General features: G+C 35.1%; 1 protein-coding gene across 2 annotated transcripts; it reads right to left on the bottom strand.

Annotated features, from left to right (window-relative positions):
* Positions 1-6,566: 6,566 nt before the first annotated feature.
* On the bottom strand, positions 6,567-171,860 carry KIFAP3 (kinesin associated protein 3). Of its 2 annotated transcripts, none has more exons than XM_089911285.1 (20): positions 171,766-171,860; positions 148,660-148,791; positions 143,519-143,673; positions 140,444-140,499; positions 139,746-139,887; positions 125,495-125,594; positions 124,111-124,235; positions 121,831-121,929; positions 115,111-115,289; positions 104,620-104,782; positions 80,365-80,465; positions 72,544-72,652; positions 71,210-71,322; positions 70,642-70,807; positions 69,894-70,019; positions 62,680-62,778; positions 56,071-56,156; positions 42,905-43,094; positions 36,979-37,078; positions 6,567-7,028 (listed from the first exon to the last, which is right to left on the bottom strand). In XM_089911285.1, exons 1-20 carry the CDS (start codon positions 171,843-171,845, stop codon positions 6,920-6,922), a joined length of 2,430 nt encoding a protein of 809 aa, XP_089767411.1. In that variant the 5' UTR covers positions 171,846-171,860; the 3' UTR covers positions 6,567-6,919. The 2 variants fall into 2 exon arrangements, with proteins under 2 accessions (XP_089767411.1, XP_022415844.1); XM_022560136.3 differs by lacking the exon at positions 171,766-171,860 and adding an exon at positions 164,006-164,241.
* Positions 171,861-214,674: the final 42,814 nt, after the last annotated feature.

Below are 214,674 nucleotides of genomic sequence, written 5' to 3'. Positions count from 1 at the left end.
CTACAAGGGCAAAGGCAGGAGCTGCAAGCCTTCTTGAGGTGCAGGCCCTAGAACTCGCATATCATTTCTGCCACATTGTATTGGTCAGAGCAAGATACAAGGTGAGCCCAAATTCAAGAAGTGAAGAAACAGAGTCCGTCTCACGTTGAGAGGAGCAGAAAAATACCATGGCCATCCTTTTCAATCAATACACATAGTCGTATGACCACATTATTTATACTCTGTCCACATACAGAATATACTTAATTTTCCCCCCAAAAGTCACCTACCATTATGGCATTAGGCTCTGGCTTGAAGTACAGGAGCTTCTCATCAAAATCATATTCAGGTGAGGATGAGGCTCCTTGGGTGTGATTTTCAGGTTCTCCTCTATTACAGCTTCTCTTGATTCAGAGACTTATGAACTGAAATAAGTTATCTGCCACATCACCCCTCTACTCCCACCCAATATGCAGTGGTGAGACAGGGACAGGATAACCACAAAGGACACTCCTACTCAAAAAGGGGAGCAATGGGAATTGTTGGTTCATGGCAAATCTGAAATCCTGCCAGGCGCATTTGCTAATTCCTTTTACTTTGGGGTCAGGGAGTGTTCCTTAGTTAAGGCCTAGATTTGCTCCCCGGGAGTGTTCTCTATTCCATTCCCAACTGCTAGTTCAGCTGACCTATAGCAACTTCAAACCCTGCACAACTAAGAAGAAACAGTTTTTCATAGACTTCTCTATTGGTTCCCACAGTTATATAAAGTCTAATTCCTGTAATAAATTCCATATGCTATATCACCCAGAGTGGTTCTGTTTTTCTGATCAAACTCTGAATGATATAAGACCAATTAAAAATAGCTGACTCTATCTGTCCCAGAATTTTCTTTAGTGGTATTACTCACTGTGGGTTTTGGATCTTAGATCTCAGGATGATCCCTGTAGGGTCAGGAAAAGAGCAGCAGCCACCAGTGGGATTTTGATGTAAGGAATTTCAGGGGACATAGACAAATTCATATCCTCAGAAAAACGACCATTTTCTATCTAGCTGGACCTATGTGAGTTGAAAGCCCTCATGGGTCTGGTGCCTACAGCCATAGCAGCAAAGCTTCTAATTATACTTTGGATCAGTTAAAACTCTGAACAGTCCAGAATGATGGCCTAGATCCTGGTCTGATTAAAATGACAATGGTGCTTTAAGGAAAGGGCCAAACTATTACGTTCACAAGCAGGTGGCAAGACAAACACTGGTCCTCTCCTATTCTGAGGGATGGCTATGTCAATTGAGATCAGAGGGGAGCCTCTGCTAAAAATAAACAACACTGGCAGGATGAACAGAGGAAACACAAAGACTACTTGTGGGTCAAGGATAGCATTGCCACCATAACCTGGAATTAGGTTAAACACTAGGCTTCTTGCTTCCCTCTGATGATTCCCTTGTAGAAGGACTAAGCTATTTGGCACAATATGCTTAGCTCCAGGCAATCTCAATACAGACAGCACAGGAAGCCACGTGGCTGGTGGGCTATAAATAATGGACTAACCTACAGTCAAATAGATGAAAACAAAATGGCTAGGTAGTTAAAGGAAAACCGGTGTAGGAAAACAATCACAAGCACTGGTGTTATATGTAGATACTCAGTTGATGAGGAAGAAGTTTCTAAATATAGCAACTCTTTGAAATAGATGCTTCAACCTGAACCCTGAGCCTGTAAAAAGGAAAACTGAGGCAACAGGAGTTCTATCCATCACTGATTCTTTTCATGGAAGTATTAGGAAGGTGGGTTCAGACAACAACCTGAGAGTTGGGCACCACCCTTATAAGTAACTGACATGTAAAAATTGGGATCTAAACTAGTGAAAGCCAACCAAATATATTCTAATTTGGTGTCCCAGCTTGACAGATACTACAAATAGGTCCTAGGATTGTGTTCTTAGGGTACTATTTCCGAGGGAATGTGGTAGATGGATTCTAAGGACTTCTGATGTAGGTAGCAAGAAGCACGATTGACTTACTGCCCTACACTTGTATTCAGGGACAATGACAATATTTATGACCAGTTGTGCAACTCAACCCCCATTTGTGATGACCATTAGGGCAGCTGGTTTTGTGTGTACTGCATTGTGTGTTTGTAGGTTTTCAGGCTGGTGCTTTTTGCTGTGGCTGCTTTATGTGGAAGCAGAACCCCTGTGTCTTGGTGCCTGAATTACATATAATAACTGTAGGAGCATCAAAACATCAGCATCTGCCACATGTGCTGCAATAAGTGTTACAGATATAGTTATCTGCCAGCACAGGAATTTCATGCTCACAACATCCCTACTCATCCACAACCTATAACTTAGGTGGATGGACGTGCACACAGCCATTTAAAACATGCTCCATGTGGCAGTCCCTGCATATTTACTGGTTTCCTGTAAATCAGTGATTATCAAGGCTAGCTGTACATTAAAATCACCCAGAGGAACTTTTAAACCATGATTCTTGGGCTCCTGTCCCAGAGATTATTATTTAATTGGTTTGAGCTGGAGTTTGGGTACCTGAATTTTTTAAAAACTCCTCAGGTGATTCTATTGAATGCATACTGGTATAAAAAATAGTACCCACCCTATGAACTAATGCAATGGTTCTCAAAAGTGTGGTCCTTGGATCAGAAGCAGCAGCATCACCTAGGGGACTTGCTAGAAATGCAAAATTGGGGGCCCCATCCCAGACCTACTGAATCAGAAATACTGGGATATGGCCCAGAAATGTGGTCTGGGAAGCCCTCCACTTGATTCTCATGTAAGCTAATGTTTGAGATCCACTGAACTAGCGAAATTATTCGATGGAGTTTGAGCAAGCATCATTTTACTCCTACTAATGGGTGAGAAAGAGAATCATCTCAAACACGAGCTGGGGCAGGACTCTGTAGTCTGATGTGATTATTTGCTCTTTGTGAGAAGAAATGAATTTTCCTGAGAAAATACCTGATAGGAAAATTTTCTTCTGGAGAGCCAAAGTCAGTCACATAGACTTTCACTAGCCTAATACTAATACTAAGCAGACATTCTTCTCTTTTACCTCCTCCTCCTGTTGTTTCCTCCTCTGTTCCTTTCTTCCTCCTTTCCCTTCCTTTACCTACCTCCTCCCCCACACCCCATGCCATAAGTGATTTATGGTAGGAGCTTCTAAGTCCAACACCAGGAAGATAGGAAATATTTGCCCCTTAGCTACCTTTTTCAGTGCTCTTAGTTTTTTTGTGGAGATCCATATTTCATCTGGTATCATTTTTTCTTCTGCCTGAAAGACTTCCTTTAACGTTTGTAGTGTGGCTCTGCTGGTGATAACTTCTTTCAGCTTTTGTATGCCTGAACATGTCTTTTTTCACCTTCATTCTTGGAAAGCATTTTCACTGGGTATAGAATTCTAGGTTGACAATTTTTCCTCTCATTACTGTTAAAGATAGTGCTCCACTGTCTCCCTGTTTACATTGTTTCTGATGAGAAATTTGCTGCCATCTTCATCTTTGTTCCACTCTACGTGTCTATTTTTTTTTAACCTCTGCCTGCTTTTAAGATTTTCTGAAGGTATTTTGTCTTTCTTTTCAGGATTCTCATGGAAATTTTAATTCATTTTTATCAAGAACTTCTCTATGTCAAAATAGATGTCGGTATCCATTTTAAAAAATGGTTCACATATTGCAGGGATAAACATCCTTTTTAGCTCAGTAATATTTTCTTCTATTATCTTTGGCTGTTATTCCTGTGCCTTAAAAAAACAAAAACTCTTTTCTTGGAAAACCAACCAGCCAAATATTGGTGCTCTGATTTTTTATCTTCTATATTATTTTTTATATATTATTTAATCTATGTTATTTTCTTCTGCCTTCTCAGAGAGCTTATCAAATTTTTCTTTATCACTGATTTTTCTCAGTGTTATTAATTCTATTCTTTAATGCCTCTCTATTTCATGCAAGTCTTTATCCCAAATAGTTGGGAGGTTCTGCTATACTCCATAGAGATCATATATTGAAGCTTAATGTTATCCCTTCAATCTAGTAGACTGTCAGGTACCTGGCTAGAATGTGTATGTGGGATTTTAGATATCTGAGGAGACACCATATTTTCCAAATTCTCATTAAACTAGCAACAAAGACACAAAAGGACAAACTCACCTCACTGAAAACGTTGATGTATCCTCAATGATAGAATTTGGGAAGATTTGCCAATAACCAGGACAAATTGGCTAGATTTGGAAAAAACCCTCGAGGTACCACTTAGCAAAAAGTAGGAAGATCAATTTATATTTCTCTCTTTTTCTCTGTTTCATGACTTAAAATATGCAAGGTCTTTAAAATCCTGAAGATCAGGCAGCTAATAAAAAATCTTGTAACAAGAAACAAAGACTCTGAATAGGCCTTCAATTGGGTTGAAGAAAAAGCATTCTCTTTTCTCTGAGACCTTCTGACAATTTGGCTTAGTCTTTGAGTCCTAAAGATTCTTGGCATATTTCTGGTGGCACGGAGTAAGCCCTGCAACATAACACCAAGTGAGAGCCTAGTGACTGTAAGCTCTGATCGTAGCTACAACTAGTAATAGTAGCAAGTTATTTTGTGTGATGTACCTCATCTACCATTTCTGAGGTTTCTGTAAAGTCATGACAGGATATATGGCTTCAGTTCTATTGTGCTGTGCAGAATTAAGCAATAGGTGTGTCACACATATGGAAGGGGCTAGGAAAGGGTGGAGCAGTGTTCTCTTCCCCAAGTCCTGAGTGAATGTAGTGGTGGCTCTCCCAAGAAGAGGGCAGCTGTGATCTCATGAAGATGAACAACCTAGACGAAGCAGTGTAGGGACAAGGGGTGGAAACAGAACATGAGGAACCTATTCTTGGCCCCATGTGAGAAAGCGCCTTAGGGAACTCTCAGAAAGGGCAGAAAACTCGAGAAGAAATAATTTCCAGCTATAAACTGTGGCTTGAGGCCATGGCAATTTAGTTCTTAAAGTAAACATGACTTTAATTTGTAGACAAAATCTGGTAAGTCCAGGATATCTGACTTACATATAAATAGTATTTCTAAAAGTGCCCAAGGCCAAAACCTTTTGTTCTCTGAAGTATGTAAGAATTTTAGATATTCTTCCTTATTCCTTTAGTAAAATTTTCCTTCATAAATAATGCAAAGGTAAATCAGTCCATGCTTGAGTGGAAAGATCACAATTTCTAATTCTGTGAAGTCCTAAAATAATGAAAAAAATATACAGGGAGAATGCGTATGTGCATGTAAACCCTGGAGACCAGCCCTGGAAATGTTATGAATTGTTGTGGATGTTCTTCCTAAATCAGTTTATAATGGTATGAGGGAAGTTAAGTTATAGAATGTTTGCTTTATCTTTCTAATAATGTCATTTCTTATTTGTATTTATACTTTGTACATATGACAAGTAATAAGGCACGATACTTACTAATTGAGGTTACTAGATTGGAAGCTTGAAGACAGGTTATGTCACAGACTAAATACATAAGCTTGGGGAAGTCATTTAATTTCTCCTGGCATGGTTTTTCCAACTGAAAGAGTTTGATAGGGTTGTTTCTAAGGCCCTTTCCAGCTTTAATATTCTATAGTTAAAATAGAAACCAAGACAAATAAATACATGTTTTCAGAAAGATCAATTGGGTTGTGAGTTCAAAGACACAGATCATATCTTAGATTCACTTATTCCCTAAGGAGCACGATATACTTCCTTATACACAGCAGGTAGTTAATATCTGTTGACTATATTTTAAATCTCTATGTGATTGGTTTCCCAAATAAATAGATGGACTGAATTATTTCAAAGGTCCTTTCCAGCTCTACTATTCTATGCTTAAAATATAAATGAAGCCCAATAACTAGTATAGTAGACCAATGAGATTTTAAATTCTTGTCTTTGATCTATGTATTTACTTCAAAGCCTCATATAATTTCTTCCACAGCAGGTGCTCAAGGAAATATCTGTAGATTGTAATTATTTAATTTGCTCTGTTTTTCAAGTAAATATTTCCATACTATAACATGCATGAGTTATTTTCACAACTCATTATTATGTCTTTCCATTTCTTACTACCTAAATCTTGTAAAAACAAGTGACCAAATGGGAAACGGGTATCTAAGTGAGCAAAATATTTTGTTCCTTAGTTTTCTTCAGTGAGACATAATTAGCTTTTCCATATTTTAGACTTCATGAATAATAAAATTTAAAAACCCAATGCCAATCTAGTTTCATGTATACTAATAGATGTCCTAGGTTTTCTGTATTAAAATCAGAAAGACAAAATTAATTTGAATTAATTGCTGAAGAAACTCTACTCACATATAACATAATTATGGCATATGTTCCACTGTTAATCAAAAAACATAGTTAATAACTTTGGGAAGCAACCTTTCAGGCACATGGCATGAAATAAAAAAGGTGACACTCTTTTTATAAATTTTAAAGGTAGCACATATCACGTGAAATACTTAAGAGTTTATAAGGGGAAAAAAAGGACAGGAAAAAAAAATTATATGCACTCTACATAAGCATGTAACTCCTAATAAAACACATTAAATAGAAACACATGACTTTTGCTAATTCATTTGTACTTTATGCTTCTTTTTAATAGAAATTAAATTAGTCAATTAATGTACATAATGTAGTGTTTGTTTTACAGTCTAGTTGCTTTTCAGCATTCACTTCTGAGTCTCATGGTAAATATTATTCAGCATCAGGATGTGGTTTGATGAGTGAACAGTGTCAAGCATCAACTGTTGCTTGACGGAAGGGGTCGAAGTTAACCTGCAGCTAACAGTATGGAAAAGTAAAAAGAAACACAGACCCGCAATAGTATCAACATGCATTATTAGGCCAAGATTCAAAGTTAACCCAACCCACACAGATCTCTTCTAAGCTGAGAGCACAAATGGAGAGGGATGACTTTATCGAGAGCCATAGCCATAGTAGTAAGGTTCATCAGGGCGGAATCCATAAGCTGTGGCAGGGCGTCCAAGAATGCCAACCGATTGGCCAAAGCCATCCATTCCAAGGCTAAAAAGAAAAAAAAGGAATAATCTATTATATTTTTCATTCCAATGCAGGTCAAAGAAGAGGCCTGGAACTTTATACCTCCAAAATTCTCTTCCTAGCAGCAAAAGTGACTTATGTGGCTGGCTATCATTAACTTTTTTTCTTCTTTAAATTACTGTAGTCATAAAAATGTGTTTAATAAATATTTAATTCTAATAACTTCTGTTAAAAACGTTGAAAACCTCTGTCATCAGGTACCATTCAAGACAAAGAGAAAGAGAGATCAGAAACGTTTTAATGAATTACATTCATACATGGCGTTTATGCCAGAATGTGAAAATATTTTACATGTTAGCAACTATCAGTAATACACTGCTAGGGAATGATAAAATTAAAACTGTAGTAAAGTGAGTTTTGTTATTTATAATAAGATCTCTATTTCATAGGACTAATCCACTATTAGTAAGGACATGCAATTGAGTTTTAGCAGTAAACTCTCACTTGGAGCCAAATCATACCATAAGCCTATGACTAAAAGAAGACAAAGAATTTTACAAAATTTGAAAGTTAGCCAGATTTGATATGCAAATTCTTCTTCTGACTCCTCAATGCAAAAAAATTACTAAATAGTACATGTTTTGAGTTACAGCAAGCATATTATAAATTTTGGATTACAAATTTATAATTATAAATTTATAAATGATAAATTTATTCTATGGAAATAATAGAAGCCCAAAGATAACCTTCAGAGTTAAAAAGGTGGATTGAAACATGGATAAACTGATATTACTTTAAAAATTCTTCTTTCATCTATTAATACATTTAGAAGAAAAAGTACTTTTAAAGAGTCAGAGAATTATTAAACACTTAGCGAAATGACAGGATATTATTTTGCCAGGCAAATATGGCAGCTATAACATGCTCGTGCATAGCGCATGCAGTGAATGCTAGTGAGCTTATTTCCAATCAAAAGAAATTATTTATAATCCAGAAATGTAAGCTTTGAAAAAATAAATATATTTAAATGATTTAAGATTATTCCAGATAATGCTAGATGGAAAAATACTTTTCCCTTTATCAGCAAAATCTCAATATGATTAAAAAATATATTCATACAGGCACTGATTTCTTCTCACAACTCAAAGTGAGATTAAGTTAAAACGCTTTAGAAGTAACGATTAAAATGTTAAGGTTTTAAATAATTTGTGTGCGTGTGTGTGTGTGTGTGTGTGTGTGTGTGTGTGTGTGTTGGAATAGGATTAAATACTAAAAGTAAAGGGCATATAATTCATGTGAATCTACCTCTTAGGGGAATGGAATTTCTGAAATATAAGGTTTAGGTTAGCATTTGTAGTGAACGATCCTGGACAAATCAAACTTTTGGGTTCCTTCTATATCAAAAACTGTGTCTGTAATTTCTGAAAGTTGTTTGAAAGTTTTAAGTCTGAATTTTATTTTGAAATGGCAAAATACAAGTATGCCTTTCCTACTTTGGTCCCATGGAAAGAAAGATTAAATTTTCTGATGAAGGGAAATATTACTCTAGAGGTAGCTTTAAAGATGTTTTAGAAATTAATGGAGCCCACGACTAAGACACACCTGTATCAGTTTAAAATTAGAGGAAAAGTTGGCCATTGAAAAATTTTCTGTTGAAGCACTAAGGCTATCAAATACTCATGTATCTAAACAACTCTCAGTTATATAAAGGATGACTGTATAGCTTGCGGATTTCAGCTCCTTCCTTTTTCAGCTTTCTACTTATTACCTGCCTTCAGCCACTCTTTACATGTTTTAGCATCTCTTCTGAGGCTGAATAGCAGCAGACTTCGGTAAAACTCAAGTTAATTTTGTCTTTATTAATCTAGGGGCTGTGGTGAGATCTCTTTTAAGAACTTGGAAACAAGAGGCATATGGTTGATCAGTGAAGAAATATGCGAAAGTACCTTCAAAACAGAACATCTCACAGAGTAACAATATGACTGTAATTCTATCTAAAAGAAGATGACGGTACTGAGAAGGGTGTCTGTCAGCCATGTTGGCACAGAACAAGGAGCTCCTCAGAGGCAATGCTGTAGTGGAACCAACCCAAGCAATCCCTTGGGGTGACCTATAACACCATCAGGAATATATGACCTTTTTGGCAGGTTTGTCCTCATTGAGGAAGGGGCATTAACAAAGGTTCTGAGTCTAAAGTTATCACACATTCAAACTGCAAAACTTTTTAATTTCTATGACCAATAAACAAATTTCTGATTACTGTTTTCTCATATGGTTTGCCAACAGGGTAAAGAATAAACTTAAGACATATCTGATCTGCCTGCTGGTTATACTTTCATTGTAAATTGACAAATGGATTTTTAAAAAATATGTTAGTCACAATTTTTGGTAAGAATATGCATCCCCAAGTCAGTGAAAGTAAGACCATATCTTGAACACTGTTGAGTTTGAGTTTTCTGAGCCTGCAGGTTTACTGCAATAAACTTCTATTTATGCACTCAATAGTTAACCCAGAGACTTCTGTATTACAATGTAAAAACCAAATTTTTGTGAACTTCCATAAATATCATATGGGGAAATTTTTCAAATAGGAGAATTTGAGACCAACTCTTAAAATGAGCTTTTCTGGAATTATCCATCATGTATCATAGATCAAATCGCTGTTTAAAGAATATGTGAAACATTATGACCAGTGTGGGTACTCTGGTGGTACTCTAAGTTCTATATCTTTTTGTATCATGAAAGATCAACCATATCCCTACAATTAATATCTTTTAAATAAAATTCACTCTGATACAGAATAGTTTGATTCTTTAGTCTCTCATTTGGTTCTAATATAGTGAGGAAATTGGACTTTTCAGGATGTTAAAACCTGGAGATAGATATTCTTCTGGGACATGTGAACTCTTACTCTACTTTCTCCCTTGGTATAAGGATGTAGCCTTGTTAATGCTGAATCTGGTTCAAACCAGGAGAGCCTAATGTAAGTTTTCCCAACAGAAGCAGATGGATTATATAAATTCTTCTGGAAGGGGACAGAAACGTGAATATAAAAGGAAGTATCACAGCAAAAATTGTCCTTTCCTGATCCACTAAGACTTGACTTAGAGTACACAGTATTAAAGCCACTTGCATGCCCTCAACAGGGACCCTCAGAACCAACAGAAACTAAGTTGTGATATGCTGTACCTCCTCGTGCCCTGTGTGACCATCCTGCTTCAGAGAAGAGTTTGTATAATTGGCTATTTATATTGGAATTTAATCCAACACTGCATGTGTGTCTCCATACGTACATATTCTCTTCCTGGTACTCCTAAACTATATAAAAAAGCTGTGTGTCCCTTTCGAGTAGAATATGCCACTACTAGACCACTTTTTCTTTACAAGACTAATTATGTAGCGTCATTTAACCTTTATCCTCAATGTCTAGATATATTTTGGACCTTTAAATTAGAAAAATACCAAAATGCAATACTGCTTCTTGAAAATATATAATTCTAGTCTAAAGAAAATGGTTACTGTTTGTTGTGAAAAGACAACTAGGAAAGGTAAGGCCCCCAAATCCATCTGCCATTAAGTTTTATGTCCTAAGAACAATGATTTTGGGGTACCTAGAAAAAATGACAAATTCTTTATAAGTAAAAAATATATATTTAAAATTCAACAACAAATATAAAACCACACCTAGGTTTTATTTTTAAACAAACATTTAGAAATCCAATTAGCATTCAGCAAGCAGAAGACTAAATTTTCTGTAATATTTACAAGGCTTCAAACAAATTTTCAACATCATTCATTAGAATTCTAAACTTGAGATGATTCAGAGAAGGGTGAAAAAAAGAAATCCAGACATGACAAGTGACGCTTCACATGCAGCATATTACAAAGGGAATGGCAGCCAGTAAGGAATCCTAGGCACTCCGAGGCTCTGATTAAACTTCTGTGTCAGAATTGACATTCCTGTAGAAAGGAAGTAACGTTACTTCCTGTAGAAAGGAAAGAAAATCACCTACCTCTGGCTGTTTGTGAGGCTTAATTAGTGCATATTTGTAAAGCCCTTTGAAATCCTTGGGTGAAAAGTGCTGCATAAGTGAAAAGTATTATCATTATTTTATTAAAGTTAGATAAAAGCAATACAAGTCTTTTTCTTCTTTGAAATTTCCAGGTCAGCAAAATGAATGCAAAGCACATAATGAATATATTAGTGAATAACACAGGAAAAAAAAAAAAAAGGATACATTCAAGCCAAGTTCTCTTTTCATAGGCTCATAGAATCTTTGACTTGGAAACATTTTTAGAAATACTCTAGTGTACCCTTTCATTCACAACATCCTTGACAGGGTCTATACAGCTCTTGTCATAACACCTCCATAACTCTGCATTGTCAAGGCAGTTCGTTCCTTCTACAGACTTACCAAACTATGAGAAAGTTCTTCATTAACACCCATCTGAAATCTGGTTCTATGAGTCCTAGAATTACCTTCTCAAACCATACAAGAAGTCTAATTATTCCTTAATATGACTATTTCACAAATCTCATTTAATCAATCCTCATGACATGGTCTCTAAAATCATTTGTTTTCTAAAGTATTTCAATTTTTTCAGTATTAACCTTAAAATAAAGAAGTTGAAAACAATGTGGTACTTATGATATGGTCTGAAACCAGTACAGAAGATAAAAACGAGATCCCATTTCTGACTCTCTGCTAATGTAGGCCAAAACTGTGTTGATCCTGAACAAAATTTCTAAGGAGTCATTATCACAAAATGGCTTACATTGACTGTATATGTGTGTGTATAGTTGTGTGTGTATATACATACAGACACACATGAAATTTATAACTTACAACTACCATGTTGAATTTCATCTTTTTAGCTTGGGTCTTTCTTTGGGGATTCTATTCTCCCTACGACAAAATCCTTTATGACAATATACTTACAAGTAGGGAACAATGACACTTATTAACTACCTATCTTTGTGATCCATAAGATAATACTGAAGGCTGGAATTCTTTTGGGATCGTTAAGTGAAAGGACTTAACATTTTTTGGAGGATACAGCTCCAGGACATTATAACACTGCATGAAATAATTTAGTAACAGTCTCCTAGAACAGTTCATTCTTTTTATTAATTACTCCAATATACTGATCATAAAACCAAAATCAGTATGTTTATCTTCCTTTCCAACTAGGTTATAAATTTATCATCAGAGTAATTTCAGCTTAAGTATGATTTGTCATGGGAAATTTAGGTCTACGTAATAGTGATCTTTTGTACATCCATCCACCCATGTATAGAAAGTACATGACTTTCTATAATGTGTTAAGTATAGTGTTAGAAGTCAATGTCAAAAAGAAGATGTGTTGCTTGGAAGGCGATAATAAACAAGACATGGTCCCTGACCATGGATTGGAGGCAACTAATATGGAACAAAATTCTGATAATAATGTGTTGTGTTACCCTAGTACATTTATAAATTACTACAGAGTAGAATAGGACCAAATAACATAATGTGAGAGTATATTAGAGATATGTACAAATTGTTACAGAAGAATCTCAAGAACTAGAAAGCCTTTATAGAAAATACTTTGATTTTAATGTATCTGTCACTTCCTGACATTATATTTTATTTTTTGTCTTCATTTCCTATTAGATTTTAAGCACCATGAATGGTAAGGACTATCTCATTCATTGCTATATCACTAGCATCTAGTATTGTATCTGACATGGCGTGGGATTTCAAAAAGTGTTTGATTGCATGAATGAATGAATCTTAAAGGACAAGTAGGATTTCACAAGTGGCGAGAGAGAGAGAATTCCTGATGGTGTGGCAGCCTGAGCAAGAGAAAGGGCTGAAGAAGAGCAAATTATTTGTTATGGTCAAAGTCTTAGGTTTGCAATGTAAGCAGTAGCAGAAGATAAAGCTAGAAAGGGAGGTTAGGACTAGATTTTAAAAGCTCTTCATATGCCATACTAAGAACCACACACTTTTGGAGAGCTGTCAATGTTTTTAAGAAGGGGACCAAGAACAACTTACTTCTGTGTTTCAAAAAGATAATTGGGGAACAAGGGGTTGAGAGGCAAAAGCATGGGGAACATTTAAGAATATTATGGCTGTCCATATGTGAAGTAATGCGAGTCTGTAGAGGCACTGGCAGAACTAACAATGATCAAATATGCTACATTTCATGACAAAAAATGGTATCTTTTCTCTTTTGAAATGGAGTTTTAAGTTATACATTTACTATTTGGGAACTGAGAATGAAGAGAAAGAACTTCAAAACTGGCCAAAAATTTGAGGTTATAGTTAACTGGAATGAAACAATTTTTGCCCCTTTAATATGGGGATATGTTTCATCAAATAAATAAGAGGCTGTAGTATTCCATGTAGATGAAATCAAACTGTAGTAGTAGTTTGTCCCTGTACTGAACAGGAAGAGATGGGCTATTCTGGCAGAAGAGAGCATTTTTTCTTGAAATTCATATAGAGCAATAAGAGAAGTCTGGATTGACTGACATAATACCTATAAAATTATACCTAACATTTGTATAGTGACGTATTACTAAATCAAGATCTAAATGTTTGCAATTTAGAGATCCACCGCTAGATGGAGAGCTTGTTTTATCACCGAGTATCGTACTTTTACAAAGTTTTAAAGCAAGCTTTACCAAATTTAAACTTCTCAGCATATTTAACATTGATAGAATGTGGTTTCCATTGCTTTTTCATATAATCGATGTCTTTATATATGTGAAACAATTTAGAGTTAAATAGGAATCACTATCATTCATATGCAAAAAAGTTTTGTGAATGTGGGGGCCTATAAAAATGAGAGAAGATGCTGATTGTCTTGGACACTGAAAAATGTAATGAACTTGCATGTTAAAGTACTGCTATTATAGGAAAACTTCTAAACTTTTCATTGAACCTGTCAATAGCATCTTGTTTCTATAAATTTAAATGTAATAATATATATTTTAGGTTGCTCAAAAGTGTTACTGATTGCTTTTGACTTGAGCCTTTGTATTATAGAGAAAATGAGCAGAGTGAAGCAGTCTTTTAATGAGTTTCACCAATATGTATCAAGTTTAGCTGTCATTTTCCATTTAGCTTTCTTTTACTCTTAACCTTTTATATGCATGGTTATCAATTTTAAAGAATCATATTTTTAGTGAAATCAAACTAAGTAATATTTTCTTCAAAATTATAAATGATAGGAGTAGTGGGAGGTTGTATTTAATGTACTCATCTGGAACTTATTAAAAAAATTTTTTTGAAAAAGACATCTGTCAGTTCTAAGGGGAAAATACCATCTTGGGGACAAATCCTTTCAATTTAGTTACTATACTGAGATGCTTCAGATAAAAACTAATTTGTACTAATGATGGAGGAAGCATGTGTAAAATAGTCACTGATTTATTCCAAATGGAAAGAAATTCCATTTCACTGATGCTCTTCTAATACCATTCAATTTACACTTATTATACATCTTAATCTGTTATTTAACCCATCTCCAGAGCCTATTTTAATGATTATATTTTTTTATGTGGAGATGTTACAGTTGGTACTTTTTCATATTATATCATCTTTGGATTAAGTCTTCTATCCCTTTTTATTATTTTTTTTAAATTTATAGTCTCACTGAGATTCTTCTATTAACTCTAGTTCTTGGGCATCCTTACTCTTTTACTGTTGCCTCTGACAATTCTTCTTCATGACGGTCCCTTTCTTCAAGAGCTTAGTCATTTTTTTCTTTTTTGCCTGTCTGCTGGCCCTTGAGCTTCGAGATACTTCTACAGAGAGGTTCTGTATTTGTTTATAATATATCAAGGTCCTGGAATTTCACTGTCCTGAAGCCATTTTAATGATAATTTCTTGACTTGGGGTTTCCTGAATTAAATGTATAGTATAAATTCTGACCCCATGCGTGTTCATGAAGCAAGCGTATGATTCCTATTCCTCATGGGTGACTATCCTCCCCTTCTAGGGTCTTAGGGCAGAAGACAAGTTTTAGCCACTTCTCTGGGCTGGTGAATTAAAATCATCTAGTCCTCTTTTCAACTGATGAGAAAAAGGCAGCCCTTTGAAGTTCCAGGCTCTATATAGGGAATTCAGCTCTATCTTCCTACACTATATAACCTATACCTAGTTCAATATTCTTGTGGTGGTTCTTTTGTGTTTGTGTGTCACTTGGGGTTATATTTTGTCCACCTTTTCTATATCTATACAGGAGGGGGCCCTTCCAAGTCAGGTCAGTCTACCATCTTGCTGGAGTTCCTTCTATTCTACTCTTATTAATCTGCTTTGCACATCTAAGGAAAGAATTTATAAACCTTGTATTCCTGTGACTCAAAATTGGCTTTCTTGAACAGAACAATGACTTGAAAGAAATAACTGGAGCCATTAGAAGATTTTTTTCCCTTATTTGTAGCAATTAACAGAAATAATACTCTAATAGGTGCCTAACAGAAGCCATCAGATGTGATGATGCTGAAGTGAATATTTACTGAAACTTACAATGGTCTCAAAATTTTTATAGCAATCTTTTAATGAAAGTATACCGTCTTGTCATCTTTAACTTGCATTTCTTCAATTAAGTACAAGGACTTCTTGAAATTAGCAGTTCTATAATATCAAGGATTGCCTCAGTTCACACCACCAAATGTTAAGGGAACTTGCTGAGCTGCTTAACTAACCCCTAGGTCAATAAACTTAGTCATTAGCACCTCTTTTAAATAATTGTTTGTCTGTTACTGGTTCAACATTTATATAACCTGTCATAATACTTTGGTTTTTTAAGGTACAAAAATTACTGCTGTAGGTTTAAAGTAGAGAGTTTAAGTAGCGATGTTTTCACAGTGATAGTTTAACCATACTGCCTGGTACTGAGTGAGTTAAAGTCTGAACACCACAGCTAATTACTATGTAATGCTAACCTTAGTTGCTGGTTCATTTTGAGACTCTTTAAAATATGAACTGTGTATTTTACCCCTATGCACTCTCTTAATGATTTGTTTTTTTAGACTGAAATCACTTCCAGCCATCAGTTAGACTCTTGGTCTCTACATATGCACTTCTCCAAGCACAAATATTTCTTTTTCCTATTGGTCTGCCAGCTCTGTCAGAGCAAATTTCACTTTAAACTAAATGCTATGATACTTAAAACCTCTTGGATTACTCAGGCTGCTAGTGTGATCTATGACCTTCCAAGAATGACAGCTGAACTTTCCAATTTGCTTATACTGCTTGGGGAACTAAAAGCACATGCCAAAGAGGAAAATGTTTCTGATGTTGAACAGAGAGGAGAGTTCTTGTTGGAGGTGGGAGCAGGAGACTATTAAATACTGAAAAATACTAATAAGAAATGAAAAGAAACTAAACATGCTGTAAAGTCTAAGAGCTCGAGCATAATTCAAAAGTTAATGCTAGCATTAAAAACTTTTTAGTCCAGTTAAAATATGAATAATGACCTTCAGTTACTGAAATTTAAACACCAACCAGAATCTTAGAATGATAATGCACTATCAAAATGAACAAGTTCAAGAGATGGAATAGAACCTAAAATTATCACAAGTACTATACATAATGGGCTATATCAACTCCCCATCATTCTTTATAAAGCAGACAGAAATCTGACATATGGATATAATCAAAGAGGTAATACCACTATCTAACATGCATGCTACCCCTACTGACATATCAGTCTCTTGTAAATTAAAAATTAATGTTAAGCTTCTGTTAAAACCTTGTCCGACGTCCTTAAATAAATAATACGGTTTGGAATATTTTTATATCGCTTTGAAACTTTTTCTTTTACTACCTTTCATAAGAGGTATATAAATGTTAGTTGTAAAAAAAATCTCAAAAATCTTATCACATATAAGCTTAATGTAAAGTTTCCAATTTATGCCCTAGTCTACTTATTCATTTATTTGTCTCAATAATTTTTAGGCTAAATAGCCTGCAAATTACCTTTGGCTGATAAAAATCAAGTGGTGATTGATAAGGACCTTTTATGTAGCTAAATCAGACTAAGTAATATTTTTCTAAAATTGAGAGCACAAGTATGGATAATAGAAACTATATTTAAACAAATTAAAAGTGCATGTTTTTAAGTAGCTAAGCATCAAAGTTTGAAAGTTCGATTCTAAAATAAGTTTATAATATCAAATATACAACAGGCATTTCCTTGTATTATTATGATACTTAATTTTTTTAATAAAAAATTTAAATTGAATGATTCTTTAAATTCTATAGTGCTTTACAATTTTCAAGTTTTACACACATGATTTCATATAATCCAATAAAAACACCTTTTCCCCCCTTTACCCCTATCTTGTCACTCCCCTTTCCCTCTCCTCACTGGTAACCACTAGTTTGTTGTCTATATCTGTGAGTCTGCTTTTTTGTTTTATTCACTAATTTGCTGTATTTTTTAGATTCCACATATGTGATATCATATAGTATTTGCTTTCTGTGTCTGACTTATTTCACTTAGCATAATTAAAACATCTATGTTGGGCAGTGTTATATAGATACTTTCAGCCTTCAGTAATTTCAGTAATCAATACAGGTCAGATAAATATTTAATAGTTATTTAGTATCCTCTAGAGCACTTAGGATCTCCATATACTACATAATACACCAGCAATGCATTTAGCACTAGAAGAACAGTTACTAAAGTAAATCTCTACTCTTAAATTTCATAAACTCTCTTGGCCCTTGATAATGTATTTATTATATTATAGGTCTGTACAAAAAAAGGTAAATTCATTTTCTACTTAGGTCTAAGGCTAATTTTAGATTGTCAAGATACAAACTGATTGAAGTCATCCTGATCAACCAGATTGCAGTCTTCTGATGATGAAACAAGGTATTTCTAACAGTTTCTTCACAGAATGGGGCTAAGCACCTTTTGCACACACTGCATTGACACCAAGCAAATCCCGTGTAGACTTCAATGCAGAAGTATATGATTCTAACAATTACTTTTCTGACTTCGCCCTATTACCATATTTTAAAATTATTATTTTTAAAGCAACATAAGGAAACATACTTTTTTTTTCTTTATCACTGATGTACAAGGGCATTTTTCTCCCTTAATTTAAGGACTAGTAATTATGTTTACAAATTCAGCTACACTAACTTAAGTATGAACTTATCAACAACTCCTGCATTTTATTAAAGTTAGTGGGGTGCAATGACCCCAAAACCAGAATATCTGGATATAATTTATGTCTCTACTGATATAACTCGTCTCCGTCTAAATCTGTAACTTTCTTTGTCATGATTTCTTTTTCTTTTTTTTTTTTGGTAAAGTAAGAATAATGGCTATCCCTTTTAACATCTCTCTGCCTTGAGATTATTATATTTCCAGGTCTTTTACAAGAACAGTACAAAGACTCTTGTAGTATGTACTTGGTGTTATTGTTATGACATATGAAAATGATAGAGGCTTCCCTAGAAAATACTTAAGAAATTCTGGCTCCTGCCATATAATCTAGACTGTTAAGAGATACTCTATCACACTTGGCATGCTTCTTACACATGCTTTCTGTTTGCCTTTACAGGGCTCTTACATAATTCATAGAGATTTATGCCTACACATAGGCAACTAATTGTTGTTGCACTAAAATAATGCCATGGCCAATCATATCTTCCTTTACCATAGTGAGACTGGACTGCTTGTATAAATAAAATTATTCAATCAAAACCCTTCAGATTCTATGTCAAGATAGATGCAAACGATACAACACCTTCAGGGATGAATAATACTGGGAAAGTCTCTTTACATGCTTTTTCATCTTATTTTATATTCAGGGACTTTATTTTGAAAGTAGTAAATCAAGGGTAAGGTTTTTAGTTATTTCACACAAATCATCACTTCCCACACTGCATACATTCCTGCACTTAGGTTTAATGCTGTAGTGTTGGCTTTTCTTTGAAAAGGGCACAGGGTCACAGAAGTGTTTAGGGTGGGGTATCTTCATTCTGTGATGTTCACTGTCTTGGGGTGGTGCCAACCTGACAATACGGGACACATAAGCAGAGCTGGGTAACCATGAGGAGAATTCTTCAGGGAGACGGGAATGCACTATACATTTTTTAAATTAAAGGCAGTGTAGGGTTTTAAGCAGTATTTCCAACTAGCACATAGGTATATCCATATTAGTTACCTCAAGTATGCAGGACAAGGAAAGATTACAAATTGATTTAAAATGACTAGGGTGCACACTTGCTGATGGCAAATAGTACTTCTCTCCCTCAGATTTTAGAAGAAAAAGACAAAATTCAACTGTAGGATATTGACATAGTTTCTGTTTTCCCCTTAGTATATACAGAGAATGAGCTGAACTATAATAGCCCAATATTTATAAAGTCCTTAAAACCCAGAAACCTTTTTAAAAAACTTTTTGAGACTTTTAAGAATTCCTGCTTATTTGCCACCTCAAAAGAGATCTCCACATGAAGTTTAAGTACCATGTAAATATAGCTTTGTGGGGATTCTTATATCAATTTAAGTTACAGTTGCAATTTAAAAATTTACTTGCCTAACTATGTTCATAGGAGCCTCCTCCCATCCTTTCACATTTGAGGGGCGCTAAATTAGCCACTGAAAAAGGAATCTGGATTCCTTTTCAAGATTGTTTTGCCTTTTAATTTCTGACAGGCCAATATGAAGGTGCTTTGTTTTTGGCTGGAAAAACCTGAAATGGAAAGAATTTCTGAAAAAGTGGGATGTATCAACTTAAGATAAAGATAAACAAAGAAAATAGGCTTAAAAATATATTAAAGTATGGTATATTATTTGAGATAGAATGGTGACTTATGTCCACAAAAGAGATGATATTCAGAAAATCATTAATTATGCTCCTCTCTGTAAGTCTATTCAAAAGACTAATTATTTAAAATGTTTAACTTTGATTACAGGCACAAGAAACCATTTGTTGATCATGCCTCTCTAGTCTGAAATGTGTAGCTTTTATGTAAAAAGCAACATAGCCATACATAGATTTTACACTCACCAATAATTAACTTTAATGATAAAAGTATAAAGTTTAGAAAAATACTAACCCTTCTTCTCAAATACAGAAACAAGGCCACATTTGAAAATAGATTCTATTACAGAATGCCGCATTTGCCTCTCTGAAGTAGGTCTGAGTTATATTTAGTTGGCAGAGGCGCTGAGTACTTACAAGATTACCAAGTGATTTGGGCTACTGCTGAAAGACTGCACATTGGCCTAAAATCCCTACAGGTAAAATCCACAGGATTATAGGTCATAATTAATCCCCTTAACTCCAGACTTCCTTTCCATTTCCATAACCCTCAATGGAGGTTTACTGCCTTTTCTAAAAAATGAGAAAACCTAATGATTTTAACAAATCTAAAACCCTTTCAATTAAAAGTTTTGAGAATTCATCAACAGCTATGACATCAGCATTAAAAAACATTCAAGGACTAAAATGTTTTGTAACTTATTTCCTTGGGAATATCTATCTGCCTATCTACCTACCTACGTAAACCTTTGCTCATGAGATGGGATGCATCAGAACCCAACATTTAAATCAAACTCTTTGATACAATGTCTCTTCAAATCTCACAATTATTCAAATTATGTTTTGTAGGGCATTGATGTGTTTCTAAAGAGACATTCTATTACAAAGCTATGAAAAGCTACTGTCTGAACTAATCCCTCCAAAGTGCTTACTGTTATAATGAAGTAACTAAATTCTAGTGAATTACCCGACCATTAAAGATCAGTGTCAAAAAAAACCCCAAAAAACAGTGTCTTATTAAACAGCCTATATAACTCAGGAGGTTGTATTTTAATAATAATGTGATTCTTTGTCAAATATTGCACTGCTTAGGTTAAAATGCAAAAATATGAATCTATAAATCTGTTTACTTTTTAATCTAAGAAAATTCATCACAGTGTCTTTTAAAATTATTTTTATTTTTTTTCTGGCTTTGAGATATAATTGACAAATACTATTGTCTTTAGATTATCTGATTTTTTCTTCTGTAAGAAAATGTTAAAGGTAGAATCTTTTGTAACAGAAGTTAACAAATGACAACACTCAAAATAGCATGCTCTTAAAAAAAGAAGTGTCTATTTAAGACATTACGGCATTCTTCTCTAATGATTAATTTGTGTCCTCTAAAGATTAAGGACAAATCAAAAATGTTTAAGATGTTTATTTCATTGGGACACACATACACACACCCTTATTTAATCAAGGTGTGAGAATAACACAAAAGTTAGCAGGAACATGTTGAAGAACATTGATGTATAAAAACTGACACTGTACTTAGTATTAATTCCTTAATTATTTTTCTAAGCACGATAATACTATTACCTTTAAAGATGTTTTTAAAAAGTGATATAAAGAATAATAAATAGGATACTTTAAGTCATCTCAAAAAATTATATTTTGGGCTTCCCTGGTGGCGCAGTGGTTGAGAGTCCGCCTGCCGATGCAGGGGACACGGGTTCGTGCCCCGGTCAGGGAAGATCCCACATGCTGCAGAGCGGCTAGGCCTGTGAGCCATGGCCGCTGAGCCTGCGCGTCCGGAGCTTGTACTCCGCAACGGGAGAGGCCACAACAGTGAGAGGCCCACGTACCGCAAAAAAAAAAAAAAAAATGTATATATAGTATTATGTGCTTGTATTATAAAATTGTTGGTAGGAGCCTATGCTATATAGGTAAGTTTTTAGTAACCTACATAACATAAAAAACTGCCTTTTGAAGGGCCTAGCTGCTCCGCGGCATGTGGAATCTTCCCGGACCAGGGCACGAACCCGTGTCCCCTGTGTTGGCAGGTGGACTCTCAACCACTGTGCCACCAGGGAAGCCCTATATATACATCTTGATTATATAGTTAATAAATACTACACATTATACATTTGAAATGATCTGATTTACACTTTAAAAAGATCACAATGGTTACTATGGGGGAAAATGGATTGCAAGGGAAGGTAAATGCAGAAGCAGGGAAATTAATTAGGAGGCTATTTTGAATGGTTCAGGTGACAGATGATGGTGGCTTGGACTAGAGTACTAACGGTGGAAATGGAAAGAAAAGGCCAAATTTCAGACAGTCTAGAAATGAAAACAACAGGACTTGCAGATGGTTTGCACTGGGGAGAGTGGTAATGGTGAAGAAAAGGGAGGAACCAGGGAAGACTCCAAAGTTTATGGCTTGAACTACTGGATGGTGGTGACATTTACTGAGATGGAAGATTAGAGGAGGCACCTATTTGCATGTAGGAAATCAAAAGTTAAGTCTGATGATTTTATTAAACATTCAATTGGGTATGTTAAGTAGTGAGAGGAATAAAGCTGGTGCTCAGAGGAGAGGCATCCGATAAAAATACAAGCCTTCAGATAGTATTTAATGCCATGGGATCTGGATGAAATCCTCTAGGTAGTGGGTGAAATTAGAAAAGAGGGCTCCCCAAAATGATATGGATAGAGAACAGGGTTGAAGTCCTGAAGTAACCAGCATTTAAAGGTGAAAAGGAGGAGGAATATCCAGCAGAGAAAAACATTGGGAAGGAATGGAGAAGATCTTCGGAGGAAAATTAAAAAAACAGGGTATCTTGAGAGCTGAAAGAAGGGAGTTTCAAAAAGCAGGGCCTGGATATCTGTGTCCAACACTGCTGAGAGTTAAAGATGAGAAAGGTCCATGGATTTGGCAATATGAAGATTACTAGCGATTGTGACAAAACTGGAGAAATAGAAGAGTGAATGGGAGTCTTTTGAGATGCACTGTATGAAGAGAAATGAGAAATGGGTAGTAGCTGGAATGTGATGTTGGGGCAAAGAGAGTTTAACGTTGGAGATTCCACATTGTGTTTATACTCTGACAGGAACGATCTACTAGAAGGGAAAAGAGTGGTGATATGAAAGAAGTCCTTAGGAAGGTAAGAAGGGATGGGGTTCCGAGCAAAATGAACCAACTGGACTTTGAAAAAAAGGGCACTTCCTTGCCTGTAACAGAGGGAAGAGAGTGAGGTGGGGTAAAAATAAGAGTAGACACTGAGAGGTGGGGAGATAACTTGGGCAAGTTGCTTAACTCAGTAAGCTTGGGTTTTCTTAATGTCTCCTTCCCTGAGCTGCTGTGAAGATCAAATTAGATAAGGGATGTAATGATAGCAATTAGCATACTGCCTGGCACTCAGTAAATATATTTCAATAAATGCCAGCATTACTATTGATCAGCATATCTCAGATTATAGACAGATTTGAAACCATTTTAGAGAATAATATTTCAAATTATACAATTAGAATAAAGATTGAGTCTGTACGGCATTGAAGCCTGCATTGTTTCTATTCCTTTCCAGTAATTTCATTTAAAACTGGACTGGATGGTTCATGTTACAGAAACAAACTCTTTGGAGCAGTTTCACTTATTTAAGATTTTTCTTTTTCTTTTTAAAGAACAACAAAAACTTAAAAAAATATGTTTATTTTGTGCAGAAATTTTCTGTGGACTTTCATGTCCAGAATTTTGGATGGATTGTGGACTGTCTGATGCAGATTTAAAGTATTAGAAAAACAAAGAAGCAAACTTTGAACAGTCCCCACCACCCTCAGATACAGTGTCTAAAACTGCTTTAGTTTCTACCATTTTTTGCCCACATGCAAACTTTCATGTTACAGTTTAAGTACACGTAGATAGACTTATTTGAAAACACAATAATTCTAAGAGTACAAGCTATTGGGCCTCCCTGGTGGCACAGTGGTTGGGAGTCCGCCTGCCGATGCAGGGGACATGGGTTCGTGCCCCAGTCCGGGAGGATCCCGCATGCCGCGGAGCGGCTGGGCCCGTGAGCCATGGCCGCTGGGCCTGCGCGTCCGGAGCCTGTGCTCCGCTTCGGGAGAGGCCACAGCAGTGAGAGGCCAGCGTACTGCAAAAAAAAAAAAAAAAAAAAAAAAAAGTACAAGCTATAATTTTAAAGTTCAGCATTTCTACATTATACTAAATACCTTCTGAAAAGGCCTAGGGTAGTGCTGTACCTCCCCCTCTCCTAAAATTTTCAAGCCATTCTTTTCTTACCCTCCTTTCTTATTGGGGTAACTAAAAACTGACACTTTCCCCAAAATGGGTCCTCTGTTTTATCAGGTCTGACTTTACTGCCCCCAAGTTAGAAATCTTATTCTGTGTTTCAATATATTTTCAGTTACTGTTTCTATGATAGTTGTCTAAATCAATGAATGGGTATTATGCACTGTCGATTTATCCCAACATTTTGATTTTTATGAAAATAGAAATAATTTATTTTGTGAAAACAGACAGCTATAAGATAGTAGTAACTGGCTTCAATGGTGAGAAAATAGAAGCTGATTTCTTTCTTTCATGTATTTTAGCATATTTCATATTTATGTAGATTGATATGATCTATATCAACATATATTAATAAAATATATTTATCAATGGCTATCATCTAAAATGGCATTCTAAAAGTGAATTTCTTGACAGAGATAAGTTTAGTTGCCAACCACAAAATAAGACGGTAGTAAAGATAAAAGGTATAAGTGAAAAATAAATTTAACAACATATATTAACTGAATCAAATAGTTAATGCTTCAACTGAGAGGTTTCATTGCAGTAAAAAATGAGATTTTATTGTATTTCAGTCTGAAGATGCATATATTTAATAATGTATAAAATTCAGCTTGCTTAAATGTGATTTTGAATTTCCATTGATTTATTCAACAGATATTTATAATATTTCCAATATTTGTAAGGACCCATTTGGTAAGATGGTTCAGTGGATACTTATAATGATGTTCTTTTTACTTTAAGAATAGCTCTTACAATGTAGAGATCAAGTTTTTTGAAATCCTTTAAGTTCCTTTAAATACTATGAAATCTTCTCTGAAGTTGAAAGTGAAAAGTAATGTCCTGACTTATTAAATAAACTCATTAAGTACAAATTTATTTTGAAACTGAACATACAACATAATCAAAGAAACAACAAACCAGCTTACTTTATTTGAGCGGAAAGAGAGGTCGGGTCTTTCAAGAGCACGAAAGCAGACCCAATTTGAGCATTAATGGCAGTGCACGTGCATGTGCAACCACTCCCGTACCCTGCCTCCCCAACACGTGCACACCTTTCTCCTCTCAGCTTATTAGCATTCTAAATCTTTCTCCCAGGCTTGGCCTTGCAACCACTTACTTGATAAAATAGGTCACTTAAAAAGGAAGAAAGCCCAATAAAATGAATTACAAAGACAACAAGTTTAAACTGATTGCCCTGTTTTCATACATTGTAGCTGAAATCTGCAAATATGCAGTTGGCTGTGCTTTGGCATTTAACAGCAAGTGATCAGCAAGGAGGAGGAAATTTTATTCTCATTAACAGTTGCAGATTTACTGCAGTGAAAAAGGGCTATGTAACCCGAGATGTGACAGTACAGAAAGATCAAAGCCTTGGATTGGAAACTAAATAAACCCTCTGGCTACTTCCTGCAAGGAAAATTCACTTTGGCAATGTAAAACAGAGCCCAGTTAAAAACTACTCTCAGTTTTATGAGCTGTCATAGCAGCTCAAATGGTTTGGACTGGCAGAGTTTAGAACATTATATTTCCTTGTTTTTGTCTTAGATACTTCTGTAAGCAGTTTTAAAGACTTTTTTTTTTCAACACAACAAAAAAAAGAAAAAAACTCTTTTCTTTTGGTTGAAACTGAGGAGGTAACCACTAAACTTATTAAAACAGGCAGGTCTTCATTTGCACATTCCTTTCTCATTTACTACAGTTTAATATTTTGCTCTTAGATTTATTTGGCAATATACATTTACCTTAATAATTCATTTGTAATCTGTACAATTCCTATTCAAAATAAGTGCAAATCAGTTTACAGAGCCCATATGGCTCATATCTGAGGGGTGAGCTATTTGTAATAGCACATCTGGTAGGACTATGGGCAATATGGAGAAAACGGGAATAAATTAATATTACATTTAAAAACCCATAGGCTTTAGGTTTCGTCTGTTTTTTAAAAATATTTAAGAAAAAACATGTTTAACATTTCTAATATATGTTTAATATTTCTAATATAGGGACTTTTAAACAATTATTCATAAATACTTAAATCACATTGTTATATCAATCAAAACACAGATGGGCTAGAATCAATCAACCCCGTCCCTGAGTTTAGGAGTAAGCTCAGTATCATTGAATCCAGACTTAAGGGAAATAAAAGATGACGTGCTCTGTTTTCCTCTCTCTTTTATTTTTTTGGAGGGGGTGGTGGTGCTTATCAACCAAATTGCTTATAATTTTAAATTTCTCATTAGACTACGAATAAGCAAGACTTTGTAATGGTAATCTGGGACTTCCCTGGTGGTCCAGTGGTTAAGAATGTCTTCCAATGCAGGGGACTCAGCTTCGATCCCTGGTCGGGAACTAAGATCCCACATGCCGCGGGGCAACTAAGCCTACGCACCACAACTACTGAGCCTGCACTCCACAACTACAGTGCCACATGTCACAACTACAGAGCCCATGCGCTCTGGAGCCTGCGTGCCACAACTAGAGAAAAGCCCGTGCACTGCAACAAAAGATGCCACAACAAAAGATCCTGCAATGAAAGATCCTGCGTTCCACAACTAAGACCCGATACAGCCATAAATAAATAAACAAATAATATTGTAATGGTAATCCACATCCTATTCCTTTTAAAAAAAACCCGTAATTTTTTTTGAAAATAAGAGCATTTCATAGGTCAAATATGTCATAAAAGCAGTCACCTTTGCTTAAGGACTTTCTACTTTCTTTTTAAATTTATAACTAATTTTTATATATCTGTACAGCCAACAAAAATGCTATTATATGTATTAAAATGTATGAACTTTAACATTGGATAATCACTCTTAAATGGTGGTGATATAATGAACTTCCTAGTCATGAATGGACTAACTCCCATTCATTTCTTCTAGTACAAAGCTATACCATAACTGATGTGTTAACATTTTTACAGGATCTAGTCATATTCAGATTACTTTTTTCATTTATAGACTCAATTATGCTGAATTTCTTCTCCTAAATGAAAGTCCTAATAAAGTGACAATAAATTTGGTTTCCTTTGGGAGCATCTTTGGATTTTACATATAGCTAACATGCATACCTCCAAAAACTTAGCTCAGATCACCAGATTGAAAATTAACACGAATTTGATGAGAGCAGCCTGTCACCAACTTCTTCTCTTGTTTCTAAATTTCCAAAGGAAAGTAAATCGCTTAAAATACTTTTTCAAGTCAGTATAATTTCTCTAGGATAAAACATCTTCCCAGGTTTACAGGATTCTTAGCCTTGATTTTTGGCTTGTATTTCTATATTTCAGTAAAGTTTACAATTTGCTAATGCTGAGGTGTGATAATCTAATAGAATCTGGCCTTAAAAGTTATAGGCCCAATTTACTAATAAAACCTAATTCAATTTTCCTTGGGAAATGCAAATTATTAGTGTCCAAGCAGTGGAACCGAATTTCCTTGCCCTTTTATGGCTAGAAAGAAGTTTTCTCTATTAAAAAGTCTAAACAAATAAGTCAACTAAGACTAATATATGAAGATTCATTTATAGGCATAAAATAATAGCATCATGTATATAAACACTGATTAATTAGCTAAATAAATGATTTGCATGAGACATAAACCCTTCTAGACTGAGATTATCCCACTCATCCTCATTTTTTATACAACTGGATTAATCTGTAGCGAACTTAATGAACTACTTAAAAGAATTTAATGGTAGTGAACTCATTAGTTACTTAATGTGTTAATAAATTTTTAGCAACTTGTTCTCCAAGCAATCTAAATACCAATTTGCAGTAAGCCATATACAGCGTATTAAAGCAAAATAAGTAAACAATATATTGTATCACGCAAAAAAACCTACATATCTTACTCTGAAGTTTGATAACACTTACTCTAAAACTTTCTAAAGCACAGTTCACTATTAAGACTATATCTGCTTGCCTTCTGGAGGCAGTAATGGTGTAATACTAAGAATGCTGGCTCTTACCAAGCTTAAAGGCTTCACTATTTATTACCTAACTGGTTTTGAGCTAGTCCCTTAAAAATCTGAGTCTTAATTTCTACATTTGTTAAAATAGGGCCAATACTACTTTTTGCCCTATATACCTCACACACTGTTGATGGTCAAGTGAGACATATGATGATATGTGTTAGCTACATGCGAGTTATTAGTCCTGGTATAATAAGATTTAGGCCAAAAAACATTTAAACATTTTATTCTTTAAAACTTTTAGAAGGCTCCTAAGACATTCCATCTTCTGAAAAAAAAAAAAAAAAAAGAAAACTAGCAGAATTGTTATGAGAGTATTTAGAGAGAAAAAAAATGTAATGTGATTTAATGTAAGGATTGTGTTACAGCAAGTCTCATAGTATAAAAAACCATTTATTTGCATTGGTTTGATTTTCTCATCAGAACTGTGTTACACAGCTATTGCCACTCTTGTTCTCCTGTTCTCACCATCCCACAGATTTAACCACTTCATTACCTTAGATGGGATTTTACCTGTCATATAGTATTATTTCTTATGAATGGTTTTATTCAAGAAATTTATACCATGCATTTTTGATTGGTTAATACTAATGAAGGTGGGAAGAACTTAAGATTATTTCTATTGGTTATACCTAGCTGTAGCAATTATTACTGAGTGTGAAATACATGTTTATACATACTAAAAACAATGTCATTTGGACAACTAAATACAATTATAATAAACATTTGCACAGATCTGGATATTTTTAGATCAAATCATATACCCTGAAACAGAGTAACTTTTAAAAGTAAACAGGATTTTGTCTTATTACCCAACACCATGGTTTCTATAGAGGTTCTGCTGTATATGTTTTAATCATGATTTAACAAAATTCCATTTAAAGTGAGAAGCAACTCTTGCAAATATCCCAACTTAGATACAGCTAAGAACAAGTATTAGGGAACTTCACAAATGCGCACATGAAAAACAAAGAGTAAATAAAATGTATAACAGTGCCTGAACAAAGCATTCAGCAAGGTTTTTTTTTAAAATATTATGTACTGTTAATAATAATGTTTTAATACATGCAAAAAATATAAATGGAATGACCAAGTATTTCAAACATACTGTCAGCTTTCATTACTAGAATTACAGATGTGGCAGTGGTGTACTCAATTTTATGCTGTCAAAACATCATAGGTGAATAATAGTTTTATTCAAAATTTTTCTCAATAAGAAAAAAGCAAATTAAAAGGTCTCTGGGGTCAATTCTTTAAAAAGATGAATTTTATATAAAGTAAATATCTATTGCTAAATATCTATTTTTACCTATTTTGACTTTCATATTTACTTAAATCAGAACACTAATCTAATATGTGGACAAAATAATGTGGCACAAAAGTAGGTACTAAAAATAACATTTATTCCCCAATTAGGTAAGTGTATCTCACGATACTCAATGTATCTATTTTCTTGATAGAAAGAAATCACACAATCATTTATCCAGTCTTTATCTCTGATTATTTCATGAGGATAAATTCTTAGAAATGAAGTTACAGAATTAAGGAAGTATACAATTTTAGGCTTCTGTTCTCTGTTACCAAATATATTTCACAAAGGTTTTGTCCATTTAAGTCCCACAAGAAGTGTGTCAGAGTGCCTCTTTGCTCCCATGTGTGGGTATTAGCATTAGAAAATCTTTGGCAACTGATAGGTGAAAACGGAATCTGGCTGCTTTATTTTATATTCACCATGTCTGGAAAAATTACTAACTAAAGTCAGGAGTTTTTTTTAAAGACTTCATGAAGCATGTTCTCCTCTGAGAAAAAGTTATAAAGAAATTAGGAACAAAAAAGCTACACACTAAATAAAGCAGTGTTTTTTTTGATGATTATCTTTAAAAGATTTAATAAGTATTTTATAATTCATTTAGTTCTTACAATGCTGCTGAACAAATAGTTGGTCTCCAATATCTATCAAAGGGAAATGTTTCTATGAGGTTCTTTTCACTTTCTTCTGATCCTTCCACATAATTTCAACATTACTGCCACAGTAATGAAGGTCACTAAAACTTAAACTATTAGAACAAATGGAAGAGTTTGGTTTATCAATTAAAATTGATATAGGATTTATCAAATAAGGGATTTTATAGGCATATTTAATTTTATCTCAATATATGAGAATTTCTCGACTGCCAAATTAAGGGTTGTAATATAGACAATAATTTGATTTATCTTTTGAATAACTGCTTTGAAACAATACCCTAATATATAGTTCTAGGAATAATGAAAAAGGTCAGTAAATACTACACAATGCCTTTTAGACAGGCAATATTTAATTTTAAGGTTGCTTTTCTCAAGTGAAATAACTGAGTTAACTAAATGCCTGAGTTTAATGAAGGTGGCCTATAGCAAAGAAATAAGTCTAATTTTTACAGGTAGAGTCCCTGTCTTAGGAAAAATTACACATTTAAAATTTTGGATAAAAGATTATTTCTCATATATTAGGAAAATAATGTGTTAGTTCTGGTCAGTAAAATTTTAAAAAGTGCAACTAATGTTTCAACCGTGATTTAATGTTTTAAAGAAAATATATTAGAGAGAACAGAATAAAAGGTGTATATGTGAAATATATAATACATATAATGAACAGAAAAGTTAATCACCAAGTACTCTAAGAAAGAAAAAAAAAGAGGCAGGCATATACACAGAAAATGAAAGTGTAAGATTCAGATGGCTCAATAATGCACACATCTAGTTCATCTCTGACTCTAGTGAAATGGTCAGTAGATGACATCACTGTGCCAACCACAGAGAAGATCTTCAGGCCCTCTGAAAAATATTTTTCAAAGCCCCAAGGAAACCTAAGCAGTCTCTGAAATTTTTTTCCAGTTTATGAAAATTGGATTCTTATAAAAGAAAAATGGACCATTTTTACTGCAACAAAAACTGATTTGTAAAAGCTGGAAGCAGTTTAAAAATACTCAACATGAGGTTCTTGTTAGTCTTGAAAAGTAAGAGTTATAATAAAAAAAACTGTCCAAAAATATGGTACGGATACATTGTATATAAGGGGAAAAAAGGCTAGTCTTACTCCTATTATTTTTAATTAGCTTCAATAGCAAGTTCCACTTTACTTTCTAACGCCAGTTCAGGTTTTAGGAGGGGAAGATTTACATCTGACCCTCTGGCAATGTCAACTCTATAGCTAATGCTTTGGAGCCCTAATACACTTTGCATTACCTCAAAATGTTGGGAAATTCTGGTGCCAAGAGGTTCAAACTGATAGTGACACATGTCTAAAACCCAGGATTCGCTGTCCAACTGCCAGTATGTATTTTATCAAATATCCAGTCTCCCTCGTAGAATAGGATGGATGAGTTTAACAGTTTTCACTGTCTCCAATTAAACTGCCCTGCTATATTACAAAAATGCAGACGTTCAGATTAAGAAGGACCCCCCCGACTTGGATTTTAAGAAATATACAATTTGAACTGTTTAAACAATACTCTAAATTTGACTCAGTTACCCCATTTTAACAGACTTGTCCCATTACTAAACATGGTTATTTTAGGAAGAAATTGAAGAATTTTTCTGTGAACAATTAAAAAAAAAAAACTCTTACACAAATTACAAATTTGTTCTTTACCTTGCAGAAACTTGGGATCATCTACTTTACCTGAACCCACTGAAACTGACATGTTAAAAATCCACAAAGACTGAAAAGTCACGATTACTGGTTGAATAGCATGCCACTTGGCACTGGTATGCTGTTTCATGTTCTCAAATCATTAGAAACAATGGTAATTATAAAAATTCACATTTTATACATTTTTAAAATATTATTACTATTCCAATTAACTTGACACTGCTTGTTAATCAAAGACATATGATGAAGAACAGGGAAAGAATTTCTAAGTCATCTGCACAATTTTCCTGACTTAAAGAAATAAAAACTACCACACGACCCAGCAATCCCACTACTGGGTATATACCCTGAGCAAACCATAATTCAAAAAGAGTCATGTACCAATATGTTCATTGCAGCTCTATTTACAATAACCAGGACATGGAAGCAACCTAAGTGTCCATCAACAGATGATTGGATAAAGAAGATGTGGCACATATATACAATGGAATATTACTCAGCTATAAAAAGAAACAAAATTGAGTTATTTGTAGTGAGGTGGATGGACCTAGAGTCTGTCATACAGAGTGAAGTAAGTCAGAAAGAGAAAAACAAATACCGTATGCTAACACATATATATGGAATCTAAGAAAAAAAAAAATGGTTGTGAAGAACCTAGGGGTAAGATGGGAATAAAGACACAGACCTACTAGAGAATGGACTTGAGGATATGGGGAGGGGAAAGGGTAAGCCGTGACAAAGCGAGAGAGTGGCATGGACATATATACACTACCAAATGTAAAATAGACAGCTAGTGGGAAGCAGCCGCATAGCACAGGGAGATCAGCTCGGTGCTTTGTGACCACATAGAGGGGTGGGATAGGGAGGGTGGAAGGGAGGGAGACGCAAGAGGGAAGAGATATGGGAACATATGTATATGTATAACTGATTAACTTTGTTATAAAGCAGAAACTAACACACCACTGTAAAGCAATTATGCTCCAATAAAAATGTTAAAAAAAACACCTCAAAATAGATAACATTTCCTGTTTTTAAAATCAGCTTTTTCAATATTCAAAATTAAATCAAGGCATTATTCTTTCATAATTAACCCAAATTCTTCATGTTGTTCAGTAAGTCTGCTTATTCTTATCTTCACAGTAAAGATGAAGAATAAGAGTTCAACACCTTCTGTCTACATTTTTCAAAAATATTCCCATTTTGCTTAAAATCAATTAAAATGAAATATTTCAAAAGCATCATTTTAAGTCAATGTTATTTGGTCTAATAGGTTTTAAATTTACCTATTGGATATCAGAAGCCTAAAGGTAGCCATTAGTTTAAAATTTCACATCTGGGACATTATGCATCAAAATTATCATGCCAAAATATGTGAATAATTATGGAACAATTTAAAATACTTAAATCTTTGTAGAATTAAAAAAAATAAGCCAGAGTTAAGGTCCATGGTTTGTTGCTATCAAAGAATAACAAAGAAATCCTATTAGAAGACAATCCTAACAACAAAAATGATTCATAAAAGAAAGAGTAAATGATTCTAGAGAAGGTCAATAAAAAATGTAGCAAAGAACAACTATGAATTTTTGGTTATACTGTAAGCTTTCTCTGTATATCTGCTGATAAAATTTAGAGTCCCTTTTTATTTGATCTGTTACTCAGAAAAAAACTGAGGAAATTCATAGTAAATTATTTCTTCTGGAAATACAAAGAGAAAATGATACAGTTACATGATTTAAGGCCTGAAAAATTACAAAAGACAAGAGATGAAAGACTTAGCTTTCTCAAGGGAAGTTCTTTTGAAAGGGCAAACAATTCTCAATTCAAAATGATTATAATAAATAAGTATATCACTCTTTTGATTTGAAAAAATATATAGTCTACATGAAGTTTTATTAACTAATCCTTTAAACCAACATAGCTGTGATGTGTTTTTTATGATGTGAAAAAAGCTACTTACATATTTTTATTCTTGAAAAGGAACTAAAGGCACAAAGGTAAGAGAACTTTCCCAGTCTTTTAAAAAACAACTTGTTAACAGAACTGAGGAATAAAATCCTGAAATCTTTGGACACAGTACATAACTTAGTCTTTGAGTATAGCCATCTCTCTAAACATCTTTATTGTTTTATAAAATGACCATTTTTGAAAACCAGAAATGAAAGATTTTGCTGAGTTGAGCTCAAGTTCATTCCTTTGGATATTCAATTTTAATGAAAATGTTCAGGTTCTTTAAAATCACATAACTATAGAAAAAAATCATGTCTTTCTCAAATAAGTAACGCATGGTTAGTATCACACAAAACAATGTTTTGTTCATAGTGAAACATAAATGGCAGAAAAATTAATCTTTTAAACGCTATCAGCAAAAATTTTCAATATAAACATTGGGATTATATAACGAAATAACTTCTTCCCTTTCTAATTATGTTTCAGAAAACATTTGTACAGTGAATTGTCACATGATGGAGTAGTATAATAGTTATAATAATTAAAGAGAATCTCTATTTAAATAATTATAGCTAACACAGACAGAGACATCAGAAGTAATCAAAAGCCATATGCTTCTGGTATTTAACCATGTTTAATTTTTTTTTTTCCTAAGGCAAGTCGTTTCTCATCATGACAATCCAGTACACCAATGAAACTATTTCTAAAGTGTTATTATTTATTTAAAGTTCACTAAAGACTACTGAACTACATATAAGGTTATTGCATTTCATAAAATACCCCTGTATTTTTCCACTATGCTTTTAAATTTTGTCACGACCAACAGTGGGTTGTGAAATCAATATAGTGGGCTGCAATCTGAATTTTAAAAATAAAATTGAAGAGACTAAAACAGAATATATCATTGTGCATTACAGATAGTAAGAGTAATTACTGTTTTAAGAATTTTTTGTTTTATATATATGTGTGTGTGTATATATATAACACATATGGATATATATGTATATATATAAATATGTATGTGTGCACTGGGTTGCAATATGAAAGGTATTTCTTAATATGGGTTGTGGCAAAACAAAAGAAAAAAACACTTAAAAGTCACTATAATATGCTATGTTTCCTTCAAAATTAGGTACCGTGTTATACTGGAAAGACCATAAGACATATAGACCTAAGTTCAAATTTTTTTCTCTATCATCCTACATGTGTGAGTTGGTTACTTAAATTAGAGCCTTGATTTTTTCATTTTTAAAATGTCTATGAAAATAGACATTATAATAATCTTGCTAAGTAGGTTAAAATAAACATAAATATTTGCAAAATAAATTATACATAATTGATAATGGTTGCAATAATTATTGAATTGAAATGGCTTACTATAAGCGATGATTCAAGAGTTGTAACACATTGGTCACAATTGTATTCTTAAACACATCCTCCAAACATAAATATTTATGTTAATAAAATTATAATTTTAGAAGAGAAAATTAAATCAATAATCTAAAGAAAAAACTAGTCTTAAGGGCAAAAAGACTACATCTATTCATTGGACCATTTTAATGTGAAATTTCAATAGTCATCCTAAATTAAAATATTACAACTCTAGCAATGATATGAAGGGAAAACTATTATTTACACTTTCTGGCAAGACTTAAAAAATCTATGAGACGAGTAATGAAGCAGGATATCTATTGAGGGAAACTTTACTATAATTGTACAACAATGCTGGCATGTTAGGTTTTTTTCCTTAAATATTTTATTTGAATGCCATGCAGGGAGGAAAAGTCTTTAATTTAATCAAAGCATCAACTTTTTTTTTTTGCGGTACGTGGGCCTCTCACTGTTGTGGCCTCTCCCGTTGCGGAGCACAGGCTCATGGCCGCAGGCTCAGCGGCCATTGCTCACGGGCTCAGCGGCCATGGCTCATGGGCCCAGCCGCTGCGCGGCATGTGGGATCTTCCCAGACCGGGGCACGAACCCGTGTCCCCTGCATCAGCAGGTGGACTCTCAACCACTGCGCCACCAGGGAAGCCCAAAGCATCAACTTTTTAAAACGGTGATGTCTGAATAATTGTTAAAATACATGTATTGTAACAATAAATGCTGAAGAGGGTGTAGAGAAAAGGGAACCCTCTTGCACTGTTGATGGAATGTAAATTGATACAGCCACTATGGAGAACAGTATGGAAGTTCCTTAGAAAACTAAAAATAGAAGTACCATATGACCCAGCAATCCCACTACTGGGCATATACTCTGAGAAAACCATAATTCAAAAAGAGTCATGTACCACAATGTTCATTGCAGCACTATTTACAATAGCCAGGACATGGAAGCAACCTAAGTGTCCATTGACAGATGCATGCATAAAGAAGATGTGGCACATATATACAATGGAATATTACTCAGCCATAAAAAGAAATGAAATTGAGTTATTTGCAGTGAGGTGGATGGACCTAGAGTCTGTCATACAGAGTGAAGTAAGTCAGAAAGAGAAAAACAAATACTGTATGCTAAGACATATATATGGAATCTAAAAAAAGAAGAAAAAAAAAAGGTTCTCAAGAACCTAGGGGCAGGACAGGAATAAAGATGCAGACCTACTACAGAATGGACTTGAGGACACGGGGAGGGGGAAGGGTAAGCTGGGACGAACTGGGAGAGTGGCATGGACATATGTACACTACCAAATGTAGACTTAATAGCTAGTGGGAAGCAGCTGCATAGCACAGGGAGATCAGCTCGGTGCTTTGTGACCACCTAGAGGGGTGGGATAGGGAGGGTGACGCAAGAGGGAGGAGATATGGGGATATATGTATATGTATAGCTGATTCACTTTGTTATAAAGCAGAAACTAACACACCATTGTAAAGCAATTATACTCCAATAAAGATGTTAAAAAAAAAAGAACAAAGTTAAAAAAAATACATGTATTGTGTTCTTATTTTATATTTTACTGGCTTTGGAAAACACTTACGAAACAATCTGGGTCATTAATTTGGCAAAAGTACTGTATTTCAATAGACAGCCTGTATTTTCCAAAATGAGGAAGCATATATATATATATATATATACACACACACACACACACACACCCCATATATATATATATATATATATATATACACACATACACACACATTTTTTTTTTAGAACTGTGATCTTCATTTTTTTACATACAAAATGTGACTTCATAAGTTAATTTAAAATCAAATGAGTATGTTCTTGAAAATATTCAGGATTCTTTTTTTTTTTTACTCTTTGATGGAAAAAGAAAAATGGGAAGTGAAGAAAATTTTAGCTTTTCAAAAACAAGGGGAACAGCATATATTAGATTTTTCTTGGAAGACTGTTTACCTGCCAGGAAATGAATGCTGCCCAGCTACATCTCCATTTTGAAGGTGATAATCATTGAAGAAATCTGGACTCATGGCTCCTTCAGAGGCAACTAATCCATCTAGGATGAAAGAAAATAGTAACTAGTGAAACATCTTTGCAGGGAATAAAAAGGAAACTGTTCTATCAAGTAACACAATAGAAAATAAACTGTATATTTAATCCGGAAGAAAAATGTTAGCATGATATTCAATTCTCTCTGGGAGTATGAACAGAAGACCATACATACTTAAGTGTTCTTTTACAATGATTGGACATTTATTGAGCATCTACTATGTGGTAGTACTATTTTATTAGAGAGATGAATAAGAAAATCTCTGCCTTCAAGGGGCTTCTAGTCTTGTGGAGAAGACAACAAAAGTTAAGGGATGAGGTAGGATAGGGAGGGACAATAAACCTTCCAGGCTAAGAAACAGAATGAATAAGGAAATAGAAGAGACATTAAATAGCATGGTTTCGGTAAAGACCAACACTCTAGTATGTCCGACATTTTATACCCAGACAGCTTCATTTGTGTAGTATGATTAGGGAATTATACATTTCAAATAAGTGAATTTTTATATAAGCAATGCTTGACACTTTAAGTGTCAAACCTTAAAACAAACACACAAACTTGGGTTAGAAATCCTTGAAAATACATTTTATATTTCCTGTGTTTTTAAAAAGTATACTGAATATAATTTTAAAACTTCTTGATAACTCAATCTTCATTATAAACATCAATTATTATGTAGTAACGCCCTAGGTTATTAGATATATTTGACTACCTACGCTATGTGGCTACACTACTATGCTTTTTGAGTACTTTTTCTTTGCTTATAAAGTGCTCCTTTTCCTAAATCTAAGTCTTTATTATTACTTCTTGCTGATTTTAGAGTGATACTACTTTCTCATTCGCTCCAATCTAAGAATCCAGATGACCTATTTTTGATAGAATTATGAGTGAATTAAGAATAAGAAGAATCTGAGGAAAAAGGATCTAAGTGATAGCCTCAGGGCTGTCTTATGCATAGAACAAATATATTTTAGTATATGGCTTTTGTAATTACTATTTGAAAAGCTCTGAAGCCTTTTAAAGTTTCCTTTTCTGAAAGTATTCTGGGTTGGTAAGTGACCTCTAGGTCACTTGTTGGCTAGGTGGTATCCACAACATAGTTTATAAATTTGGCACACAGTAAGCAAATTATTCAGTCACCAGACAATCATTTTACACCTACCACATGCAATAATACTTTGCTAGGTCCTGTGGAAAAACTTAGAATACATAATTTCTGTTTTCAGGAATTTCAGGTTAAGTGAAATACAAATAGACACTTAAGATGCAATTAAATAATACATTTCATTAATAAATGATACACAATAGGAAGGGATATACCTACTAAATGAATGCTGGAGGCTGAAAAAGCTACAGAAGGATTACTGTGTTCTGTAGAGGTTAGAAAATCCTACTTGGGAAGGGAGGGAGGCAGAGGTGTAACTGATTTGAGTATTGATAGCTGGGAATTAAATGATAAAATCTGTTTAGGAGTAAGGGTATTAAAAATCGAATAGATGGTAAAAATTAATCGAGTTGGGAAATGAATAGGTAAAAATAATTGGTATTTCCATAAGACTCCTGTACTACTCATTTGTTACATATATCCATTTGTTACATACCATATACTAAAGACTGGCATTATTATTTAATTGTTGAATTGTTAATAATACCTCTGGTATTTACCTTATTACTTTAGTAAATTTAAAATACTTAAGAGGTAGCTAAAAAGTATGTAGTATTTAGTCCAGTTTCTGTGTCCTCTAAAAGTTAAAAATTCTATAAACCAAAAGTCCAGCTAAACACAAAAAAAGTTACAAAAAATGAAATTATGGGAATGCCAAGACACCACAGATTGAGAGTTAAGCGGCTAAAAAAATTAATTTTCTATGGATCTAAGACTGTGAAAGTTTGGCTAAAATTAACAAGGTGAAGACCACAAAAATCAACAAGTTTCTCTGTTAAATTAAAACCAAATAATTTAGGATCAGGAGTTAAGAAATCTGCCAATTTTAGAGGAACAAAGCTAAGTAATGCCAAAATAAAATGTATACCGCACTTTGAAAATGAATACAAAGATATTCAGCATGCCAGCAGCATAAAAGATTCTAACACTCAGAAATATAACACTCATATAAATACAACCAAATAAAAATACCTGAATTATACATTAAAAGTTAATATTACATGAAACACGATCTAGTGAAGTGAATCAGATGAGGAAGAACTTAAATGAAAAACTGTTGTCAAATTCTCAACATCTTCATTTTGATTCAAAGCTCTCATTGTCTTCAAAGGGAAAAATGAGTAAGAAGGATAAATGGAATACAGGGAACTACAAACGGGGATCTCATCAAATAGAGATGAAACTAAAAAAAATTTGAATTTAAAGATTCAGCGAGAATTTTATAAACCCAAAATACAACTAGTTTAAGAAATTTTATAAACCTAGAATACAGTAAGTTTAGTAATACAATAAGCCTGATATTATATGAATAAAGAGTAAATTTATACTTCTGAACTTAACTTTTAATAATCCTAAGGCCCTGCAATTCATTTGGTAAACTACAGCTTCTACACTGCCCTTTAATGACTTGACAAAATTTAGGTAACTCTGTAATATGAGCAATCATTCTTCACTATAATGAAGTATAGAAGTTAAATTATATCTTAAATCATCAACTCAAGCACTTCAACTTCTTTGGAATTATCTGTTTCTCAGCATTCTGTAACCAAAATTAATTTTTATGTATTTTTGGTTGTAATCACGTATTCAGATAAATCTAGGAGTGTCCTTCTTAAGTTCCTACTCTAACCTTACTGTTTCAAAGATAGCAACAAGGAATCAAAGAATTTCATGTAACATTTAAATGCCCAGAGAACAAATAGAAGACAGAGAGGATATACACCAGAGCACTTTGTAAATTGTAGAGCATTATATACATTTAGGTTATTAAATTACATGAAACCTTTTAGACCATAGTTATATAACACACCTTCTTGAGGTGCTCTAAGTAATGATGATAAATGTGGTTATGAGTAAAATGGGGTATGTATTGGAACAAGAATGAAATCAAAGCAAATTTACTGCCAGCATAGATAATTTATCAACTTTCTGATTTCTGAAACTCAGTTAAAAAAACTGGCTTATACATATTGAATAAATAAAAGTAAAAAAATACAAAAACTCAGTATCTTCTTATATATTGTTACTGAAGTAAACTTTATTTCTAAAAGTCAAATGAAAACGTAGTATTAGGCTCTTTGGTGAACTAGCTAAAAGTGAAATCATGACTGTGTGGGAGGAAACAGATATAAAGAGTGAAGAAAATGAGAAAAAGAAATGACTAAAATAGATAAATCATAACTTATTTGGCTACACCTGATAAGATACATCACATAAACACATAGGTAAATGAAAATTATGGTTTTATAATGATCCTGAGACAGAAATAAACCATTTTAAGTTTCATATTCTGTAATATAGTTACATAATAAATGCTAAGAATAAGATTCATCACAATGAATGAAGAACAACAGCAAAAAAGTAACAAATAATTTAGAAATGTGTAGTAGCAATACAGCTTTATAAATTATAATATACTTCCTCTGTGGGTAAAAAAGTACTAAAGCAAACAGCATCATTTTCATGATAGAAAAGGAAATTAGTAACTGCAATCACAATTATTTTAGACTAAGAAAAAAAAATAATGTAGCTATAAGGAGATGTATAAGTAGATTCCTATTTCAGATAACAGAATGAGGGTCCTTTTTAAAAATAATAGCAAGAAAGAAACAGATACATTTTGACATGTCTAACAGTTGGAAAGCATAGAGGGCAATACTAATGACCAGGAAGTAGCAAATGCTAGTTCATTTTTAAATAAAAGATAAGACCAGGGTATCACTGGCCATTTAGCTTAAACTCTGTGGTTGAAAAACTCTACAGTTGCTTTTATCAGAAGCAGCCTAAAGTTTCATGGAGAGCCAGAGACTTAAGTAAGATAGCTAAAGCATCCCAACAAATCTGCAGTGTTACAAATTTATCTGATGTTTCTGAAGATACAACTGCACACAGTAAAAGACAAGAGACTAGCATTGTCGAGATTTCCATGACACATATCAAAAACACCACAGAGACTCACTTAGTTGATGAAGTGTTCATGAAAAATAAAGTAGGTAAAATAATAAACTAAAAAAGTACAGGTGGCTTGATATGAGAATTACATCTTTAAACTCACAGCAATGTAATCTCTGCTGTCAAGTGTGTACCATATCATCAGGCTATAGGTATAAAAAAACAACCATGAGGCTATCTAAAGATAACATTTCACCCCTCGAATGCTTAAATTTATTTATTTTTCCATCAGCTGTGGCTGTTTCTAAATTTAGATATATGAAAATGTGTACAATTCAGATTTCTCACAAAAGCATAGGTTGTACATTTTAATTGTATCTCACAGAAAAATGTTATGATTTTCATTTTAAGGGGTCAACTTAAATGAATTAATTTTGGAAAAGTGGTATAATTTTTTAGAAATCTGTTCTGAAATTCTAATTGTATTAAAACAACAAAGTTAAATACTGAGGTGGTTACAAGTTTTACTCATTTTTGGAAACTGCTCATTGATTCACACTGAAAAGTAGCTATCTATCAATTTTCAAAGCAAGAAACCTGATTCCAAGAAATTCTGATTTCTATTATCAAAAAATTCACATCATATATATTTTACCTCATTTTACTTCATGAATATCTGACTAGGTAAGGAACAGCTGCTTGCCATTACTGAATTAAGAAATTCTGGTTGGTTGAAATTAATCATCTACTCCATCTGGTTTGAAACTCAAAGCAGTATTTCATAACTACTGTAAAGTTCACTTAGGAAGAAATCTATTTAATTTTCAAAGTAAAGTACCAATTTTCCAGGATTCAAGTATCTATATCAAATATAAAAATAATGCAGCCTTATGGGCAATATGCACAGAATACAATTATGAAAATATACGAATGAATACATAGTAGGAAAAAAAGGTGAGCCATTAATTCAGATACAATTACTTTAAATGCTTTTTATTTGCAACCTGCTACAGATCTTAGTTAGAAATCCCTTCTTTTGTCTCTTCAACTAAATGACTTCAATGAAGTAATTAATACTGGTAACAGTGCAACGCATTAAAAGGGAGAATATGCAAAAACTTACTGTTCTTAGTACCAAAATCCCTGGAAAAAGGCAGGATGGCAGAATCAACAAGGGTATGTAAGATCTATGTAAAAATTAAATTTTGCCTTGAAAATACTAGCAAGAGTTTAGAATGAAAAAACTATTGCTATAAAGTGTCTAAACCTTCCCAACCAGAGAACCAAACAGGGGTTACTAGTTCGAAACTAAAGCAAAACCATGGCAAAATGAGACTGTTAAAATGAAACACACTGGAAAAGAAAACATAAATTAGTAAATTATATATTTAAATAAATGCAGAATAGAGAAAAATATCACATTTTCAAACAGAAGTCAGCAATCTTGAAGATGTCATTTTAAGTTACACATTCTAGAAAATAATAAACTAAGAGCAATTAATTTTCCTGGTCACAGCCTTTTTAATGGGGATCACATCAAACACAGCCCTTTTAATGGGGATCACATCAAAGACTAACTTGGAAAAAAATAATGGTGAGTTAATAGGTTTGCTTGGTGTGTGTACTGATGTTATGTCTAAAATCATTAGCAGAAGGCCATTTATATACTAAAAGAAGTGCTTACAAAGCTTGGGAATGAGCAAGGTTGGCAGACAAAAATCCCTATTTATATCACACACAGAGACTACTTATTTTTGCTTTGGTTATCATTTTACCTGAGCTGTAGAAAAGGTCAGGTCTCTCAAGGATGTCTCCTTCATGGATGTATGGCTCAATTCGATCATCACCATACAAGTACTGCTCACTCTCATCCATCTGACGACTCTCTACCATCTCCAGCCACTGAGAATTATGCCAGCGAAACTTTTCACTCTGAATTTTCTTAGCCCATTCTTCATCATATTCCTATTGCAAACAAAGTCAATTATTTTTATGTAAGCTTATGAAGGCACTTCCTTGGCACTCAGATAGCAGTACATTTAGCTTATAAGAAGAGAATTTTGGGGCCTTTGTTTGGGTCAGAGAAAACATTAAAAGTACCTGTTCAGAATTACTGTACACGATAATCAATAAAAATCAATTTATTACATATATTAAGACATCTCTGTTTGGATTATCAATCGCCATTGGCAATGGCAAAAACTGGAAAAGTTCAAATTTCACAAATTCTTTATCTAAGTATTACTAGAATTTAGGTAAGCAACCAGACTTCAGCTTCCAAAGAGTTTTGTGGCTATAATTACTGTGGCACTAATGACAGGTGGTTGAGCATTAAAATTACATCTTTCGCTGTATCTCTTTGTTTAGATAACATTTTTCAGTAGGAAAAAAAAAGCACAATTAAAGAATTTCTCCTAAAAACTGAAATGGTTTACTACAAAAAACAAATAGCAGAATTTAATTCAATTTTGTTTCAACCACAAAATAATAATGTCTTATTTAGTCATAATTATTTCTTTAAACATCTCCTGCTTTAACCATGAACTCTTGAGGAGCAAGACTGTGGCTTATTCATTGTATCTGTAGCATCTATTGACAAGAGAACTTCATTGGTGCGTGTTTTTGAAGGGCAAGTAGGCAAATTATTACAAAAGTTACAGCTGAACCTATCTAGCTCCACAGGTGGTGGTTACTTCTGACAAGTGTATTCACTTAATTAATGGACAGTACCACTGATGACTTAGATGGAAAAAATGGCTTCAGGTATTTCTTGTCATCCTAATCACCGGGTTCTTAGTTTTAAATTCCTCTGTCTTTAACACTTTTGTTTATAAGTTGGAAAGGTGCCAGTTGGAAAGGTGCCAGGCAATACTACTGTCCTCCAATAGTTAGGATCATCACCATAACTAAGAGGTGGACCAAATATATATTTTAGGTAAATGCTGAGCAATTTTCATACAAAGCCAAGTAAGGCTGAAGTCAAAAACTGTCATCACAGAATAAATTTCTGGGATGTAGGAATACATATGAAATTTTATAATAAAGGTATTTATTATTATCAAAATTTTTCTTGTTAAATTTTAAGTTTCACATTATCAGTATATCTCTTAGCAGTGTCAGCTGTTAGACTGTGTGTTCTATACTGTACAACTCTGAAACTATATAGATGTTACTTTTCAACTTAGGTTGGTGGAAGTAGAAGATATTTTTTGGCTATGGTACTGCTAATGGCAATTTTGCCACCAAATTATTAACCGTTCATTCTTTCTAGTGGTTATCTATTAAAATTCCTATTAGTTGTCAGTTTATTTCCTAATATAATTATTTAAAATTAAATTGTATAAAAGAGTTATCATAAATATTATTGCATTTTACTTAAAATAATAAACATTAATTCAACTGTTATAATCACAGTATTTAATAGAATATGCCTTATAATACTAGATATCCTATTAGACCTACATTAAATACTGGAACTAATTTGAGTGGTATTGTTTCTTTCATGAATAGCAGTTTGTTTCACTTGGCAAGAGGTATAAAACTAACTTTTCATTTTGGTAGAAAAATTTAAAATTTGATTATCTGAATGAAGAAGTATCCAAGGAAGATGATAGACATATGATTTGAATGTTTTATTATAAGTTCAAGTATGTGGATTCCTAGTGTAAGAACAGAAGTTGAAATCATCAAGCACCCAAAGCATGTAAAATATGGGATTTGCTATTCCACTAAGGCTAAAACTTGCTTCTTGTGAATATCTGTGAAACGTTACAGGGGTACGTATAATTTAAAAAAGTAAATCCTTCCCCGGTGGTCCAGTGGTTAAGACTCTGCACTTCCAATGCAGGGGGCGCAGGTTCGATCCCTGGTCAGGGAACAAAGGTCCCACATGCTGCATGGTGTGGCCAAAAAAATAAAATAAAAAAGTAAAGCCTTAAACTGCATATCCATAAAAATGTATTTGGCCTAGTAAGTAATGCTCTGCACAAAGAAGAAAATTCACGCTTATTCTATGAGTTATCATCTCTACCCTTCTTGTAAGATTTTACTATTCTAGTTTAATAATAAAAATACATCTAATAAATGTAGAAATGTGTAACAAATGAGCTGTTTTCATCACAAACAACAGCCTTTCTAACTTAAGCCTTATTACCCTTTAAACTTATTGCAATGTTCTTATTAATGAACCTACACACACAAGTCTGAGTTTTTTTGTTTAAAGACTATCTACACTATATTTGACAGAAGTCCAAACACACAAACCAAAAACATCCATGAGACTCCATGGCTAGCTTGTGACACTAAAGCTTGACTTCTTAGTGTCTTGGGAAAGTTGATTTTCCAATGCAGTGAGTTAGCATCAGATTTAATAAGACTACCCTTATGCTGATCTGAATTCCTTTAAAGCTTTTGCCTTCCTTTTATTATGATTATTTTTTAATATCAGTTTATGACTGAGCAAACCCACAGAACCAGGGCATCTCTTAACATTATAAGGCCAAAAAGTACAGTAACAATGATATAGATTGTACTATTTTCTTTATTAAAGATAATTTTATTCTTATTTTAAGTATTTTTGTACAATTAAACAACAGGCTTACTTTTCTATGACTAACATAATGAGTAACATGTACATTATTGTTTACTGGATAACAACTATGGTTGTCTTCTCAGCTCTTCAGAAAAAAAACAAAAACAAAAGTTTCTCCCTCAGTAAATATGAAACAGAATATGTTATTCTATACCAAGCTGAGTAATCATTTAGGATATAGAAAATTATGTTCTGCAGAAGATCCAACAATGATTACAGAATCCTACTACAATGAATCCACTGCAATGACATGTGGAGTTTTCACAAAAGATGGCCTTGAGACTTATTAAATACAGCGAGCTTTTTGTTATAGATCATAGGAAAGAAAATGGCAAAAAACCCTGACCAAACAGTATCAAGGCCTTAAAGTCTCAAGCAGTTATGACTTTTTGAAAACATTTGGAGTTTTATGATTATAAAACTATTTCCATTATGAAACTATTTCCTGACTGAAAGTTGAAAATTATAGAAAAAATACCCTAATATCTTTACCTTAGATAGAACCACAATAAATACCGGTATATACTAGTTTTCAGTGACTTTCTTAATTCTAATATTAACAGCTAACTTTGGAGGATGTTTTAAAATATGCATATTTAAATTTAGAGGCTAAGTATAAAACATTATTAAGATATTATACTTGTGCCATAAAGGTTTGTTCTAGTTTGTGATAATGCAGCTTCAGGTATTCGAATATCTACCAAATGTAGCATCTTGGAATGAAGCATGTTATGAGGAACGCAATATTTGTTTAAATATTTTCATTTCTTTTTCCTTAATAGCAAATTGGTTAGAATCAAAAAAGATAGTACAGTTTTGCTATATGATGCTGTATTTTTCATCTTTATGTTTCTGAAACACTGATTTTTATGTTCCATATTTCTTGAAAATTAAATATTTTAGCTTATGGATGTTGAAGATCTATTTATCAACCATAGTGAATTAATAGGTTAGGACAGTGGTCCCAAGAATTTTAGATTTTAGAAAGGTTCAAAAGTAAATCTGTGGGACTTGGGACTTCCCTGGTGGTGCAGTGGTTAAGAATCCACCTGCCAGGGCTTCCCTGGTGGCGCAGTGGTTGAGAGTCCGCCTGCCAATGCAGGGAACACGGGTTCGTGCCCCAGTCCGGGAGGATCCCGCATGCTGTGGAGCGGCTGGGCCCGTGAGCCGTGGCCGCTGGGACTGTGTGTCTGGAGCCTGTGCTCCGCAGCGGGAGAGGCCACAGCAGTGAGAGGCCCGCGTAGCGCAAAAGAAAAAAAAAAAAAAAAAAAGAATCCACCTGCCAATGCAGGGGACATGGGTTCGAACCCTGGTCCAGGAAGATCCCAAATGCCGTGGAGCAGCTAAGCCCGTGTGCCACAACTACTGAGCCTGTGCTCTAGAGCCCACAAGCCACAACTACTGAGCCCGAGTGCCACAACTGCTGAAGCCTGCATGCCTAGAGTCTGTGCTCCGCAACAAGAGAAGCCACTGCAATGAGAAGCCCGCACACCTTAACGAAGAGCAGCCCCTGCTCACCGCAACCAGAGAAAGCCCGCGTGTAGCAACGAAGACCCAACACAGCCAAAAATAAATAAATACATACATAAATGAATATATTTATGTATGTATTTATTTATTATTTTTTGCGGTACATGGGCCTCTCACTGTTGTGCCCTCTCCCGTTGTGGAGCACAGGCTCCGGACACGCAGGCTCAGCGGCCATGGCTCACGGGCCCAGGCGCTCCGCGGCATGTGGGATCTTCCTGGATCGGGGCACAAACCCATGTCCCCTGCATCGGCAGGCGGACTCTCAACCACTGCGTCACCAGGGAAGCCCATAAATTAATTTTTTTAAAAAAGTAAATCTGTGGGACTGATATTAAATGTTAATCAAGTTCCACCTAATATTATTGTTTTATAAAAGAAAGGCCATTTTAAGACTAAAAATGTGAGAAAGACGATCTCAAAATAAAGATATACCTTCCCAACACTAAAACACTTTAACTTTACAACTCCTCCCCAGTTCTGGTCTCTCTCTTCTCTTTCCTGACTTTCTCACACACACACACACACACACACACACACACACTTTTTTCTTTTCCCTCTCTTTTCCATTTTAGTGAAAACCAGTGAAAGCTTTATCATACCCCAGTGGACCAGCATATTCTGGAATCCCTAGTCTCAGCTATCTTCTGTATCTATCCTCAATGAGTATAGTTTAATAGCCCTGGCAAAGTCATACTTTCTTTGTGTCTCAGAGTCTGAATTTATAGACACTAATAATGTGGTATGGTATAATACAAAGAACATTGGATAAGGGCCAAGAGACCTGGGTTCTCCTTCTAGTTCTGATACTAACAGAAATATACAACCTTCTAAAGGTATTTTAAAATCTGTTGGTCTCAGATTCTTCAATTGTAAAATGAAACAAATCTAAGATTTATTCAAGTTCTAAAATTCCTCAAATACAAATCTATAATTAATACCATTACCTCATAAAGCTGCTGAAATAACTATCCCCCAAAACTGCAGAATAATAGCAATATAGAGGTCATCTTTTAAAAATTACATAGCAATTCTAAATGAATATTGTATCAAAATTTAATAAATTCAACATATACCAATTAAAACCAATTCCCTCTAACCCCTCTCCCCCAAATCCCTACTTCCCTCTTATATCACTGTCCCCTCATTATCAGAAAATAGATACGGGAATTCAGGGATGTCATAGCTCAAACACAGGCAAGAAATGTCATCAAAATTTATCAAGCTATTGTGGAAATACTCTAGGAATACAGTTGTTTTTTCTTCATTTTTGAAATGCTTCTTTTCACAAGGAGTGCACCCTGATATCCTTGCTTTGGGACTCTAGTTTGTCTTGTACTTAAAGGTACACATGCTTTGTCTTTTATTTTCTCAGCTCCTGACATTATGACCTTAAGCACTAGTTTTCATAAATTCTAAAGTGTCACAAAAGACTTATGGTTTGATTTTATATGGAATGTGCCATCCTTTCTGAAGTCCTATATCATTTTGTTTACTACTAAACCACTGAAACATTATGAAGCCTTAACCAGCTTATTATCAGAGCCTGTTCACTATCAGGAAAACTCTTTGTCACTGGCTTCCGTCACACCTTGTATCTGATTAACACACTACAGGGTAACACAGAGCTACATAGATCTGCTTTGTGTTCTAACGTAACTGATGCAAAACAGATTTTCCTTTCTCCTTTAACGTGGCTGCTCCCTAATTGAGAATGTAATATGGTTTATTTAATACAATTCTTCATACTAAATTAAAGCAGATCTAGAGTAATTTAGTTGCTCATTAAGATTAAGGTAGTAGCTGCTAAAAAGATGCCTTTTATAGCTTAGAAAATACTTCTCCCAATGATATGTATATATTATCTATATTTATCTAACACATAATTAAACACACATACATAATAGAGTTGTTGACTTTTATGCACACACTACCCATTTCTCAATAGTACTGTCCCAAATGTTGCCCTTTAGTCTTGACTATGGCATTTTCTAACCAGACCTCAAAGTACAATTATCTCTTCAACCTCTGTTTAAAGCACTGAGGAGGCTCATCTGTGTAATATCATTTCAAATATCATGTCCACAGAGTAAAAGATATAACTAAATAAAATTTATTTAAGCAAGGAATCATGACTTTTCTTTCATACCATGCTTTTTTTTTTTAATCCAACTGCTGACAATTAAAAAAAGCAATAAAGTAACATGCATAATACTGGCAGGGAATATACACACATGCATATATATATATATATATATATGCATGTAAATTCTAATAAACTAGAAAAATATCTTAAATTTCTGCCTTTCAGATTTATGCAATATAAAAATGAACTCCATAAGAGGGCTAACCACTAAAACCAATTGGGTTTATCTCATGAAGCCCAATTTGACTGTATGGAATTGAGAAATTAACATCAAACTTACAAATCTGAGAAATGAAAATTTGCCAAGACTGTAGAACAAGCAAGAACCAACTCCACCTGCTTTGGAAAGAACATTTTAGAAGTTTCTGTCAACAACTCACTTGAAAATCCCCGCTCTGTGCCCATAACCAACCTGCAAGCCAATTAAAAGTAAAAACCTTCTACCCATTTTACCAATCCCTACCCATTCATGGTTTTGAAATCCTGTCCTGAAATAACCTGAGTTTTAAGCTAACCCTAATCCTAACCCTATGAAACTTTCTCTATAACTTCCCTTTCAAGATATTGTAAGACATTTTTAGGGCTTCTCTGGTGGTGCAGTGGTTGAGAGTCCGCCTGCTGATGCAAGGGACATGAGTTCGTGCCCCGGTCCGGGAAGATCCCACATGCCGCGGAGCGGCTGGGCCCGTGAGTCATGGCCGCTGAGCCTGCGAGTCCGGAGCCTATGCTCCGCGGCGGGAGAGGCCATAGCAGTCAGAGGCCCGCATACCACAAAAAAAAAAAAAAAAATAAGATATTATAAGATATTTTTAAAAAGCGTTCTCCTTTGCTAGACGTTTATTATTAATAAATCCACCTTTTCTGTCTGACACAGGCTTCCCCTGGTAATTTTTTGGGGGACTATGACAGTTGATGTCTTAGAGGTTACATGTAAACCTACATTAGTTTATCTCACTTCAATATACCAGTCTTATTAAATATAATTGTGTCTATCCTAGAATGAAGATAGCACCTTGTTTTCGTAGTTTAAAATAATTCCAGATTATTTTAATATACACAATTTGCCAATGATCAAAATTAACAGTTAAAAGAGAAAAAGCTGCCATTCAAAATCTTAGTGACACAAACCTGTGTTAGTATCAAATCACATGTAGGCCTGTGGCTGGCTAGAAGGCAACAGACATCAGTATTTTACCAGAGAACCTAGGTACTTTCCCTTCTCCATAAACATCCTGTAGATACAATGTGCAACGCATTAGTACAGAATATCTATTGACAGCCCATGTAGTAGTACTGCTCCTGAAAGGCCAGTTCATGTCTAGACGACAGTATCCTGGTGTCTAGATTGTAAACTTTTATATTCTAGAGACTTCGTGTTGTTTTTTATTCCCAGTGTCAACCTTAGTTGTCTGGAACACAGTATGTGCTTAATAAACATGTATTAAATGTTTGACAACCCAGTAATGTCAGGGGAGGAAATTGTTTACTAATTGGGGAGGAATTTGAGGTTCTCAAATACTTCATACAAAGCTGAGGAAGTACTGAGGGATAAAAATCTAATTGGGTTTTTAGAAGCTCTCTATGTATAGAGGGTTCTGATCTTCCCTTGATGATCTTCAAGTCTTGGAAGAGAAAAGGCAATGATCAATTGCTGTATAATTCCCTTGGAAGATGAGGAAGCTAGGCTCCTCTCTCCTGGTCTCCGTTCTCCTCTCTGCAGCTACCCCATTCCCTGCCTCCCAAAACTACATGCAAAGCCTAGTCAGACAGGCAACAATTTGCTGATGAGGCAACAGAGACTGCATCACCAAACATGTAATCCTCTACAGTACAAAGAGTACTACGAACACATATCTGTTTCAATTCACCAATTGAGGGCCTGGGCCTAAATACATTAAACACTTCATCACTAATGTAACACTTCTATAATTTGGGGAAAGAATACTTTACTGCAGAGGGCATATTTCCCTAAGGTTTGCAAGGCATCTAATTTTTCTTGGTATTATTCCATGATATTTGTCTTGAGTGCAAGAAGTTTGCTTTCTTAAAGATAAATCGCCTTAAGCTACAAATATTCCCACTCTTTCTAAATTTTTTTGATCATAGCCATGCCAAGAATACTCGGAAATCAAAATCTAGAGGTAAAAAAGAGTCTTAAGAGATCATCTACTTCCATTTTAGGCAGGTTTCTAACAAACTATTTTAGAAAGTTGGTTATTTAGCTGTTACTAATGTTAACTGGACAGACTTCACATTCTCCCTTGACAGCCTATTTCTAGTGTTTCATCATCTTTGCTGTGTCTAATCAAAGTTTCTCCTGTTTCAAATTAAGTCAATTTCCTCTTGTTTTACTCTTTAAAAAGATTTGGGACAAGCAAATAACACCCTGCGTCGTGATCAGTAATAGAGTCTGAGCTCAAAGAACTAAAGAATGGCAGCTACGTCCCAAGTGGACCTGAGAAGCTGTCTTTTTACTGATGCATTAAAATGCCCCACTCCTCAAATTTCTTCCAAATGAGGCCCAGCAAACCAGGAGTATAACTTTGGTCTGAGGTTAGTCTGGTTTGGTCTGATAAATTGAGTCCAAATCCAAATTAGTCACCACAGATTCAGAACATGGGTAATTTAATACATGGGGCACTTCTACACTAGCAAAGGTAGCTTCCTATTTCTCTACACTGTCCTAATCAACACCTTTCAGTAAATTGACCCATTCTGTTAACTTCCCTGACATGAAGTCTTAAAGTGCCAAATTCAGCCATTTTTCAGGACAATCTTAAAGTAAACTACAAATAGAAATATGTCTGGCCAAAATATATATATATTCCAAATAACTTTCCAGAGTTTAAATTCAAACTGTGAACAGATTATCTTCCCATATCGTTTTAAAAGTTGAACAGAAAATAACATAAATAATTAACTGTACTAAGGAAAGGAAACGTTGATCCAGATATTTAATCTATATATAAACTTCACAACTTGGTGTGAATTTTGGTTTAGTTTGAACAAAACATATTGAGTGACCATCATGTGGCAGATGCTCATATATATTTTCTCTAACTTCTTTAATCCTCAGAAGTGTCACTGTAAACTAAATCTTCAAAAAGTTAAATAAATTGCCTGAGATTATTCAGCAGGTGAGAGAACTAGAATCAGTTGTATTCTAAATGCAATACTCTATTGGATCAAGTTGCCACTTCATAGAGGCCAAAAGTTTAATCTAAGATCAGAATCCCTACTCAACTGACAAGGGAAGAAAAATGTTTTGGGAAGAAGCTGCCCCTGGTGGTGCAGTTTCCTATTACCAAGATAAAATTGAGCCAGGGCCTTGAATCCTACAGGTGTATAATAGCAGAAAGGTAAAAAAACATTCTTCTAGCAGAACATGGGATGTTTCCAGAGTCTGGTGCCCACCTATCAGCTGTATTGGACTACTTCCTTCTCTTCTAAGAACCTCAGCTATGACTATGACTCAGTTGAGTAGCACAGCATAGGACTTCCAGATCACATGAATAATTCACATGTGAATATCTTTAAATATTCTCAGTTTAACAACTCTAGTATTTCTGAGTATCTTTTTAGACTTAAGTTTTACAAAGTATGAAATGAAACAATCTAAAATTACTTGGCACCACATCAAATACTTACTTTGTAAGTCCAGTGTAGAGAGGTATAGAGAGATTAGGTGAACTTTCAGATTACTTGTTCAAATTTGTTTTATACTAACTCACATGATCAGACAGCATCTTAGGGAACCAGACAGAGCTAGCTGACGTATCACCAGTTTCATTTTGCTGATTCTTCTTGGAAGTCCTCTTATTCACAAGACTTTTTATGAATGTAATAATCTAAAATAATTTTCTTTGTGATTTTATATTTTAACTCTGACCAGGATTTATAAGTTCTTGCAAGGAGGGTAGGATCAACGAAGTAAAATGAAGACTAAAAATATTCATTGGATTTAGAAAAATGAAGGTCAAGGTGACTTTCGTAAGCACCACTTCAATGCAGTAATGGAGGCAGAAGCAAGAATTGGTAGAAAGGAGAAAGGGGAATGTAGAAAGGAGGATGGGAAAGTGAAGAAGTGAAGGAAGTAATATGTAGACATTTTTTTCAAAATGTTGATTCTAGAGAGAAAGAGAGAGCTAGGACAGAAGACACAGGGTGGGGATAACTCCTGATAACTCCTGTTTAAAATGAGAGGCTTGAGCCCAGAGCTTAGAAATAATTGGGAATGAAAATTTTATCTTATGACAAATAAATTCACATTTTACAATAAATATTTTTATAAGACTAAGCTGGCCTTTTGGAACTATCACTAGCCTGTATTCTAAACCAAACATACCTAATACATAAATCTAAACATATTTTTACCTTCCATCTACTTTTTCTCAAAAGAAGGTAATTTTAAAAGTATGATAAAAGCAATTCATAACAGACTGACATCTCTCTCTTTTCCTCATTGCTTAAGGTAAGATAATCAGATATAGAACTTTAAGAAGTTTCTTACTCTTATACTATATACTTTATATACAACAATGACATTAGTGACCTAGAAAATAGTACATGAGTCATGATATTGTTCATAAACCCTGTGATCAGTGGCTTATATGTATGAAACATCTTGGTGAAGCAATGATTTAATACATAAAGCTTCCCTATTTTAATTTAGATATCAAAGCTAAAATGTCAAGATTTAGTTTTAAGCCAATAATGGTTTAAAGATTTAGTTTTAAACCAGTAATGATATATTTTGTCAAATCCAAAAAAACAGATGAAATCAAATAAGATGAATTTCTAAAATAAAATGCATGAAATGGACCAGAAAGTACCTGGTGGTAATTTGACTTTGTAATGAAATCACTAGCAGAAATGCCAACTTAGGGGATTTCAAGGAAGGTGTTAATTGATTCTTTAAACTGCTATTCTGATCCTTTTAAAACACTTAAGTAAAACTTTGAAAAACTACTGTATAGGCTATATTCAAGAAATTTTTTACAGGATGAGCCAAAATAAACAGTGTAAATCCAGTCCAAAGAAGGAAGTAGGTTGTGCATGTGTGTATGCCATAGGTGAGAAAAATATTCAAAGTAATCCAGCATCTAGCACATCCCAGGTACAAGGGTCAAGTCCAGGCAGAAGGGCAGCACAATGTCTGAAGAAAAGTCTGCACAGTGAGCAAGTTTCTAATCCAGGGCTCAGATTATCCCTCTGATCGAATTCTTACAGTTACATATACTTTAAAAACTTCTAAAGTCATGGATAACATTAAAATTTGGGGGTGTTTCATCATTCCAAAGCAACTTATAAAACAAATCTATGTCTACAACAAAAATTATCAAAGAATTGAAAAAATAGTTGATATAAGATTTGATTTATTAAAAAAATGTAATGGCCAAACTGCAAAGTTGACTGTGTTGAGTTTTGGCAAAACTGTCATCAAACTCCCTGCTTCTCTGCAATAATTTTTCTGAAAAACAAGTGATTCTGAGATGGCATTTAGACCAGACCTAAAACTCTGAATATGTATAAAACCTCTTTAAGTAAGGAGCCTATACTTAAAAGTTGAAAGCCAAAGGTCTTAATAATGTTTAAACAGTGAATTTAGTGGGCAGAAGACCTAAACAGACATTTCTCCAAAGAAGACATACAGATAGTCAACAGGCCATAAAAAGCTGCTCAACATCACTAATTATTAGAGAAATGCAAATCAAAACTACAATGAGGTACCACCTCACACCAGTCAGAATGGCCATCATTAAAAAGTCTACAAGTAACAAATGCTGGAGATGGTGTCGAGAAAAGGGAACCCTCCCACACTGTTGGTGGGAATGTAAGCTGGTGCAGCCACATGGGAAACAGTATGGAGGTTCCACAAAAAACTAAAAATAGAGTTGCCATTATGATCAAGCCATCCCACTCCTGGGCATATAACTGGACAAAACTATAATTCAAAAAGATACATGCATCCCTATGTCCATAGCAGCACCATTCACAATAGCCAAGACATGGAAACAACCTAAATGTCCATTGACAGATGAATGGATAAAGAAGATGTGGTACATATATACACTGGAATACTACTCAGCCATAAAAAAGAATGTAATAATGTCCTTTGCAGCAACATGGGTGGACCCAGAGTTTATCATACTAAATGAGGTAAATCAGAAAAAGAAACACAAACACCATATGATATCACTTTTTTGTGGAATCTAAAATAGGACACAAATGAACTTATCTACAAAACAGAAATAGACTCACATACATAGAGAATAGACTTGTGGTTGCCAAGGGGGTTAGAGAGGGATGGAGTGGGAGTTTGGGGTTAGCAGATGCAAACTAGTATACATGGAATGGATAAACAACAAGGTCCTACTGTATAGCACAGGGAACTATATTCAATATCCTGTGATAAACCATAATGAAAAAAATATTAAAAAGAATGTATGTATATGTACAACTGAATCACTTTGCTTACAGCAGAAATTAACACAACATTGTAAGTCAACTATACTTCAATTGAAAAGTGAATTTAGTATCATTGCATCTTCTGAACTTTACCAAAATTCAAATTCAATGCGTACATTGAATGCAAAGCTCTAAACAGGTGTACAATGTCTCTTTCGCCTCACAAAATAAAGACTATTATACATTGTGTAGGAAGAAAAATTACTTACCGCTATAATATCTAATGTATTATCGCAGACTTTTCGGATTTCATTATTTTTATCATGCATCAGATCTATGAGGTATGCTGGAGCCTCTAAATAAAAAGTGGTTAAAGAAACAAACTGTGTTTGAGATTGCAGCTATTCAATCATGTTAGAGAATCCTGCATTTCTCTAAATTCAAATGTTAATCTGAAATTTAACTTCAAATTTTAAAATAAAATCATTACTACAAGATGACCAAAAATATTTAATATTTCATTTATTTAAAAAACATGGATAATAGGGATAAGAAAGGGGGGGGAAAGAACTAGATAAAAATGGGTAAGGAAAACAGAGCCAGTAAATCTCAGAACATCCAAGGCCATATTTTTGAAACCATGAAACTTGTGAAAGTAACTAAAGAAGGAGCTCTATAGCTGCATAGTTGTAAAACTTTGATTGACCTGACCCTCCTAAAAGTTCAGAAAAATTAATTTCACACAAAAATTCACATACAAAAAATTTCCCACAACAACAGAAAAGAATCATAGTCAAATCCCATATATGGGTATGGTTATTATAAGGAAGAGAAAACATAAGACATTTTCACATAAAAGCTGAAAGCTGCAACGCTAATATTTCAAAAAGAAATAAAAGAGTTTAAGAAATCAATAGGTATATATGAAAGAGCAATATGAATCAGAATTAGAAAATTCAGAGAAACAATTCCAGAAATAACTAAAAATAAACATAAAAATCATTTCAAATATATAAAAACTAAGTTTATAGTAATACAAGAGTAAATAAAAGCAACAGATAAAACTCTAAGTTAAACAGAAGGTAAAAAAAGAAGAAAATTTGTAAAATTTTAAAAACTGAAAAGAAAGTAAAAAGATTAGAAAATGACAGATACTAAAGATAGGCAAAGAAGATCCAACATAATATTGACAGATATTCTAAAGAAGACAACCAAAGCAACAGAACTAATACTATAAACTACAACTCAAGAAAATTTGCCTAAAATTAAAAAAAAAAAGACAAAACTATATACTGAAAGACTATATTTGCATACTTGGAAAAATCAAGCAAGGATGATGAACACCAAGTCAAATTCTAATAAAACTACTTGGCTTTAAAAAAACCCAGAAACATACTTTGGTCTTCCTGGCAAAAAGATCGAGTCACTTATAAGGGGAAAAAAAGTAAATTGTCATCAGACTTTATGACAGATAATTAGTAGACTACAGACTTCTCATTGGCAGCAATTCAAGGTGGAAAAATACCTTCAAATTGCTGAGGAAAATAACTGGAAATCTAGAATTCCATATTCTGCTAAATTATTATTAAAGAGGACAAACGAGTTATTTTCAGATACAGATATATTTATTATTCATAGATGTTCACTAAGCAGTATAAGAGAATGTAATCAATTATGAAAGAAAATCAATGCAGAAATATAGAGGAACTGAATTCAAGAAAAAACAGTAAATGAGGAAACATACTATATTATTTAACATAGTATAAATCCTAAATAAGCACTGGTTTTTAAAAAGCGATAATCAAAATAATAATTTTTAAATGTTATAAAAATTTTATGTTATAAAAATGAGGTGAAATTACAATACTAGAGAGCAACAAATAACATGGACGATGGAAGTGGAGACATTAGACTTACAAGTAGAAGAACAGATATATTCATTTAGAACTTGGTGAGAATGCACGTTGAACTTTAAGACTAACACAAAAGAAAAGAAATGGAATGTATAAATAACAAGTAGGGGAAAAGGGAAGAATAAAGAAAACTCAAATCAATAAAGAAACCTCAATGGATCTGAAACAGGCAGTGAAGAAAGAAAGCTATAATCTCCAATACTTAAAGTTGTTCTTGGTTAAAACTATTTGAAACAAAGGCCACAAGTTTCTAACAAGAAACTCTAGCACATGTGTACAAGCAAATGACATTTTTTGAGGCAATGATTATAATGCCAAAAAAATTTTATCAAGTTTCATAGCAAGTGGCAAAGACAGAGGTTAACCCAGATCTTCTATTCATCAGTGCTACTTACTATTTTGGGGGGGAATAAAAAGGATATATTTAAAATGTAGAAAAATATACAGAAAAATATATCTGTGTACATTCAAATTCATTTTTAGAAAAATCTGTAAAGAAAATGGTGTTTATTGCCTCTTTTCTCTACTGTAATGTAAGTTCCATTAGGGTAGGGACTTGGTCTATTTTGTTCACTATGGTATCCCCAGCTCTGAGAATATAACAGGTGCTCAATAAACTTTTATTTAATAAATAAATAAGACCTACTCTACATACTACCCATGGATTTTGTGAGGATAAGATGAAAATAAAATTCTTAGGAAACTTTGGAATTCTCGGGGAATCTAAAAGGATCTAGCCTAATTTGGTTTATTTTTCATGCTGAAACTGTTGGGATTATATGAAAATTAATTATTATTATAGCACTGGTTCTCAATTCCCAATTCCTATGAGTTGTGCTGAGAGCCATTTTTAATATTTCAAACATCTTAATATAACTCATATATTTACCTAAAATAAGTCTACACCAACCATTTCAAAATGTCAAGTTTCTTTCATTCCATCAAAAATTTTATCAAATAATGTTGATCAGATTTTCTAACTTAAAAAATTGGAGGGCTTCTCTGGTGGCGCAGTGGTTGAGAGTCCGCCTGTCGATGCAGGGGACACGGGCTCGTGCCCCGGTCCGGGAGGATCCCACATGCCGCGGAGCGGCTGGGCCCGTGAGCCATGGCCGCTGAGCCAGCGCGTCTGGAGACTGTGCTCCGCAACGGGAGAGGCCACGGTGGTGAGAGGCCCGTGTACCGCAAAAAAAAAAAAAAAAAAGATAAGATGAAAATAAAATTCTTAGGAAACTCTTAGGAATTCTCAGGGGGAATCTAAAAGGATCTAGTCTAATTTGGGTTGTTTTATTTTTCATGCTGAAACTGTTAGGATTATATGAAAATTAATTATTATTATAGCACTGGTTCTCAATTCCTATGAGTTGTGCTGAGAGCCATTTTTATTATTTCAAACATCTTAATATAAATCATATATTTACCTAAAATAAGTCTACACCAACCATTTCAAAATGTCAAGTTTCTTTCATTCCGTTAAAAATTTTATCAAATAATGTTGATCAGATTTTCTAACTTAAAAAATTGGAAAAAGCAATGATTTCCTGACTAATAAATTTTATTTAAAATATTTAAGGGCTTCCCTGGTGGCTCAGTGGTTAAGAATCTTCCTGTCGATGCAGGGGACACGGCTTCGAGCCCTGGTCCGGGAAGATCCCACATGCCGTGGAGCAACTAAGCCCGTGCGCCACAACTACTGAGCCTGTGCTCTGGAGCCTGTGAGCCACAACTGCTGAGCCCACGTGCCACAACTACTGAAGCCCACGTGCCTAGAGCCTGTGCTTTACAACAAGAGAGGCCACCGGAATGAGAAGCCTGCGCACTGCAATGAAGAGTAGCCCTTGCTTGCTGCAACTAGAGAAAGTGGCATGCAGCAACAAAGACCCAACGCAGCCAAAAATAAATAATACAATAAATAAATAAATTTATAAAATATTTAAGTATATTGGTTTCATAGAGAAAAATTACAGTAAAATGCTTAAAATTATGGTGAAACATTTAAATAATGATTTTAAACTATGTTACAAAATATGAGACATACTCAAATATCATTGACATCAACAAAAATCCTGTTTTTTGAAAACCAAAATATTGGGCTGAAGCCCTTCAGCAATCTTTATCCAATCTTAAGACATGGACTAAAGCATCAGATCTAATATTCCTTGATGCTTTTGTAAAAATTTTAATTCAGCAGATCTTTTATCTCCCACTCCCACCATTATCAACATGTTATATTCTTCAGAATAACTATTTAAAAAGTATTGACTTTAGATTCAATGGCTTAACAAAAATCGCACTTGGGAGAAAATGAAAAGAAAGTTACACTGAGAAGAAAAAGTCAAATACAAGTAGCCTTAATAGTGTGAGCTTTGGTAATAAGGTAGTGAGAGTACATTTAAAACAGACAGACCAGAACAGAGGTAACATTTATTCACTGTGTGTCAGGCACTTGGTACATACTTTAAATGCTTCATTCTTCTTTAGTCCTAAGGAAGAAACACTATGAGATGACACATAAACAAGGGGCTGTCTTCCAAAGAAGTTACCTAGAAAAAGCTATACTTTCACTTTAATGTTTTCTAATATGTGTTTCTTACAGTGACTTCTGCAGTTATATAAATCTTCTCTACATAAAATATTCTTTTAGAGATTCTCAACCCAGAAAAGCATATTAAAGGCTCCAAGAAGACCCTGCAGCAATAATATGTTTAACTTTAACTCAGTGTTTCCCAAACTCATTTATCACAGAACCTTTTTTCATTAAGCAACTATTAATTCTAAAGGAATGCATTCCATGGAACACAGCTGAAAAGTTATTCCAACAATGTTAACATTGCTCAAAAGTGTATTTCGAATTTATCTTTCTGGGAGAGTTAGTTTATAAGCCACATTTTAAAAATATTTATTACTTTATGATAAAAAGAGTTCTCTCTAGTGATGCTGTTACAGCAAAATAGTATTTGCATTTTGACAGCCCTTAGCAAAATGAACATTTCTCAATTAAACTTGCTTTAATCAGACTTGACTCTTGGAGACCTTATATGGTTCCAGAAATTCAACTTGTCCTCAAAAGCAAGGCAATGTTAATACTTAAAGCATGTGTTATTGGCTCTGAACACCAGAGGAGCCTCAAAATGTTTTGAGCAATAGCCTAGTGTATAAAAAAGTATCCCAATTAAATTTTAAATTTTGAAAGAGCTTTAACCATTTAGACACATGAATTCATTGACTAAACAAGTTCTAACCACATGGCAGGTACTATGTTAAGTTTTGGGTATGGATAAAAGGAAGACAAAGCCAGTCCTTGAGCTAGAGGAGCTCAAAATCTTTTGGTAGAGACAGGCATATAAATACATAATTTAAAGTACTTTATTAGAGGTGAAAAATAAAGAAATTACTCCCAATGGTAAGAAGGTAGGCACAGGATTAGAAAGGCTTAACTGAGAAGATGGCTTATAAACGTATCTTTGATGAACTGGAGACTGTCAGGTTAAAAAAAAGGAGAAAAATGCATCTGAGTTTGACAAGGCATACGAAGAGGGAATAAGTTATGACAGCGAGGGTAATGTCTGATAAATGATGAGAAATTTGGTATGCTAAGAGAAACTGTGTATTATAAGGTTAAGGGGAAACTCTGGAAAAATAGGTTAAGGTCAGGTTATGAAGAGCTATATGCAAAAAAAATTTAGATTTTTCATATGGGTAATGAACGATTTTATGCAGTATTTGAAAGCAGGTTTTTTTTTTTTTTTGTACACAAATGAGCAGACCACCACAATTGAAAAAAAAACAAAAATCACAAAGATTCAGCTTAGATACCACATCCACTGCTAGCCTTTCATGACATTCCCAGACTTGGTTTATATATATCCTCTCCTGTGCCTGATGTACATACCTTTATGACATTGATTATACTGGATTTTAATTTTATATTGATTTACTTATGTAGCCTTCCAATTAGACTATAAACTCCTTGAGTACAGGGACTGACACTTCTATATGTCTAGCACTTAAAACAGTACCTGTTAGATGGTCAGAACTTGATAAATGTTTGCAAAATAAATGAATGATTATATATAGTAAAAGAGACAGCAGACACAACATTTTCAACTAAGGGACTGGATGGATGACACTTATTATTGACCATGAATACAGAAGGTAGACTTTTTGAGAGGGAGATGTTAGCAATATTGAATACCCTTTTGGATGCAATAGTGATAAAATACCAATTTCTGAGTACCTCTCTGTGTTGGGAACTATTATAGATGATTTAAATCCACTAGTACTGACAGCTATCCTATAGGAGGTCTTTTTATTTTAATAATAGGAGGTCTTTTTATTTTAATAATATTATGGCCATTTTATAGATGTAAGATGCTCAAGGAGATTAAGTAACTTATCCAATGTCCTGTAGCTAGTAAGTGCATTTAAAATTAGGGCTATTTAATTATATTATATTATTTAATGATAATGCTTTATAGGCCATACTATGCCCCCTCAGGTAGGTGGAAGACATCCAGGTGGCAGTTAGCAACAAATGCCTGGGACTCAAGAAAGAGGTTTCGAAGATATCAAATACTTATTAGCACATAAGTAGCATAGGAGCTGAAGTCATGGGAACAGTAGATGTGTTTTCCCATGTATAGTGAATAAGGTAAGATTAAAAGAGGACTAAGGATAGTCCAAGGAACCTGTGACATTTAAGTTATGTAATAGAGAAGGAAGTTATGAGATATTTGTTAGGTTTTTTAGGAAACCTGACAAGTTAATAAAATTGTTCTCCAATGTACCTTACATATAATACTGATTTGGGGTAAACAGCTTCTATGAAGAATAGCTTGCCTCTAAATTTATTTCAAAACTTGATATCTTCTACAATATTTGAATACTTGCAAGAAAAAATACCTAAAAATGCATCTTTTCTTAATATGTGAAATGTCATTATCTATGGTAAACATTGAAGGATACGTGTTTCCTTGATTATGACATCTCTTGTGGCTTGGTGGAAAACCATTTGGTAGAAGACATAAATTATCTGACACACAAATTCATCATCTTCTTGTTGAGCTGAAAAGAAACAGAAAACTTCAAATAAAAGAATACTATATTATATACAAAATTGAAAAACATTGAGGGGAAAAATGAAGAATGAGAAAAACTAACGGTGACAAGGAGACAGGTAAAGGACAATTAGTTTATATTATTTATAATATATGGGTGGGGTTGTATCATTTACGCCTTAGGTGTTTTTTCTAAATTACATGATGGTGATCAGTCAAAAAATTTCATAATAATATATTTTCAGAAGTTTTAGTTAATTTGGTTGTGGTCAAACTAAATAGGTTAATTTACTTTGAAATACAAAAATAAAAAATAAGAGTTTAAAGAGAGAAATTATATCAGCTCTGAGTCCAAACCACACTACTTGAGACTGTTCATCTCAAAAGGTTGTATCTAGGAGGAACTGAGAAACAAGACATGTTTAAGGGAATAGTAATGGTGCTTTTCTGTAATTTTTGCTACTTTTTGCCACCATGTATAAAGAAATTGATTAAATTAACTTCTAAGTCCCCAGTGTGGCATGGCAACACTTACCACCACTGTGGGAACTTCTTTTTTATTTTGGTGCCTCATAAAAAAATTCTTCAAATAATTCTAATTTGTAACATAAACCTGGTTTTATTTTGTCTCTATAATGTTGACCTCACATGAGAAAAATGGTTCTTAAAAAATCACGTCTTCTAAGTTTTTGGTAGAAATTAGACTGTTATAAACAGGTTTTTTCTTTGTTGAATAATGTTAACAAAATTAAACTTTACTTATTGGTATGAAGTAATAAAGTAATTTTAGTTCCAATCAATTATACTAGTAAAAAGGAATGTTACATAATCATACAAACTAATTAAGAAATGTTTATTATCATGAAAAGAAGACTTTAACAGAATAGTGGATGACCACTGATTAATACATGTAATGGCAAAAGCAAATACTTATAGAAATCCAATTTTTAGATACTGGTTATGAAATTTGATTTACTAATAGTCTGCTAACAACTCTTGGCAACAGATCAGTGCTATCTGTTAGACAAAGATTTACAGGTCAACAGAGCATCCAACTAGCTGTGTGGAATAAACTGTGGTCCTCTCAAAGTCCAACTGTTCCAAATAATTTTCCTCACTAACTTGCCAAAGTACCAGTCTCTTAGACTACTTGGGTTAAAATTTTATTAATTTCTCTCTTGGTATATAGTGTTCCCCCACTTAACCCCAAGGGTTTTAATCTTGAAAATCCATATATTTCATAAAAACAGTAGTATACAGCCTCTGCCTGTGATAACCACATGTCAGAGAACATCAAAATACAGTAAAACACTGAGCTGGCTCTGTTATTATCTCTCAGTCATAATCAAAATGGACAGCAATTCAAGGACCCAGATTATTTTGTTTCAACTTTCTCCAGCTCACCACAAAATCCTCATTCTCATTCTGCCAACTACATTATCTTTACTTTCACCTTCCAACTACCTGGTCTTTTAATTATTTCTAATCTGAAAACTCCTGGCTGTGTGAAGGGTGCACCAAAACAAATACATATACACTATTTGTAGACATACTTCAAATATGGAGGCACTATCTCTAGGTGACCATTAAAATGCATTATGTAAAAGAATTTACAAATCAAACTTTTAAAGATTTAGAAGAGAAAAATGGGCTAAAGACTTAAATAGGCACTTCACTTTATTAGCCACATCCAATAACAAATAAATAAAAATAGGTACTCAATTTCATTAATTATTAGGGAGATGCAAATTAAAACCACAATGAGATACCACTATGAAGGCTATAATTAAAGAGGCTGTACACCAAAATATGTTGGTGATGTAGAATAACTGGAACTTTTGTACATTACTGGTGGGACTGAAAATTGGCACAACTACTTTGGAAAACAAAGTAGTTGGCATTATTTCTAAAGCCAAATATATGTGTACTCTGTTCTGCTCCTAAGTATGTGTCTAACAGAAATGAGTAAATATGTTCACTAATTGAAATGCTTCAGAATGCTCATAGGAGCATTACTTATAATAATAGCCCATCAATTACAGGAAAAAACTGTAAAAAACACAAATACATGGAGGCTAAACAGTGCACTACTAAATAACCAAGAGATCACTGAAGAAATCAAAGAAGAAATAAAAAAATACATAGAAACAGTGACAATGAAAACACGACGACCCAAAACCTATGGGATGTAGCAAAAGCAGTTCTAAGATGGAAGTTTATAGCAATTTAATCTCACCTCAAGAAACAAGGAAAATCTCAAATAAACAATCTAACCTTACACCTAAAGCAACTAGAGAAAGAAGAACAAAGAAAACCCAAAGTCAGTAGAAGGAAGGAAATTATAAAGATCAGAGAAGAAATAAATGAAATAGAAATGAAGAAAACAAGACCAAAGATTAATAAAACTATAAGTTGGTTCTTTGAGAAGATAAACAAAATTGATAAACCTTTAGCCAGACTCATCAAGAAAAAAAGAGAGAGGATGCAAATCAGTAAAATTAGAAATGAAAAAGGAGAAATCACAACTGACACCACAGAAATACAAAGGATTATATGAGACTATTACAAACAACTCTATGCCAATAAAATGGACAACCACAAAGAAATGGACAAATTCTTGGAAAGGTACAATTTTCCAGGACTGAACCAGGAAGAATTAGAAAATATAACCAGACTTATCACAAGTAATGAAATTGAAACTATAATTAAAAATCTTCCAACAAACAAAAGTCCAGGACAAGATGGCTTCACAGGCGAATTCTATCAAACATTTAGAGAAGAGCTAACACCAATCCTTCTCAAACTCTTCCAAAAAATTGCAGAGGGAGGAACACTCACAAATTCATTCAACGAAGCCACCACCACCCAGATACCAAAACCAGACAAAGATATCACACAAAAAAAGAAAATTACTATGTTCACTGATGAACATAGATGCAAAAATCCTCAACAAAACACTAGCAAACAGAACCCAACAACACATTAAAAGGTTCATACACCACGATCAAGTGGGATTCATCCCAGGGCTGCAAGGATTCTTCAATATATGCAAATCAATCAATGTGATACACCATATTAACAAATTAAGGAATAAAACCATATGATCATGTCAATAGATGCAGAAAAAGCTTTTGACAAAATTCAACACCCATTTATGATAAATACTCTCCAGAAAAAGGGCACAGAAGGAACCTACCTCAACAAAATAAAGGACATATATGACAAACCCACAGCAAACGTCATACTCAATGGTGAAAAACTGAAACCATTCCCACTAACAAGACAAGGATGTCGACTCTTGCCACTCGTATTCAACATAGTTTTGGAAGTCCTAGCCACGGTAATCAGAGAAGAAAAAGAAATAAAAGGAACACAAATTGGGAAAGAAGTAGTAAAACTGTCACTGTTTGCCGATGACATGATACTATACATAGAAAATCCTCACGATGCCACCAGAAAACTGCTAGAACTAATCAATGAATTTGGTAAGGTTGCAGGATAAAAAATTAATGCACAGAAATCTCTGGCATTCCTGTACACTAACAATGAAAAATCAAGGAATGAGAAATCAAGGAAACAATCCCATTTACCATCACAACAAAAAGAATAAAATGCCTAGGAATAAACCTACTTAAGGAGGCAAAAGACTTGTACTTAGAAAACTATAAAACACTGATGAAAGAAATCAAACATGACATAAACAGATGGAGAAATATACCATGTTCTTGGATGGGAAGAATCAATATTGTGAAAATGACTATACTACCCAAAGCAATCTACAGATTCAAGGCAATCCCTATCAAACTACCAGTGGCATTCTTCACAGAATTAGAACAAAAAATTTGACAATTTGTAAGGAAACACAAAAGACCCCAAATAGCCAGAGCAATCTTGAGAAAGAAAAATGGAGCTGGAGGAATCAGGCTACCTGACTTCAAATTATACTACAAAGCCATAGTAATCAAGACAGTATGGTACTGGCACAAAAACAGAAATATAGATCAAGGTACAGGATAGAGAACCCAGAGAGATAAACCCATGCACATATGGTCACCTAATCTATGACAAAGGAGGCAAGAACATAAAATGGAAAGACAGCCTCTTCAATAAGTGGTGCTGGGAAAACTGGACAACTACATGCAAAAGAATGAATTTAGAACACTACCTAACACTACACACAAAAATAAATTCCAAATGGATTAAAGACCTAAATGTAAGACCAGACACTATAAAACTCTTAGAGGAAAACATAGGAAAAACACTCTTTGACATAAACCACAGCAAGGTGGTTTTTGACTCACTTCCTAGAGTAATGAAAATAAAAACAAAAATAAATATATGGGACCTAATTAACCTTACAAGCTTTTGCACAGCAAAGGAAACCATAAACAAGATGAAAAGACAACCTTCAGAATGGGAGAAAATAGTTGCAGATGAAGCAACGGCAAAGGATTAATCTCCAAAATATAGAAACAGCTCATGGAGCTCAATATCAAAAAAAACAAACAACCCAATTAAAAAATGGGTGAAAGACCTAAACAGACATTTCTCCAAAGAAGACATACGGAAGGCCAAGAGGAACATGAAAAGATGCTCAACATCACTAATTATTAGAAGAATGAAAAGCAAAACTACAATGAGGTATCACCTCACACCAGTCAGAATGTCCATCATCCAAATATCTACAAACAATAAATTCTGGAGAGGGTGCGGAGAAAAGGGAACCGTTTTGCACTCTTGGTGGGAATGTAAATTGATACAGCCACTATGGAGAACAGTATGGAGGTTCCTTAAAAAACTAAAAATACAACTACCATATGACCAGCAATCCCACTACTGGGCATATACCCTGAGAAAACCATAATTCAAAAGGACACATGTACCCCAATGTTCACTGCAACACTGTTTACAATAGCCAGGACATGGAAACAACCTAAGTGTCCACTGACAGATGAATGGATAAAGAAGATGTGACATATATAAAATGGAATATTACTCAGCCATAAAAAGGAATGGAATTGGGTCATTTGTAGAGACGTGGATGGACCTAGAGTCTGTCATACAGAGTGAAGTAAGCCAGAAAGAGAAAAACAAATATCGTATATTAATACGTATATGTGGAAACTAGAAAAATGGTACAGATGAACCTATTTGTAGGGCAGGAATAGAGACATAGACGTAGAGAATGGACATGTGGACGTGGGGGGAAGGGGAGGGTGGGATGAATTGGGTGATTAGGTTTGACATAAATACACTACCATGGGTAAAACAGATAGCTAGTGGGAACCTGCTGTATAGCACAGGGAGCTCAGCCTGGTGCTCTGTGATGACCTAGGTGTGGGGGAAGCAGGGGAGGGAGGTCCAAGAGGGAGGGGATATAGGTATACATAGAGCTGATTCACTTCATTGTACGGCAGAAACTAACACAGCATTGTAAATCAATTTTACTCCAATAAAAAATAAATATATTGATTAGAAAAAAAACAAACAAAAATAACCACCCTACTATCAATAAATAGTAGAAAGGGAAAATAGTGGTATATTTATTTATACAGCAATAAAAAGAAACATAGTTCTGTACAAAACATACACAAACCTCACATTCATAGGGGAAAAGAAACAAGACTCTATTTCTAAAAAGCTGAAAACCAAAGCAGAATTCATCTATGGGTGATAAAAAGAAAAATGGAAACCACTCTGGTGAAGGTGGTAATGACTGGGAGGTGGCAGGAGAGGGACTTCTAGGGTGCTGGTAATGTTTCATTTCCTTATATGAGTGGGAATAACATGAGAGCTCTCATTTTGAAAATTCATTGTGCTATACATACTTACAACTTGTGTATTTTTCATTATGTATTATACCTGGTACAGGAAAGACTGAGATTAGAGGGTCTTTTTAAGCTTTCCATATTAGTATTTTTAACTTCTATACTAATTAGCTACTTTTAATGTATATCTGCTATGGGCAAATTGCATCCCTCCAAAAATTCATATGCTGAAGCCCTAATCCCAAATGTGACTATATTCAGAGATAGGGCCATAAGGAAATAAGTAAGATTAAATGAGGTCATAAGGGTGGAGTCCTGATCCCATAAGATTAGTAACCTTATAAGAAGGGATATCCAAGCACTTGTGTGTGCTCGTGCTTTCTCTCTCTCCCTCTCCCCCACTTCCTCTGCCCGCCTGCCATATGAGGATGTTAGGACACAACAAGAAGGTGGCCTTATGCAACCCAGGAAGAAAGACCTCACCAGGAATCAAATTGGCTGGCACCCTGATAGACTTTCCAGCCTCTAGAACTATGAGAAAATACATTTCTGTTGTTTAAGCCACCAAGTCTGTGGTATTTTGTTATGGTGACCTGAGCAGACTAACACAAGGTCCTAGAGAACTTGGCCCTAATAAAATACTATTAGAGTCAGACAAATTTTGTATGCAATATGGAAAACGAAACCTGGGCCCTTAAGAGAAAAACAAAGGTAAGGGGAAGGCTATCTAGGCCTCCGCTATCCAGTATTGTAACCATAGCCATTGTGGCTAGTTAATTTTAATTAAATTTAATTTAAACTCCAGGTTCTCAGTCCCAACAGCCACATTTCAAGTATTCAATAGTCACATGTGTTGGACAGTGCAGACAGAGAACAGTTTCTTCACTGCAGAAAGTTTAGAGGACAATACTATATATGGATCTAGGAGGGAATATGATGATTAGAATTAGCTTCCGAATAAACTTTTCTGATTAGAAATCAAGGTATTAAAAAAAGGGTTTGTGCAAGATAGGAGATCCAATTCAACCAAAACAAAGCTCAACATAAAGAAGAAATGGTGGAATATTAGTTGTTCAAGGCTGATAAGAGGAGGGTAGTGTCTGTAAAATTGGTCCTGAATCATTTTATAGCAACATTCTTAACTTTGCAACCTAAAGCTATTTGATACTATGCTATCTAATCCCAGTAAAGGTATATTTAATTCATTTTCCTAACTATATAATTTAAGTTGCTATAAGATGAGTAATGCAACAATATAAATATTTCATGATTGCAGATTCCACATTTAAAAATCTAAACTTATAACTTGTTTATACATTAGCACAAAAATAAATTAAGATAAATTATAATTTACCATTTAGCAACTCAATAAGTGCAGGGATTATCCCAGATTTGGCTAGCAATGCAGCACAAGAGTCATCCATAGATACAGTTCCAATCATTATAACCACTTCTAAAACAAGGTCATCTTCCGCAGCACCTAGTAAAGTCAAATCACAGAAAGTTTTCATTGAAATGTCCTGATACAAATCCTTTTATATTGCCAAAATTCTAATTCACAGAAAAGATACTAAAAGCTATTAAATCAGTTCTTATGAATCCTTAACACGCTTATAAACGTGTCCTTTTTCCAAAGTTCCATGTTCATGGAATTCCATTCCATGATGACAGTTCGTGGTGGTGAAGCAGTAGAGAGGTGGAGATAAGTCTTTGAAAATACAAATGAATGACAATGTAAACACAGAAAATAGAAGAGTCATTTGAATCCCTCAGAGAACTTAGTGTGTGCATGTGAACTCGTGTAGAGCGGGATGGTATTTAGTAATTTTAAAAAGGCAGGATAAAAAAAATAAGAAGGCAGGATAGGAAAAGGAAACTAATATTAAAAAAACATATTGTTAGGGAAGAGAGTACATACATATACGTGGAGAACTAGTGACTGCCTTTCTGAGAGAAAGAAACGAACTAGGGCTAGACCTAGAGGTGTGGGAAGAAAATGTGTTACATAGTACAATAATGGTCACAAAATACTGTTCTAGCTGCCTTATCCACAACAGAAAGAAATAACTTGATTATGCAGAAGTGAAATACTTAGCACAGACCTGGTTTGAGTTTATCCTTGAGGTACGGAACCAGCTTATACTCCTTAAGAACCAATTCCCAGTCTAAGTCTGGAATGGTCAAATTTGCAAGAGTTCCTAAACATTCAATCACAAACTCCTCCTCTTCATCATTAGAGATTTGAGCTGCAAGGTCCCCAACATAATCCTGAATAAAACAGAATTTTAATACAAATTTAAAATATGATTTCTGCAGAAGAACTAATCTAATAATTTAACCCATAGGAAGAAAAAGTATCAAATGTGATTCTCTTGTTTTAATAACCTTGAGCTAAATTGCTAAGAGAGACTATGGTGGACTGGTTTAAGGCAAGCAAACTGGAGTGAGGATGAAAAGGTTAGGGATAGGGCTCGTAAAACAAAAACAACATTAAAACTTAGGTTGAGATTTCTAGGAGCTAAACTTACAAGTAAGTTGAAGAAAAACCAACTTGGGTCATGAATTAATATTTGACAAGAGCTAAGGAAGAGTTATATTTCCAGACACAGCACTTTAAAGCTTTAATTCTCAGGCTATTTTAATAGACAGAAAGCTAAAAACTATACTTACAATAAATAAATTTTTAGTTGGTCCATCATGCTGGGAAATGTTCCTAATCATTTTCATCAGCAATGGATCCTTGAACTTCAGAGCCCTCTTCATGAGCATCTTCAGCCCATTTCCTGATAATAAAAACAAAAAAATTCCCCCAAAAAGGTTCATTTAAATTTAATGATTTTTAAAATTTTCGGTTCTCAAAAAACCCCAATTTACACACAGAAAATACGTAAATATTAAGTGTACAATTAAATTTAATAAATGTATGCCCCTGTGTAATTCGTACCCATATCAGGATACAGAATATTTCCATTCAATGCAGAAAGTTCCCTTGTTCTTAGTCAATCTTAGTCCCCCAATACAATTACTTTTCTTCTTTTCTCCTCCTTTTCCTCTTCTTCCTCTTCCCCTTTTTCTTATTTTTTCTTTTTAAATACAGATTAGTTTTGCCTCTTCTAGAATTTCACATAAATGGAAGCACAGTATGTATATGAAATATGTACCACAAAGTTTTAAAATGTAAATACTTTTTGACCCATAAAAATTGTACTTCTAGGAATTTATCCTAAGAATGTAAAAATGGAAACATGAAAGATTCAGAGAAAGGAAAATTACTGTAGCATTGCTTGTAACAGAAAAGAAGTGGCAACAAACTAGCAGATTAAACTATGGAAAATCCTTTAGTGGATTATTTTGCAGCTACTGGCAATTATGTTTTATTAAAGTATTTAATCATATGGAACGATATTCAGATATTAACTTCAAAAAACATGTCACCATTTACAGAGAAAATCCCATTTTAATTTAAAAATACACAGAAGCATTGTACCAAAGTCTTACCTATGATTATCTCTGGATAGTGGCAGTAAAATTTTTAATTTTTTCCTATTTGCTCATTTGTACTTTTTATAATGAACATGTATACTTCTCAAATACGAAAAAACTATTGAGCAAACTCTGAAATATCATAATGTATGATGAATCATTTTATGAAGATACTATAGAAACAAATAGCTAATACATTTGTATTGCAACATCTTACACTGTAACAGATTGCTTTGCAAATAAAAAGTTTTATTTCATCTAGAAAATATTTTTAAAAATCAGATTTCAATTAAGGGTAACTGACCAAATGGTTTATAAAATGTTACTAAAGGGTAAGCGTTTCTACTCATGATGTAAGAATATTCTGAGTCTGACATTTAAGGATTATAGCTATAATTTTTAAAACTACTTAAAAATAGGATTTACATATTTACTATAATTCTTAATTCCTTATTATCTATTTTCCATCATATGCCAATAGCATATGATAGAAGTTATCTATGAAGCTCAAAGGCACTAACCTTCACAGATAAGCTGTACGTTCCTTTTGTTAGCAGCTAGATTAATGCAGAAAGAAATGAGTTCCAAGTCAATTCGTTCATCCGAACATTCAAAGAGCATCTTCATTAACTAGCAGGAAGCACAGGACATATTTTACTCAAAAAACCCCCAAACACACAAAAAACCACAGGCACTATTTTATCACAGTATGTTACCTTAGATTGTATGTTGGAAATAATATAATACAATTACATTTTCAACATAGAAGTGGTAGGCTTTTACTACTGAATAACTGAATGCTTAATGAACTATTAGATGCTCAGTACTCAATATGAACTTCCAAGTACACTGGAGAATATAAGAGAAATATTACATAAAGCCTTTGCATTTAAGGAATTTAAAATGTTGTGTGGAAGCAGACCATTCTGAGCAATGAAAATAGCTTGTGCAAAGGTTACAAGGCAGGAAAAAAAGTCATTCTTCTGAAGAATTAAGAGAAGGCAAGCATGGTTGGAGTGAGGGAAATAGTGTTAAGAGATAAGGTAAAAGTCAGATCACGCAGGGTTCTGAAGAACACGTTAAGGATTTTGGGCTTCATCCTAAGGTAAATGGGAAGACATTAAAGGCTTCCAAATAAGGAAAGTGTCAGGATAAGATTTACATTTCGAAAAAATCTGGTCAATGTAGAAAATAGACTGAAATAGGGTAAGAAAATGTGGCAAAACCATCTAAGGGGCTAGTGGAAAAGTCGAGGTATGATGATGGCTGCCTCGACTAGGTAGAGCAGTGGGGATAGAGACAAAAAGGATGGCTCAGAGATATATTTAGGAAAGAGAATCAAACTGGGATTTAATAACTGACTAGATGTTGGGGTTAAGGGAGAGGAAGGGTCAAAGATGACTCACAGGTTTCTGCCCTAAACAACAACATGGATGGTGGTGCTAACATTTACCAAAAGACAGAAACCAAAGTAGGAGAAAACTTTAAAGGGAAGACAGTAATTTTGGTTTTGGACATGCTGAATTTAAGCTGCCTATGTGACAGTCTAGTGCAGATAGTCAGTAAAAGTTATAAACACAAGTTTAGGAGACATGATTGGACTGAAGGTATAATTTTAGGAATTGCCATTTATGGTTGATAACTGAACCTGTAAAGCTGGACCCAATCATTTGGGAGTGTGTATAAAGTAAGAAACGAACTCTACTTAACGATAAGAGAAAGGGAAGGAACTTCCCTGGTGGCGCAGTGGTTAAGAATCCATCTGCCAATGCAGGGGACACGGGTTCGAGCCCTGGTCCGGGAAGATCCCACATGCCGTGGAGCAACTAAGCCCGTGCGCCACAACTACTGAGCCTGCGCTCTAGAGCCCACAAGCCACAACTACTGAGCCCGTGCACCACAACTACGGAAGCCCACGTGCCTAGAGCCCCTGTTCCGCAACAAGAGAAGCCACTGCAATGAGAAGCCCACACACTGCAACAAAGAGTAGTCCCCGCTCGCTGCAACTAGAGAAAGCCTGTGTGCAGCAACAAAGACCCAACCCAGACAAAAGTCAATCAATCAATCAATTAATCAATTAATTTAAAAAAAAGAGAGAGAGAAAGGGAAGATGGGTCTGAGAAGCAGCAGACAGAAAAGTAGGAAGAAAAAGGCAGGCCACTTATGCCATTTAGCAGTAATCTAGATTTGTCATGATGAGAGATAGTTGCTATGTAATAAAGGAGAAATGAACAAACCTTAAGCTATACTTTTGAGAAGCTTGTCTACTATTATTGGTAAATAGCAAATTAACTTAGTGCATATTATATAAATATATTTTTCTCTTAGTCAAATTGCTAACAACATATGGAAATCAATCCTAAAATTTATAACCTAAAACTTTCTTATGTTTTATCTCGGCCGGATACCTTTTTAGATCAACATGCCTTTGTTGACTGGTTAGACCCTATTTTGTTAAATCTTGTTTTGGTTATTCTCTATGTTAGTTCCAAATAACTTCTAAGTTTCAAAAAGGCTACATGGTGAACACACAAAAATTAATCTTATTTCTGTATGCTAGCAATGAACAACTGGAAACCAAAATTTAAAAAGCAAATCCACTCACAATTGCTCCCCAAAATACTTAAGATATAATTCTAACAAAACTATATGTATATATATAAAATTCACTATTTGCTGAGAACTACAAAAACACTATAGCTGGTGAATGGTTGGCATGTATCATGCCTTTTCCCAGATAGCACTTCTTTAACACCCATGTTGCTGCTAGTGGAATCTTTAATCACTAACACTTAATAATGTTGTAGAACAAAAAAATTATATGGCAAAGATAAAATAATCTTAATTTATTGGATATACTTTTAACAGATTTTGCTACCTATTAACTGCCAACTAAAATTAAATTACAAATTAATAAAAACGTAGGTGACAATCCTCTAAAAATGTAAATATATACAGTATGTTTTTCACATTCTAATCAAAAACCCATTATAGATTTCTTCCAAACTTCTAATACAAGAAGCTTTTTAAAAATAACAAAAGTGTGTTTGTTACATCAATGCAATTCTTAGCAAGGCAAAATATCCGTTGCTGTTTACTTGAAATTAACCTTGTGGTATGAAATTTGCCCTTAAGAATGGTGTTACAGGGTGATTTGTTAGAAGCTGAGGGTTTTTGCCTTGTTTTTGTAATTTCCACATTAAGTCCTGTGATGAAATATTCAGGAGCTAGCTTTTTAAAAAATAATGCATGGTTTAAAACCTTATCCAACACCTACATCCCCAAATCAAGAGAAATCAGGACTAAGTGTGAATGAAATACATCATGATATAGAGTTAGTTTTTCCTAATAAGAGAAACATTTCAATTTTAAAGTGTTCACATTTTAAAATAATAGTTTAGTTCAAGCTCTACATGCAACACTGTCTTTGACTGCTACCCATAGCACTTCAGAAGTAAGTGTAATTGCTGACAACTAGGAAATACTAAAACTAGATTTGTTCTGTTTTAACTATGTCCATTGTCATCTTTTACTAATTTAACAGGAAGGCACTAAAAGGCTTCAGCCTGTGCAATGAAGAGGCAATAGTGTTCAATCAGACAAGTCCCATATTGAGTATCAGATACCAAAGACCCAGGACTGAAATCACTGTGTCTAGACTCTCTGGCACCTGACTTCACTTATTTACCAGTGACCAGAGGCCAACCCCTACAGCTCTCTATATTCACATACACCTCTGCCACCCCCACCCCCCTACCCAAACATCTTTGAATGATTATGGCAGAACTTTGCATGCCTCAGGAATCTCTTCTGACTGGCTACTCCCTAACTCTGCTGTTTGAAGTGATGCTCTGGTTTCTGAACTTCAGCAGATAATGGCAGGCAGGAGCAAAGGGGACTGTCAGAAAGGACGTTTACCAGCATTCAGCTCAAAAGAAGCGTGTAGATCAAAGAGGGGCCAAATAGGACAACTGTGGTAGAAAACATGTGGATTACTATGAAGATTCTTGCGCACTGTTCTAGGTAAAATGTTAAATAACACCATGACATCATTACCTAAACATGTACTTTGGCCATTCTATTACCAATAAATACTTTCATAAGCATCTGGATGGCATTTGCACCTATTTAAACAAAACATGCATCTTAGAGGTCTAAATAACAATGAACTGTTAATGTGTACTCTTAACTATTATTAGAATACAACCATTAACTCCTGGTTATCCCCAAGTACGCTTACCTGGAACAATTCACCCACTGAGACCATTAAGATCATACATAAAGACAGACTTGCCCTGACCCCCAAGTTTTACAAAATAGTGTCATAATAGAGGGAAAAAATGAGAATATATTGGATAATTAGAGGCAATAAAGTACAAAAGAAGCAAAGCAACATAATATTGGGAGAGATTATGAGCCACGTTGACTTTATAACATCTACTCTGAATGTTAAATATTTTACAAAAGTGAGCTCTAATTATAGGCTTATGTTAGAGCATCTCACAGTCTATTTCCACCAAAGCCCAGCTCTTTAAGAATAAGAAATCAATAGAATCATTTTTCCCCCAAAAGACCATGATCATGCACTAGACACAACCTCTTAAGGTTAATCTAATTTATGAAATGCTATTCCATGAGCCCAATGTTAACACATTGTTTATTTGGACTAATAAAATTCTGATGAAATTTTAAAAAGTATAGGTTTATCCTATAAAACAGATAGAAGAAAGGGAGTATTTAAACTGGACTCTGAGTGGTTCCAAAATAATGAGAAGCATTTACAAATGGCACCTTATTTTTGTACAGTGTTTCACAGTTTATAAAGTTCCTTTACATATGTATCTAATGGAATTAAAGAATATGACCGTATCCCACATTTTTTTTGATCACTGAAATGAATATGAATGACAATGGAACCACTGCTTTCTTACTTTCAAAGTTACTTTAGGCTTCTCATTTTAAAAATTCATTTGTAATACTTGACAATATTTACTAAACAAAAATTAATGTGCATACTTTCAAAGTGAACAGAGTATTACATTAATATTCCAAACTTCAGATATAGTTTTATTTAACAAGTTCGGAAATTTCAATGTAATCCCAAATTTGCTTTCCATGATTCTTTTATTTTACAATGTATTTTTACAATTGGTACTGGGTGGCAATCAAACCATGTCAACTTTTCCCCAAATATGCCAAAGTTGAGCCTTACAAAGTACAAGTTATAGGCTGGATAGCACTTTAGGAACAAACATACTATTCTAGAGTACCATTTGGTTTCTCAAAATATGGCCTCATACTAAAAAGTTTCAGTATGTTTACAACATAATTTGATAACATACCCTCACTATTCTTACCAGGGTTGAGCTTTAAAAACAAAATATAATAAACTAAAACCCCAAAACATTGACCACTGAATGAATTTTAAAAGATTTTGTTCATGAAATACAGACCATAAATGTTCTGAAAACCCCACTGCAGAAATGTTTGATGTTAGAAAATTATCTGGCAAGGAAACATGCATGAATGTTGTCCTTGAAAAGGTACGGGAGAATTTTCTACAAAGTCTTCAACTGCAATAATAATAATGTTTCAAAAGTAACTTAAACAGGCTTCTATTTCTGATTATTTATTGAAAACAAAGTTTCACATTTTATGTTTGAGATTGTAAATTCTAGGGTATAGAGGGAAGGGTAACTCCAAATTAAATATTTAACAAAAAAAGTTTCCCATCTCTTTTTAGTGTACATTTATTTCTCTTTTATTTAATGTTATTCTCTTTAAAATCTAATCTAGATAAAAACAGTCAATCTAGACAAAAATATTATTCTTTTATCACTGCTTTCCAATTCATATCCTGTAGTCAATGAAGTTCTGACATTAAATGGGATTGGAAAAGGAACACCCTTTGAAACTGTGAAGCAAAACCCCTTGGAACATATGAAGTGAGACTGTAGTAAATCACCTGTAATCTCCCTTTGACATGGCTACTCTTTTATTGACAACTTGTTTGACAAAGAGTTTGATTACACTTTGTATCGGCTGTAGTCTGACATGTGTTATCTCTATAAGAAGCCTTGCCTTGTTAGATAAAATATGCTGCATATTTGTAGGATGTCTACTTTCTGTAAACAAGCATAATTAGTTTATCCCCTGGTATAAAAGCCTAAGAAATTATCCTTGAGAGTTTATCAGTTTTTTAATTGCATGTAGATAAAGTATTAAAATTCTGGAACAGCAAATTCAATTTTTAGAACCGTGTTATTAATTTGGGATGAATAGAAGGATTAATAAGAATTAATAAAAAGAAAAACTATGGCCTGTTTTTTACTACATAATAATTATTACTACTATTATTAGTAATAATTAATTATAGTAGTAATAAATATTAATTAGTAATAAATATTAATTAATAAATATTAGTAATACATATTAATTAATACATATTATTACTATTAATCCCAAAATAATATACATTTAATAACTTATATTAGGCTAATAAGGAATTATGTAGTAGGAGTCTTAAGAGGATTACTTTAATAAGTATGACTTACTATACATATTCTTCTAAAGTGTCTTTTAAAAGTGTTATTTTTATTGTATATTATACATCCTGTGATTTTGCTTTTTCTATTTTAGAAAGCCGTATTATAAAAATAATATTAAAAATCAGCCTAACTAGTGTTCCAATCATCAGATATTATTCAAATTAGTAGAGCTCAGTTTAATGAAGATTAATGGCACAATAGTGATTCCATGAATGTAAATTCCCTAAAAGTAAAATTACACATCTATATGCCTGGTGGCGCAGTGGTTGAGAGTCTGCCTGCTGATGCAGGGGACACGGGTTCGTGCTCCGGCCCGGGAGGATCCCACATGCCGCGGAGCGGCTGGGCCCGTGAGCCATGGCCACTGAGCCTGCGCGTCTGGAGCCTGTGCTCCGCAACGGGAGAGGCCACAACAGTGAGAGGCCCGCGTACCGCAAAAAAAAAAAAAAATTACACATGTATAGAATCTCCACCATTATAGTCTATGAAAAAAAATCACTAAACTCCTTCAAGACAAATAAACCGAACATATGAAATATATCAAGCAACTGAGTTATAGCAAAAATCTTTCTTGAGAGCAGTGCTATAAAAATAAAAGTTTTTTTTTTTTTTTTTGTGGTACGCGGGCCTCTCACCGTTGTGGCCTCTCCCATTGTGGAGCACAGGCTCCAGACGCGCAGGCCCAGCGGCCATGGCTCACGGGCCTAGCCGCTCCGCGGCATGTGGGATCCTCCCGGTCCAGGGCACGAACCCGTGTTCCCTGCATCGGCAGGCGGACTCTCAACCACTGCGCCACCAGGGAAGCCCAAATAAAAGTATTTGATGAAGCATTTTCCCATCAGAGAACGCAAAGCAATTAAAACCGTCAACCACAAACAAAATTAAAGGGCAAATGACAAAGTTGGGAAATGTCTGTAATATGACCAGGAGTTAAAATAGTTACTACATATAGAGATATTATTTATTAATCCTAAAATATTGACATGCCAATGGAAAAATTATCAAGGGACATGAATGATTTATAACATAATATCAACAATAAGCATGTGAAAAATGTTCAACCTCACCAATAGCCACAGAAATGCAAATAAAAAGAAATAGAGACACTCCATTTTTAGAGACATGATAGCATGCAGTGCTGTTCAAAGTGAAGTGACAGTTGGAAAAAAAATCAACTCATGTCTTCTTAGAAGGTAATTTGGCCATATTGTGTCAAATACACAAAATACCTTTTGACCTAGTAATTCTACTTTTAGAAATTTAAACTAAAGAAAAAATCAAGATGTGGTTAAGCTTTTACATACTATGATATTTATTCCACATTATTTCATTTGTTTACATACTTTTACTTACATCAGTTTTTATGTGATAAACTGGAAAAAAACCTATACAATTTAACAATATTTAAATTATGGTACACTTATGCAATAAAATAGTATACAACTATTATGAATAATTTATGAAGAATGTTCAGTGACATGGGAGGGTACTTAATGATATATTAAGTTAAAAAAGCAATATATAATTACATATGGCATATAATCCCAAAACAGTATTTTTTTAACTATGTAGAAGAAAATGTACCAAAATTTTAAATGGTTATCTCTGGGTTTGGGATAACAGAAAGTTACTTTCATTTTTATAATGTTCTGTACTTTCTAGATTGTATATAACAAATTTATATTATTTTTAAGAGGGGACTTTTAAAGAAAAAAACCTATCTGGCAAATCAAGGGAAGAAAGTAAAAAACATATTTTTGAATGCCTTTTTAAAAAAACACTTAAAGCACTTACTTGTGGTATACAGTCAGTGTATGCAAACATTGATTTAAAGCGGTCATCCATGCTTATGTGGTAAAGAATACACATTGCTATTTGTTTGTAGTTTTCATTGCCTGGAAATAAGAAATCATGGATATGGTGAGATTTTATATTATGCCATGCATGGGAATGACCACAAAGAAATTAATTTTTTTTGTATAACACACTCAAATTAATGCATTACAACTTTTACGCTACTGAATCAAAAAAAATCACTAACCCTAATTTAGAAATTTTTTTTTTTTTTTTTTTTTTGCGGTATGCAGGCCTCTCACTGTTGTGGCCTCTCCTGTTGCAGAGCACAGGCTCCGGACGTGCAGGCTCAGCGGCCATGGCTCACGGGCCCAGCCGCTTCACGGCATGTGGGATCTTCCCGGACCAGGGCACGAACCCGTGTCCCCTGCATCAGCAGGCGGACTCTTAACCACTGCGCCACCAGGGAAGCCCTAGAAAATATTTTGAGCTCCCTATTTCAATTCCAAAGTTTGGAGCACACTATCTATGAAATATCACTAAGTTCCAAGAGATTATGTGTATTTTACAAGGTATATTTTTGAAAAAATTAACCACAAACCTAAGAATTAATTGTTCCCAGTAGCCCACTAAAATGTAGATTTGGCCACTGGCCTCCCCATCCTCACTGTTTTATCAAAATATGTGATAAACACATTTCACTGACAGTGATAATGTATAAGGAATAGTAAACGAAAAGTATATTTAATTTTTATGAATCAGAAACTGGAAAAATAACAAATAATAAATGAAGTAGAATAGTATTTGCTACATTAAAAAAAAATACATGCCCAAAAGAAGACATACAGATTGCCAAAAAACACATGAAAAGACGCTCAACATCACTAATCATTAGAGAAATGTAAATCAAAACCACAATGAGGTATCACCTCACACCAGTCAGAATGGCCTGGCCATCATCAAAAACATCTACAAACAATAAATGCTGGAGAGGGTGTGGAGAAAAGAGAACCCTCCTGCACTGTTGGTGGGAATGTAAATTGATACAACCACTATGGAAAACAATAACGGAGGTTCCTTAAAAAACTAAAAATAGAACCACCATATGACACAGCAATCTCACTACTGGGCATATACCCTGAGAAAACCATAATTCAAAAAGATACATGTACCACAATGTTCACTGCAGCACTATTTACAATAGCCAGGACGTGGAAGCAACCTAAGTGTCCATCAACAGATGAATGGATAAAGAAGATGTGGCACATATATACAATGGAATATTACTCAGCTATAAAAAAATAACGAAATTGAGTTATTTGTAATGAGGTGGATGGACCTAGAGTCTGTCATACAGAGTGAAGTAAGTCACAAAGAGAAAAACAAATACCGTATGCTAAAGCATATATATGGAATCTAAAAAAACGGTACTGATGAACCTAGTGGCAGGGCAGGAATAAAGACGCAGACATAGAGTACAGACTTGAGGACACAGGGGCAGGAAGGGGAAGCTGGGGCGAAGTGAGAGAGTGGCATGGACATATATACACTACCAAATGTAAAATAGATAGCTAGTGGGAAGCTGCTCCATAGCACAGGGAGATCAGCTCAGTGCTTTGTGATGACCTAGAGAGGTGGGATAGGGAGGGTGGGAGGGAGGTTCAAGAGGGAGGGGATATGGGGGTATATGTATACATATAGCTGATTCACTTTGTTGTACAGCAGAAACTAACACAACATTGTAAAGCAATTATACTCCAATAAAGATGGAAAAAAAATACATGACTATAAAATGCTAAAGGGTAGAGATAGTAAGCATAGTCTAAGGATTGTCTCAGAACTTCTGAGGTAAGATTATTCTAGTTTCGTACACCTTGAAACTGAAAAAAGAAAAGTGAATGATATATCATAGATTTGAAAAATAAAATGGGACTTTAATATGTCATGTAGTTCTTCTACATGCTTTCAGAAAGACCATATTTTAAGGATCTATTTATGATCTCAAAGTCAGTGACAAAACTTGAGCTAGAAAAGTTTGGCTGAAAGGTTTTATCCAAAGAACAATATTATTTTTAAAAAGTTTGGCTATGAGAAATCCTTGGAGATATTTGGAGTTTTAAAACAAAATCAAGGATATACATAAATTTAGTTGATAAATAACATATCAAGAAAATTTTAAATATATTGTGACATGGAGGATAAATTCAGCACCTTTATTCTTGTGTCTACCATAGTATAAAATTACTAAAATACTTTGTGTTTTTTAAAAATACTATTTTATATTCTTATTGAATTTTTCAGATATTAGGTTATCTCTTTATGAGGTGGTGAGAAATTCTTACGGGACATACCTTGGTATTCTTATAGGCTTAGTATAGCATATGGAAGTTTCTCAATAAATACCTGCTGATTGATTCTATTTTTAATATCTAAAAAGCCTGGTGACTATAGTTAACATACTGTATGTACATTTGAAAGTTGCTAAGAGAGTAAATCTTAAAAGTTCTTACAACCAGAAAAAAAGTAATTATGTGAGTTGATGGATGTGGTAACTAATCTTAAAGTGGTAACTTTTATAGTTAACTACCCTTATATCTAACCTTATATATTTTGCAATATATATATATATCAAGTCATCACCTTAAACTTACATACTGTTATATGTCAGTTAGATCTCAATAAAGCTGGAAAAAAAACAATGTTATGTTTAAAAAATCAGAGGCTAAAACTGAAAAAATAAGCACGCTTAGTCAAAGACAGAAATTACTAGTTCTACAAGATTTTCAGATTTGACACAAAAGTGTTTTAAGTTTCCAGATGTTTTTTAAAAACATATAGTGACCCTCTCTCTAGCCTGTTGCTTTCCTGGAGCTTATATGTTAAAGAAAAATATTTCATATGGTAAGGAAGAACAATGTGAGTCTTCAAAATAATCTGTCAAATAAATTTTATCATCCTTATGTTTCAGATGAGGAACTTAACACTTGGAGAAAAATAAATACTTCCTACACAGCCTTGTAAGTGGGTGAGGAGGAACACAGGTTTCTCTGACTCCAGAATTTTCACCAGAGGTGTATTACAGTATCTCTCAAACATTTTTATATCATAAGGTAAAATGGTCTTTCAAGTAAGATGATAGTATCAGGTAAAAAAGACTGAGATATACTGACATATGATAGAATAAAACACATTTTAAAAACAGAATTTTTAAAAATCAAGACTTTTGCATCTTTTTAAATTGTTTGGCTAAAGCCTATTTCCTATGGCTTTCAGTATCAATGTAAAAATGACTTCTTGGCATAAAACAAAAACAATAAAATCTAGCATATGTTCGTCAGATGAATACATACTAGTAAACATTTTCATCTTAACTAAAAATCTATGAATTCACTAACTTAACCACTTGGAATACAACATATGCAGGAAATATATCTGGAGGAAAATGTAATGCAAAAACTGAAATTACTCCAAAAAAGAGAAAAGTAGAGACTAACTGCGTGTTCCCAACCCCAGTATTTTGCTCTTGGGATCAGAGCAATCTAAATAGAAAAGACTCATAGATTTTAATAAATCACATTTTTACACCGCTGAAGGCATTCATTTATACTTATTCTAGTATAAAACACACTTGCCATAGGAAAACAGATCTTTGCATCAGTTTGCATGATACATAGATTAAAAATGAAAAATTCCAATTTTATTCTCCAGAGAGGAAAGTATCCCTTAGGGGTTTGGTCAGATTATACTTCACAGTATTTTCCTCCAGGGACTGAGGTACTTTAATATCTTTTCAAGTAAGTTCCTACAGCAAACTCATATTCCGAAGGCACAGTCTCTTTCCCTGCTATTACAGTTTCTTTCTATATGTTGTTCAGCTGTGGGTAGGTTCTAGTCTTACTTAATTTTTTCAAAACATTATTTGAAAATATTTTCTCTATGTAATGGATTCACTGAAAAGTAGGATTCCAAGTCACACAACTTACTAAATAAATGGTAGAAGAAACATAGAAATCTATATCCAATATAAAAGATTTTTTAACATCAAAGTAAATAATCAGACTTTAAAATTCAGTGTGGAACTAAGAATGAAAAAGGACACTATTCTATGTTTGAGTATTGTCTGTCTACTGCTGGTTATCAATGAAAGGATTCTAAAATGCAATGTTCTAAAGTGGTACATCAATTCATGTAAGGTGAGAGGAAAGAAAGATTCACCTTTAAGAGATCTGTACCCCATACAGAGAATAACAAGGAAGGTTCTTCTAGAGCAAATTACATACACATATATATATGATTATATATCTATATCACTTCCAAAGGATAACTCAGGATAAAGGATATGTGACAGAATAGAAAGTCTAGAGAAAAGTCCTAAAATTACAATAATTTTTAAAACGTAGATGAATAACATATGCAAGAAACATCTCAAATTCAACAATAATTTATATTACTTTCTTTTTCCACAGCAAAACTAAATATCTAGTTTCAAAAAGTAGGATGAGTCATTCTACTGCCAGTTCTAATTCTGCTCTTGTGTGCTTTCTCTTTCTCCTTCTCTCCCCATACTCATGGCCAAAAGTGAAAGATCCTTGCAGTACTCCCGTACCTTCCTAATTCTTTATCTGTGATCTTCTATTTAAAAACCTATGTAACGCAACTAAACTCCAATAAATATTAATTTTAAAAAAGGTGGGAGGCTGGGGGGACGGGCAGGAAGTATATGGGAAATTAATGTCCTTTCTGCTCAATTTTGCTATGAACCTTAAATTGCTCTAGAAAATAAAGCTTGATTTAAAAAAAAAAGTCTCTGAACATATGCCTAATTTCCCATAATCTTTACCTAAAATGATTATCATGCCCCCAAAATGTGCTAAAACTAAAGGACTGAAGAAAACAGAAACTCAAGGATTACAAGGCTATCCCAAAAGATTCGTGGATAGCCAGTCTTTTTATAACTACAATTCTTTGAGAGAAGGGAAGAGAGAAAGAGTTAAGCAAACTGATAGCTCCTCTTGTATGTTAAGCATGTATTTTCTCATTTAACCCTTATAACAACTGAAGAGGTAGGTATTATCTTTGATCTGGATGTGAGGCAATGACATTCATTAAGGTTATGAATCCTTCAAAAGGAAACACAGCTCATCAATCTGAGATTCAAACCTAGGTCGGACTACAAAGCCTGTGTGTATGTACTTTCTACTAAGCCTTCCAGGAAGCAGCAGGAAGGGTGAAATAATGCCAAATAAACATAAATTATTATCATCATTCCTTAGTGGCACAGTACCGAAAGGAAATGCAGTTAAGAAGGGACTCTATGGAGAAAGAGGTGAGAAGATGGTAGAAGAGAAGAGGGGAGATGAAATGAAGAAAAACAATCAGTTATTTATCAGAGTACCTGAGCCCAGATGCAACAGGTTCCAATGGATGAAAGATCTTGACAGGGACAAACTGCATTATCCCCCAAGCAGTTTGGGGGACTAGATCTATATAGCAGTTCTGAAACTCACTCTCACTGAATTGGACAAGAACTGCTATCAAGCAGTGTTTGATTTTATGAGAAAAACAAGGTGCTAGAAGCTTAAAAGTTGAGTAGAGTGGTAAACAGAGGTAGTAAAATGCTGTGGTTCAAATCTCAGGCTCTGGAGGCAGACTGCTTGGGTTCAATTTGTGGCTCTGCCACTTACTAGCATAAATGGCCTTTTGAGTGTTATTTAAATTCTCTGTGCTTCAGTTTCTTCATCTGTGAAACTGGAATAACAACTGTACCTATCTCAAAGAGTTGTTATGTGAAGATTAGGTGAAAGAATCCTGGTAAAACAATTAGTACTGAGTTTGACACACAATAAACTGAATCAATAAATGTCATTTCTTAGTATTATTATGTTGATAATAACACTTTTCTGTTTTACCAATAGAACACTATTTTCACATTCCCCTATTATATATGTTGTCTTTGTGGTTTCTATCCTCAAGATCTGACCACAGTTAGAGATAATGTAGGTTTAAGAGGCAGCCAAGATTCCTCTGAGACGAGCTAGACAGGGTTCACAGGTATATTCTGAGCCTATGGTTGAGCCACTTGTCCCTAGTCACTTTCCTATAAAGCTCTGCTATACCCAAAGTACGGGCTTAGGAGAGTCACCGCATCCTTCAAGGCTCCACTCAGTGACCAGTATCTGATAAGGACCCTTCATCAGTCTCATAGGGTTATAAATCCCTTAATCAGAACAAAAATTGGGAAAAGAAAATAATCAAAGGACAGATTATTATCATCAGTATGTGTTCCTCCACCACCACTACCACAAACACACTGTGAACCTCTCTTCCTTCTTTCATACTTCCTTGTCTGTAACAGAACTTAATTTCACTCCTCGAGTGGGGAATAGTTATGGAGGCGACGGGGTACAAAACTATGAAAGGACACAGAGAGAGAAGTCTGAGAACACAGAAGACAAACCTCACTATTAGCTATATTACTTCATTTACCTTTAAGTTTCATGTCCCAGGCAAATAAAACGTACAGGTGTTTCCCCATTTGTTTGAGCTGAGCACAACCAAACAAAAGAAAACTGGAATATGACCAGAGATTTTTTTTTTCCCTTGAGGAAAGTGTGAAAGGAGGTGATGACAGATATAAGGGACTACAATATTGTACTCAGAAGTCTATATAACCCAGGTTGCTGATACGTCTTCTAGATTTTATCTGGGTAAAGGTTCCCTAGAATTCAATCAATTGATTTACAAATACCTATAAAATTGATTTTCTTCTCACTTTGTATTTATTTAGGGAATGAAAAAGATACAAGATGACACTTGGTTTTATATTCAGAAAAAAAGATGGAAATATTTTATAAATGCTTGTTACCCATATGTTACCTTGATGATTCTAATTCATATCTTATTGTTTCAAATCACATATTTCCAATCTCCTCTAAAGAACTGCAATGTATGAAGGAAGATTATAGTATATAAACCACAGGTATCATATTCATTGAATCATAAATGATTATACAAGTGATTAATTGCTTGATAAAAACACAGCCTATAACTTTACGGTATCTAGCAGATATCTGACAGCTACAGCAAAAGGACAAAATATTGTAGGAGAAAAGTGAATACCTGGAGGGGGAAGATGTCTGGAAATAACCTAAATTCATCTCTTCAAACACAGCTGCACACAGAAAGTAGAGGTTTTCTGGCAGCCAACATTTATTATTACTTAAAGACTAATTTAAAGATCACATAGCAATGAACAGAAATTAAGAGAGATTAAATGGTCCAAGTAAAATTAAAGCTTATCCCTTATTATAAGCTAATAATAGTCTTCTTCATTCATTGGATATCTGAGTTCTTAAAAAAATAAAACTCAAAAAAAAATCTTGCATATCCTAAACGAATTTGGGGCTGGGAGTTATGATTTTCCCATAAGAATTCATGATGAAGAACCATAAACTCCAGCTAACCAACTATGATTTCTCCACATCATACCAATGGCAGACATTTCAAAAGGGCTCCTTTAAGACTTACAGACATCAATTATTCCCTAGTTAAAACAGTCTGCCAATAGTCGCTATGCTGGCATAGCACCAAAGGTTCTGTGAATTTTGAGCAGAGCAGTGAAAAGGCTGAATATTTTGAGAACTAGGTCCTTAATGACTATAGGTGGCTTAGTCAGATCTGTTCAAGTAATAAGGCCACGGTGAAAATAAAATGGCCTAGTCATTATGATTGCTTTGGTATTTATGATAATAAACATGAATCATGATGAACTCACCGGCTATTAAATGCAGAGGCCATAAGTACTTCGATAGGATTTCCACAGAAATTCACTGTTAATTAGCTGGATCATTATTTGAACGCGTTACTGAATTATCTTAGCAGTTGTGCAGCCATTCCCCTCAAAACTGGTCATTCCCAGCTGAGGGCAGTTAATGCCTTAACAAACTGGTCATTAACTCCAGCAACTGATTTTGTGGGAATTATTGCACTTATACGTTCAAGATTTTTTTTTTTCTTTTTAAAGAAATTTGCAGCTGTAGTTCAGCTGGAGCAACTGAAGGAGAAAAAAAGTCAGCTCTCTGGACTGCTCTCACGATCGATTTTCTGCCAATTAAAGGGGAAGCACATGCTGATGGGTTCTGAATTTTAAAATGTCTTCAGTTTTTTCCATCTCTAAAGTGATTAGTGAAAACGCCATTTAGCTACTAATTTTGTAAGATACTTGGGATTTTCCATTCACAGTTCAGTCAAGCAGAAATATGAGTTCTGAACACCAGAACTCGAAGCCAAATTTCCGCTGCTGCAGTAGACCCAGCCCAATACTTGGTAAAAGCAGAATGAGAACACAAATTATGGGTCACATTATTAGCCAGGTTCTCATTCCCTTCTGCACTCCACGTCTTCGTTCAAAGTAGAAAACTCCCTTCGAAGTCACAAAGGGTCCATGAAAAGATAAGTGGGGATATAAGCACCCCTACATTAGAATAGAGCAGCATTAAGGTGATAAATTACCCCTAGAAAGTCTATGTGAGTACAACATACTTCAAAAATCACAACTGCCTTTAAGTTTACTGTAGAGTTGGAGCCTTTAAAGCGCTATCACTATAGTGAAAATGCCACAGGCAAAACCACCACTTAAAAGATAATTGCAGGGCTTCCCTGCTGGCACAGTGGTTGAGAGTCCGCCTGCCGATGCAGGGGACACGGGTTCGTGCCCCGGTCCGGGAAGATCCCACATGCCGCAGAGCGGCTGGGCCCTTGAGCCAAGGCTGCTGAGCCTGTGCGTCCAGAGCCTGTGCTCTGCAACGGGAGAGGCCACAAAAGTGAGAGGCCCGCATACCGCAAAAAAAGAAAAAAAAAAAAAGATAATTGCAACAATTATTGAACACATATATTGACTACACTGAAATACACTAAAAATATACTGCAGGTAGATTAGATGATCTTTTGTACACGTTTCCATATCATTTTATGTTTAACTTATTAGCGCACATACTGCAGATACATAACCAGCATGACTAGATACATAGCCTTAGTTAAAACTTGAATTTGGAAAGACCAATTTTTAAGATTGCAACTCTACTGGATAGTCTTCTCTTCTAGAATGGATTTGTTCAGTCAAATCTAACAGAGATTTGAAATGAATAGATAAAAGCCAACGGTTTTTTAACCGTGAGTACGGGGGGGAAATGTCAGAATTTATAGGTTACGATGATCAGTATGAAAACAAGCATAACAATAGTTTTGTGATACAGTGGTTCATGGATAAATGTTTCTTGTGCTAAATTACTTAATTTAAAAACTATAAAAAACTAAAATTGTAAATCTACCATTAAGCTTAATAGCTTTGTCACATTAAGATGTATTCATGAAATAAGTACTCTAAAATTCAGCACTTTTGATATATTTCACTCTCTTTTAGTATGTACAACTGTACATTTCGTCATGTAGTTTATTTTTAAAATATTTTCAACATGTTTCAATTATTCTATTACCTTGTCTGTAGTGTTCTTTTATCCAGAGCATACTACAACACTTATTTATAATACACCCTACAAAATATGCATACTTGTAGTACAAAAGATAAGGGCCAAAATAAAGCCCTTAACAATGGCTGCTTTCTAGCCTACAGGTCCACATCATTGACTTAATGTGCTTTGGTCAGCTTTTACCACCTAGAAATGGAGAGACCCCAGGCAATATTCACACACAGAGTATTGGAACCAGCTGGTGATAGAAGAATCCGAAGAAAAAAGGCTTCTTGATTTAATTGGGAAAACAGGAGGAAGCATAAATTTTACTGCCATTAATAACTTCAAGCAATCTTGATATGACTCTACTTCACCCTGACGGCCAGACATATGCTTTTTGTTAAAGTGTTTGCCACATCTGACCCCTATTGTTTGCTCACTTGATCAGGTAAGAAAATGTAGGTTTATTTATAGGATAAACGAGACCTATTAAAATGAGAAACAGCGCAGTAGTCTATGATGAGCTGTGTACTGAAATAGATGTGTGAAATTCCATAACAGTTTTGTAATCAACAGGCCAAATGAAGTTATAAAAAAAAAATCTACTTTAAGTTTCTTAAAGAAATCATCATAAACGCAACTTAGTTTTTTAAAAATGGGAAATACCTCCTAACTGGAAAATATTTTGACCATTTCCAGTTTTTAATAAGTCAGAAAAGGTCATTTATAAAACATTATTCTCTTTAAAAAATAAAGACAAGCTTTATGTCTTCATTTTATGATACTTTAAAAATTATAAATTAAGTCATTAATATATAATGAAAAAAGTAAATTTAACATTATGGGGGAATTTCAAAGGTGTTCAGAACTTAACTTTTTCAATTTTCTTTTAAGGACATATGACAGAATGGTCACAGAAAATAACCCTTAATTTTTAAGTGATCAAAGTTTAGAGTCTAACAGTATCTACTCTGGCAATATCCAACAATAAGGGAAATCAGACTTGTCTCAACCGGAAGAAATCAAACATTTATCACTTAACTCTTGACCTGGTCTGACTCCCTACATGTTGATAAAATCTTTCTACAGCCTTGGAAAATGCCCTGAAACCCAGATGACCTAATGTAATCTAGATCAAGATGAATCAGGTGCCATCCTTACTCTCAAAACCATTCTGGGTCTACTCACAGAATGTAGAAAAATTTATATCCATTTCGAGCACTTTAGAAACTCTAATTTACCTTCCACTGAAGAGAATATGGTCTAACATTTGGATCCATTTTGAAATGATTCATGTGGAATTATGAAACAGGCACGACAATGTGCTACTGAATCTAGGAATCCTAATATTTCTGCCATAACCAATAAAATTAGTTTCAGCAAATTAGCATAGATTCACAACTCTCAAATGTAAAGGCATCAAAGTTTACACAGATAGGGAAGAAAAGAAATGAGATGACAGCTAAAGGTAAAAGAGTGAAGAGTCAAGAAGAATATTAAGATGGATGAAATAATAGTATATTTGTATGTCAATAGCAATAATCTAATAGAGAGGGAAAAATTAATGATGTGGAACAGAGAGGAGAACTGCTGGAGCAAGAATCTTGAGTAGGCGAGAGAATGAAATAGGGAGGCAGCATGGCTTATGGTAAGAGTAGAAGCAAAGTATAGACACAGATGTAGGCAGGAGGGTAACTGTGGCAAGAGAAACTCATGGAAATTCTTTCTGACTGCTTCTATTTTCTCAGTGAAACAGGAAGCAAAACAAGGTAATGAGATGAGGATGAGGATAAGGTGTTGGATTTAGAAGAAGGTAGAGAAATGAAATTCTCACCTAAAAGAGTGGGAGAATGACTAGACAAAGAAAATGTAGTATGACTGCTGGGCAGCATTAAAGGTCTAGTACTGATTATCCAGAATTTTCTGTATGTTTCTGTCCCTCTGTGCTCAGGGTCTTCCACCTCCATTTTCCTACACCATGACATCCATCCCCCAACTCCCTTCACGAAGCACCAAAGAAATTGTTACTAATATGTGAGTGGTCCAAAGGGCAAGGAAAGAAATATAACTAAATGTCTAAGTATAAGAGAAAATAAGGATTATCCTATGGAAACGGGAGTGTTTGGGTCTTGCCTAGAAATCCAAATATAAAATTAAGAAAATATATTTGGGGAAAACCAAACATGCCTTCTAGCTACATTTAACCTGCTAGTTTGAGACTCCCGATGTATTGTTACTGCCACAAGTGTTTGCATTTAATGGGAATTAAAAGCTTTAAAAGAATGCTCTAATTCATTGGTTTTCAAAATGTGGTTTGAGGACCCCGAAAGGGGATCCACAAAGTCACACCATTTTTATAACAATCATAATATATTATTTTCATTTTTTTACTCTCATTATTTCATAAGAGGCTACATGACATAATATACGTGACATATATGACATACGATTTCACAGCATATTGTTGAGGGAGATATGAGAGCCAGCTGTTGTCTATTACGTCTGACTATAAAGAGATTTGCAGAAGTAAAATTATGTCCACTCCTCTCAGTATTTTTTGTTTTGTTTTAGAAAAGTTATTTTTCATAAAAATATTTATGTTAACATGTAGCAGGTTATTTTAAAATAAATATGTAACACTTTTTCAATTTTATTTTTGAATACAATAAACATCCATAAATATAACTCCACATAAACAAAAAATCTCTGGGGGTCCTCAGTTATTGTTGAGAGTATTAAAATGTCCCGAGACCAAAAGTTTGAAAACTGATGCACTAATCATTGAATTACAACAATCACCTAATAAACAGGGAACTTATAAAACAGCAGAGAAAGTGTGGAAAGTGGTGATTGTCTATAATTTACAGGTAGCTACCTAATCTGCCTAACCATTAGGTTGTTGTGCCTATTCTATTTTTGTTTTAACAAATCCAAAAATTCATGTTTATAGGATAAGACCTGTATATTTTGTAAGGTTTATTCCCGTGAGTTTAAATTCCTTTGAAAATCAAGTTAAAAACTGAAAGGCTGACATGAAAACTCAGACATCACGCAATTTAAAATACATATCAATGTCATTCACAAAGGGGGAAGAAAAACTGTCAATTAACTCAAAATTGTCCCAAAGAGTTCATCAGTGAAATTTGGCAGTTTTTTAATAAAATTATTAAGTATGGACCCTGTAATGCACTGTCTCTGTGATGTTTAAGCTTTATGCACGATGCGATGTCATGCTGAACTAGGATCTTCCAAAGAATACATTTCAGTTGTATTTTTATGCTTGCTTCTGTGCTAACATCATCCCCAAGCACATTAAACAATACTCAGCATATGAAACATCCAAGCCAAAGCAACTGAGAGGCAAATAAGAAAAACATTATTTGCCTGGTTGCATTCGACAGAAAGCTAAGAAAATTTAGTTTTTCAAGTTACTTTTGAAACACTGTCAGTGCATTCTCCAGGGAACTGAAGAATACACTACGACAAGGAATTTCCTTGCCATCTCCCAACCCAGGATATTCTGACATAAGGAAGCACTCTTGAGACATATCAATGTCAAACGGTTTAAGGACTTATGACAAGGGAATATTTTTTTTAATGATCTGATTCTTAGATGAGCCAAAAAATCTTTGAACACTTTAAAAAGTTAACTCAATATCATAAAAAACCTGAACTGTCTAACAATTACATAAGTAAAGCCAAACTTCGTAGGTCCAATTCAATTTGCAAATAATCACAATTGATGAAACCCTTGGCTATGATAGGTCTCCCAGATGGTAACATAAAGTTACTAAGCATAAGAAACTATGTCACGTACAGGGATTAATAGTACTGAAAAGATTATAGATTGATACTGAACTAAGCAGAGATAAATTTAAGATCTTTATGAAATCTTAGGAAAATAAAATATCAAAAAGTGAAATAAGAAATGAATAATTTTGGTGGTATTTAGGAAAATAAAAACAAAGGAATTTAGATATAAGCTTTTATAACCTTTAGATATAAGGTTTTCCAAGGACCCAAGTAAAAATTTTGAAATATTTGGGGAAATAATGCCTTCTTTCTCTATGCCTAGGAAAAGATCAAAACTATTCAAGCAAATTAATTTCAGGATAAGTTGAGAAAGAACATTTTAAATGATGATTTCTAAAATTCCTTATTAATCCTTTTATGTGTCCCTGATGTCAAAGGAAAAAGCTAAATTCAAAATTTCTAAGTGAAATACTCATATGATAAAACAATATCAATATAATTTTTAGTTCTGTTGAACTACAATATTTGGTTCTGTTCAGAGCCTCACATGGCAAAAGAGCTGAGCTATAACATAACCTCTTTACCTTTAGTAATTATTCAAATCACAAAACCTTCCTCAAGTACATATTTTTTTTCCAGTTATTTGGCAATTCTCACAACAGCAGGGGTCGCAATGTACTAGTTAAATGTTTCAGGACACAAGGGAAGGGGATTAAATGTTCATATAGCACAGCTTTATTAGAGCCTGAAATATTCATGATTCATTATACTCTAGTTAAAATAATTTATTATTAAGTATAAAAAGATTTTTCAGTTATGGGGTCCCCAAATAATAATAAAGAAAACCTATTTAATATCTGATAGCATTTCCAGTTGAAACAGCATCCCTTAAAAATCACTTCTGAAAAGTTCTACCAGATATATAGCTCTACAAAAGTGCTTCTACATTTTTTGCATCTTTTAAAAATTAAGTGATTTCTATATATAAATGGGTAATTTTAAATTCAGACAGTCATTTGTCAACGTGAACATATAATAAACAAAGAATTTTTATCTAATGAAAAAAGCAAACTGACCAGTCATATTATAAACTACATGCTCTTTAATTCCTTCTCCATAACTACAGTGAAGAAAATGTACCTCAAATTCTTTAAATATTTGATTTACAGAAGGTTTTTCTTTCCCTTTCAAAAAAAATTTCAATTCCACGGAATCATTCCAAGTACTAGCCAAGGAGTAACCTAGATAATTTAGATTATCTACTGTTCAACACATTAAAAATCCAAAAGAGACAGTGATATTTCTGAAGATTTGAAGGAAAAGACGTCTAATCACTTCCCCTATTTCAGTTTTCTAACTGAACATCAAATCAGAGGACATAAAATCAATGATTAAGTCATAAGTAGAATTTAAAAAGAATAGAAAAAATAGAAAATATAGTGCATTGCACATAGAAATGGCAATATAGTGCTTCATGAACGTTTAAAAAATTACATATATTAAACACAGTGTGTAATATATATCACAAAATATAGTGTATATTAATATACATATATACATATACATCACATACACATGTGAGTACTGGGTTGCAATGTACAACATAATACTATAGTCTGGGGTAAAAGATATTTGAAAGGCACTGCTCTAGATGAATTATTTCCTATGCCTTTAAAATCTATGCTCTCTATAATTCCAACTTCTATACAATTGTAGTGGCCAAAAATGAGAGATATTAAATATATCTTGAACTACTCAATTGAGAAGTTTAGTTTATTGTGTTAGGAGTTGATTTAATTTTCCGCACATATAACATATACATTAACAAATGTAAAAATAACCATTCTGTTAATCATTTATCAGGAAATCATTTAGTATACCCTACATATAATTTCTCTGAACACAGCAAAGAGTACAATCAAACAAAATAGGTTCTTCACAGTCAAAAGAAATGTTACAAGGTCCATGCAATAAAGGTTACTAGGAAGAGAACCCTTTGGGCATTCATTTGGAATTTCATTTTTAATAAAATACAGATTTCAAATAAGTTCAGTTGTCGGTTTCCAAGACCACAGGAGATTAGAAATATATCATTAGAGGAAAGGAAAATTGCTGCCATGGAATTGCTGCTGGTACAAAAGAAATGAGAAGTGACAGCCAAGGACAAGTGAGGAAAACAGAAAAACTGTACATAAAAATTAAAAATACATAGCATTCTGGGGCCATTTAGCAAAGGGAAGTACTTGAGCATAGTAATATTTACAGCCCTGTATCATAAATTATCTTCAGAATTACAAATTTGAATCAATGATAATGAAAAAAATAGCAATTACTTATATAGCACTTGAGCCAGGCACTCTGGCTCCAAAGCCCACGGTTTTAACCCCTACAACATTATACTGCTTCTCAATAAAAATTTAAATTATGTTTATGTATTAAGGTAAACTTAAGAAAATATTTAAGAACAATGTAATCAATTTTTAAATACAAAATGATTAAATACCCTTAATGATTTAAGCCTGGAAAACATACTTATCAAAAAAGACCCATTTCTGGATAACAATTATTTGTGTTCTACATATATTTACATTAATTTCACTTATAATATTTTTATATTCACTAATATTTACTGCATTATATCATTTAACCCTTCCCTATTAATATGTACCATTATTATCTACATACCGGAGATCAGAAAACTGACATATGGGTTAAGTAATTTGTACAATATCACATAGCTAGTAACTGATAAAGCCAATATTCAATATAGCCTGGCTCCAGAATTCTAGCTTTTATTCAAAGTGCTCTGTGCCACTACAGTGGCAAGGTATACTACATACGGTAATATCTGCAATAATGTCTCAGGATATACTCTTTAAGAGATTCTGGTAATCCTGGAAACCCAGCTAAAATTCAGAAAAATTTAAAAATATCTTTCAGGATCATTAGGCTGCATGCTTACCAATGTTCCACTTCTAATCCTTCCAGGCATTTGCCTACCCCACTTAAAGTTCTACATGGCTATGTGATTTGCTTTATCAATGGAAATGTAAACAAAAATGATATTTGTTACTTCAAAGGGGAAGCCTTTAAGTTTGCAATTAACCATTTTCTCTGTTTTCCCTTCCCCGATGCCACAGTGACCTGGAGGCTTTGTTAGTGGGTCCTTGACTGATACTAACACGAACCAGCAGTTTCTACTTACTTATAGTGGATATAAATACAAGCAAAAAATAAAACTTTTTTCTATTTTAAGCTACTGAGATATTAGGGTTATTTATTAATAATCATAGGCTTGTCCTCCTGACTAATACATTTGATAAATAGGTTTTTCTGGGAAGTGATGGATAAAAGGGCTATTTTGAGGACCTAATAAAAAAGTAACAATTCTGAAGTTTACAAAATGGTTATGTTCCAAAAGTTCATACTGAATCAGTTACTTGGAATTTGGAAGATTTTTTTCCCGCATAGGCTCACCTTATAAAAGGGCCTACAGGGCTTCCCTGGTGGCACAGTGGTTGGGAGTCTGCCTGCCGATGCAGGGGACATGGGTTCGTGCCCCGGTCCGGGAAGATCCCACATGCCGTGGAGCAGGTGGGCCCGTGAGCCATGGTCGCTGGGCCTGCGCGTCCGGAGCCTGTGCTCCGCAACGGGAGAGGCCACAACAGTGAGAGGCCCGCGTACCGCCAAAAAAACCCAAAAACAAACAAAAACACAAAGAAAGGACCTACATAAGCTTATTTAACCCATAATTTAAATGAAAAACAATTGAAAATAACAGTGGCATTAAATAATTAAATAAAAAGCATGTGAAATACTTGTAGGTATTCTGAACATGTGTAGACATTTTGAAGCATTTTATAGAAGTTGGAAGGCACTGTTCTAGTATATTTTAATTTCTCTTCAGTATGTACGTTTTCTCCCTTTCCTTAATCCTGGAATATCAGAAGATATTCTCTTTTGTTTACTACACATGATTGTCATTGCTTCCATGATTTGTAAGTGGAAGGCAAAGGAGGAAATAAAGTTATCAAGCAAAAAACATATAAACATTTGATAGCAAAGATCAATAAAACTAAAAGCTGGTTCTTTGAGAAGATAAACAAAATTGATAAACCATTAGCCAGACTCATCAAGAAAAAAAGGGAGAAGACTCAAATCAACAGAATTAGAAATGAAAAAGAAGTAACAACTGACACTGCAGAAATACAAAGGACCATGAGAGATTACTACAACCAACTATATGCCAATAAAATGGACAACCTGGAAGAAATGGACAAATCCTAGAAAAGCACAACCTTCTGAGACTGAAACACAAAGAAACAGAAAATATAAACAGACCAATCAGAAGCACTGAAATTGAGACTGTGATTAAAAGTCTTCCAGCAAACAAAAGCCCAGGACCAGAGGGCTTCACAGGTGAATTCTATCAAACATTTAGACAAGAGCTAACACCTATCCTCAAACTCTTCCAAAATATAGCAGAGGGAGGAACACTCCCAATCTCATTCTACAAGGCCACCATCACCCAGATACCAAAACCAGATAAAGATGTCACAAAGAAAGAAAACTACAGGCCAATATCACTGATGAAAATAGATGCAAAAATCCTCAACAAAATACTAGCGAACAGAATCCAACAGCACATTAAAAGGATCATATACCATGATCAACTGGGGTTTATCCCAGGGATGCAAGGATTCTTTAATATATGCAAATCAATCAATGTGATACACCATATTAACAAATTGAAGGAGAAAAACCATATGACCTCAACAGATGCAGAAAAAGCTTTTGACAAAATTCAACACCCATTTATGATAAAAACCCTAGAGAAAGTAGGCATAGAAGGAACTTACCTCAACATAATAAAGGCAATATATGACAAACCCACAGCCAACATCATTCTCAATGGTGAAAAACTGAAACCATTCCCACTAAGATCAGGAACAAGACAAGGTTGGCCACTCTCACCACTATTATTCAACATAGTTTTGGAAGTTTTAGCCATAGCAATCAGAGAAGAAAAAGAAATAAAAGGAATCCAAATCTGAAAAGAAGATGTAAAGCTGTCACTATTTGCAGATGACATGATACTATACATAGAGAATCCTAAAGATGCTATCAGAAAACTACCAGAGCTAATCAATGAATTTGGTAAAGTAGTAGGATACAAAATTAATGCACAGAAATCTCTTGCATTCTTATACACTAAGGATGAAAACTCTGAAAGAGAAATGAAGGAAACACTCCCATTCACCATTGCAACAGAAAGAATAAAATACCTAAGAATAAACTGACCTAAGGAGACAAAAGACCTGTATGCAGAAAACTATAAGACACTGTGAAAGAAATGAAAGATGACACAAATAGATGGAAAGATATACCACGTTCTTGGATTGGAAGAATCAACACTGTGAAAATGACTATACTATCCAAAGCAATCTACAGATTCAATGCAATCCCTATCAAACTACCAATGGCATTTTTCACAGAACTAGAACAAAAAATTTCACAATTTGTATGGAAACACAACAGACCCCGAATAGCCAAAGCAATCTTGAGAAAGAAAAATGGAACTGGAGACATAAGGCTCCCAGACTTCAAACTATACTACAAAGCTACAGTAATCAAGAGAGTATGGTACTGGCACAAAAACAGAAATATAGATCAATGGAACAGGATAGAAAGCCCAGAGATAAACCCACACACATATAGTCACCTTATTTTTGATAAAGAAGGCAAGAATATACAATGGAAAAAAGACAGCCTCTTCAATAGTGGTGCTGGGAAAACTGGACAGCTACATGTAAAAGAATGAAGCTAGAACACTCCCTAACACCATACACAAAAATAAACTCAAAATGGATTAAAGACCTAAATGTAAGGCCAGACACTATAAAACTCTTAGAGGAAAACATAGGCAGAACACTCAATGACATAAATCACAGCAAGGTCCTTTTTAACCCACCTCCTAGAGGAATGGAAATAAAAACAAAAATAAACAGATGAGACCTAATGAAACTTAAAAGCTTCTGCACAGCAAAGGAAACCATAAACAAGATGAAAAGACAACCCTCAGAATGGGAGAAAATATTTGCAAATGAAGCAACTGACAAAGGATTAATCTCCAAAATTTACAAGCAGCTCATGCAGCTCAATATCAAAAAAACAAACAACCCAATCGAAAAATGGGCAGAAGACCTAAATAGACATTTCTCTAAAGAAGATACAGATACAGATTGCCAACAAACACATTACCTCACTAATCATTAAAGAAATGCAAATCAAAACTACAGTGAGGTATCACCTCATACCTCATACTTCATACCAGTCAGAATGGCCATCATCAAATAAATCTACAAACAATAAATGCTGGAGAGGGTGTGGAGAAAAGACAACCCTCCTGAACTGTTGGTGGGAATGTAAATTGATACAACCACTATGGAAAACAGTATGGAGGTTCCTTAAAAAACTAAAAATAGAACTACCATATGACCCAGCAATCCCACTACTGGGCATATACGCTGAGAAAACCATAATTCAAAAAGAGTCATGTACCACAATGTTCACTGCAGCTCAATTTACAATAGCCCGGACATGGAAGCAACCTAAGTGTCCATCAACAGATGAATGCATAAAGAAGATGTGGTATATATATACAATGGAATATTACTCGGCCATAAAAAGAAATGAAATTGAGTTATTTGCAGTGAGGTGGATGGACCTAGAGTCTGTTATACAGAGTGAAGTAAGTCAGAATGAGAAAAACAAATACTGTATGCTAACACATGTATGTGGAATAAAAAAAAAAAAGTGGTTCTGAAGGACCTAGGGGTAAGACAGGAATAAAGACACAGACCTACTAGAGAATGGACTTGAGTATATGGTGAGGGGGAAAGGTAAGCTGTGACAAAGTAAGAGAGTGGCATGGACATCTATATACTACCAAACGTAAAATATATAGCTAATGGGAAGCAGCCGCATAGCACAGGGAGATCAGTTTGGTGCTTTGTGACCACCTAGAGGGGTGGGATAGGGAGGATGGGAGGGACACACAGGAGGCAAGAGATATGGGGATATATGTATATGTATAGCTGATTCACTTTGTTATAAAGCAGAAACTAACACAACATTATAAAGCAGTTATACCCCAATAAAGATGTTTAAAAAAAGAAAAATGAACATTTGAAAAAACAAACTGCTTAAATTCAAATTCAATGGCTGTGGGCAACAAAAGAGAGGGGGGAAAAAAGAGTATGACATACTAAATCTTTACCTAAACAGGAATGATTTTACAGTCAACTTAGTAGTTCTCAGATAAGTGAAAAGTTTTCATGAGTTTATAAATGAATATTCGTTCCTCACATGGCAAAAGAGCCGAGCCGTTACCAACTTCCTCTTTGCTTTTAATAATTATTCAAATCACAATATCTTTTCTTTTTTTTTCCAATTTATTCTCTACGAAAATTTTTGTGTATATTTTCATGAGGAATGCTACTTAGTCATCATCTTTTACTTGCCATAGAAAGATAAGCCAAGAAGTTACTAAGGCAAGCTAACCATAAACATGTCAACTGAATTATTTTGCTTTCAATCAGTTTTTACAGATCAGCTAAGAACAGAGGTGGAAACTTTTAAGATCTCATCCATTCCTACCTATGTAATGTAAGGTTAGAATAATACTAGCTCTTTACGCTCCCTAGTGTAGCAAAATCTAATGCCCTAGGAATTCATAATATTTCAAAGAAAATAATAAAGCAGGACTTCGACAGAATGAGTGAAAAGGAAGTAAAAAGTTTTCAGTTGCTCTTCCTACTCAGTTTCTTCATTTCTCTACTGCATGAAAATTCCAAGAACATCACTGCTTCTCAGGAACAGCCTAAATTTAACGTGTTTTTTATGTATCTGTTGAAAAATAATCATATTTCTCTGACTGTTATAGCTCACTTAGTGGTTTCCGATTTCCAGTTTTACTCATCTATTGGACAAGTTTCTCTTTTTTTAACTCCTACCTCTCCTGAGCTCTAGACCTATGTTTCCATCTGCTTACTGAACATCTTTGTCTAAGATGTCTCCAACATATCTCAAACTAAATCCATCACTGATGTCCTCAAATTACTTCCTTTACACTTCTCTATTTCTGTTCCTGGCACTAACATTCTAACAGGCATTGAGTTTTTATGAATTCTTTACCATTATCCATATCCAAACAGCAGCCATGTCATATTAAGTCTACCTATGATATGTCTCTTTTGCCCTTTCCTTTTGCCTCATACCTGACATACCACATCTTCCTTAATTCAGGTTTTCTTTACTTCTTGTCCTGCTAACACAACATGCTACTGTTCTCTTCTTTAGACTCTAGTTTTAGTGCATCCAGTAGAATGATGCCAGATTAATTTCCCTAGGGCAATACTCTGATTATGACCCAACTAGCTCAAAAACCTGCAATGATTACTATCATCAACTATATTAAGTATAACACTTAGCACAGCCTTAAACTTCATAATGCCACATAAGCATACGAACCCATTTTTTCAAACTTATCTCCCACTATTTTCTTAGTTATTGTTCCTCATACTGGCCTAGTGCCATCTATGCCTTAGGTAATATTGATCATTTTATCTGAAATATTTTCTACAGCCTCTATTCTTCCTTCCTTTGTAAATATCACCTTGTTAAAAAGACAAATCTGTCAATGTCCATCTCAAATGGCACTTTATGTATGAAGTATCAATGTGGAAACATTCTCTCTTTTGAGTTCCAATATATCTACAGATTGAAAAATATTTCTCTACAGTGCTTAGCATTATGCTCTGCCATAGTAGATTAGCAACATTTTACTGACTTAAACTGAATTAAACTGCACGTATATCACAGGGAAGTAAAAATAAATAAGCTACCTTGTCTGTTAACAGCGATTTAATATCTATAAGAAGGATATTTGTGCTCAGAGAAAGGTAAGTCAGCAACACTTACAGAACGTCCGCTTCACATTAAATGATAATGATGATGTTAGTAATAAATATGATTATAGCTAACACTTATTAAGAAATTATGTGTCAGGTACTGTCTAAGCACGTTCATGCAATAGCTCATTTAACCTTCAAAATAACTTAAGTTGGTTATAATTATTATCTTCATTTTACAGATGAGGAAACCAAATCAGAGTTTGGGTAACTTGCCCAACGTGACACGTTTAAAAGGAAAAAGTGACAATTCTAATAAGACAGTCTGACTCCAGAAATGAACTCTAGGAGAGATGAAAGAAATATTTTTTGTATTGAATATCTTATATGCCAAAATTTACTACTTGTTAACAAAATATGAAATGAGTACCCTATGAGTAATTTTCCAAAAATCTCTTTTACATTATTTGTTTCATTAAAGTAGGTGACTGGATACTGAACAAACCAAATAGACTATGAATTGCTTCAGGACAAGGACTTTAGCTTATCATCTTCATACACTAAGAATCTAACCTGATATTCGATATATAATTCTGCTAGATTTATGATAAATAAAGGATCACATAAATTAAATTCAAGGCCCACCAAGTTTACTTTAAAGTTTTCCTGTTTCCTCACTAGATATTAGTATTTCTTTGGTTCCCCAAAAGCAGTTTTTGAAAGTGCTCCTCAATAGAGTTTCTTCTAAAATGCGTAATAAAACTCCTGTGTAATATTTGTGGACTGGCCAATGGACCAAATGTTCTTAGACTGACTAATAGACTAAAGGTTTTCCTTTTCTGAGAAAAAAAAGTAAGAAATAAATTTCCTTAAAACTTTTTTTAAGGGGACTTGGAGAACTGAAATTTTAAGTTATAGTGCTGCCTATCTTAATCATAGTTAACTTAATATTATTATACATAGTAGTTTATTATAGTAGGTAATAAATCCAACTTTGGCAGCAGATGTACCTGAGTTTGAATTTGAGCTTTGTCTTTTATCTAACTGTGTAATCCTGGGTAAAGATCTCAGACGGGGATTCTATAAGATAATGTAAACAGAGCACACAGCAAAATAACTGTCACAGTAAACATTCAATAAATTTTACTTCTAGTATTGTAAAAAAAAAAGGATGATGTCAATTAGACTGTATTCGCAGGTATTAGATAGCTAAGGATAAACTTAATTTTAAATCATTCCAACTATTCCACTGCTTAAAAATATTTGAATATATGGAGAAAGCTACAAAAAAAAAAGAATGAAGCTGCAGTGCTAAACAAAGAAACAGAGTCTTAACAGCTGAGTAAAACTTTGTTTTCTCGTTAAGAAAAGCAATGGCATTCCAGGTGGAGGAAAAAAGCAGGTGGACAGGCACTGAGGCATAAAGAATTTGTTTAGAGAACAGTAAGGGGATCAGTATGGACATAGTATAAAGTGTATGTTGGGGAGTAGCAGGTGCCTATGAAGACAGACACTTAACAGATCAAAAAGTGTTTTTAAATATTTTGCTAAGAAGCATTATGCATGAGAAGCATTATGTATGAGCACAGAAGAGTTAGTTCTTGAATCCATCCTCACTATATAGATATCTTGCTAATAGCTGAAAGAAAATAATGTATAAACTGAATCCTCCAATATAATATTTTCTGACACTATATAAAAATGCCCTTTTTTACTTGATGACAAAAAGGCTCCATAAATTTGTATATTGGTAAGGAGTATTTTAAAGGTATGCCAGAATATAAGAACTTAAACAATATCTGCTTTTTAAAAAAATGCTGAAGAGAGAGTAATTTTTCATTCTTGCTCCCATAGTAGTATTTTTATATTTTCACTCTGGTTTCATTTTCACAGGGGTAAATGAAGTCAAACAGCTAAAAGTTCCTATTCCATTTCATTCTATACCACCATGGAAATCCTAGCACAGGTCATTTTTCATTCATTCTGCTTATATTTAGGTACCCAATCAAAGAACATATACACAATGATTTTTTTTCAGCAGACTTTTCAAGACAGGCTTAAATTTTCTAGTGATGTTGGAAATTCCAAGCAACACTATCGTTAATTTTTAAAAAGCATACCTAAGAGTGCAGTGAGTTTGGGAAGCAGCCCAACTTGTACCATCTTATTCCTCAGTCCTGTGTCAAAGGATAGGTTCAGTAGAAGTCGGAGGGTGATATTCAGCAGATCTTCATGCTCACAAGGTATCATTTTTACCAGTTTTTCAACAATATCCATTTCCACCTATGTAAAGTAATAATACAAATGCAGTCAGGCTCTATTGCACAATACAACAAAAAAGATTACAAAGAATTATTTTTTCATTGTTTTTACCCTCATGTATATATTTTTTATAAGTAACATGTGTTAACTTATTTACTCTCATTTTAATCTGTAAACTTTGAAACCAAACTTTTTTTTTTTTTGTGGTACACGGGCCTCTCACTGTTGGGGCCTCTCCCGTTGTGGAGCACAGGCTCCGGACGCGCAGGCTCAGTGGCCATGGCTCACGGGCCCAGCCGCTCCGCGGCACGTGGGATCCTCCCAGACCGGGGCACGAACCCGTGTCCCCTGCATCGGCAAGCGGACTCTCAACCACTGCGCCACCAGGGAAGCCCCTCTGAAACCAAACTTCTCAGGAGGAAATATATATTTCCAGTTCATCCCTTCCTTCCCTCATTTCATAGCATCAACTGGAAGACAAATTACTTTGGGTTCTTGAAAGCACATTATGGACTCCACCTACTAAGTGCCAGACCCTGTGCTAGATTAAACAAGATTCTGTCTTGGCTTTTAAGGATTCCAGTCTAAAAACACAGCAGAGAAATAAAACAAATAATTTAAATACAATATGATAAAAGTGGAATGCATGACGTGCTCTAGAAACAACGTGGAAGGAACTACAAGCTACCTAGAAGAACAGAAAAGACTAAATTCAGAACAAAGTTCTAAACAATGTGTAATAATTTGCTCTCTGGTAAAGACACTGGTAATCCAAATAGAAGAAAAAAACAGTGGATAGGCATTTATGCATAAAAGAGCTGGTCTGAGGCACTGCAAGTGCTTTGATATAGCCATAGTATAAAGTATATGTTGGGAAGTGGCAGAAGCCTATACAGACAGACGTTGGACAGATCACAAAAAGCTTTTAATGCTCTGCTAAGAAGTTTAACATTATTCCTTAGGCAGTAGAGTGCCTTGAATGATTTTAAGTCCAGAGGGTGATGTGGTCAGACTAGAACAAAGATAAATATAAAGATAAATATAATACACACACACATATATATGTATTCATACACACCCAACATACATACATACAAACATACACAAAAATGTGAAAATAAGGGGCACTGTATAGGACAGACTGGAATAGGTAGAGACTGAAGGCAGGCACAAGAATATATTACCTTAGACAGGTGAAACGTGATTAAGGTCTGAATCAAAGAAAGGACAAAGATGTTGAAGAGGAAAAAATAATTTGAGAGGTGTTTAGAAGATATGGTCAAAGCATTTGAATGTGAAGTGAAAAGGAAGCTTTGAAGGTGACTTTCAGGCTTTTGGCTTGGTCAGTGTGTGTTGGGGATCCCCAAGACCACCACCAGGTCCTGCGATTTGCTAGGAGGACTCACAGCACTCAACATATAGTCATATTCATGGTTATGATTTATTACAATAAAAGGATGCAAAGTAAAATCAGAAAAGGGAAAAGGCACATGGAGGCAAAGTCTGAAAGAAGCCAGGTGTAAGCTTCTTAGAACCCTCTCCTCATAGAATCACACAGAACATGCTCCAGCACTGAATTGAGACTGAGGCTCGATGCCCAAGGTTTTTATTCGGGGCTGGTCACATAGGAAACCTCTGCCTAGCACAAAAGAAAATTCCAAACCCTGAGAAGGAAAGCAGATGTTTAGCTTAAACCACATTGCTTGTGTAAAGAGTAAACTACACGTATTAGTTAGGAAACAGTGAGAACACTCCTGAGTCCAAGTTTCTAGACACCAGCCCAGGGCCAATCTTGAAAGACGGCCTATAGGAGAGCAATCTCAGGTTCCTTTTCTGCATAGTCAATAAGGTGGATGTAGGTGCCATTAACTAAGATCTTTACATTGAAAAACAGGTGTAGGACAAGGAGGGCAAAAAATTACTAAAAGTTTTGTCATGTTTAATTTGAGATGATATTCAGTGGATTTTGGAAATCTTCAAAAATCAGAAGAGAAGCTGGGCTATGAGTAATAGTTCAAACTCTAGAACCGGGATCAGCGAACTAGGGCTAGTGGGTCTAATCTGGCTTGCCATCTGTTTTCATACAACCCAAGAGCTAAAAGTGGTTTCTGACTTCTATACTTTTAAATGTTTGAAAAAAAAAGAAAAATATTTCATGACACATGAAAATTATTTGAAATTCAAATTTCAGTTTTCGTAAGTTTTATTGGAACACAGCCACGTTCATTTGTTTATAGACTGTCTATGGCCGCTATCATGCTACACAGCAGAGATGAGTAGTTGCAAAAGAGCCCATATGAAGGGCAGGCCTAAAATACAGATTATTCTAGCCACCTACAGAAAAAGATTGTTGATCCCCACTCTAGAAGATTATGAAATTGCCTCAGGAGAGCTTGTTTTAGGATGAGAAATCAGAGGACAGCACTTACTTGGTAGTGTAAGCCCTGTACTCACATTTCTTAAAGTAATAATCAGAAAAATTTGGTTATAAAAATATCTCACATCATTGTTACAAAGAAATGGCCAAAAAAGGAGAGAAATTCTATATAACTACATATTTTTCTTGTTCATTACCAAAATATTTATGAATAACCTTGCTCTACTTTTTCTTTTATGGGAGGTCTAAAGCATTTATTTATACCACCCTTCCCATATCTTTATTGCAAATTTTCACTGACCTCATAAAAATTACATTAATAATTGAGGCCTCAATATATTTTTTTCCTTTCATTCCATGCCAAGGAGTAAACAATTTTTTTAAAATGGTAAATTGACAAACCAACAACAATTTTTCCTTCAGACCTGTATCTATACTCCATGGCCACACTGCAGTCATATCCTAGAGCTCTTTATTAAAAAGTACAAGTCCATCTCCAAAGACTCTTTAACTTTGGTTCTCCCTTTCTCTTAGTTTAGTCTTCCAAGCAGGCTGCAGGATTCATTCGTTAACTTCACACAATAATTTCCACAGAGGCCAGGGACAAATATTTGTCACATTTATGTAAAACTGTAATTCTTACAGTAGCTTCTTTGATTACAGTGTATAACTTCTTTTCCAGCTTTATTTATTTATCCATTCGACAAATATTTCTTAATTTAAGCCCTGGGTATATTTTGGTGAACAAGAAAGAAATGGTTCCTGTCTTCATGGAGCTTATATTCTAGAGAGCATGAAATACAGTTAAAAAACCAAAACAACCGTCTCACACACAATTATACAGTTATCTAATTGTAACTGTATAAATTGTGATATTATATGTGAGAAATAAACAGAGTACCATGAAAGAATATAAGGAGTAAACCTGATATAATCTCAGTGTGAGGAGCTGTCAAGGAAGGCTTCTCTGAGGAAGAACAACGTACTGGATGAACAGAAATTAGCTAACGTTAATTGAAGAGGCAGAGGAAAGAGCTGTCTACATGGAAAAAACAGCAGTGTACAAAGGTCCCAAAGTGACATGGAAAATATAGCATTCGAGAAGCTCTTTAAAAACTGTCATTCTGACTACAAAGTAGAGAATATATTGGAAGAAGGCGAAAACAGAAGTAGTCAGATTAACTAAAATGCCATGCAATTAGTCAGATAGAGGCATTAGTGATTAAGAAAAGTAAGCAGAATCTCAAACTTCCTCTAAGGATGTAAAAATCTGGAAAGGATATGGTTCCCACTCTAACTGCAAGAAAAATCCAAATACAAAATCATAACTTAAAAAAGCAAAAAAAAAAATCAGAGAGCTGAGGTTGCACGGAAATCAACTGGCCTGAAATATAAGGAAAATAGGCACCCCCAAGGAGATAAGGGTCATGAGCACTGGTTTATATGGAGCAGAGCACTGGAGAGAAAGAGAGCTGCCACAGAAGTCAGTAGGAAGACTGCATAAAAACTTTTAAACAAGTAGCTAAAGGCCAAATGTGAAGTAGCCTGAGACTGTAGAACTCTGAAGCTACAGATGCTCAGGGAGTTTGCAACCACTTGCAAGCTCTTTTCCAAGGACCTTATCAGAGGGTCACAAGAAAAACTGGGGATAGGACAGGAGATGAAAGAAAACTTCCCCTCAGTGGCATGGGTCTGGGAGAGGGGCACAGCTGCCACCAGGGAGAAGGCATAAAATCCTGTCTGGATCTTTTTCTCCCATTTCCCCTAAAAAAAAAAACAAAAAAAAAACCGACTTAAGCCTCTTGGGGAAGTATGGCAAATCCTGTCACATCTGAAGCATAGGTGAAGACCCACTGCAGCTGCGGCAAGGAAACAGAAAAAAATTCCTGAGAGGAGTTGACAGGATGACTTAGGAAGCCCCATTGCTGAAAACCATGGACACAGGATAAGCCTAAGACCAGCCTGAAACTAAATTAGAACAATGGAAAAAGTCTCTTTTCTTTTCCCCTCCCTGCCCCTGGCACCAGATTAGCAAAAGCCAAGTGACAAATAACAGCAGTATATTACTGGGGGAGAGTTAAAATGAGGAGAAAGCCTCTTTGAGTCACAGGCACGCTAGGAAAGCCTGAAATAGAGGGTGGAACATGAACAATGAGAAAAATCCTCTGACCATCAATACTCTACCAAAGACAAAGAAATGCTAGATGAATTTGAAGCTAATGGTGCCTGGAGGATAAACAAATACAGCTAAACTCCTGACAAAAATGACGTAATCCCCCCCTACATTAAAGACCTAAAAAAAAGGTCTGTCCATTTCCATACATAAATAATATTTATCTCACTCTACTAATCTACACATAATATCTAGCTTTCAACAAAAAATTATGATACATGAAAGAGCAAGAAAATAACCCATTGATAAGAGATAAGGCAATCAACAGAACCAGATTCAGATATGACTTGTATAATTACTAGACAGAGAATTTAAAATAACTATGATTAATATGTTAAAGGCTCTATTGGAAAAGATGAAAAACACATGTAAACACAGATAATCTCACAGAAAAAAATGATACCAAAAGAATTAAATTTTAAAACACACAACACACATAATACGAAGATGAAGGAAAACTTCAAAGGGCTCATTAGTAGACTTGATATAGCTAATGCCAGGATTAGTAAACCCAGAGGTAGGTCAATAGAAATTTTCCAAACTGAACCCCACCCCACCCCCAAAAAAAATAAAAACGAGAAGAACAAAACACAGCAACACAGCATTCAAGAGCCATGAGACAATACCAAATGGATTAACATGTGTAACTGGAAGCCAGTAGAAGAGAGGCAGAAAGAGACAAAAGGAATACCTGAAAAGATAATGGCTAAGGATTTTCCAAGAACAATGAAGGACATCAAAACACAGATACATGCTCAAAGAACCCCAAGTAGAATACAACACACACACGCACTTGTGTGCCTGGCCATATTCAAACTTCAAAAATCAAAGATAAAATCTTGGAAGCAGGCAGAAAATAAAAGACTCACTATATATACAGGACAAAAGAAGAATGACATCAGACTTTTTATCAAAAACTATGCAACCCAGAAAACAATGCAGAGATATTTATGAAGTATGTCAACCTAGAATTCTATATTCAGTGAAAATATCCTCCAAAAATCAAACATGAAACCAAAAGCTGGTTCTTTGAAAATATTAATAATACTGATAAACCATTAACCTATTAAAAAAAGAGAGAGAAAGAGAGAAAAACAAATTACCAATATCAGTAATGCAACAGGAAAAGTCACTTCAGACCTTTGGACTCTGAAGATATAAGAAGGAAAAAGTACAAAAAATGTTATACCTATACATTTGACAACACTGATGAAATGGAAAAACTACTTGAAAGATACAAACTACAAAGCTACCACTCAAAAATAAACAGATAACCTGAATAGTCTTATAGGTATTAAAGAAATTCAAAGAAAGAAAACTCTACCTCCAGATGACTTTTTTACTGGTGAATTCTATTAAACAATTAAGTAGAAATAATACCAATTCTACACAAATCCTTCCAAAAAAATTGAAGAGGGAATACTTCCCAACTCATTCTATGAGGTCAGACTTACCCTAATAGTAAAACCAGACCAAAACATCATAAGAAAACTATAAACTAGTAATCCGTCATAAACACAGACACAAAAATCTTTAACAATATATTAGCTAATCAAATCTAGCAATATATAAAAAGGCAATATATCATGACCAAGTCATGTTTACCTGCTGAATGCAAGAATGGCTTAACATTTGAAAGTCAACCAATACAATTCACTACATTAACAGTCTAAAGAAGAAATGCCATGTGATTATCTCAATTGATGCAGAAAAGGCATTTGACAGAATCCAACTACCATTCATGATAAAAATTCTCAGCAAACTAGAACAGAACTTACTTAAACCAATGAAGTATCTATAAAAAAACTATATTAAATTACACTTAATAGTAAAAGACATTGTTTTCTTCCTAAAACCAGTAACAAGGCTGGGATGTCAAGTCACAGCATTCCTTTTTAACATCATACTAGAGGGCCTAGCCAGTACAGTAAGACCAAAAAAAAAAGGCAAAAGAAAAAAAATAAAAAGTACATAGCTAAGAATAGACAAAATAAAACTTTCTATTTACAAGTAATATAATTGTCTACTTAGAAAATCCCAAGTAAAAAAATGAATTTAGCAAGGTCACAGGACATAAGGTCAATATACAAAATTCAACTGTATATCTATGTACTATCATTCAACAACAGGAAACTGATTCTTTTTTAAAAGCTACCATTACAATGGTAGAACACTTAGGTATAAATCTAACAAAATATGTGCAAAATACATATGCTTAAAACTATTAAATGATGAAAGAAATCAAGAAACACCTAAATAAATGGAGAGTTATACCATGTTCATGTATCGGAAACTTCAATACGGTCAATATACTGTATCCTGCCAATAAATTCAATGCAATCTCAATCAAGATTCCAGGATATTTTGTTAAAGAAATAGACTAGTTGATTCTAAATATATGGAAAGATAAAGAATTTGAAATAGCCTGAATAATTCTGAAAAACAGCAACAACATTTGAGGGTTCACACTACCTTATTTCAAGATTTATTATAAAGCTACAGTAATCAAGACAAAAATGTATCAGCGAAAGCATAGAAACATAGGTTAATGGAACAGAAAAGAGTCCAAAAATAAAACCACACATACATAGCCAACTGATTTTCAACAAAAACAGTACAAAGGCAATTTCAATATGGTGCAAAGGCAATTCAGTGGAGAAAGGATAGTCTCTTCAACAAATGGCGCAGGAACAACTGGAAATCCATATTCAAAACATGGATATTGATCTATACATTGCACCATCTGCAAAATTCACTAAAAATGGATGGATCACAGACTAAAACAAAAACAACAACAACAACACAAACCCTACAAAACTCCTCGAAGAACACACAGGAAGAAATCTTTGTGACCTTGAGTTAAGAAAAGATTTCAAAAACAAACAAACAAAAAAAAGATTTCTTAGATATAACACCAAAATACAATCTATTAAAATTTTTTTTGATATACTTGATTTCATAACAATTAAAACCTTTTGCTCTTCATGGAAAATGAAAACACAAGCCACAGAAAAGTAGTAAATACTTGGAAACATAACTGATAAAAGACACATTCAAAATACAAAAACAAGTCTCAAAACTTAATAAGAAAATAAGCAACCCAAGGAATATATATCCTCTCTGTTGTTCTTAAATTCATATTCTAATATGACTTATTCCCTTTTAATCATATTGTATTTACATAAAAAATATGAAAACTCAATTTAAATAATTAATTGATTTTTTATGCAAAGTAAACTTCCTTTAAAATATATAACTCTAAAAAGCAAGGTCAGTATTAGTTCATTATGAACTATAACAGTAAAATGAACACTTTATTTAAATAAATAATACAACCTCACAAACGGATCAGTCATCCCTCCCCTCCATCCCTCTTAAATAAAAATGCCACAGGCTTCATCTGTTACTAATTATATTAAGTAATATTTTTCTTTCAAAACAGCAACAGTACACACTGGTGGTTATGGCAAACTTAATAAAGTAACTTGGAGAGTTTTTTTTTTTTAATTTGTATTTCCATTGCAGAGAATGGAATGTAAAACATGTAGCCCAATCAGATAGTTAAACACTAGACACAGCCTTCTAATCATGTTTCTGGCTGACAAAAGCCCAATCCCCAAAGCTAAATTTAGTCATTGTCTCAACATGCAAAACCCTCTTAATTTTATGTCTCTAAAATGGAATTTATAGTTAATTAGTACTTTTATTAAAAGTTCTCTACAAAGTGACAGTTTATCAAACTGACAAGCAAATTTATTTCAGCCTTTAAGTAATTATTTTTCAGTGTTTCTGAAAGCCAACATTTAAAAATTGCTTATATTTAGTCTTGCTAAAAATCTTTTTTTAAATAAACAATATAAAATAAAAACAAAAATAAATTTTTCCTTGGAGGCAGAGAAAAGGAGTAGGAAGCCGAATCCTGGAGATATTTCCTTGAGCAAATTACTTAACCTCTCTAATCCTCTGTTACTTCATCTGTAAAATTAGGAGTTAATCTACAAAATGTAAACATAGAGATAAGGTCCAGCTGAGCTCTAAAAATCCTAATTCTATACAACACCCTTAAATAAAATGAATTCTTTTCCACAAAAGATGAAATTCATAACATCTACCCTAAAAACCCTGCCAATCAAATTATTCTTATGACCTTGGATGAATTACCTTTTCTGAACCTGTTTTTCCTCCCCAATAAAAACTGAGGTTTGATGAGACAATTTATATTCTATTTTCTGAATCTATGATTTTACCAGAAAATAATTTTTAATTATGTACCTGAGATCAGTTTTGACAGAATAAACACATAAGAAGAGTATTATCTAAATACAAATCTAAGCAATGCACAGTAGACACATGCTTATGGCAAATCAATTTGAATTTTGCAAACCTAATAAAGGTGAACTTATTCTAAACACAAAAATGGAAGAATATATTTCAACTTACAGCAAGGAGAAGCGACTACTTAGCCACACTCTAACTATACTCAGGAGTATATATAATCACCATGTCGTATTATTCTTGAATATAAGATTGATAAAAACAAAAACATGTTTTTGATTAAGTAAATTCAATCTTAAAAGAGTATCAGACACAGTGATCATCAATAATCATCAAAACTAATGATGAAAATGACACATACTAAATATCTGTGGATAAAATAAAATTTCATGTATTCCAAGTATCAGAATTCAAGGCACTTATTAAATCTAATTAATCAGTCTCAGGTTTTCAAAGAGCATGCCATATTGTTCAATAAGCATAAGCTACTTCCTAGCTCATTAGATTTTAAAAGAAGGAAAAAGAACAGGTAGAACTACTATATATTTAGACTATCTGAAGGAGAATCCACTTATACCAATAATACACAGTCACATAATGACTTGTATTAACATGCAGTTCTAAAATAGTTTCCAATGGAGTTAAAGCCAATGATCCAATAATTCCATTTTGAGAAATCTATCCTAAGAAAATAAACAGAAATACAGACAAAGATGCATGTACAAATGTGTCCATTGAAGTCTTATTTATAATAGCTAAAATTATGAACAACTTAAGTATCTGAAGGCAAGGTATGGTTAATGTATGATCTATTTAATATAACACTGTGCTTACAAAGACTTTTTAATGACATGGAAAAAAGCAGATATTTTTTATTCCATCTCTCTATATTTCTATATTATACACATTTTTCAGCTGGAGAAATAATATATGATCAATTTGTACTACTTCTCAAAGACAACTGCATCAACACAATGTAAGATGGCAAATAGGAACCTACTGTAATGATTCAAACAAGAAATGAAGAGTGTATAAATAAAGGGGGCATGAACTAACACAATGGCACTGGGAACAGAAAGAACAGATAGCTTCAAGAGATACTTAAGCAGAATCAACAGGTTGCAGCTACCAATTGGAATAATAAATGAGAAACAGATTGGGCTAAACTGTAATTCCACACACTAATACCAGAAATGCAGGAGAAAAGTACCTTAGGGGAAAATAATAAGGCCAGATGACTCTGAAACACAATCTAAAGTTAAAATTACTTTCTATATATTATGTTTAATATGGAAAGATTCATTCTGTACAATATATTAGGAAAATATTTTTATCCAGAAAACTTTAATTATCTGGATAATTAACTAATATGAAATATATTTCTTAATGAAGCCACTTAAGTGAGTTACTGCCATTGTAAAATTTTCATTAAGAATTATCTCAGTAAGGGAATAATGTGTTTACTTTTTACCAAAATATTCTAACTCAAAAATGGTGAACATGGGCTGTTTCAATGTAAGTTACCATATCATTTTTATTCTCCATAAAAATGCTGAGTTTCTTCAAAAATGACACAACTAGAATAAGCAGCTCAAAATTGTCCCGATCAAGAGCCTTCACCAGCATGTGAACTATGTTCTTGTTCCTCATCTTCAGCTCTGTACGTGTATCCTCCGCAAGATTCAGAAGCAAATAAAGAGCAACTAGGAAAGTAAAATAAATGAGAGTTAAATAACTGGCATATTGAATCAACAATTTAATAAATCATTTCTACCCATTAAAGTAACAGATGTAGAAGATAGTATATTATCTTGAAAATTTTAACTAGCTAATTTATTCATTAGAAAACTATTATTATTGATATATATGCTATATGAAACAAACCTTATATATAAAATAATATTCTTATGATGCTGAGAAAGAGGCAATAACCAAAATAAGTCAATGATTCCTATGTTCTTGGAGCTAAGAGCTTAATTGTAATCAAATGTCAATTAAACGTATATGTTAGCAAATAATAAAACAGGCAAGCATGTAGAAAACAAGGTAAAATTTCAACAATTAGGGGCTGCTGTGCTAAAAAATGTAGAGTACAGCTAGAGCTGAATTTAAGGATACTAAAACCTATTTTTCATATTCAAAATGAGTTTTTGATAGTCTACAGAAAATGGCCATATGAAATTCAGTAAAATAACTGTTACACTAACCAAAGTTGAGGCCACTGTCTACTAGTTCTAAGTAAAATTTCTTTTAGATACCGGTAATAAAAATGCTTACATTCTCATAAGAAACTCATTTAATTGTTCCCTTTTGACAATGAGATTATGTAACAGATAATGTTTTCCACTTGGCCTTGACTGACAAAAAGCTTCAGAGTTAAACCTGAAAGTTTTCTGTCAGAATTATATACAATATTATGGCCAACATAGTCTTTTTGCTCTCCTATTGTCTTGATTTTGCTCTTTTTTTTAGTATTTCATTTATGTACTCTTATAAACCATCTCTAAACCTTTATGAAAAATACATATGCATACATATAAACTTTTATTTAACAAATATTTGAAATGGAAAAGCAATTCTCACTAATTAAGTACCTACTATATGTCAGGCACTGTACTAGTTGATATATAAACAGTAACCCATTTTAAGACAATTTTACGAGGCAAGAAATACTATAAAAATTTTTACAGATGGGGAACCCCAGATTCAGAGAAGTTAAATACCTTGCCCTAGCCACACAGCAAGAAAACCCACCAGAAACCAAAGCTCACACATTTACACTACTGCACCATGCTGACTTTCCATGCAAGGCACTAATAAAAGGTTTTAAAGTTGTGTTGGAAAAGCATATAGTAGACTTCTTCTTGCAACCAAGATAGATGTAGTGGGTTGAATAGTGTTCTCCTCAAATTTCCATCCACCCAGAACCTGGGAATTCGAAGTAATTTGGAAACAGGGTCTTTGCAGGTGTAACTAGTTAGGATGAGGTCATAACAGATTAAGGTAGTCCTTCCTTGAAACCAATGACTGGGGTCCTCATAAGAAGAGAGGACATAACTGAGAGATACCGTGGGAAGAAGGCCATGTGAAGATGTGGGCAGAGAATGAATAGATGCAGCCACAGCCAAGAAACACCAAGGACTCCAGAAGCCACCAAATGCTAGGAAGAGCCAAGGAAAGATTCTTCTCTAGAGTCTTCAGGGGCAGCATGGCCCTGCTGAAATCTTGATTTTGGCTTTCTAGCCTCCAGAACTGTGAAATTTCTATTGTTTTAAATCACCCAGTTTGCAGTACTTTGTTTTGGCAACTCTGGGAAATTAATACATAAGAGGAGCAGGGACCAGATTGGAAACCCTCACCAGAAACAATAACAACAACAACAACAACAACAAAAAGACTAAAATAAGGGTTTTCAGGACACTGAGCACCAGATGATGACAGATAGTTATCCCTGAGAGATAAGAAACAAATGACCTGGCCCATGATTGCCCCAGAATACTGTCTTGAGAGATTCCAGGTCATGAAACAGATAAGGAAAAATCCCAGAAGAACTCCAAAGAATTCTTGAATGAAGAGATGGAACCAAGGGACCAGGGAAGCCAAGGTGGCTAGAGTTCACAGAAAAGAATACCAGAGAGGACAGAGCTTCAAAAACAGAAGAGTTCCAGAGTTCTGCAGAGGTCTACTTTACATATTGAGCAGAGTACTGACTAGTCACATGTGTTACAAATCTGAGGCTGGGGGCAGAAAAAAATGAAAGAATTAGAAGAAAAAATACATGACATGCACACAGAGCTGGAAATAATGCCTCTTTCTACCAGCTATACTGGAAACTTCATAATTAATGGGCCACTGGGTAGAGTTCTCACATGGGCCTTGGCTCAGTAGTATGGAATAATTAGTTTTAGACTAAATGCTGCTCATGTCCATACTCACAAATCTTATGAGAATGATCCAAAAGGATCAAACTGCTTCCAAGTAATTTAATTGTGTCTCACAATAAAGCTCAGGAATAGAATATTTATAGGAATAAAATAATATCCATCACCTAACAATGAAAATTTCACATTGTCCTGCTTCCAATCAAAGATTATTAGCCATTCAGAAAAAGCAGGAAAACACAACCTGTAAGGAAAAGAAAAATCAGCTAACTGAACCTGTTCTAGAACTGACACCACAGTTAGAATGATTGAACATGAACATCAAAATAGTTATATAACTGTATTCTAAATTTTCTAAAAGTTTAGTAGAGACATGGAGGATATACAAAAGATTAAATCAAACATCTAGCAATGAAAACTACAATGCCTGAGATTGTATACTAAATGGAATTAACGGCAGTTTAGAGACTGGAGAAGAAAAGATTAGTGAAATTGAAGACATAACTAGAAACTATCCAAAATTAAACACACAAAGGAAAAAAAAACAGCAAAAATGTAAAGAGTATCAGTAAACTATGGAAAAAACGTCAAGTGACCTAATATACCTGTAATTGGAGTCCCTGAAGAAATAATAATTGATAACTTTCCAAATTTGATAAAAATAAGGTCAGTGAAATCCAAGGTCAGTGAAATCCAAGGTCAGTGAAATCCAAGAAAAAGAAACAAGAAGAAAGCTAAACCAAAGCACAATATAATCAAACTGGTAAAAACAAATGATGACGAGACCATTTTAAAGCAGCCAGAGGGAAAAAACCTCATATATAGATGAAGAAAAGATAAGGATGACAGCAGACTTCTCATCAGAAACAATGCAAGCATGTCAACAGTGTAATAGTATGTTTAGCAAATAGAAATAAGTTGTCAACCTAGAATTATAAACCAGTAAAAATATTTCAAAAAAGAATTTCAGATGTAAAAAGATAAAATAATTCATTAGTAAATCTATCCTGTGAGAAATATACAAGGAAATCTTTCAGACAGAAAGAAACTGATGACAGAAACATAATCTAACAAAAAATAGTAGAATCAGTGGAAATAGTAACTATATAAGCAAATATATAAGGTTATTTTCTTAATATTTAAATATCTTTAAAGTAAAATTGACTGTCTATACAAAAATAATAATGTATCATAGGGTTTATAACAGATATATATATATATATATATATATATATATATATATAAAAACCTCATGGTAACCACAAACCGAAAATCTATAATAGATACACATAGAAAAAAGACAAAGGAATCCAAACGTAACACTAAAGGTAGACATCAAATCACAAGGGAAGAGAGCAAAAGAAGGGACCATGAAAGGACTGTTAAAAAAAAAAAAACCAAAACAATGAACAAAATGGCAAAAAGTACATACCTATCAATATACTTTAAGTGTAAATGGACTAAAAGCTCCAATCAAGGCATAGAGTGGCTGACTGGATACAAAAACAAGACCCATGCATATGGTGCCGATAAGAGAATCACTTCAGATCTAAAGCCACAAACCGACTGAAAATGAGAGGATGTTAAAAGGTATTCCATGCAAATGGAAACAAAAAGAAAAATGGGATAGCAATACTTGTATCAGACAAATAGACTTTAAACCAAAGACTGTAACTAGAGAAAAAGAAGGACATTACATAATGATAAAGGGATCACTCCAACAAGAAAATACAACAATTTTAAATATATATGTACGTGGAAACACAAAGACCCCAAATAGCCAAAACAATATCTCCAGCTTTGTTCTTTACAAAGAACAGAGCTGGAGATACCATGCTCTCTGATTTCAAACTATACTACAAAGCCACAGTAATCAAAATAGTATGGTATGGCACAAAAACAGACACATAGATCAATGGAACAGAATAGAGAGTGCAGGAATAAACTCACATTTACATGGTCAATCTACAACAATGGGGGCAAGAATATACAATGGCTAAAAGACAGCTTCTTCAATAAATAGTGTTGGGAAAATTAGACAGCTACATGCAAAAGAATGAAACTGGACTACTTTTTCACATCATATACAAAAATAAACTGAAAATGGATTAAAGCCTTAAATGTAAGACCTGAAGCCATAAAACTCCTAGAAGAAAACATAGGCAGTATGCTCTCTGACATCAAGCTTAGCAATAATTCTTTGGATATGTCTCCTCAGGCAAGGGAAACAAAAGTAAATCAAACAAATTGGACTACATCAAACTAAAAAGCTTTTACACAGCAAAGGAAGCTAGCTATCAACAAAATGAAAAAGCAGCCTACAGAATGAGAGAAGATATTTGCATATAATATGTCCAATAAGGGGTTAATATCCAAAATACACAAAGAACTCACACAACTCAACATCGAAAAATCAAACAACTCAATTAAAAACTGGGCAGAGGATCTGAATAGAAATTTTTCCAAAGAAGATGTACAGATGGCCAACAGACACATGAAAATGCTCAACATCACTAATCATCAAATGCAAATCAATACTACTGAGATACCACCTCACACCTGTCAGAATGGCTATTATCAAAAAGACAAGAGATAGGGCTTCCCTGGTGGCACAGTGGTTGAGAATCTGCCTGCTAATGCAGGGAACACGGGTTCGAGCCCTGGTCTGGGAGGATCCCACATGCCGCGGAGCAACTAGGCCCGTGAGCCACAACTACTGAGCCTGCGTGTCTGGAGCCTGTGCTCCGCAACAAGAAAGGCTGCGATAGTGAGAGGCCCGTGCACCGCGATGAAGAGTGGCCCCCGCTTGCCACAACTAGAGAAAGCCCTCACACAGAAATGAAAACCCAGCACAGCAAAAATAAATAAATTAATAAACTCCTACCCCCAACATCTTCGTTAAAAAAAAAAAAAGACAAGAGATAAATGCTGGCAAAATGTGGAGAAAAGGCAACCCTTGGTGTACTGTTGACAGGAATATAAACTGGTGCAGCCACTCTGGAAAACAGTATGGTGGTTCCTCAAAAAGTTAAAAACAGAACTACCATATGACCCAGGAATCCTACTTCTGGGTATATATACAAAGGAAATAAAACCACGATCTCAAAGAGATATCTGCACTCCCATGTTCACTCCAGCATTATTCATAATAGTTAAGATGTGGAAGCAACCTAAGTGTCTATACATAGATGAATGGATAAAGTAGATGTGATATATATTTTATATAAAATATTATATAAAATATATAACATATATTACTTATACATTATATATAATATAAAATAGAATATTACTTGTTTATTAAAAAGGACGATATTCTGACATTTGCCACAATAAAGATGGATCTTGAGGGCATTATGCTAAATGAAATAAGTCAGACGGAGGAAGACAAATGCTATATGTTCTCACTTATATGCTTATATGTGGAATCTAAAAACGCTGAGCTCACAGAAACAAGGAGTAGATTGATGGCTACCAGACACTGGGTTGTGGGGGAAATGGGGAGACAGTGGTCAAAGAGTACAAACTTTCAGTTATAAGATGAGTAATTTCCAGGATCTAATATACAGCGTGGTGACTACAGGTAAAAATACCGTACTGTATACTTGAATGGTGCTATGACAGATCTTAAGTGTTCTCACCATAACAACAACAACAACAAAATGGTAATTATGTGAGGAGAAGGATTTGTTAAGTAATCTTATTGTGGTAAACATTCTGGAACATATACTTGTATCAAACCATTACACTGTATACCTTAAACTTACACAGTGCTATATATCAATTATATCTCAATAAAGCTGGGGGAAAAAATCAATAGTCAGCTACAAAGCAGGAATTGAATACACCCTTAAAAGTCCCACATCATTCTTACTAACGACATAAGATTTTGCATCTTATCAATGACTGAGAAACCATACTATTTAACTGTTAAATCTCTCAACAAACCCCAGAAAGAGGAGACTATTTTTTATTAAAGAGAAATATTTTGAAAAGTTTTTCATCAATTTCCTAGGAAAGCAACAAAATTGTCACCATATAAGATACATATAGCAGGGTTTGAGAGACAAGATTCTTATTATTGAAAAGGTCATACATTGGATTTAAAAATCCTTTCTGATTAATACAAATTCAAGAATGTAATTTATACATTTAAGAGCTGAATGGGGCTTTTTGGTAGAAAGACAGTAGAGTGAAATTTAAAACATCATTATCAATGTTAAAGACAGAAGATTCTGTAGTACATTAAAATTCACAGAACTTTCAATTAGTCTGGTATTTGCTTTATTTATCTGACAAAAATAGAACAAGCTGAATGTATAGTAAGAACTTTGTTGCATTCTCATTGCTTAGGTATTCATACCTCGTAAGAGCTGTTCCTGTTTTACCACAAGCCCCTGGTATTTTTTAAAGGTTTTTTCATAATCTTTTCTCAAGGTTTGGTTTTCAGGGTCTTCATCAAGTAAACAAGTTAAGGATCATCCATATTCATTGAAGCAAAGAAAACCTAATGAAAAATACTATGAAGAACAGTGCTAATAAATTTTATGTGCAATTTTATCCAGTTATTTTCTGTAACCAATAGTTTAATTAAAATAGTATTCCCTGCACAATTGCGTTATAACAGATCTTCTTAACCAAGTGCTCGAGGATGTGCTTGCAGACCTTGGGTGAACACATGTTTAGGCTTCACCAAGTACTTGAATCCTCAGAAATTGTATGTAAATATTTTATGTATGTGCACAAGTCTCTAACTTTCACCAGATTAAAAAATAGGTCCATGAATCAAAAAGGTTACAGCCTTAAAGAATGATTTAGTTAATAAGAATAGTGAATTCCACTTTGGACAGATGTCTACTATATTGAAAGGACGTTGATTATAACTAAAGCTTTTTAGCACCCTCTTCAGACTACATACAAAAAGAGAAATATCCCAAAGTTAGAGAAAAACAAAATTTAAAAATTATATCTTATAGCCCCAAATAGTCCCTTGGACACCTGCAGAAATAACCAATTACTTCAGTATGACTTCAGGATTCCCAAGCACTCAAAAACATCCCCCTTGTTGAATGCTACTTGCATCACAACACAAGGAAACTTAAGACTTAATAAAATAGTAATATTTTAGGAGAAATGGCCAAAATTCTGATAGGTCATTTTTATATTCCTTCAATTATTGTAATCCATTGATTCTGAGACACATTTTTTGCACATCTTAACATCTCCAGAATTTGAATATATCTTAAAATCCATGATATGTCATAGTTTTAATTGGAAGCATCTTTCTCCTTTTGTAGTGGTTCATAAATAATGGTGTATCTTACATTCAATGATGTCTAATATTTATAGGAATATGATATGTCCTAAAAGATCAGTTCTTGTCACCAAGCAATCACAAAGTATAAATTAATGATTGCTAAAAGTCCCATTAGTGGTTCTCTCTGTATCCCGCTCCCGCCTTAGTTTCAATGAATTTTAGATATATTCAGGAAACTTGGGACTCAAGAAATGACCTGAAGTCTCCAGGATTATTGAGTTGTCCACGTGGTTTAAGTCAACACCAATCTAGATGTTGGAAGCTTACAGCACACACAGAAAATGTCTGAACCTATAAAGATCCTAATTAAGAAAAGTCAAATCTGTGTGTGTGTGTGAGGGTGTGCTTTTATAGTGCCTTGGGTATTCCACGAAGGGGAGGTAGAAAACATGAGATATTGGGCACAACAGAAATAATATTTTTACTTTTTAAAAGAGATCAATAAATATTGGGTTCAAAAGAAAGTTACCAGTATGACTTGCCATCTGCAAAACATGTCATATTAGACAGATATGAATAAGCCAGGACCTTCAATTAGAATTAAAGTTGTAGAAGAAATATGATAAATATCTTCATATATAAGAAATGTGATATTGAAGAAAATATCCTTATTCTATATTGCTTCAGTATGCAAGATTAGAATCAAGGGATAGAAGTTATTGGGAAGTAGACTTTAGTACACTAAGCAAAAAAACATTATAATAAATAGAATGTCAAAACACAGAATGAGCTAAATCAATAAGCAGTGACATGATAAAAGAAGAGACTAAATAATCGATTTGTAAGGGAAGTTGCAGAAAAGATTCTTGTATTGAAAGGTTAAAATTGATTCTTTTTAAGGTTCCTTTCACAGGTTCTATGCTTCTGCAGGCATCTCGAATTTGTATGTAAGTCCAAAAATACTTTTTTAATAATTAGAAAAATAGAATTTAAAACTGTGTTCTTCACCAAATTCACACTCATTCCAATCAAAGTCACCTTATTACACAGAGAAAACCATGTAAGAAACAGTGGTGAGCCAGACTTCAGCTAACTAAAGGATCTTGAGGGACAAAATAGCACAGTCACTTAGAGACTCACCAATTCAGTTATCCAGGACCACTATTATCTATTCCCTCTAGCTTATCACCTAATCAAAGCTGTAAAAAGATTAAAAAGTATATGTAAAACTATATTCATTCTGATAATTTCAATCTTCATCTTAACCTTCAGCGCACACTCTTGCATTTTTTCAAGTAATGTGAATGACAAACGAAACAAAATCCTCTCCATCCAAAGCTCACAGCAATAGGCAACAGTGGGGTGAAATGCCGCTTCAAAGGATATCAGTTTTCTTCTTCTTAGAAAGTTCTTCTTGCCAAAGCTCATGTCTTTTTAATTCATGATCAATGATATTCATACACAGAGCTCCAATTTTATAGTGAGTGATAAGTCCATGAAACTGAGAAAAGCTTTAAAGAAGAGTTTTTAGTATGTATTTAAAGGAATACATTTTGTGACTTCAGGAAATCTGTTTTGGATAAACACAGGTACAAACAATGTAAAATAGACTTGATATACATATTTCAATAAATGAATATGCCCACAGTATACTAGGAAGACTTGAAATTGTGAGATTACTTTAAATATATTTTAACACACAAAACTTACCTGAAACATAATTATTTTTAAGTTAGAAATTACACAAAACACATTTTTGTAATTAACTACCATTTTAACTATTCAGATACCCTCAAAATAAAATTTCAGACTACCACCTAACAAAACTAATAATATAACAGTACTATTATTGAAAAAACTGATACCAGGAAATAAACTAGTGAAGTATTAGCCATCAGGTTTTATATATGTTTCCTAGACAATTTATTCGTCCAAGTATTTATTCAGTAAATATTTATTTGCTAATGCTGGCACATTTTTAGAACAGAGGCAAGAAATTCCCTAGAATTTCTGAGAAGTGAGAAACTTTTCACAATGTCTCAATAAGTATCCTTCTAAAGAATATATGTGTATAAATAAAATACATGAATACATAACAGGTATGTGTTTGCAAACATATATTGTGTATACACACACACACACACACACACACACAGAGTTAACCCTTGAACAATGCAAGGGATAGGGATGCCAACCCTCTGTATCACCAAAAATGTAAGTATAACTTATAGTGGGTCCTCCATATCTGCAGTTCTGCATCCACAGTTTCAACTGGGGGACCGTGTAGTATGGTAGTACATACTTAGTGGAAAAAAGGATCAACTGTATATAAAACAGTAACATTTACTGGCACTTACTCTGGGTCAGGCTTTTTTCTTATATCTTCCTGAAGAGGATGCTCCTATTACTATCCAATTACAGATGAGGAAACTGAGCACAGAAAGGTTAAGTAATGTAACCAAGATCACATGGCTAATACACAGCAGGACTTGGATTCAAAGCCAGAGAGTCTATTTCCAGAGCCCATAACTCTTAAACTCTAAACCATTATATCATCCTACTGTACATGTATATGCATTGGTTAGTGTAGACTAAAAGAAAGACAGAACAACAAAGAGGACAGAGAATCGGAAATAGAAGTTTAGAGGCAGAGCATAGTTAGATACATAAGAAGACTGAGAAAACTAGTGATCTACTATCTAAACCAATGACACAGACAGAGAGAAACAGATATAGATCAGTACTTTTATTTCCTAATTTTTACACTTACCTGGAAAAGCAAAAAAAGATGTATATTATGTTTGTAGCTAACTCAACACTTTGCTTCCAGTCTTCTCTGAGGACTCTTGCTAATGCACCAAGGGCAGTTTCTAAAGAAAAAGGGGATGTACAAAAATGATCACTCACCTTGCCTCTGATATAAAGGGTAATTGGTTTTAAATGTCTACTATCAATAAATAACAGAGTCATGTACCAAAATGTTCAGTGCAGCTCTATTTACAATAGCCCAGAGATGGAAACAACCTAAGTGTCCATCATCGGATGAATGGATAAAGAAGATGTGGCACATATATACAATGGAATATTACTCAGCCAGAAAAAGAAACGAAACTGGGCTACTTGTAATGAGGTGGATAGACCTAGAGTCTGTCATACAGAGTGAAGTAAGTCAGAAAGAGAAAGACAAATACCATATGCTAACACATATATATGGAATTTAAGGAAAAAAAATGTCATGAAGAACCTAGGGGTAAGACAGGAATAAAGACACAGACCTACCAGAGAATGGACTTGAGGATATGGGGAGGGGGAAGAGTAAGCTGTGACAAAGCGAGAGAGAGGCATGGACATATATACACTACCAAACGTAAGGTAGATAGCTAGTGGGAAGCAGCCGCATAGCACAGGGAGATCAGCTTGCTGCTTTGTGGCCGCCTGGAGGGGTGGGATGGGTAGGGTGGGAGGGAGGCAGACACAAGAGGGAAGAGATATGGGAACATATGTATATGTATAACTGATTCACTTTGTTATAAAGCAGAAACTAACACACCATTGTAAAGCAATTATACTCCAATAAAGATGTTAAAAATAAATAAATAAATAAATAAATAAATAACAAAGCTAAGATAGAACTGGGACAAAAAGTAGGATGCCTCTTTCCAACACAGAAAGCTATTTTTAAAACTGAAATACTAAAACTCACAACATGCAGCTTTAAGTCTAACTGTAAATAGAAAAATAAAATATGATTTAAATAAAGTAACATAGTAAGTATACTATGGGTGACAATAAAATAATAAAAAAACATTTATTTCTTAATTTTCATTTCCACTTGCTACTGCAGTGCCAGTTTTTTTTTTTAACATCTGATTTAATGTGTTCATGAATAAGTGAAAAACTAGATTAAGTCTAAAAAAATGAGCAGTTTAAAGCAGGCTAACACTGACTTCACTAAAGCAAATTAATAATCAAATAAAGCTTATACACAGAAAAATAAGTCTAATGTTTTAATGTCATGTTAAATTGATGCCAACGGACATAAATAGAGCAAAAAATTTTTAATGAAATTAGCTTTAGGGTAGATTGATAAACATCCCTGTTACACCTTCTTCCTGAAAAAGGTAATGAATTGATTAATGAGAATTACTATACATTAAGTAAACATAAAGTAATGAGACTAGTGTCAAATTAGTACTGTTACATGGCTGACTAAATCTTGAAATCATTAAAAATTAAAATATCTGTGTATTATATAGTGATCATAATTCAACTTCCTATAATAGGCACTGAGGATCTATTGTACTTCGTGGACTGCATTATAAGTATTTATTATGGTAATGAAAGTATTTCATTTATTTGAGCTTTCTGGCCATTCAGATTATGAAACAACAAGAATTCACTATATTACTAATCCACTTAGTGAGGAATTTTTTATACAAACTTAAAAACACCCTATAATAGCATTTCACAGTATTATTCATATTCATAATACAGAGCACTGGTATAATATAGGTTTTGAACACAATTATTCTGAAGTCAAATCAATAGATAATATGCAAAAGCTCTAAAAAAGTCCTACTTAATAAAGAATCTGGTTTAGCTTTGCTTAATCCAGTATTTCCAAAGGCATTCATCCTTATAATCCAGAGGATACAGCATTTCTTAGAATATACTTTGGAAAATGATGTACTATAATGTCACAAATTCAGCATTTTTCTTCTTTACTAAAGAACAGAAAAATGTCTCAATAAAAATACAGCTATAGGAATTATACACAGCAGGTTATGAAGAAATAAACCAAAAGAAAATTACAAAGTTTACAACAGATCAAAATATAACCCAAAATTAATTTATAATTTGAGTGCAATCATAATTAAAATTCTGTTAAGATTTTCTCAGAGAATATAATAAAGTGATCTTAAAACAATATATAAGAAAACATACAAAGACCAGCAACACCACATTAAAAAAAAGAAAACAACAAATTGGAACATTTCTCCTACATACTCTAAAACTCTAGTCAAAGTACAAAACAAAACATAACAACAACAGTATGATATTAGTATGGAAATTATCAAACAGATCAATGGAAAAGAAAAGAGAGCATCAAAACATATCTATGAATATATCAGAACAGTATCTGGCACAGAATAAGCTTTCAAGAAGTATCTATTGAATAAAAAACTGGCCAGCATATAGTAGAAAAGCCATTTCAAATCTCTGGGAAAAGGAGGAGTATTCAATAACTAAGCTGGGGAGAGACCTTCAAGATGGCAGAAGAGTAAGACGAGGAGATCACTTTCCTCCCCACAAATACATCAGAAATACATCTACATGTGGAACAACTCCTACAGAACACCAACTGAACGCTGGGAGAAGACCTCAGACCTCCCAAAAGGCAAGAAACTCCCCACGTGCCTGGGTAGGGCAAAAGAAAAAACAGAGACAAAAGAATAGGGACAGGACCTGCACCTCTGGGAGGGAGCTGTGAAGGAGGAAATGTTTCCACACACTAGGAAGCCCCTTCACTGGTGGAGATGGGGGGTGGCGGGGGGGAAGCTTCAGACCCATGGAGGAGAGCACAGCAACAGGGGTGCAGAGGGCAAAGCGGAGAGATTCCCGCACAGAGGATCGGTGCCAACCAGCACTCACCAGCCCAAGAGGCTTGTCTGCTCACCCGCTGGGGCGGGGGGGCGCTGAGGCTCGGGCTTCGGTCGGATCCCAGGGGTTGGCTGCATGAACACAACCTGAAGGGGGCTAGTGCGCCACAGCTAGCCGGGAGGGAGTCCAGGAAAAAGTCTGGACCTGCCTAAGTGGCAGGAGACCACTGTTTCGGGGTGTGCGAGGAGAGGGGGTACAGAGCACTGCCTAAGCTGTCTCCAGAGACGGTGGCGCGAGCCACGGCTATCAGCACAGACACCAGAGACAGGCATAAAACGCTAAGGCTGCTGCTACAGCCACCAAGAAGCCCGTGTGCAAGCACAGGTCACTCGCCACACCTCCCCTCCAGGGAGCCTGTGCAGCCCTCCACTGCCAGGGTCCCATGATCCAGGGACAACTTCCCCAGGAGAATGCCTCAGGCTGGTGCAACGTGACAGGCTGGTGCAACGTCACGCCAGCCTGTGCAGCCCACAGGCTCAACCCGTATTCTGTACCCCTCCCTCCCCCCCCCCCCAGCCTGAGTGAGCCAGAGCCCCCTAATCAGCTGCTACTTTAACCCTGTCCTGTCTGAGCGAAGAACAGATGCCCTCAGGAGACCTACACGCAAATCCAAAGCTGAACCCCAGGAGCTGTGTGAACAGAAAGAACGGGAAATCTCTCCCAGCAACCTCAGGAGCAGCAGATTAAATCTCCACAATCAACTTGATGTACTGTGCATCTGTGGAGTACCTGAGTAACAACGAATCATCCCAAAATTGAGGCGGTGGACTTTGGGAGCAACGATATATATATATTTTTCCTCTTTCTCTTTTTGTGAGTGTGTACATGTATGCTTCTTTGTATGATTTTGTCTGTAGAGCTTTGCTTTTACCATTTGCCCTATGGTTCTGTCGGTCCATTTTGGTTTATTTTTTAGTATAGTTTTTAGTGCTTGTTATCATTGGTGGATTTGTTTTCTGGTTTGGCTACTCTCTTCTTTCTTTCCTTCCTTTTGTTTTTCTTTTTATTACTTTTTAATTCTTCTATTTTTAATAATTCTTTTTTATTTTAATAACGTTATTTTATTTTTGTCTTTCTTTCTTTCTTTCTTGTCCCTTTTCTTCTGAAAAGGGCCGTGTGGCTGACAGGGTCTCAGTGCTCCAGCCAGGTGTCAGGCCTGTGACACTGAGGTGGGAGAGCTGTGTTCAGGACACTGGACCACCAGAGAACTCCACGTAATATCAAATGGCAAAAGCTCTCCCAGAGATCTCCATCTCAACGCTAAGACCCAGCTCCACTCAATGACCAGCAAGCAACAGTGATGGACACCCTATGCCAAACAACTAGAAAGACAGGAACACAACCCCACCCATTAGCGGTGAGGCTGCCTAAAATCATAATAAGGTCACAGACACCCCAAAACACACCACCAGACACGGTCCTGCCCACCAGAAAGACAAGATCCAGTCTCATCCACCAGAACACAGGCACTAATCCCCTCCACCAGGAAGCCTACACAACCCACTAAGCCAACCTTAGCTACTCGGGGTGGACACCAAAAACAACAGGAACTACAAACCTGCAACCTGCGAAAAGGAGACCCCAAACACAGTAAGTTAAGCAAAATGAGAAGACAGAGAACCACACAGCAGATGAAGGAGCAAGATAAAAACCCACCAGGCCAAACAAATGAAGAGGAAATAGGCAGTCTACCTGAAAAAGAATTCAGAATAATGATAGTAAAGATGATCTAAAATCTTGGAAATAGAATGGAGAAAATACAAGAAATGTTTAACAAGGACCTAGAAGAACAAAAGAGCAAACAAACAGTGATGAACAACACAATACAGGAAATTAAAAATTCTCTAGAAGGAATCAGTACCAGAATAACTGAGGTAGAAGAATGGATAAGTGACCTGGAAGATAAGATAGTAGAAATAACTATTGCAGAGGAGAATAAAAAAAAGAATGAAAATAATTGAGGACAGTCTCAGAGACCTCTGGGACAACATTAAATGCACCAACATTCGAATTATAGGGGTCCGAGAAGAAGAAGAGAAAAAGAAAGGTTCTGAGAAAATATGTGAATAAATTAGAGTTGAAAACTTCCCTAATATGGGAAAGGAATTAGTTAATCAAGTCCAGGAAGCACAGAGAGTCCCATACAGGATAAATCCAAGGAGAAACACGCCAGGACACATATTAATCAAACTACCAAAAATGAAATACAAAGAAAAAATATTAAAAGCAGCAAGGGAAAAACAACAAATAACATACAAGGGAATCCCCATAACGTTAACAGCTGATCTTTCAGCAGAAACTCTGCAAGCCAGAAGGGACTGGCAGGACATATTTAAAGTGATGAAAGGGAAAAACCTACACCCAAGATTACTCCACCCAGCAAGGGTCTCATTCAGATTCAACAGAGAAATTAAAAACTTTACAGACAAGCAAAAGCTAAGAGAATTCAGCACCACCAAACCAGCTTTACCACAAATGCTAAAGGAACTTCTCTAAGCAGGAAACACAAGAGAAGGAAAAGGCCTACAAAAACAAACCCAAAACAATTAAGAAAATGTTAATAGGAACATACATATCAATAACTACCTTAAATGTAAATGGATTAAATGCTCCAGCCAAAAGACATAGACTGGCTGAATGGATACAAAAACAAGACCTGTATATATGCTGTCTACAAGAGACCCACATCAGACCAAGGGACACATACAGACTGAAAGTGAGGGGATGTAAAAAGATATTCCATGCAAATGGAAACCGAAAGAAAGCTGGAGCAGCAATTCTCATATCAGACAAAATAGACTTTAAAATAAAGACTATTACAAGAGACAAAGAAGGACACTACATAATGATCAAGGGATCAATCCAAGAAGAAGATATAACAATGTTAAATATTTATGCACCCAACATAGGAGCACCTCAATACATAAGGCAAATGTTAACAGCCATAAAAGGGGAAATCGACAGTAACACAATAATACTAGGGGACTTTACACCCCACTTTCACCAATGGACAGATCATCCAAAATGAAAATAATATATAAGGAAACACAAGCTTTAAATGATACATTAAACAAGATGGACTTAATTGATATTTATAGGACATTCCAACCAAAACAACAGAATACACTTTCTCCTCAAGTGCACACACAGAACATTCTCCAGGATAGATCATATCTTGGGTCACAAATCAAGACTTGGTAAACTTAAGAAAACTGAAATCATATCAAGTATCTTTTCCAACCACAACACTATAAGAGTAGATATCAATTACAGGAAAAAATCTGTAAAAAATACAAACACATGGAGGCTAAACAATACACTACTTAATGACCAAGAGATCAATGAAGAAATCAAAGAGGAAATCAAAAATACCTAGAAACAAATGACAATGAAAACACAATGGCCCAAAACCTAAGGGATGAAGCAAAAGCAGTTCTAAGAGGGAAATTTATAGCAATACAATCCTACCTCAAGAAACAAGAAACACCTCAAATAAACAACCTACGCTTATACCTAAAGCAATTAGAGAAAGAAGAAGAACAAGAAAAAAACCCAAAGTTAGCAGAAGGAAAGAAATCATAAAGAGCAGATCAGAACTAAAGGAAAAAGAATGAAGGAAACAATAGCAAAGATCAATAAAAATAAAAGCTATTTCTTTGAGAAGATAAACAAAATTGATAAACCAATAGCCAGACTCATCAAGAAAAAAAGGGAGAAGACTCAAATCAATAGAATTATAAATGAAAAAGGAGAAGTAACAACTGACACTGCAGAAATACAAAGGATCATGAGAGATTACTTCAAGCAACTCTATGCCAATAAAATGGACAACCTGGAAGAAACGGACAAATTCTTAGAAAAGCACAACCTTCCAAGACTGAACCAGGAAGAAATAGAAAATATAAACAGACCAATCACAAGCACTGAAATTGAGACTGTGATTAAAACTCTTCCAGCAAACAAAAGCCCAGGACCAGAGGGCTTCACAGGTGAATTCTATCAAACATTTAGACAAGAGCTAACACCTATCCTTCTCAAACTCTTCCAAAATATAGCAGAGGGAGGAACACTCCCAAACTCATTCTACAATGCCACCATCACCTGGATACCAAAACCAGATAAAGATATCACAAAGAAAGAAAACTACAGGCCAATATCACTGATGAAAATAGATGCAAAAATCCTCCACAAAATACTAGCGGACAGAATCCAACAGCACATTAAAAGGATCATATACCATGACCAACTGGGGTTTATCCCAGGGATGCAAGGATTCTTTAATATATGCAAATCAATCAATGTGATACACCATATTAACAAATTGAAGGAGAAAAACCATATGGTCCTCTCAATAGATGCAGAAAATCTTTCGACAAAATTCAACACCCATTTATGATAAAAAACCCTAGAGAAAGTAGGCATAGAGGGAACTTACCTCAGCATAGTAAAGGCCATATATGACAAACCCACAGCCAACATCGTTCTCAATGGTGAAAAACTGAAACCATTTGCTCTAAGATCAGGAACAAGACAAGGTTGGCCACTCTCACCACTATTATTCAACATAGTTTTAGAAGTTTTAGCCAGAGGAATCAGAGAAGAAAAAGAAATAAAAGGAATCCAAATTGGAAAAGAAGAAGTAAAGCTGTCACTGTTTGCAGATGACATGATACTATACATAGAGAATCCTAAAGATGCTATCAGACAACTACTAGAGCTAATCAATGAATCTGGTAAAGTAGCAGGATACAAAAATAGTACACAGAAATGTCTTGCATTCCTATACTCTAAGAATGAAAAATCTGAAAGAGAAATGAAGGAAACACTCCCATTTACCATTGCAACAAAAAGAATAAAATACCTAGAAATAAACCTAGCTAAGGAGACAAAAGGCCTGTATGCAGAAAACTATAAGACACTGATGAAAGAAATTAAAGATGATACAAACAGATGGAGACATATACCCTGTTCTTGGGTTGGAAGAGTCAACATTGTGAAAATGACTATACTACCCAAAGCAATCTACAGATTCAAGGCAATCCCTATCAAACTACCAATGGCATTTACAAAAAATTTCACAATTTGTATGGAAACACAACAGACCCCGAATAGCCAAAGCAATCTTGAGAAAGAAAAATGGAGCTGGAGGAATCAGGCTCCTGGACTTCAAACTATACTACGAAGCTACAGTAATCAAGAGAGTATGGTACTGGCATAAAAACAGAAATAAAGATCAACGGAACAGGATAGAAAGCCCAGAAATAAACCCACGCACATATGGTCAGCTTATTTTTGATAAAGGAGGCAAGAATATACAATGGAGAAAAGATAGCCTCTTTGATAAGTGATGCTGGGAAAACTGGACAGCTACATGTAAATGAAATTAGAACATTCCCTAACACCATACACAAAAATAAACTCAAAATGGATTAAAGACCTAAATGCAAGGCCAGACACCATAAAAGTCGTAAAGGAAAACATAGGCAGAACACTCTATGACATAAATCACAGCACGATCCTTTTTGACCCATCTCTGAGAGAAATGGAAATAAAAACAAAAATAAACAAATGGGACCTAATGAAACTTCAAAGCTTTTGCACAGCAAAGGAAATCATAAACAAGACGAAAAGGCAACCCTCAGAATGGGAGAAAATATTTGCAAATGAAGCAACTGACAAAGGATTAATCTCTGAAATTTACAAGCAGCTTAATATCAAAAACAACAAACAACCCAATCCAAAAATGGGCAGAAGACCTAAACAGACATTTCTCCAAAGAAGATATACAGATTGCCAACAAACACATGAAAGAATGCTCAACATCACTAATCATTAGAGAAATGCAAATCAAAACTACAATGAGGTATCACCTCACACAAGTCAGAATGGCCATCATCAAAAAATCTACAAACAATACATGCTGGAGAGGGTGTGGAAAAAAGGGAACCCTCTTGCACTTTTGGTGGGAATGTAAATTGATATAGCCACTATGGAGAACAGTATGAAGGTTCCTTAGAAAGCTACAAATAGAACTACCATATGACCCAGCAATCCCACTACTGGGCATACACCCTGAGAAAACCATAATTCAAAAAGTGTCATGTACCACAATGTTCATTTCAGCTCTATTTACAATAGCCAGGACATGGAAGCAACCTAAGTGTTCATCGACAGATGAATGGATAAAGAAGATGTGGCACATATATACAATGGAATATTACTCAGCTATAAAAAAAAACGAAATTGAGTTATTTGTAATGAGGTGGATGGACCTAGAGTCTGTCATACAGAGTGAAGTAAATCAGAAAAAGAAATACTGTATGCTAACATATATGGAATCTAAAAAAAAAAGAAAAAAAGTGGTTCTGAAGAACCTAGGGGCAGGACAGGAATAAAGGTGCAGACATAGAGAATGGACTTGAGGACATGGGGAGGGGGAAGGGTAAGGTGGGACCAAGTGAGAGAGTGGCATGGACATATATACACTACCAGCTGTAAAATAGATAGCTAGTGGGAAGCAGCCACATAGCACAGGGAGATCAGCTCAGTGCTTTGTGACCACCTAGAGAGGTGGCATAGGGAGAGTGGGAGGGAGACGCAAGAGGGAGGAGATATGGGGATGTACGTATATGTATAGCTGATTCACTTTGTTATAAAGCAGAAACTAACACACCATTGTAAAGCAATTATACTCCAATAAAGATGTTAACAAAAAAATAACTAAGTTGGCATAACTGGCTATACAATGTGGAAAAAAATAAAATTACATTTCTACCTGTCACTTTCAACAAAAATGAATTCCAGGGCCAAGGACTTTAGGAAGAGCAGAGTAAGGACTTGCAAAAATCCACTCTTCCATAAGCAAATATAATACTGGTAAATTTTTTCAAAATAGACTCTTTTAGAACTCTGGAAATTAGTTTTGCAAAAACTCAAGAAGTGTTTATTTAAGAAATATGGCTGACTTGGTAAGAACAGTGAGCTCTGTGGCATTTCAACTTGCCCTAATCCATCCCCTCTGTGCAAGTTTGTGGAAACTTTGAAAACCAACAGTATCACAACCATGATATCTGTGAAAAACAGTAGCCCAGCAACAGCTGGAGGAAGGAGAACAGTGTGGTGCTCCCCCAAATTCCCACTCCAGTGAACTGTCAATATCTTATCCATCAGGATACTTGCTGAAAAGCTCCACTCCCATGGTTTGGCTTTATTTGACCTGACTCAGAGATTGCTCTTACAAACAGCCTTAGACCCAGGGCATTTGCTGAAAACTACCAGCAGCAACACTGCAGCTATGTGCAGCAGCAGCCTAGCCAACTTGAGGTAACAAGAGGCTGACCAAAACACTTTAAAAGGAAAAACTGGGAAATGAGATATTTATTGGGTCTTTGAAAGACTCCAACACATTCCTGGGACTCCAGAAGGCCTGGCACACATGTAGGAATGTGCACATACCAGGGAAAGACCTAAAAGAGCCTAATCTCTCGTCTCTGGCCAACCTTGAGGCAATGTTCAAGCAGCAATTGAAGGCTAAGGCTTGTAAACTACTTCCTTGAGCACTGAAGACATCCTCCCACCCACATGTACACACCCACAGCCCCTCAGCAAAGGCTGGGAAACTCTGTGCCAGGCATTTAAAGAAATCTCTATCTAATCATTAGTTACCACTAAACTAACTGAGCAGAGGCTTCAGTGACTGCAGAGACAAAGAATACAGACTTTACAGTAATTAATTAATCCAGGAAACTCATTAAACAAATAAACAGCAAATATAACAAGTCCAGAAAGGAGTGGAAATCTGATTTCCAGAGTTGCCCCAATATTATTTCAACAACAACAAAAAATACAACACATGCAAAGAAACAGGACAGTATATCCCATACTCAGAAAACACAGCATTCAATAGAAACCGTCCATGAGGAAGCTCACATTTTGAACTTATGAGACAAAGATTTTAAATTATGTGAAGTTACTGTAAATATATTTAAAGAACTAAAGGAAATGATGTCTAAAGAATTAAAGGAAAATATGAGAAGGTATGAGAATTATGTCTCACCAAACAAAGAATATCAATAAGGAGATACAAATTATACAAAATGAACCAAACAGAAATTCTGAAGTTCCAAGTATGATTTCTGAAATGAAAAAATCCTAACAGCAAAATCCTAGATGGTCCTAACAGCAGATGTGAATTAGAAAAAAATCAACAAATGTAAAGGCAGGTTAATTAAGATTATCCAGTCTGAGGAACAGAAAGAAACAAATAGAGCTTCAAAGACCTATATGATATCAACAAGCTTACTAACACAGGGATCCCAAGGGGAAAGGATAGAGAGGAAGGAGCTAAATAAATATTTAACAAAATAATGGTCCAAACTTCCTAAACTTGATTAAAAACATTAATCGACATATCCAAGAAGCTCCACAAATTCCAAGCAAGATAAACTCAAAGATATGACCACCTAAACACATCATAAGTCAAACTGGCAAAAGCCAAAGGTAAAGCAAATGTTGAAAGTAGCAAGAGAAAATCAGTTCAACATGTACATATGGTCCTCAATAAGGTTAACAGTTGGTTTCACATCAGAAACCATGCAGACATGAAGCCAGTGGGATGACATATTCAAATTGTAAAAGAAAAAGACTGTCAACCAGTAATTCTATATCCAGCAAAACTACCCTTTAAACAGAAGAAAAGTTATTCCTAGGTAAACAAAAACTTAGAGAATTTGTTGCTAGTAGACCTTTTCTATGAGAGATACTAAAGGGATTCCATCAGGCTGAAATGCAAGGACACTAGAGAGTAACTTAAATCCAAACAGAGAAAAAAAGAGCACCGGTAAAGGTAACTCTATATATCAATATAAAAGACATTATAGACATATTTTTATTGTATTATCTTCTTCTATCTGATTTTAAAATGTATACATCAATAATTATATTACTTGCTGATAGGCTGATAATGTATGCAGATGTAATATGTACGAAATAATAGTATAAAGGTATGGGGTGGGAATAGAGGTATACTGAAGGAAAGTTTTTGTATATTGTTAAAATTATGTTGGCATTAACTTAAACTAGATTTTTAAAATTTAAGATGGTATCTGTAATCCTAGGGTAACCACTTAGAAAATAATTCAGGAAAACACAGTAAAGGAACAACGAAAGAATTAAAATGGTATACTAGACAATATTTCACACAAAAGAAGGCAGTAATGGAGAAACAGAAGAACAAAAAAAGATAAAAGACATACAGAAAACACAAAGTGTTAGATGACAATCCTTTATGAGTAATTATGTTAATGGTAAATAGAATAAACACGCCAATCAAAAGGTAGATTATTTGAATGTATTAAAAAAATATGATCCAACTGTATGCATTCTACAACAGAAACACTTCAGATTCAAAGACACAAATAGGGTGAAAGTAAAAGAATGGAAAAAGATATGTCACACACACACAAAAAAAAGACAGACTGAAAAAAACTATTTCTAAGTACATAAAAGAAAAAGGATGTATAGTTGACCCTTGAACAACATGGGTCTGAACTGCACAGGCCCATTTATACTTGAACATGGGTTTAAACTTATGTGTGCATAAGTGGACCCAGGCAGTTCAAACTCATGTTGTTCAAGGGTCAACTGTACAAGATCGTGGTTGGTTGCATCCGCAGATGTAAGGATATGGAGGACTAACTATGGGACTTGAGCATCTGCAGATTTTGGTATCCTTGGCAGGCCTCAGAACCAATCCCCCATGGATATCAAGGGATGACTGTATATATAATACATATATATAAAAGAAAAAGGATGTATACTCATATGTAAGTATACATATATTTACATGTATATATAAATTCGAACTTCACAGGGTAGGAATTTCAGAAGTCTAGTGACATAAGAAAAAGATCAAATTCATTAATCAGGCAAATACAACTTAAAACAACAAAGAGATATTGTTTATTACCAACAATGCAGTGGCAAAAATGTTTAAGTTTTATAGCCTTCATATTCATTGGTCTGGAGAGACAGTGGTACAACCACTTTGGAGGACAATTCAGAAATATCCCTAAGAAATTATGACCTGCATTTCTGTATGACCTTTGTTTCTGTGTACACACACTTAAAAAACCCTTGCCTGTGTATATAAGATATGAACAAAGATGTTCACTAAAGTTCCCTACTGAAAACTTTGGAAACAACCAAATGACCATCAAAAGGGGAATGGCTAAAGAATATGCATAACTTCATAAAATACAATAATCAAAAGTAGTTCAAAACTAATTACATTGTATGTATCTATATGCATATAATCTTGAACCATTACTACATGGAGAAAAAATTGCCAAGTAAGAGGTGTGATATAATTAACATAAAAATTCATATAAGGTAATACTCTATTCTTTAATACAGGAAAAAACCCTATATATATATGTATAAATATATGGAAAAGATCTGGAAGAATGCACTCCAAACTCCTAACAGATTATAGACTAATGGTCAAAGGGGGTTTTATCTGTAATACTCTAATTCTTTAAAAAGAATATATTAATATATGAGTTGTATAATTTAGAAAATACTTAAAATGTACAAATTTCCTAACTGGAATATTGGTAATATCCTATGACTCTCTGGAAAGATCTCTGGATATATTTTCCATGCTACAAAGTGTTGATATGATTTCCATCACATTCCTTCACATGTGATGGAAATCATAACAATATCTTCCATATTTTATTTTTGGCAAAAGTGTAATCAGAAAATCATAATAATTCTATAGTGGTATTCTACAGTGGTATTACTGAGAAAAAAGGTTTTAAGAGCATTATATCTCCATTTTCTTTTATTACCCAGCACTTCTAATGAAAAGAAAGCAAATACTTGGTATCAAAATCAATCTAAATGAAATTTAAAAGATTACTATTTTTGGCTGTGCTATTAAAAGAAAACTAATATTGGAACTGTAATTTAATAAAAGCATATACATACATGTGCAAATGTCAAAAGTCTGATATTGTATCCTAATTGAAAGAATAAAAAGTCTTCCAGAATAGAAGAAAAAATAAAAAGTCTTCCAGAATAGAAGAAAGAAAAGATTCAGTACCATTAATGCTTTACTTTTCTGGTTTAAATTATTAGTGAGTCCTCCAGAGAATATTTAAATGTTATGCCCACATGTTAAGAAATTTGAGTAAGAAGGAAAGTAATAAAGAGCTGGAAAATAAGTGCATTCCTAAGCTTGATATAATAATTTTGGCTTACCCCTCTATGATAATAAATTTAAAAATCATATTTCACAATAATAATTCTACTTTAAATATTTATAGATAAGTCTATAAATTCAAGTCTATAAATTCTACCATTCAATAGTAGTTCTTCCAAGTTATCAGGATTTCGAGCAAGCTGTAGGATCAAAGCAGAACCCCGAACCTTGTCAGGAATATCTTCATATAATAACTCAATGTACTCATCCATGTCATTAATGTTAGCAACTTCATCAATCTGAAACAAAGGAAGAGGAAGGAAGTACTCTAAAAGAATAATGCTCAACAGAGCCAATGTCAAAGGAATGGTATTCTGTGATCAATAAACTGCCCTTGATAGTAAGAGACAAGTTTTCAAAGGACTTAACAGTTGCCATCTTTTTGTAGAGGGGGAAATTAGACCTTTGGGTGATAGGACTCCTGAGTGAAAGTAGTCATAAACCATATGATAAAATGGGATGTATATAAACTCTAAAACTGGCCTATTTATATTGATAAAGTATCTTAAATGTAATTCAAAATAGTATCTACCATAAGAAATTAAACATACTTTAAAACATAGAATAAGAATATTTAAAACATTTCACAACTTAGTTATCAAAATAAATTATGTCTAAAAGACACACCCAATAATTTTTGCCTTTATTAAATACTGATTTTCTACCTTTTTCAGGTAGTTTAAGTTCAACCATTTTTTAAAATTCCACATTTGTTTAATGTGATTGTATGAATTATTGATGGTAAAAAGCAATACCTTAGAATCAATTCTCTATTAGATAAAAATACAGTCTTACCTCCATTCCTTCAAAAGGAGGTGGATCTTTAGGCTTGCTTGATTTTTCTTTTTTTTCTGTAAAAAGATTTTTTTCTTATGAGAAGAGCAATGTTTTTAGGTTTCTGGGTAATTTTTATTTTCAGCAGCTGAGTTTAATTCTAGCTAAGTTGGGGATCTTCAAATGGGTAATTTATGAAATAACCTTTTTTCCAATGTATAAAAAATGCTCATCTATAATGCATTTGTTCTAATAAGGATATCACGGAGAGTATAATAAATTCTATAAATAATAAGTTATGTCAGGTAGCAATTTAAACTTCCTCTTTGGCTAACATTTTAGGTATGTAAATAGCCAGACTTGCCAACAAGAAGCAAAATACTCCGTTTTGAGTTTTCTTTCTTTTCCTAATTCACATTTAAGAATAGGAAAATCAATAAGGCAAAGAAAAACTCATGAGTTGAGTAATATAAAAGCTAAAATAAAAATTAACAAAGGAAAAGGAAAAGAAATAACTTGGATAAAGTTAAAAAGCTAAAATACAGTTGCTGATTTTTTAAACAAAATTAGGATCATAAATTAAAAGGCAAATGTTTAATATTTGTGTTAATTTAATCCTCACTTGTTCCCAAATGAATTAAAGAGGTATTCAAAGGTGTTGAACACAACTTTGAGTCATTTTTTATGTTGAATTATTTGATTCATAGCAGAACTTCATTTTGTGAAAAAAAAATTATCAAAAATGCTTCACTGCTCTGATCTGCATCAAAAACCTAAGCAATGAATGTACATTAAAATAAGTTCAAGTAGTATCAAATTTTTGATTCTATAATTAGCAAATGTTTTACATATAATAGGAATTAGCCCTGATTGTTTTCAGAGGAAGGTAGCTGTTATGGACAAAGTTATGTCTTTTTTTTTTTTTTAAAGTGGTTATTTTTTTTTTTAATTAATTTATTTTTGCTGTGTTGCGTCTTTGTTTCTGTGTGAGGGCTTTCTCTAATTGTGGCAAGCGGGGGCCACTCTTCATCGCGGTGCGCGGGCCTCTGACTATCGCAGCCTCTCTTGTTGCAGAGCACAGGCTCCAGACGCGCAGGCTCAGTGGTTGTGGCTCACGGGCCCAGTTGCTCCGCGGCATGTGGGATCCTCCCAGACCAGGGCTCGAACCCGTGTTCCCTGCATTAGCAGGCAGATTCTCAACCACTGCGCCACCAGGGAAGCCCAAAGTTATGTTTTCTTAACAGCTAGATTTTTCCTCAAACAGATAATTTACTATGACAGTTAATTTAGTTAAGCAAAGAAAAAAAAATACTTATGGTAAAGAATCACATAATCAAATAACTATTATTGTTTTATTTCAACCACTTTTAGGGCTAGGTTTCTGGCTTTGAAATAGTGAATCAATAGTAAAAAAGAAAGAAAATGGAATAGTTTTTAAAAATAAGTGTACAGGGCTTTGCTGGTGGTGCAGTGGTTGAGAGTCCGCCTGCCGATGCAGGGGACAAGGGTTCGTGCCCCAGTCTGGGAAGATCCCACATGCCGCAGAGTGGCTGGGCCTGTGAGCCATGGTCGCTGAGCCTGCGCGTCTGGAGCCTGTGCTCCGCAACAGGAGAGGCCACACCAGTGACTGGCCCGCGTACCGCAGAAAAATAAAAAATAAGTGTACATATACTATAGTATAGCATTTCATATATGCCTCCAAACATTAATATCCATTTAGAGAAACATATCGATTTGAATTAATTTATCTACTTATGATAACATGAAAATTTCCTCATATTCCTCTAATTTCTGGGGAAGGAGGTAAGAAGACTGATTTACTCTGAAAACTCAGTGAAAGGGTTTTCATTTGTTTAAAGATATTTTATTACAAATGCCCTCGGGATTATATTAATTTAGCATTAGGAAAGATCAGTTTTAACTATATTGTACAACCTACAATAAGTACACACACATCTTAAAGGAGCATAGCATTTATTTTTCTCACTTACTTATTGAAGCTATCTCTCATCATTTAGTAACACTGTTAACAGGAATATTGTATCAAAAAATAGTTAATAAAATTTTTGATAATATTTTCCTTATAGCACTTGTTATTAATAATTAATAGGGATACACTGAGTGCCAGCTATGTAGTTGGAAACAATCAAATTCAAAATGTTCATTTTTGCTTTTAAATAAATTCACAGCTATTCAATTCATTCAACACATATATATTGATCATATAAAGTGTGTTAGATACTATATACAGTGCCAATTAATAAAAGTATATATTAGGCACAAGGCATTTTATTTGCTGTGGATGGGAAGACTGGTTAATCTGAAAAAAGTCCAAATGAATTTTCTCTTTCATTTTTCTATTTAATACAATCAAAACTTAAGTATAAGTTATTTCAAGGGTACCATATTTTAGAATTCACCAATGATAAAAGAGAGATATATGTTAAACTTAATAAATACTATGAAATGGAATAACTAACCATTGAATAATCTGAGATGACTTTCCATTCAAATGTCTGTACTCTCGTTTTGTTTTGGGTTTGGATTATTCGAAAATGTCTTCTATAAATAATCAACTGCTTAGCTCTAATATTTTAATGGCTTGGTTCTTTTATGAAGTAATTAAAGATAGAAAAATGGTAACAACAAAGACGTTTAGGAATGAAAAGGTAATGTTTTCCTAACAAAGATTCACAAAACTTATGCATATGACATATATTTTAACATTTAAATAAGAAATCCAAATTATCAATTAAATGTCAATAAAAACTTTAGAAAATATAAATCTAGTTGCTGGCGTAGAGAAAACAGGTTTTCTGCTCCCAATTTTCTCCTTTTATTATTCTAGGATCAATATGGAATTTGCCTTTTTACTCTTTATTTCAGCACATGTGTACACACACAGTATGAAATAGATCATTTTGGAAGCATCTAACATAAAGCCTGGCATGTAGGAAACTAGTATGTTTCTTTATTATTTCATTCACTTACTTAGAGCACTGGCAAAAGAAAACTCACCATTCAAATATCAAAAGTACAAACTATAGTCAAACAACTCTGGTTTTACATTAAAAAGTTAGGAATTCTTCTGCTTACCTTTTCCTGACACTGAATCACGGCGGTTCTGGAGATAGTACAACAGCTGTTCTACCTCATTTAGCTTTGAGGGATGAATGAGTTTACATTCTTCAACCACCTTTCGTGCCAGGGAAGTTATATCTGTGTTGGCATTGAGACTCTTAAGACGAATGCTGCAGGCATATCAGAATTTTCCAACTCAGGTATTATTAAAATAAGTGATAACTTAAACAATACTTCTTTTAAATAATTTACAAAACATTTAAGTGTACCTAACATAATCTCTTTTAGTAAAATATAATAAAGTATTAGATATAATTAGGCTTAGAAAAAAATGCAAAGCAATGATTTTCCTTGAGCTGGACAAATAAGATAACAAAAGGAATGGTAAAATCTACATCTGACTCTTCTAGGCAGGATAGCATATCCAGAGAGCTTGTTTTTAAAGTCTTTCTGATATCACATAAAGTTTTTAATTATTATTAGATGTGAAAATCCATACTGCCAAAAATGAATCATTTTCTTGACCATATTCACAGTCATTTTCTTTTCAGTTAGGGGCAAGACACAATATTAATATATTCGGATTCAGTTGTTCTGATGGAAATTATATAGAAGACACAAGAAAAAAAAGTAGGATGCATTTTAAGATCTATATGAGTAATGCTGGGGAACAAATAAATATAGTTATACCTGCTAGTACATTAAAAAGAAAGACAAAACAGGTTCTCCCTCCTTTTTAATTTAATCCAGGAGATTCACTGGAAGGTCAATAAGAAAAGGTTGTTCAAAATCTGGAAACAACGACCAATTTACGTGGATTCATGGCACCAAAGAAAGCTATAAGGACATAAAATTAGGTTCAGGGTGAAGACTCAAACTGGTGGCAAAAGATTCTTGCAAAGTAGATGCATTCATGCAAAGCTTAGATTCAAAAAGAGAAACATAAGAAAGTAGCCACTATGTTGAAATACTTCTTAGGGAAGATGGCCAATTTTTGGAGACACTCAAGGTATTAGAGGCAACAGGGACAGAGACCTCAGAAAAATGTCCTGCACTTAGCATCTGTGAAATCATTATTCAGATACAGATAATCTCTCCTGAAACAAGTCTAGTAAAGTGATTTGAATACTGTTCACAGCTTTATAGTCATCCTCGAATCTGGTCCTCTTGGGATCTATAAGCTACCTAATAGCCTTTAATAAATTCCTTTTATGCTTGAATTTTCTAGAGTGGCTTCTAATGTCTGTAACAAGAACCCTAGCAATACTCTGTCCCTTTATTTTAATTTTTTTCTAATTTATTTGGCTGTTTAAGTTCCTACCTTTTAAATCTTTTAAACTGTTGAATATTTTTGTATAACTTTAGCTGCCCATCAGAAAGCAGAGATATAAAGGAAAGTCTATTCAGAGAAAAACTCTCAAAAGACATCTCCACGTTTAATTTTAACAAGGAACTGGGAAATCTTGAGTTTCCATAAATCTGATTGAGAAGAAGCACAACAGAAACGCTATAAACATGTATTTTTGAAATTTTCCTACTAGTTTTTTTTAGCAGTTTTAGGTTTACAGAAAATCTGTGCTGAAAGTACAAAGTTACCATATATGTCCCCACTACCCTCCCCCAGTACAGTTTCTTCTATTATTACCATCTTGTGATAGTGTGGTAACTTTGTCACAATTGATGAATCACTATTGATATATTATTAACTAAAGTCTAAGTTTACATTGGGGTTCACTCTTTGTATTGTATAGTTCTGTGCACTTGGACAAATGCATAATTTCATGTATCCACCATTAAAGTAGCATACAAAATAGTTTTGCTACCCTAAGAATGCCCTGTGCTCCACATATTCTCCCCTCCCACCCCCGAACTCCTGACAACTTCTTATCTATTTTTACTTTAGTTTTGCCTTTTCTAGATGGTCATACAGTTGGAATCATACAGTATATAGCTTTTCCAGTCTGGCTTCTTTCATTTAGCAATATTCATTTAGGTTCCTCTGTGTCTTTTTATAGCTTGATGGTTGATTTCTTTTTAGTGCTGAATAGTACTTGACTATATGGATGCAACACAGTTTGTTTACCCATTTGCCTACTGAAGGATATCTTGGTTACTTACAATTGTTGACAGTTATAAATAAAGCTGCTATAAACATTCATGTGTAGGTTTCTGTGTGGAAATACATTTTCAACTCATTTGGGTTAATATCTAGGAGCACAACTGTTGGATCATATGGTAAGTGTATGTTTAGCTTTGTAAGAAACTGCCAAAATGACTTCCAAAGTAGCTGTACCATTTTGTATTTCCACCAGCAATGAATGAGTTCCTGTTGCTCTACATCCTCACCAGCATCTGGTGCTATCAGTGTTTTAGACTTTACACATTTTAATAGGTGTGCAGTAGTATCTTGATTTAATAAAGCAGATTTTTTCTATCTTTTTTTAGATTTATTTTCTACCAATACATATATTAGCAATCTGATTCATCATCTTCTTTCCATCCAAGTAACAGAAAGATTCTCTTCTGTTAGTGTGTACATCTCTCTCCTAAATCCTTCCCTTGTTAAAAGAGACAAAGAAAAATTATGTAGGACTAGAATTTTTAGAAAATGTCAGCTGTATGTTTACTGATTATTTCTAAAATAAAAAAATAGGCCCCCTTCATTAGGCAGCCCATGCCTATTAGTAATACCAAAAACTCATACCAAAAAATGCCCATATTGGGCTTCCCTGGTGGCACAGTGTTTGAGAATCTGCCTGCTAATGCAGGGGACACAGGTTCGAGCCCTGGTCTGGGAGGATCCCACATGCCGCGGAGCAACTAGGCCCGTGAGCCACAACTGCTGAGCCTGTGCGTCTGGAGCCTGTGCTCCGCAACAAGAGAGGCCGCGACAGTGAGAGGCCCGCACACCACGATGAAGAGTGGCCCCCACCTGCCACAACTAGAGAAAGCCCTCGCACAGAAATGAAGACCCAACACAGCAAAAATAAATAAGTAAAATTTTAAAATGCCCATATTATTTTTGGACCTTAACCATACATTTCTCATAATGAAATGTTCAGAAAACTGGGACTCTGTTGAAGGTGAGCTTATACATTCCTTTATCCGATAAGGGAGAATGAAATACATGTCTTCTGGACCTGAGCCATAGCACTGACTACCACAATTTAATGACAGTTTCATTTCACACCTATCTCAATCTATATGAGTGTCCCCCTCAAAACCTTCACCCCCAGCTGCCACCATTGATAAATCCTCTTGAACTATAAACAAACCATATTCTCCTTTTGCTCCCACAATATGATTCCTCTGCAAACCTTGAGCAGCCAGGTTGAATACCACAAAGTTGGGTTACAGAGGTTTTTCCCATACTGATGTTTAAATCCACTTACACTAGCCAGTTGGTAGTAACTCTTTCCAGGTGGCTGACTCTAGTGAATGTACCCCTTGTCTAGAAAGCCTACAGATTTTCAAACAATAACAACATTCTCACTTAATTTTTTTCTTTTTTTGCGGTACGCGGGCCTCTCACTGTTGTGACCTCTCCTCTTGCGGACCACAGGCTCCGGACGCGCAGGCTCAGCGGCCATGGCTCACAGGCCCAGCCGCTCCGCGGCATGTGGGATCCTCCCGGACCGGGGCACGAACCCTCGTCCCCTGCATTGGCAGGCGGACTCTCAACCACTGCACCACCAGGGAAGCCCTCACTTAATTTTAATTGAATAAGGCTACTGACTACACCATTAAAAACTAAAAACTAAATTTCTCTCATGAAATGTGGATGCATGAGGTTCTAAAGGCAAAGACCCCTAATCTGCTAGCTTTTCTTTGGAAGTCAAATTAATAAAATCTCAAGAGATGTTACTTTCTCAAAATGTACAAAATTTAGGCAGCAATAACAAACACACAAATGGAAGAAAGTGTGAGAGAACACAAAAAACTGTGAGCATGTGAGTTAAAATCTACAGTGTAAGTATGTATGTGTGCATGTGTATATCTCTTCAATCTAGTGGATTATCCAAAGACTCATTTATTTTTAATGAATTACCTGTGTAATTTAGCCTTTTAACCCAAATAAGAAGAGAGACTACAGATCTTAATAAGACAGTAGGTAGCTTCTCTCTTCAGGTTTCTATACAATGAAGTTTCTTAATTGAAACACTATAAAAATTTGGGGCCAAATAATTTTTTGTTTGTAAGTGCCTATCTTACGCATTATAGGATGTTTCGCAGCACCCCAGCCTCTATCCACTAGATACCAATAGCACCCTCCAGTTATGAGAACCAAAATGTCTCCAGGTACTGTCAAATGTCCCCTGGGGGAAAAATCCTAACCAGTTGAGAACTACTGCTATATATTTAAAATATAGTGCTGTTCAGTGTGCTAAATACTATCACATGCACTTCTAGCATCCTGAATATACTTAATACCACCAAAACACACTAACTTTTTAACTAGTTCCCAAATCAAAATTATCTATGGGGGGAAGAAAGTTGGGAAAGAATACTAGGTGATCTCAGACCCTCTCTACTTCCATAAAACTATGGAAGGAGCGCAAGATCATCGGCAGCGCAACTGAAGACTAATGAAGAAGGCCAGTTCCCAAGGGACTCCTGAAAGTACTATGAAAGCAGGAAGGAAAGTGTGTAGAACATTGGGAGACCTAAGCTCAATTCATTTAGTCAGAAAATGCTTGTCCTATTACTAATATCTTTCACAGTGCTAGATGTTTAAGGGATGAATTCAAGGTACATGCCCCATTTGTGAATTCTGGATGTCATATCACTTTCTGTAATTCCAGGGAAAAAAGCACAACACAGGATCCCTTAAGATACAAATTTCCTAAATTAAGCTAAAAAGTCCTATATAAACATATCTTTTATAGTTGATTTCACAAGTTATATTCTATTATATGCATTTACTAAATGGGATAAATAAGAATAGGCATTTTTCATTAGGTTCCAATTATGCTCACATAAACATGATTTTCTCTGGAATATACTCTATATTTATAATTTAATATAGTCTCTGCTTCACTGAGATAATGTATGTCTGTAAGAACGCCATAATCATTTATCATCTATGCAAGTTTAAATAACATCAGATTTCTATAAAGTTTACTACTTTCAAATGCGCACAAATGAAGAAAACTTACATTTTTTGGCATTCCTTTCGTTCTCCCAACATGGGATCCCCCATTTCTCCAAGAATGGTAGCTTCCACTTCATATTGAACAATGAGTGCTTTTTCTGATGGATGTACATCAATATTTCCTCCTTTAACTTTCCTATTAATATAAAATAAAAACAGACATAGCTACATTAAAAGCTCACAAAACATGCAAGGTTTTTATCTAGTTCCTAGTTCCAAAAACATGTGCGCTGGATTAACATATGCATTTAAATCAGATTTACTCTTGACTTGGACCAAGAAATAACTCTTTTTCTCCAACTCTGTAAACTCTGTACTGTACATGTAATTCTTGGTCTTGCAGAAAGTACCTTTATGAATAGCTCTGAGAAAAAATACATTTACCCAAAGAATCATGCATAACAGCCAGTGAATAAAACAAACAATTAAGATGGTTTTGGAGAGAATAACCTCAACCAAAAGTCAGCAATTCAAAACCAAAGGTAGCTACCCCAAAATTTACATTAAAAAAAAATAAACTGCCCAATAATTGGCCCATTAACTGTATCACAGAATGACATGAATTATCTAAACTGCAAAATAATATTGATTATGTATTATCTTACATAATTATATAAATTGAATTAGTACCTAAATCATTCTTCAAATCACACACAAGTTGTGTAACAAAAAAGCATTTACAGGTTATATTCTATAGTCACAGATCTCAAATTATAGTGCCATCAGTAGTTTCAATAGAAAGATTTTATATACTTTGTCCTCAGACCCCTACAGTTATAGAACAAATTTTTTTAATTGAAGTATAGTTGCCTTACAATATTATACTGGTTTCAAGTGTACAACATAGTGATTTTATATTTTTACTTTGGCTATAATCCCTGTGCTGTACATTACATCCTCGTAACTTATTTTATACCTAGCTATTTGTACCTGCTAATCCCCTTCACCTATTTTGGCCCTCGCCCTACACCTCTCCCTTCTGAGGACCACTAGTTTGCTATCTGTATCTCAGAGTCTGTTTCTGTGATGCTATATTCGTTCATTTGTTTTATTTTTATATTTTACATATAAGTGAAAACATACAGTATTTGTCTTTCTCCGCCTGACTTATTTCACTAAGCATAATATCTGCCAGGTCCATCCATGTTGCCACAATAATGAATTAACCACTACTTGTTATTGGCCACTTTAGGATCTGATAAAATGAGTTTTATTAAAGGAGATTAAGCAATGGAAACAAGCAAAATTTCCCACTGTAGTCCGAGCCAGCTAGCTGGCTAGTGAGGTCTTTTAGCCTAATGGGAAGGAACAGAAATATGACAACACCTTAAATTCCAATAAACAGAAACTCAAAGCTTTTCCTTCAGTTAGGAATAATTGGCTTATTATGCATATTTGCAATGTAATTTTTAAATTTTTTTTCACCAGAATTCTTTATTACAACAAGGGTAAGGCTCTTCAGTCTGTATTAGGACAATGATTAAGAGTCAAGTGTAGAGACAGAGTAGGAAATCAAATATACAGAAGCTAGAGTCTAGGTAGGTCAGCAACTAAACTGACAGTAAGACATACAGAACAAAGCCTATAAAGAATAAAAGCAAAAACCAGGTAGGCCAGTCAAAAACAGGGAGTTGGGTAATTAGATATATACACACATATTAAAGAGAATGGTACAGCTTCCAAAAGATAATATAAATGCATACAAGTTCAGACTAGCAGTCAAAAGCTAGAGAAACCACAGAAATGAAGAGAGTAAGAGAGCTGAAAAACAAATGTAATGTAGCATTAAAGAAACTAATTATAAAGAGAACTAGTTATTTGCTTCCTGATGAAATGGAGAGCAACCCCAGTACTGAACTTCTTATATAGGAGAGGGTAACTGTATCCAATTGAAGAGAATCATAAGGATGAAATGTAAGTGCAGATCCTAAGAGTAACCTTATACCAGCACTTTCAAAGAGGGTCTTCCACATATTAACAACTGACGGAAAAGCATAATTGTTATCCTCTGGTCTGATATTTTGCCTTTCTCCAAAGAAATCAAATAGTTCAAAGAACCTCACTATTGCTTTTCAGCTTTCGTTTGCTTTTTTCTTTTCTGTATGTGTGTTTTAAAGAAGTTAATTAATTTTATAATATTTATTTTTTATTACGAATACAATTTATGATTACTGTAAAAAAACAACACAGAAATTAGCAAAGAGAAAAAATAAACTGAAAAAGTTAGAAGAAACCAATTGTTACCATTTAGCACATACACATCCAGACATTTTTCTATCTATATGTAAATAATATATAATGAGAGAATGTCAGCTCTAGAATTTCTTTAAAGAGGCTTAAGGGTAGCAATCTGGTAGGGTTAAAACTACATTTGAATAGCAATTTACATAACGTTGACACAAGTATTAAATGTTTATATCATTGTGGGGGCTGATGGAGATTATGGGATGGATAAACCTCTTCCCTGTTCCCCTTGGCACTGTCACTGAATATATAAAATACACATATTACAAACTAAGCTCATATTATATATACTGTGTGTAACATACTTTCCAAAATTACTATATAATGACTTTAAAAGAATACTTTGCCTTTAGAACTTCATATAGTCAAATACTAGATACTCCATTTGTTGAACACCTTGATTCTTTTTTTTAACATCTTTATTGGAGTATAATTGCTTTACAATGGTGTTAGTTTCTGCTGTATAACAAAGTTAATCAGTTATACATATACATAGGTTCCCATATCTCTTCCCTCTTGTGTCTCCCTCCCTCCCACCCTCCCTAACCCACCCCTCTAGGTGGTCACAAACCACCGAGCTGATCTCCCTGTGCTATACGGCTGCTTCCCACTAGCTAGCTATTTTACGTTTGGTAGTGTATATATGTCCATGCCACTCTCTCACTCTGTCACAGCTTACCCTTCCCCCTCCCCATATCCTCAAGTCCATTCTCTAGTAGGTCTGTGTCTTTATTCCCATCTTAACCCTAGGTTCTTCATGACCTTTTTTTTTTTTCTTAGATTCCATATAGATGTGTTAGCATACGGTATTTGTTTTTCTCTTTCTGACTTACTTCACTCTGTATGACAGGCTCTAGGTCCATCCACATCACTACAAATAACTCAATTTCGTTTCTTTTTATGGCTGAGTAATATTCCACTGTATATATCACCTTGATTCTTTATTTCTAACTTACATTGCATGAAATTTACAAGATTCCCTCACAAAACATTCAAAACCATTTGCAGGACAATTGGCTGATTTACAACGTAATTTACAAAATTACATTTTGTAATTCAGTTACTCTGTATTTATGAATGATATAAATATTTTTAAATTGACAAACATGGTTTCAAATTCTATTTTGGTTGGTAAAATATTCCAGCTTTTTGGACACAATTATGAATTATGTCTACATGCAACCTGTGACAAGTACACATCTGCTGTTGATAGCTGATTTAGTATGAAAAATTGCTTTTACCATAGCAATGTGCCTCATCAAAATTTATACTTGTATTATCACCACAAAATGAATAATTTTATCTTAAATGCTATACTTTTTTTTTACATCTTTATTGAAGTATAATTGCTTTACAATGGTGTGTTAGTTTCTGCTTTATAACAAAGTGAATCAGTTATACATATACATATAACCACTGCTTTGTGGTTATATGTATATGTGGTTATAAAGACACACTGTATGTGTCTTTATTCCTGTCTTACCCCTAGGTTCTTCATGACATTTTTTTTCTTAAATTCCATATATATGTGTTAGCATACGATATTTGTTTTTCTCTTTCTGACTTACTTCACTCTGTATGACAGACTCTAGGTCCATCCACCTCATTACAAATAGCTCAATTTCATTTCTTTTTATGGCTGAGTAATATTCCATTGTATATATGTGCCACATCTCCTTTATCCATTCATCCGATGATGGACACTTAGGTTGTTTCCATCTCCTGCCTATTGTAAATATACTTCTAACCTGAATTTGACATGGCATTCATAATGATGTCAGATATTTAACAATTGCGACAATGAACTTCAAATGCTTTACTTGGAATCCATGAATCAGGTGAGAAATAATTTAGCCCATTATTAGAATTAACTGATTTACTATTTGTAGCATCTCATGACACTGATATTAAACTTATATCTTTTAACTGTCTGCAAATTTCTTGTACTAATGGAGCCTTCTTAATAACAGGTCTACTTCACCTTTTTTTTTTTTAACCTGCACAAGAAAACTGGAACCAAAAATGTGCTAAATTGATTTAGAAAAAGTTTTGCTTTTTTAATCTCAATATGAAGTCATGCTTCACATACTGATGTAAGATATACCTTTCTTTATCTACATGTGATAATTGTCACCTTCAGGCAGAGTATTCTTAATTACTAACTTCTAAAGTACATCCTGATGTTTCTAGACTTCATGTGGTCGATGATATCATTATGATCCCTACAACAGATAACAGATGCTGACTAACACTGTGCTCCATATTCATCATCAATTTCCTAGAGGAACAAAATTTATCCCTTTATTTTTCATTAAACAGGTTTTAAAAAAAATTATTGCTGTCAAAAGGGTTTATTACAGGTTTGTGTTCAAGACTGTGATGTAGGAGGTTCCTGAACTTACCTCCTCCCATAGATGCACTGAGTCTATACCATCTATGAAACAATTTCCTCTGAATGCCCCCCCGCCCCCACCTTGGGACCTCCCTGGTGGTCCAATGGTTAAGACTCCATGCTCCCAATGCAGGGGGCTCCCAATGCAGGGGGAGTCCACACGCCACAACTAAAAAAAAAAAACAAAAAAACCCAAACTAGCTGAGCAATGCCCACAAATGGAGCAAACAAGAAAACCCACATTGAAGCAAATAAGAGAGACTGAGACATAATCTTGCCATAAACCCCACGTCTGGTGTGGAGACCCACAACTGGGCAAAAACTCACACCTGAGCTGCTACTTGAGGAATGAAGGATTTGAACCCTACATCTGGAACCCAACTTTTAAGACCTACACCTGAGAGACAAGCCCCCAAAACATCTAACTTCCATGAGACCCCAGTGGCTATATCAAAACAGTGAAACAGTTCTTAAAGGGCTTGCACATGCAAGCTCACCCACCCTAAAGCCTAGAGCAGAGGCAACTGACTAAAAAGCACCTAGACCTTCTGTTAAAAAGGATTATTTGTTTATCTTAAAGGGTCAACCTGAGGGGCCAGCATCTAATTTAGCATATGAGTCTACTGAAATACACAGGATGGAGGCTGGCAGATTCCATCTTTATGCTCTCCAGATCACCAGTATCTCCCAGAAAAGAGCTTGTACTGCTGTCTTCTGGTGCCCTGATTATTGCAGCTGCTGCCCAGGGGACACCTCTAGATCACCTGACTCTGGTGGCCCTCAGGGCTTACGTTCCCAGGTCTCACAGGACCATAACAGAGAAAGGGAGTTCTTAACCGGCTACCACTCCCAGGGCACAGCAGAGAGGCAACAGACTGAGGCAACCAATCTTTCTATGAAAGAGATCTGTTAGCTTATCTTCATAGCTGTGGACTTAGCGGCAGCCTTCTAATTAAACACATCTAAAGGCTGACTGTCATCCTCTCCAGAGACCTGGGAGAGCACTCTCCCTCTGTCCCACTCCAGAGCACTAGTATATCCTGGAGGAGAGCTTGTACACTTATCTGGTGCCCCAGTTTTTGTGGCTGCCACCCAGGTGATCACCTGGTTCTTGTGGCCACTGGGGCTTGTATTCATGAGTTCAAAGAGACATTAGTGAAAGAAAAAAAACAGTTATTAACTGGTTATTACCCCAGGACTCAGCTCAGAGGGAGCACTAAAAATAAAGTAGGCTACTTGGACAATCACTAAGGTCTGAAAGACAACCAAGAGCTAGGCATGGTTGAATAAAAAGGTTCATCTCCTAAACAAGACCACTCCTTCCAGAATGGGAGGGGTGGCTGTTTTATCTAATGCATAGAAACCAACACAGAGTCAAGGAAAATGAAGAAACAGAGGAATGTGTTTCAAGAAAGAACAAGATAAAACCTCAGAAAAAGACCATAATGAAACAGAGATAAAGAGTTAAAAGTAATGATCGTAAAGATGCTTGCTAAGTTCAGGGGAAGAATGGATGAACAAAGTGAGAATTTCAATAGAGATAGAAAATATTAAAGTACCAAATGGAAGTCACAGAGTTGAAGAACACAATAATTGAACTTAAAGATACAACAAAGGGCTTCAACATTAGACTCGATGAAGCAGAGGAAAGGATCAGTGAACTCAAAGACAGGGCAACGGAACACACCCAGAGAAGTAAAAAGAACAAAAAAGGGGTGAAGACAGCTTAAGGGATTTATAAGCTAACATCAAGCAGACCAACATTTGCAATAGAGGGGTCCTAGAAGGAGAAGAGAAAGGGGCAGAAAACTTATTTGAAGAAATAATGGCTGAAAGCTCCATTAACCTGAAGAAAGAAACAGACATCCAGATCCAGGAAGTCCAGAGAGTTCCAAAAAAAGATGAATCCAAAGCCAGCCACAATAAGACACATTATAATTAAGTGTCAAAAATCAAAGACAAGGAGAGAATCTTAAAAAAACAGTAAGAGAAAAACAACGTGTTGCATGCAAGGGGAACCCCCATAAGACTATCAGCAGATTTTCAGCAGAAATTTTGCAGGCCAGAAGTAGCAAAATATATTCAAAGTGCTGAGAGGAAAAAACTGCCAACCAGTTTTTTTTTTTTTTTTGCGGTACGCGGGCCTCTCCCGTTGCGGAGCACAGGCTCCGGACGCTCAGGCTCAGCGGCCATGGCTCACGGGCCCAGCCGCTCCGCAGCATGTGGGATCTTCCCAGACCAGGGCACGAACCCGTGTCCCCTGCATCGGCAGGTGGACTCTCAACCACTGTGCCACCAGGGAAACCCTGCCAACCAGTTTTTAGTCTACACAGCCAAGTTCTCCTAGTGAATTGAAGGAGAGATAGTTTTCCTGAAAGATTTATGAAAATATAAATCTCACTGGTAAAGGTAAATATGTTGTAAAACTCAGAATAATCTAAAATGTTGTAAAGGTGGTAGGTTGGTCACTTATAAAGCTAGCATGAAAGTTAAGAGATAAAGTAGTAAAAATAACTATAACTACAAACATTTGTTAAAGACACACAAGATTAAAAAAATGTAAATGATGACATTAAAAACGTAAAATGAGGGGAGAGTAAAAATGTAGAGCTTTAGAATGTGTTCAATCTTAGGGTGTTAACAACTTGAAATAGACTGTTATAAGTGTTTTTACGTAAGCCTTATGGTAACCACAAAGCAAAAACCTATAGTAGATACACAAAAGATAAAGAAATCTAATGACACTAGAGAAAATCTACAAATCACAAATGAAGAGAGCAAGAGAAGGAGGAACAGAGGAATTACAAGAGTCAGAAAACAATGAACAAAATGACAATAAGTATCTACCTATCAATCATTACTTTGAATGTAAATGGACTAAACTCTCCAATCAAAAGATACAGAGTGGATAAATGGTTTTTAAAAATGACCCATCTATATGCTGCCTACAAGAGACTCACTTCAAATGCAAGTACACACTCAGATTGAATGAAGGAATGGAAAAACGTATTCCATAAAAATGGAAATCAAAAGAAAGCTGAGGTAGCTATATTTATGTTGGGCAAAATAGACTTTAAGATAAAGACTGTAATAAGAGACAAAGAAGGGTATTATATGATAATACATGGGTCAATCCAATAAGAAAATAAAACATTTGTAAATATTTATATGCCCAAAATAGGAGCACTTAAATATATAAAGAAAATATTAAAAGACCTAAAGGGAGAAATACACAGCAATACAATAGTAGGAAGAGACTTTAATACCTCACTTTCATCAATGAATAGATTACCTAGACAGAAATTTAATAAGGAAACATTGGCCTTAAATGACACATTAGACCAAATGAACTTAACAAACATAAACAGAACATTCCACCCAAAGGAACAGAATACACATTCTTCTCAAGTGCTCATAAAACAGTCTCAAGGATAGATCATATGTTAGGCCACAAAACAAGTTTTAATATTTTTAAGAAGACTGCAATCATATCAAGTATCTTTGCCAACCACAACAGTATGAGACTAAGAATTAATTACAAGAAGAAACTGGAAAATTCACACATAAAGTTTCAGCACATACTACTGAACAACCAATGTGTCAAAGAAGAAATCAATACCTTTAAACAAGTAAAGGTGGAAATACAACACACCAAAACTTAAAGGATACAGAAAAGCAGTTCTAAGAGGGAAGTTCATAGAGATAAATGCCTACATCAAGAAACAAAAAAATGATCTTAAATAAACTAACTTTACATCTTAAGCAATTGGAGAAAAAATAACAAACAAAGCCCAGAGTTAGTAAAAGGTAGGAAAAAACAAAGATTAGAAGGGAAATAAATGAAATAGATACTATAAAGACAACAGGAAAGATCAATGAAACTAAGGGGTGGTTCTCTGGAAAGGTAAATAAAATTGACAAACCTTTAGCTAGGCTAACCAAGAAAAAAAGAGAGGACTCAAACACAGGCATACCTTGCAGATACTGCGGGTTCAGTTCCAGGTCACTGCAATAAGGTGAGTATCATTATAAAGCAAGTCATGTGAATTTTTTGGTTTCCCAGTGCACATAAATGTTATGTTTACACTATACTGTGATATACTAAGTGTGCAATAGCATTATGTTTAAAAATCAATGTACATACCTTATTTTTTAAAATATTTATTTCTAAAAAATGCTAAGCAGCTGCGCCTTCGGCAAGATATAATCTTTTGCAATAGTAACATCAGTGATAACTGATCACAAATCACCATAACAAATATAGTAATAATGAAAAAATTTGAAATATTGGGAGAATTACCAAATGTGACAGAGACAAGAAGTGAACAAATGCTGTTGGAACAATGGCACCAATAGACTTGCTTGGCTCAGGGGTGCCACAAACATTAACTTATAAAGAATGCAATATCTGCAAAGTGCAATAAAGCAAAAGGCAATAAAACGAGGTATGCCCATAAATAAAATCAGAAATAAAAGAGACATTACAATTGTTACCACAGAAATATAAAAGATCTCAAGAAACTACTATTAAAAATTATACTGCAACAAATTAGACAACACAGAAGAAATGGATAAATTCCTAGAAACATACAACCTCTCAAGACTGAATCATGAAGAAACAGAAAATCAGAACAGACTGATTCCTAATGAGGAGGTTAAAACAGTAGTCAAAAACCTCCCCAAAAAAGCCCAGGACCAGATGGCTTCATGGGTGAATTCTATCAAACATTGGAAGAATTAACACCAATCCTTTTCAAACTCTTCTCAAAAACTGACGAGGAAAGGACACTCCCAAACTCATTTAATGAGGCCAGCATTACTGTTATATCAAAACCAGACAAAGACACCAAAAAAAACAAACCTGATGAATACAGATGCAAAAATCCTCAACAAAATGCTACAAAACTGAATTCAACAATACTTTAAAACAACAATCATACACCATTATCAAGTGGAATTTATTCCAGAGATATGAGGATGGTTCAACAAACACAAATCAATCAATGTGATACACCACAAACAAAATGAAGGATAAAAGTCATATAATACCATTTCAATAAATGTGGGAAAGGCATTTGACAAAATTCAACATACATTTATTATAAAAACTCTCAACAAAGTAGGTATAGAGGGACGAAACTCAACACAATATAGATGGTATATGACAGGCCCACAGCTAACATTATACTTATGGGTGAAATATTGAAAGCTTTTCCTGAAAGATCAACAACAAGGCAAGGATGCCAAGTCTTGCTACTTCTATTCAACGCAGTATTGGAAGTGGTAGCCAAAGTAATTGGGCAAGAAAAAGAAATGAAAAGTATCCAAATCAAAAAGGAATAAAGCCATCACTATTTGCACATGACATGATATTATATAAAGAAAATCCTAAAGACTCCACCAAAAAACTGTTAGAATAAACAAATTCAGTAAAGTTTTAGGATACAAAATCAATGTATATAAGTTAGTTGCATTTCCTTACACTAATATGAACTACCAGAAAGAGAAATTAAGAAAACAATCTCATTTACAAACGCATCAAAAAGAATAAAATACCTAAGAAATAAATTTAACCAAGGATATGAAAGACCTGTATATTGAAAACCATAAGACAATAATGGAATAAACTGAAAAAGACTCAAATAAATGGAAAGATATTCCATGCTTATGAACTGGAAGAATTAAAATTGTTAAAATGTCCATACTATCCAAAGCAATCTAAAGATTCAATGCAATTCCTATCAAATTCTCAATGGCATTTTTCACAGAAATAGAACAAAAAATCCTAAAATTTGTACAGAACCACAAAAGAGCCTGAATAGCCAAAACAATCTTGAGAAAGAAGAACAAAGTTGGCAGCATCATGCATCCTGATTTTAAACTATATTACAAAGCTACAGTAATCAAAACAGTATGATATTGGCATAAAAACAGACACACAGATCAACAGAAAAAATAGAGAGCCCAGAAATAAACCCACATATATATGGTCAATTAATTTATGACAGAGAAGCCAAGAGTATACACCTGGGAAAAGACAGTTCTTTCAATAAATAGTGTTGAGAAAACTAGATGGCCATATGCAAAAGAATAAAACTGTACCTCTATCTTATACCATACACACAAATCAACTCAAAATGGATTAAAGCCTTAAATGTAAGACCTGAAACCATAAAATTCCTAGAAGAAAACATAGGCAGTAAGCTCCTTGCCTTTGGTCTTGGTGATCATTTTTTGGACCTGACACCAAAAACTAAGGCAACAAAAGCAAAAATAAATGACTGGTACTACATCAAACCAAAAAGCTCCTACAGAGCAAAGAAAACCATCAACAAAATTAAAAGGCAACCTACCAAATGGGAGAAAATATTTGCAAATCATATATCTGATAAGGGATTAATATCCAAAAAATATATATAAGGAGCTCATACAACTCAATAGCAAAAAACCAATCTAAGCAAAAAATGGGCAGAGGATCTGAACAGACATTTTTCCAAAGAATATATATAGATGGGCAACAGGTACATTACATAAAAAGGTGTTCAACATCACTAATCATCAGAAATGTAAAATCAAAATCGCAATATCACCTCACACCTGTTAGAATGGTTATTATCAGAAAGTCAAGAAATAACAAGTGCTGGAGAGGATGTGAAGAAAAGAGAGGCCTGTGAACTGTTGGTAGGAATTTATATTGGTTCAGCCACTATGGAAAACAGTGTGGAGGTTTCTCAAAAAATTGAAAATTGAACTTCCATATGATCCAGCAATTCTGTTCTGGGTATTTATCCAAAAGAAATGAAAACACTAACTCCAAAAGATATATGTACCTCCATGTTCACTGCAGCATTATTTACAACAGCTAAGACATGGAAGCACCCTAAGTGTCAATCAATGGATGAATGGATAAAATATACGTATATCTGTGTATACACCCACCCCCCACCCCACACACACACACTGGAATATTATTCAGCCATAAAAAATAAGAAAATTTTGTCATTTACAACATGAATAGAGCTTAGGGCAATGTGCTAAGTAAAATAAGTCAGAGATAGAAAAACAAATGCCATATGATCTCACTATTTATTTTTATCTAAAAATAAAGCAAAACAAACAAAACCTGAACTCACAAATACAGATAACAAATTGGTGGTTGCCAAAGGTGGGAAGTGGTTGAAGTGGATGAAGTAGGTGAAGCTGGTAAAAAGGTATAAACTTCCAGCTATAAAATAAATGAGTCCTGGGGCTGTTATGTACAGCATGGTGACTATGGTTAATAATACTATATTGTATATATGAAAAACTGCTAAGTGAGTAAATCTTAAAAGTCTCATCACAATAAAAAAGTTACTGTATAGTGACGGATGTTAACTAGACTTACTGTGATAATCATTTGGCAATATATACAAATACTGGATCATTATGTTGTACAACTGAAACTATTATAATGGTATATGTCAATTATATCTCAATTAAAGAAAAGATTTCAACTCAATGACCTAATTTTCCACCTTGAGGAACTAGAAAAAGAGCAAACTAAACAACAAGCTAGTAGAAGGGAGGAAATAATAAAGATAAAGACAGAGATAAAAGAAGTAGAGGATAGAAAAGCAATAGAGGAAATCAAAAAATTAAAAGTTGGTTCTTTGAAAAGTTCAACAAAATTGACAAACCTTTAGTTAAACTAAGAAAAAAAGAGAGAAGACTCAAGTTACTAGAATTGGAAATTAAAGTGGGACATTATTACTATTATCTCTGACCTCATAGAAATAAAAAAAATACTATGAACTGTAAGCCAACAAAGCAGATAACCTAGATGAAATGGACAAACTGCTAGAAATTCACAAACTACCAAAACTGACTCAAAAGAAATAGAAATTCTGAATTCCCCCAAAATAAGAGGTTGAATAAGTGATCAAAACTTCCCAACAAAGTCCAAAACCAGATAGTTTCACTGGTGAATTGTACCAAATTAACATCAATCCTTCTCAAACTCCTCCAAAAACTAGAAAAAGAGGGAACACTTCTTAATTCATTCTATGAGGCCACCATTACCCTGATACCAAAGAAAGACAAATACGCCATAAAAACAGAATATATTTTTGAATATAATTTATGAATATCCTTTATGAATACTGATGCAAAAATTCTTACCCTTCTGAAGCTTACAGACCAGCAGGAAAGACAAACAATAACAATAAAATAGTAAGAATGGGAAAAGACAAGGTATTAGCTATCATGGAAGCTAGCAGGTATATCTGACCTGGATGGCAGATTGTGGGGTGGGAAAGGGCAGCTCAGGAAATACCTTCTAGAAGAAGTGACATTTAAGCTAAAACAGGTAAGATGAAGAGTTAGCTGGATAAAGAACAAGACAAATACCAGGCAATGGGAAGGGCACTTGGAGTCTAACACTGAAACACATAGGGATCTAAAAGAAGTTATTTCTGTAAGCCTGAAGTATGGAATTGTTGGGGGCAGGAGGGGAGCAGAGAGAGATGAAGCTGAAAAGGTTGGTGCTGTTACTCTAAGAGCAATGGAAAGCCGTCAGAGAGTTTTAAGAGGCAAAAAACAAAACCCACTAGATTAACTGTCTATTTATTTGTGTGCATATCTGACTGAGGATATGAACTGTGTCTATTTAATCATTTCCTCAGTGATCAAAACAATGCTAGGCATGGTCTAAGTATTTGGTAAGTATGTATTAAGCACTATTGAATCAGAACACTAATGGGTAGCAGAACAAAAAATGAAACCTCATTTTTGATTCTATAATCTATTACACATGTAAACATATAGAGACTAGAGATTCCTCAGTGATAGCTACAATGAAACCACTGAAATTAAATAATTAAAATTAGAATGAATCAATTAGATTGAAAACATACTGCCCTCTTGTTAAAAACAAAATAATAAAAGTCAAAATATTGCAAAAGGAATGAATATATGTAATTACTATCAAAGAATCAATCATTAAAATGGAATGTTCTGTCATATCATAAGCCATCGGGCCTATATGATTATATGTTGGATGCACATTTCTAAACTGAAAGCAGGCAATGCAAACTATTTATATTGTCAAAATTAGACAAAATTGAGAAGTGTATATTTCAGCCTTTCCAGATTCTGACCTTATTTTACTTCAAACATTATAGTGACTTGTCTGATTTTTTTGTTGAACTCCACATAATTTAGCTTTAAAAGTAAGCAATAGGTTGCGAATTACAAGTCACAGGATGCCTAAGGGACCACAGGATACCAGAATCCTAAGAAAAACTATTTTCTGGCACAACTACATTACATGAAAATAAGCTAATGATGTAATAGTGACTCTTTGCTCTAGAACAACCTTGATTTTAAAGTTGAAGGAGAAAGAATTTCTTGTTTTCTTCTTTCACCAAATTTTCAATCAAGATATTTTAAATGACCGATGTAAGTAAAATGCAGTGAGGAAATAAATGCTGACTATATACTTGTTATGATTACATATATTCTTTTTTGAAATTTTTACTGATAAGCTCTGGTTATGTAACAGTTTCAGATATATTTCTATAAAATGGGACAGGCAGGCAATATATGCTTCAGGCCTAAAAAGACAGTGAATACAGTTGGTTGCTTGATTGATTTTACAACAATTTCAATCCCTTTTAAGAGTCTATTTAAAGGTTAGATCTTTCTGTGATGATCAGGGCCCTGCCAAGCTGGGATAAATACGTTCAGTAAAAGTATACTATGAATTGAAATGATGCCACCACCTTACATGCATGTTTTATCTTTTTAAAACATTTTCATATTTGGTCCTCATACCTATCATAAAGTAATACTTGCCCCATTTTTAGATAAGGAAACTGAGTCCAAAAGAATACATGTGGCTTTCTAGGGTATTTGCACAATCAGTAACAGGGACTTAGCTAAAAATGGAGACTCCTAATTAAAATATTTTTTTGTACTGGATCACTGCTAACTCATGGTCCAGTGAGAGTTATTCTTTTTTGAGGGATGATCTTATCTTTGACCTGAGTCAAATAAATAATCCCAACAGATTACATTTTTCTTTAAGGAGTAATTGATACTACAAATATTTTTAAACTAAAGAAATGATGGCCTGTTTCATGTCAAGCTCCTGAACAAACCTCTTGATAATTACGAACCTCCTACAAAAATTATACTGTATACATGGCAGTGAAATGGATGAGGAAAGCAGAAATAAACTGGAAAGCAACATCTCAATCCAGTCTCCCATTAATTAAAAGCCACCACTTCTTTCCCCTTCATTTCAAAACCCCATGGCAGTGAACCCCAAATTGGAGACATAGTACAGAGGCGCCAGAAGACTTCAGTTCCAGGCTCCCACAGGATTTATCTATTAAAGGAAAATGGAGAGTCGGAGTATCGGGGGAAAATAGGAAGACGCAGTTTACTCCGCCCTTCGTTCCTCTAACCTGAACAATGTAATGTAGCAAGGAAACCATCTGCAATGCTGTCAGGGCCCCGCTGAGTCAGGTAAGAGGCTGGAGAAACCCGCATCCCCTAAGGGCCCCTTCCTCTTTTTAATTCACCTTTCCCCCCCTCCCTTTCCGTGATTTCTCCCGTCTCCCACCCCTCTTGTAAGCTTTGTCCAGTGACATCTCACGGCCAACCCAAGAACCTTTTAAGAATAACCTCAGGGTCCGGGCAAGGAGGGTAGGACCGAGCCTTGGGGGGTCGTCACCTTTTGAGGTATCTGGCGTCCTCCCCCTGCATGGCGGCGGCGACGGCGGCGTGGGGAGGATGGGGGTGTCTGAGAGAGGCCGGCAGGGCTATTTCCGGGGACGCTGGCCAAAGTACCCCACACCCAAAGGCGATGACAGTCCTGAGGCCTGCAAGGCGGGGCAGCTACAGCGCTCTGGTTACCAGGGTGAAGCCGCCGGCTCCTCCCACGGCTCCTAGGCCCCAAAACGCTGGCGCTGCCCAGACCCGCCCAGAGCGGCCTGTATGAGCTCCGCCTCAAAGCGCATGCGCCTGCTCCGCGGCGCCAATACGCGCAGGCTCAGTATGCGGTGCTAGCCTTTGGGACTAATCTGACGCACCCTGGAGCGGAACGTGGAGGTATTTGCAGCAGATTTCAGCGCGCGTGGTTAAGGAGTGGCTCCGTGGTCACCGCCCCCTTGAGGATGGGAATTGAAAGAGTCATCCCGGTCAGTCGAATTGATATTTCAGGTCCTTCGCTTGAAAAGAGGGAAAGGAAATCCGTTAACCTTTTAATTAGAGAATGCTCTAGAGCAGTCAGGCCCTCGGCTGGTAACCTGTAAAGAAAGGTTTGTATTTGGGGCATTGTGGAAAAGGAGCTGCACTGATTGCACTGAGAAGCTGGAACTTGAGCAGATAGGCTGACCCTTACGAAATGAATACAATTAATATCAACTTTGATCGAGGGGCAAATCTCTCACTTAGATTTTGGTATCCTAAATCTAGAATGCACCCCTGCCCCGCACACACACACACAGCTCCTGAAATTACAACTCCTAAACTATCCCTAACTCGGGCTACGTTTGGAATCATTTCCTCTAAGACAGGCAACTGTTGGCAATTCAGACCATAGGGCCAAAGGGCTGTTTTTCTGTTTTGTTGGGTTTTTTTATTGAAATATAGTTGATTTACAATATTGTGCCAATCTCTTATATGAAGTGAAGTACGTCAGAGAGAGACAAATACGATGTGATACCACTTATACGTGGAATCAATAGGGCTGTTTTTGAACCTTAGCAAGTAATGTCCTCTTTCTGAGATCTATTCCCATGGGCTCAGCTTTCTCATCTATGCAAATGACTTACGTTCATTTATTCAATAAATATTAATTGAGGGCCAGCTTTGTGCCAGACATCAAACCAGCCTCTAGGGATAACAAAGGAGGCGTTTCTACTCCCACTTCTCACCTGTCACTCACTTCTAGTTCTATATTTTTAGTCACCTTGCACTGTGTCTACACCATTGTTCCACTGCCTTTTTCAGATGCAGTACGTTAATGCAGTGCACTGCATGGAATATTAAATATAGACACAGTCCATACCGACTAAGAGATTTTTATCGCCCACCCATTCACACAGGCTACACTATTTGTCAGTGTTGTAGTCATTCTTCCAGTCTTCCAGGGAAGACTGTATGGAGATAACTTTGACATCTTTCTTTGTATCATGCCCTCTTGTTAAACTATTTCAAAATTTTATCTTTTCTTCCTTCAAGATATTCCTGCAATCCAGCTTTCTTCTCCATTCTCCCTTCTACCTACTAGCCTAACCATTTCAGACTTGGAATACTGCAATTCTTTCCTAACTGGACTTCCTATTTTCTGTTGTTGTTTTTTTTTCCCCAAATATTCATTCTCAAAACTGATATAAAATTTTACAAATTATCACTCATAGCTACATTACCTTAAAACCCCTACAATACCTAATATTGCCAGATCACAATATCTATTAAAATTCATAGTTTATATAATAAGCATTCTTGCAATATAAGCTCCTTGAGATCAGAGATTTTGCTTTGTTTACTTCAGTATCCTTAGAACAGCATCTGGCTCATAGTTGGCACTAAATAAATATTTGGAATTGAAAAAAATGCATACTTGAGCTTGAAACAATAACAGCAACAAAAATCTAGAGGAAATGCCCAGAGGCCAATAAGGAGATAAACTGAAACTGGGCCTGAACTAGAGAAGCTGTCAGTCTATAGCAGGGACAGTACAAGATGAACCTAGGCATTTTATTCTTGAAAGTAAGAAAATACTAATGGTATTGTGTCCAAAAGACAGTAGTCAATTTTGAGGTAATTTGCCTCACAAGGAATAATTACTGTGGTTGATTTAACACATAATAAAAATACAGGAGTCCATAATGATACTCAACGACACATAGAAAAACAGAAAAACAAAACCTTACTTTCATTGAAGGTAATGAGTGCATCAAATTCTTACTCTGAAACTTGGTAATTAAAGGAAATAATTAAGCATTTAATCCAAGCCTTTTGGAAATAAACCATAATTTACCTCCTCTTAATGAGGGAAAGCTCTTTTTTTTTTTACAGAAAATTCCTGCTAGTACTGGAACAATATAATTATAGACAGTTACTATTTTGCAAGCCCCAAGAAGTAATGCACCTCATTGATTTATTATAAAATAATTTTAAATGTGGTAGAGTTTCACCCCACAGATTACTTGATAATTCTAAGTGGAAAAAATGTTACTTTACAATGGGGAGATCTGGCTATCAGCATTTTAAACAAGTAAACTAGGCATCATTAATAGTCATAGTACCTGATAGTATATGCAATAGGAAGCACACAAGATCACCTATTAAGTATTCTTGCCAAAAATTAACCTGAATCTAACTGAACTGTCAGATCTGTAAAAAATTAATAAATGAAAATCTCAATTAAATAGAGTTGGGAAACGGAATGGGAAGCTCTCATGCCCTATGATGATAGCAGAGCCCAACAGGAAGAAGAAAGACTCCTTTCCTGTCAAGTTCTCAGTCAGTGAAAAGTCATGGACTCTTTATTTACTATAGCCTTCCCAACTTCCTTTTCCTCTCTATAAAAGCATTGCCCTATGGGGCACTTGCAAGTGGTTCACTGCAATTGCAGACCCCAAATTACAATGCTCTGCTGAGCCCAAATAAGCACATCTTTGCTGGAGAAATGTGTGGCAGTCTATTTTTGTTTCAGGTCAACAGATCTCATGTGCAGAACTAAATAAAGAAGATAGCCCAAAGAGTGGGGAACATACCCAATTGGATATCAAGATATATCATATCAGAATAATAATTACAAAGTATAGTATTGACATAGGGAGAGAACACAAGTGAAACAAAAAAGAGAACCAGACCCATGCACATGTGTAAACTTGAAATATGACAGAAGTGAATTTTCAGATCATTATGGGAAAAATGTATTTTCAATAAATGTTTTTGAGACAATTGTTTATGCACGTGTAACAAATTAAATTGGATCCCTACCTCATGCCATGTGCAGAAGCTAATTCTACATTGAATAAACACTTCAGTGTAGAAGAGAAAACTTTAAAAATATTCAGAAGCAAATATAAATTATCTTTATGACATTCAGTTAAGGACAAATTTTAAAACAAAATACAGAAAGCACTAGAAATAAGATTGATAAATTCACTCCATTAAAATTAATAACTTCTAATTATTAACCATGATACCATAAAGTAAAAAAGATAAGTTAAAAAATGATGTGACCTATTTGTATCACATGAAAACTAACAAAGGATTAAATTGACTGCTTCAAGATCCACTATGAATCAAAAAGGAAAAGACAAACAACCCAATGGGAAAATGGACAAAGAAGAGAACAAATTAGTATTAGCAAGATAAACAAAACAAAACATGAAAAGATGTTCCATCTCAATAGTAATCAGGAAGATCTCAATTAAGACCATAAAAAGATACAATTTTACACTGACCACGGTGCAAAATTTAAGAATTCTAACAATACCAAATTCTGGTGAAAACGTGAAACCCTGGAAATGATTTAGTAAACATTTCAGGTGTGAGTGTTCATTGCAACTACCACTTGAGAATAAAATGTCTTCATTATCTTGTAAAGTTGAACGAGGATATTCTCTAAATTTCTGCAATTCTACCCCTAGTTATATAACTCAGAAAATTATAGCATATGTGCACAATGAGGTTTGTTCCAGAACTATCAGAGCAGTGTTGTGCATAATAGAAAAAGAAAATCTGAAAAACAAACTCCAAAATATTTTTGCAGGAGAATGGATAAATATGTTTGAAATATTCACACAATACAATATTATGCAGCAGAGAAAGTTAATGAACTAGAACTATACAGACAACATGAATGAGTATTAGAAACATTATATTGAATGAAAGTAAATTGAAGAAGATTACATACAGTGTTTTTTAAATTGTGGTATAATTTGCATACAATAAGATGCATTCTTCTTGGTGTGCGGTTATGCATTTTGACAAGTACACGAGTCATGTAACCATTACACAATCAAAATATTGAGCAATTCTGTCATCCCCCAAATTCCTCTCTGTTCCTTTGGAGTCATCCTGTTCCCCCAACATCAGGCTCTGATAAATACTGATGTTTTCTGTTCCTATCATTTCCCTTTTTCCAGAATGTCATCTAAATGTAAGCATATTTGATATAGCCTTTCGAGTCTGGTTTCTTTCTCTTAGCTTTTGGGGGCCATCCATATTGTGTTTCATTAATTTATTCCTTTTTTACTGTCAGCTAGTGTTCCATTGTATGAATGTATCACAGTTTATTCATTTACCACATTTGGGTTGTTTCTAGTATTTGGGAACTGTGAATAAAGCCACTCTAAATATTTACATACAGGTTTTTGTGTCAACTAAAGTTTTCTTTTCTCCTGAAAGCGAACACCTAAGAGTAGAATTGTTCAGGTATATAGCAAATGTGTGAATAACTCTGTGAAACTGCAAAACTGTTTTCCAAAGTGGTTGTGCTATTTTGCATTCCCACCAACAATGTATGACTTCAGCTGATACATATCCTCACCAGCACTTGGTATTATCAAGTTTTTAATTTGTTTGTTTAATCAAGTCATTCTAACAGGTGTGTAGAGATATCTCATTTGATTTAAATTGTATTTCTGTGATGATTAATGGTATAAGCATATTTCATGTCCTTATTTACCATTTGTGTATCATTTTGGGTGAAGTCTTTGTTCAAATATTTTGTTCATTTTTTATTTATGTTTTCACTAGCCTGACCAAACTGATCAGAGAGATAGCAACAGATACTAGATCTGAAAGATACACATCATTAAAACTGAAACAAGAAATAGAAAATGTTAAAACTCTGTATTTTTAAAAGAAATCAAAGACCTAATTACAGTTTTTCACACAAAGAATATTCCAAGCACAGCTTTACTGATTAGTTCTAAGAAATAAGTTCAACTTACATACTCATGCAGAAAATAAAGAATGAAGGAATATTTACCAACTCATATAAAAGGGTCAGAATTTTCCTGCCATCATATTCAGACAAATATCTTTAGTGAGCTTATATGTAACAATCTTTTAAAAAAATACTAGTAAATTAAATCAGCAATATATAAAAAAAAATACATTGTGACCAAATGGGGTTTAACTCAGAATGCAAGTTTAGTTTAACATATGAAAATCCAATAATTTACCACATTGGAAATATAAATGTGAATAACCGTATGATCATGTCAATAGAGGCAGAAAATGAATTTGACAGAATTCATGATTTAAAAACCTATTAGAAAGCTAAGAGTAGAAGGTGACTTCCTCACTCTAATAAAGAATATCTGTTTATTTCTGGGCTGTCTCTTCTGTCCCATTTGTCTATGTGTCAGGAAGCAAGATGCCTCCAGGTATGCTATTCTTTCTCAAGATGGTTTGGGCTATTTGAGGCCCATTTGGTTCCATATAAAGTATAGGATTGTTTTTCCTACATCTGTAAAATAAAATGCCATTGGAATTTCTATAGGATTAGATTGAATCTTTAAATAACTTTGGGTAGTGTGGAAAATTTGACAATATTAAATCTTCTAATCCATGAACATGGGTTGTCTTTCCATTGGTTTTTGTCTTCTTTATTCTCATTTATCAATGTTTTGTAGTTTTCATTGTATATGGTTTTTACCTCCATGAAGTTTATTTCTAAATGATTTTTTTATAATATTGTGAATGGGATTGTTTTCTTAATTTCCTTTTTAGATAGTTTACTGTTAGAATACAGAAATACAACTGATTTTTGTATGTTGATTTTGTTTCTTGAAACTTTTTATTGAATCATTTATTCTAACAGATTTTTGTGGAATCTTTAGGGCTTTAAAAATATACAATCATGTCATCTGCAAACAGAAATAATTTTACTTCTTCCTTTCCTATTTAGATGCCTTTTATTTTTCTTGCCTAAATGATCTGATTAGTACTTCCAGTACTGTATTAAATAAAAGTGGCAAGAGTGGACATCCTTGTCTTGTTCATGATCTTAGAGTAAAAGCCTTCCATTTTCCACTGTTAAGTATGATGTTAGCAGTGGGCTTTCATAGGTGGCCTTAATTATGTTAATTTCCTTCTATTCCTAGTTGGATGAGCATTTGTATCATGAAAGGATTGAATTTTGTCAAATGATTTTTCTGCATCCATTCAGATGATCATATGATTGTCATCTTTCTATCAACGTGATGTATATTTATTGATTTGCATATATTGAACCATCCTTGCGTCTAGGGATAAATCTCACTTGATCATGGTTGTATGGTCCTTTTAGTGTGCTTTTGAATTCAGTTTGCTAGTATTTTGTTGAGAATTTTTGCACCTATATTCATCAGGAGTCAGGCTGCATTGCTTTGGGAAACCTTCCTGTTAATATCAGTTTTCTCCTTCTGCAAAACTGTACCTCCTAGAAGCTTCTCTTAAGTTCCAGACTTAGTAAAGTGCTTTCTCTGTTCTTCTACTGCATTTACTGTACTTTATGGACATGATTTGTTTACGAGTGATTCAAAAGTTTTAAAATCACAGGTTTAAAATTACATTTCCAGTCACAGTTCTTGACACATAGTGATAACTAACAAATGGTAGCTCCTGCTTTATCAGATATAATTACAGCTTTCAAGAAGCACATAAAGTACTCACCATGTATGTAAACAGATAACTTGACTGTCATATTGGCAATGTGAAACAAGTAGAATGTTGGCACAAAGAAGGAAATAATCCACTCATGGTGGATAGAAGCTTAGAGTAGGGCTCAAAAAGGATAAATAAAAAATTGCTTACCAGAGAAACATAATAGGGATATCCTAGGAAAGGGCAATAGTATACACACAATATATAAACAATAGTATATACACAAACATATGAAATATCAGTATATATTTAGGTAAATGCAAGTAGTTGAGATAGTTAGGGAGTTAGGTTTGAGTAGGAGAGCAATGAAAAATAAATTTGGAAAATTCAGGAGGGGCAAAATTGTGGAAAGCCTGCTATGAGAGAGTGTGGTATTTGCATATTCTCTGCACACATTGAGAGCCATGAAAGCATTTTTTTTTTTTTTTTTTGCAGTACGCGGGCCTCTCACTCTTGTGGCCTCTCCCGTTGCGGAGCACAGGCTCCGGACGCGCAGGCCCAGCGGCCATGGCTCACGGGCCCAGCCGCTCCGCGGCATGTGGGATCCTCCCGGACTGGGGCACGAACCCGTGTCCCCTGCATCAGCAGGCGGACCCCCCAACCACTGTGCCACCAGGGAAGCCCCATGAAAGCATTTTAATATAGAAAAATTATATGTTGAAATTTATTATTTTAGCAGTATTAATTGTTCTATATTTTATCCACACAGCAACAGAGAACAGAGATGTAAGAATTACATTTTTTCTTCTCCATATATGCTGCTTTTAAATTTCAATGCTGATTTGCTTCAGAAGTTCACAGAAAATCGTTTCTTACCTTGTGACTGCCTTTGGGATATCATCAAATGGCCATCGTGGTCCAAAGAATCCACATCCACTGGCTATTAATGTGGTCATCTTCTCACTTTTCAAGTTAATTTGAGCTCACATTGCACATCTTAATGCAAAAGAGATTTAAGTTAAGAGGATCCTTTAAAATACATCCTCTTCTTGATGGTGGTAATCTCTGCATTCAACTAGTATGATGTAAGACAACAACTATGACATCATTCATTAGGTTTCTCCAAGGGTCAGAACAGAGAGGGAGGTGGCCTACTAGGAAAATAATGAATCTCTGTGCTTTTTTTCTTCCCCATGTTCTCTTACACCCTGAACTATACTTTGAGAAAATAGTTGTGTCAACTATTTAAATACATATCAACCTGATGATCCTTAAAGACATCAGTCGAATAAATATTGTCCAGTATAAATAGAAGATGTATTTTGTCATACATGTACACACACATTCATGCACACACAAAAACACCTGTGTTTGTGAATTTGTATGTGTAGTTATATACGTACATGTTCAATTGGAAGTTCTGTGCTTTTGTGTGTGTGCTTTTAGAGATGTGCACATGACATGGTGAGGGAAGAAGAGAATCTGAGTATATCCAGCCAGATCAGCTGTATTTATTAACCTAAACAAAATTTATGAGCAGGCATTACTTTAGACTTGAATATGCAAAAATGAATAGACATAGTTCCTGACTTGAAGAATTGTATCTACATCCAGTAGGGATACACACAAAATGAAGAAATAAAATTCAAAATAATACATTCTATGATAGAGCTATAATGCATCTCTATAGAAACTGAAGAGATGACTGTGGATTCAGACATTTAATCCTATTCTGCACAATACACTCATCCAAGAATTGAAGCTATGAGAAGAATAAGATACAGAACTTACCTTGAAGGAATTAAAAACTATGAATAGGCAATCAGAGGACAAGTAATTGGTGTTTCAGCCATATTTCCCACACATCTACATCCCACGTCAAGTTTTGTTTTGTTTTGTTTTTGTCCTGGATTATTTTAAACTGCTCTTACCTATTGATTTTTTTCTATAAAGAATATGCTGCACCATATCTTTTCAATTTATTGCTTCAATTCCATAATCCCTCACTATGATAGAAGTTTCATTTGAGTTAGATATTTAAGTGAATCCAATCTCTCATTAAATACACATTTTTTTAGTGCATAATATGTGTTCCAGGTACACTTCAGAGCTAAACTTGTAGTCTGTATGGATAAATTCAGGCAATGGCTATATTAATAATCAGACATCTCCTCTAAAGCCTTAATAGCAGAATTAGAAAATGTTTAGAGCATGACAACTACTGCTGCATACCTCTGCTAGAATGAGTTGAAAGCTATTTGGTCACCAAAGAGTGCTCTCTCCTCTTCACCTCTTTAACAGAGGTATTACCATAACATAAGTGTTTATGACATACCCTCTGGGTCACTAAGAACAGAACCAGAACTGCCAATTCATTCCAGATCAGTTCCTAGCAGCTGCCAGTTAGCAATAACTTTGAAGTTGGGTAAGAGATGAATATATTTCTTCCAGGGATGAAATATATGATGTTCCAACGAGTAATGTAACTCCATCCTTTTAAGTATGGGGCCGAAATTAAATCATATGTTATTTGACTGTTTAACTTTTCTTTTTTTTCCTTCTCTTCCCCATCTTTCTCTTCCTTCCTTCTTTATCCCTTCTTTTCTTCCTTTCTTTTTTCTTTCTTTTTGTGTATAGACAGCACATGTGTCATAAAAATAATAGCATACTGGAAAAATAATTTTTTTCTGATTTGGAAAATTTCCTGCCAAATCGATATCTCTTTAATGTAATCATTACCATATCAGGAGAGGAAGTAGATACACATCAAAGACCCTGAGAAATGGTTGAAGTAGGGTCAGAATCTTTCCTGTGTGTTAGTGACAAAAAGGAATTGAAATTCATCTCATTTTAGTTCACACTTCAATACCTTGTCCATATTGCTTTTTATTTTTTTAAGAGGGAGAGGTAAAAAATAAGATACTGCTACTCTAAGTTTGACAAATTGTAAAATATTTCTGTTAAATCAGTCCTCTTCCTGCCTTTCCCACTCATTGGCATGTGAACTTCTTTTTCTTTCCAAATGAGTCAGTTGAGAGAATGTCAACATTGCTCTAAGTAGAAGATGCTATCATGCCATCACGCCATCACAAAAGCAAAACAAAGTAAAAACAAAATAAACAAAATGCTGCTTTTCCACTTAGCAGCATTTGCTGTCCTCAGGATATGGTGATGTGTACTTCGCTTTAAATGGTCTCTTCACTGAATTCTATCAGATACTCTCCCCTATAACCAAATGGACATGCTGGTGAAAATTCCTCCATCTGAACTAAGGAAGCATTAACAGCCTAAACATTTTTAACAAGATTGGTTTTATTTTACCTTATTAAAATATTTTCATGGCTCCCAGAATACCTTTCTTTTTTAGACATTGAGATGTTGGGCTAGGATTGATTCCAAGGTTATTCTGTTGCCAATACATTTGAGTTCATAATATCATTAAAACTGAAGAAATATGAAAAGCCTGAAATGGAAAGTCAAATATAACTAAAGGAACACATACTCTTTCATTTTGCTGTTAAGTTTACTCAGAGCAAAGAAAAAGCAAAACAGGCCATAGGAAGTGTTCAGTAAATAAGTTTTGAATGAATATCTATAGACAAAGAGGGAAATCACCAGATAAAATAAAATTACTGGTGCTTTTTCATAAAGTAGTAGGTTCTACATTTAACTTTTTGCATGTGGGCCACTAGAGTAAAGACTATACAGAAATTGGGGCGTTTGCATTTTTTTCTCTAATAGTATTCCTCATAGAGAGAGTAGTGGGCAAGAGGGAGGCTGGGTGATAGTCCTTTATTTATTTCTACCTCAGTAAACATTTACTTTGTTTCTATTTTATTGGTTTCTGCTGGCCCAAGGATAAATCTATTTTATTGTACTAAAAAACTCTATATAGTGGTATAGAAGGAAGGGCCCATTTTTTAATCAGGTTGTTGGTCTTTATAATGTTAACTTGTGTTAGTTCTTTGTATATTTTGGATATTAACCCCTTATCAGATGCATCATTGGCAAATATCTTCTCCTATTCAGTAGGTGGCCTCTTCATTTTGTTGATAGTTTCTTTGCTGTACAAAAGCTTTTTAGTTTGACATAGTCCCATTTTTAATTTTTGCTTTTGTTTCCCTTGCCTGAGGAGACATACTGAAAATATATAGCTAAGGCTGGTATCAAAGAACATACTGCCTGTGTTTTCTCCTAGGAGTTTTATGGTTTCAGGCCTTACATTTAGATATTTAATCTATTTTAAGTTTATTTTTGTATATGGTGTAAGAAAGTAGTCCAGTTTGATTCCCTTGCATGCGGCTGTCCAGTTCTCCAAACACCATTTATTGAAGAGGCTGTCTTTTATCCATTGTATATTCTTCCTCCTTTGTTGTAGATTAATTGACCATAAAAGTTTAGGTTTATTTCTGGGGCCTCTATTGTGTTCCATTGATCTTTGTGTCTGTTTTTGTGCCAGTACTATACTGTTTTGGTTACTATAGCTTTGTACTATAGTTTGAAGTCCAGGAATGTGATACTTCCAGCTTCGTTCTTCTTGCTCAAGATTGTGTTGGCTATTTGGTGTTTTTTAGTGTTTCCATACAAATTTTAGAATTATTTGTTCCAGTTCTGTGAAAAATATCATTGGTATTTTCATAGGAATTGCATTGAATGTGTAGATTGTTTTGGGAAATATAGTCATTTTAACAATATTAATTCTTCCAATCCATGAGCACAGTATATCTTTCCATTTGTGTTGTCTTCAATTTCTTTCATCAGTGTCTTATAGTTTTCTGAGTACAGGTCTTTTGCCTCTTTGGTTAGATTTATTCCTAGGCATTTTATTCTTTTTTATGCAGTTGTGAATGGGATTGTTTTTCTCTGATAGTTCATTGTTAATGTATAGAAATGCAGCACATTTCTGCATAGTAATTTTGTTTCCTGCAACTTTAATGAATTCATTTATTAGTTCCAGTAGTTTTTTGGTGGCATTTTTAGGATTTTCTATATATAGAATCATGTCATCTGCAAACAGTTGCAGTTTCTTTTTCAATTTGAATTTCTTTTATTTATTTATTTTTTTGTGTGCAATTGCTGTGGCTAGGACTTCCCATACTACATTGAATAAAAATGGCAAGTGTGGGCATCCTTGTCTTGTTCCTGATCTTAAAGAAAATGTTTTCAGCTTTTTACTATTGAATATGATGTTAACTGTAAGCTTGTCATATACGGCCTTTATTAGGTTGAGGTATGTTCCCTCTACATCCACCTTGTTGAGAGTTTTTATCATAAATGAATGTTGATTTTGTCAGAACTTTTTCTGCATTTATTGAGATGATCGTATGATTTTTCTTCTTCAATTTGTTAATGAGGTGTATCACATTGATTGATTTGTGCATATTAAACGATCCTTGCATCCCTGGGATAAATCCCATTTGATCATAGTGTATAATCCTTTTAATGTATTGTTGAATTTGGTTTGCTAATATTTCATTGAGGACTTTTGCATCTATATTCATCAGGGATTTGGGTCTGTACTTTTCTTTTTTTTGTGGTGTTTTTGTCTGATTTAGTATCAGAGTGATGCTGGCTTCGTAGAATGAGATCAGAAGTTTCCTTCCTCTGCAATGTTTTGGAATAGTTTGGGAAGGATAGGTGTTAACTCTTCTTTAAATGTTCGGTGAAATTCACCTGTGAAGACATCTTGTCCTGTACTATTGTTTGTTGGGAGTTTTAAAAAAATTATTGATTCAGTTTCATTACTGGTAAATGGTCTGTTCATATTTTCTATTTCTTCTTATTCAGTCTTGGGAGATTGTACATTTCTAGGAATTTGTCCATTTCTTCTAGGTTGTCAACCAGTCTTTATTCAGTGTCTTGTAGTCATTTTGGTTGTCTGAAGCTCATTGTCTAGTATATTCTTTAGGAAGTGCTCATGGGAACAATATTCCTTGAGGTCTTGCTTATTGATAATGGTTGTCTGTGCTTTTTATACTTGAAGTTCAGTATTACTGAATATAAAATCCTTGGCTCACATTTTCTTTCCTTAACTCATTATTGACTGGGGGATTTTTGCAGAAACTAATACGTGTGGCTGGCGATTTTTTTTTGGCTGGCCAAAAATTAATTCTGTTATTTCACTAACACTTTGCGGATTATTACATTCAATAGTTACACCTGACACACCTGTAAAGTCTTCTAATTTTGTGAAATGTTCTCTTCAATCCACTCTTCTGTAGAAGCAAAGGAGCATTCTCCAGCACCATGAATTTCATTTTCACTTTCCATATCAGAATCAATCACTAAGGTTTTTTGTCTTTTTGTTGGTCTAATATTCATATTGTCTGAATCAGAACTATATGCTGAAGAACTATCATCTTTTGAGACACTAGTATATATGTTGCTCAGACAATCAGAAAATTCACTGAAAAATTCTTCTTCACTCAAAATTTCTCAATGCATCATTTTTGAAAATTTTGCATTTATAATATACACAAGGTATAGAGCAAAATGTGAATAACAACAATCATAAGTTGTATAATGAACCCTTGATCAATTTTAAGCTCTAACAACTTCCCCCCGGTGATGATAATTGTATCTCTCTCTAAAAACATATTGATAGGTCTCTGGTGAATAATGTGTTAAGTGTCTTAAGTATGTTACTTTATTTTCTTCTGGCATAAAGTGTTGCTGATTAGAAGTTTGTTAATGTAATTTTCTGTTCTTTATAAGTCACACATGTTTTTTGCATAAAAGGCCAAAATTTTTTTTCTTTTTTACAAGGTCTAGTAATTTTATTAGACTATGATTTGATGTTGGTTATTCTGCATGGATAGTCAGTTATATGGTGTGCTCTTTCAATATGTAGTTTCACATCCTTTTAAAAAATATCAGTGGGCGGGGCTTCCCTAGTGGCGCAGTGGTTGAGAGTCCACCTGCCGATGCAGGGGACACGGGTTTGTGCCCCGGTCCGGGAAGATCTCACATCCCGCGGAGCGGCTGGGCCCATGAGCCATGGCTGCTGAGCCTGCGCGTCCGGAGCCTGTGCTCCGCAACGGGAGAAGCCACAACAGTGAGAGGCCCATGGACCGCAAAAAACAACAACAACAACAACAAATATCAGGAATACTTTCTTGAATTATAACTTAAAAAATTTGTTTTGCTCTTTTCCTTGGGTTTTCATCTTCAGGGACTCCTAATACTCATGTATTGCAGCTTCTTTACCTATCTTAAATGTCATTTTCTCTTAAATTCATTTTATCACTCTTCATCTCATTATAATTTAATTTTTTCTTCTTTTGATTTTCTAATTTTAATTCTTTATTTGTTGCATTTATTTACTCATGTATTCTAGTATAGCTTACATTTTTAAAAGATTTTAAATTTCTAATTCTGTTTTGAATTGAATCACCTTATTTCTGACTTTTCTACTTTTGATTTATGTTATTTCATGTTCTATATTATTAATATAGATTGGGTTCTTCTGAAATAATAATTTGCAGTTTTGATCTTTTTTTCTATCTTTCATGTCTTTCTGGTGTGATTTCATTGTGATTATATGGGATTTGACCTTGATACATTTTAAGTTGTTCATTTCTTATAAAATTATATTTGGAATGTTTAGAAAGTAGTAGTAGATTTTTCTGACTTCACAGACCTCCCCCTTCTGCTATCTGCATACAGTGTTAAAAATATAGCACCTTGCTTTCTGAGATTTTCAGGCTCTGTTCAGCTTCCCCAGTATTATCAGTATCTTCTTCGTTTTTTGTCTCTTTCTTGCTAAACCATGCCTCCAGTCCCAGTAATTTCTCTTCAGTATAGAGACCTGTGCCCTCGTGTGTCAAGTGTGAGAGTTCCTAGATAGCAGACTGCTTCACCTTTAAAGAACTTACAACAGGTGCTTTACACTCACATGCTGCTGGAGTGAACAATATCTTTCTCAGTTTCAGCCACTCTTCTCAAATTGGCATGTTGTACTTTTCAGGTATTATCTATTGGGCGTTTTTTGGTTCTCTTATTCTTTGGGTCATCAAATGCCTTGTTATTTTCTGCTGCTTTCTCCCACACAGATGCCAATGACACAAAGGTCTTGTGACTATTGGTAGTTTGTCTCTACCTGCTTGTATTTTGAGGTTGTGTTGTACCTTGTTACCCAGTTTGTTGAATTTTTGTTTTTGCTATCTAGGTGCTATCTTTTTAATGTGGTGATACAGGAGGACTATGCTGAAAAACTATGCTGCCACTACTATCTTCCTAGAATCTCACAACAGTTGTTCTTTTTATAGATAAGGTACCTGCGGCCCAAGGAGGTACAGTTATTTGCCCAAGATCACATAGCTAGCCGCAGAAGATAAGTGTACTTGAAAGCACCTTGATTAGGACCTGGTACAGAGAGTCTACTTAATGCATGCTCTTTCCTTCCTACTTCCCTCTCTCCCTTCCTCTCTTCTTCCTATCCTTCTTTGCTTCCTTCATTGCCTCCAATTCTTCCTCATTCCCTCCAGAGCCTAGATTTAAACCCAGTTATTTCTGACTTCAAAGCCTCTGCAAGCTCATTTAATATGCTATGCTTCTACCCCATGATGTGAAGTCACTGGCGCTTTTAATTCAGCAAAACCATTTAAACAAAATTAGTTTCACTAAAACCTACACTTGTCTTGCTCTAAGAACATTTTCCTCTCTGGTTTTATGCTCACATACTTTTCAAATGGAATCTATAAATGTCAGATTCTGTGACACATGCCTTCTTAAAATATGGTTTGTTAGAAGTAAATCGATGCTTTTATTTTAATGAATATATTTACAGGCATTTTATGTAATTCTTTGAAAACCTTTTTCATCTCCCACCTCCATCCAGGAAACCACATTTGATAAGTAAATGAAATCTGAACCTAAAAAACCTTGATTTCACTTTCAAATTTAAAATCCACAGAATTTAAAGAGATTTTAAACTTGACCAAAGTCAAATATCCTGCTTTTGAAAAATCTTATAAAAGCACTACTTTGATTTGAAAACTATACTGCTCTGGGACCCAAGTTCATAAAATCCCAAGCTCCTTTGGTTAAGGTGTTTGACTCCTGATGATACTTGATTGAAAATGATTCATTCAAAAATTGGACACACCATGAAGGCTCCCAAGGAATTTATACAAGTACACTCTGTTATGTAAAAACTCCCAATATACTAATTCTCCATAATCCTCTACGTAAGGCCAATTAGTAATTAGATCTTAGCGAGCAAAATTTTGCCTAAGGCATTAAGTCACCACACAAATCCTAAGGGATTCATAGCTCTCTTTCAAGCCAATGCCTTTATAAAATCCTGTTCCAGTTTTTGGCTCTATAATGGATTTCCCAGGTTGGTGATACATCAACAGAAAATGCCATTTCCTTATTTTTTTCTCCTTGAACTTCCTGCTCTTACTGTGCAGGCTTAGTTCTTACTGTTTGAATTTACTTATTGTGGTTTGCATAAAATTATCCTACACTCATCTACACATAGTAGATAATGGTTATTTGCCTATAAATCTAAGGGGTACTGAGTTTTATATACCTTCCTGCTCTGTGGGCACTCACTGAACAAATGAGCAGTTGTTCTTGAAACATTTTTTTATTTTTATGGGATTTGGAACTGTTTCTCCTTGTTGCTTTGTTGCTTTTTAGCAGCTTGAGGCTCCTTCTTTCTTGGTGTTTACTCTGGAGCTGGTGTGAACAGAGGCTCTTGGAAATGGTGGAGTGTTAATATCCTGGAGTGTGTCTTGCTTCATGTGAAAGATTGCTTCTCTAGGCTGCTGGGAGCTGCAGCAGAAGCAAGCCTTTCACAACACACACGGAAATACACACAGAGTCATGAATGGCCACACACCTACGCTCACCCTCTCACATTCTCTGATTTCGTACGTGCAGAAACAGGCCAGGAAATCTGACTCCATGTTGATTGGAACATTACTTTGCATTCATTTACAGAATATTTGGAACCTCACATATGTTTCTCATTAACGCTCATGTTTTATTGTTCTATGTAATTTTTAAAAAATTAAATAAACCTGCATCAGAAATTGTCACTTTGCTTTAAAGAAGCACAATTAACTCCCTTTGGGGAAGCAAAGAAAGAATGAGATGAAATATTTCTGTTCCTTTACATGTATTTCCATAAATGAGACTGGCATTAAGACATAATAATGAATTTGAGGTTAAACAGATTTTTAAATAGCTTTTGAACAAATCGAGCACAAAGTGGCATTACTTACACAAAGAAACTCATTTAAAACAGAGCCCATTAATGAAATGTGGTTTAAAATCATGTCTGTCTTAAATATATGTTCAGAATTGAAAGTTACTGGGCCAGAGACTGAAAGTTAAGTAAGCTGATACCTGAATATTATAACTGTAAATTTGGAGGTACATTAATTTTTTCAACCCACAAGGGCGTGATTTGGTAAAGTCATACCCAGCATAATATTCTTAGGCCTTAACGACTTCATAAATTTCCAAAAATGCAGTTATTGAATCTATTTCTATTTTTCTTAACAACCTACAGGCTGTTCCCAAACTCAGCCTGGTTATGTTGTAGCCCCTTTAAAAAAAAAAAGCCTATCTATCTATCTGTTGGGCTGCACCCCACAGGCCTGCAAGGTCTGTGCTTGCCCAGCTTCAAGACCTAAGAGCCCAGAGTCAGCAACAGAGATGTCAATGGTTTAATGGATGGGGAAGTTTACACATCCGAAGCAGGGTCCTAGAGCAACACCCCAGTGTGTTCAGCAGATGGTAGGCAGGACACGGGGGTAGTCTTTGTTCCCGGGGAGGGGAGAGGGGAAGAGGAGATTACCAGTTATAGGGGAATTGATGTCAGGTGGGCTTATTAGTTACCAGGGAAACCAGTAGAGGGGCACGCCCCTCACTGCCCCTTTGGTCATGAGAGTCACTAGCTGGGGCCTGGGGCAAGTATGCAGGATGGTCAGTCATATGAGTAGAGTATAGGTGAAGCAGGCACTGGTCAGGCAGGGAATGTACAGAGAGCAAGGCAGCAACCCTCTTGAGGGGCCTGACCATACTCTATCTATCTACCTATCTATGTATCTATCATCTATCTACATATCTGAATCCAAGTGGCTAAATCAAGTGTTCCAAGACCCAGATATCAGGTTCACATCACCTCCTGACTCCTTACCTATTCTTTCAGTTCACTCTTTCATTCTACACGTTTTGGATAGTGTTTTGAATATTAATCATATTTTTTATGTCCTATATTTGACATCTTGGGATTCTTGAGGACCCAGGGGGGAACTGCCCTTCCCAGGATTATTTAGTTCCTAAAGATAGCAAACAACTTGCCTGTGAGCACACCTTTGATATGCAAACCAACCAATCAGAGCCCATACCTCCAACCACCTTCATTATATATTCTTATACACCAAGCCAATAGTCTCCCTGCGACTAGGTAACAGACAACTGGGAAACACCACTATAGTCTAGAACCCACTGGAATTATTCAAACTATCTGATCCTAAACTATCCACTGTGTACTTACCCTGCTTAACCCATTCCTCCTCTCAAAACCCCAATAAGTCTCTACCTCATGATTTTTTCTTCTCCCCTCTGCCTTCTGACTGATCCAAGTGCTTCGTTGTGTGGTCCCTGCAAGCCATGGAGTGCTCCCTCCTCCTGGGAACTGTAGTAATAAACCATCTTTTCAATAGCAGTCATTCCTGATCTGTTGGCCTCACCATACCTGATTAAAACAAATCCTGGGTACATTTTGATACCCATCCCTATCATAGACTCCTGGCCTTTCTTTAGTTCTTTTTGTTTCCTATTCCTAAAGAGCTTTCTGACTCTGGACCATGCCTAACACTATTAGATACTCATTTTTAGTGAGGTATCCTCTTGTAAAACTCCTGTTTTTAAAACTTTAATACTCACAGAGGAGCACCTTGAATTAAGGGTGGTTAGACATCAGCCAAGTCCCTGGCTTTTGAGGTAAAGGTGCTCCATCCTGCCAGGCATAACCCAATCTCCAATGCTGCCTCAGAGATGGAGATGGTTTCAACAGTAATGTACTTCTGCTGCGCGTCCCCTAGGCTCTGCTATTATCTCAAGCCCACAGCCCAAGCCCAGTTTTGTTCTGTTTGGAATTTGGTACTACTTTTCAGTAAGTTCTATTTCATCCCTTCCAGGTCTACTAGATTTTGTCTTTTAGACTCTCTTCCTAAAGAAACAAAAACTCTTTTTGGTGAATATTAGGTAAAAATTCAAGTTAAAATTGCCAACCCAGGCTACTCCTTAGAACTTCAAGTTGGTTATTCAGTCCTTCCTGATTCCCAGATCATGGATCTTTTGAAATAATATTTTTATGTGCTGCCACCAGTTATTACCAGCTCTTCCTTTGACTTATCCCCAAATTTCTCTTTGTTCTCGCTTTCTTTCTGCTCCATTCCTTGTTAGGTTTTCATCGTGCTCCAAGGAAAACACATTATTTTCTTCTTTAAACATTCTTTCTCATCTGAATTCCTATTCTCAGTTAATGGTATCACTTTTCATCTTGTTGACCGAATTAGAAACTTTGGAATCAGTTTTAATTCCTTCTACTTTTACATTCCTCACGTGTAATTTAATTGATCACTGAATCATGATGCTTCTCTCCCTTGAATACCTCTGAATTCATTCATTTATTCAATAAGCATTTATGGGCTTCCCTGGTGGCACAGTGGTTGAGAGTCCGCCTGCTGATGCAGGGGACATGGGTTCGTGCCCCGGTCCGGGAAGATCCCACATGCCGTGGAGCGGCTAGGCCCGTGAGCCATGGCTGCTGAGCCTGCGCGTCAGGAGCCTGTGCTCCGCCATGGGAGAGGCCACAACAGTGAGAGGCCCGCATAACTCAAAAACAACAACAACAACAAAAAATAAGCATTTATTGAGAACTGTTTATGTACCAGGTACTAGGAATTCAATGGTGAGTGAGATCAGCCTGGTCCTCACAGTCACTGGTTTTATGGTCTAGTGGGAAATGAGTTTTCTCTGCTTGGGAAAATGGTGGTTACTCTGAACTCATTGAAGGGATGTCAGGGCAACAGGAATACAGAGGGAATAGAAGGTGCAAAGCCCTGGGAACAAAAGAAAAAATGTCTATTAGTGAAATGGAACCAATCTCAATAATTACAAATGCCTTCTAAGTTAGAGGTTCTCTCACCTCTAACTAATCTTTTGTTTGCTGATAAACCTGTCTTTCTACAACACAAACTTGATTATTATACCCTTGTTTAAGAACTATTGATGAATTCCCATTATCTATAAAGTCCAAACTCAGCATATGATACATAACCCTGTGTGGGATACCCCTAGCTATCCCACATTACTTGCCATTTCCCAAATAAAAATGAACTTTAAATTTCCATGAAAATGCACTTTAAATTTGCTTCTTCGTTCTACATTTGTTCACCTGATAAACTCACTTTAGACTCAGTTTTAATGTCATCATTATGAAAACTTCCCTGACCCTCCAATTTTTCAAATACAAATAATTGCTTTTTTGTCTTTGATTTTGTAGCCAGTCACAAGTTCATACTGTTTTATGACTGCCTCCATAGCCAGATTATGTATTTTTCAAGCCCTCTGACTATCTTTATTGCTTTTCTAGCTCTGAAACAGTGTTCAGTAATACATCAGAGGTGTTCAGTAAATATATACTAAATTAAGCTGAATTCACTCTTTCACAAATACTCTTTTCTCTCCTCACTGGGATCAATGCACTTGACTTCTTATGTTTGATTTTTCTCCTTCCCATTTTTAGAAATCATTTGTCCATTAAACTCAGGCCTTGCATTTAACCAAGAAATCTTTTTAATAAAAGTAAAACTACTTGTGGAGTGCACCACTGAATTAATATGAGAATTATCAACCTTTTATAAAGTTGGGCTTACAATAACATACATTTCCTTATGTAGATACTGACATCCTGATGTTGATTCTTTTTTTAAAATTTATTTATTTTTAAATTTTATTTATTTTATTTTTTTTGTCTGTGTTGGGTCTTCGTTGCTGCACGTGGGCTTTTCTCTGGTTGCGTAGAGCAGAGGCCACTCTTCATTGCAGTGCACAGGCTTCTCATTGCAGTGGCTTTTTTTGTTGTGGAGCATGGGCTCTAGGCACGTGGGCTTCAGTAATTGTGGCACACGGGCTCAGTAGTTGTGGCTCACGGGCTTAGTTGCACCACAGCATGTGGGATCTTCCTGGACCAGGGCTTGAACCTGTGTCCCCTGCATTGGCAGACGGATTCCCAACCACTGTGCCACCAGGGAAGCTCTGATATTGATTCTTGAAATCTAAAATAATAATGTCATTTTACTTCTCCAACTGCTGCTTTTTCTGGCTTTTCCTATACTAACTAGCTTAATACATATTTATTTAAATAAATAAGTATGTATTACATTCAGTTTAATTCAGTGGAAGTGATTACCAACAAATTTGAAGGCAAAAATGTAAGGATCACCATAACAAAGCATTTATTATTGGCAAACAAACAGTGTCCTGAATTTCTCAATGTTTCAGGATCCCCTGCATCATGTAAATATCTACCTAGGAATTTATAATATACAAAAAAACACCCTATATATTATTCTTTATATGAAGGATGTTATTTTACAGGTATGCATTTGCTTGTGCTATTTTCTCTGCCTAGAAAATCCTAACCAGTCTTATTCTTTATAAGAACCACTCTTTAGAAAAGTCCTAACGATACTACTGGAAAACTACTAGAACTCATTGATGAATTCGGTAAAGCTGCAGGATACAAAGTTAATACACAGAAATCTCTTGCATTCCTATACACTAACAACAAAAGATTAGAAAGGGAAATTAAGAAAACAACCCATTTACCAATGTATCAGAAAGAACAAAATACCTAGGGATAAACCTACCTAAGGAGACAAAAGACCTGTACTCGGAAAACTATAAGATGCTGATGAAAGAAATTGAAGATACAAACAGATGGAAAGATATAACATGTTCTTGGATTGGAAGAATCAGTATTGTCAAAATGACTCTACTACCCAAGGCAATCTACAGATTTAATTCAATCCCTATCAAATTACCAATGGCATTTTTCACAGAACTAGAACAAAAAAAATTTTAATTTATATGGAAATGCAAAATACCCCAAATAGCCAAAGCAATCCTAAGAAAGAAAAATGGAGCTGGAAGAATCAGATTCCCTGACTTCAGACTATGCTACAAAGCTAGATTAATTAAAACAGTATGGTACTGGCACAAAAACAGAAGTATAGACAAGTGGAACAGGATCCAAAGACCAGAAATAATCCCACACACCTATGGCCAATTAATCTACAACAAAGGAGGCAAGAATATACAATGGAGAAAAGGCAGCCTCTTCAATAAGTGGTGCTGGGAAAACTGGACAGCTACATGTTAAAGAATGAAATTAGAACATTCTTTAACACCATACACAAAAATAAACTCAAAATTCATCAAAGACCTAAATGTAAGGCTGGACACTATAGAACTCTTAGAGGAAAACATAGGCAAAACGCTATTTGACATAAATCACAGCAATATTTTTTGCTCCACCTCCTAGAGTAATGAAAATAAGAACAAGAATAAACAAATGGAACCTAATTAAACTTAAAAGCTTCTGCACAACAAAGGAAACCATAAACAAAATGAAAAGACAACCCACAGAATGAGAGAAGATATTTGCAAACAAAGTGACCAAAAAGGGATTAATCCCCCAAATATACAAACAGCTCATGCAGCTCTATGTCAAAAAAACAAACAACCCAATCAAAAAATGGGCAGAAAATCTAAACAGACATTTCTCCAAAGAAGACATACAAATAGCCAAAAATCACATGAAAAGATGCTAGATCACTAATTATGAGAGAAATGCAAATCAAAACTACAATGAGATATCACCTAACACCAGTCAGAACGGCCATTATCAAGTCTACAAACAGTAAATGCTGGAGAGGGTGTGGAGAAAAGGGAGATGTCCTGCACTGTTGGTGCGAATGTAAATTGATACAACGACTATGGAGAACAGTATGGAGGTGCCTTCAAAAACTAAAAATAGAGCTACCATATGATCCAGCAACACCACTCCTGGGCATATATCCAGAGAAAACCATAATCTGAAAGGATACATGCACCCCAATGTTCATTGCAGCACTACTTACAATAGCCAAGACATGGAAGCAACCTAAATGTCCATTGACAGATGAATTGGTAAATAAGATGTAGTACATATATAGAATGGAATATTACTCAGCCATAAAAAAGAATGAAATAATACCATTTGCAGCAACATGGATGGACCTAGAGATTATCACACTAAGTGAAGTAAGACAGAGAAAGACAAATATCACATGATATCACTCATATGTGGAATCTAATTTTTTAAAAAATGATACAAATGAACTTATGTATAAAACAGAAACAGATTTAAAGATATCAAAATCAAACATGGTTGCCAAAGGGGAAATGTGGTCGGGAGGAGGGAAAAATCAGGAGCTTGGGATGAACATACACACACTACTATATATAAGATAGATTAGCAATAAAGACCTATTGTATAGCACAGGGAACGCTACTCAATATTCTGTGATAACCTATATGAGAAAAGAATCTAAAAAAGAATGGATACATGTATATGTATAACCGAATCACTGTGCTATACACCTGAAACTAACATAACATTGTGAATCAACTATACTCCAATAAAATTTTTTAAAATACCACTCTTTAAAACCCAGCTTTATTATTGCTTCTTGCATGAAGCATTACAGTAAGAATCCTGTTTTTATTTTAGAGCACATTCCACATCATATCAAAATTATCTTTTTACCCTCTGTTTTTCCCAATTGAGAGTAAACTCTTCAAAGAAACGATCCATGTTGTTGTTTTTTTTAATAAATCTTTCTTGGATTATAACTGCTTCACAATACTGTGTTAGTTTCTGTTGCATAACAAAGTGAATCAGGCATACGCATACAGATGTCCCCATATCCCCTCCCTCTTGAGCCTCCCTCTCATCCTCCCTATCCCACTAATCAATGAATTTGGTAAGGTTGCAGGATACGAAATTAATGCACAGAAATCTCTGGCATTCCTATACACCAGTAATGAAAAATCAGAAAGAGAAATTAAGGAAACACTCCCATTTACTATTGCAACAAAAAGAATAAAATACCTAGGAATAAACCTGCCTAAGGAGGCGAAAGACTTGTACTCAGAAAACTATAAAACACTGATTAAAGAAATCAAAGATGACATAAACAGATGGAGAAATATACTATGTTCTTGGATGGTAAGAATCAATATTATGAAAATGACTATACTACCCAAAGCAATCTACAGATTCAATGCAATCCCTATCAAACTACTAATGGTATTCTTCACAGAATCAGAACAAAAAATTTTACAATTTGTATGGAAACACAAAAGACCCCGAATAGCCAAAGCAACCTTGAGAAAGAAAAACAGAGTTGGAGGTATCAGGCTCCCTGACTTCAAACTATACCACGATCCATGTTTTATTAATGTATTTTATTCCAGTGTTCCTGACACACAGTAGCTTCCTAGTAAATGTTTATTGACATTATTGAGTTTTGATGCTTAATGTATTTTTTTACACCAAATGTATTTTCAGGGCTGGCAGTAGGTAGATATGTGAAGTTTGTCTCTTGTATTCTTCTGCTATAATCTCCTTTCTTCCTAACTTTTAGTGCATACTTTTTTGTCTTCATGATTTTCCAGCAGTCTTCTCTCATGGTTAAGAATATGTCTCTTATAGTCTTGTAACACTAAGATGTTAATGAGGGATATACCAAAGGAATTAGTTGTGTAATTTTTGGCACCAAGGCACCTGAGTAGGGGGTCTCTATTTTAGTGGGCTTGAGACTTTCCAGTTCTGGTTAAATTATGGTAAGTATGCCCCTACGTCATATCACTCTTTGCTGCTACCATTAAGTAATCTTGGAACTCCAGAGATCTGTTCAGTGTTAGTTCTTCCCATATAACCAAATGTCTCATATGAGTAAATCCAATTTGGAGAAATGTTGGCTAAACATAATAAAAAGTTTCTTTTAATTGAGAGGTATTGAACTGAAATACCTCTGATGTGTCCAGCGGGAATTTTACATGTTGATTTCTCAATCTATTCAGTGTTTACTATTTAGGATACTGGTTTACTGCCACACAAATTTCTGCCCCAACTCTGCAAACTAAACTATCATAATTGGATGTCTATACATTAGCATTCCATCTGAGGACATTTTCAGTCTGGCTCTTAATTACCTTGTCAGTCAACCCTCCACATATTCTCTTTTCATATAAGACTGCTTCTAAATCACCAAACCACTATGTATTTTCACTCTTCTATAGCTTAGCTCACATAGTTTGCTTTCTCTGGATTTCTCTTCTCTTGTTTATCTCCCTTTAACGTTTTGACTCATCTTTCAACTCTCCTGAGAAAGAGTGATAGATTCTCAAAATAGAATGACTTGCTCCTTCTTATAACTCCCCCAACACTTTTGTCTAGATTATAGAATTTATTACAGTGTTGTAGCTTGCTCTATCCTTGTGTATATCACCCACTGAAATATTAATTCCTTGAGATAAAGGATTGTGTCTTCCTCATATTTTTTTCTCCCTTCTCAGCCCATTTCAGTTCCTAGAAACTTAGAACAATTTGCTTTACACGCAGTGGAGGGATGTTGTAATAAGTCAAGTCAGTAAATCAATTGACCTGGCATATATAGGACACTAAAATAAAGTAATATATTTACAGTAAACGTTTTTTTTTCAGAGCTATAGGACTGCTTTAGCCTTGGTTTTTCATTTATGTTAATAGCATTATCAAAGTGAACTGTATATATTACTATAACCATAGGGTGATGCTGGTCATTCAAGCCAGAGTCTGGATAGCAGTAGATGAAATGCAGAGATTATGTGGATAGCTGGTTGGTTGACCTAACTATTCCTTAACCTCTGAAATCAAATGGTGCCTGTGATTTTTATTACTGGCCTATGCAGAGGCTTATAGGCAAAGTAGATGCTGGCCATGGTGCTGAAGATTTATTTATTTATTTATGGCTGCATTGGGTTTTCGTTGCTGCGCGTGGGCATTTTCTAGTTGTGGAGAGCGGCGGCTACTTTTCGCTGCGGTGCGCGGCCTTCTCATTGCGGTGACTTCTCTTGTTGCGGAGCATGGGCTCTAGGCATGTGGGCTTCAGTAGTTGTGGCATGTGGCTCAGTAGTTGTGGTGCATGGGCTTAGTTGCTTCACGGCATGTGGGATCTTCTCCGACCAGGGCTCGAACCTGTGTCCCCTGCATTGGCAGGCGGATTCTTAACCACTGCGCCACCAGGGAAGTCCGGTGCTGAAGATTTAAATTACACGTGATTATCTCTTAGCCGTATGGTTTTACACAACATCAGAAAAATCAAACCAGTGCCAGTTGAGCACAAGTTTAATTTATTTTATAGATTATATTTTAATGTATGCCTATATGTAATGATATCATTGCCCACAACACTTATCAGTTCTACTGGCATTTCTCAACACAGGATAGATTGAAGTACATCATTCCTGAATCATTTATTCAGGGACTTAAAATGTGACTGCAGCTATCTATCATACTCTTAAAAAACTCCTTGTGGAAGTATTATGGATGGCTTCATAAAATTAAGACACTGTTCACCAAATCAAGATACAAGTACCAATAAGCATTCATGTCAGGCAGGGACCTTCATTGAAGAAATCAGATTTACTGTGTAGATATTCATCCTCAAATTTACTTATTGGAAAATTTTTTGCTCCAGACATAGTTTTAATACTTATAGTAAGAAGTGAGGAAAAATGCTTAGAGTAGTGAGGTTCTGAATTAAGCAGATTTGATGACATATATCTTGAGGTAGATTGGGTGTACAGTATTGTTTTCCTTCTATGTAAGCTTCACTTGTGGATGAATATTTTTATGTGTGTGTGTAGTTTAGGCTTTAATGAAACCTCAGTGTGGAAGTGGTAAAGTGTTACTATGCAGATTCCTTTCAAAGCCTGTTTAGGTGAAGGTCAGTTGATAATAGTATCTGAATATAGAGGAGAAGAAATAAAAGAACAAATCTTTCAAATACTGTTGCTAACACATTTTTAGAGACAATATATTTCCACATTCTAAGGTTTTTGTTGTGGTTGTTGTTCTGTACTTCTGTCTTATCTCACATGATTGTTGAAGGAGTCAATTGAAATAATGAAAATAAACACATTTTGTAGCCTAAAACTTCCTATGCAAATACAAGATTTTATTATTACCATTTCATATTTGGTCTTGATTCTAAGCCTTTTCACCTTTTATCTTACTCTTCAAACTAGGGTCACAAATCTTGGATGGTAGGTGAAGACTTTCTCAGAAATAAAATGCCTGAAATAGATGAAAGGAATAAATGTCCAGATCTTTGACTTTGATATACATTGATACTTGTTCCCCAAATTGATCTGCCTGACAAAGCACCTGTTTTGAAGGAGCAGGTATTACTTTCCCACCTTCTTTTTCACAGTTGTTCTTTCCTCACTTTACATTCAGGATATCCCATTTAGGATATTACTATGATACATTTTTCTGAGGTGTAAAAAATCTCTGTGGCTCCAACCAATAGGACAATTTGAAATATTAGTGTGGTATTGATAAATGGTTACTTCTGGGTTACAGCTTCATTTGCAAATAAAATTTCCACTTCTTTGCTTTCAAAAAAACAGACAGAAGATGTAATTAAATTATTAGCTGTTACCTAATTTTAAAAAATTTTTTGATAATAGGTCATATAGGATTTTTGACATAAAAAGAATAAATATAAATAAATACATAGGGACTTCTCTGGTGGTCCAGTGGTTAAGACTGCCTTCCAGTGCAGGGGGTGTGTGTTCGAACTTTGGCTGGGGAGCTAAGATCCCACATGCCTCATGGCCAAAAAACCAAAACATAAAACAGAAGCAATATTGTAACAAATTCAATAAAGACTTTAAAAATCGTCCACATCAACTTAAAAAAATATATATATATAGATATGGTGTAATAAAACTTTCATTCCCATACTATGAAGACTGTTACTCAGTGTCTATACCTATTAAAACAAATTAAATTAAAAGAAATAGAATTTATGATCAGTCCTGTCTCACTATACTAGTAAATTATTTATCCATAGATACATTAATTGAAAATATAAGATCCAATCTATCTTATTAAAAGATATTTCCAATAAAAATTTCATTTTATTTAAAAATGATTTATGAGATCTGAACAATACTTATGTTTTGACTTCTTAATTTTGGAGTGCCCAGGGTCTTTGGTGTTTACAGGGCTTTTGCTGTATCTATCGTCAGTTCCTTCTTTATTTCATCTAGTCTCAGTGCTTTATATTCTATTTGTATACTGATAACTCTCAGTATACAAATAGAATATAAAATGAAATCCAGAATTATGCAATCCAGATGTGAAGCCAACTACTTTGTCAACATCTCCACTTGTATATCTGACATCTTAAAGTTTTGAGTTTTTCTCAAAATTTGCTCTACCCACAGCCTTTTCTGTTAGCTGAAAGATACTCCATACTCTCAGTAGTTTGGATGCCAAACCTTTAAGTTATTCTTTGTTCTTTTCTTTCTTTTATATCCCACATCCATTCTGTCAAAAAACTCTATTAGCTTTACCATCAAACTACATTTGGACTCTGTGACTTCTCACTACTCGACGGCTAACAACTTGGCTTGAGCCTCCATCATATCTTATCTCTATTAATTCAGTAGTTTCCTAACTGGTGTCCTAAGTCCACACTTGTCACCTTATAGTCTATTCTCAATCAGCAGCCAGAATCATCTTGTTAAACATGTCATATTATGTTACTTCTCTCATAATCCTGAAAAGGTAACTGTGATAATTAATTTTTTAAAAAATCTTTATTGGAGGATAATTGCTTTACAATGGTGTGTTAGTTTCTGCTTTATAACAAAGTGAATCAGTTATACATACACACATGTTCCCGTATCTCTTCCCTCTTGCGTCTCCCTCCCTCCTACCCTCCCTATCCCACCCCTCCAGGCAGTCACAAAGCACCGAGTTGATCTCCCTGTGCTATGCGGCTGCTTCCCACTAGCTATCTGCCTTATGTTTGGTAGTGTATCTATGTCCATGCCTCTCTCTCGCTTTGTCACAGCTTGCCCGTCCCCCTCCCCATATCCTCAAGTCCATTCTCTAGTAGGTCTGTGTCTTTATTCCTGTCTTACCCCTAGGCTCTTCATGACTTTTTTCCCTTAAATTCCATATATATGTGTTAGCATACAGTATTTGTCTTTCTCTTTCTGACCGACTTCACTCTGTATGACAGACTCTAGGTCTATCCACCACATTACAAATAGCTCAATTTCATTTCTTTTTATGGCTGAGTAATATTCCATTGTATATATGTGCCACATCTTCTTTATCCATTTATCCAATGATGGGCACTTAGGTTGTTTCCAACTCTGGGCTATTGTAAATAGAGCTGCAATGAACATTTTGGTACATGACTCTTTTTGAATTATGGTTTTCTCAGGGTATATGCCCAGTAGTGGGATTGCTGGGTCTTATAGTAGTTCTATTTGTAGTTTTTAAAGAAACCTCCATACTGTTCTCCACAGCAGCTGTATCAATTTACATTCCCACCAACAGTGCAAGAGGGTTCCCTTTTCTCCACACCCTCTCCAGCATTTATTGTTTCTAGATTTTTTGATGATGGCCATTTTGACTGGTGTGAGATTATATCTCATTGTAGTTTTGATTTGCATTTCTCTAATGATTAATGATGTTGAGCATTCTTTCATGTGTTTGTTGGCAGTCTGTATATCTTCTTTGGAGAAATGTCTATTTAGGTCTTCTGCCCATTTCTGGATTGGGTTGTTTGTTTTTTTGTTATTGAGCTGCATGAGCTGCTTATAAATTTTGGAGATTAATGCTTTCTCAGTTGCTTCATTTGCAAATATTTTCTCCCATTATGAGGGTTGTCTTTTGGTCCTGTTTATGGTTTCCTTTGCTGTGCAAAAGCTTTGAAGTTTCATTAGGTCCCATTTGTTTATTTTTCATTTTATTTCCATTTCTCTAGGAGGTGGGTCAAAAAGGATCTTACTGTGATTTACATCATAGAGTGTTCTGCCTATGTTTTCCTCTAAGAGTTTGATAGTTTCTGGCCTTACACTTAGGTCTTTAATCCATTTTGAGTTTACTTTTGTGTATGGTGTTAGGGAGTGATCTAATCCAGTTTTCCCAGCACCACTTATTGAAGAGGCTGTCCTTTCTCCACTGTACATTCCTGCCTCCTTTATCAAAGATAAGATGACCATATGTGCGTGGCTTTATCTCTGGGCTTTCTATCCTGTTCCATTGATCTATCTTTCTGTTTTTGTACCAGTACCATACTGTCTTGATTACTGTAGCTTTGTAGTATAGTCTGAAGTCAGGGAGCCTGATTCCTCCAGCTCCGTTTTTTGTTCTCAAGATTGCTTTGGCTATTCGGGGTCTTTTGTGTTTCCATACAAATTGTGAAATTTTTTGTTCTAGTTCTGTGAAAAATGCCAGTGGTAGTTTGATAGGGATTGCATTGAATCTGTAGATTGCTTTGGGTAGTATAGACATTTTCATAAAGTTGATTCTTCCAATCCAAGAACATGGTATATCTCTCCATCTATTTGTATCATCTTTAATTTCTTTCATCAGTGTCTTATAATTTTCTGCATACAGGTCTTTTGTCTCCTTAGGTAAGTTTATTCCTAGATATTTTATTCTTTTTGTTGCAATGGTAAATGGGAGTGTTTTCTTGATTTCACTTTCAGATTTTTCATCATTAGTGTATAGGAGTGCCAGAGATTTCTGTGCATTAATTTTGTATCCTGCTACTTTATCAAATTCATTGATTAGCTCTAGTAGTTTTCTGGTAGCATCTTTAGGATTCTCTATGTATAGTATCATGTCATCTGCAAACAGTGACAGCTTTACTTCTTCTTTTCCGATTTGGATTCCTTTTATTTCCTTTTCTTCTCTGATTGCTGTGGCTAAAACTTCCAAAACTATGTTGAATAAGAGTGGTGAGAGTGGGCAACCTTGTCTTGTTCCTGATCTTAGTGGAAATGCTTTCAGTTTTTCACCATTGAGGACGATGTTGGCTGTGGGGTTTTTCATATATGGCCTTTATTATGTTGAGGAAAGTTCCTTCTATGCCTACTTTCTGCAGGGTTTTTATCATAAATGTGTTGAATTTTGTCAAAAGCTTTCTCTGCATCTATTGAGATGATTATATGGTTTTTCTCCTTCAATTTGTTAATATGGTGTATCACATTGATTGATTTGCATATATTGAAGAATCCTTGCATTCCTGGAATAAACCCCACTTGATCATGGTGTATGATCCTTTTAATGTGCTGTTGGATTCTGTTTGCTAGTATTTTGTTGAGGATTTTTGCATCTATGTTCATCAGTGATATTGGCCTGTAGTTTTCTTTCTTTATGACATCCTTGTCTGGTTTTGGTGTCCAGGTGATGGTGACCTCGTAAAATGAGTTTGGGAGTGTTCCTCCCTCTGCTATATTTTGGAAGAATTTGAGAAGGATAGGTGTTAGCTCTTCTCTAAATGTTTGATAGAATTCGCCTGTGAAGGCATCTGGTCCTGGGCTTTTGTTTGTTGGAAGATTTTTAATCACAGTTTCAATTTCAGTGCTTGTGATTGGTCTGTTCATATTTTCTATTTCTTCCTGATTCAGTCTTGGCAGGTTGTGCATATCTAAGAATTTGTCCATTTCTTCCAGGTTGTCCATTTTATTGACATAGACTTGCTTGTAGTAATCTCTCATGAGCTTTTGTATTTCTGCAGTGTCAGTTGTTACTTCTCCTTTTTCATTTCTAATTCTATTGATTTGAGTCTTCTCCCTTTTTTTCTTGATGAGTCTGGCTAATGGTTTATCTATTTTGTTTATCTTCCCAAAGAACCAGGTTTTAGTTTTATTGATCTTTGGTATCATTTCCTTCATTTCTTTTTCATTTATTTCTGATCTGATTTTTATGATTTCTTTCCTTCTGCTAACTTTGGGGTTTTTTTGTTCTTCTTTCTCTAATTGCTTTAGGTGCAAGGTTAGGTTGTTTATTCGAGATGTTTCCTGTTTCTTAAGGTAGGATTGTATTGCTATAAACTTCCCTCTTAGAACTGATTTTGCTGCACCCCATAGATTTTGGGTCGTCATGTCTCCATTGTCATTTGTTTCTAGGTATTTTTTATTTCCTTTTTGATTTCTTCAGTGATCACTTCGTTATTAAGTAGTGTATTATTTAGCCTCCCTGTGTTTGTAATTTTTACAGATCTTTTCCTGTAATTGATATCTAGTCTCATAGCGTTGTGGTCAGAAAAGATACTTGATACAATTTCAGTTTTCTTAAATTTACCAAGGCTTGATTTGTGATCCAAGATATGATCTATCCTGGAGAATGTTCCATGAGCACTTGAGAAAAATGTGTATTCTGTTGTTTTTGGATGGAATGTCCTATAAATATCAATTAAGTCCATCTCGTTTAATGTATCATTTAAAGCTTGTGTTTCCTTATTTATTTTCATTTTGGATGATCTGTCCATTGGTGAAAGTGGGATGTTAAAGTCCCCTACTATGAATGTGTTACTGTCGATTTCGCCTTTTATGGCTGTTAGTATTTGCCTCATGTATTGAGGTGCTCCTATGTTGGGTGCATAAATATTTACAATTGTTATATCTTCTTCTTGGATCGATCCCTTGATCATTATGTAGTGTCCTTCTTTGTCTCTTCTAATAGTCTTTATTTTAAAGTCTGTTTTGTCTGATATGAGAATTGCTACTCCAGCTTTCTTTTGGTTTCCATTTGCATGAAATATCTTTTTCCATCCCCTTACTTTCAGTCTGTATGTGTCTCTAGGTCTGAAGTGGGTCTCTTGTAGACAGCAAATATATAGGTCTTGTTTTTGTATCCATTCAGCCAATATGTTTCTTTTGGTGGGAGCATTTAGTCCATTTACATTTAAGGTAATTATCGATATGTATGTTCCCATTCCCATTTTCTTAATTGTTTTGGGCTCAGTATTATAGCTCTTTTCCTTCTCTTGTGTTTCTTGCCTAGAGAAGTTCCTTTAGCAGTTGTTGTAAAGCTGGTTTGTTGGTGCTGAACTCTCTCAGCTTTTGCTTGTCTGTAAAGGTTTTAATTTCTCCATGAAATCTGAATGAGATCCTTGCTGGGTAGAGTAATCTTGGTTGCAGCTTTTTCTCCTTCATCACTTTAAATATGTCCTGCCATTCCCTTCTGGCTTGCAGAGTTTCTGCTGAAAGATCAGCTGCTAACCTTATGGGGATTCCCTTGTGTGTTGTTTTTTCCTTGCTGCCATTAATGTTTTCTTTGTATTTAATTTTTGACAGTTTGATTAATATGTGTCTTGGCATATTTCTCCTTGGATTTATCCTGTATTGGACTCTCTGTGCTTGCTGGACTTGATTGACTATTTCCTTTCCCATATTAGGGAAGTTTTCAACTATAATCTCTTCAAATATTTTCTCAGTCCCTTTCTTTTTCTCTTCTTCTTCTGGAACCCCTATAATTTGAATGTTGGTGCATTTAATGTTTTCCCAGAGGTCTCTGAGACTGTCCTCAGTTCTTTTCATTCTTTTTTCTTTATTCTGCTCTGCAGTAGTTATTTCCACTATTTTATCTTCCAGGTCACTCATCCGTTCTTCTGCCTCAGTTATTCTGCTATTGATCCCATCTAGGGTATTTTTAATTTCATTTATTGTGTTGTTCATCGTTGTTTGTTTCATCTTTAGTTCTTATAGGTCCTTGTTAAATGTTTCTTGCATTTTGTCTATTCTATTTCCAAGATTTTGGATCATCTTTACTATCATTATTCTGAATTCTTTTTCAGGTAGACTGCCTATTTCCTCTTAATTTGTTAGGTCTGGTGGGTTTTTATCTTGCTCCTTCATCTGCTGTGTGTTTTTCTGTCTTCTCATTTTGCTTATCTTACTGTGTTTGGGGTCTCCTTTTTGCAGGCTGCAGGTTTGTAGTTCCTGTTTTTTTTGGTGTCTGTCCCCAGTGGCTAAGTTTGGTTCAGTGGGTTGTGTAGGCTTCCTGGTGGAGGGGACTAGTGCCTGTGTTCTGGTGGATGAGGCTGGATCTTGTCTTTCTGGTGGGAAGGTCCACGTCTGTTGGTGTGTTTTGGGGTGTCTGTGGACTTATTATGATTTTAGGCAGCCTCTCTGCTAATGGGTGTGGTTGTGTTCCTGTCTTGGTAGTTGTTTTGCATAGGATGTCCAGCACTGTAGCTTGTTGGTCGTTGAGTGAAGCTGGGTGCTGGTGTTGAGATGGAGATCTCTGGGAGATCTTCACCATTTGATATTATGTGGAGCTGGGAGGTCTCTTGTGGACCAGTGTCCTGAATTTGGCTCTCCCACCTCAGAGGCACAGCACTGACTCCTGGCTGCAGCACCAAGAGCCTTTCATCCACACGGCTCAGAATAAAAGGGAGAAAAAGTAGAAAGAAAGAATTAGTAGAAGTAGAAGGAAAGAAAGAAAGTAAGAAAGAAAGAAAGAAAGGAGGGAGGGAGGGAGGGAGGAAGGAAGGAGGGAAGGAAGGAAAAAAGAAAGAAAGAAGATAAATTAAAATAAAATAAAGTAAGATAAAATATAATAAAGTTATTAAAATAAAAAAATAATTATTAAGAGGAAAAGAAAACAAAAACAAAAACAATGGACAGATAGAACCCTAGGACAAATGGTGGAAGCAAAGCTATACAGACAAAATCTCACACAGAAGCATACACTCACAAAAAGAGGAAAAGGGGAAAAAATCATAAATCTTGCTCTCAAAGCCCACCTCCTCAATTTGGGATGATTCGTTGTCTATTCAGGTATTCCACCGATGCAGGGTACATCGAGTTGATTGTGGAGCTTTAATCCGCTGCTTCTGAGGCTGCTGGGAGAGAGTTCCCTTTCTCTTCTTTGTTCTCACAGCTCCCAGGGGCTCAGCTTTGGATTTGGCCCTGCCTCTGCGTGTAGGTCGCCGGAGGGCGTCTGTTCTTCGCTCAGACAGGAAGGGGTTAAAGGAGCCGCTGATTGGGGGCTCTGGCTCACTCACGCCGCGGGCGAGGGAAGGGCAGGGAGGGCGGGGCGAGCCTGCGGCGGCAGGCGTGACGTTGCAGCAGCCGGAGGCGCGCCGTGCGTTCTCCCGGGAGAGTTGTCCCTGGATCCCGGGACCCTGGCAGTGGCGGGCTGCACAGGCTCCCCGGAAGCGGGGTGTGGATAGTGACCTGTGCTCGCACAGAGGCTTCTTGGTGGCGGCAGCAGCAGCCTTAGCGTCTCATGCTCGTCTCTGGGGTCCGCGCTTTTAGCCGCGGCTCACGCCTGTCTCTGGAGCTCCTTTAAGCAGCGCTCTGAATCCGCTCTCCTCGCGCACCAGGAAACAAAGAGGGAAGAAAAAGTCTCTTGCCTCTTCGGCAGGTCCAGACTTTTCCCGGACTCCCTCCCGGCTAGCCGTGGTGCACTAACCCCTGCAGGCAGTGTTCACGCAGCCAACCCCCGTCCTCTCCCGGCGCTCCGACCGAAGCCCGGGCCTCAGCTCCCAGCCCCGCCCGCCCCGGCGGGTGAGCAGACAAGCCTCTCGGACAGGTGAGTGCTGGTCGGCACCGATCCGCTGCGCGGGAATCTCTCCACTTTTCTCTCCGCACCTCCGAATCTTTCCCCCTCCGCCACCCGCAGTCTCCACCCGCAAAGGGGCTTCCTAGTGTGTGGAAACCTTTCCTCCTTCACGGCTCCCTGCCACTGGTGCAGGTCCCGTCCCTATCCTTTCGTCTCTGTTTATTCTTTTGCCTTACCCAGGTACGTGGGGGGTTTCTTGCCTTTTGGGAGGTCTGAGGACTTCTGCCAGTGTTCAGTAGGTGTTCTGTAGGAGTTGTTCCACGTGTAGATGCATTTCTGGTGTATCTGTGGGGAGGAAGGTGATCTGCGCATCTTACTCTTCTGCCATTTCCCGGAAGCCCCTGTGATGATTAATTTTATGTGTCAACTTGGCTGGGCCATATTGTCTAGACATTTGGTCAAACTTTACTCTGGATGTTTTTGTGAGACTGTTTTTCAATATTAACATTTAAATTGGTGGACTTTGAGTAAAACAGATTGCTCTTCATAATGTGGGTGGGCCTCATTCAATCAGTTGAAGGTGTGATAGAACAAAAGAGTGACCTCCACCAACAAATGGCTTTTGGGCTGGAATTACAACACTGACTCTTCCCTGGGTCTCCAGTCAACTGGCCAACCCTGCAGATTTTGGACCTGCCAGTCTCCACAACTAAGCAAGCCAATTTAAAATCATCCCTATCTACCTATCTATTTCTGTATGTATGTATGTATCTATCTATCTATCTGTCTATCTATGTATCCTTATCCTATTGGTTTTGTTTCTCTGGAGAATCTGGACTAATAAAGTAACATTTTAAAAGATTTTTAAAAAATATCAGAATATCTACTATCATAACATCTATTCATTGATGCACTAAGGCAAAAAAAGAGATCAGTTAAAGTGAATATTTAGATTTTCTCTTTCTTCTTTAATTTTTGTTGTTTTTATTTTTCTAATATGCCCATTAACCAAAGTTTTCAAAACTATTGACATTATATATAAATTTTAGACTCTCTGTTGGCCTTTATAGTTTTGTCCCATTTTTTATTCCCAACATTATGATATATGTGAGTTCTCGAGGATTTTTCAGTCAGTATTTCCAGATGTTTGAGTATTTTATTAATCTTTTCAAAGAATCAGCTGTTGGTTTATTGTTCTTTTCTGTCATATCTTTGTTTTTTATTTTATTCATTTCTGTTTTTAAAATTTTTCTCTATTATGTGTGGAATGTTTAGCTCATTATTTTTTAATTTTTTAAACTAGTATATTTAATTAAGGTTATATATTACATGAACCACATTCCACCATCCAAAATTCTTGGGTTCAAATGTGTTTTAGAATTTAGTGTTTTTGGATATTAGAATAGCAATGTGGTATATACTGAATATTATAAAAATCTCCAGTGAGACCTGTGCCAATAATCTGTGTTCATATACACTGACATAATAAAGACTATAATTAGCCTCATATCACATCAGTTCAGGCTTTGGTGTCAAACTTTTTAAAAAATTGGCTTTCGTGGATTTGGGGCATTCAGAATTACAGATGAGGGGGTTGAGGGTCATATTGCTTTACCTTTGTATGTCTCACAAGATTTGATACTTAGTGCCTTCATTGATACTTAATTTTAATAATGCTTTACTTGTTAACCCTAATGTAGTTAGAAATGTTATTTCAAAATGCTTTACTTGTTTCAAAATGCTTCACTTGTTAACCCTAATGTAGTTAGAAATGTTATCTAGTTTCCAAATGTGTGGAGATTGGGAATGAGTGTTTAATTTTTTGAGATCTCAAGTGTAACTTTCAGTTTTGACAAATGCTTACATTTGTATAAGCCACACACACGCCAAGACAGAAAATTTTCATCATCTCAGAAAGTTCTTTTGTACTCCTTTGCAATCAGTTCCACTCTCCTAGAAGCAGCCGCTGATTTAATTTCCACCACTATAACTTAATTTGCCTATTCTAGAATTTCATACAAGTGGAACCAAAGAGTATGCACTCTTCGTGTCTGGATTCCTTCACACAGAAAAATGTTTGTGAAAGTTATTCGTGTTGTTGTATATATCAATACATTGCCCCTTTTCTATTGCTGAATAGTTTTCCTTTGAATATAACACATCCATTGTATGGCCTTTAGGGATAGAACTGCTATAAGCAAGCGTGTCTGTGGGCATACGTTTTCATTTGTTTTGGTTAAATGCCCAGGAGTAGAATTGCTCTGTTACATAGTAGATGCATATTCAACCTTTTGAGAAGCTACCAAAGAGTTGTCTGAAGAGGTTACATCATTTTGTATTTCCAACAGCAATGTATTAGGGTCCCAGTTGCTTCTTATTCTCTCCAACATTTGATGTAGATTGTTTTTATTTTAGCCATTCTTATATGCACACCATAATCTCTGCATTTGTTTCTGTGTTTTATGTAAATCATCTGTTTCTCCTGGTCTTGAGGAGTGGCATTATTTAGAAGAGGTCCTGTGGGTCTCAGAAGTGCAATCCTGCTTGGCCACCAGAGCTAAGTGCTCAAGGGATGTCCCATATGTGAGCTGTGTGTGCCCTCCGTTGTGGTGGGACCACAGCTGCTGCTGAAGCATGCTGTTGTGTGAGTTGGCTCCCAGTGTGGCTACTGGGTCTGCCTGTGGCTGCCATCTATGGTGGGGCCATCTATGAGGTCCAGCCAAGGTGTAGGAGTGGACAGGGCTCTTAGTGGTGTGTGCCCTCTGGCACTAACAGGTTAGAAGGAGAATTCCAAGATGGTGCCCAGCCAGTGGCAGTATTAGCAAAGTAGCTGAAAGAACAAAAAGGGCTCCCGCTCATTTCTCAGTCCCTGGGGAACATCCCAAATGTTTCCTGCCTCTCTGGCAGATGCTTCAAAATTAGTAAGAGGGTTCCCTTCACGTACAGTCCATGTGCATTTCAATCTGGTACTTTTTGTGCCAGTTTTAAGGTCTAGCAACCATATGCTCCAACCCTTTAAAAGTTTTCTTTTTGTTGTCGTTGTTCCCTGCAGTTACACAGTTTTCCTGGACATATTCCTCATTAGTTTTCAAAACCAGGTGTTTGGGGGGTCTCTCCTACACAGGATCCAAGAGTTGGGCTGCCTGATGTGGAGCTCAAATCCCTTGCTCCTCAGGGAAAAGATCCATACTTTTGTGATCCCTTCTGGTTGTGGATCACTGTGGCTAGGGTGTGGGGTTTTCCTTGTTGAGACCATATTATCTCTGCCTCTCCTACTCATTTGGATGCTGTCCTTTTACCCTTTGTTGTGGAGGCTTTGTTTATCTGGTTTTCAGGCCCGTTTTGAGGGAATTATTTCACCTATAGTTGTAGATTTGTTGTGTCTGTGGGGGAGGTGAGTTCAGGATCTTCCTACACCAACATCTTGAAACCTCTCCTGTTTTGTACTTTTTAAAACGGAAGTCTTATATACCTTTTGTTAAATTTATCCCTAGGATCTTATGTTTCTTGATGTTATTGTAAATGGTACTGCTTAAAAATTTATTTCTAATTGTTCATTGCTAATATATAGAAATGCAGTAGATTTTTGTATATTGACTTTGTATCATGCAACATTATTAAAATCACTTATTAATTCTAGTAGTTTTCTTATAGTTACCTTAGGAGTTTTTACATACACAGTCATGTCATATGCAAATAAAGACGATTCCTCCTTTTTCCAATTTCTCTTATTTTTTTCTTCTGTCCTTTTGTACAAGCTAGAATCTCCAGTATAAAGTTCAATAGAAGTGATTAAAGTGAACATTTTTGTTTTGTTTAGTAAATAGGGCTTGCTTTGCTTTTTAGGGCAAAAGCATTTACTATTTCACTGTTAGGTATAATACTAACTAAGTTTTTTGTAGGTGACTTTTATAAGGTTGCACATGTTTTCTTCTTTTATTAGCTTGCTGAAAGTTTTTATCATAAATGTGTGAAATGCCTTTTCTGCATCTAGTGAAATAATAAGATTTTTCTTCTTTAATTTGTTGATGTGGTGAGTTATATTGAGTAATTTTCAAATGTTAAATAAACTTTGCATTCTGGTGCCAAATCCAATTTGTCATGGTGTATTATCCTCTCCATGTATTACTGGATTCAATTTGCTAATGTTTTGTTAAGCGATTTTACATCTATGTTCATAAGGTATATTGGTCTGCAGTTTTCATTTCTTTTTTGCTTTTCTTTTCTCTGTCTGGTTTTAGTATCAGGGTAATACTAGCCTCATAAAATTAGTTTCTAAGTGTTCCCTCCTCCTCTACTTTTGAAATTTTTGTACAATATTGATATTATTTCTTTTTTAAATGTTTCATAGAATTCACCAATACATCCTTCTGAGTTTGTTCCACGATTCTTTTCTTTGCTGTGTCCATTTTGCTGGTAAACCTACTGAAAGTATTCTCTATCTCCAATATCATGTTTTTTACATTTTTAGATTTTCCATTGGACTCTTTTGTATAATATTAATCTCTGTGTTAAAATTCCCCATCTGTTCATGTAAGTTGTTAATTTTTTCCTTCGTTTTAAAAAACCTTTTTATCATAATTATTTTAAAGTCCCAGTTTGATAATTCCAACATCTGGGCCATGTCTGGGTTTGTTCCATTTTATAATTTCATTATGGGTTATCTTTTCTTATTTTTTGAGTGTGTCTCATAATTTTTGATTGAATGCAAGACACTGAGTAGAAGTATAGTAGATTGTAAGGTAAATAACATTTACTCTCTGAAAAAGGCGTTCCTCTTCTTCTGTGAGGTCATTACATGAGTAAATTAAACTAGCCTGTGATTTATTGGGTCTGGGTTTTGTGAATGCTTTAATTATGTTCAAGGAACCATAGGCTTCACATTTTCCCAGTTGGGACCTGATGCTGTCTAGTACTTACTATAAGGCCTGGAGTGCCAAACATATATCTCAGTTCTCCTTTTGTGGCCTCAGAATTTAGCAAGTCTATGCATCTTCACCAAAATGTAGTCCTCTCTCAAAGCTTTTCTTTTTTTTTTTCTCCAGAATTAGACTGCTATTGGCAATGCTCAGAAGGTAAGAGGGCTTTCTCAGTTCTGCTGCTCCTTCCTTAGATATAGGGAGACTTGTGTCTTCAGAATGGTGACTCTCTCAATGCTTCTTCACTTCCCTTAGCATCAGGCTGCTGTGGTCTAGTGCTTGGTGCGAGGCTTGGAGTGTGTGTGTAGGGGTGGTGGGGAGGTGGAAAGGTTTCACTTGGTTTTCCGTCTCTGCCCTTGACTTAAGCAGCTCCTGCTTGCGTGAGCCTCAGGGGGAACCTCTCTCAGGTCTCTTCTTTCTTTCCCAGTGGCAGACAGCTGCTGTCTTATACTTCGTGCAGGATCCAGAGCACAGAGCATTTCTCTCAGTCTTTCTACTCTGTCCTCAGTCTTAGGCATACCCTGCATGCCTGTGATTTAGCAGATGACTCTCTCAATTCTCCTGCCGTGCTCTTGGTCTTTTTCATGAGCTCTCAGTTAAGGACTAAAAGAGTTGAACTATGAACTCTTTTCGTAGTTGTTGAATGTTTCAGACTCTCCTTGTGTCTGGGGCTCTCAGGATCCTATACTGTCATGCCAGCCCATGTGTAGCCTTTTGACATTTATTAAAATTTCAATTGTTTTCTTCTTACCCTTCCTTCCCCTTCTGCTGCTCTGGCAAAGGAGACACTGTAGTGTGCGCTATCTCTCCTGAGAAGAGCTTGTCACTCTTCTGATTCTAGTTCATTAGATTAACTTGTGACATCAGATTGAAGCCATTACTTAGCTAATTCACATTATCATTTACATTTTAGCTCAACCTTCATCTCCTAAGCAAGAGCTTCTATGTTCTAGACTATAAAGTACCCTTGCTTTTCCCTCCCACAGATTTTTGCTCCCCTTCTTTGTTTGTAATCGTTATTATACATATATATTTAAAAAAATTTTTTTTAAATTAATTAATTTATTTATGGCTGTGTTGGGTCTTCGTTTATATGCGAGGGCTTTCTCTAATTGTGGCAAGCGGGAGCCACTCTTCATCACGGTGCGCGGGCCCCTCACTCTCGCTGCCTCTCTTGTTCTCTGCGGAGCACAGGCTCCAGACGCGCAGGCTCAGTAATTGTGGCTCACGGGCCCAGTTGCTCTGCGGCATGTGGGATCTTCCCAGACCAGGGCTCGAACCCGTGTCCCCTGCATTGGCAGGCAGATTCTCAACCACTGCGCCACCAGGGAAGCCCTATACATATATTTTTTACTTTCAAAATGGCTGCAGCTTTCTTGAAGGCAGAAATTATGCCTGTCTTAACTCACTCTTATATATTCCAAACCTTAGTGTAGAGTCTGGTATTAGAAGGCACTCAATAAAATATTAGTTGAATTGAATTGAAATTCTCACTTGATTTCCTGGGAGATATTTTGACTTCCTGACTGAATGATAAAGGGAGATGATTTCTTTTTGGATTTGAACATCATCTAAATCCTAATCGTTCCCCTAAAAGTTTAAATTATCATTTCCTTTTATTCCCAGTGTTGCTGGGAAGAGCATATGCCTTTGAAGTTAGGATTATGGTCTCTGGCATCATATAGTCTTTGTTTTGTGTCCCATCTCTTCAGCTAGCAGCTAAATGACCTTGGGAAAATTATAATATTTAATGGCTCAGAATCTTACTTTCCTCATTCATTAAATGTCACCCATCTCATTGGGTTGATATAAGAATTAATTTAATTAATGTGTACAAAGACCTAGCACCTAATACACACTCAATAAGTGGCAAGTATTGTCTTCAGTACTTTCTTGTCCTTTCTTTGTTGTTTTTCCAAGAAGGGATGAGAGTTACCATCTATTAAAAGGACTCTCTAAGAAGGAACAAGCAATTATGTGGATTTCCTTCCCCTAGAGCCAGTATATCACTAAATTGCTTCTTTTCTTCCTTCTCTTCTTTTCTTTTTCTGGTCTTAATTAATTCACTCCGGGGCTATTGAATAAAACCAGGCAAAAGAAAGTCAAGAAAGAATCCCTGATGTCAAATATGAGTGTCTCAATATTAATCTACTGAAATTTAATCAGGCAAGAGCTATTTCATCCACTGTGAGGTGGTGCTGATATTTAGAGAGGCTGTGAACTATCCAGAGGCCTAAGTATCCTTTGCTTTTTAAAATTCCACCATGAAGTTAGGTTTACAGACACTGTGGGAGCCCTGAGAGTTAAACCTCCTAACCCTAAAGTAAACTCAGGGAACTCCTCTGAGAGCTGAAATCCCTGTATGACCTTTCCAGCTCTTTCTTTGGACTTTTTTCCTCCTCTGAAAATCTCTCCCCTGACTGTGGGATTGGGGTTGGAGGGACACAAAGAGCAGTTCTGTCCGGATCTGTCTGGGTCTAAGGGTCTCCGATTGTGCTTTGTTCATTCTAGGAACACATTTTAATTTCTGTATTGTCAGCATCTGATCTAACTTGTTCAGTCCGCTGGTTTAGCTGCATAAGCGTAGTTTGGCCAATACCACTTGTAAGAAGTAGCCAACCAATACTGGCACAATAATACCACTGTCAGGAGAAAAGTTTGGAGCACATGACAGCATTAATCAGAAATAATGTCATGAGTACTAAACCAAATCCTGAATCAAATGGGGCAACCAAAGAATCAAGGTTAGGTTACCAGTGGCCCAAGAAACAGATTAGCATGAAGGAAGTAACAGATGCAGCAAACTGGGAGAAAATCAAGAATGCAGAAAATCAGATCAGTTTTCCAGGCCAAAGTTAGGAACATTAATAAGAGTGAAGTTGTTAAGGCAAGAGGAGGATCACAGAAAAATCAGAAAACAGGACAAACAAGGTGGATTGTTAAGCCAGGGTCAGAAACTATAGGTCAACATCAGGGAGGATGAAAAATCTATTGATTCAGGTGTCTAGCCAAGGGCTGTGTAGAGTCAAGGGGGTAGGTCACTAGTAAAACTAACATTACCTCCAAACCTTAAATACTTGACTACACCTTGAAGTAGTGTTGTCTGTCCCTTATCCTGTCTTGTTTCAAACTTGCCTATTTCCCCGAAACTTCATGGAAGAGAAACAGGAAGAGGAAAAGAAGTAAGGCCATTAAGTACCTGCCCAAATCTGCTCTACTAATCTCCTCCCCAATCCTAAGTATCTTTTTTGCATTGATGAACCACAGACCTGCCCTGTATAGCCTTTAAGTTTCTTGCACCAACTCAGACCCGGAGAGTTGATGGATCGTGATGATAGAGATGGTGATGCTCACTAAAGGTCCATTGGTCCCCCACCTTAGCCCAACCACCCAGTTTTTATTCCTGCTCTCCAGGTTACTCTTGTAGCTGTTTCTTCTGTATTTACTAGCTTATTTCTAAATAACATGCTTCTATTCTATTTCTTGATATTTTTCTGTTTAGATATTATATACTGACATCTTTGTAGTAGAAAATGAACATTTAGATTTCTTACACTCCTGCCTCCTATCCCCACTTCACTTCTACATTTTTCAAAATGTTAAATCATAATTTTTTGTTAAATTCATATTCAATAATATGAATAATATTCATAGCTGTGCTGTGTAGTTATAATAACTTACATTTTTTATTCTTTTATAACTTTTGGTTTTCTCTGGAATCAGTAAAAACCTCCTTTTTTTTAGTTCCTTAGAATTCTATGTACCTATCACGCATTTCTCCTTACACTCTGTTGGTCTCTTCCTACTATATCCAACATATCAGGTAACATATTTATTTCCTCCCAGAGACCTCCACCCTCTTGCTCTAAACTGGCTGGTGATTATCTAGAACTGTAGCATACTTGCCATTATGGAGGTTCTTTTCACTAGAATCCTGGGGATTTTTTTTCTTCTTTTATCATGATTCCCCATTTTCCTGGATCCTGTAGATTCAAAATACTACATGCCCTATAGTTCCTTTTTCAATAACCACATTCTGCCCTTTAACTTTCATAATGTAAGCTTTGAGCTTCAAGAGTTGGCCAATTTTTTCCCTCAGTGCTAATAGAACTCCAATCCTTAGCCTTAAAAATTTCAGGCCTTTCTAGCAGTTGGTGAAAGAAATCTGAGAAAAATCAAAATGGGAAAATGTTCCCTCATTCCTTACAGTTGCATAAAAGAGAGAATCTCTGCATCATAAAACTCACCCTGATAAAATGATGATTGGAAAAGTTTACAAAAGTCTCAATTTTTATGCTCCTGTCCAGTCTTAAGATTTGAGTAAAACTGTATTTGTCTATTATATTATTTGTTTAAAACTGTTCTTAGAAGTATTATTCCTACAAAAAATCTTAAAGACACCCAGATAGAATTTATTGCTATGTCCTATGAAATAGATCATATTCTTTCCAAAATCTACAGGTCTGACTGGTTGTCCTATTCACTAATTTGTCAACCTGTCAGTAATATTCAAATAATAGTATTCAGTAATATTATTCAAATAATATTCAAATGGACATGTCTTTTTGTGTTGAAAACTATAAGTACTTCTGAAGTTTATTTGTTTAGCTAGAAAAAGATTATAAGTGAAAAAGAATTCATGATGCTGTTGTGTTTTTTATTCAGTCAAAATTGTAAGAGTTTTGTCTAATTTAGAATCAGCAATCTCATGTCTCCCTCTTGGTTTACACTCTCATTTTGTTGTAGCACATTTTTTAGTATCTTCCTTTAGTGAAATGGTCCATGGGAGGTAATTTGTGGTGCCTTCTTCCATGTCAAAAATGACATTATTCTTCCTTCATGTCACAATGGATAGTTTCGTTGTGTATTTGTATTTTAGTATTGAAATAATTTTTTCTCGCAATTTTGAAAATCTTCCTCTGTTATTGTCTTCTAGCCGCCACTGCTGCCATTCATAAGTCTGGTGATGGCGGTCTGAACGATCATCATCTCTCACCTGGTTACTGCAGAAACCTCCTGACTGGTCCCCCTGCTTCCACTCTTGCCTTGCTAAAGTCCGTTCTCAACACAGCAGCAGGGTGATCTGATCCTTTTTTAAAAAGAAGTCATATCATGAGACTCTTCTGCCCAAAACCTTATGATGACTCCCTGCCTCACTCAGAGCACCATTAATGTCCTTCCAGACCCTGTGTTCCCTGTTCTCATGTTTACTGTCCTTCCCCATGTTTACTCTGCTCCAGGCACAGTGGCCTCCCAGCTGTTCCACAGACATGTCAGATATGCTACTGCTTTTGCACTGGCTGCTCCTTGGCCAGGAAGGCTCTTCACCCAGACCTCTGCAAGGTGGATGCCTTCACTTCCTTCAAGCCTTTGCTAAAACACACCTGGCTAAGGAAAACTATCCTGATTATCCTGTTTAAAACTACATGCCATTTTCCTCTCTTTTCACTCCAAATCATACTTATCCTGCTCTATTTTTTTATGGCACTTATCAACTTCTAACAAGCTGTAATATGTACTTTTATATTTTGTCTATTTTGTAGACTCTAGGAGGGCACAGAATTTCTTTATCTATTGTGTCACTGTTATAGCACCACTACCAAATCAGTACAATCGGTGTACAGTAAATGTCATTTGAATGAATAAACTGAAGAGTGATGATTATATCCTTCTTCCATATAATGTGTCAGAAGCCATTCATTTTAGTAACATTTCTGAGGCAGAGGTTATATATACAATCAAACTTTTCATCATTTTACTCCTTCCATCTGTTTTCCATATTGTAGATAAAATAATCTTTCCAAAATGCAAACCTGGTAACGTTAGCCCCGTCTCCACCTTCTTCCCTTTGGCTCAAGATGTCCTAAATGGCTTTCTATGTTTTTAGATTTGACAGAATTCTTTGACACAGTTTATAAAGCTCTGCACAGACTGCTTCTTGCCTAAGCCAGAGGGCCTTTGCATAAGCTGTTCCCTCTTCTTGGAATGCTTTTCCTTCCTTTCTTTGCTTAATTATCTCCAGGATCAAAGCCACATCCTAACAGTGGAGGAGAGAGCCTGGAAATAGGACCAGACAAGGGGGTCTGAGCAGGCTTCTTTGATTTGTTGGGGAGTAAACATATAAAATTTTAATGTTTCAGATAGGCAGGATAAATAAATTCTAGAGATCTAATGAATAGCAAGATGACTATAGTTAATAATACTGTATTGTAGGGAATTCCCTGGCAGTCCAGTAGTTAGGACTCAGCAGGCCCATGTTCCATCCCTGGTCAGGGAAATAAGATCCTACAAGCTGTGCAGCACAGCCAAAAAAAGAAAAGAAAAGAAAAGAAAAGCAACTATATTGTGTATTTGAAATTTGCGAAGAGAGTAGATCTGTTTTTTTTTTCGTTCTCACCAAAAAAAAAAAAAAGGTAACTGTGAGGTGATAGCTATGTTAATTAGCAAACATTTCACAATGTATATGTATATGAAAGCATCACATTGTACACCTTAAATATTTTTATATACTTTTTATTGGTCAATTGTACCTCAATAAACTCAGGGAAAGAAAAAAGTTACCACCCATTCACACTGCTTCTTCTAATATCTTTTAATCCTGGTCTTAAAAACTATTAAATCAATTAATTATGTTAAAAAAAAACCAGACACTCTTTTACTTTAATGAGAAGCAGCTGTCTTTCCCTTTCCCTTCTTGTTAACTCCTGCGTATTCCTGAGATCTCAGCTCAGGGGTGACTTTCTCAGGGCAGTAGTCCCTGAATAGATCATCTCTACCTTTGACAGGCTCTCATGGCCTGTGTGCTTCTCCTTCTCAGCACTCGTCATAAAGACGCATGCTTTCACAAGGCTCTGATTACCTGACTACTTTCTATTGCTTACTAGACTGTAAGCTTCAGGAGGATAAGGGACTGAGAATAGTTTTGTTCACTATTTGACCCGAGTGCCTAGTACAGTATCATGGTAGGTGATCAAAAAATTATTTTTAATTTTTTAAATGTTTAAATGTTTGGCCTCGCCATGCCGCTTGCAGGATCTTAGTTCCCCACCAGCGATTAAACCCAGGCCCTGGCAGTGAAAGCGCTGAGTCCTAACCACTGGACTGCTGGGGAATTCCCCCAAAAAATATTTTTAAATGAATGCATGGGTGTAAAATTGTCTGTTTAGTCATTGACTTTCATTCTATATTAGATCTTATCCAACCACCAATGTTCCATGATTCCTCCAAACTGTTAGTGTTCTAAACTTTAGGGCTTGCTCTCACTCCCTCAAGTGATACACACTAAATTCTACAAATTCATAGCAGATCTGCATATCTGCTCTTCAGCTGGTCTTCCTCTAGTTCTTAATAATTGCCTCATGTGGATCTTCAAAACTGGAATCTTGACTTCAATCACTGTAATTGAATATTAATTTTATATTATTGAGGGGACACTTTGGCTAAAGCTGATTTTAAATGTGGTTCTAGAGTTGTCTAACTTTTAAGAATCACCAATTTTCTGTTTCCTAAAAATGTGTGTATTCTAACTTTTTAAAAATTTGGTAAAATTGCTCGGACTTTCATATATCTCAAGAACTGACTACGCCTTTCAGGCCTTAATAAAAACTTTCAAAATCCTGATAAAAGAAGTGTTGGAGCTGAGGATAGGAATAGGGAATGAGTGATGGAAAAAAGGAAAAGCAAGGTGAGCACAGAGTAGAGAAGGGAATCCAGGAATTTTTTCACACCAGGTTTCTAATTCTTTCTATAGAATATGTGGAAGTGTAAAAAATTTATTGTCTTCTGATACTTGGCTTCTGACATTTGGCTTCAAGATTCATTTTAGGGCTTCCCTGGTGGCGCAGTGGTTGGGAGTCTGCCTGCCGATGCAGGAGACGCGGGTTCGTGCCCCGGTCCAGCAAGATCCCACATGCCGCAGAGCGGCTGGGCCCGTGAGCCATGGCCGATGACCCTGCGCTTCCGGAGCCCGTGCTCCACAACAGGAGAGGCCACAACAGTGAGAGGCCCGCATACCACAAAAAAAAAAAAAAAAAAAAAAAAGATTCATTTTAGTTTTGAGAGGGAAGAATTCTCCATATAATGATGATTTTACTGATCTAGTCAGCAAGTCTAGGTGTTGTTTTTCTACCAGAGGTGATGGATTTGCTGTGATCTAGCCATAATCTGTTAGTCCCAGTACTGGCAAGTTGCACAGATTTATAAAAGAGGTGAGTCAATTAGGAATCCAGCCTGCAGTTAAGAAGTAAAACAAAAGTTAGAAGGCTTCCTTTGGCTTCAAATGCAAGGCTGTCTTGCTTACTCTCTAGATACCTTGGATGTATGCATACATATGCAAATATAGAGATGTACTATTTTAAATTATGTCACTGAACCCATCAGTATTCACAACTGCACAAAATATGCATACTGGCCAAAGTACGATTAAAATCAGCCTGGGAAAAGTGACCCAAGGGAATCAAGCAATTTACGACCTTGGCTGTCACCAGATATTTAACTCATTCAAAGTACCCTTTATAACTGGAACGATAGGAGGTTTTACAGTGATTCCAGAGATCTTGATAGATGCACCAAAAATAAAGGAGGGACAGCTTTTCAGCCTCACTTCATTCTTGTCTGTCTTTCATCAGAGAGCCAGAGCAGTTGGAGAGTGATCCATTGAGTCTGTGCAGGGAAGGACCACTCAGTGAAGCTTCAGAGGTTACCCTGGCTTAACGTTGGCATTTCTGTGCTATGTGTACAGTTTAATTGCCAATGTCACCTGTAACTAGCATTTATACAATCATTCTTTTGGACTTGGTGGAACTATAAAAATAAAAACACACTAAAACAAATACGCTCTACCCTTAATATCAATCAAAAGACAACTTTAGTTAAAAACAAAAGGAAAAGCAAAACATACTTGGTCTCATAAGTTACTCTGTGTGAAAAAGGAAGATTGTCCAAGACGTATAAATCATGGCAACTTCTTTCTGCAGTAAGCACTTTTTCCCCCCTCAGAATTATCATTTTGTAATCAGAAAAGCCCTAGAGTTTAAAGTATGCCTCGTACAAATGTCACTTCCAAACTTCAGTGCTAATCCAGAGGAAATATTATCCTAGTGGTCTCCAAGGCCCAATGTCTAGGTGTTGGATACATGATAAACTTACATGGAGCTTTCTTAGTGAGATATAGTCCTCCAGAGGATTGAATTTTTCAAGGCTTAGTACAACCCAACCCTTTAAATAAGATTTAAGCTTCCCTTGTCAGGTTCCTTTAAGAGCTTTTAAAATTTTTTTTATTTGCTGCTTTGACCAGGTTTTAATCCCTAGTCCCCAGTGACAACTTTTGGCCATCTCAACCATTTCATGTCTGCTTTCCCAGGGCCTGGTGCAGCTTGCACAATTGAAGATATTTCTTTTCTTCCTCTACAGAAGAGCCTCATCGAAATAATTTGAGATGGAAAATTGCAACAGTAAGACTTTCTTGCTACTTTACTGATAATATGACAGATTTTTAAAGCCATTTTTCCCCCCATTTTACAGGCAGCTCTCTTGAATAATGATTAAATGGTGCAGAGGCTAAGAGAATGCACTTTTGAGCTAGGCTACCCGGGTTCAAACTCTCAACTCTACAACTTATCAACAGTGTGACCTTGGGCATATTATACAACCTCTCTATGCCTCAATTTAAAAAAGAAATTTAAAAAAGAACCTTCTCAAAGAGATACATAGAACAATGCCTGGAATAATTTAGGTGCTATATAAATGTTTACTTAGTATTATCAGTGAAATGCCCATAAAAACAGATTAGCAAAACTTAAAAAATATCGCAGATTTTAGGAATAATATAGGGAAATTGAAAGTCTCACACTGCTGGTAGGTAAATGCGTATATCCACACTGGAAAGCAGCTTTGGAATGTGTAGCAAAGTTAAAGCAGTGCATAGTCTACAACCCACAGATTCCAGTAGAGCATACTCTCTAGAGCAACTCTCACATATATGCACCAGGAGGATTTTAGAAGGATGTTGGTGAAGTATGAGATTGGAAGCAACCTAAATGTTTATCAATAGGGAAAGATGAAAAGTGGTACCGTTATATGATAGAACACTATATTGTAGTTAAAATGAATGAATGTGTGTGTATTTGCTCCCCCTCTCCCCATTGTGCATTGAATATGTAATGTCATGGATAAAATATCAAGAGCATATAGTTGACTGAGTAAAGT

The sequence above is a fragment of the Delphinapterus leucas genome, chromosome 1, assembly GCF_059928025.1.
Source record: "Delphinapterus leucas isolate spDelLeu-1000000601 "Yukka" chromosome 1, BTC_Dleu_Yukka2, whole genome shotgun sequence".
Lineage (NCBI taxonomy): Eukaryota > Metazoa > Chordata > Mammalia > Artiodactyla > Monodontidae > Delphinapterus > Delphinapterus leucas.
This window is presented reverse-complemented; position numbering and strand designations above follow the sequence as displayed.

Excerpts from the sequence above, each read along its gene's own strand:
- KIFAP3 (XM_089911285.1), bottom strand. The coding sequence starts at position 171,845 with ATGACCACATTAATAGCCAGTGGATGTGGATTCTTTGGACCACGATGG. Across the intron at positions 125,595-139,745 it reads GGAAGAACTACTATTGAATG|AAACTGCCCTTGGTGCATTA; the intron begins GTAGAATTTATA and ends CTTTTTCTTTAG. Across the intron at positions 121,930-124,110 it reads TTCTAAGAAGAAGAAAACTG|TTGATGAAGACCCTGAAAAC; the intron begins ATATCCTTTGAA and ends TAACTTGTTTAC.